Here is a 288358-nt window from a genome sequence, read left to right on the forward strand (position 1 = left end):
TCTCTGGGCTCTGCACCCATGTGGAAGACCTGAAGAAACTCCTGACTTCAGCCTGGGTCACTCCTGGATGCTGTGGCCATATAGGGAGTGAATCCACACATGGAAGATTTCTTTCTCTGTAACTTTGTCTTTCACATAAATAAATAGATCTTACAAAAAGAAGAAGAAGAAGAAGAAGAAGAAGAAGAAGAAGAAGGCAGAAATGGAGGATCTGGAACTCAAACACAATTATTTTGAAAAGCAAAAAGACAGTAAGACACAGGCATCTCAACTCACATCCTAGCAACTATGCCCTGCAGCCTATGCTTTTAACCACTATGCTATGTGTACAGACTGAATATGAATGTTCCAAGATACATAACAATGAGCTCAAGATTTTCAACCAAATGCCGGTATTTCTCCCCTTAGATTCTGGAAGTTCTGCTTCTTCCCTTCAATAGGTATCATGATATCCCAGCTTTAAATCTCCTGAATGTCGTCTCCCTCATTCCAAGCCAACCATATCCAGCTTAATTTGTCCACCTTGGAAAGAGGGTTGGCTTAGTTGACCCTGCTAAGATTTAAAATTCTAGTTCTTGAGTGTATTAATTTGCAACCCAGCAGAGTAACTGTCTTGTTTCCTGGTTAGGACACTCAAGCAACACATAATAGCCTCCATCTCAAGAAAGAAAAAAAGTTCTGAAATTAAAATAATATAGTTTATAAGTTAAAGAAAAAGACAATAAGCAAGAGCAGCTTATTTTTGCTTTAATAGCCCAATATAACTGTACATCTGGGACTATGTTGCAAAACAAAGCAGAAATCTCTAGATATGTACGTCCTACTCTGAAGAAATGCTGATGAGAGAAAAGGCACCAGAGGTTGCATTTTGATGGGCTCCATGTAAGTGTCGATGGGAGAACAATTCGCCACAGAGAAAGAAACCTGCACTGTCATTTCACTGGTAAATCCTGGGATGAAAGGCAGCCTGACAGAGACGCTCAGCCTCTACGTCCCAGGACACTGCAAACAACGCCTGATGCTACACACACACCCAGGCAGTGCAGGAGGGCATGGAAATGAACTGATATTCATATAAACCTCTGGGCTCTCTTCCCCTCTTTCTCACATGGCTCCCAATGGCATCTCAAATGGCAATGCCTCACAAATGCACTGTTCATCCACAACCAGTTAGGAGATGATCAAATCCAAGAAAGTCCCGGTGTGTTCACTTTGTCTCTGTCTGCATTCTTCAATCAGATGACTTGGGGAGGGACGTACATCATCTGGTCTGTGTTCTTAGGTGATAACGGTGGGCGCGGTGCGTCCTGTCCTTTCCTGGAGCTGGGACACCTTCAGAGCAATTGAAATGAGAGGGGCCAACATGACCTGAGAAAGAAAAAAGAAACATTTTCCATCACTTTCTCCACACACAGATCCATAGTGGATTACCTGTGAACTCCAAGACCATGTCCAGCTGCCTATTCCCACGTCTTGAGGGTAAAACCTAACACATGTCTTTCCTCCCTCAACCTAGCTCCAGTACTCTCCACTTGAGCGAATCAACACCATCATCGGTTATGTGGTGTGACCAACGACCAATCATTCTTGATACCTTCCTCTCCATGCTCCCTTTGTCCAACCCATCAGCAGGTGCTAAAGTGACACTTATCACCTCTTGGGCAGCATATAGATATATGTCATATAGTCTAGACATATAGATATATAACTTATATCTTATATAATTTATATATCTATATCTATATATCCATATATATATGGGGAGAGAGAGAAATGCATATAGAGATACACACTCAGAGAGGAAGAGAGACAGAGAGACAGAGAGACAGACAGAGAGGTTTTCCATCCACTGGTTTCACTCCTCAAATGACCACAACAGCTGGGCCAGGCCAGGCTGAAGCAGAGACAGGAGTTCCACCTGGGTATCCTATATGGAGGGCAGGTACATAGTACTTGTACCATCCTCTGTTGCCGTCCCAAGTGCACTAGTAGGGAGCTGGATCAGAAGTTGAGTCAGCCAGAACTCAAATCTGCACTCTGATATGGGATGCCAGTAGTACAAGTGGAGGCTTACCCTGATACACTACAACACCAGCTCCATAAGCATTTTTCATTCATTTTCTCCTTAAATCCCCTCAACTCTCTACATAGGTATAAATCTGCCATTTTACAGACAAGGAAATCATGACTTCTAAAGTTGAAAGGATTTGTCTAAGGATTCACAGATATTAAATGGCAACAAATCAATTTAAACCAAGGTCTCTCTAATTCCAAAACTTATGCTCAAAATCACTATGCCAGGGGTTCCCAATTTAGTTTTTTAGGATCTTAGTGTTAGAACAAAAAGACTTTATGGAAAACAAAGCATGACAAACTACTATTTATTTTAACTTTTAAATAACTATTAAATAACTTTTAAATAACTATTTATATTTAAGATATATAACATGATGTGTTGATAATGTTTATATGCACACACTTATGTATATATACACACACGTGTATATATAAATATAATATATATATAAAGCCAATGATTATAGTCAAGACAAATTTCTTCACATAGTTTTTTTTTTTTTTTTTGCTATATTGTTGCTATTAAGCACACTTAAGAGCTACTTTAGTAACTTCCAGGTACAAGATAAAGTATTATTCACTATAGTCATCATGCTATACATTAGATATCTAGGGCTTCTTTTTTTAAGATATTTATTTGAAAGGCAGAGTTACATAGAGGAAACAGGAGAGAGAGAGAGAGAGAGAGAGAGAGAGAGAGAAGAGGAGAGACTTGTCATTTGCTCGTTCACTTCCTAAAGGACTGCAAAGCCTGGGACTGGGCCAGGCTGAAGCCAGGAGCTTTTTCTGGATCTCCCATGTGGGTACAGAGAGCCAAATACCTGGGCTGTCCTCTACCACTTCCCCAGGTGCTCCAGCAGGGAGCTTGGGAAGCAGAACATGCAGGACTTGAGTGGGCCCCATGTAGGCTACCATCACAGGTGGCTGCTTAGCTTGCCATGCAGCAGTGCTGGTCCCTAGGACTTCTTAAAGATTCTTAGCTGAAATGTGTTCTTTGACCAAAAACTCCCCATTTCCTCGAGCCCTGCCCCATGCAGCCAGTCTTCTCTGTTTCTATGAATTCAACTGTATTTTAGATTCCACATGTGAGATCAAGCAACATTTGTCTTTTTGTGCCTAGCTTATTTCATGCAACAAAATCTCCAGGCAGTTACCTTGGATATGCATGAGTGATTTACAAAGTTCACAGTAGAATAAAATTAAAAGACATGTTTATTTTGGTAAAAAAAAACATTTTTTAAAAAATATTTTTATATGATTTTTTGGGCCTGGCGCTGTGGTCTAGCAGCTAAAGGCCTTGCCTTGAATGAGCCGGGATCCCATATGGACGCCGGTTCTAATCCCAGCACCTCCACTTCCCATCCAGCTCCCTGCTTGTGGCTTGAGAAAGCAGCCTTGAGACTCTGCACCTGTGTGGGAGACCCAGAAGTTGTTCTGGTTCCTGGCTTTGCATCAGCGCAGCACCGGCTGTTGCGCTCACTTGGGGAGTGAATCATTGCACAGAAGATCTTCCTCTCTGTATATCTGACTTTGTAAAAAAAAAAAATCTTAAAAAAAAGGTTTTCATATTATTTTTTAATTGGAAAGGCAGATCTACAGAGAGAAGGAGAGACAAAGATCTTCCATCTGCTGGTTCACTCCCCGAGCGGGTGCATCGGTCAGCACTGGGCCGATCTGAAGCTAAGAGCCAGGAGCTTCTTTCAGGTCTCCCACTTGGGTGCAGGTCTTAAGACTTTGGGCTATCCTCTACTATGTCCCCGGGCAACAAGTAAGGAGGTGGAAAGGAAGTAGAGCAGCTGGGACACAAACCAGTGCTCATAACGGATCAGGGTGGATGCAAGGCGAGGATTTAAGCAGTAGGCTTTCGCACTGGGATCCCAAAAGTTTTAAACCCATTCCTTTCTATAACACACGTTTTCTATAATTCCTTTGGAGATCACCCATACACACAGAAATATTAGACTGGTTCATACAGTATTTTGATTTTTAACTTTTTGAGAAACTTCTACACTGTTTTCCAAAATAGTTGACCAATTTACATTTTCACCAACACTATGCAAGGGTTCCCTCTTCTTCACATCTTCATGAACAGCTGTTTTTTTTAAAAAAGATTTATTTGACTTTTATTGGAAAGTCAGATATACAGAGAGGAGGAAAGACAGAGAGGAAGATCTTCTGTCTGATGATTCACTCCCCAAGTGACCACAGTGACCGGAGCTGCACCAATCCAAAGCCAAAAGCCAGGAACTTCCTCCAGGTCTCCCATGCAGGTGCAGGGTCCCAAGGCTTTGGGTCATCCTTGACTGCTATTTCAGGCCACAAGCAGGAAGTTGGATGGGAAGCGGGGTTGCCAGGATTAGGACCGGCACCCACTAAGCCAAGTGCCAGACCCCAAGCAGTTGTTACTTTTATCTTTTTTATTTTTTGCGCCATCACTATTGGGTGATATTTCAATTTGTTTTCAATTTGTATTTCCCTGATAATTAGTGACACTGACCACCTTTCTCATATACACACTGGCCATCTGTATGCCTTCTTTGGGAAAATGTTTATTTGGGTTCTTTAACAAACATTCTTTCGGGGCCAGTGCAATGGTTCAATTGGCTGTTCTTTGCCTGCAAACACTGACATGCCATGTGAGCGCCAGTTTGTATCCAAGTTGCTCTACTTCCCATCTAGCTCCCCACTTGTGGCTTGGGAAAGCAGGGGAGGATGGCCCAAAGCCCTGGGATCCTGCACCCATGTGGGAGACCCAGAGGAAGTTCCTAGCTCTTGATTTTTGGATTGGCTCAGCTCTAGCTATTGCGGCCATTTGGAGAGTAAATCAACAGCTGGAAGATCTTTCTCTCCTTTCCATAAATTTCTTTTTCCTATAAAAATAAATAAATCTTTTAAAATTTTTTCCATAAATCACACAGTATTGTAGGCATAAAGTTGCTGGGCCTCTTATGCGGAGCATCACTTGGGAAAACTTGCCCGTGCCTCACTGCCTGCCCCTGGTCCTCCAGTTTGGCAGCACTCTTGCTAGCTCCCTGTCCCATCCGTGGCTCTCAGGCTCTCTGCTCATCCTGACATACTCTAGGAGACCCCATGGGTGTGGCTGCAATTCCACAGATTTTTCCATGAATACCCATGAACCTTTCTCTTCTTGCTCCCATCAAGTACCAATACTGGTTTTGTCACAGCTGGTTATCAGACCAAGCCAAGTGACGATCAGAGCTGGCAGATCAGAGGAGGGGCTGACTAGTTATCCTGAACATGCCAGTTCTGAGGCTGGTCAATCCATCAGCTGTGCTGACCCTTACTGAGTCACCATTTCCTTATGGCATAGTAAGGAGAGTAATACTCAACCTCATTTAAGCAAAACTGAGTGAATTCATGTAATAGACTTAGAACAGAGCCTAATAAATAGTAAGTAGCTGTCTTTCGCTACTGTTAGGTCACACAGAGAGGGACATGGAGGAAAGTGGGTGCAGCTGGCACCCTGCTGGTGCTCTGGGAAACATGGAACAGGAACAGGGCCTCAGCAGAAGTCCTACCCTTCCCTTCAACAGAACAAACTAATCGGGGGGTGGGGGAGGGCTTGGGTATTACCTGGGGGTCCTGGTTGATCTTGGCGTTGTCTTTCTCGTAGCTGTCAATGTACAGTCGGATGGTGGCCCCCGCACTGCCTGTGCCACTCAGTCGGAAGATGATACGAGAACCATCTGCAAAAATGAGTCGCAAGTCCTGGAAAAGACAAGCAGAGACTGCTTTCCCCATGGGCCGGAAAGGAGGCAGAAGATTGGCAAGTGGAAAGGGGTCTGTTTGGAGCCCTAATATCACCCCCATCTGATCATCGGAGGCTGAGATCTTTGATGAACAACAGTCAAGCCTCACGAGTTTGACTTTTGTCCACCTCTCACCACACCAGGTGCTGGGGGCTGAGCTCATGTGGGAGAAACATTTGCACAGCCACGTGCGAGACCTGACGTCAGTGCTGCTGGACAACAGGAGGCTTTCCCTTCCCTCCCCTCCAAACCCTGTATCCCTATGATTTATGGAGTCATCATTCCCAGCGGAATAAGAAACAAGTAGATAAAAGCTGCTAGAGGTAGCGGAGCTCCCAGACTCCCAGATTAGGAGGAAAAGATGGACAGGATGAGCTGAGAGCAGCCCAGGAGATGTTTCAGACAGACGAGGGGAAGAAGCCTATGAAACGCTGGTCCAGACTGCCTCATCACCAAATCACAAAGCCACTTTTCTAGAGGGCAGGACTGCCTATTCCCTAACTATACAGCAGGTTTCTAGTGTGGCCAATCTCCTACTGGTTCCTAGTAATCCAAGCTGGGGCCCCTGTGGGGACATGCTAAGCCGACCCTTCTCTCAGTGGCTCTCCTCGTCCCCCCACCCCCACCAGCAATGTCTCTGGTGCTCAAGGATCTATGTCAGGAGGAAAGGATGGAAAGACCAAGGTTTTGATTCTAGAAATGGAGCTGCTGCCTTCTTCCTTGGCAGAGACAGAGCAGCCCTCGGCCTGGGCTGGCACCCCTCGCCCCGGCTCTCTCTAACAGGTACCAGATGCAGTGCAGAGTTGGAACTTCCTGTTTCCGGCCTTTTGCACTCTCTCTGATGGCTTTGTTTGGCTCTCCCATCTCCTGGGCTTCTAGCTCTTCTCTTTCATGCCTCTCACCTCTTGGAACCCAGGCCTCTCATGTTTTAATCATTTAGGCAAAGCTTATAATAATCACTACTGGACACAAAGTCTCCAATGGCAAAAAGGCACATGGTGGAGAAGCCTCTTGGGCAGGATTTGGGGGGAGGACGACTCAGACCTTGAGGGTCCCTGCGGCCTGGTTCCTTTTACCCTCCCACCTCCCGCTCTCCTGAGAGAGGTCCTAAACAAATCACCTGGGCCATCTTCTCCAAATCCTGCTGTGTGAAATGCCTTTGCAAAGGACAGAGCCAAAGTTCTGGGCCTATCAGGAAAAAGCAAATTGGGAAGGCTCTATGCTCTTCTTTAGCATCCCTGTTCTGCAGTTACGAGAAGAGGATGCAGCCTGAGAGGAGCTGGGAGAAACGCTGAACCAGCCTGCTGCCTTGGGTACCAGGCACATAAGGGGACCCTTCAGAACTGTGTCTATATCCAGGGAAGGGCAGCCTCAACTGGGGTGTGTGGCCACACCCTGCCGTGTCCTGTGGACTGTGGATATCAGCAATTAGCATCTCTAAGTCAGGGGAGGCCCTGTCTGCGTGTCTTTTCTGTTAGAAACTGGAAACACATGAAAGAAATGCGTATAATAATGCCACTCTCCTGCTGTCATTCCATAATCTGTCAAGAGAAAGGAGGAGAGTTGACATCCGTGGCCAGAGTTCGGCATCATGTTCTTTCCAGGAGTCCTACATGTGTAACATGACACATTGCATACAATTTTAGAAGGTTCAAAAATCCCTCTGGAGTCTGTGCTAAAGATCCCAAAGTGAGATCAAAGAGGATTGCTTAGAAGCAGGACAAATTCCTCTCCAAATGCACGTGAGAGTCACATGAAACTCAGTAGAAAATCTGCCAAGGGGCAGGCATTAGCTGGGCAGTTAAGACTGGAGTTAGGCTATGCACCGCCCTTATCACATCTCACATTCAATCTCGCAGCAGGTCCGGTTCTTGGCTCTGGATCGTGACTCCAGCTTTGTGCTGACACAGACCCTGGGAGGTGATGGGTAAGGGTTTCTGCTACCCACATAGGGGGAGACCTGCATTGGGTTCCTGGCTCCTGGCTTCAGTCTAGCCCAGCCTCAGCTGTGGCAGGCATTTCAAGAATGAACCAAATGGCAGCCATCTCTGTCTGGGTCTCTCAAATGAACACATTGTAAAATATAACAACAACAACAAAAAACTAAACAAATAAAAAGAAGGAAAGAGAGAAAGAAAGAGAAAATTCTTAGAGAGCAGCAGTCCTAAAAAGACAAAACAGCACAGGAAAGAAAAAAAAAGTGGCCTTGAGACCTCCTAGGTAAAGCCAGAGGCCTGTCTCCTGTACACAGGTAAACCCACACCTACCTGGTTTTTCGAGACACTTCCGTCCACTGGGTCATTGTACTCAAAGTTGTCGGCTTTCTCCACAGTGTAAACCTTGTCGTTGGCTGAGAACTGTTTCCCCACGAAGGAGCGATCAAACATGAGGGCCTCCAGGTCCTTCATCATTTTGTTGGCACCCTCAGCTTCCACCTCCTCATAATCGTACCTGGAACAAGTCGTGCGGTTGAGGCCCACGGGCTTGCCTCTGACCCCCCTGAGGGCCAGCAGCCTGCCCTTCATCACCTTGTCTGCCCTCCCCTAAAAGCATGGAACTTCAGAAGCTGGCCAAACATAGAAGCTTGTCAGTCACAGGGGACAGAACAGGCCGGGGATGAAAGGGAGGGCTTGGAGGATTTCAGGGCTGGGTTAGGAGCTTCTGAAAAAGTGGAATCTGCCCGTCTCGCAGCAGGATAAAGCTCTAAGATGCTTCAAAGGCGCTGGAGAGCTCCTATCTGACACTGAGTCACCCCGTCCCGGGGAGGCAGAGTTCAAAGCCATGTTATTTCCAGAGAGTGTTACACGTGACTCAGCCGCTGCTCTTCCAAACTCCTGCATCCTGGCTGAGAGGAGGACGATTGCTCCGATGGCTCCCAGTCTGGGACCTGCCCTAAGCAGGTGTGACCTCGGCTCGGGAAAGCTCCAGTCTCCCCCGGTGCTTCCTAAAGCAAGGCCAAGGTTTTGCTGACCAGAGGAAGACAGTCAGCTCTCCGTCTTTCCATCTGCGAAGCCTCCCGTCTTTCAGTGACCGTGGTCACTCTGGTCTCACGGGTTTCAGACTCACCCTGACAATAGGAGGGCCGGGGGAAAGAGTGCACTGCAAAGGAAATTCTAAGCCAATTATTTTTTTCCTCCTAGAATTGTTCTTGACTGCTTTCTGAGGAACTTAAAGACTCTAGCAGGTGGCTTTTCTTGACCTGGTGGCACACAGCCTCCTGAGAGGGTTCTTTTTCAGAGGCACCAGGGAGCAGATTCTACATGTATTTGCAACAGGGAAACAAATGCACTGTGTGCAGGAAGACACCTGTGAGGCACAAGAAATACCGGGGGGGTAGGCTGCCCCCCTATCCCATTCCAGCCCCACTGCTATTCTGGGAAACAAGGACAGAACCATCCCCTTAATCTTGAAGTCAGCCCTTTCCCCCAGTGAAAATGATAAACAGCAAGAAATTACAACCAGGTGTGTGTGCTTTGCATCCATGACCTCTGGGTGTTCGAGGAAAATGTTTTCCAAATCCTAGGTACAGCGGGGTGGAACGGCAAGAATCTGGGCTTTGCATCAGATGGGACGAGCTATGAATACAGCCTCGCCCAGTTACTGCCTGGGCAGCCACGGGCCAGTTGCCTTATCAGTGACCCTTCTGAGGCTGACGTGACACAATGCATGCAAAAGTGCCCAGCGCTCCGGGTCTATAAACAGAGTGCAATGGAGTCACTACTCATCAGAAATTCAGATTCTAAGGACTTGATCCATAATACTTGCTTAGCAATCACTTTTGATCATTAACAAAAATACGTTAAAATCATTTAACATGGAAACTGTGAGTTAACTCCAGAGCAACCCTTTCTCTGAACAAGCTCCCCAAACCTGGCCACCAGTCACTGATGAACTCATTCATTTACACAGTGCCTGCCATGAGATAGGGGTCCGGGGGCACCACATGGCACAGAAACCACCAGGGCCCTGTTTTGGTGAAACTCTAGACCCTTCCAAGTTCATGACCGCTGCTCTGAATCACCAGGTCTTTCTGGCTTTTAGACAGTAGATTCTTGCTTTGGTTCCCAGCGCGGCTGGGGTGCCAGGTGTCAGTTATTACTGACGCCTTTCACAAAAGACTAGCTGGAGGGAAGAAGATCAATAAACTTCTCCAAAGTTAATAAGGATTCTGATTAAGGAGCCCAAATTGCTTAAGGTTGAATCCTTTCTTGACTATCCAAGGATCGTGAACTGTTAAATCTGGATTGTATTTTTGGAATGCTCTCATCAGACTCAGCCAGTTTGTAGAAAAGACAAATGCAGGGCAGAGAAATTATATCCACACATTTCCTACAGATAACATATTTTATCCAATAATCTTTTTTTCATATTTCCCTTTCACAGAACACTAAAGTCCAGGGAAAAAAATCTGTCAGATGCTCGCATTTTCAGGAGAAAGGAGCATTGGAACAACTAAAAAACACTAGTGATTTTTTTTTTTGTCAAAAACCCAAGTATGTGGGCCCAGCACATTGGCATAGTAGTTAAAATCCTCACCTTCAACGTGCCAGGATCCCATATGGGTGCTGGTTCTAATCCCGGCGGTCCTGCTTCCCATCCAGCTCCTTGCTTGTGGCCTGGGAAAGCAGTCGAGGATGGCCCAAAGCCTTGGGACCCTGCACCCAGATGGGAGACCTGAAAGAGCTCCTAGCTCCTGGCCCCTGGCTTCGGATTGGCTTGGCTCCAGCTGTTGCAGCCGCTTGGAGAGTGAATCAATGGACGAAAGTCTTTCCTCTGTCTCTACTCCTTCTCTATATATCCGCCTTTCTGATAAAAATAAATAAATCTTTAAAAAAGAAAAAAAAAAAACTATGCACAGGAAAACATTCCTGAGTTTTGTTAGTATTTGTCTCACTACTCTTTCCCTGGTGCCTGCAGAGACTAGATATACAGTAAATATTTGTTGAATCAATGAATGAAATACACAGCTTTTGGGAATCTACTTTAACCTATCTGAATGAGTCAGAAATGTTGATTGCAACTAAACTTAAAGTTCCCCTAACTGAAAATGAGAAAGCATCAACTCAAGGCTACAGAGTTCACCCAGATCTACTATCATTATCATGCTCACTCACTGGGTGCACTTAAACATGCTTATTAAAGCATGTATTCTTGTGAATTATGTCAGTGAAATGTGTAAGGCATGATTGTTATGGTTTTCAGCAAAACTGATTTTACCTCAATCCTAAAGGAAATATTGCTAAAATTTCCCCCTTGGTAGAAGCTGAATGAGTGAGGGCACAGGAAAGACCCACCCCGACCCACTCCACCTCTGTCTGAGCCAGGCTGCAGCTCACCTGGTGAAGAAGTTGCGGCCGAACTTCTGCCAGTGGTCTTTGAGGATGTCCTCCACACTCTGTTTGCGGGTGGCCAGGATGGAGAGCCAGGCGAGCACAGCCCACAGACCATCCTTCTCACGGATGTGGTCAGAACCTGGTAGGCAGAGCAGGCTGCTGTAAGAAGCAGGATTTCTCCAAAACACGTGGGCACATCCTGCATAGTAAGGCATCCAGGGGCCGGCACTGCGGTGCAGTGAGTTAAGCTGCCACTTATGACAACTACATCTTAGACTGGAGCTCTAGATCAAGTTCTGGCGGCTCCATTTCTAAGACAGCTCCCTGCTAATGCACCTGGAAAAACAGTGGAAGATGGCCCAAGTACTCGGGTCCCTGATATCTTCATGGGAGACCAGGACAGAGCTGGGCTCCTGGTTTTGGACCGATCCCAACCCAGTGGTTTAGGCCAACAAGGGAGATGGAAAACCCCATTCTCTCTCTGTCATTCTGCCTTTCAAAAAGTAAAATAAATCATATTTTTTTTTAAAAAAAGCACCCAGTTTTCACTAAATTATAAAATATTCCTGGCAAGTTGAGTACCTGGTAGGAGTCATATGCAGATGGAAAACCTCTAATTAAAACATCCAGATCTGAGACTTCCTGACCACAAACACGAAACCACTACATAAGATGTCACATCTGATGTTAAGTGCCCTATCACAGTCAAAATGCAGGGACACTAAAAATGCAGTGTATTCACTTGTTGACCTTGTTCCATGGCTCCTCACTTATGGTAATAAATAGTGATGTAGTACTGGGGTCTATCATATACTGATGTGGGGGTACAATGGAACACGCATCCCTGCATCCAGACAAAAGATGGACTCCCAATGAAACTGTTGCACATGTTTAGACAACGGGATGCTGGACTGTCTGACATTGTCTGTCCCAACAATGTCAGGGTATACTTAAATAAGAGACTGATAGAATTATGATTCCTTATGAAGGGCTACACTATTATAACAAAATGGGAAAAATCTGACAGGGGGTGGGAGTTTGGGGGGCAATCCCAGCCTATACAAAATTGTACCACATAATTCAAAACTCAAAATAAAAATATATTTTAAAAAAAGACAGAATAGCTGCTCAGAAAAAAAAATGCAGTGTGTTTTTTTCATGGTGTATATAAGCTATGGGTAGAAAAACACTTCACTCCCCAAGCTCAGGGAGATGCTTCAGCCCCAAGGTCTTTTGTTAATGATTGATGGATTGAAGACCTGACCAGGTGAGGCTGGTGGTCCCAAGAATTTCAGGAGAGGGATATTCAAGCTATACTGAATAAAAACAAAAACAAAGTAGAACAGAACACCATAACACTGTGAAGTGGGTGATTCTCAAAGCAGTCCCGAAATTTGATGAAAATCAGTGGAATAATTTGGTATAGCATAGAACATCAATTACAAAGCATTAGTGTAAGTGGAAAAAAAAAATAAAGAAATAGTATGTTTCTTATAAACATTCCTAGGAAGAATCCAATCCCAGATGAATTAAAAATTCAGTTGTAAAATTGGAAACCTCTAAATACTATAGATAGATGTCAATATATTTTGAGTATCTTGGGGGTGACAGTTACATGGATTCAGTATTCGTGGTGCAAATGCTGGGCAGAGCAGTTAGGATGCCACTTGGGATGGCCACTTTCCATACTGGGGACTTGGGTTTAGTGCTGGCTCTGTGCTTGATGCCAGCCTTCTCCTAACGTGGTCCTGGGAGGCAGCAGCTCAGGGCCCAAGGCTGTGGGTCTCCACCTCACAACAGGAAGACGCATCCTCAGTTCTTCTTCTTTTTCTTCTACTTTTTTTTTTAAAGATTTATTTTATTTTTACTGGAAAGTCAGATATACAGAGAAAAGGAGAGACAGAAAAGATCTTCCATCCACTGATTCACTCCCCAAGTGGCTGCAATGGTCAGAGCTGTGCTGATCCAAAGCCAGTCCTTGGGTCGTCTTCGACTGCTTTCCCAGGCCACAAGCAGGGAGCTGGATGGGAAGTGGGGCTGTGGGATTAGAACCGGCGCCCATATGGGATCCTGGAGCATGTAAGACAAGGATTTTAGCAGTTAGGCTATCATGCCTGGCCTGTATCCTCAGTTCTTAACTCCCAGTTTTGACCTCGATTGGCTGTGACTGCTGTGGGCATTTGGGGAATGAACCTGTGGATGAAAGGTACCTGTCTCTCTACCTTTAAATATACAAAATCAATTTTAAAAAATGCAGTACTGGGGAGAGCATGTTGCCCAGCAGTTAAGACACTGACTGGGATGCCTGTGTCACTTACTGGAGTGTCTAGCTCAAATTCTGGCACTGCTTATATAATCAAGCTTCCTGCTAGTGAGCATTGTAAATACAAAACAAAACAAAATAAAACCTAAAAATATAAATTATTTGTATACTAAAATAATAAATGTATTTGTCTAGTTAAAAATTAGCATTAGGGAGCTGACACTGCAGTATAGTGCATTAAACAACCCTTGTGGTGCCAACACTCCTTATGGGTACCAGTTCAAGTCCTGGCTGCTCAACTTCTGATCCAGTTCCCTACTGATGCACCTGGGAAAACAGCAGAGGTTGGTCCAGTGTAGGGACCACTGCATTCATGTGGGAGACCTGGAAGAAGCTCCTGGCTTCTGGTTTCGGCCTGGCCTAGCCCCAATCATTGTTGCCATTGGGAAAGTCAATTAGCAGATGCTAGATCTCTCTCTCTCTCTTTCTGCTATCTGTTTTATAAATAAATAAAATTCAAAAATTTATCATTTTATATATAGCAAAACTACTGTAGATAAAAGAAAAAAATAACATGAACACATTTGCAACTATAAAGTAGGTGTTAAATACTCAATGAAAGTTCTTATATATTAATAAGAAAAAAACAAAACCTCAATAGAAAAACAGCCCCAGGACATAAAGAAGAAGTCCACCAAAAAAGAAACACAGATAATAAATTAAGATAATAAAACACAGGCACTGTTTTTCAAAAAGAAAAACTAAGGTTAAACATAAGGAACTGCTACTTGCATGTGACAATGGACACAGATGGAAAGATGAAACCCCCAGCAGCAGGCCAGGTAAAAGGGAAACAAGATGCCAATGTGGTTGGCAGAGTGTACCTTGGCATTTTCCTTCAGCAACAAGAGTCAAGGCCTTCAAAGAGGATTTCTCCTGGATCCAGCAACTCCAGTTCTAGCACATTTCCAACCAGTCAGGATTGGTTAAACAAACTATGGGACATTGGCTTCCTCTCATGGTCCATGTTAAAATCTTAACTGGAAATTAAGAAATTGGATCCTTTGGATGTGTTTATGTGCATGGAGACCTTTTAGCAAGAGCCTAATGTGAACATAACTCATATATTTTGCCTTTAAACTCCTTGTTTTGAAGAAAAACAGATTAAAATTGAGCTCTACTATCTGATTTCTGAGTAGCACTCTATATAGTTTCTCTACAATCATGCTCTGCCTGCTCTCCTAGTTGGGAATCTTTGCGTGTTTGTCTGCCCCACCTGCCTTCCTACTGGCTCTTGTCTTCTCAGATCTATCGATTTCTAGCACCATGTTGGATACATAGTAGGCCCAACATTGGATAATTGTTTCCTTCCCTGTCTCATCCTTGCAGACCTAGCTCAACTGTTGTTTCCTTTTTTGAGACAGGTTCCTCATGCAATTGTGTGCTCTCTTTTCCTTCTCCTATAGAAACTTGTACAAAACATCAGGGGTGGCTCCAGCTCCACGAGCCTCACTGATCTGTTTATGAACCTTTCTGCCCTCACACCACGTGCTTCCTGGAGGCATCTCCTATCTATCACTGTAAGCAAGTCCAGTGACTAGCACATGGAATATGGCAGATGAGTGATTTGGAAAGAAAGCATGAAGGAATGTGGCAATTAATTAATTACTCCAACATTTTCTTTTTCTTTCTTGGCTCACAAAAACATACTACTTTTTCTTTTAGAAGATAAACTCTTAAGAGACACAACTGTTAGAAGTTAACAGTTTCCAAACCTCGCATGCTCACAAAACTAGTGAAAGCAGGCAATATTTTTAGTGCTTTACATACTTCAGTTGTGTTTACTCAATTTTATTTATAGACATTTATTTGCCTTGACTACTATTTCAAGTAGCAACTAGTGAGCTCCCTACATCTTACAGATTTTGCAAATGAAGGTATGTTTTTGGCAACAGTTCATCCTGAGAAGCAAGGCACTCATGACAGCGGTCCACAGTTTGGAATTAGTTATCTACGCCCCACTGGGCAATTTCCTCTTTTTTCCTCCCCTCTCCCCACCCCAATTTCTTTCTTTTTCTTTTTCCTTCACTTTTTGGCTAAACTGAAAGCATGGAAATATTATTCTGCTTTGAGGAAGGAACATGGTTTTTTTCTTTCATGTGGAAATGAATATAAAATGTAAAAATCTCATCCAACTCTCACCACCTGGCTGAAGATAACTAAATCACACACACCTAATGTCATAAATACAATGTCCCCCTGGGGTAACATAAACAACCCTTTTCTTCCACTTGCAATGATCTTCAGTCTCTTTGGATATTCTTGTTAATTTCACTAATCATGCTGAATGTGACGAAGCTCTGAGTAACTCAATTAGTATTCAGGATGGCTGGGTAAATTTAATTTCCTTTAGTGTGCCAATGAATAGTGACAAGTTCCTAGTAGGTATGTGTCTCCAAAACTATTGCTTTTACAGTTTGGCCTCATATGAAAATACTTTGCTTCTAGGAATCAGAAAACTTGAACTGGAGGCTCTGCTATGTACAAGTTGTTTGAATTTGAATAAGTCACTTAACTTTTCTGAGCCCCATTTCCCTAGACTGCAAAACAAGGATTATGCTAAACTCACGCTACTACGAGAAATTATTGTGCTAAAGCAAGAATACATACATAAAGTTATAAAATGGTTAAGCACCATATGAATGCAAGCTGCCATTATGAATAAAAGGAGAAATTTAAAAAACACACTCAAGGAAAATTAAGATATTTCCCAACGACCTTACTAAGGGGAAGAAACAGAATATAATCCAGTCTATTCTTTCCTCTGGGCAGTGGGAACAGAGTGTTCCTTCTTCCTTACGAATGTGAATACTCGTATCATTATGTTTGCATCATTTTATGGAAAGGCAAGAAACCAAGCTTACTGAATTGTGAGAACAGGGGAACACTGTGGGCCAGCAGGTCAGTCCTGCATTGTGCTCCATCTCCCACACTGACTGAGCACACACAGTTCTGCCCTGTCAGCATCTTCAAACACCTGTCACTCGACTTTGGCCTAATCAGCACCTTGTGGAAAATGCAAACTCTGTCAGGGCGCACTATGGGTCGCAGCCAAGAAAAATGTCAGCCCTTGCTGGGGAAGCCAAGAGCGGATGCTTCAGGAATTAGGTTACTTAGGGGCCACTGCAGTTTCTGCCCATGCTCATAACAGGCCTGAGGACAGGGACGTGACAGCTCAGAAACTGTCTCAAAGTATCAATGCCTGTCTCTCTCTCCCTCTAGCCCCCTGATCGTGCTGTGCTCTCTGCCTAGAAAGGTCCAACTTACTGCACCTGTTATACCGGCTGACACCTTCTGCAATTACTTTCAACCCCAACCCTCATCCAAGACACGCTGTCCCCCCGCTCAGACCCCACCTTCAACTAGGAGAGAGGTAACTTCTTGGCAGCCTGGCCCCTCTGGCCCACTTTGGCCCACACAAGACTCAGACCCCACTGGTGCCCTCTGGTTGGCTGGCTTGGCTGACCTGCCCTGCCTGCGATGTCTCCCTTTTGACCTCTCACTGTACACAGCAGTCCCTGGGAAACGAAGGTGTGCTCTGCAGTAAGCTTTTTCCAGTCCCTCCCATCCCTCAGAGGCTGTTCTCAGGAACTCTAGAACTTTCTCCCTAATAGTTACTATGGCACTGCTCAAGACTGCCTGTAGGCATATTTTCTCTAGATTAAGGCGTCTTTGGAGGAGAGTGGTGAAGCCTTCAGGGCAGGAACTGTGTCTGACCACAAACTTCACCTTACACTCAAGGAGCATGGATCAGTGTCAGCATGCTCAAGTACACAAGAAAACCCCAGCATGAGTGATACCCATCACCCCCTGCTTGCACAAGAGGAGCACACACATTCAAGGTGAGGGACACAGACAGGGAGGGAACTGTTCTAACTCAGCTCCAAGTAGGATTAAAGCCTAGTTCTGCTGGGTAGTGTGTGTGGGACACCAGTATCTCTAGACACAGGAAGCTTCAACCTCGTCTTGGGGGCTTTACCTACAGGGAAAGCACCTACTCTATTAGGGAGCTTTGCTAGTTACAATGCGCAGGGAGTCAGAAGCCTGAGTCCCTACCTCTAAACCAGAATAGGGGTTCTTGAGTCCCAAACTCCCAGAGCCCTTCTACCTCCTTGTCCATCACGTTAGGAAACTTCTGGAGCCACTCAGGAAAAAGTGCTCCTCACAATCATGTCCCCAAAGCTTCTCCACTACCTGCGATTCAGTTGAAGTTCAATATACATGTGAGGAATTTGGTGCAAGGAAGTAGAAACATGAAAGACTTTTTGTGAGAAGTTAAAAGGAAATTTGCAAAATATTAGTGCTGTATTTCTTTAACTTGTCTCTCCTGGATAAGGCAGTATCACTACTCTTGGGATCCTGCCTGTACCTACAATGTTATGATACACTTAAATAGCAGAATGATGAACTTGTGACTATTGCTGAAGGATTATACCACTGTAACAATACAGGAGAAATCAGTGTGGGGAGAAGAGGGATAAAGAAGGTGGAAGGGGAAATTCCTGAGCCTATGAAACTGTAACATGAAAAATAAAAATAAAAATAAATTAAAATGGGACAGGAAAAACAACAGCGCTAAGCTCTAGATCTGATCAGATCCCACCTTACTCGCATACTGCCAGGTGACATCAAGTTCACTTTCAATCTGGTTTCCTATTCCTCTTTTCTAGTCTTTCCATTCCCCAGAGGACAGTGACATTCTATACTGTGTGGTGACTTCACTTTCAATTTCCTGTCATGTCCATGGTTAAGACAGAACTGACACACTGCCCTCGTATATGAAAACTTGCACCATTTACTGTCAGGAGGAAAAATAGCCTTGCATCATGAGACCAGCTGACAGCAGCAGGTTTAACCTGTCTAGTTCTGGTCCCCAGTTCTGCATCCTTTACAAAAAAAAAAAAAAACACAACAACAACAACAACACACCTATCACTGGCATCCGCCGTGCTAAAGTCTGAGGAGGTGGCCTAGGCTCTTTAATTTTGAAGGTCACATGAGAAAGCTGCTGTTTGTCCACAATGAAAGACACACACGCTTGGTAGTGTTAGTCACACAGCACCGTGGACTTGTTCTTTAAATGCCTTTGCTTCCTTCTGCCTGCTGAGTTGCAGCTTCTCAGGTCCCATTCCCATGCACCTCTTTGCAAGCAGACATCTTTTGTAAGAACTCATTTATTTCCATTAAGACCTTAGGGCTCCCAACCCTGGTCTATGGAGCCCAGTGGTGTTGAGTCCTCCCAAGAGTCCTAGGCCACCCCAAGAGGACAAGTGTGCTTCTCCATGCGGGTGGGTGTTTCAGCAGGACAATGTTACCTGTCCCTTGATGGTTCTAGCACTGGCCAGGAAAGGGCGGCCAGTGGCATGTACAGCTCAGCCCCTGCCAGCAGCAGGCTTCCATTTGCCTAGATGGAAGGTGTCAGGTGACTAGTGGGTGTTAGCTCATACATTCAATGGGTGCCTATTCCGTACTGGCCTCCAAGTGTAGCTCTAGGGATCCAATAGAAAGACAGGTAAGATTCCTATCCTCATGGAACTTAACAGTTTAGTGGAATCAATAGATATGAGTCAAATACTCTCAAATAACTATAAATTCATAACTGCCAAGAGTTCACCAAGGAGGGTTATGTAGTACCAAGGGAGCCATTAACTAGGGGGCTTGACCCGCTTTTGAAAGTCAGCAAGATTTGCCTAACAAACTGTCTCTGCTGTTGCCAGGAAAAATATAGAAACAATGTACCCTGCACTGAAACTACAGAGTTCAAATATTTCAAATCTTACAGGGGCAGTACCAGCCACGCCAAGAAACCCTAGAAAGAAACTGTTGCAAATGTCACCAGTCAAGGGAATGGTGGGTGGAAATTAACTCCTGTATAAACATGAAGAGCCAAGGTTCAGTTAAATAAGGTCAGCTGCTCCCATTTGCAACACTGGAGACCTGTGGCTATGCAACCTTGCTTCTAAAGCATTTATCTTTAATGCACTGTTTATCTTTAACAAACTGTTTATCTTAATTTTTTTTCAAAGAAAGACCTTGTGGATTATTCCATGGTACACTCTCTCTTTGGATATAAAAGATATCAAAGGGGAGATAAAACTATGGATGGATAACCATGAAACAACCAGGCATTTGTTGAAACGGGGTTAATAAATAAGAACAAATGCTACCAGAGAATAAAGTCTAATGCTTTGGTGCCAAAAAATCAATTGTGCAAATACTACAGGGCTGACTTTTCTTGGCCAATGCTCTATGGCAGAAACTTAAATGTTGTAACAATCTACATTTCATAAAACCTAATAAAAGTTAGCATTAGTAAAAGTTACATGGAAAAAAAGTTCAGTGTCTAGCTCATCAGAATTAATCCTCCCACTCCATTCCTCACTGGCAAGGCCAACCCTAGAAGACTCAGGATCAGTGGTATTCCTGGTCATCAGATAGGAGCATCATAAAAGCTGATGCTAGGTCTAGAAGCAATGTGAAACAAAGAATAACTGGAAGACCCAATGCAGGAAAAGGACCCAAGAGGGGCTTCAAGTTGCTATATGATTTGCCATCCTGACATTGGGCTCTTCCTAGCTCGCCAACCAGGGACTCCTATTTGGCTCGAGGGGTCCAATCTAATTGGTCCAGCACTTCCCACATAGGTCTGTTGGAGAAGACATTACTGAATATTACTACCAAAAGGAAAGTATTGTAGTTAATTATGTGTGGACATAATTGTACCTACAGGATTCCTTACGGTAATTAAAATGTTTCTGAATCTTCAAATGCCAACATCATTGTGAATCTGCAAGATAGAGAGGTGTCCTCCAAGTTTCCAAGTTTTTCTTGACTCCCCAAACCTTGTCAAACTAGTATTCTTCCACATTCCCACACACTACAGGAAACCTAATTCTAATTTCCTCTTTCCACTAAGCTAAGCACTGATTTAAGGAAGGGTAGGATATGTGGCAGAAAAATCGAAGGTTTACCCACGGTGCTTGCCTTTAGGGACGTTTTCATCCATGAAGAACAAATGGTATAAAGCCCAGTATAGATAATACTAGAGAACCTTGATGAGAGAAGCCCACCTCAAGGATCCTCAGGCATCAACATAGTGTCCTGTGGAATAATGTGGCACCATCTGTACTTACAAAGTGAGAAAGGATTACATAATGGTCTTGTAATCTCTGTTCAGGGATCTAGAACTTTGGAAAGTCATCTACCTCCTTAGTGGAATATATTCAACTCCAAGACTCACTTGTCCTTCTTAGTACTTTCTAACTCTCCAAACGATTCACTGTGAAAGAGTACTGCCCTTCTCTGAAGGATATGAAACTGTTCAGGATTTTGTAAATGTATGCCTCCAATTTATCCATGTATTCTATCCACCCTATCTCCAGACTTGGAGGGAAGAAAAGGAAATCTGAGTTCCATTCCCTTTAACCTCGCATGAATGGCAATCCAATTAACTGTGAGGCAGACAGAGGCTTGGTTTTGATCTTCTTTTCTTTGTTAAAGGTTGGCAGCCGTGTTTTAAAGGACTGAGCTTATTAGTTGCTTTACTTGGATATATTTGAGAGGAGAGGCTAAGAGTTGTGGCCATCTAAGTACCTCACAACCTGGCTGAAGACCAACTCATGGGAAAGGGCCACACACCTGAATAGATGTTTAGAAAAGAGAGATTGATGTAGGTACAACAGGGTACTGGGGAAGGCCATGGAAGAGGTGGGAGTTCAGGTCAATATTTGGACAGGCATAGATGGAGAGGGAAAGCACAGAAAGTAACGTGTAAGGGTGTTGGGTCATCCCCAGAGTGTACTCCGTCTCACTCTTTGACTGTACTGCTGTGTCAACATATGCCTTCATGCACAAGGATGTGTTTTTAATTTCTTGATCACCTGGCAATTTACCACTACCTTAATGGTCTCCCTTCATCTATCCTTGATAAATTGGTAACCATTGCTATAGAAAACTTGGGTCTATGAAAGAGGAAGATTTAATGCTGAGCTAAAACCTCTCCTTAAATAAAAACGAAAAACTGACTTGCTCCACCATATTTCTTCCCAGAAATGAAAACATTTATAAAGGTTTCCTTGACCACTGAGGAAAGAAAAATCTGTTTATCACTCTGTTTAATCCCTGCAGACTCAATGGTCACGCCACAGAGGAGGCCCCCAAACTTCCTGTCTCCTAGATGTGATCCTCTGAGAGCAAAATTAGCCCTCCTGGCGGAACATGCTCACTGCTTTTCAAATGTGTATACCACATCAGGGTTGTTATAAATAAATTGTGTCTGGATTTAGGACACATCAGCCACCGTGCTATTTCAGTGCTATCTTAGCAGTCTAAGCTTTCACAAGAAGTAGTGTTCCAGGGAAGGAAATGCTAGCACAAGAGTGTGACTTACCGGTCCCGAAGCTCTCCTCCCCACAAAGCGACAGTTTGCTTGCATCCATCAGATTCCCAAAAAACTTCCAACCAGTTGGGGTCTCATACAAAGCGATCTTTGTAGCATTAGCCACCCTTCAAAGGCATGAAATCAAAGTTACATCACAGCAGGAGTGTGCACAGGGCCACTTGAGAGATGAAAAAGAGCAACCGTTATTGTGATCAGGGGTCCCATTTAGCATTGCTCAGAGGCAGACATAATTTGAGGGCTGGTAGAAAAATCGTATGGGGAAACTTGCACACAATGGGCTATTCTGTGTGGGTTCAGAGGAGGTGGAGACAGAGGCAGAAGAAAGAACTAATTCAGATCACTGAGTTCAGTGGTTTAGAAGCACCCATACTGAAGCAGACAGGGCTGCTGTTCGGGTGATTTATCCACCTGCTTTGGATACAGACTGCCACTACAACCCTTCTTTAATGAACAGAAGGATGGTGTTTAGATGCACTTGTAATCACAGAATCAAGGACTACTGGGTCTGGGAGCTCAGCATTTCAGAGAAGGGAATGGAGTCAAGCATGTTATGGTATCAGGCCAAGGTCACACAGCTGGGATGCTGGACAGCCTGTGACTCAGCTTCCCCACCACTGATCTTTTCATTTTATCTCAAGGTCCCACAAGGAAAGTGGACTGTGAGGCCTCCCTGGTCCCTTTGCCTTCCAACACATTTGATTTCCCCCTCCACAGCCTTGGTCTATTTTAAATCTTTGGGTGAAGGTTTTTTGTTTTTGTTTTTAACCCCTCTTTCTTGAAGCAGGAAAAGTTAGGTTTCTAGTCATTGCTTTGGTAGGATCTGCTTTCCAGAACACTTGCCTTAGTGCTGGCAGAGCAATGACATGTTTGGAATCTGACATTTGAGGAAAGCAAATGTATGATTCTGAAAACTAGGAAAATACAATGAACTTTTTAATCTGGGAATTGAGTTTTTTCAGTTACAGTTCTACATGAGGACCATCCATTTTTTCCAAATATGACGATTACACTGTTCAAGGGTGACACAGCAGATATTTTATATCGTAACAGGCCTGATGCATGATAGTGTAGCCACAAGTCAGAACTGTCATCCATCCACTGGCACACTAACATTTACTCATTCATTAAAAAAATAACAAGCAAACCTACATGTGTATGTGCACTATTATGCACCAGGTACACTCATAGGGCAAGAGTATAGAGACTGGTGGGACAGCCATGATAAAGTGTCAGGATGCAGGAAGTACAGGGTGCTAAGACAATGCTGCAGGGGCAGGGAACATCTAATCCTGACAAGCTCTACCCATCGCTTCCACTTGGCACACACATTGCAGCAAATGCCAAGGCTGAAAAGGGAGAAAGCATGTTCTGGGCACAGGGAAGGGTATCGTGAACTCCTTGATGAAACAAGGAAGCAAGGCCAAGGGGAAGGAGAGACCTACCTGTCCAGGGCCCCGCTGGTGGGCATGCTACGGGCAAAGCCACGAACCCCAGTCTGCTGGAAGTAGGGAATGCTGAAGATGTTGGCAGCAATGACGGCCACAGAGTCCGAAGGGTTCACAAAGAACCCATGTTTGCCCAGAATCATGTTTCGGTCCTTCGGGAGAAGAGAGATTCAAAGAAAGGCTTATAAAAAACCAAATGACTAAAGAAATCAAACTATCTTCCAGGGAAGTTTTCTACAATGTAAACCTGACACATTGACTCATAGAGTACCATGCTTTGAATGCTGGCTTTTATTTTTCACGGATTTGTGCAATACCATTGGGTCAGAGGCACCTCCACGCCAAAGCGTTGAGACTGTTTTCAATTAAAGAGCAAGTACAAACTCCTTTTGAGCCAAATACTGTGTTCTCGCTTCAGAGGCCAGCTAACTTTAACCTCTGAGACTTCTTCCAAACTCTGGAACCAATCACTTCTCTCCCAGAGGGGCGCAAGAGAGGCAAGGCAGGAGGAAACGCAGGCTATTTAACAAGTTTGGTGAGTCCACCAGGCATCCTTCAAGGAACAAGGACAGTTTTCTTCAAGGAAAGGCTTCAAAATCATGGCCCTTCATTTGGTCCTGGACTCAGCAAAGTGTGCTGCCACTGTCACTGCCTTTGTCGTGGCTGGCACCCAGATTCCACTCAAGTGACTCAGGGAATATAGAGGAAGATATTCCCAGCATGTATTGTACCACAAAGATGCAAAACAATGTCTGCTAGGAACTCCTTTAATTTCTGAAAACTTTGAGATGGGAAAAACTACTGTCTGTGAGATGCCAGAGGTATAAATGTGACTAAGACATGCCTCTTCATGTCTGTTACACAGTCACCAATTTAAGTCAATCTAAACAGAAACAGAGGTTTTAACTGTAGAGAAGGAATGAACTCTTAGTTCAATATGGTCTTCATATATGCTATAAAATCAGTTTCATCATGTATGTGAATGAATAAAAGGGTATATTGCTGACTTTTAAAAATAGATTTGCTTTAAAAAGACCGAGATGTAGAAAGAGAGAGAGATCCAGCAACTGGTTTATTCCCCAGATGACCACAATGGTCAGAGCTGGTTCAGACTGAAGTCAGGTGTTTCATCTACTGCTCCCATGTGGGTGCAGTGGCCCATTCACTTCCCAGACACATGAACAAGGAGCTGGAGCAGAAGTGGAGCAAGCTCAAAGCGATACTCATGGGATGTATCTTGGGCACCACAGGATGCCAGGGACACAGGTGTTGTCTTAACACATCATACTACAACACCACACCCCCTACCACTGCTGCTGCAAGACAAAACCTCTTCTAGGGATGAAATAAGTAGCAACTACTGATGGAGAACAGAAACCTGACTTAGGAGAGGTATCCAGGACTCAGCAAGCTCAAGGCAAACCAGTCATTACATTCTATCTGGAGCCCAATGCCCCAGCCATTCTGAGAAAATCTGAATCAAATGCCTGCTGGATTGCATTATGTTTCAGTGACTCTCACTGTCTCTGTTCAGCAGGGTCTTCTAGCAGTTTCTTCCTGGCCTCAGGCACAAGGCTGGATCCTTGATGTTTGCTTACCAGGCTTCCAACGCTTGGTAGAAGCAGTGATTTTATTTTCCCCCCAGCTGCATCATCTAGCCTGGCCTGCATTAGAGTTCACTCTAATGAACTGGTACTCACCCCATCTCCATCAAAAGCGGCCCCGAAATCGTGTTCCCCAGACTTCATAGTCTCCACCAGGTCAGCTGCGTAGGTGAGGTTGGGGTCAGGGTGGTGACCTCCGAAGTCTTCCAGAGGAACACAATTAACTGCTGAGTTTGCAGGGGCTCCCAGCTCTTCACAGAGGATCTTCTTGACATAGGGGCCTACGACTAGGCAAAGCGTGAGACAGAAGGAGAGTCAGAGACTCGGACTTGCCAGAGTCCATAAGGGTTGAGGGGGAAGGGAGGGTGAGCTGAGCATGTCTGGAGAGAACAGCAGTAACAACAATGAGAATGTGCACACTCACAGGCTAGCAGAGAGCAGCGTGAGTGGGCAAAGGTTCCATATGAAAGGAACCGTGAGCGATTTGGCTGGAAAAGGTGGAGCCTGCTTGTAAAGGAAAGAGTAGGGAGAGGGAAGGGCTGGAACCACAGGGACTCCCTGCACGACCATTTTCTAATTCAGTCCTTCTGAAAGGCCCCCAAGGTGCTACGGCTTAGTGCTCTAGAGTCTGCTCTCTGGAATCAGAGTGTCTGAACTCCAATACCAGCTCTGCCAGCTGCTGACAGCACAACCTGGGCAAGGTTAGTTATTCTCTCAGTGCCTCAGTCTCTCCCATCTGCAAAGTGAGGATGGTGACAGTGACCACCTGAGACAGTGGCTGAGGCAAAGGTATGAACGCCTCAAAGTCAATATCCCTTTAAGGGAGTGAGAGGAAGCCCGGGATGCCTCAGTGGTGAGGCTTGGGGCTGGGTGCAGGGACCAGCCCTGGCGGCCTTGACCACACCCTGGTGCATCAGTTGTCTGCCTCCTATGTGATCCCTCATAGGAGGCACATGGTCTGTAGTGTTCCTGACCTTCGTGGCATGTCACAGGATTGGGGACTTCCTAGTCGGAAACCCATTCTCAGTGTTGTGGAGAGAAGAGTCCTTGACAGTTTTCCAAAATGTTGCTGTAAATGAATGTAACAATTTTCTCCCATTACTGTCCCTTGGTGTTGTGTTTGTTTTGCATTATTGTCAGACAACTTGACATGGTAGGGAGATAACAACTCTGAATCCCAGTTCCCACTCAGTCTTAGTTGTGTGAGTTTATACAAATATCTTCATTTTAGAACCTGCCCCGCCACCTTTCTCTCTGGAGTAGGTAAGAATCTTAAGGTATTTTGTAGCTACAGCCACTGCCTCTCATGGGAATGACTCAAGCTTAATCCTACACCACCCTAAACTCTTTCCCCAAAGCAGAGTGTGTTGCCCTCCCCCCTGTTTCTCAGGTAACCTTTCCCGACTGTCCCCAGGGCACTATGTCTTCTTCCATGCTCCAGAGAGAGTACTGGGAACTCTAACCTTTGTGTTGTCAGCCTGCCAGAGGCCAGTTTTCCACCTGTTCCCTATCTCCCAAACCACATCCCCATCTCTGTTTCAAGCACATCTGAATCAGGTAGGCAATCAACAGAAGTCTGTTGAGTGCTCTAAAGGGACCACATCACATACGGAAGGAAGACAACAAGAGCCCAGGGAAAAGTCTCAGAGATGGTTCCAGGAGAAGTCTTTCTACTCAAGTCTGCCAGTGTAGCAGTGTTACTGTAAGGGTTCAAGAGCAGGTAGAAAAACTTCCCCAAACAGGCAGGCACCATAGAGAATCCTTGTAAATATGGGATCCTAAAATTCCAAATCACTGTCTAACAAAATAGACTGCATTCAGTGTTCAGGAGCCTTCCCAGTTCTACTTGGGAGAAAATTTTACCATTCCAGGGCTTATAGCAACTGTTTACTTGCTCTTGTCTTCTTCTAAGGGCAGGAGCATGCAGGGACAGGTGAGGGAAAGTGTAGGGCTAAGGAACTTGTTTACCACATCTAGGACATGGCCCTCCCCTTAGAAAGCCATGGGCCACCATAGGAAAATGCAAGGTAGGGTTCCCAACCACAGCTGCATGTTACTGCAAGCCTGAGGCTGCATGTGGAAACACTGACCTGCACACCGGCTCACCAGGAGGATGGGCTCCACTGGTTTTTGTTGCATATAATTAGGCTGTAATCTGCATGATTACTGCTCTGAAATGAATGTGAAATGATTCTGTCTAAAGACCTTCTAGCCCAGAGAGACTTGAGAAAAGATTTAGGAAAGCTTTACGCTCTGCATAGTAGAAAGTAACTTCACTGCTTGGAGAGAAGGGAATGGAGGGGAACTCAATCCCTACCTCCGTGCATGGCATCTATACGGATCTTCAGGTGGTTTGGACCAGAGAGCAGTTCTTTCAGTGCATTGAAATCAAAGATGTTTCTCAGCATCGTGGCATAGGCTTCTACTGAATCCACGATTTCCACTGTGAGACCAAGCAAAATGAAAAGACAGAGATACATGGAACACATGCACAAATACTGTCTCCTGCTATAAACCTGCAATAGCTACTTTCAAAGGACAATTACTGAGCAACTCCAATTTACCATGGCTGTTAAATGCTATCCTATTCAATACTAACAACTGCCCAAAAGGTCAATGTTATTAGTCCGATTTTACAGATGAGAAAAGTCAAGGTGTGAAAGGATGAGAAATGTATCCGCTGAGCAGGGATGCAGCTTGGAGGATGGTGGGTGTAGGCTGCATAGAGTCCGCTGTATCACCACATTGCTCCCAGTTCTTCACCATGACAGATGAACACTGGTGTCACAGGCAACAAAGTGGGATGCCTACTTTTCTTTCTGTTTCCAGGTCCACTGTCATCAAAACTCAATGCTCAAAGCACAAACAGATGTTTTTCACAGGCTCTGCTCTAGCAATGAGACAAACATGCGACTTTGGCCTTGTTGTTGCTCTTGTTACTGGATTTTCAGGGGTTCTGAACATTTTGAAAACATCAGGAGTTAAAGAAATCTCTCTGCTGGCATTTTCTGAATGCGCCAAGATGGTCTTTAGGATGGACCATAGCACATATGCTGAAAAGCAATCGTCAGCTCTCATAAAAATGGGAGTCATACCGCATCCCATGAACACACATTACTAGGCATTTACCCTGCCTATTACTCTAATCCCTTGGCATTTAAGAATGAAATGTGAACCACAGCTGCCCATGCAGAGAGTTCCAAGGCAGCTCCCAAATGATCTGAGGGACTTTACTGAATTTAGGGCAGATAAAAAAAAAAATTGAAAGCCTAGGCTTGAGAACCTGTGGAGCTGGAATCCTGGTTGCCCTGTTCTCTGACCACACAACCTTGATGAGCCTTTAACTTTGCCTGCCCCTGACTCATCTGTAAACAGTGAATCCTGACAGCACTGCCCTGCCAGGGATACTGGGAGAGTAAATTAGAATGCAGATTGTGTATATTAATCTGAAAATCTGAGAACCAAGGTGCTCTGAAATCTGAAAACTTTTGGGAGAATTTCAGATTTTCAGATTTGGGACACTGGGCCGAATATTTATGCCAAAATTCCAAAATCCAACCCAGTTCCAAATCGGAAACACCTCTGGGCAAGAATGTCTGGGATAGAGGCCACTTGGCCTGCAATGCATGGGAAGGGTTTGCACAATAACAGTTAACTGTTACATCTCCTAGGTCTTCTAGTCAAAGTTGTAGGTTGCACAGGTATGGAAATTAAGAGAGTTGACAGGGATTTACCAAAACTCAGAAAGCACCTAGGGAGCCTGAGTCACTGTTGACTCCCATATCAAATTGCAGACCTGCCAAATAACTCACACATACAAAGCTTGGGGACCATCACCTTCCTAAAAGCAGAAGATCCACTTTATTTAAACCTTGAAACAGAATTTTTCAAGTTGGATGCAGGAGTAGGCAAGAGGAGGAATGTAGTGAACCTGCCTGTGAAAGGCTTGAATTTGTTTTCCAGGTCAAACTGCTGCTTCCCCAGAACTCCAAGGTCTACTTTCAGGTCAGGGCAAATTGCATATTCTTCAATTGTCTTGCTGATTTGGAAAATCTTATCAGTGATTGCTTCTGGAGCAGGACCTAGAAATCAAACAGCATACGGTGAATAATTTTATGTAGCTCACTCAAAAATAGAAAGAATCCAAAGTTCATCAGTTCTTTACTGGCACATGAACCACTGTCAATCAAGAGGTAATGTGGCAGGATTATTCTAAAACACTATATTCATGGGCTCTTCATGTCTACATATAGTTGAATGAGAAGCACTGCACTGTCACCAGAAAGAAGCAAAGATTCCTCCCCTTATGAAAGATGAGGACCAGAACCCTGGTCTCCCAAAGCTTCAGATACTGGTCTATCTGATGTTATGGACAATTGTTTGCCCAGAAATGACAGCTAACTCACCTCCATTAGAAATATTAAATTTGATTCCAAAATCTCCATTGGGCCCTCCAGGGTTGTGGCTGGCTGTCAGAATGATTCCACCAATGGCTTTAATTTTTCTGATGATGCAGGACACTGCAGGGGTGGACAGGATTCCATTCTGCCCAATAACCAAGCGACCGATCTAGAAGAAACCCAGAACACACCTATTAACATCCATGCATCCACGGCAATAGCTCACAGACACAGAACCATAGGTTGACAGGCAGAGAAAAATTCTGTTGGGCCAGAAAAGATCTCTTTGATCACCAGCCACCGCTTGAATATTCCCACAAAATTGCAGAAGTAGAATCAGTAGTACAGTATAAGATACCTCCCTTAGACTTCCTGGGGACTGTATGTTTCAGAACTAGGTGTGTTGTGGAATTGTGAGATTCAGGTAAGAAAACACAGCAAATTCAAAACTGCATTTTTATATTTGCCTTTTAATTTGGATTCATTGGAAGACTGGTAGACAACCATAATATCTTATCTTATTGGGTCAATAATGCAAGAAGGAAAATAGGTTTAGCTAGGAAAAGGGATTCTTTCGACAGAGAGGGATTTTAGAAAGTAATTTTTTTTTTGTAGCAGAAAGAGCAAATTTTATACCAACAATACAATACACTGCATGTTATAAAATTATCTTGAGCTGTTTCTGTGGCAGTTTTCCTCAAAGCAGGATATAGCTACAAGTACATGATGGGGTATAGCTGGGTTACCACCAGGGCCTAAGACAAGAATACTGGGAGTTACTGTGGAGAACATGAACCATCAACATGAAAGGGTGACAGCTGGGACTTAACTCACCACACCACCTCTCCCATAGATGCTATCAGCACAGCTCCTTAATCTTCCCTTGCTAAATCAACAGGGACTTATATCTGTTTCAACTTGACCCAAGATGGCAAGGAAGAAGTGTCATCACTTCTTCTGACACACTTGGAGAAGACGTGACTGCTACACTGAAAAGACTTCCAAGACTGGGAAGTCTATGTTTTTCCATTCTGCCTTCTGAGAGAGGAAATGGATAGCAAAAGCTTGTAAGTTCCTAATGACCATCCTTGTTTTCCTCTCCACCCACGGTAAATTCAACTGTAGAAATGACTGGCGGGTGGAAGATGTGTTCCTCATGCTTAACATGCCAATGAGATCCTGGGCTTCCCCAGGGAGTGCTTTTCTGTGCAGGTAGATCTGCTGCCCTCCTTGAGAACCTGATCCCTCCACAAGCAATTGCCTCCCAGAAAGCACCCGGTTCATCTCAGTCACCTCTTTGCCCTCACATGTGCATCCATAAGCACTTTCATTGTGATAACCTCCTTAATGTGTTTTTGTCCTGCCTTGCCCAGAACACAGTAACCATCAGGGCAGGTGCCAACATCAGGATCCTTTGCAGATGCAGAGAACCTGCAGATGATATGGAGTCAATGCAGGATTACTGTTGAGTCGTCGAGAGCTTGTTGCCTCCCGGAAACTTCCAGTCCATTCTCAAGTTGCTCCTCCCAGTCCTCACCATGGAGGCAGAAAGGTAAGGTGCAGAGCTCTCACAAACCTGCTCATTCCTTCACTCTTGCATCCACCCAAAAGCAGTAATGACAAGCACTGAGAGACACAGTAGACGCTGAGATAGGTGGCATGATAAGGCCACCCAGCCAGTCAGTCACTAAAGCCACTCCTGACTCATGAACAGTGACATCTCACCCTCTTCCAGTAGTTTCCAGGATGGATTGTGATTTAGAATAAAGGCCAGTGGTCAGGCAGACCCAAGAAACCTATAGAGTGAGCTCAGGGTGGCAATTCAGGCAAAGTTGCTGGTGAGGATATTGGGAAATTCTCTTTGCACATCAAGCACTCAGGCTTTCATTAAAATGCCAATTATGTAGTACGAAGGGAGAGGCTGAGGGACTTCAAGCAACAGCACCCAGGTTGCTCTAAATTCTACCACTCCTTATGGTGATGTAAGTCAGCAGTGGTCCTGGGTCAGGAAAAAGGTCAGAAATCAAGTCAGGAGTTAGAAGCAAGGAAAAGTCTGCAATAGCTTCTTTGTCTTGAGCTGAAGAAAGTGTCTATTTGGCCAAAGCACTCCTGTTTTAGAGCAGATTCGGTCTGGCTTATCAGACCCAGGACTATCACACAGCAACCCAATATAGGGACATATTGCTTTATTATCTTACTTCCTCAAAAGCACCTGAACCACTGTAATCACTTCCAATCCCATTTCCCGTGACTCTCTAACCAAAACCTTCCTTGCTACTCCCCAGCTCAATCCATCCTGCATACTTGAACCATAACTTGGTATCCCTCTTTTTACTCAAAAACCTTCCTTCCCCACAAGATACTGAAAGAGGGATTCGGACACTACAGCACCGAGGCTCACAGCAATACTTCTCACAGTGGCCAGAAAGTGTGAACGACCCCAATGTCCATCAATATGTTCACAGATATGCAAAATGCTGTGTATGCTGCCACGGAATATTATGTATCCTTAAAAAAGGAAAGCCTGTTACATGCTACCCATGGCTGGACCTTGAAAACATTAGACCTAGTGAAATAAGCCAGTCACAACAAGACAAACACCATAAGAGGTTGGTAAAGCAGCCAAAACTACCGAAACAAGGTAGACTGGTGGTTGCCAAGGCTCAAGGGAGGGACAAGGAGGTAGTTTACAGACAAGCTGTTTCAGCATGACAAGATGCTGACACTGATGCTGATGCAAGCGACTCTAGAGAGCTTCTGCACAACACTGAACAGTCAATGGTAATGGACTGTACTTTTAATATGGTTAAGTCAGAGGGCTGTCATTGTGGCATAATGAGCTAAGCTGCTACCTGTGACAGTGGCATCCCATAGCACACGGCCAACTCAAATCCTAGCTGTTCTACCTCCAACCAGGCTCCCTGCTCATGCTCCTGGGAAGGCAGCAACAGATGGCCTGAGTGCTTGGGATCCTGCCACTCACATGGGAGACCTGAATGGAGCACCAAGCTTCTGGCTTTGGTCTAGATTACTGTGGCCATTTAGGAGAATGTCCTGGATGATTCTTCTCTCTTTTTCTCTTTCTTCTCCCCACCATTTCTAAGTAATATATTATATATATATGTATACTCTGCCTTTCAAGTGCATGAATAAATTTTAAAATGGTTGACAGTTCATTTCATGTTGTGTTTACCACAATTAAAAACATATCTCTAAAATTAGTCACTATTCAAAAATGACATTGCCATCTGCAGATATGGATTTGACTTGAAGGATACACCAAGGACATATTCTCTGTAAAACTAAAAAGGTAGACTGGAATTCCGATACATTAACCTTGAAAACATTTTGCTAAACAAAATAAACTAAATACAATATCCATATTCATAAAGAGAAAGCAAAAAGGAGACTTCTGGGGCTGGAGGGAGGGCAACAAGGTATGGCTGTGTAACGAGTGTGTGGTTTCTGTTTAAGATGATCAGAGTCCTGGAGGTGGACACGGTGACAGCTGTACCTCACTGCGAATGTCACTGATGACACTGAGCCATGCATGGCAGGTGGTCAGCAGGACAAGCTCCAGGTTGTGTGTATTCTACCTTCCTTGGCTCCTGAATGCAAGATCCTGGAACAATTCCTGCTTTGCCCTTTGTCACCATCAGGACTCTGCCTCACCTGCTAACCCCTCCTCTCCCTCCACTTCCTTCTCTTAACTCAGGTCTCACTGCCATGGTGGATACTTCCTGGAAAGCTGCCCAGACTAATAATAATTAAACATAGCAGGTGCAAAGTTAAAGCTTTTCCTTTTACTTGAAAATAACATTGCTGTTTTCTTAGGCTAAGAGAGAAAACTCCCTTTTCTTTGTCCTGCTAGTAATCACACAGACAACCCTGCTCTCACCTGAGAGGACAGAATGAGATATCAATATCATACACGGAGCTCACCAATGTCTTATTTCATGCATTAAAATGTTCTGTAAAAGCAGTCAGCTGTATGCAAATAAGAACAAAGAAAAACTTCTACTGGAGGCAGAATGTATTCTAGAATCCATATATGCACCAGATAAATGGGGAAGAAATGAAACAGTCTCTATTTAGCTCTCTAGACAGAAGAGCACATCAAGAACTGGCTCACAGGTGCAGTGGGCATTGAGAAAAGTGAGAAACTGACTTTTATGGGAATCTGCAGCAGTAATTATCCTAGCATTCCTCCTGTCTGTCCTGCCCACAATAAAAGGGATGTTTCAAGTAATCAGAAATTAGGGTATGTTAGAAAAAGAAGAAATCAAACACTTTAGAATTTCACAGGTTTTATCAGGTTAAGGTGCTTTATCCCTCCACTAAATGTCTTAAGTAATTCAGTGGGGCAGCAGCACTGCTTTTCGATGTAACCCTCTTAAATAAGAAATGCCCTTGAAAAGCCTTGAAAATATAGGTTGGATTGCCACAGCTCTAACAAATAGGCAGTTACCACATTAGTCAATGATGGCCTCTTTAATGTATTATTTAGCGAAGTCGCAGAGAGTAAATCTGAGGCAGTCCATGGGGATCTGTTCAATTACACATTCCCATCATCTCTTCTGCGTGCTACAGCTCAATACAAAAAAAAATGAAGCTGAATCACAGCTGAGGGGACAGGGCACCAGCCCCGCACAACGGTACCAATACCTGCAGAGAAAGTGTGTTCTACACGCTCTCTTCTTAAAACCTGAAATGCATCTTAATGCCATTTCCTCCATAGCACTCCCTCAAGATGACATTTACAGCGTGTCACTTTTTATTGTGAAGTACGTATGCTCTATAATAACTTCTGATTGGAGTGGCTTTATCAGCAATTTTTATAGGAGAGGCATTCCAATTCTGAAAGTGAGCATCAAAGAGAAATTTTCTTCATCAACACAAGGTTTAACAGATGCTCTCACATGGCAGTTTGGTGGGCTGGTTTTTGTTTCTTTCTTTTTTCCCACACCTGCGAGCACACCTGCTTGGCAGGTTATAAAGAGACTGAAAACGCACATCCATCACATTTGGCCACCACACAAAATTCAGAGCCAGACTCTAAACAGATTGTAAAAATGTATGGGCACTGAAGGATTAGGTGCCTGAAATTATTGTGATGTGTTCCCTAAAACACTAATAATAATAGTTTGGGGTACAGTGGAAGAGTGTGCAGAGGCAAAATAGAGGCAAGCTGGTGCCCACCTTTCTATGAGGCAGTACACTGTGCAGCCCTGGTTGCTAATCAAGATCCATGCTTTCTGGTACAATATTCTCCTGATCTGCTTAATCCAGTCAACGTGGCTTTTCATGATGCCAAGCTTTAACAGAGCTTACTAATACTATAGTTTACAGGAGTTATCACTACCCTGCTGCACAAATTCACCACACAGAGGCCGTCTTTGTGGCTAGGGTCATTAGAAGCAGGTCACCCCCGCACCCCTAAAACAGGTCCCCTTCAGTAGCTTACACCTAACATTTTTATCAATCCGCTCTTTGCATTTCTGCATGACTACCAAGATCCATAAACAACAGCTTACTCTAGCTTTTGTTTTCCTGTTTGACAAGTGACTGAACTTCAACAAGGAAGCCATAGAAAGAAGACAAAATCCTTCCCGCTCTCCACCATTCATTAGTGCCCTCTTGCACAGGGGAGGGGTGCCCCTTGAAGCTAGTTAGAATGAAGAAAAGACAGCTGAAGGCTGGGCGTGTGCTTTACAGGTCTACAAAGCAACAGGTTACTTCCACGAATGACAAGGACAGAGGACAATATATTAAGAAGCAGGATCGACATACTTGCATCCCATTGTGATTAAAGGAATTTCTGTAGCTTTTGCACAATATACACTCAGAAGTTGCGAAGCAATTTAACTAACGGTTAGTAGAATTGGGATGTAAACCATCTACAATGTTTTGCTCGTGTGTATATTTCCACAAAGTTAAGAGGTTATTTGAAGAGTCAGCAACACAGTATACCAACCCCATTGGCAGCTGCCATCTGCAATATTGTTTCTATTGCTGATTTGTTAAAATATCGCCCATCTCCACCAACCACCAGTGACGACCCCTGGCGATCTTTTAGGTCCATGGAAAAGAAGATACTTTGGATGAAATTTTCCAGATAGCATGGCTTTGACTCGAAATAACATGTTTTCTTCCGCAATCCACTTGTTCCTGGTTTCTGGTCGTGGTAGGGAGCTGTAGAGAAGGTCAACAGAGGGAGAGGACCTTCTTCCATTCTTCTGTAGGCTCCAGAAATCCATCCATCAAAATCACTCATCTTTCATCTCCACCACGTGGCTCAGTCGGGGTATCGGGAGAGCAGATAATGGTGCCCCCAAAGAGTCCCTCCTACCTGGAGTCAGCAGGGTTGTCCTGAGTAAACCAAAACCGAGCTTTGGCTGGCAAAGTCACTTACAATGAGAAGATAGGGTTGGTTCCTAGTTGTTGTTGCCCCTTTGCGAAATCCAAGGGCCACTCGCCCATGCCCACCCACACACAGCAGCCCTGAGAAGTTGTTTTCATGAAGACGTTCCTGCGCACACAGCCCAGCCAAACACCCTTCAGTGACTGTTGCCTTCTTTCCCCATTAAGGTAGAGACAGCTCCCAAGAGGGCTGCCCGCTGCAGACTTGAGTTACAAGCACCAGGTGGCTGCCAGAGTCCACTCTCCAGCCATGGGCAGAGGCAGAGCAGGATCATGAAGCAGTCACCCTGGTGTGAGTCCCTGGGCCGCCTGCCTGCCCGCCCACCACTGACTTCGAGCCTCTCCCGGCTGCCATCTCGGAGAAGGACATCCACTGCTAAAGTGGCTCTGTGCCTTCCGGCAAGTGAAAGGTCAAGATTAAAATGGAAGGGGGGGAGCTCAGTTACCTCTGCTTTCCTTACAGCACTGTCATGTTAATATTCCCAGGTAGACAAAAGGGGGAAAAAAAGTGACTAACATAACAGGTTACCCATTAGCAATCAATTACTAATTGATCCCCTGTGTGAATTCCCCCAGTGATCAACAAGTTGGACCATTCCCTTCACTTTCTGGGAAATTGGGGATGAGAAGGCTCCATAGCATAAACAGAACAGAGGGAAACAAGTTACATTTCTCTGGGCACAATGTGAGATGAAGTTATTTAGAAAAGTAACATAAAACCAAGATCAACAACATCAGAACTTTTTCTCAGTATGAGATAGAATTACTTTCCAGAAAGCAATTCGACCAAAGCAGTTTAAGTCCTTTGCATGTAAGACACCTAAGAATTTTTTTTTAATTTTACCTGAATGTAATCTCTACTCTTTATTCCTCCTGGAACTTTTTGCTTGTTTATTATTAATGATATATATATTTAAAAACAGACCCAGGTACTGTCCATCTGGTTCAGCAGAAGTCATCAATTCAGAAGTGCTTATCAGCTATAGTCTTTTAAAAGTGGGGGAGCGCAAGGAGGAGTGGGTGGCACAGGCAGTTGGGAGGGGTTCCACAGTCAAAGAGTTTGGGTGATCTTGTAAAGGATGTGTCAAAAGTAAACCAGGACTGGTCATGCTGCTTGTTTGGAGAGTTGGACATGCATGGAGAAGTAAGGGTTTCAAGGAAAAGTGCATCATTCCATGAGACCAGATCTGACTGCTTTTCTACTAAGAAGGTAAGCATGATCTAAAAGTCATCAGGCCCTGAGAGCAGCGAAGTGCCCTCTCTGGGGCCATGAGCCCCAGGACTTCCACGGTTCCCCTGCCCAGGACCCCATGGGCAGAAAGCAAGCCACAGGCATTGGAGCCTGGTCCCCTTCAAATCACACCCCAGGGCCAATTGTGTGCCAAGAATACCTCCAGACACAGCATGAAAACATCTCACAAGGCACATCTATCACACTGAAAACCAGTCAGTCACACAGCAACTACTGTTTACAGTCTATTCATTAGGGTGCTTTGTTTTATAGAATTATGTACTTGAGAGGCAGAAATTCAAAGAGTAAGAGGCCATCTGATACTTATATTTTGTTTTATTTTCAATTACTTCACTTTATTTCTTTGTAAGACATAGGGAAAGGGAGAAAGAGAGATACTTTATCCACCTGTTCACTTTCCAAATATCTGTAAAACCCAGAACCAGTGTATGGTGGAAGCCAGGAGCCTGAAACTCAGTCTGGCTCTCTCACAGGAAATGACAGGGACTCAACCACCTGAGCCATCACCTGCTGCCTCCCGGGGTGCATGCTAGCAGGAACCTGGACACTTGGAGCAGAGCCAGAACTTGAACCCAGACACTCCACTACTGCATGTGAGTCCATAAGCAGCACCTTACTGCTAGGCCAAATGCCCACCCTTGCTTTTTTTTTTTTTTCTTGCTATAGCTTTTAAAAATAATATCACTTAGAGAGTAATTTAAAAGGCAAGCTTGCTTCATTAATGACTTACATATCTACTATTTCTTGGCAGGAAGCCGAAGTCAGGACCTGCAGCTAGGCAGCAGTCCTGTGTCCTCGGGTGTGGGACAGGGGTTATGTTAATTTGTAGACTAAACACCTGTTCCTTATTCTGGTTTCAGATACACTTTCCAATTCCTGAAAAGTGGGTCTTGACATATTTGGGAATTGATTTTGATTTATGAAACATTCCAATAATCTCTTCAATGAGATAACAAGAGTGCCTGAGCATGTCGTTGCGGCTTTCTTAATGATATCTCAAAATCACAGGGGAGCCAGGGCACAAGGGTGCTCCACTACCACCTGCCAAGGCTTCCCTCCATCCAACACAGCACTGCTGGCGGTTGGCCATTCCCTCAATCAAAACTCTTAGTAGCTGAAGCTCATTCTTCTGAACAACTACCTATGCAGAGCATGGTACTTGTCAATGTACAAATCCAAACCAAAAACACATAACCTTGCCCGGGAAAAAGCTTCTATTCTAAATATGTGCCCAAGTCATAATTTTCTGGATGCTATAGAACTCAACCCCATATAAAAATATTACCAGAAGCAGCGCTGTGAGATGGACTGTGACATACGGTGAAAAAGAAAAGGCATTAAAAACATTAAGCTTCCTAAGGCGCTCCAACTAAGTGGGGGAGCCATTAAGAAACCCATTTGTTTCCGCTCTCCAGCAAAGGTTGAACTCCATCTTCAGAAACGTTCCTGTCGAGCATAGCGAACCCAATTTGGCCTAATGAATTTGCCTGCATTGCCAGTACTCCTTCACAATGACACAAATTACATTTAAACCATATGGGGGATTTAAGGATGACTCCCTTCAGACAAGGAACTTTCATACTGGTCTTGGGTCCTATCAATTTCACAATGGCAGAGTTATGAACCCCCTTGTTCTCAGCCTTGCTAAAAGACTCCAGCTCCCATTCTCAGCAGCAATGACATCTTTCCAGCAGAACACAGCAGATGCAATGGACTTGCCAATCCCTTTTGTATCCTTTCTTTCCATCAACAAATATTTAGAGAAGGAAGCTGACCACTGGTCGTGGATTCCATAAGAGCAGAGCCGAAAGCTTGAATGGGTTTATCTCTTCATTCCAAGAGTTCCTATCTTAGCAATTGTCACAGATGGAACATTTTAATCCTGTTCCCTTAGGCACAAGCACAAGGTAGAAAACTATAAATTGGGCCACATCAGCAGGGTCATCAAACACCAGCCCCAAGCCCTAGGCTGATGACTACAGTAGTTACTGACCACTGAGTACTTGATGTGCTCATCCCAGCAGTGGGAGATAGTCATTCAGTTCTCCAATCAACATCACTAAGCTCAGGTAGTAAATGCCAGCCCCATGCCAAGCACTGAAAAGCAATGGCAAAGAAACCAGGGCTAGGGGTCAAGCACAACATAGGTCTAACTATTGACTCTAAACTGAGGCTGTACATGGGGATAGCGCTGGAGGTTGTTCTGAGAATGGAAACAGGTAGCATATGAGAATACCCAATACTATGCCTAACATCAATAATGCTGCTGCAACTGCTCTGAGCATCACTTCCCTCCTCTCCACAGGGGGATAGCAGCTGCTTCCCAATTTTTTTTTGTTTGTTTGGTTTTTTTTTTTTTTATTGGAAAGGTGGATATACAGAGAGGAGGAGAGACAGAGAGGGAGATCTTCCGTCCGATGATTCACTCCCCAAGTGAGCACAACGGCCGATGCTATGCCGGTCCAAAGCCAGGAGCCTCTTCCGGGTCTCCTGCATGGGTGCAGGGTCCCAAAGTTTTGGGCTGTCCTCGACTGCTTTCCCAGGCCACAGGCAGGGAGCTGGATGGGGAGCAGGGCTGCCGGGATTAGAACCGATGCCCATATGGGATCCTGGGCATGTTCAAGGCGAGGACCTTAACCACTGCGCCATTGCACCGGGCCCTGCTTCCCAAGTTTTTAAGAGGACTGCCTCAGCATGTGTCTGCGCCAGCCTTTGTGAACTAGACAATCATAACAAGCTAGAAAGTGCTGCTTTTGACACCGGCAAAGAGTGGGGAGCATTCCACCACCAGTGGGGAGACCTGGTGTGAGGAGCATTCACAGACCTGTACATTTCTTCACTCATGGGGTTGCAGTGGCAGAGATGAGGACACAGAAATGGCTGGGGCAAAGTTCTAGGGCCTCATAAACCATACCCAAGTCTGTTTTATAGGCATGTGGAGACTTTTAAGCAGCAAAGAAGACATAAACTAATGTCTTTGGAAAGTTGATTGGCAGGCCATGGTGAACAAAGGAAAGCTTGAGGAAAGAATAACCAAGGCTGCCAGAAGCACTTCCTTATTTGGGCAGAATGCTGGCAAATATCTTGTCTAGGGCTGTTCCTCTGTTGGCCTCTAACACTCAGATCCAACTTCAAGTCCCTGGGCCAGCTGAGCGTGGTTGTTTTTCTCTCCTCTAACATAGAGACTCCCTTAGCAGACCCCTTTCTCCAACCCCTTTCCCACATTTACTCAGTCTCTTAACTGCCAACTGCCCCACAAGATTGGAGACCTGGGGTCCTGTTCCTACCACAGGACCCTGGTACCAGCCCATGATCACCAGGGAGGAATACCTTACTTAAGCTTGGTCACTTATCTTTTCTCTCCTCAGAAAGTAGAATAGGGACTTGAAAGCTTAGGTAATTCAGTGAACTCTGCAACCTGGGAGGCAGGTGAGCTCAGGAGCAGGACAGTGAGAATCATGGCCCTGAGCCACAGCAAGAATCAGAACTAATGTCCAATAGAATCAAGCAGAAAATGTGTTGGATGAATCTTCCCAAGTGTGTTAGGGTTCAGACCCATCAGACACACGAATCAGCAAACATGAATTGTGAAGTGAAGTTGCTGGAGGCTCCTTGGGTTTTGATGTCCTGGACCAGGACAGTTCCAGACCAGATCCCTGGCCAACATGCCACTTATCTGTTGACAATGTCACCCCATTCAATTAGAAAGGCAACTCCTAGTTGCTTGAGGTGAGAGAATGCTTTTTTTTAAGTGGGTATTTTTAAACTCAGATTTAGAATGAAGTACAGAGATGATGAAATATGCATTATAAAATGTAGATGATAAGATAAGCATACAGTATAGGTTGACTGTTCCTTATCTGAATTGGTTGGGATCAGCAATTTTTAGATTTCAGATGTTTCTGCTTTTCAAATATTTGCATTCACATAATTAGGTATCTTGGGGGTGGGACTCAAGTCTGAGCACGAAACTCATTTATGCTTCCTACCGTATACATGTAGCTTCAAGGTAATTTTATGCAATATTTTTACTGTGCCTGTGTTTTGACTAAGGCCCATCCCATGAGGTGTGGTGTGGAATTTTCCATGTGGTGGTGTCATGTTGGCATTCAAAAAGCTGTGGACTTGACGGCATTTTGGATTTCCAATTCTGGGATTGGGGATGTCTAACCTTATTAATATGCTTATAATAAAGTTTTTGTGTATTTATTACTTTAAATACATTTAAACAATTCGGGGTACTTGCTTATCTAACAACTAGCCTTGGGATTTCAGTATATAATGTGATGTTAAATAAGTTGTATAGATTTGCAATTTTAAAGGGAGTAACAGGATTTTATCAAAATCATAAATATTCAAGATCACTTAGAATGTGTTCTGTGTATAAGTTAACTCATTTTATACAAACCACAGGCTATACTGTTTAAGGAAATGGATTATTCTAAGGCTAGACTAACAGTATTTGACCCCAACTCCTCCAGTCCCTGGTTGTATGACCTCGGACAAGTGCTTGAACCTGTGGGATTCCATTTGTTCATCTGTAAGAATGAGAATGACAGTTGCCTGGCTCACTCAGCATTGTTGTGACTTTGACAGGTAATGAGGCTGTCTCTTGGTATCCACAGGGAATTGGCTCCAGGACCCATGTTTCCCACATGTCCATAGATACCAAAATCCATAAATATTTGAGTCCTTTCTACAAAATGGTGCTGTTCACATGTAACCTATGCATGTCCTATCACATACTTTAAATCATCGTTAAGATATTTATAATCATGATACAATGAAAATTACATGGAAATAGTTGCTGCACTGTTTAGGGGGAATGACACGGGAAAAAACCCCTATACATACTTACTATAGATACATCCCACAGCCCCACATTTTTGAGCCACAGCTGGTTGAGTCCACAGGTACAGGACCCACTGTACGTAGAACAAGCTAAAGCAGGGCTGGCTAGCGGACCCTATACCATACCTGCTGTTACAGGATTACGTGAGGAGATCTTGTGTTCTTTAAAAGCCATGCATGTTACACAAAGTATTTTAAAAAGAAAGGAAACACTTGATTTATAAATTTGGAATTGTCTTAGAATTTTGAATAAATGACTTTACAAATTTAAAAGTAAATCATGAAAAAATCCCAACTTGCACTGACAGGAGGAGGGAGAAAGGAAGCAGATGTGCTGAGATAAGCACAAAGAGACAGAGACGAGCTGCCAGAGTCCCTCCTGTCACTGGCTCTTGGGATGCCACGCTGCCTACCTCCCTTGGCTTCCTGTGGTCATGCCTGGTGCCCTCTGTTGCAGTCCTCTGGATGGTGCTGGCACTGTGACTGGGCTTCTGTCCCTGCAGCCACCCACAGCTGTGTGCAGGAAACAGGGCTCCCAAGGCACTGGCTTGTTGTAAAGAGACAGACACTCTGAGTTAACAGAGGCAAGCAGCTTAGCACTGACTGGGTCTAGTGCCTTGAGAGCCCTAACTAGGAGTTACCTTTCCGTATTGCTCTGAATCTCAAAGTAGATACTGTGTTTCACACATGGCTACTGGGACAGGCCATGGGCTATATGCACTTTGAAAGAATTAGCAAATCTTTAAAGAAAGGGAGGCGTTTCATTAAATTATGGCAAATACATAAGGCTGGATGCCTTAGAATGGCATAGGATTGTCAAAAAGACTCCTGAAACAGACTTTAAAATAAAACCAACAAGACAGTTGCTCCGAACATACACTATCTTTACCATTCATCAGTCTGACGTCCATCCATCTACACATCAATGTATGCATCTACCCAGCATTTACTCTTACACTGATTTATTATATTCATTTAATCAGGCACTGTGCAAAGACTCAGTTGGCCAAACTCTGCTTTTAGACCAGAGATGGTCTTCCCAAGAAACTGTTGAATTGATCTGGACATTAAGATGCTGGACTCTATGCATGGTACATGCATGCAATGAAAGAAGTATGACTGGATTTGAACTGTAATACTGCAATTAGGTGGAGCAATCCACCATGGGAAGAGGGTATGGGGAAGGGTTGGGGGAACCTCAGAGCATATGAAACAATGTCAAAAATGAAATGCAATTAAAAAAGAGAACAACAACAACAACAAAAAAAGACTCAGTTGGCCAAGAAACTTCTGCTCTAGAAGGAGAGATAGGTAAGGCAACAAAACGTTAAAAACAGGGTGACAAACACTCATCCGGGACCTTGTGGGGGACCTGTCAGCGCTCACGGAATGGCTTGAAGACACTCAGCAAACGCCATAATCTGTGCTGTTAGGTCTCAGAACAATCTCCCCAGCTTGAAGGCGCACTCCTTTCATAAGGAGGGCACACAGGAGGAAGATTCCTGGCTTACCACAAGTCACCAATAGTCAGTCTTGTTCATCTATACAAAAAACCAGCAATTTACATGCTTACAAAATGCTAATATCTTATTTCCTTTTAGGAAAATCATCAAGCACTTGCTCACTTAGATGCCTTAAGTATGTCATTTGGAGCTAACAGAAGAATTTTCCACATTCTGGCTGTTGCCAGGAGCTAGGTATGAACCAAAGGGCCTTGTTTAAAAAGGCTGAAGAGCTTGATTTTCAAGTCATTCCCGGTTGTATGTTTCCCTCTTGTGGTGAAAAAAGAGAAAACAAGCAAGATGTCCACATCATTGCAGTAAAAAGCTGGGCCTCCTGAGGCCACTGCCCCCTAGGTTGTGTGGCAGGCAAAGGTTGTCCAGGCAGCAAATCATCCAGATGTGGTAGAGTCCCCAGGCTTGAAAGAAGGGGAGAGGACAATGAGATTATTCTCTGGGCATCTCATGAGTAAGGTCTTCCCTAACTTCATGGCCTGGCCCAACTAAGGTATTCAGCTGTAAATGAGAGGAAGGTGACTAGCCAGAGAGGACATCGTTTATGATGGGGTCTGTGTGACCCTGAGTTTCTGTAAGGTAAAGACTATGAGATGTTCCTTAAAAGGTTCTGAAAGTAAAAAAGGGGCGCTATGATAGGGGCTTATCACAACATGCACTGGTCACTCAATAAATGCTATCAGAATGAATTACGATTAGAAGGGTATTTATAAGGACTCATCCCTTGATCTCAAAACCATGTAAGCCTAAAAGGGAGGGAACTGATGCTCTGGGTTGGTTGTGTATAAATACTGATTTAACACCCCCCTATCATCCTGCCCTACCCCCATGGGGCCAGGCACTGAAGAGGGAAAAGCAGGAGAAAAGAGAGCCACAGATGAATCAAGTACAGCAGGCTCTGGAGTGAAGACAGCCCTGGGTCTGAACTCTGGCTTTGTCACTTACCAGCTGATACAGCTCCTCTGGCCTCAGTTTTCTTGTAAAATAGAATAAGACCTGCTTTGCTGGTTGTTGTAGGAGTCATGACAGTCATGAGGGGCTGGCCAGTGCTCCAAGTGCTTCATGAGCATGATCTCATTTAATCTTCATCATAGCCCTGTGATATCATCACTAGTATTTTCAGCTTCTGATTCCTGGAAGAGGCAACTGGGGGTTACCGAGCTTATGTCATCAACCCGAAGTAAAACAACTGGGAAAGTGTAAAGATGGGTTTACATCTGGGAAAGTGTAAAGCCCAGGTAGTCTATGTTCAGAGCTCACATTCTTAACCACCTGCTGTACCACCTAATAGAATACACAGCCGTGGAACAGCAAATACTCAGTAGATAGAAGTTTTTAAAATAGTAAGCTGAAGACGGGTGGGCAGTTGTAGGAATTCCTGGGCTGAGCTGTGGCTCCTGGGGCAGCAGCAAGGCACAAGGCACCCTCTCTGGGCCTTAAGGCATTAAGGGAAAGCAAGGTTATAGCAAATAAAAGGCTAGACTTCAACACTGAAAGTTTGAGAACCCCTGGACTGGGAAACTGTCACAATGTTGGTTCACACCCATGTTGTATACAAAACTGAGTTGGATACACACAGCTCTCCTCCTAATTCTAGTTTCCTGATAAGGTAGACCTTGGGAGGCATCAGTGATAGCTCAAGTAACTGGGTTCCTGCTGCTCAGGCAGGAGACCTGGATTGAATCTCTGGGTTCCTGGCGCCCAGATTCAGCACAGCTGAGCCCTGGACAGTGTGGGCATTTGAGGAGTGAACCAGTAGATCTCTTACTCTCTCACTCTCGCTCTCTCTCTCCTTTGGAAGAAATAGAAAAAAAAAGATAAAGAAAAGCAGGTATGGGAGGAGAGAAGAGAGGAAAGGAGAAGAAGGGAGAGGAGAGGGGAAGGAAGGGGCAGGGAGCAGAGAGATAAAAAGGCTAAACGTCTGCCTTAGGAACTGAGCAGGGTAGAAATCCAGGTTGAACTCCAAATTCCTGATGCTTTTTAGAACTTGCTGACCTAGAGCAAATCATGTACCCTCTATTTCCTCCTCTGTAAAATCTTAGGGCTCTAAATATTAACCTCTCAGAAACTTGAAAAGATGAAATGAGCTCATGCAAAACGCTTAGCACCATACAAGTCATCACATGCAGACTATTTTGCAAGGTTAGTAACCTCACATGTTGCACCATCCCCATTTCACAGATATGCAGACAGATTTAGAGAAGTTGCATTGCTCAAGGTTGGGAAGGCGGGCTTCAACAACCAGGTTTGCTGCTAAGCGTGTGCTTCTCATCATTGGGCTGTACTGCTTTTCTTTTGGATGATCAAACTAGTATGACTTTGGAGAACATTTGAAGGAGAGAGATCCTGGGTGATCCTGAAATTAATATTGCCCACAAATAAAGTATGAAGATACTTCAAACAGTTGTAAGGGGAAATATAATGGAAAGATAAACTTATTTTGGCACCAAAAACATTTTGAAATCCATGTGTATCTTTTGCTTAGTATGCATTTCCCCGGATGTCTTGAGCAGCCTTGTATATATGGGCTCTCATGCTGGTACAAGCCACCTGTACAGATGGACAGATCACAGGTGTTGCAGTTGAATTATGCATCCTTGGCCACTCTACCAAAGAAACTAGGCTACAGCTCCCACTGGTTTATGTGGGGCCAAGTATGTGCGGGGCAGAACCAGGCTGGACTGCAACACCCATTGGTTCCAGTGGAAGTCGGGAGTGAAAACAGAATCAACCCAGCAATTACAACCACCAGCTGATTGGGGCGATGGACGGTGCCAGGCCCTGTACTTGTTAGCACATACAAGAAGTTTCTTTGGAGATCTTCCTAATCTAAATGCTGGACTCAGAACCCTAATGAAGAAAAGAGAGAAGACAGAACGGGTCAACCAACCATCTCAGCTATGATGGACTATGTCAATCAGTGGATTTTTCAAAGACCTCATAGTGCTTGGAGTGGCAAGATGGACAGCGATTCATAACTGTGGCAATATCAAAACCACTTGAGCAAGAACCTCAGAGCATGCCCTACACCCGGGACTTGGGGAGGGTGGGAAATTGGGGGGGCCTTCTCCCTTAATACCCCCCTTTGAACATGAAGGTAACCATATGGAAAACATACTAGTATTATCCACTTTCCTGTAGCCCTTGAACCTTCTTACTCTAACTAACTATGTAAAGAATGTCAAAATAAATTATATATATATATATATATATATATAAAAGAAACGTATGCTGAGGTCCCATTTCCACGGATTTGTGGATGGGACATTATTTGAAAATAAGAAATTAACAGGTGTATCAATTTTTAAAAAGCCCGCACTGCCTAAATCTATTAACACCAGAGGGAGTTCTATCTTAGAACCAGAGTGAGATTTGGGGCCGAAGGCACAGGCAGACAGCCAGGTGATGACAAGGGCAGAGCCTTGAGGTGCTGTGGCAGGATACCCAGCCACCCGCAGAAGAATCGAAGAGATGAGAAGCATTCATCCCTGGAGTCCTCGGAGGGCACATGGCCCTGCTACCCACTATGGATCTCTGGGCCTCCAGAGCTCTGACAGAATAAATCTAAAGGATGCTGATGTAACAGGTAAGTAATTAAGAAGAAGGCCAGCCCCACTCCAGATTCCTGGTTCCTATGCAACAAAAGGTGTTCTGAGCAAAGGCGCTTGTGAAGGCCATTTCCTCAGTCCTACTCACACCCACACTGACATCCCCAGCCCCTTTCACTGCCCCAAGTGGCCGTGGTTCCTCCCACTAAGTAATACAGAACTGTTGTGATGCAATATATACAGAGCAGCTGCCCACCTTGCCTGCCTTAACAGAGGCTGCCTCCTGCTCACCTTGACTTAGGGCTTGGAATGGGGTTTGGCGCATGGTAGACAGTAAGTGTTGGAGACAAAGGCATTTGATACAGAGGTTAAAGTGTTGATTAGGACACTCACATGCCATACACTGCCTGGTTCAAGTCCTGGCTCCTTGGCTTCGGATCTGGCTTCCTACCTGGGTCCCTGCCACCTACATGCAAGGTCTAGATTGAGTTCTTGGCTCCTGGTTTCAGCTGTTACAGGCATTTAGTGAGTAAACTAGAAGATGGAAGATTCTGTCACTCTTTTTCTCTCTCTGCCTCTCAATTAATGAACATTTTTTTTAGATTTATTTATTTATTGGAAAGTCAGATATACAGAGAGGAGGACAGACAGAGAGGAAGATCTTCCGTCCGATGATTCACTCCCTAAGTGAGCGCAATGGCCGATGCTATGCCAATCCGAAGCCAGGATCCAGGAACTTCTTCCGGGTATCCCACGCAGGTGCAGGATCCCAAAGCCTTGGGCCGTCCTTAACTGCTTTCCCAGGCCACAAGCAGGGAGCTGGATGGGAAGTGGAGCTGCTGGGATTAGAACCAGTGCCCATATGGGATCCCAGGGTGTTCAAGGCGAGGACCTTAGCCACTAGGCCACGCCACCGGGCCCAATGAACATTTTAAAAAATGATGTTATTTAAAACTCTTTCACTGTAAAGTGAGAGCATTAAATAACCTCTGTAATGGAGACTTCCAAGGAGTGGCCAAGTAAGTTGTCTCTTTTCCTGAGATCAACTTAGTCAGGAAACTACTCACCTTCACAGACAGTTCCCCAAAGCACAACACATCTGCAGAGGGCACTAGGCTTGGGAACTCACATTAAATTTTCAAGCACATTTTTAGATATATTTTAAATAAACATATATACTATATATATATGATTTATCTGTTCAGAATGTAGAATGACCGAAAGAGAGAGGGGAAGAAATAGAGAGGGAGAGGAGAGAGAGATCTGCCCGCTGTGGTTTGTTTCCTAGATGACTACACTGGTCAGCTGGGACTGGTGCAGGCTATAGCCAGAGCCTAGAATTCTATCAGGATTTCCCAGGTGAGTGTCAGGGGCCCAAGCATTCCGGCCATCCTCTGCTGTTTCCTCAGGCTCATTAGCAGAGAGCTAATCCAAAGTGGAGCAGACAGGGCTTGAATTAGCACTCCAATATGGAATTCTGATTTCACAGGCAGGGAAACAGCTGAATCTTACTTACATATCCTTATTTGAGAGACAGAGCACAAGAGAAGGGGAGTGGAAAATAGGAGCTCTCATCTGCTGGCTCAGTCCCCAAACGTTTTTTTTGCAGCTGGAGCTGGGCCAGACTAAAGCTAGGCGTGTGGAACTTAATCCAGGTCTCCAATATGGGTAGCAGGGACCCAATTACTTAAGTTAACACCTCTTGCCTCCCAGGGTGCACATTAGCAGGAAGCTGGAATTGGGAGTAAAGCTGAGACCCGATTCTTGGTGCTCTGAAGTCGGATATCAATGGGCAGCTTAACCACTGCACCAAACAACGGCCTCAAGAACTGGTGTTTGAAAGCAGTTTCTAGAGCCCAGTCTTGTGCAATAGCGACTGCAAAGAGAAGTAGAAATTGCAAAATGAAGAGAGTAGAGTTGGTTAGTGAGAGTGGATGAGGCTAAAAGTTTGTACCACTCCCAAGGAGGGCCCTTGGAGACCTGCAGGCAGGAAGGAAGCAGCGGTCTTTGTGGTGCTCTCCCAAGTCGGGCAAAAAGTGCTGAGCAAAGTTCCAGGGGGTCAGGGTCCAAAGCAATCAAGATAGAAGGAGAGTCCCGGTAGCTACAGGATCGCAGCCCTTTAACCACTGGTCCGAGTGAGTTCTGTGAGAAGCAGCACGGCTACACCTGTCCATTTTGGGGGACAGGTATTTTGTGTGTAACTCTTTGCATCTGTAACCTTGTGATCTAAATTAGTGAACTTGTACATCATGCATTCCACCTGTGGATTCAGAACTATCTAGCTCAAAGAAAAGGCCTGCCCTAATGAAGACACCTGGCCATAGGTTGACCTGTCCCATGCCAGGCACCTTAGGGTTGACAGGGTTCTAACAAACTGACAGAGCCTTCTGGTGCGATTGTACAAACCCCATGTCCTAGTCCATGTTATAAACAGCTATTTTTTTTCACTTTTTAATATTTATTTAAATGGAACACATTTTACGTGTTTCATAAATACAGTTTTAAGAACATACAGATTTTGCGCCCTCCCTCTTTCTCTTTTTATTTTTCTTTTAATTTTCAGGATGACATATTTCCAATGCACAGATGAACCCTTCACTAAATAAATCATTCAACAAATAGTAAGTGCAAGAGTATAGATGAAGGCTAGTAAATGGCCTTTAAAACTTAAAGTTGGCTAAGTCTTAAGGAATCCCCTTTCTCAGTGTCAGGAGATAATGCTTGGGCTGGCCTGTGACTTGGTTTGGGGACCGAAGCATCTGTGAGGCAAGGCCCGGGCGCACTGCCTTGCCCGCCCTCCTCCCCGCCAGGGTAACAGGCTCAGTGGCTGTCCTGCTTGGCATGTGGAGCTACCCTCTTCCCAGCTCTCCTGGCCTTTCTTGCTCTGGGTTTCCTGCATCTCCCTGGCAAGCCTCTCCAGTCAATCCTGACTGCTCCCCTCCGTTGGACTCACCCATAACTGCACAGAGGCACTTCTTGCACTAAATCACAGTGCCCCAATGCAGAGACCACCAGCAGCTCTGTACCCCCCAGGGCCTTGCTTAGTACAGAGCAATGAAAACCTGACAGATAAACATCTACCAGGTGGCAATACTATTTGGGAGAGCTTTCTTGAACAAGCAAACCCAACTGCTTACCATAAACAGCAGCTTAATGCTCTGAGGAGATCTTGTAGACAAACAGCCAACACTGTGACCAGTACTTCAGTCATTCTGAGGCACTGTTGCTTACTTGTGGCCTGTTCACTGTGTTCTGAGACCAAACAGCTGAGTCACCTAGTGCCAAAAATCTAAGTTATGCAGAACAGGTTCCCAGTTCCCTTCAGGCCCTGTGCTTGAAACCCCACACTCTGTTAGAAAGGCAACTAAATTTGTATTTATGTATTCAAGAGACAAAGAAAGAGTGAGCCCTCATCTGCCAGTTCGCTCCCTCAAATGCCTGTCATGATTGACACTGAGCTCTGCTGAAGCCAGGAGTATGCAACTCAGATTGAAGTCTCCCAAGGAGGTGCCAGGAACCCAATCACATGAGCCATCACCTGCTGCTTCCCCAGGTCTGCACTGACAGGACAATGGAGTCAGGAGTGGAGCCAGATACTAAACCCGGATCCACAGATGTGGGACACAAGAGTCTTCCTTGGCATCTTACTGGCTAGACAAGATGCAAGCTCCAAGGAAGACATTTCTGTCCTACAATTTACAGGTTAACAACTGCAGAGAACTTGACAAATCTGAGAAGGACAGAAATGAAGATGTGAAGGTAGCCACTGACTGGGGGACTCTTCGTAAGAAGTTTAAGCTGTCTGTATTCCCCATTGAGATCTTCCAACACCCAGTGGAACAACCTGCTACTAGTTACACTTCCTATGCTTTGTTTTATTAGTCCTATACACATCTCTGTGATATATTACTATAATTTCATAAATGAGTAAAGACATGAAAGTTCAAGCAATTGACTCAAGGTTAAACATATGATAAACAGCATGTTCAGGAATCAAACCCATGTCTGTCTGACACCAAAGGTTACACTATAACACAACACTCATGTAGAAGAGATGACTTGAATATCCCTCTGAGGTCCTCAACTTGGTGCCTGCTTGAAGCTTTCTGTTGTAAACATGTCAGACTTTAGCACATGGACTATGTGAGATAAAATGACACATAGAAGCTTGTTTTGGGGCAGAAGGCTTAAATTAGTCCACTAGCATGACTTCCCTGAAGAAATAATGGAAGTACAATAACAGCCACACAACTCTCATTTGAGTTGCATCTTAGAGTTCCCCTAGGACCTTTGTGTACACATTTATTGAATTCTCATAAAACCATCTGATATAGCTGATAGACCAAATCCCATTTTACAGGTTAGAAAACAGAATCTCAAGTTCCACCAGGGACAAGATATTTCACAGTGAATAGCAAAACCGAGGTTTGAGCCAAAGTCTTCCATTCCAACCCATCACTATGAACTAAAGCCACTAGGTAAAATTCAGGGACCACCAAGTGGCCGGTCTTCCATTTGACATCATTGGAGAGGTGGTCCACAGAAGCACTGTGGTTATGAAGCTCCAAGGCATTCTGGTCGTCACTACCGTCAGCGTACTAGTGCACAGGGCAGCAGAGGTATCAGCTGTGGGCATGAATTAGTGGCTTTATTCTTCCCCACTTTCACCTCATCCTCAGCTAATGCCTGCAGGATGCTATTTGTTTTACACTTCCCTCATTTGGTCTTTACCTTACCAGCAAGGTGGAGTCAGGTGGTTTTCCTCTGAGTCTCTATCTTACACTAGCTGTAGTAGGTTGAATGGTAGCCTCTCTTCCCCTCAAAGAGACATCCACCCAGAACTTGTGATTGTGGCCTTGCCAAGTAAGAATTTTACAGATATAATTAAGGATATTTAGATTATTTCACTCTGGATTACCCAATGTAAGTATCCATATACGAAAGAGGTGAAACATACACACGGAGATGCCACATAATTACAGAAGCAAAAATTGGCATTCCATAGCTACAAGTCCAGGAACATTTGGAGCCAGCAAAAGCCAAAAGGCAGCTTTGATTCTACACTTGTAGTCTTTCTAGAAATGTAAGAAAATAAATGTCTGGAAAAGAAAGAAAAGAAATGTCTGTTGTTTAAGCCCCCTAGCCTGTGGTCATTTGTCATAGGAGCCATAAGAAACTAATATTCCAATAAGTATTTTTTCCTGCAATTACCCATAGGTGTAACTATCTCCTTTATTAACAGGAGCATCTGAGAATTAAGACTTTTGTTTCCTTCATCTTTGTGGCCCCATCCTTCTCACAGTACCTGACACACAAAGATGATTCTACAATACTTGTTTAATGAACAAAGCCATGTGTTCTGGAGGGTCCCATCAATGCCACCATGCATGCCTGCAGCTTCCCATCCACAGCATGGCTTTGGCCTGGGCCAGGTCACCATTACACAGACTTGACACATCTACCCCAAGCCGCCTAAGGAGCCAGTTCATGACTCATACCAGACGTAGGCCTCACATCAAAGGGCTGGTGACTGAACTTCACAGCAACCAGGAAGCTCTGTCTCACAGAACCATATCAAGAGGTCATATGCGACAGAGCCAGGATGGCACACACAGGCAACGGGGGTGGTGTCAGATATAGAAGACCTTTCCCTTGGCCCATCTCCTTGCCTTTTGTTCCTTTCTCCATCCTTTAGTGACCTCAGTGATTCAAACTGGTCTCAGGGCACTGTAAGAGCTTTGCAAATTCTATTCCATCTATGTTAATCTTTTGGGACAGTTATCATTACGTTGTCTTTTTTTTTTTAAGGTTCATTTATTTTTATATGAAAGGCAGGTTTTATAGAGAGAAGAGGGAGAAAGAAAGAGAAAAAAAAATCTTCCTCTTGCTGGTTTACTTCCTAAATGGCTGCAAAGGCTGGAGCTAAGCCAGTCCAAAGCCAGGAACCTTCTCCAGTTCTCCCACATGGGTATACAGGCCCAAGGCTTTGGGCCATCCTCCACTACCTTCCCGGGCCATAAGCAGAGAGCTGGATGGGAAGTGAAGCAGTTGGGACAGAAGCACCCGCATGGAATGCCAGCACTGTAGGTGGAGGCTCCAAGCTGGGCCTTATCATTACTCTTTCTTTCAAATTCACATATGGGAAAACTGGCTCTGATGAACTGTGTGTTCACTGTGGGTTTTTTGTGGATTTGACCACAAAGACCTTGCAACCCAGGCCAGAGAGGAAGTATGGCTTTCACGACAGAGGCCAACAACAATCGTATTTGCATTTCAGTTTGTTATACTTACTTCCTTTTGGCTGAATTTAAAAATCTTCATGTATAATATATTTCATCTTGCTCTATAGAGTGTACTTTTTTCCCAAAGTCCCCATAAAAGAGGTGTAACTAACAGTTTTATTGCTAAAGCAGAAGACCTTTCCCGGTCCCCACCCAGTTAAGCCTTCCCAGCTCATTTGCTGGCTTCTCTGCAGTCACCAGGAGATCTGAGTCCAGTTGGGTGCGGTCTTCAATGCTTTGGCTTCTCTAGCTAACAGGGCTCTAGAGGTTCTTAGGTCAAGGCCAGATTGCTTTAGGTGCCCATGTTTTTCCCATTCTGTACAGCTGCTAAGTACCTCGCCAAAACACACTGCTATACGACAGAGAACTGTACCCCTGCCACCACAGTGGATGCCAGTACAGCAAATGGCAAATATCTTCTTTTTTTGCTCCTTTGTTTGTTTGGTAAAGATTTATTTATCTGAGAGGCAGAGTGATAGGAGGAGACACAGAGAGATCTTTTATCTGCCAACTGTCTCCCCAAATGACTACACCGGCCAGCATTGGTCCATGCTGGGTCTCCCATGTGGGTGACAAGCACTTGGGCCATCATTGACTGCTTCCCTAGGTGCAACAGCAGGGTGCTGGACTAGACACAGAGCAGCCAGAACCTGATCTGATGTTCCGTAACGGGATGCCAGCATTCAAAGCAGCAGCTCAACACCATGAACTGTCAGATTCTTTCAACGCAGTGAGCTTGAACATTTTCAGCAATTATGCCCAAGGATGCTCATCTCAGTTAGTGTTGTCTCCTTCAAAACCGTCACCCTGGGAAGCAGCATATTTATTTTTTAAACGCTCGTACCCCACTGACTGCTTTATGGGGAACTGTCTTTCCCATCTGTCGCACTCTCTCTGAAAAGTCTTCCGTCATAACAAATGCCTTCCTCCGAGAATAGATTTGAACTTTAGAAAGAGACAAGAATTGGTTGGAGCCATGTCTAATGAATAAAGTGGGTGATCATATCTTGTTACATCGTTTTAGGTGAAAAATGAGGCATGACTATAAAGTAATGTGACTGGTTTTCCTGGGTGACCCATAAACCGGCCAGCTGAGAAGCAGTTCCCGGCGAGGTAGTCGCGCACGCACTGAGCACTGGACGCATCACTGAGTGACTGTGTGGCTCCCAGAGAGGTAATTTGGCAGGGCACAATGCTAATTTGGATGTATAAGTTCAGATGTGTTTGTAGGAAAAAAAAGGAATCTGATTGCTTACTCATAAAAATGAAGAAGCTTGGGCCCGGCACGGTGGCGCAGTGGTTAAGGTCCTCGCCTTGCACGCCTGGGGATCCCATATGGGCGCCGGTTCTAATCCCGGCAGCCCCGCTTCCCTTCCAGCTCCCTGCTTGTGGCCTGGGAAAGCAGTCGAGGACGGCCTAAGGCTTTGGGACCCTGCACCCACGTGGGAGACCCTGAAGAGGCTCCTGGCTTCGGATCAGCATAGCATTGACCGTTGCGCTCATTTGGGGAGTGAATCATCGGATGGAAGATCTTCCTCTCTGTCTTTCCTCTCTGTATATCCGCCTTTCCAATGAAAAAATAATAAAAATAAATCTTTAAAAAAAATGAAGAAGCTTTTCTGGTGGAGAAAGTTTCTCTTTCTCTTTTGGCAGGGTTGGGGTATTGGGTGGGACAGGGTGAGGCGGGCAGTCACTTCTGCTCTGCATAGAGTCTGCTAAGAAAATAGACTCCTATCCTGTAGAAAACCTGCGTCCCAGGCTGGCTAAGGCTCCCACAGCCACGTATTTCCTAAGCTGTTAGCTCATACTACATCCCACAGCAGCTGGCTGCTGGCAAGATGTTCACTGATGCCCTAGAACTGATCTCTTCTTGAAGATGCTACCATTGTCAGCTCAGGCCAGTACACACACAGACACTCGCCCACCACCAATCCTTTTCCATTGCTTCTAGCGCTTCATGTGCTAACTGCAACTTTCCCAGCCTGGCAACCCAAATAAGCCATCCACATTTAGAAGAAATTTGACTACTGGTTGCTTAAGGCCAAAAGATCCAGGACCAAGGGAGATCTATGGCTAAGTCCATGGAAAGCATCTAAAATTCAGTTGTAGTGAGGGCTGTACAATTCTGAATATGCTAAGTAATACTGAATTACACACCTTAAATAGGTGAGTTAGATGTGTACTATATCTTGATAAAATAATTTATTTAAAGTGGTTTATTCCACAGGAGGAATATTTGTGCCTCAGCTCCTTCCTAAGTGGCAGATAGGACAAATGACAGTCTCAGTATCTTACATAGTTACCTATTCATAATTAAGTTTTAGCTTTTCTTCTGTATTCCTGCCATGTGAAAATGATTGAGTGACATTCATCAAATTTAAAGGTATACTTAGGATATTGGAAACTGTTGGCTGTTCCCCAACAGCAACTCTCTTCACTTAGCTAAATAAATCCCCGGTGTTAAACTTGACACAAGACACCCTAGAAAAAGGTGGCATTTCCCAGCCTCCCCTGATGCCAAGGATGGCCATGTGGGCAGGGTTGAAACAGACAAGTAGGCTCTGTGCCTTCCTTTTTCTTCTCCTTCTCGTTGGTTGGAACAAGAACATGGTAGAGGTCAACCATGCTGAACTACACGAATAAGGGCTAGACCCTCAAGAAGGCTGAGCAACAAAAGAAACACAAGTCCATTTACATAAGGGAATCCCACTCTAGCCCTTCCCTGCTCACACCCAGTCTATGACAAAACAGGTTCTGATAATACCTACTTTTTTTTTTTAAGATTTACTTACTTATTTGAAAATCAGAGTTACAGTGAGAAAGTGAAAAAGTGAGAGATAGAGATCTTCCGTTTGCTGGCTCACTCCAGGCAGATGGCTGCAATAACCCAAGTGGGGCCAGGCTGAAGCCAAAAGCCAGGAACTTCCTCCAGGCTCCCACATGGGTGTAGCAACCCAAGCATTTGGCCCATCTTACCCTGCTTTCCTAGGCCATTAGCAGGGAGCCGGATCAAAAGTGGAACAACCAGGACATAAACCAGTGCCCACATGGAATGCCAGCATTGTATACCACAACACTGTTCACCAACTTTATTTTCAGTATCTTGTTTTGGAACCCTATTATGGCAGCCAAATCCTATAGCTAATAAGAAAAGCTGGTACTCTGTACCATAACAGAATCTATAATATGTGGTCCTACATTTCATACCACAGCAGAATTTTTACTCCTGATAGCTTGGAAGACAAACAATTGGTCAACCAAACCTGCAGCTCTAGGAGAATTTAAAACATGACTGATGTTGGCTATTTACTGCCATAAGAAAGAGAGGAACCCAGGCAAGGACTTGTCAGTCTTCAGGTGCAGGTTATGACTCTGCTTGGGGAAGTTTTCTTTGACTACAACCTATAAATGATGTTACCCAAGTCCAATAGCTTGTGGACTTGTTGAGCTGGGACCATGACTATCTCTATACTAAACCAAATCAACTGTACAAGGGGACTTCAAAATTTTTTTGTGGGGAAAAATGTAAAGATGTATTAAAGATAAATTTCAGAGTGGACATCTGGCACAGTACTGAACTTATCACTTGGGATGTTTATACCACCTATTGGGGTGCCTAGTTTGAATCCCAGCTACTCTGCTTCCAATCCAGCTTCCTGCTGTTATGCACCCTCAGCAGTGACTCAGGCACTTGGGTCCCCGCCATCCAGGTGAAAGGCCTGGATTGAGGTCTAGGTTTCTGGCTTCAGCCTGACTCAGGTCTGACTGTGGTAGGAATCTCAGCAATGAATTAGGCAGGAAGATGAAAGACCTCTCTCCATATGTCTCAGTGTTCTAACAAGTAAAAAATAAACAAGTAAAAAATAAATTAAGGTACATCAATTTTGGTGCAATATATTTATAAACTCAGCATAGTTTCTCACAATACACATTATTATTTTATGATATAGTTCCTTAGGCTCTGGGATTTCTTGTCCCTTTTCTAAGAGTCCTCTCCCCACTATTGATTTCCTCTATAGTATTAACTTTTTAAAAAGGATTTATTTTATTTTTATTGGAAAGTCAGATACACAGAGAGGAAGAGTGACAGAAAGGAAGATCTTCCATCCAATGATTCACTCCCCAACTGACTACAATGGCCAGAGCTAAGCCAATCCAAAGCCAATAGCCAGGAGCCTCTTCCAGGTCTCCCACGTAGGTGCAGGATCCCAAGTTTTTGGGCCATCCTCAACTGCTTTCCCAGGCCACAAGCAGGGAACTGGATGGGAAGCAGGGCAGCCGGGATTAGAACTGGTTCCCTTATGGGATCCCGGTGCATACAAGGTGAGGACTTAAGCCATTAGGCTACCATGCCGGGACCCCCTCAAGTATTATAATGGGTAGTCCTTCATATACAGCCATAAGTCCATCATTCTACTATTGAAGTGTTTCGTGACATTCATTGTAGGCATGACAATAGCAGAGTCTAGCATCCTACTGTCAGGATCTATTCAACAGTTTCATGGGAGTCCATCTTTGGTCTGGATGCAGACTATGTCTCCACATCTGAACATGTCATCTCCACTACACTTTTGTTAGACATCCCCTTAAATACAGAGCCAGAAAACACAGTCCCAACAGAGAGAAAAACAGAACATTTACATCAATGTGAAGCTAAACAACATCCTATAGAATGACCAATGTGTTGCTAAAGTGATGAAAAAGAAAATCAAAAGCCATCTTGTAGAAAATGATGCTACTGCATGACCCACGTAGTGTTGAAGAAATGACAATAAAAACAAGAATATCAATGCCCATGAGATATAGCAGAAACAGTGGTGAAAGGGACATTTACAACATCAGGTGTTTACAAGCAAAATGTCTAATATGAATGATCTATTCATGAATCATAAGGACTTACTTAGAGACACGAATGAATAGGAAGTGTGAAAAGCTAAAATCCACAAGAATAATTGGATTTGAAGCCAAAAGAAAAAACTACAAACTGAAACAAGAAAGACCCGTTCCCTAAGAAGATGAACAAAACAACCACTCAGCCACATAATACACTTTTCCTATGAACTTTTGGAAAACCCCAGTTGGCACAGCTTTTTAATGACCCAAAGTGGCCATTAGTAGTGGTGAGATCAGAGGGACAGGTTACAGAGGCCCATGAACTATAGCCAAAAATTTCAGGCTTCAAAACTCTAAAAGGATGAGAACTTTCAAATTGGGTTACCAACACATGCAACTCATCAGAAGAGGAAGGTGTTTCTGAGGAAACTAGATACAGCAAGACATAAGCCCAGCCTGTAAAAGCAAACCCTGGCTTCTCATCCTGCTGACCACACCCCCAACTTTCATCAGATTGCAAAAACTGTGCAGCTCTCCAAAGGGTGTTGAGGGTACTCTTCAGTTTTTTACTACCAAGTAAGCACAGGGGCTAGAGAATAAGGGCATTCTTCTAGAAGGGCAGCACCATTGCTTCCCATGCACTGGCTCCATTGGCAACACAGCATACTATGAACACTACTGTGGCTGCTCTTACTGCATACATACACATATGCATACTTTATATGCTCATTATAGAGTTAAACGGTTACATCTACAATTATACACACTTATGTAGGTACATATCTAGTTAGTTCAGAGAAGGGAATGAAATGTGTCTCTACAGTTATAGGAGGTTGAACCATCATGAACCACACAGCACACATGGCTCTGATGGAGTGAGCTGTGCATTGCCCAGAGCTCACAGTCACTTGAAGGACTGTTCAGTACTCTCGTGGGGAGATGTGATATGTTCCATGGATGGGAACAGCAGTGAGCATGCTTATCTGCATGTGATCCAAGAGGTGATCACAGCAGAGATTTCTACTTTTGCTTCCCTATCTTAAGGTAACAGAACCTTTAAGATAGGGAACAGCAGATACTTATGGCCTGCATTGTAGACCTAACTGATGACCTGGGAGACAGAGCAAGTTGTGCACCTTCTGGATTTGCAAGAAAGGAAGCACTCTGCCCATCTTTGTACTGTGTCCTCTGGGTGAATCATGGATGTGGTAGTGGACAGCCACTTGCAGCTAGGTGGGCAAGTGAGATACCTTTAAGATGGCCGATCCATAAGACTTGATATCCCCATCTTATGGATCCACCAAACCTGCTTACACTAGACTGCACCACCAGAGACAGAAAAATCTCCTATGGTTTCATCTACTATTACTTGGAGTCTCTGCTAAAAGAGTATCATTGCACAAGTTATTTGCCTGAAAACACAGGCTACATGATACATACTGACTTCCCTTTGGGAGGTCTTTCAAAGTGTCACCTGCCAGTGCAGCCCAAACTGAGATAGAGTGGAAGGACAAACCCCAAACAGGAAAGTTTAATGGAGGTTTCACATATAGTAAGCCCTGTAGAAAAGCCACAAGGGCTTATAGCTCCAAGTCACATGTTCTGAATTAGGGGATGTCTCTCACAGGTGCAACGGAGAAGCAGTGTAGTCACAGCCTACCAACATCTATTCTACATAAATCTAACCAGTCTTACATATAACTGACAGGGAGCTGAGGAGGCAAAGAGTGAAGCTTGAGTTGCACGAGCACTCCTGCCACCATCTTACTCAAAGACCACATACTCTTTGCCATCTTCTTCCCCACTGGCTTCTACAAGTATGAGCATCTTGTGCACAGGGTTACTCTGGTATTCACAGGCAGGTATATTGTGTTACACAGGCTGTTCTTCAATGGAGAACTTGTATAAGAGATTTTAAAAATTATTTTTACTAAAGTGTCATCTTCTACTCTAATTCTTGAACCCACACCATAGTAAAATATGTTTTCCCTGTAATAAGTTGGTGATAATGATTCACTTCTCTTCCTCCCACCCCAAGCCCCAGGAAGAGAAGTGGTCCTCGGAGACATCACGAAACTTGTGAGACATGAAACGGATAAGTTTATTTGGAGGCAAAAAGAAAATCTTGAAATTCACACATAGTTTTCTCCTAACACATACTTTCAAAGAGTTTTTCTAAAAACCCCTCCCTGATTCTATTGGCTCAGTTTTCATTTTCATATAGATCATTAAACAAAGACAAACAACTGCTTTTGATGTGGATTTTGCCTCTCGTTTTACAAGGTGATTCTTGAAGCTGGCTTTACTCCAATGCAATAGTGAGAAAAGTGGCTTTGGCCTAAGTAATACAGTCTGTATATGCCCCGACTCCAAAAGCTCATTTTCTATGTAAAACTTCATCAAGCAGGGAGCTTTTGTTTTCTACTGTGACATCTCTCACATTCCACCAACAGTAAGGGGAGGCAGGGCAGTCCACAATCTTTTCTTGACTCTGTAACTTGGGACACTCAGAAGGCTTTTGAAAAAAAAAAAAAAAGGAAATAGACCATGCATTGGGAGTAGCCTACAAAGTACAAGATATACAGTGTAATTTTATGCATTTGTTTCTGTGAAGTACAAAACACACTATCAAGGTGGGGGTCAGGCAAAGAAATCTCTAACCTACTTCTGCAGCATGCCAATCTCACCTCTAGATCCATCTTCTCTTCCCCTTCAACTCTGGGTTGGTTAAGTGGTCACTTCCCTGCACCCTCCTTGAGAATCAGATCTTTTCTGCTCTCCCAGTCCTGCTTGCTCCCCCAGCCCCTAAGCCCAGAAGTCATGATTGCATCTTGTACCAGATGCCTTATCTGCGATCCGTCCCACTTCAGACACAAAACTCCTCAGATTTGTTCCCTGCTGTGCTAAAGGAGACAGTACAGTTCAGCCAATGATTTCACCTTGAGCTTCTTGCCACAGTTTCTGGTCCCTGCCCTGGTTGTTCTGCTCCCCAAAAGGTTCCTATCCACACAGATGAAGCCTGCTTGACTCCCTCAAGGTAGTAGCCACTTCAATTCATCCTTGAGCAATAGTGGTGCTTGAGCATACTGCAATACTGTGCAGGGAAATCCTCTTTGGCTTTTAAGTCTTTGGCCACTTATTGCACAACTCTAGCATGTGGTGGCCTTGGGGGCAAATACTCCTTGGTGTGAATCAGTCACAAAGTAGTGAAAAACAAATTATGTATGAGTTGCTGAAACAAGTCAGGTAGTATGTGGTATGTGCTACAGGAGAACAGGAATCTCTGCCTTCCTACATGCTTTCAACAACAGATGAAAGACAGAAAAGGAAGGAGGAAAAGGAGGAAACATACCCAAGTCTGCAGCAAAAGTTTCTGTGAGGGCTGGATAATCATCCATCCAGCACAGTGTACACGGCTACCTCCCACAGTTATGCTGTTTGGGGTCCTCCTGCCAACTCACAGGACTTATTTGCATACTGAAAATGCTGACAGTCCTAATTAATATTGCCCAATTGAGTTGCCCCAAACTTTTAACTAGGATATTATAATCCCCACAGCCACTTGCTTTGGGGATATATTTATTTGTGGAAAAGATCAACTGGATGAAATATCAGAAGACTCCAGTCTTGGTTTCAACTCCACTATCAGGTTAGCCAAGTCAATCAAATCTTTCAGTATCACCACTTGCCACCTGTCCCTCATATTTCATCTTTTCAGAAAACTTGGAAGAACTCCTGAGAGGGGAAAGGGGGAAGAAGATGTTTTCAACATGAAAAATAATGTTCAGGGCGACTCCGAGCCATGATTAAATCTTTATGGCATGACTTAATTGGCAGAGTTCACTGTTTACTCAAGGGCTGTGTTTGTATCACAGGGACTCAGCTCAGTGGTGACTGGGAGAAGCAATAGAAAGAGAATTTCCAATGGCTAAAGTTCAGAACAGTCAACAAAACCGAGCTAATATCCACCTGCACTTCCCAAAGCAAAGCACGCCCCTCTCACTCCTTCCGAGCCATCCCATGGGATCATCCCTTCATGATCTTACTCCTCTTTGGGTTGGAGACACTAGGTCAATCTGCTATTTTTTTTTTTAAAGATGTATTTGTTTTTTTTATTGGAAAGTCAGATATACAGAAAGGAGGAGAGATAGAGAGGAAGATCTTGCGCCAATGATCCACTCCCCAACTGACCGCAACGGCCAATGCTATGCCGATCCGAAGCCAGGAACCAGGAACTTCCTCCAAGTCTCCCATGCAGGTGCAGGAACCCAAAGCTTTGGGCCATCCTTAACTGCTTTCCCAGGTCACAAGCAGGGAGGCTGGATGGGAAGTGGAGCTGCCAGGATTAGAACTGATGCCCATATGGGATCCTGGCGTGTTCAAGGTGAAGACTTTAGCTTCTAGGCCATGCCGCCAGGCCAATCTGCTCTTTTGAAACTGAATTTGCAGGTCCCTAAGTACATACTTTAGGAGGTAAAGGAGAAATTTGTCCTCACTTAATAAATACAAAACAACAACAACAAAAAATCATTGTTGATCAGTGCTATCCTAATTTTATATTGCCAGATAAATTTATAAATTAATACTTATACTACTCTAAATATAAAGCTCCCTAGGAGACTGAGACCTTTCACACAATAAAAATGTATACTCCAATGTTTACTTGGAGCACTGTCTTTCAGTAAATGATGAAATGCATTTATCTTTCACACTGAACTCTGATCAAAGTCCTTTCAAGGTTGTCTATGTGGCTCACTCTTTTCTTTTCATGCAGGTCTTTCTTCTTATGGGGTTCAGAGATTTTCCCAAATCCCAGACAAAAAAGAGCAGCCCACCCTAAAAAGCCCTCTCCCTTTATCAGGTTCTGTTTTTCTTCAGAGCACTCTGCGACATCCACTTGCCCTAGAACCTTGCAGATCTCTAAGAGTGGCAGCACTTTCCTGGTTACTGGTGTAGTCCTAAGATCTACAATAGCATATAGCAGGTGCTTACAAACATTTACTAAATAAATCCATCTTCCAAGGCAAATCTGGCATACCACAACAAGCCTTATTTTCGAAGGGTTGAATGCCTTTCTTTTTAGTCTTCCAAGTTCATACGGACATTAGATTTGGCTAAGGAAGAAACAAGTAAAAAGCACTAATATAAGTAAGAAAGAAATGCTCAATATAAATTATTTTAAAATTTTGTTTAGTGATCAAGTGCCTGGACCTCCAGACCAGTCATGCCCATTCCTTCCTTAGCTGCCTCTGCTGCTCCCAGATCTGGAAAGGAAGCCCGTCTTCTCTGTTCACACAGCATCTGTGCTTTAAGACATATTCCAACTCTTCTTTGTGCAATCCAGGTTGTTCTTGCCCTTCTCAGACTCAGCAGTTAATCTGATTATGCGCACACACACATCTGATCATATATATACATGATATATACATAAACACACATATTTGATCATATATATACATGATATATACATATATCCACATATATCTGATCATATATATACATGTATATATATGATCAGATGTGTGTGTGCGTGTGTGTGTGTGTGTAATTCTGTTTTCTTCTTCCCACAGAATGTTATATTGTATGTTCCTGGGGTAACAAACGACAGCATCTTATTCATGTTGGTGGTTTCAATGCACTAGGAGAAGGCTCATTCCCAAGACCACCACAACAAATAAACAGTTTCTTTCTAAACATGGGAATTTCAGCTTATTAAAAAGGACTCTGAGATGCCTCTCTGACACACCATCCATGTCCCAAGCATATGAGGCTGTAAGGGGGCCAACAGAGTATCCCTACCTAATACCAACGCTCTACCAGGCCAAAGGACTTCCCTCTCCTGCTTGGGGCTCTTTTATTTCCTCAGTCAAAGCTATACACTCATCAGAGACATGCCTCTTGCCCAGTTGGAAATGGGGCCTCATGGAAGCTAAGGAAAGAGCTACTCCTTCCAAAAGGGAGACAGTGGAGTTCCTCCATTGCCAGACCAAGGGCCCCACTAATCTAGCCTGGAAACAGGACCCTTCACCTCTAGGTCTTATCCTGGAGGCCCATTTTGCTGCAGGAAAACTTGACACTTTAAAAGGGACATTTGTTTAGTGTAGGATTCATAGGCCATAACCCTCTAGCACAAGAGTCCACGTGTAGCTGGGTCCTTGAACATGAACATCAAAACCTGAAAAATCTTCATTTCACTGATATCTAGCTGAAATTTAACATTTCCTTAGATTACAAACCGAGGGAACAAGCTAAGCATTATGAGTATCATTACTATAATTACTGCTACCTAGGGTCTTTATCATTGTAAGAAGTCACAAATATTTCCAGCACATTAAGCTATTTTAAAATACTAAGATTACAGATTTCCCAAAATATTTATATTCATCATGACTCTGATATATGGCAGTGTTAAACCCTCTACTAGACCTTGCAATTTTTAACAAAGCTCCTGTCTTGCTATATCACAAATTTCAGTTTCAATATTGTGATAATTATATTTTAATAAAATAGGCTGCATTTTTTATATTATCTTATTTACTTAAGAATAGAATTATTGGTGGGGGAAGTACAGTAGATTTATAAAACAATAGCAAACAGACCATGATGAATGAGGCCACCTGAGTTGATGAAAAAATCTGCTTTTGCACAAGTAGCCCTGAAGGCGTATTCTGCTTTGCTTAGGTAATAAATGATCCTTCAAAATATCCATGTTTTTGCTTGCTTGTGATTTGAACCTTCCTTAATTTTCCACACTGCTCATGTATAGACCCCTGTGCCCTTCAACTCTCAGAGGCCAGAAATAGCTGTTAAAAAGAAGGGTGCTGCACATACCTTGGACTTCTCAGTAACATGCGCCAATAAACTCCACTCCCTGGACTAGTCTGAGTGAGATTTTGGTCGCCTTCACCTTGTAGGGGTCTTGGCTGTGGAGGGCAGAGGGAAGGTGGAGACCACGTGGATGCTCCCTGGAGAGGCTGGCATCTCCTGTGGATGCTCCCTGGAAAGGCTGGCATCTTCCCCAGGCTGCTGGATTCCTCGTTCTCTAACATCTGCAGGACTCTGACATCACAGCTGTTGCCCTGGCAGCATTCTATCACCTCATCCTCACAACAGCATCATTCTCAACTGCCTCAGGTCCAGTGAGGGAAAGAATCAGAACTTTTACCCAAGAAAACAGTCTCTAGCTCCCACATTTTCATTCATTTTGCTTAGACTTCTCCTTGCCTAACAAATCTGCCTTGGAAACTCCAATCAACTGATCCTTTAACTCAGTTTAGCTGCCATCTCCCTGGCATACCTTCCTGTCTTCTCCACAGTCCTCTATGCTCTTGCCCCTTCAAAACCTCGCAGGCACAGTGCTGCCATATCCCTTACAAACCAAGTCTTGTCTGTGCGTGGCAACACTCTGGATCCCAAGAACAGTGTCTGATATAAAGCAAGCACGTAAGAAATGTTTCATGAGAATGCACATGTTGGTCAGCAAGCATGTGCTGGCTTTGATTTAAACGCTAGGAAACAAAGGTGACTCACAATTCAGGGCATGGGGCCAAGGATGCATGGAATGTCACGCTGTCTTGCAATGTACTGCCAGTAAGTTAGGCTTCCCTACCTGAGGGGTCTCCATCCAGATTCAACTAGCCACAGAAATTATTCAGAAAGCATAAAATCACCAACAAGCAAATAAAAACCGTTTATACAGCATTTGCTTTGTATCAGAATTATCATAATCTAGAGATGATTTAAGATACGCAGGATTTATGAGTTAAAGCATACATACATTTGAAGTTTGTTCATGGGCTATGTACAAATATTATACTATTTCATCTCCAGGACTTGAACGGTATCAAATTTGGGGTCAAAACTGATCCTGGAACCAATTCTCACTGGGTATCAGGGGAAGACTGTGCAGGTGAAATGCAAACCCTCTCCTAAAGCACCCTACTCTGGTGGGAGTCTGACACAAACAGGTCATTTCACCGGAACCAGAGTAATTTATGCAAGACAGATGGTAAGGCAGAGAGCAGAGCTGTGGGGACATGCTGGCTGGGATAGCTTTCTGAAGATGCCCTCTGAGTTGAATTAGCCCGTAGAAGAAAAGTAACTTATTTAAATATCTGGCAAACTGAGAGATGAACTCCCATCATGAACAGCCAGCAGGGCAAATCATCTAGTAAAAGACTGGCACAAAGTGGGAGCAGAATTAGAAGAGTGATCCAGGCAAGAGAGTGAGAACTCCCAAACAAGTGCAAAATCGGCAGGGCCAAAGGCAGCAAGTAGGTCAACAGGAGGCCTGAAAAGCGTTCAGCAGCTATCCAGTGACTAAGACCTCTGGCGGGAGCAGCTACACTGAAGACAAGGAGCCGGCGGGACACACCACAGTGAGGTGGGCATGAACCAGAAGTAACCACCAGAACGGCTGAAAGCAGAGATTGTCACATACCTTGACTAAAACGAAGGAAGTGCAATAGGGCTTGTCTAATGAGGAAGGTTTTAAAAACACTTGCTTTAGTCTTAACTGTTTCTTCCCCTTCAACTCCTGAGCTACTCCCAAAAGGATAATTTTCATTTGAATCCTTAAAACTCCCACTACATTTTTAGCTCCTCAAGCAGAGGAAGTCTTGTGCCTGAACTGCCCTTTGCTTTCACACATTCTAGACTCAGGAATTGTTGAATGAATGAATTGCGAATTCAGCACAGGTGGTAACCAAGGCGAGGCAGGGACTCGCTGGGACAAGGCTACTGTTTATTCTTTCTGCATGGCATGGGTGGTTGTCTGAAAACTCAGGTGCATAAATAAATCCAGATGCTTGTGAATGACCCCCTGGAGGCAGGGGTGGATGCACAGGGCTAAGTTGAAGTGGTGGAGCCTGAAAAAAAGATCTTCCAAAACCAGGGTCCCTTCGTTCTCTTAGGAGCTCCATTGGCAGGTGTGTTTTGGATTTTCACAGCTCACTTGAGTTAACTCAGCCAGCTAAGTGTGAGCTTTTCGTGGGGATTTGAAGACACCCACTGCAGGAGCAGCTCCCTTATAGCACAGCAGGCATAGAGATACGGGTACCCCAAATGAATCCTTGGCAAAACAGCACCCATTATGTTAGTAAGAGGATAAAGTATCACTAAAACAAATAAAAACATTACTCAAGGCTGGGAGTTCCAGACGAATTGGATAGGGGGAAAAAAGTGTTCCCTAAAATTCCTTAGAAATTCTATCATAGGAGTAAATGCTCAGCCCTGATTTTACAATCCACTCATTTGCATGAACCAGATTCACTTAAGACTCTACAACAATGCTTCACTGCTCTGAGTGGACCTGTCCCGTTAAGTAGGCTAACGTTCCTTGGGCCAGGGGCCAGTACCAAGGTACTGCATTATTCTCCTGACCTGCCAGGACGGCAGGCCTAAGAACGCCCGTGCTTTAAAAAGTTGTTTCTGCTTCCACGAAAATTCAGCTCCAGAACCCTCGGTGGGACGGATCCAAAGCGCTACCAGACAACCACTAGGTTTTAGAGAAGCGTGCGGGTGTCCCATCTCTTTCCCATCGCAAACAAGAGGGTGGGGAGGGCGGCTGGGCACTCCTCGTCCACCAGGATCTGCGGGCTGATGCCGCGGGCGTGGGTATTCCCACCACCCTGATCCCACAACGCCGGGCTCTGTGCCCGCGGGAAACGCCGGCCCCAGCCTAGAATAGCAACGACCCAGCGGGAAGCACGGAGGTTCGAGCGCCTAACCTTTCCCGTTAAGGCGACGGCACTGCGCGCTGTAACTCGAGCTTCCGAGGCTCCAAAGGTTAATGTAATGCCAGAGGCCTCCGGAGCAGGAGGGGCGCGGGGCTGTCAGGGAGGGAAGGAGGGGCCAGACGCGGTGGGTTGGGCCTCGCAAGGTCAAGCGCGGCTCTCAGGGGTCCGTGACTCCCCGCCCCTGGAGAGGCAGGGGAGCAGCTCGGCCAGGCCGGGGCCGGTGCCCGTGCCAGTGCCCGCGTGCCGGTGCCCGCGTCCCCGAGCCGGCGCCCTCGGCAGGGCCCCGGAGGCAGAAGCGAGCGCGCAGGGGCTGGGGTGGCGACGGGCCGGGAGCGCACGGAAGTGGCCAGCGGCGGGTTGCGGCGGCGTGGCCCGCGCGGTGCACGTCGCGCACGCGCTCCGGGGCGCACGCCTCCAGAGGCCGGCCGTCCTTACCCCGTTGGCGGCAGCGATGCGCACGATGAGCTGGATGGCCTCCTTCATGTAGAACCTGCCGTCCCCGCCCACCACCAAGGTGGCCTCCTGCCGCAGCGCCGGCTCCACGGTGGAGATGATACTCTGGATGAAGTTCTCCGCATAGTTGGCGCTGCTCTGGAACACCTTTACCCGCTTCCGCAGCCCGCTGGTGCCCGGCTTCTGGTCCGGATACGCTTGGGTCTTCACCGTCACGATCTTCACCATGGTGCCGACAGGCTGCCTGGGGCCGGAGCTGACACTGCTTACGGAGGGGCGGCCGCGGCGGGGGCTGCGGCTGCTGTGGGGTGAGGGTGCAAGCGAGTGGGCGTTACTCCGGCTCTTTGGCCGTACTTGGTCCTCCCACTTAAAGCGACAGGGGCAGAGCCCTCCCTCCTCTGCCAGCCCACCTCCCCGCAGGTCCAGGCAGGAGGGGAAAGGGGAGCGCCCATCGCCGGGCCTCCAGGGAAGTGGGTGGAGCCTGGCCGACTGACCCGCCCCTTGATGAACCAATCCGCTATAAAAAGAAACCCGTCACGCCTCCACTAAATGGGAGGGCAGAGATTGGGCTAGGGATCCGGCCAAAGAGCAAAGAGCTAGGACAGGAGGCAGGATGGCGGAAAAAAGAGTATAAGGTAATGGGCTCTGTGGTTTGGCCAGCGGATCATGTGTAACTTGTTCTGAAAGTCAGCAGTGCCAACCTTGTTCTTTCTCTCCCCAAATGGGAGCTGGGAAAAGGAACCAACTCCACAGGTCAAATTGAATTTACTGGCTTCCATCAGGATCCACAGACTTGATATCCATTGGTGAGGGTGGTATGTAAATAAATGAATTGTTGAATATAATTTTTCTTTTTTTAAAAAAAATTGTTTACTTGAAAGAGTTATAGAGAGATATTCTATCCACTGGCTTGTCTTTCCCTATTTTAACCTTACAAAATGTAAATTTGAAGGATAAAATGTCGTTAGGCCAGTCAGCTTAGGTGGGTCTGACTCAAGAACCAGTGCTCACACGGTGCTGTCCCTGCCATTTCACCTGGTTGAACAACTGCCAAGAAGACAGGAAGCCATGACAAGTGTAGGAAAGAGATATGGCTGAACCTGGTTACCATCAAGGTAATTATTTAGGCAAGAAATCCAGTCAACAGATCACCAAGAATTTAGGAGGCCAGAAATGGTTCTGGGAGGACAGTGGGACAGTAAGTGAGCCTTCAGTCTAAGTATCTCCCTTGATCTAGTGACAGCGGTGATATCTTCTGCTGGAGAGCTGTGTCATTTTGATGATACGAAAGCAAGTTGGCAAGATGTGTGACTTTGGAAAAGTTAACAACTGTGTACACCCATCCACCTGTTTGCTATACAATGTACATGAAACCTATCGTAGGTACTGGCTTTGTGGCACAGTGAGCTAAGATGCCAGCTGGAAATGCTGCCATCCCACACTGGAGTGCTGGCTCCAGTCCTGACTGCTGCACTTCCAATCCAGCTTCCTGTCAATGTGCCTCAGAAGTCAGTGGAGGATGGCTCATTACTTGGTTCCCTGCCACCCAAATGAGAGACTCAAATGGAGCTCTAAGTTCCTGACTTAGACCTGGCCCAGCCTGGGCTGTGGTGGCCTCTTAGGAAGTGAGCCAGTGGATGAAAGATCTCTCAGCGTTATGAATTAATCTTAAAATATTTCTTCAAATCTTAGAGTATTTCTGCAAGAGTTAATCAGATGGGGCCCGGCGCAGTGGCGCAAGTGGTTAAAGGTCCTCGCCTAGCACGCCCGGGATCCCATATGGGCGCCGGTTCTAATCCCGGCAGCCCTGCTTCCCTTCCAGCTCCCTGCCTGTGGCCTGGGAAAGCAGTCGAGGACGCCCCAAAGCTTTGGGAACCTGCACCCGCGTGGGAGACCCAGAAGAGGCTCCTGGCTTCGGACCGGCATAGTATCGGCCCGTTGCGCTCACTTGGGGAGTGAATCATCGGACGGAAGATCTTCCTCTCTGTCTCTCTCTCCTCTCTGTATATCCGCCTTTCCAATAAAAAAATAATAAAAATAAATCTTTAAAAAAAAAAAAAGAGTTAATCAGATGTTCTGTGTAATTCTCAGTCATGGTCAGTGTAATTACTTAGGCTACTTTTTTAAATGGCCTAATGGGTCAGGCCCAATCTCAACAAATTCAGCCATCATCAGCTGGTTAAAAACAAATTCTCTCTCTTTGTACCTCAATAATACTAACTCTCCCGATGCCTAAACCAGAGTTTATGATTAACCTGTGAATTAGATTATAATTATGATTCTTTTAGTGGTTAACTGGTATGTCTTCATCAACCAAGGCACAATGCTGACTCATAGAAACCAAGCATGTTGATTTTGGATTTGTTATGCTGACATAGTGTGTGCTGATATTGTCACTTAAATGAGTTTCAGTACAAAATAACACTTGAAAGCTGATTGCTGAACTCCTGGTAATGATTTCTAACACTTACATAAAAATTCACAGTTAACAAGTAGTATAATTTGTGACTTAAACGCAAAAACAGATCTACTTTATAGATGAGGGAACTGTGGATAGAGCAGTGGATATAACCCAGGTTGCTATGAAATAGAAACATAGCGCAGTATTGCAGAGTCTTAGAAACGCCAACTTCATTGTAAGCACTCAATTAACAGTCACTCGTGAAGTGATGGGCTCAAATTTTGTCTATCCTTCGCTATCTTTGCAAGTCAGATCGGATTTTTTTTATTTACAAGGAATTGATTTATACACATTTCATGTTGCAGATTTTAACAACTAGCTTTAACTGCATAACATTCAGCCTAAGCCTTAGTGGTGCGTGGGACAGCCATTGCTTGCTATTGTTTCTCATGATTCTATGAGTTTACTGTGTTGTTCTGCTCTTGGCTAAGCTCCTGGAGCAGATTAAAGGTGGTTCCATGCCCTTTGCCTTGGTAATTATGCCTTTATTTAATCTCCTTGAAGTACATTTCTACCATGAAACAAAGTTCTCCAAATTCACTAGCTCAAAACAACATGCATGTTTTTCAAGATTTATTTATTTTTATTGGAAAGGCAGTTATACAGAGAGGATAGACAGAGAGGAAGATTTTCCATCAGTTCATTCACTCCCCAAGCAGCTGCAACAGTAGGGGCTATGCCAACCTGAAGTCAGGAGCCAGGAACTTCTTCCAGGTCTCCCATGAGGTTGCAGGGTCCCAAAGCTTTGGGCTGTCCTCAGCTGCTTTCCCGGGCCACAAGCAGGAAGCTGGATGGGAAGCAGGGCTGTAGGGATAGAACCAGTGTCCTTATAGGATCCCAGCACATGCAAGGTGAGGACCCTAGCCACTAGGCTTCCATGCCAGGCCCAATTTCACAATCCTATAGGTCCGAAGTCTGGGCAGGCTGGCTGGGTTCAGTGTTCATGGGCTGTAATAAGAATGAAATCAATATTTGGCCAGACTGGGCTCTTATCTGAAGGCTGTGAGGAGAACCTGCTTCCAAGTGTCAATGATAAATAATGGAGACCACAGTTTAGATACCCCAAAACCAACCTCATGTAGCCATGTGACCAAGACTCAAGGCTTCTGGATTGCTCTGAGACACTAGCTCTAGTCATACACAAAACACAGCATGAGTCAAGAAAATGACACCCATCAGTTCAAAAATCTCTGCTTGCCTGAAAGAAAGCATGTTAGTGTATAGCAAAGGCCAAGTATGAAGAAGGTAAAAACATGACCTTTATGCTTGATAAGGTGGGCTGTAACTGCTGGGAGTGGGTCATCTTACCACTTCTGGTCAGAAGTCTGCCAGTTTGTGAACTGTTCTTATGCACAATAAAATTTTATAAATTTGATTTTATCTTTGACACAGCTCATTCAGGTTGCTCCATTTTCTTAAAATTGCAGGATTGAGATCTCTGTTTGGGAATTCTGCCTCTTTGGAAGGTATCAGGCAAATGGTTCCTGGCCTCACCAGCCTTGCAGTATGTTGGAGACAGATGTTGAGGGATAAATCAGAGTGTGGCAAGTGCTCTAACCAGCATGGCTGTTAGAATGTAAGTAGGAGAATCATCCTGGGAGGAAGTCGAACACAATATCCTGGAGAAAGCAAGTAGTGGTTTCAACCGAGGGCAGGAAGGATGAGCAGGGGGTGGCCAGGTGAATTTCCTTTCAGATAAGGACAGTTTAAGAGGGCAGGCTTGAAATAAGAAGAAATCTCCCACTAGAATCTGAAAGACAGTTGGTGAAACTGGACATAGAAACTGAGGGTTTGTTTGCTATGCCTGCCCATACTAGGTCTTCTAGATTATATCAAGTATTGGGGGAATCTTCATCATAGCAATAATGAGCAACCCAAAGGATTTTAAATATAAACCAGGGCCTGGCGTGATAGCCTAGTGGCTAAATCCTCATCTTGTATGTGCCAGGAGCCCATGTGGACACCGGTTGGTTTCCCGGCTACTCCACTTCCCATCCAGCTTTGTGGCTTGGGAAGTATGGCCCAAAACTTTGGGACCCTGTATCCATGTGGAAGACCCAAAGGAGGTTCCTGGCTCCTGACTTTGGATCAAATTAACTCTGGCCATTGTTGTCTACTTGGGGAGTGATTCAGCAGACAGAAGAACTTTCTCTCTGTCTCCTTTCTTTATATCTGCCTTTCTAATATAAACAAATAAATCTTTTAAAAAATACATAAACTTCATCATTATGAGTGTACAGTGGCATTAAGTATCTTGCAATTAAAGCATTTCTGATCGTTACCACTATCTCTAGAATATTTTCAACACCCCAAACTAAAACTCCCCCACTTTGCCCCCTACCCCTGGAAACTACTGTGCTATTTTCTGTCTGTGAATTTCACTCTTCTATTGTAAACAAAATCATAAAGTATCTGTGTAAACCTTCCATCTCTTGCTCATTTCAGCATAACACTTTGAAGACTTCTCCCTGTTATTGCATGCCAGGATGGTTTAAAGCAGGTGAATATTGTGATCCTGATAGTATTTTTAAGAGCTTATCTGGCTCCTGTGTGAATGAATAAAAGAAGCAGTGTGGTTAAAGTGAAACTGTTGGCAGCTAGAAAACTCTAGTGGATTGTGAAAGGGATTTTTGAAAAGTTCTAACAAGGGCCAGAGTTAAGCCACCTCCTACAATGCCAAACATTCCATATGGGTGCCAGTTTGAGTCCTCATTGCTCCACTTTCAACCCAGTTCCTTGCTAATGCACCTGGGAAAACAGAGGCAGATAGCACAAGTCTTTGGGCCTCTGCAACCATGTGGGCAACCTGGTTGAAGCGCCTACCTCCTGGATTTGGCCCTTTCCTACCCTTTCAGAGGATGAACCAGTGGATGTGAGATCGCTTTCTTTCTCTGTAACTCTGCCTTTCAAATAAATAAATCTAAAAGTAAAATTTCATGCAAAATGGAATAGGAAGATAAATTTGCCTAATGGTTAAGCTATCTGTGTGCCACACTTGTATTGGAGTCTGTTTCCCAGATCTACCTCCTGACCCTCACATCCCTCATGCAGACCCTGAGCAGCAGTGATTGCTGAAGTAATTGAGGTGCTGCAAACTATTTGGGAGACCTAAACTGACTTCCCTACTCTTGGCTTTGGTTCTGGCAGTTCTGGCTATTGTAGGCATTGGGGAGTGAACTAAAAAGATGTGAGCTCTGGATTGGTCTCGCTGCCTCTCATATTACAAAAATAAGAATAAAGAGAAAATTAATTTTGGCAGAAAAATTTAAAATCCACACATAGCATTTGTGTATGTGTGTGTGTGTATATATACATACAAAATTTTCCATGAGCGTTTTGAAGACCCCTTGCACTAGTTTGAAAACAATGGAGATGAGTCAAGGTGACAGGATTCAAGACATTCTCAGGAAGTCAGTAGGACTTGGTGACAGGTATAGGGTTAGTGGAAAGGAGTGATGGTTCCTGGTATTCCGGCATTAGGAATTTTATGGGTATGGAATTGGAGGGTAATGTGGTATGGCCATGAATTGTTTTAGACATGTAAACTCTGAAGTGCCTGTCATCCATTTAAGAGAAAGCACAGAATCAGATGCTGAATCTACAGGTCTAGACCTTAGAAAGAAGTTCAGTTATGTGATATGAATATACAACCCATTAGCCTGTGCAGTACTGGAAGATACACAAGTGGATAAAATCACTACAGATAAAAACAGAGGACAGAATCCAAAAAAAAGAGTCTAACTCACAGTCTAACTCACCTTTAAAGGCAGGCCAAGGACTGCAGTGTGGACAAGTTAGTTTTTTCTGCTTTTGAAAGAATATTAAGAAAATTTAGAAACTTTGACCCAGAAGGAAGAGCCAGATGTGTTGTTAAGAGGGTGATGTGGGAATTCACCTGTTAACAGTTATTAATAGCATGGGTCATATAGAAACCAGCAATCAAAATAAGAATTTGGGGCAGGAACATGCTGTGGCGTAGTGACATCGGCATCCTCCTTGGGCACCACTTCATTTTCTGGCTGTTCCTTTTCCTAGCCAGCTCCCTGCTAATGGCCTGGGAAAAGCAGAAGATGGTCCCACAGTTTAGGCCCTGCCACCCACTTGAGAGAGTTGAATGAAGCTGCTGGCTGCAGCCTAGCCCAGCGCTAGCTGTTGTAACCATTGAGGGAGTAAGCCAGCAGATGAAAGATCTCTATCTCTTCCTTCTCTCTGTAATCCTTACAAATGAAATAAATAAACCTTGAAATATAAGAATTATTGAAAAGCAGTTAGCAACTCCACAGGATATATATATCACATGTAATAAAAGCATGTATCACAGTATTAAAAACAACAAAACTGTGTATCTGGATATTAATCTTGCTACTTTGTCCTGTTGAGTACTATATATTGAGAAATATGGGAATTATTTCCAGTTTAAGACTACAATGGTTCCTCAAGTAACTGTCTTACCTGAGAAAGATCTATGAGGCCCAAGAGACAGTTTTTCAATTAAGAGAACGATAATAGAATAAATCAGGTATAATCTCCAATAACAACTTTTAATTGCTATTGTAGCTGGAAAATAATTATTTAATGGTTTTATATGAACAATAGTGCAAATGTCATTTGAGTCCATTTGTCAGGCCTAAATCTTAAATTCTTCCTGATTGTAGATTCAGTTTGTTACATTAAATTCTAATCTACTATAATTTGCTAAATGACTAATTCTTACATATGGAAGCAATATGAAACCATCCACTGTCAATTTGTGTCCATATAACTTATTCAGGTACTTAAGATGTAAGTGTGAATAAAAGCTAATGAATATTTGCAAGCCATGATTCTGAATTTAAATTTGTTCTTACACCAAAATTATAAAACTTTCTGAATTCATGTTCTTTGGCAAGTGGTTATTCATGAAGCTGTATGTAAAAAGAATTGATATGTGATAAATTGGACTTTTCCTTAGAATTCATTTTTGGAATCTTTCATAAAGGATATCAGTCTGAATTAATTTAAATGAATATTTGATATGCAAATATTAATATTTCAAGTGGCAAAAAGATAAGATTTTTAAAAATACAGATTGTACAAGACATTCTTCAAGAGGTAATGAATGTCTTCATTATCTTATTTCATCGGTGTTCCCAATCCTTGTTAGGTGCTGTGGTAGGTTAAATAATGATCTCCCAAAAGATCTCCATGTCTTAATCCCTGAACCTGTGGATGTTACCTCAAAAGGCAAAAAGATATAATCAAATGAAAGCTCTTTGAAATTAGAGAAGGAGGGGATTATCCTGGATTATTCTAGTAGGCTCTAAGTGCAAGCACGTGTGTCTTTTAAAGAGGATGCTGGGAAGATTTGACTCCAGATGAGAGGAGGACAATGTGCTCTAGAGGCAGAGTTGAGAATGTGATAATAACGTGATAGAATGTGATAGTCACCGCCTATGGCCTATCTGAAGCCACCAAAAGCTGGAAGGGGCTAGAAAGACAGTTTCCTCTCAAATCCTCTCAGAGGAGCACAAGAGCCCACTGATGCTGAATTTCGAAATTGCCTCCCCATCCTAGCCCTCCAGAGAATAACTTTCTGCTTTTTCAAATCAGAGATCATAGCAATTTGCACAGCTCTAGGGAACTAATAGTGTTGCTTTAAGTCAGGAAACTTAAGGCCTGGTTCTCTGGACCCTAGCACATGACTGTTGGAAGCTAACAAGAGACAGGACAGGAACAAAGAGCCACCCTTGGCCCTCACCAATGATAAACAATAGAAACATGATTATTAAGTACAGCACAAATAAAGCAACAAAGAAAAACAGAATAAAGAAAAAAATACTATTTTGCTTAAATTATCTAATCACAGAAATGTTTTGCCTTGAGTTATCTTAACAGAATTCTCTGTTTATCTACTAAGTAGATTTGTCTGCAATAAAACAGCTTGAAATTCGGAACAAAGTCTATCAGAAACGAATTTAGAGCTGTTATTAGCAACTTTTTCTCAGGAGATAATTACGGTTCTTTCTCTTGGTATGACTAAACTTCTGTAATATATTTTTCTTATTTTGAAAGCATTTTTGAATATTTTATATTCATTGCTTTCACTGAGTTCCACTCAAGTGTTCCCATTCAAATCATCATATCAAATATTCATACTATACATTATGTAGTTAATACATAGAACAAACTATTGAAGCCTCAGATTAGTTACCCAAAACTAGATTCATGTACTCAAAGAGTTAAAAAGAGCAAGGAAATTAACAAAAAGATCTGTAGTAAAAATCAACAGAAAATACTGACATTTAAAGCTAGTATCAACTCCCGGCTACGGGTGAGTCTCAGGACAGGGCATCTCATGCCTGCATCCCAGACGCCAGCCACCATGTGCACGTGGTGAGCTGTCCCCAGGCCTGCCTGGGCTCCGGGGGCTGCTCCCTTCGGGTGGAAGTCGGGGCTGAAAACAGAACCAACCCAGCAATTGCAACCACCAGCTGATCAGGGTGATGGACTATGCCGGGCCCTCCCCAGTCAAAATGTCAGATTCAGAACCCTAACCAAGAAAAGACAGAAGACAGACCAAGTCAATCAACCACCTCAGCTATTTGTTGGCAGCCAAATACTGGGCAAATGGAGGCTCTATGAGGGACTGTGTCAATCAACAGATTCTTGAAAGACCTCATTGTGCTTGGAGTGGCGAGATTGGCAGCAGTTCATAAATGGTGAACTATCAAAACCATTTGAGCCAGTATCCCAGAGCATTCCCCACATCTGGGACTTGGGGTGGGTGGGAAACTTGGTGGGGTTTGAAACAATATGGAAATAATAGTCTTACCCACTTTCCTATAGCCCTTGAACCTTTTTTCCCTACTTAACTATGTAAAGATTGTAAAAAAAAAATAATAAAAATTTTAAAAAAAGCTAATATCAGAAAGAAAAGTCTCAAACTCATTACTTAAACTTCCTTCTTAGAAAAAAAAAACACTAGAACATAGAACATCAGCTTTTTTTGTTATAATGAAATACCCAAGCACACTATAAGAGTTAATCTGGGGGCCCAGCGCGGTGGCGCAGTAGTTAAGGTCCTCACCTTGCACGCCCGCGATCCCATATGGGCGCCGGTTCTATCCTGGCAGCCCCGCTTCCCTTCCAGCTCCCTGCCTGTGGCCCGGGAAAGCAGTCGAGGACGGCCCAAGGCTTTGGGACCCTGCACCCGCGTGGGAGACCCAGAAGAGGCTCCTGGCTTTGGATCAGCATAGCATTGGCCGTTGTGCTCACTTGGGCAGTGAATCATCGGACGGAAAATCTTCCTCTCTTTCTCCTCTCTGTGTATCCGCCTTTCCAATAAAAAAAAAAAATAAAAATAAATCTTTAAAAAAAAAAGTTAATCTGGGGACAGTTCAAGGGTGTGGTGTTGGCATGGGCTCAGTTCTAGTGAGAACTCTGTATCACATGACAGATGACAGTAGTGACAACACATGTGGGAAAACACAATCACAAAGATGGAGAGAAAGCAAGAGAGAAGCTGACTAGGACCACGCCTGGGCTTTTATAACAGTCCATTTGTTAGGCTAGTTAGGGTTCCACAAAAGCATCTTAATCTCTTTCTGGACATGCCTCCAATTGACCAGAACCTCCCATGAGACCATACCTTAAAGGTAGACACCATTCACCAACATGCCATCCTTGGGAACCAAGCCCCTGATAGGTGAGCTTTTGGGGGAACAAAAGCAATACAATATACATAGCAGCAAATCAACTCAAGACAAGCAAAAAGAAGGACATAATAAATTCAGAAATAAAAAATTGAAAATAGAAACATCAGTGAAATTGCATGTGTGTGTGTTTAAGAACAATAAAACCGATAAATCTCTGTTGAGATGAATGAAGAAAAAAAGAGAAATGACATATTTTACTAAAATCAGGAATGGACATGGGGACCTATCCTATTTGTCTTATTATATATATATATGTGTGTGTGTGTGTGTGTGTGTGTAAGACAGAGCAAGGTAGAGAGAGTGGATTCTCATCCACTGCTTCACTCCAGAATTCTGAGAAAGACTAGGATCAGGCTTGGCACCAAGAGTCAACAGCTCAACCCAGGTCTCCATGTGGGTCACAGAAGCCTTCACTTGAGCTCTTCCTGTTGCCTTTCCGGGTCTGTATTGGCAGGAAACTAGAGTAGGAGTTATGGTCAGGTATTGAATCCAGGTTCTACAGAGGATATGAGACCTGCATTTCTGAATGGTGGAGCTCAACGTCTGCCCCATTCCCTGACCGTAGATGCCTGAGAAAAAATTCTGTACATATAAATTTAACAATTTAGATAAAATGGACCAATTCCTAAAGCACCAAAAACTGAAAAAATTCAAACAAGATTAAGTAGATAAATTGAAATAATCCTGTAGCTATTAAAGAATTGAGTTAGTATTTAACAATTACCTCAGAAAAAAAAACCTCCCCACTCAGATGATCTCAATGGGAAATAAAATATTTCAAGAAGAAACAACACCAGTTTTACAATATTTTCTAGAAAACAAAATGGAGCATTTGTGACTTATTATTAAGCTAGTATTACTCTGGTACGTAGATGAGAAAAAAAAAATTACAGTTGAAGAAAACTAAACCAGCACCTCTTGCACAGTCACAAAAATGTTCAAAAAGTATCAGCAAGTCTATGAAGATATAAAAACACTTCAAAAAGACATAGAAAATGGAATTAAAATTATTTGAAAAATTCGTAATTTTGAAATCTGAAGTTTTTGTAACATACTTTTTTTTTTTAAGATTTATTTTATTTTTATTGGAAAGGCGGATATACAGAGAGGAGAGACAGAGAAGAAGATCTTCCCTCCGATGATTCACTCCCCAAGTGAGCGCAATGGCTGATGCTATGCCGGTCCAAAGCCAGGAGCCTCTTCTGGGTCTCCCACATGGGTGCAGGGTCCCAAAGCTTTGGGCCGTCCTCTGCTGCTTTCCCGGGCCACAGGTGGGGAGCTGGAAGGGAAGCAGGGCTGCCGGGATTAGAACTGGCGCCCATATGGGATCCCGGGCATCCAAGGCGAAAACCTTAACCACTACACCTTTGCGCCGGGCCCAATATACATTTTTATTATGAAAAAAATTTCCAAAAATTTTTTGTACAAAAATAAAGTCATAACTTTTATTTCAGTTTCCATGAACTCTTTGAAGCATTCTCACAGAAAAAGAATTACATATCTCAACAAAGTGCATTTTATCCTGGGAATGAAAGGCTGATTGAAAATTTGGAAATCAAGGAATGTAACATATTTGCCATCTAAACAAGAAAAACCACATAACTGTATCTAACTGATGTAGAAAAAATATTTGACAAAACTCAACATTCATTATTGATTTTTTTTTAAAAAATCTCAGCAAAACACAAAGAGAAGAAAACTTCACCAACCTTGTTAAGGACATCTTCAAAAACAAGAGTTAACGTCACACTGAAGGACTGAATGGTTTCCTACTCCAGACTGTGAGCAAGGCAGGATGTCATTCACTCTCAACATGCTTACTATAATGAGCGTTGGCCACTGCAAGAAAATACATCCAGATAGCAAAGAAACTGTCCCTTTTTGCTAATGACATTATTTTCTGTGTTGGGACTCTTCAATGAGACTACTCACGCACACACAAAATGACAAAAATATTGGACTAATAAAGGAGTTTAGCAAGCATCTCAGGAAATGAAACCAGACACACAAATCAAACATATTTTTATATCATTAGTGATGCAAAACTAGAAACTGTAATTTTAAAAACAATACCATATGTAATAGTTCATAAGATATTTTGGTATAACCCTACTAAAGAACATATAAGATCTATGTACTGAAAACTACAAAATGGTGAGAAAAGAAGGAAAATTCAAATAAATGGAACAATATGCCTTGCTCATGGATTAAGAATTTCCTGTAGCTGGAACCATTGTGAAGCTTAACTGGATATTCTCCTCCTGCCAAGTGCTCGCATACTATATGGGCAGCAGTTTGTATCCTGGCTGCTCCACTTCCCATCTTGCTCCCTGCTTGTTGCCTGGGAAAGCAGTGGAGGTCAGCACAAAACCCTGGCATCCTGTACCCATGAGGCAGACCCAGAGGAGACTTCAGGCTCCTGGTTCCTGAGTTTGGATGAGCTCATCTCTGGTTGTTGAGGTCATTTGGGGGAGGCAGCAGGTGGAAAGAAAGTCCCTCTTTCTTTCTGTCTGTCTCTCTGTAAAAATCTGCTTTTCAAATAAAATAAAGATTAAAAAAAGAATCAATATCCTCCAAATAATTGACAACACCACAGACAACCCCAGCAGGATATGTTTTGAGAGAAAAACAAGTTAATTTAAAAGTTTATATGGAATGAAAAGGAAAGTAGAATAGCTAATTTATGAAAAAGATACAATTGGAAGGATCATATTGTTTGAATATTAGACCAACTAAAAAGCTAATACAATCAAGACAGTATAGTATGACAAAAACACATAGGTCAGTCAAACAGATTACTATATTCCAGAAAAAGACTCACATAAGTAGTTGGATCTATATAACCAGTTAATGTTTCAGTAAAGGTACAAGGACACTTTGATGGAGAATGGCCACTCTTTCTCAATAAATAGTACTGAGATAATTAACATCCATATGAAAAAAAAAATGAACCTCAACCCAAATCTCATAACTCATGTAAGAATGAACTAAAAATGAATTATAAAATATAAGGTACAACTATAACATTTTGGGACAGGAGAAAATCTTTATGACCTGGGGCTAGACAATGATACTTTTGATAACATATATTCTTCAGGGAAAAACTGATTGGATTTCATCAAAATTAAAAATTTTCATTCTCATATGGTCCATTAACAGAATCAAGCTACACAGACTGTAAGACAATACTTTAAAAAGCCCATATTCAGCAAAAGGCATATCCAGAATGGATAAAGAAACCTCAAAACTCAATGGTAAAGGGCCCGGCACGGTGGCGCAAGTGGTTAAAGGTCCTCGCCTTGCACATCCGGGATCCCATATGGGCGCTGGTTCTAATCCCGGCAGCCCCGCTTCCCTTCCAGCTCCCTGCCTGTGGCCTGGGAAAGCAGTCGAGGACAGCCCAAAGCTTTGGGACCCTGCACCTGCATGGGAGACCCGGAAGAGGCTCCTGGCTTCAGATCGGCATAGTATTAGGGCCCGTTGCGCTCACTTGGGGAGTGAATCATCAGACGGAACATCTTCCTCTCTGTCTCTCCTCTCTGTATATCCACCTTTCCAATGAAAAAATAATAAAAATAAATCTTTAAAAAAAAAAACTCAATGGTAAAAAGCAAACAAACCAATTTAGAAATGGATAAACATCTTGAATAGACACCCCACCAAAAAGACATAAATAGATGGCAAACAAGTATATGAAAATTTTTTCAATAGCATTAGTCATTTGGAAAATCCATATTAGACATGACTGCACATCTATCGGAATGGCTAGTATGAACAATAGTGGCAACACCAACTGCTGATGTGGGTTGAAACAACCGGAAGTCAAGATAAGACGGCACGGCCACTCTGGAAAACACTTTGGCACTTCCTCCTGGCACCTCTGCTTTCAATCTAGCTTCCTGGTGATAGATACACTAGACAGTCAAGGATGATGTTTCACATACTTGAGTCCTTGCTACCCATGATCTAGGTTAGATTATGAATTTAGCTTTAGCCTGGCCCAGTCCTAGATGTTGAGGGCATCTGGGGAGTGAACCAATGGAAATATCTCTCCCTGTCTGTCTCTTCTCACTTTCCAAATAAAATAAACATTAAGAAGATTAAGTCAACATATATTTACCAAGTGACTTACCAATTCCATCACTAGGTAACAGGAAAATGGAAATTCATAATCACATGAGTTCAGAAAAAATTAGGTGGGGATGAAAATTTCAAGTATTTTCTTGTGTTTTTCACGTGGTCTAAATAACCTGTGATTTATCTTTGCACACTAATATCCTGGGCAATTGATTAATCAATACTACCACAGTCATTTAAAAAGACGAACATTGGTATTAACTCTACCAATAATTGCCAAAAACCTGGAAACCCAGAAAACGAATGGATGAGTAAATGAAGGCATGACCATATAATAAAACACTGCTCAGGAATAAGTGCCAATCCGCCCCCCCCCAAATCCCACAATTATTGACACCTAGGTTTAGATGATTCTCAAAGACTGAAAGAATTCAGTCTCAAACGCCTGTAATATTTGTGACCCATTTACATCACATTCCTAGAAACACAAAGCTGAAGTTACGGAGAAGAGCAGCGGTTGGGGAGTCAGGAGTATGTGTTGGGGAGCGGAAGGGGTTACTCAGCAGGGTGGCACGTGGCTGTGGGTGAGCAGGCAGGTGAGAGTTTCTTGGTGATGGAACTCTTTTAGATCCAGATTCTGGTGGTGGTTATGTGAATTTATAGGTGTTAAATTAATAGAACTGTGCAATTTTCCCCCTGAAAAGGGCCAACTTCACTAAAACAGTAATTTTTTAAAATCTCCAACAAAAACCCCATGGGAATAAAAAGGTATTAGTTTTAAAATAGAAACTCAAGAAGTGGAACAGTTTCTTCTGGGCTGGGGAAGGATTAAAGGTTTTATGAAAGATGAGGCATTTTAAAAATGCATGTCAGAGGTGCAGCCTGTAATACTGGTTCACAATCCATCTTCTCTGATAGACTTTATATAATAAGGGCAGGAACAACGTCTGGCTCGTTCACCTCTGCGTAAGCAGTAATGAAAGCAGTGCTCCGCGCCCATTAGGCACCAAAGAAGTAAATGATGAATAGACCCAATGTTGATGATATTAATAAGCATAGATAAAATAACAGGACCCTCTAGAGCAAATGAAAAACACAAGAATGTACCTGAAATTTCCATCTTCCAATCTGCCCCACACTTTAACTCCCCCTTATCCCTTCAAAATCAGTTAGAGGTCTACCTCATCCCCTGAATTTTTCCAGCCCACACTCATTTTTCCAACTTGTCCAAACTTGCTCTATCAAACTTGGTCTAACACTTGAATGTAGTTTTCCTTTGTCATCAAAACATGTCCTTTTTACATTATTTAAAACCTATGGGCCCAGCGCGATGGAGCAGTGGCGCAGTGGTTAAGGTCCTCGCCTTGCATGCCCGGGATCCCATATGGGTGCCGGTTCTAATCCCGGCAGCTCTGCTTCCCATCCAGCTCCCTGCTTGTGGCCCAGGAAGGCAGTCGAGGATGGCCCAAAGCTTTGGGACCCTGCACCCACGTGGGAGACCTGGAAGAGGCTGCAATACCTATTGGTTTGCGTAGAGGACAGGGCTGGAGACAGAACTGACCCAGCAATTGCAACCACCAGTGTGCACGCAAGCTGAATGACGTGACAAACTGTGCTGGACCCTGTGTTGGCAAGCATACACAAGAATCAAGCCTGGAATCACCTCAGGTGAGGTTTCTTTCGGAATCCCCCAACTGAACTTTTGGACTCAGAACTCCAACCATGGGAGAATTGCAGGTTCCATGGTCTGATGGCAGAATGCATGTCAGAGCTGGGTCTCCTCATTGGGTTGGATGGAACAGTAGACAGCATATCCAGAAGCACATGGAGGATATGGCAGTACATTGGAACCTGCAGAGGACACCTAGTACTGTAACAGAGGATGGATGACAGAACAAATTGATCAACTACTCCAGTCAAACACTGGCAGTGAAAATCTAGGCAAACGGAGAAAGACTCTACAGTGAACTAGGTCAGCCAGTGGATTCTGGAGAGATTTCATCAGGCTTGGAGTGGCAAGATTGGCAGCAATTCAGAACTGTTGACCTATCAAAACCACTTGAGCTGAACCCCCGCAACACGCCCCATATTGGGGAGCCTGGGATGGTTGGGAGGGCTGGGTATGGCTTCTCCCTTTAGCTTCCCTTTCCACTCAGATACAGGAAGGAAAACGGAGAATAAGGAAACAATGGTCTTACCCATTTTCCTCTAGCCCTTGACCCTTATTATCCTAATCAACTGTGTAAAAATCATCAAAATAAAATTTTTAAAGATGTATATAGTTATATTTGTGGTATTTTATTTAAAAAAATTATTAAATGGGATTGCTGGGTCATATGGTAGGTGATTTTTCAGTTGCTCGAATATTCTGCACATGGACTTCCATAGTGGCTCCACCAGTCTACAGCACCACCATTAGTGGAGAAGGGTAACTTTTCCCCACATCCTGGCCAGAAGGTATTGTTAGTAGTTTTCTTTATGTAGGCCCATTCTCACTGGAATTAGGTGGAACCTCAGTTTGATTTTTATTTGAATTTCTTTTATTGCTAGGGAGCTTCATTTTTCATATGGATTTGTTCCTTTGAAAAGTGCTCACTTTCTACACCCATTTCTTAAGTGGTTTGTTTGTTTTGTTGTTATTGTGTTTCTGGAGTTCTTTGTGTATCCTGGATATTAGCCCACTATGTTGTGTAGTGTGCAAAGACTTTCTCCCACTCTGTTGGCTGCTTTTTTACTTTGTCGATTATTTCCTTTGAGGGCAGAAGCTTCTTAGTTTGAAATAGTCCCATTTGCTTATTTAGATGGACTCCCAATGAAACTATTATAAGTATATCTTGACAATAGGATGCTGGATTCTCTGCCATTGTCCGTGCCCGCCATGTCAGGATACATGTAAATGATGGAATGATGCGCTTAGGACTGTTCATGGACTGTGTACTGACATAATAGAGGGGAAGTTGCTGGGTAGGAGAGGCGTTTTTGGAGGAGGGAAATTTCAGAGCCTATGGAACTGTATCGCTAAATAAAAATGAATAAATGAACTTGGAATGAATGAATGTATAAATAAATGTTGATTAAAAAAAGAGAGTAGAAAGTTGTGGTCAAGACTACACCTGATAGACTATTTTATTACAAACACAGGGGAAAATAGTTGGGAGAGAAGTGGATGGGGTGGGAGGAGAAGTGGAAGCCCTAAGCCTACAAAATTGCAAAATGGAAAATAAGAATAAAAAAAAAAAGAAAGAAAAAGGGGTATACCAAATGTGGGTAACTGGAGACCACCTGGAGCCGTGAGTCCTGAGCAGTGGAGATCAATAAATTCGTTGTCTTGCTCCCCAATAGCCACTTTATACTGAGTTCCTTACCTCAGTTCTGGGTTTCCCGAGTCACTTCTTAGTTTTACCTGCTCAAAGTGGCCCAAGAACAAGGCTTTTTCACACATACTAAATAATTGATTAGCCTTTGCATGCATCCCAAAGTTGCCACATTAATTCAGAGTCCCAGGGGGACATTTCTCTTGAATCAGTGGCTGTGTTATTTGTGAGGCTCATTGGGGGTAGACCTGAGTTTGCTTGTAGCAAAGTAGGGCTGATAAAATTAAATGAAGTGGGGCCAGGAGTAGAAGTGCAGTGTGCTAAGCCTCTCTGTGGGATGGCACTGTGCCATTTTGGAGTACTGGTCGAAGTCCTAGCTGTTCTGCTTCTGATCTAGCTCCCTTGCTGATGTGCTTGGGATGGGAGTAGATGATAATCTAAGTATACTTGGGCCCTTTCCACCCATGTGAGAGACCTAAACGTAGTCCTGGCTCTTGGCTGTGGCCTAGCCCAGCTCTGCCTGCTATAACCACTTAGGCAGTAAACCAGCAGGTGGAAGGTCTTTCTGTCTCTCCCTTTCTCTAATGCTTTTCAAATAAATGCACAAACAAATCTGTTCATTTACAGCTTTAAAAAATTGAGTATACATCATTCTTCACATCCTCAGCACTAGCCACAATTAATTAAAACAAATACTTCAAAACAAAATCTTTTAACCTTTAGACTTGCAACAGATATTCCTAGCTCCTGGTCCCCCAACTATCTCTACTATACATGGGCCTCATCTACTTATTCTAAATCAATTTTATGTGTTTTATTTTTTTTCTCAGTTCTTCATTTCATTCAGAAATGAAGCTAGACTGAGTAGCAAGGATAGGTTTTATAACAGTGTGTAAAGTTTGCAGGGTTGTCTCTGTAATTGCATATTTGCAAAAAAGGAGAAAATCAGTACATTTTTAAGAGCAGATTTCATATTCATTTTCAAAGTTAGAAATAACATTTTAATATATTTTCTAATAATAATGAGTATATACGCCTGAGTACTCTAGCCATAGTGTCCAATATCATTTATCGGATACTTACAAACAGACTAAGTTATCATAATGTCTTACGGTGCTAAAAATCCATTCTCTCTCTCTCTCTCTCTCTCTCTCTCTCTCTCTCTCTCTCTCTCAAACTAATATGTTCACCCTCTGGCGGCCAAAAGCAAAAGTGCATTTCTGCTTCATCATTAACCTGAACCAAAACAGATAGAAGAAGGCCAATGGTTTAAAAGAAGTCTACTCCAATATCCCAAAAAATTAATAATTAAATTAAATATAGTCATTTTGTATTCCTTTTGATATCACTTGATATTTACCATTTAAACTGACTTTATAACATTAAATGTAGATTTTACAGTCGAGAGTAATTGCAGGACTTATGTAGTCGAACCTCAAGTTAAAACTGTAGTGAAAATGAAATTTTTGACTGTGTTGTTTTTAAATCCATCCATGAAGCAAAAAAAAAATCTGGTAAAAGGAATTGATCATACTTTTTATACTTATGATCCTATTTTGATTTTGTAAATCTCTATAAGAACTGGGAAAAGTCATACAAGTAGTTTTATTTGAATTTTTTGCTCATTTTATTCAGCCATCTTACCTATATCTATTATATACTTGTTACGGTTTATGTGATAGATGTTGAGGTGACAATTTTCTTTGCTTGCAACTTAGTAAGTAATACAGATAAAGAACATCAATCTCAATGTCATGTGGGCGTTCTATAAGAAAGAGTGAGCATGCAGTGTTGAGGGCCATGAAAGCAGTCATGGCTGGGGGAGCCATTAGAGAGCACGTTTTGGGAAAAGTGACTTATTCACTGAGATCTGTATGACGAAGAGCCAAGCAGAGGGGAGATTTATTCAAGAAGGGAACACATGTTCAAAAGTCCTGATGTGGCAAAGAAAGTGGAAATTGGGAGAAACTATGCAATTTTGGGTGAACTGGAGTGGTTGAGGTGAGAAGAAAGTTTGAAGAACATGGTGCTTCCAGAAACCCACTAGTGTTCAGTGTCGGAAAAAAGATTAAAACACCCTGCTGAATTTAATGACCAGGATACTATTTTGTCCTGGAAGGGAATAATCAATCACATTTAAATTAATGGGAAAGAATAAAGAGTGAAAATGGTTACGGCAAATGTGGATGATTCTCCCAAGTTTTTTTAAATTATTTTTTAATTTTATTACATAATTCCATAGCCCCTGGGATTTCTCTTATCTCCTCCCCAACTCTCCTCTCCCCCTCACTGACTTCCCCCTATATTATTTCTATATTACAGTTCTTTCTAAATGATCCTAAGTCCATCATTCTGCTATGTAAGTGTATCCTAATACTGTGGCATGGCCAATGGCAGAGAGACCAGCATCCTATTGTCAAGATATATTTTATAGTTTCATTGGGAGTCCATCGTTGATCTGGAAGTAGAGCATTGCATCCTCACATCAGGATATGACAGTCTCTGTTACACCCCCTTAAATGAAAAGCCACAAAATAAAATCAACAATAGGAAAAAAAATAGAAATTTACAACACTATGAAGTTACATAGTATGCTATTGAATGACTAATGTGTTGCTGAAGAAATGAAAATCAAGAGCCTTCATAAAGAAAAATGATGTTACTGTATGACCCATGAGTCAGTGAAAATGTAATATGAGAAAAAAAACTTCTGAAGAAATGAAAGTACAAAAATATTGAAATCCATGATACAGTTTCCACTGATCTTTATTGGTGAGATGTGTCTCCTGCAGGCAATAGATAGATGGGTTTTGCTTTTTGACCCAGTCCACTAATCTATGATGTTTGGTAGGTTTAAGTCATTTACGTTCAGGGTTAATATGAATAGGTGTTAATTTGGTCCTGTCATTTTAGCAATGTTTTGACTTGGTCTTCTGTTGTCATATTATTGGGATGTTCTCTGCATTTGACTTTGGTTTTGGTGGGTGCTATTCCTTTTCTCTTTCACAAGAACATCTTTGAGTATCAGTTGCAGGGCATGTCTAGAAGTGGCATATTCTTTGAGCTTTTCAAGTTCTTATAATGTGAAGAGGAGAACAGAAATAAGATCTAGAGACCTGGAGTGAAAGGCTTCTTAAAAGACTAGACCAGGCAGTAGAAGTGGGGAAAAGCTGCAGATGTTCGATGGAGACCCTGAGGAGACAGGCTGGGATGGAACCAAAATAGCTGGGATACCCATGTTCCTTTTAAATTAAACCACATACAAAGTTACTTTTGAAAATAGCATGGTCAATCTTCAAAAACTACCTTGAAAAATGGAAATACCCCTCAAATTTAAAGAAGACTTTCTTATATGTTAATCAAGCATATATGGTTGGTTAAACAATCACCAAAACATTGGAATAAAGTATCTAAAACATTTGAATTTTCATGGATATTTCTGTACCACAGTAGCTAAGTAACCCCACATTACCTAATTCAGTGAAAGATTCAATAACGTACCTTGTTTTATATTCATTATGTAAGTGGTTCCCTTGCACTTTTCATGCACTGAAAAGTTTCACCTGAATCAAAACAGTTGTCTTTTCAATAATTGAAACTGGAACTGCTAAGACAGCTGCTTTTCCCTCTTCTTATGAATGTATGATGTGAGGAAAAAAAGACTTGGTGTGTCCAAGTACTAATGGTGGAGGGGTAGGCAGACTTAACAGCTTGTTGCTTTTTCTTGAGTTTCCATGTTCCAAAGATCTGACTTCAGTTAGCCTATCAGGATAAGATAACAACTTAACCATATGTTTTAATATCATAGAGACAATTTTCTCTGGTTTAACACTAGGTGAAATATATCATGTGTCGCATTTACTGGATTTATAAAGCACTTGGTGATTACTAAAATGTTTTCATACTTCATTACCTCTTAAAACACATAATTTAAAAATTAAAACTGCTAGATAATAACCACTCATTTTATAGATACCCAAATCAAGAGCCAAAAATTCAAATGACATTTAAACTATGTGATAGCATGTACTGGGCACAAAAATAACACACTGCATATAGTACTCATATTTCAAAAGCTGACATTTACTATAGCCAAACAGTCTCTAAATGATATTGTCACAACAGTTCTTAACTGCTTAATATAATCTTCGTGCCTTGTACTGCTTCATTAAATACTATATAGACTTAATTTTCATTATTTCAAAATAATTAATTACTGTTAGGGCAAAATATTTCTACTATCAGTGGATTTTATTTATTTTATTTTTATTTCATAGCCTTCATTATTATTTATCAGTACATTTTTACTTCATAAATGTAAAGATGAATTTCTTCAAATTTTGCTTTAATTTGTTTCTGATTGAAAATGGAATGACTATTTTTGTACTGAATTTTTTTAATTAAGATAATCCAAAGGTGTATAACATTTTGTAGAATTCACTGATTATTACTTTTTAAAAGCTTATCTGTAATTTTGTTTTGACTTATCTAAACAAAAATATGTAAGATTTCCCACTAGTAAGGCCAGAGATTAAAAACATATTTTAATGTTAAAAGTATCTAACATGAACATGAAGTATAAAATGCATAAACCTACAAACTTATATATATGTCAGTTAAATTGATCAGCATTACTTGACCAACAAATAACAGACTGAATATGAAGAAATTCTTAGTTTGCCAGTTCCAGGTGGAAGCATTTAAGATATCAGGGAATATACACAATGATAGATCCATTCTTGTCGTTCATTCAGAGGCATTGCATGCTGACAAACCTGCAAGTAAAAACAGAAAGCTGCTTACTTGTATATATTGTTTTCTTTGGCTATTTTTTCATTAGGATCTATACTTCTTGACCTTGTGTTGGAAACACCCTTCTGCAGAGTCCTCACCAGGGAATGGCAATGTATGAGCTGAGGCCCAATAGAGAATGCAGTGTAAATCCCATTCTGATGTAGTAGTTGTGAGTGATGCATGAGAATGTGGGTAAAGGAGGGCGGTAGAAAGTCAAGTAAACACCTTTCCTAACTAAGCTTAGAGTGTTTTCCATAATTCTGATTTGAGGAACAAAGAAAAATTCCCCCTTATCCTAAAGTGTATTAGAATTCAATGGACCATATAGGTTAGAATATAAAACCTATGCCATTTTCTCCTTAACAGATTCTTTGTGGGGGGGATTGGTAGATGGCACAGAGGGAAAGGTGGGATGAGGAGGCATCTATGATCTGTCCCAGTTTCTGTCTAAATCAGAGTCCCAGAGTCCCACTAATATCAAAACTACAGCAGTTTCTAGCTGTTGACTTAACTGCATATCTAAAACTCGGAGGTATTTTATCTGAATTTTATTAAGGCATATTTTTGGTTATCCAGATTTTTTTTCTCTCCCTCTCAAATAAATCTTTTTTTTTTTTAAAATAAAATCAATGGTTAAGATTCAAGAACTTAGCCTGTGAAGTGTCACATCAGCACATCACGTTGGAGAGCCTCGGTTTAACTCCCAGCTCTGCCTCACAGTCCTCCTTCCAGCTAATGCAGACCCTGCGAAGCAGTGCGGATGGCTCAAGTGACCAAGCTGAGAAACACAGATTAGGTCCTCAGATCCTGGTGTCAGCCTCAATTATTACAGATATTTGGAAACGGCATCACTCTCTCTACCTCTCAAACTTAAAAAATTCAAAAATTAAACTTGCATTAACACTTTGTATTTCCATATGGTGTTCTAAAATGTTTTTTGTGTATATCACCATATTTTTATCTTTATAGTAACCTTATGAATTATCTAAAACCTACAATATTATCTTAGTTTCACATGTAAAGAGACTGAGACAGACAGCTTAAGTGAGCTTCCCTTAGTCACTGAAGCTAACAGCAGAATTAGATCAGAACCAAAGTCTCTTACATCTCAACACAGAATGATGCAGACATGAATGTCAGTTTTAATAAATCTTTGACTTCAGTTCCTAACCACAACATCGAATGTTTATTTAATAGCATTTCTTTTTATTCATAGCAGTAAAATAAACATTTCAAAGAAATAAAATACAAGGTTTTAAGTAGAAAATAATGCATTACCGTTGTAGACCTTGGTGCCACCTCCACCACATACGTGTTGAGTCCTCTGCTGTTCACACAATTTTTACTTAACTCGTTGTTGACATGAATGTTCAGCTTATTGTCTGACTAAGAAAAACAATTTGTGAGTTATCAGTCATTTCTTTAATAAACATAAACAAATATAAACCCCAGAGTAATTCCAGAAGTCCAGTTTTTAAGATCACAGTCCATCACAAATTCATACATACTGGCTTCTTCTCTTTATCTTTCCTCATTCATCTCATTTCTGTTACCAATAAACTTTTCTTCTAAATTATTTTTTCTTCTAAATATGACCTTAATATTGATTCCTAGGCCATATGGATATATACTAGAGCCACATTATGTTATCCTTGGCTTACTAGAGCAATAGCTTGTATTTCTTTTGATTACTCTCCAGTATTTCTACTCTCCATGCATTCTGATGTTACCTCTCAAATAATATTCTTGCAATGTCCATTTTAATGTATTACTCACTCATTCAATAAACATTTTTAGTATCAGTGATATGTCAGGCACTGTTCTGGAATCCTGAGATATTGAAATAAAAGACCCCAATGAGCTAGCTACAATCTCCCTAGTGGAGAAGATAAAATGACAATTACAAACAATTGCTCAATCCTATAATAGAAGTATCATTGGAATCTACAGAGACAGAAGATATCTGCTGCCTCTTGTCTACTCCAGAGGCCCTGGTTTTTGTTACCTCTTGCACAACATTCTTGCTTGAAATTCTGGCCTAAGCTAATATTTATGCCTAATTTAATTTGAAACCTGTAAAGAACGAATAATTATTTATTATGAACATTACTAGTAAATTAGGATATTTAATTACCGTGCAATAATAGAGTGAGGACGATAACCACAGTAGTTTCACAGTACAATAGAGGTCCATCTTGTGCTTCATACCTTATTTTCAATCACTGATGTTATCCAGCTGTCATTATTATAAGTATATACAATTATGTTTTCATAGCCATCCATTAATTTGGCATCACCCTTGTTAAGAACAAATTTACATATGATCTGCTCAAGCTGCCCACTACATGTCTCCATACGGACAGCTTTAATTCTTGGCTTGCACTTTTCTGCATGGATCTCAATAACAAATGGGCAAGCCTGATATGGAAGAAAAAGAAAATCTTTGATTAGTCTTCCAGCAGAACTGAGAAAAAACTTATTCATTTATTTTTAAAGATTTATTATTATTTGTTTGAAAAGCAGAGTTAGAAGTGGGAAAGACAGAGAGAGATCCTCTACCTGTTAGTTTACTCCCCAAATGGCTGTAACAGCCAGGACCAGAAGAGGCTAAAACCAGGAGCCAGGAACTCCATTTGGGTCTCCTGGGTGGGTGGTGGGGGTCCAGGCATTTAGGTCATCTTCTCCTCTCCCAGGGACGCTAGCAGGGAGCTGGATGGGAAGTGGAACATGTAGGACTCAAATGGGTACCCACATTGGATGCTGTCGGACAACAGGTAGTTTGATCTACGAGGCCACAATGTGGTCCCCCAAAAGAAATCAATTTGTTACTAATCTATTTATCTTATGCTTTAAGAAATTTACCATATGCCTTTCTGATACACTCTTGGAAGAAAATATTTGCACTGAGAAGTTGAAGAAGCATAAACCTCTTTTGGGTGGCATATTAACAGATATTTTTCATAGAATATGATAACGTTTAGCAAGTCAGAAATACCTCCTTTCTGACACCATAATACTGTCACTGCGCTTTGTTTAATGCTAATTAGTACCATGTAATTTTGTCTTCTTTCTAGCTTTAGGCTTACAGAAACGATTCATCAAAAGGCTCTAAAGAAATGATGTTTAAAATTGAAACTTAATGCATGAATATAGAATTAGAAATTTAAAAATAAATTCACAATACAATCTAAAAACACCCTGGATGGAGAGGAAGAAAAGGGTGAATAGGTGGCAGAAGGTGAAGAAGATGAAGATGATGATTAGAAAGCTGTCCAGCTGCTCCACCTCCTGTCTGGGTCTCTATTGATGACCTGGGATAGCAACAGGACCCATTAACCCACCCAGGAGACGGAGGAAGCTCCTAGCTCCTGGCTTTGGACTGGCTCAGCTCTGGCCATTGTGGGCATTTGAAGAGTGACCTAGTGGATGGAGGAGCTCTCTCTTTCTCACTCTGTAACTCTTTATTCTTTAATGAAAATGAAGTAAATCTTTAAAAAAAGTAAGAAAACAAAGGAATAGTATGTTCTTAAAATATTCATTATAGCATTATCTAACATATGGCTTGAAAGTAAAACCCCTTGTACCATGAAAAGTAACAATTAATGAATAAGTAGAAAGTCAAACTCACATTTTTCAAACAACTGACAAATTTTAGTATATGTGCTGCCAAAGCAAGCACAACTGACAAATTTTAAGTGACAGAAACATTTAACACATTTATGGAGTACCATGCACAGATACTGTACTGTCAGTGTCCAACCAGTGTAAACATATCTATTTCCTCAAACATTAAATCTAGTGTAGTGATAGAGATTGGGGGCTGGCACTGTGGCGTAACAGGCTAATCCTTCACCCGCAGTCCCGGCATCCCCTGTGGGTGCTGGTTTGCGTCCCAGCTGCTGTATTTCTGATTCAGTTCCCTGCTAATGGCCTGGTAAGGCAGTGGAGAACAGTCCAAGTCCTCCAGTGCCCATATCCACATGGGAGACCTGGATGAAGTTCTGACTCTTGCCTTTGTATCAGCCCAGATCTGGCTGTTGCACCATTTGGGGAGCGAACCAACAGACGGAAGATCTATTTCTGTCTCTTCCTCTTGCTCTGTGTAATTCTGATTTTCAGTAAGATAAACAAATATTTAGATCTTTATTACCTCTGTTTTTCACAAGCCATTTTATTTCTGAGCCAATCATATAAATAATAGTAATTATAAAAGGTGATAGTATACGTAGTGCTTGGAATGGGCTAGATACTGTCCAGGTGCTTTACAATCATCAAAAAACATATCACTTATAAAAAGATCAGAATTCCACAATCTCAAACAGATACATTCACCATATTTTAAGAGAAATTTCATTCTTTAAGGATAGTTTCCCATTTAACTCAAACTTCAGCAATCCAAGTAGCAATCTCCACTTACAGACTTTTTGAAACGATCATTTTTTCCTGCATACAATATATTCAAATTCTTTTGTCTCTGAGCTATTGAAATGCTGACAATAAATGTCCAGAGGGAATAGCAACTCGAATTAACTGGCAGAAACATGCTGTTGCACTCAGTACACATTGCTGTAGCACTGAAATTCAAGAATTTGAGAGCCCAATAAAAAAACTATGTCAAGGCCCGGCACAGTAGCCTAGTGGCTAAAGTCCTCACCTTGCACGTGCCAGGGTCCTATATGGGCACCAGTTCATGTCCTGGTGGCTCTGCTTCCCATTCTGCTCCCTGCTTGTGATCTGGGAAAGTAGTCAAGAACAGCCCAAAGCCTTGGGACCCTGCACCCCGTGTGGGAAACCCAGAGGAGGTAACTGGCCCCTGGCTTCGGATTGACTCAGCTCTGGCCATGCCATTGTGGCCACTTGGGAAACGAATCAGCGGACGGCAGATCTTCCTTTTGTGTATCTCCTCCTCTCTGGATATTATAACTCTTAAAAAAAACATGACAAGAAATTGTTCATAGAGTAAAATATTAGGTGCACTAAATCCCTGGAAAAAGAATTCCTGACCTCCGTCAGCTTCAGGGCTCTATTGTAGCCCATCGAGTGTAGGATCACCCACAGGTCCTGGGGATCACCTCCTCGGTCATTGGCTTCCATCAGATTCAACTCCATAAATCCTTGTCTGGTTAGTTCATTCTTCTTTGTTTCAAAATTCTCTGTTAAAAACAAACAAAGGTTCCCTACCTATTTAAAAATGTATACATTTAATCAAATGTCTGCTACTATTTGTAATTGCTCATTTTAAAGGTGGCTTTGTGAATTTGTAAGCAGAATAAAAGTGGAATAAGAATGGCTTCAAACATGCCTAGTAGTCATGCTTCTAATTTCCTACAAGTACAACTAATATCACAGCACATACTGTTGTCAACAAATTCCAAAGGTGTAGGTATTATAAACTTCCAACATAGAAGTTGTAACATTTCTGCGTATAGAATCATCTGCTTCATTACATATATGAAGTTATATATTTAATTATATATAATCATATATAATATATATATAAATTTAAAAGAATTATATAAATTATATAATTTATAATTGTATAAATTATAATTATATATAAAAGATATACAAAAATTAAAGATTCATATATATTTGCCAGTTTAAAATTTCATATATATTTGCTCAACAGAACCTAGATAAATCAGATATAGTAGCCTGAAACTATCGGAGTTTGAAAAAAGTGAATGTGGGGCCTGGTGGCAGGGCCTAGCAGCTAAAATCCTTGCCATGAACGCACCCGGGATCCCATATGGGCGCTGGTTCTAATCCTGACAGCCACACTTCCCATCCAGCTCCCTGCTTGTGGCCTGGGAAAGCAGTTGAGGACAGCCCAAAGCCTGCGGGACCTTGCACCCATGTGGGAGACCTGGAAGAGGTTCCTGGCTCCTGGCTTCGGATCGGCGCAGCACCAGCCGTTGTGCTCACTTGGAGAGTGAATAATCAGACGGAAGATCTTTCTCACTGTCTCTCCTCCTCTGTATATCTGCCTTTCCAATAAAAATAAATAAATCTTTTAAAAAAAAAAGAAAAAAGAAAAAAGAGAATGTGGGATAGTGATATACTTAAGGATACTATATACCTAATTCCTCTAACATTAACTGAACTATCTCCTGGTCCTTAAAGGACTGTTAGACAATGGGGATGCCCTGGATTCTATGAGTCCACTACAACATCCTAGGCAAGGCCAACTATGCCCACCCGGTGCAGATGGTTCTGTTGCCTCTGACTGCCAGGCAGCTAATCAGCTTGAACGTGTCCCAGCTAGGGCTTTGTGTGCGCGCAGCAAGCACACTCTCCAATACTCTTTGCTTGACACCAGAGGCCCTTCACCTTCCTCTGTTCTCCACAGGTAAGCAGCGGTGGGGTGTGCTTCAGCCGCTGCTCTTTTCACTCCTGCACTTTCGCCACCCAGCAACTGTGAGAAACTGCTGACCCTGAGGGAATCTGTGCCTCTCTCTCAGGTGATTGCAGCCTCCCTTGGGGGCTTGGGGAATGTTCACGGTTCAGAGCCTTAGGATTTAGGATTCAGATCTTGTCCCATATGTCTCTGTCTCATATGGTCCCACTCCCCAGCTGCCCTCTCCTTAATGGCATCCCCTCCTCAGGTAGGGGTTGCCCAGTTCCTTGCCCATGGGTTTCTCCTCCGGCCGGCTTTCTTTCATCAGTGTTCTGCCCTATGGGTTCTTCTGCCTCCCTCTGTCTTCTAGGGGTAGATAAAGACTCCCCTTGCGATTCTCCCTTGCTGCTTCAGAACTCACCAGACTTTGTCCGAGTCCCTCTTTGCCCCAGACAGCATCACATTCACCTTGTCAGGCTGCAGGGTACCGTCTTGAGCATTACCCGCAGCTTTTCCTTGCCTGCATGACACCTGCCTTGATCCTGTAGGCTCCAGGGAGTTATGGACACCTTTCAGTCTCTTCTAGCTCTCTGCTCCACTGAATCCTGTTCCTATCTTTCCATACACTCAGCTACACTAGCCTTTTGTGATTGGCCATCTTGAAAACCCCTATATATGTTTCACACGTTAAGAGAAAAAAAGCTCACCTCTACAAACAGCCCAAGCATCTTCATCACATTTCTCACCACTTGCTCTTAATTCAAAAAAATTATATTCCTCCAGGCTAAGTAGACCATTTCCATCCAAATCAATCACTTCAAATATATCTGATAAAGCTGACCTAAAATAATCAAAACAGCAAGTTATTTCTTGTCTTTAAGATGGCTAAACCAAAAAAGTCTATGAGGATAACTCTTCAGAGGAAAATGCTAACCTGGATGGAACAACTTTTGTAAACAATGAATAATATATCCACTTACACTTTTAATATAATATAGCCACATACATTTTACATTATATGGACAAAAAGCTTCTGAAGGAGTCACAGTATCTTAACACACAGTAGAACTCAATAGTAGCTGCTTCTTCCCTTTACCTTTCTCAATTTACTTTCCTCTTTCCACCTGAAATCACATCTTACAGGGTACATCTAAGAAATCGAAGAGCTAAGCTTTTAATTTCACATTTTACAGTTACAAAAATTAATAAAGCAACTATGGGGATTATTTCCAAAGGCAGTGCCTAATGGGAAAATTTGACAACTATGGGACTAAAATCAACTTGCTAAATGTGTGGATTCCAGGAACAAATGATAATCCCTAATTCATGAATGAAAGGTCATCTTCAGATGAGTAGTGAATGAGTGGAGCAAAATTTAAATATGACTTTTTGATATATGCGTACACTGTGTTTAATTAAATGAAACTGATTAACTTAAACCTCACATACTTGTTTTTTTGTAGTAAGAACATTTAAACTCTCCGCTCAGTAATTTTCAAATATGCATCACTATTATAGTCACTATTGCACAGATTCTTGGAACTTATTCTAACTGTCTGTGTGACATTTTTCACCTCTTGAACAATCCCCACCCCAATTCCAGGCCCCTGGAAATGACCAATCTACCCTCTGTTCTCTGAGCTTGACTCCTTTTAGATCCCACATGTAACAGATCATTCAGTATTTGTCTTTCTGTGCTTGGCTTGTTCCACTTAGCATCCTTCCCTCCAAGTTCATCCACATTGTGGTAAGAGTTAAGTCAGTGAAGCAAACTCTGAGGATTTGCGCGGAGGCTTGCCAAAAGGAAAAGGCTCATGCTAGGCTACTGACACATAACCAGTATAGATGTTATATTTCTCACCGAAGTAACCGTAACTTACCTAAATTCCTTCGTAAGAAATAATTCCCCTGTTTCATCTCTACTAACAAGCAGAGCTTCTTCTGCTACCGGTTTTGTTTCTTTCTTTAGCTTACAGCCCGTTGTGGAAGGAATTAACCAGTAAATCCCAGGTCCCAGCTCACCAGTCCATCCAAACACCTTTTCTCAAAAGAATTAAACAAAACAATCATGAGTTTTAATGACTCTTAAATCTTTCTTTCGAAAGAGAAGCATTATGACTTTTCAAATCAATATTTATCAATCAGCTTATCAATTTTTTACAAGCTGTAAATTCTTTTTCCTAGTAGTAATCCTAGCACAAGACAATCAGATGTGGTTCACTATATACCTTTTTTTTAAAGATTTATTTTATTTTTATTGGAAATGCGGATATACAGAGGAGAGACAGAGAAGATCTTCCGTCCGATGATTCACTCCCCAATTGAGCGCAACGGCCAATGCTATGCTGATCCAAAGCCAGGAGCCTCTTCTGGGTCTCCCACGCGGGTGCAGGGTCCCAAAGCTTTAAGCCATCCTCAACTGCTTTCCCGGGCCACAGGCAGGGAGCTGGATGGGAAGCGGGGCTGCTGGGATAGAACCGGCGCCCATATGGGATCCTGGGCGTGCAAGGCTAGGACCTTAACCACTGCGCCACCACGCCGGGTCTGTTCATTATATACTTTTTTAAAAGTTGCCTAAAATTTGAGATAAGAAAATATATTTCTTCTAAATTCTCCAAACAGGAAGCAAAGAGATTTGTTAGAATTTCTTGGTGGGTCTCAGGACGGGGCGTCTCATGCCCCGATCCCTGACGCCAGCCACCATGTGCACGTGGTGAGCTGTCCCCAAGCCTGCCTGGGCTCCGGGGGCTGCTCCCTTCGGGGTGAGTACACCAAGGCGGGGAGGTCTCCGTGACTGGGCAGGCCCAGGGCCCACCCGCCACTCTCACTGGCTGGCAGATGGGATTGGGGAGGGGCGCAACCTTGGGCCTGGGAGTTTATACTTCCAGCAATCTCCTGGCTGCTAGTGGGTCTCAGGACGGGGCGTCTCATGCCCAGATCCATGATGCCAACCACCATATGCATGTGATGAGCTGTCCCCAGGCAGCCAGCATGCCATTTGGTGCTAGGCTCTGCCTGCTGGCTGCCCAGCCGGGGAGCTCTGGGGTTTTAGTTCTGTGAATCTCTGCTTGGTAGCTCCAGGTTGAACCCACTGTGCTTCTGGGATGTGAATCAATCCTAAAGATTCCCAATGACAGTAACTCTTCCTTTGAAGAACTTGTAATCACTGAACAATGCTGACCACCAAATACCAGCCCATGCAAAAACTAAGGCTCAGGGGTTGTCCAGCAGGCTCATATCCTATTACCTGACATGATGATGGATCAGGAGAAGGGTCACATTATGCAGGACCATTACATTAACTAGCACTCGAGAACCATGACTGGGGGTAAATTCTCTGGGGAATGTGTTGGCCAAACCCTGTGGAAATTCTAGCCCCTCTGGTTAGCTCAAGAGTTGGGGTGGTGATGGACTAAGCTAGGTGTGACTAAGCTGCCATCACTCACCAGCAAAGGAACTGACAACAGTCTGGACTGGTCAAGACAGCAGCACCCGAATGTGCATCCTGAATAGGGTGTGGAGTGGGCCAGGCTGCAACATTCACCAGATCATATAAGGCCAAGTGGAAGACCAGACTTTGCCGGAACCTGGCCTAAAACCCAATGGCATGTATGAGAACTAGGTCTGGGAGTGGATCAAGTGGAGGAACTTGGGAAACTCCCCTGGTGAGTTATAGCTCCTGCTGGTGAACATTTGGTCCAGACCTGGAGGTCAGACAAGCTGGGCAAAGTAGCTCCAGCAGCTGGCTAATGTGTGAATTGATAATGGAACCGGGTGGACTAGACAGGACTGAGCAAACCTTATCCCACAAGTGAAACTACAGACCAGGATGGAGCACAGGTCATGCTGAGCTAGGCTCTTGCACCTACTGGTCTGCATGAGCCAGGAACACTGAGCCACAGTGTCTAAGGCAGAGAGGTTGGAACAGGTGAGGGGCTGAGCCAAGCTGAGTCAGAAGAACCACTGGCATGTGCGTAATCTATGGCTGGGAACAGGTCCGGCTGGGGAACTAAGGGGACATCCTAGCTGGGTTGAGGTTCCCATCAAGTGGCACGTGGGCTGTGATGGGGGCTGTGTTCTGATCAGAAAACGGATGTAGTCTCCCTTGGCACAAGTGTGGACTGGGATTGGACGCACCAGGCAGGCCAGACTCCAACACCCTCTGGTGTCCTGGAGGGCCAGGGTAGATGTGTGATGGACTAGGCTAGGTCTCAACCCCTACTGAGCCATGTGTGAGTCATATATGGGTATAGACGAGTCATGGCTGGGCTGAAACATCCAAAAGCAAGGACCAGTTTAGGTTAAACACCAGTCAGGAAAAGTCACTGTTCCTGTTAGGATAGGAGGTGAACTGAGTAGGGATGGCTTATGGACCCCCTGGTATGCGCAAAATCTGGCACTGGAAGAGGTTCTGATGGAGAAGCCTGGGCAACTCCTCTGGCAGGACACAGACCCAGCAGGTAAGCGTAAGAAGCATGGAAGAAAACAGCCAAGCAGTCATGGAAAGTGTCCCACTGGCATACATTTGGCATGGGTCGGGGCAGACCAGGCTGAATCAGTTCACATCATCCACTGGCAAATCCAAGCACCAGAACAGTGTGGGTTGAGCCGAGTTAGGTCACGCCAAAAACCAGGGCACAATACTGAATGCCAAGGTGAGGTTGCCTGTACTGGATGTGACTGCAGCACCCAACCAGCATGCGTGAGAACCAGGAAAGGAGGGGGCAGAGCCAGCAGGGAGAATATGGAGGGGTTCCCTTGCTGGACAGCTACTCCCACTGGAGAGCATGAGCTGGGATGGGGGCAGGGCAGACCAGACTAAGCAGGGCTACAACACCTGTGTGCCTCATGTGGACTAGATCAGGGAAAAGCCAGGCTGGGCTGATTATTCCTACTGATGCAAACAAAATTAGAGTGGGTGAGGGTTGTTTGGGCTTAGCCACAGCATCAGCTGGCAGAAGCTGGCACTGGGGGGCTAGTTCTGTCAAGGCAAACCACAGAACTACCTGGAGAGTGTATAATCTGGGAGTGGGAAAGGACTGGGAGGGAAATAGTGGGCTCATCCCTCTAGGGTTACCACTTCTATGGGAGGGCACGAAAACCAGGACAGAGGCTGGGGGTGGAATGGGTTGTGGGACAGCCTGGACTACTGCTGCACATACTGGCAAACCAGGGTAGGGGACAGGCCTGGTGGGGGTTATTGTGGGTCGCTCCAACTAGGCTGCAGCTCCCACTGGTTTATGTGAGGGCCAAGTATGTGCTGGGCAGAACCAGGCTGGACTGCAACACCCATTGGTTCCAGTGGAAGTTGGGGCTGAAAACAGAACCAACCCAGCAATTGCAACCACCAGCTGATTGGGGCAATGGACTGTGCTGGGCCCTGTACTTGCTAGCACATACAAGAATCTGGTCTGGGAACACCTCAGACAAAGTTTCTTTGGGGATCCCCCCAATCGAAATGCTGGTCTCAGAAAGCTAACCAAGAAAAGACAGAAGACAGAACAGGTCAACCAATCACCTGAGCTATATGTTGGCAGCGAAATACTGGGCAAACAGAGACTCTATGATGGACTATGTCAATCAATGGATTCTTGAAAGACCTCATTGTGCTTGGAGTGGCAAGATTGGCAGCGATTCATAAATGGTGAACTATCAAAACCACTTGAGCCAGTATCCCAGAGCATTCCCTACATCTGGGACTTGGGGTGGGTGGGAAATTGGGTGGGCCTTCTTCCTCAATATTGCCCTTTAAGCATGAAGGAAACAATATGGAAATAATAGTCTTACCCACTTTCCTATAGCCCTTGAACCTTTTTACCCTAATTAACTATAAAGATTGTCAAAAATATAATAAAAAAGAAACTAAAAAGAAAAAATTTCTTTATGCAAATTTTGAGTTCCATTAATTTAAAAATGTAAGACTATTACAACTTCCTAATTTGATTCAAAAATAGCTTCATGCTTTGTAAATCACACTTAATGACACAAAATAAAAATTAAATATATTTTAGGAATTCCTTATTTTTATGAAATATACATATGTATAAGAGCTGAATTATGTGGAATTTTATTGCTATTTATGCAATATGGTCTCTAATGATGATATAGAATCCCAGATAAATCTACTTTCCATGATATTCTGATATCTATCATGTGTTTGATATTTATACTGAGTGCCAAGATATCTGTACAGGAAAATATTTTATTCTCTTACTCTATAAAAATAGAACTAGTGATGTGTTTGCACCTTTTAAGAGCCTTCTGGAACTCAAAAGGTTCCCATGAAAACAAGGGGTTGCTTCTGTCACATATATTAAATCTAAGCACTTTCCAGTTATAGCTAAACAGCTTTTTTCTCTTCAGTACAAATTAATGCAAAGGAATCTTGTCGAATTCTGCATCCAAAAATTCCGTTCAAAACCTCAGATACTGACACAAAGAACAAAGCTGTTCATCCCAATCCTGGGTTTAATACTATTTCTGTCCCTACAAATCAGAGAAACACTACAGTTGATTATGCCCCATTTTTGACAAAGATGCAACTTAGGGCCTGGCAGCGGCACCTAGCAGCTAAAGTCCTCACCTTGAACGCCCTGGGATCCCATATGGGCGCCGGTTCTAATCCTGGCAGCTCCACTTCCCATCCAGCTCCCTGCTTGTGGCCTGGGAAAGCAGTTGAGGATGGCTTAAAGCCTTGGGACTCTGCACCCATGTGGGAGACCTGGAAGAAGTTCCTGGATCCTGGCTTCGGATCGGCATAGCATTGGCCGTTGTGCTCACTTGGGGAGTGAATCATCGGATGGAAGATCTTTCTCTCTGTCTCTCCTCCTCTCTGTATATCTGACTTTCCAATAAAAATAAATAAATTTTTTTTTTAAAAAAGGAAGCAACTTAATATAATTGATAGTGATTCTGAAGACTAAACTTAACCAAATCTATTCTTTGGAATCATAATCTTTACAAAGGCCAGATAAAAGGGTTAACCAGGAAGGAAAAAAACCATTATCTTGGTGCTCTCCATGAGTCCCTTTTCCACACGATTTGGCATTCATTGCAACTATGCATAAAAAAAATTTTTTTTCATAAGCACAAACTCTTCTTCAGGAAAATAAGTGGTAAACTAAAAATGTAAATTAAAAATCCATAAATGTAATGACATTTTACTGTTCAATAGAAGCCGTATATAATAAAGAAATAAACATAAACCTGTTCAAACTATTGCCACTTAGCTAATTATTAACTTTTTTACAAATGCAGTGTTACAAGAAAGTTATTTTATTCAAACGAAATGGGAAAAGCTATTGGTTTGGAGAATGCTTTATCTTCAAAACTTTGAAGTTGGTTCTAGAGGAGAATTTAGTCAAAACATTTACTTCTGCCATTTGATTTGTTTCTTATCTGTTGGGAAGCCTGTAATCAAGACTTCTATATAACATTCCAGGGAAATGTTTGTCTGGTATAGATTCTATGTAAGATTAAATAGGATATTGCAGTAAGCCCTTGACTACTATTATTTCTGTTGTGCAGCAGATGTGTTTTGTAGTCCTTGCAACATAAATAGCCATATTTACGTATCTGCCTTACATACTTGGCTTCTGAATAAGTATATAATTAGAGTAGACAGAGACAATCCAAGGGCAACATATACAAACATTTAAAAGCATTTCTTTATGTCAATGGATTTTTGAAGCCCTTAGCAGGAGTCCAGCTGAGGACAGTTATCTTGAAGCTTTTCTATTTTATAGCAGTAAGTGTAAGAATAACAAGTACTGCAACTCTTTTGAAGTTTTGAATTGTTTATATTTAAAGGGGAAAAGTCTGCTTTTATCAATCTTATTTGCGAGTATAACAAATGCAACACAATGTTCATGTGTAAAGCCTCATGGCATTTAGAGAAGAGGAAAGTATGATGTTATAAAACTTAGGAGCTATGAATCTGAGGGGTCGGCGGGTGGAGCCAATGCTTGCAGCACCAACATCCATATGGGTGCTGGTTTGTGCCTAAGCCGCTCCACTTCTGACCCAACTCCCTGCTAATGTGCATGGGAAAGCAGCAGAAGATGGTTCTAGTACTTGCACCCCAGTATTCACATGGGAGACCCAGAAGAAGTTCCTGGCTCTTGACTTTCACACCAGTCCAACTCTCTCCTCCTGTCTGGAATTCTACCTTTCAAATAAATAAATAAATCTTTAAAAAAAGAAAGAAGCTACCAATCTAGGACTGTAGGTCAATCTTGAATTTTTAATAAATCTGAGTAAGAAAAAGTGCTTCATAATTAATAAAATATATAGTACCTACTGTCTTTAAATACTATTTATATCTTAATTGGGAGGAGAAATGAGAAATTAAAAAAAATAGAATAAATACAGAAAAACTGTTATTTACTGTAAACATCAGTTTGTTCTGTATTTTAAAATTAAATAATAGGGCCCTGCCGTGGTAGCTTAGTGGCTAAAATCCTCGCCTTGAACACGCTGGGATCCCATATGGGCGCCGGTTCTATCCCGGTGGCCCCACTTCGCATCCAGCTCCCTGCCTGTGGCCTGGGAAAGCAGTCGAGGACGGCCCAAAGCCTTGGGACCCTGAACCACGTGGGAGACCTGGAAGGAGCTCCTGGCTTCGGATTGGTTCAGCTTCTGCTGTTGTGGTCACTTGGGGAGTGAATCAGCAGATGGAAGATCTTTGTTTTTCCTCCTCTTCATATATCTGACTTTCCAATAAAAAAATAAATCTTTACAAGTAAATAAATGAAATGAAACAATAGAAAATAAATATACTTACCTCTCTATTTCGTAGCTCAGTAAAATACATGGGCTGTAGATTTGTTGGATTCTCATGTTCCATCAAAATATATAAAGTTGTATCAACAGATAACCAAGGAGATGACTTTCCTGTAAATAAAACAACCCAAATGCTTTACAGACAAGCAATCATTATTTACTTTTTCCATCAAAAAAAATTTAGTAGTTTTTTCCCTATTAGAATTTTTTAAAAGAAAACATACCTCATATTAACAGCTTAGAGTATGTGATAATGCATTGATACACCTATGTAAGTGACCTCATGAGAAACATTCTGTGTATACTTATTTCCTAGAAATCACAACTTTTGTTGAAATCATCAAATGCTGAGGCTACAGGGCAACTGAGACCCCTAGAACGTATTCTGGAGCTGGGATGTAGGTGTTGGCTTCTCTGCAGTACTCAGGAGAAACATCAGACACGGTTTACGCACTCTAAATTCCAAATTCCTATCTCTAATAGAATCTTTCCCCTAAATGTTAGATCTAAACAACCAAGTATTTGAGATTCACATGTGAGTACCACAAGAAAGGAAAAATAAAACCACAAAAAATTAAAAATATCATATTCAAACTGATGAAAAAAAGATGAAGAGAAAACTTTGACCACACTCATAGAGGAAAAGCCTAGTTTCTCTGAGTAACAGATGGAGTCCTCATGACAGTGTGCACTCGCACACACACACACACACACACACACACACACACACACACACATCCACCCTTGCCTACTCCATTCTAGACACTCCGGCCTCCATTCTTCTAACTCCAGGACTCTCCACCTTGGAGCCTCTCTATGGGGAATGCTCTGTCACCTGCTTCATTCTTCAGTCAACCCTTACACAACACCTACACCCTTAAAGCTTACTTCTTACCTTCCGTGGAAGACAGCGAAATAGCATGTTATTTGCAATGTGTGAAACTGTAGCTCTTCGATCAAGAGATCAAGTCTATTACCCCATCCTATCAATTTGGACTTGTTTTGTGACATGTTCAGAACAACAGGATTTCACGGAAACCACAGTATGCCAACTCTAAGGTCACTGTTATATCATGAGAGTAAGTTTAGATGAGTTTACTAGAAGATGAGAGATTTTGTGAGGCAGAGTTGAGCTGTCCCAGCTAAGATGGCGTATGTAGGAAAAAATCTAGCCAATCTGGAAAGTCAGCCACGAAGTGACCTGTTGTTGACTACAGTGATATAGGTTAGCCCCATACAGAAAGTCTAGACTGAATGAACTGTAGGACTTCCTGAAGGAACTGCAAGTCTGTTGCTTACACGTGCATCAGCAAAGTGCCTGCTTCCAGTCATTGACTTTTAGGGTAACTACATGATCGGTAACCAGTACTCTTTCATAGGTCACTTTCTTAAGTATATACCAATGATCCCATTTTTAATTTTAGATGCAATCGATATTCCCCCATCTTCCAGAGTTCCCCTTTTGCTGCATTTTCCCTATAGCACTTAGTACTTCCTAACATACTGTGTAATTTATTATTTATTCTGTTTATTATTTATTGTTTCCCACACTGAAATGTAAGCTCGTGAGAGTAAGAATATCTGTTTATTGGTACTCTGATATATCCAAAACTTCTAAATTGATGTTTAGTATAAAAGGCTCTCAATAAATATTTGATAAATAAATGAATATAAAGGGATCTTATAGGAACAGAGAATTAGCAACCACACTGAATTTTCATAACTATCATCATTCTTCCCTCTGAAAAATTACTACTATAACTGTCATTTAAAATTGCCAACTGACAAATATTGTGTATTCCACAAGACAGATAGTGAAAACTTTTAAGGCCTCTATTTTAGGAGGAAAAAAAAGGCATGTGGGAAGAATTTTCTAGTAAAAAATGTTTCTTTGTAAATATTTTTAAAAGATTTATGTTATTTTATTTTTACTTAAAGGCAGAGTTTCAGAGAAAAAGAGAGACAGAGAAACAGGTCTTCCATCCACTGGTTCAATTCCCAAATGGTCATAACAGCTGGAGCTAAGCAGATCTAAAGCCAGCAGCCAGCAGCTTCTTCAGTCTCCCATATGAATGCAGGGAGCCCAAGGATTTGGGCCTCACTGCACTACCTTCCCAGGCTGCAAGCAGGGAGCTAAATCGAAAGTGGAGCAGCAGCCAGGATGAGAACCAGTGCTAATATAGGATGCTGGCATCATAGATAGAGGCTTAGCCTACTATACCACAACGCTGACCCATGTGGGCGGGGAGTGTGTGTGTGTAAAGATTTATTTATCAAAACCAACATTAAGAAATAATAGGGAAGAGCTGGCTTTTGCCTGGGGACCCATATAGATAACTGACTGCTTCCCTTCAGGTCCAGTTTCCTGCTAAGGCACCAGGGAAAGCAGAAGATGGCCCAGATACTTCACTCCCAGAGAGCCATATGAAGACCCACATGGAATTTCCAACTTCCAGTTTGAGCCCGACCCAAACCTAGTCATGGCAGTCACTGGGGAAGTGACACACTGGATGCAGGATTTCTTTCTTTTTCTCTCCCTCTCTTACTGTTACAGATGTGGCTGACTGACTCAAGAAGTCCAAGATGGAGGCCAGCATGGTGACACTGTAGGTAAATAATCTTATTTACCTTATAAAGCCACCTTATCATTAGCATGCCGTGGGGGCACTGTTCAGTGTCTTGGCTGCTCTACTGTGATCCAGCTCACTACTGCTGGCCTGGGAAGAGCAGTAAAAGATGGCTCAAGTATTTGAGCTCCAGCCACCCATGTGGGAAACCCAGATGAAGGTCTTAGCTACTGGTTTTGGCCCTGTCTGCACTGGCCACTGTAGCCACCTAGGGAGTGAACCAGTGGAATGAAGATCTATTTTCTTCTCTATTTGTAACCCTGACCTCCAAAGCAAGCAAATAAATGACAAATCTTAAAAAAAAAAATGTACAAGATTGCGGCTTGCACTGTGGCATAGCAATTAAGCGGCTGCCTATATCACAGCATCTGGTTCAGGTCCCGCCTGCTTCACTTCCGAACCAGTTCCCCATTAGTGTGCCTGGGAAGCAGAAGATAGCCAAGTGCTTGGGCCCCTATACCCACATGGGAGACCCAGAATAAGCTGCTGGCTCCTGGTGGCGGCCTGGCTCAGCCCAGCCATTATAGCCATTTCGGGAGTGAACCAACCAGATGGAAGATCTCTCCTCCATCTTTCCTTCTCTCTATAAATAACTCTGCCTTTCAAATAAATAAACACATTTTTTGAAAAAAGTACAGGATAGCCATCTTAGACAATAGGAAATTATTACTTTTTAATCTAGAAAATAATTTTACCATGAAATCAAAGATTATTAATATGTTCTTAAGTCAGACATAGATCTTAAAAGGTATTTTAAAAAGAGACTTGCAGTTTCAAATCCCAAATTATACCCATATGAAACTTTCCTGAGACATATTAAAGAAATTGATAAATGGAATTACTTAAGATTAGGAAGTAAAAAATCAATTATATACAATGAGAAAAAAAAGGAAATGTTGTAATGTTCTGTTATTGTTTTAAAAACAATATTTTAAACACATACACAAAGTAGTTTGCTTGCTTTGCATGTAACATAGCTAATGCATACACTAACTCTTCAAATTAACTTTTTTGTTAGGCACATCATTTTCTTCATTAACCATAAAGCATTTGCAAAAGTATTTCTACAAGAGGACACATACAATCAATATTTCAAAAATAAGCAGGAAATTTCAACTTGCCTTCAACCTGACTCAGGTTTAATGGCTTAATTGTTAGATAAACCATGGACTTCTCAGCTAGGTGCATCTTGTATTGATGACTAATGATTTTACCATCTTCCTCTAAGAAAAAGCAACCCTTTGACTGTACACATTGCCACTCCTGTAAAGGAAAAAAAGAAGTTTCCAAATGATGTTAAATGTTTCTATTATATGCATAGTATTGAGGGAGAACTCAATTATATATTATATATGTTTTATTATATATGTTTTATATAATTATATAAGTTTATATATATTACATAAGTTTTATATATACATAAAACTTCATCTAGACACAGTGATAGGTCCACAGGAATAGCTGCATATTTCGGAAGTCTGGCTCAGTGGTGAAGGGGCCCCTGGCCCACATCAGAGTGTATGAGTTCAGTTCTCAGCTGGGGGACCTCATTCCAGCTTCCTGCCAAGGCAGACCCTGGAGGAAGAAGCTATGGCTCAAGTGGCTGGGCTTCTGCACCCAGAAGGAAGACCTACATGAGCTCCTGGCTTCTGGTTTTGGCTTGGCTCAATCCTAACTGTTGTAGGCATATAGGGAATGACCCACAGGAGGATGAAGGAAATGCTCTCTCAGGAAAAAAATAAAGCCTTAATGGGTAATAAATGAGCATGCAAGATAAATGTTCAATTATATTTGGCAGTAACATATGAATAGAATAAAAAGGGATAACTTAACCTCATTTCCCAAAAACAGAGCTAGCTCACTGTAGATGCTAAATGTTTAGTGTGTAAATGGCTGGGAAAGGCATTTATATCAACCGAGTGGGCAATGAATGAAGTATAGCATGATAGGTTGACAGTATTTATTTAATGAAAATTTAGGAAGAGACATAACAGAGAGAAGAAATAAGAAAAATAAAATTCATGAAAGTGGAAGTAGTACTGAAGCAAAGCAATAAAACAAATATCCTGAAGTAATAATCTGGGAGAGAGTAACGCTGGGAGCATAAGAATGGCAGTGTTAAGGACCACTAAAACCAGTATGTTGAAAGAGAAAGTAACAGAACCCTGAATTTCATGAGAAGCCATATAACCACCAACAGAACTCTCTCAAGCCTGGGTAACTAAGAAAACTCCATAAAAATTTCATAGCTACAGAAAAATGCTGATATGTAGAAAAGTACATTTTGAGAAAGACCTTTCTACATTGGATTTTCCAATTCTCTCGTACCAGCCAAATCCTTTCTCAGAATCTGAATTAATACATCTAATGAGGAGCTCAAAACTAGCACAAAATAAGTTTGAAAACAGCATCTGACACAGAAAATGAAGAATTTTTCACTGAAATTATGAGAAAATGGATCATCATTACGAATGATTATTATGACTTCCACAAACAGAATATTATTAAGGCTTTGAAGTGGCTTTATGAAAAAAGATTTTGAAAAATGTCTCTAACAATATTAATATTTTCAATACTTTAATAATTGAACATTAGCTCCATAACAATAACACAAATACTTTAATGTACTGCAGAAAAATTCATTAGTGGCATTGACAAGGCAACACAAAATATAATTTATAATGAGATTTATTTCTAGCTCATCTTATAAAACAGGCTAAATTATAATAGCATAGACTTTCACAGAGTTATACTAAAACCATTCATAATTATTTTAATATTTTTATTTTAATGCATTTTAAATAAAAATTTTTAATTAAAAAAGAAAATCGAAAAATCTAAAAATTCTATCATCCTACTTTAATTTTTATGACTATATAAAAATAAGTACTCATATTTCAATAAAAGTTCAATCTAATTTTATATGAAACATACTTTGCCCCTGAAAAAGAATAACCCGGGAGAGGCTCCTGGTTCCTGGCTTTGGATTGGTGCAGCTCTTGGGGAATGAATCAGTGGATGGAAGATCTTCCTCTCTGTCTCTCCTCCTCTTGGAAGAGGAAGATCTTCCATCTGATTATTCACTCTCCAAGTGAGCACAACGGCTGGTGCTGCACCAATCAGAAGCCAGGAGCCAGGAAATTCTTCTGGGTTTCTCACATGGATGCAGGGTCCCAAAGCTTTGGGCCATCCTCAACTGCTTTCCCAGGCCACAAATAGGGAGCTGGATGGGAAGCATGGCTGCTGGGATTAGAACTGGCGCCCATATGGGATCCTGGTGCTTTCAAGGTGAGACCTGAGCCACTCAGCCCAACGAACTGGGCCTGAAAAAAAAGTTTTGTGGTTTTTTTAGTTGTTTGTTTGTTTGTTTAAAGAATAACACTGGAAGACTCACATTTTCTGATTTCAAAACTTACTATAAAACTAGAGTAACTGGGGATGTAGCTGTGGCATACCATGTTAAGCTACCGACTTCAGTGCCACAATCCACTGTCGGCCCTGGTTTGAGTTCTAGCGACAACACTTCCAATCCAGCTCTGTGCTAAAAGCAGAAGATGGCTCCAGTGCTTGGACCCTTGAATCCACAGGGGAGATGTGAAAAATGATCCTGGCTTCTGGCTTTGTACTGGTCCAGCTCTGGCTATTTTAGCCTTTTTTGAGTGAGCCAGTGCATGATAGAGTTTGACTGTCTGTCTGTAATTCTGTCTTTCAAATAAGTAAATAAATCTTTAAGAAAAACCTACTGTAATCAAAACGGTATGGTGCTGCATAAAAAGGGACATAGAAGTCAAAAGACTACATTAGACAGCCCAGAAATAAATCTTGCATATACTTATATATTAAGTGATTTGCATTTTCTTGAAAAGTCTATTTTCTTTTGTTTTGTTTGTAAGCCAGCACTAAAGAGAGATGGAGAGAGGTATTCCCTCCACTGGTCATTCCCCGAACACCCACACACATGACTGGGCCACTAAAGTCACAAAGCAGATACTCTTTTCAGGTCTCCCATGTGGGTATAGGCATCCAAGCACTTAGACCATTTTCTACTGCTTTCTCAGGCACATTAGCAGGGAGCTGGATTTGAATTTGAACAGGACCTGCCCTGTTGAACAATGGCTAAGTCCTCGCCTTCCATGTGCCAGGATCCCATATGGTTGCCAGTTCGTGTCCCTGCCCCTCTACTTCCCATCCAGCTCCCTGCTTATGGCCTGGGAAAACAGTGAAGAATGGCTCAAAGCCTTGGGACCCTGCACCCGCATGGGAGACCCAGAAGGAGCTCCTGACTCCTGGCTTTGGATTGGCCCAGCTCTGATCCGTTGTGGTCACCTGGGGAGTAAGTCATTGGATGGAAGATCTTCCTCTCTGTCTCTCCTCCTCTCTATACATCTGCTTTTCCAATAAAAATAAATAAACCTTTTAAGAAATTCTAGGGCTGACATGCTGGCACACTGGGAAACACTGCTGCCTGGGCTATCAGAATCACTTCTGGGAGCTACTTTGTGTTTGGCTGCTCTACTTCCAATCCAGCTCCTTGTTAACGGCCTAGGAAAGCAGTGACGGTGATCCAAGAAGTGGTTGAGCCTCTGCCACTCCTGGGGGGAGACGAAGATGAAGCTGCTGGCTCCTGGCTTTGGCCTGGCCCAACACTTTGCATTGCAGCCAGGCAGGGAGGCCGCAGGCAAACGGAAGAGCTCTCTGTGGGTGTGCACATCTCTCCCTCTGACTCAAAATAAATACATCTTTTTAAAAAATGGAATTCCATGAATGTTGATGCTACAAATGAAATATAACAGCTTGTAATTCTTACAAAGAACATGAGGTGGTGCTATTTTCTACCAATTCAGGTAAATTCGTACAACCCCTCAAAAACTATTGTGTTTTCTATTGTATCCAAATCTGTTATTTTCACTGATAACGCATTAGAAAATGCTGACAAGAAAAAAACTAAAAATAGTAAAGCATTACATTCTAGCTATGAGAAAAAATATTGGTAAATATATTAGTAAAGTTACATTTTTACTGGAACACTGCAGTGAACATTTGATATACACATTTTATATTGAAATTTAGGTGAGGAATAATCACTAAATATTAGATTTGCTACAGAGTTAGTTCCAGGAGAAATATGATCATCATTATTATTTTTATAAAAAATATCATATACTTCTTAGAAAAGCATATTGTTTTTAACAGGCTAAGACAAAAGGATGAAGAGAAAGTGATTAGCATTTTGTTATTCAATACTATTTAAAACAAAGTGTTAAACTGATCATTTGTAATGGGAAAAGTTAATACTGACTCGTACCTAGTAATAGGCTGAATTGATCAGTATCTTGAATGTGCAAAAACTGTTGAAATAAAATTATTTAGAGCATTCACAAACATTAAAAAGCAGTGAAAGACTGAGTTAATGTTCTTATATGTCTAGTGCTATATGAAGAAGTATATATTACACATATATGAATTACAACACTAACATGTATGCACAGTATATATTTTTATAATATATGTATGTATAAGTGTATATAATTAAAACATTAAATACCATGTATTTGTTGTATATGCATATATATGCAGCATATATATACATATTATCTAGTATACACATACAAAACCATATGTAATAATATTCTACTTAGTAGTCTAAATTCAGAAAGTATTGTTATTTTTGTAGTTTGTAAGTCATGGGTTGGAGTTTCCCTAAGGCTAGTCATGACTGCCCTTAGCAATGAGGCTGAAGTTATTCTTTCTTAAATAAAAATTCCCAACATTCCTTGTATATTATGGAATATAAGCATAAAAACAGTATTTTGGATATAAAAAGATAGTAACAAAATAGCAAAGTGTGATCGATAGAAAGTAACATGTATGGTCTGTGGGTCTCCTGGCCCGAGTCCTGGGGCCCATCTACTATGTGGATGTAGGATTTATGAGCCCCAGGGGTGGGGGATCCGGCAATATTTGGGACAACTAGCCCAGGTACAAGGATTCAACTGCAAGAACATGCCCTACTTAGTGAAAAAGGTAGAGCAATGAACACAGGCCCTATTGTAAAACAAGAATATGGCAGCTCATTGGTGCTGTAGCAGAAGAACAGAACTAACTGGACAACTACCCCAAACAAATGATGACAGCAAAAAATCTCAGTGAATGGAGCCAATGGACACTGGGAGGGTGACATCATCCTTGGACCAGTGAAACAGGCAGCATTTCAGAACTATCCAAGCCACTTGGACAGAATTCTTGGAATATGTGCACACTGAAACTCTAGGTTGATATGAGGTGGCAGTTCCTCTTCCCTGGGTGCTGGGATGTGCGGAAAGTTGTGAGTGGTTTCTCCCCTTGTTTTTCCCCTTCCCCCTCAGGAACAAATAGCAAATTTGGAAACAATGAATTCACCCAATTTTCCCTAAACCTCAATCCTTGCTACCCTGATCAACCATGCAATCATTATTTAAAAAATAAAATTAAAAAAAGTTTATTTTTCTTTCTATAATTCAACTCCTTTACCAATTGTGTGGCTTTATGCTTTACAATCTGGCTTTTGCTTACCCCACCCCAATTATTTTCTAATTTTTTAAATTAAATTTTTCTTGATGATTTACATACGAGGCAGGCACAAAGAGAAGGAGAGGGCCGAGAACACCCATGCACTGGTTCACTCCTGCTTTTCTCAGAATGCCTTGGATTGTGCTGAGGTCAGCAACAGGATCTGGGAATTCAGTCCAAGTGGGAGAAAGCCAATTACTACACCATCACAGATATTTCCCAGGGTCTGCTTTGGCAAGGAGGAGGAGCCAGTAACGGAGCAGAAATCTAAGCCAGGCACACCTCAATGAGGAATGTAAACACCTTACTGCTGGGATGATTGCCTACCATCAATTTTCCAATTTCTGATAAGCTCCTCCTTCTCTGCCCAATTCCATACTTCTCTATGGCACACAAAATCGAGGCACTCACACTTGTTTAAAATAGATAGGAAGCATTTGTGGAAAATTAATCGTCCTTTAAGTTATTTCTTTTGCATATTCATAACCAAGCTTCTTAGAGTAATTATGAATTCCTACAAATAAATAATTAAAAATTTTAAAATTTATTTTCATTTTACTTGGCAAACAGAGACACAGGGAGAAAAAGACTGAGGAAGAGAAGAAGAGAGCTTTACATTCTCTGGTTTACTCCTCAAATGGTCAAAACAGTCAGGATTTGGGTTCAGGCCAATGTTAAGATCCCAGAATCCAGTCTGGGTCTTCCATGAGGGTGTTAGGGACAAACTACTTGGGTTATTAACTGCTGCCTCCTAATCTGTGCATTGACAGGAAACTGGATTGAAAGCAGAGCAGCTGGGGCATAAATTAGGCACTTTGATATGCCACGCAGGCATTCCAAGAGACAACTCAAATGTCACGTCACATGCACGCCCCAAAGACTCATAACATTTTAAAAAGTACCTTCAAAGGAAAAGGCAACTGAAGAGCTGAATTCTACTGAATAACAAAAAAGCTTGAGTTTTAAAAAATAATTTCAATTCATCTAATAGCAAAAGTAAACAATGGGCAATATTAAGATCAGAAACAAGATATTAAGAAAAGTAAGAAAATTAGGGGTAGCATTTGCAAAAGACAATACTAAATTTTCTAAGTAAATGTTTAAATAATTTCCAGTCATCATCAGCACCATTCCCTGTTCTTGATGTTTTCGATACAAAACGTAATCTTTTGTTAGACCATCACCATGACCCACAGACTATAACGTTGGCATTGTCTACTAGATCTGCCTCTTCCTAAGACATTCAGGTACCACCCTAACTTAAGCTAACATCACTTTATATACAGATGGCTGTATCAGCTTCCCATACAATGTAATTCGGGGTCTCCTTACATAATAGAACAGGGAAGTGATTTTTTTTTTCTTAAACTCTACTTTCATTGAATCACTCCTATATAAAACTCTACAGTAATCTCTTAATTCTGTAATAACATTAACCATAATTTTATTAAAATGATACTATGCCCTTGGCACTGCTAAAGGCGCCATATTTTTTGGAGTTTAAATCTTTCCAAAATAAATATCACTGTTCCCAATTTATGGATAAGGAAAGTGAAACAGAAGGGGTGTCCACTAAGCTAACTAACCAAGTTCATACAGTTATTAAGTGACAAAGGTAAGACTGAAGCTCAGATCTGTCTCTATTCCAAATTCTTAACACACACAGCACCGCTTGACACAGAGTAAATAGTCAACAAAAATAACAAGTAAATGAAATACAATGCTATATTACCTGGCATACATAACATTAGTAGCCAAATTAATGTAAAATCTTGTATCTTACCCCAAACAAAATGCTGGCATTTCTTACACACTTACTAAATATCTGTTGAACTGAAGAAATTATGCCAGTATAATTAAGCACACAGAGAAAAGAATCTTATTATGATTTGCTATAACCCACATTGAATTTTACTTATTCCTCTCTTTATAGCACTAAAATTGCTTATTTACACTTTTGCTGTTATTATTGAACTAATTTCATTAGCATTCAATATAGTTGAAAATATAAAAAGGTTCTGTTGGTAGAAGAGAATATTGTTGTAACACTAAATATTGCGTGTGAACATGGTGGCCATGTATACCAAATTGCTTAGGGTGTACAAATTCCTAAACAGTCTGAACAAAATTCCTTGGAGATAATGTTTTAAAATTTTAATATAGAACAAATGTCACTGTCTAGCAATTTAAAGATATAAGGGACTTCAGAGTTCAATAACAAACACAGAGTTGTTATTTGAAACAAAAATGCAGCTCTTGAGAACAATCAGTTCCGTTTTCTAACAGCAGTTAGAGTATGTGGTCATAACCATTTTTCCCCCTTTTACAGAGGTCTCCAGGTGCACATTTTTAATGTATCCTAGCAGTTTCCAGTTAATGTTTTATATTTCTGTAGCTATTATTTTCTGTTGAAAGAAAACTAGTAAAGGTTGAGTCTAGAAAGGGAAAACAAAGGAAGAAGATCAATATTAACACTCTACAAATATTGACTTAGCAAAGTGACTTTCTTGTCTTTCTCTCATAGGAACTGATACTGAATAAATGACTTCTTCACAAGAAACACCCATGCAAAGTATCTGTTAAACATAAGAAGAATTTGCTTGCCAAGGCATCCAGTTAAATAATCTACTCATGTTAAAAATACAGGCATCATCATTTTCAAATGAAAGACTTTACAGTAACATTCTTACTATTTTTTACTTTAAAAATGTTATGGCTGGCCATGGGTGGAAACGTTACATTCCACAGAAAAATCTCAAAGAACTACTTCACAAATTTAACCGATTCTGAGAAATACTGAATAAATTACTCATGAACAATGTAAAAAAATTTTTTTTAGAAAAAAATCATATCTAGTAATTTTAAATACCATACCTTTATTAAATTTGGCTCAGTTAACTTTGGGTTTTGGTGACTATTAGCACTCATGGTAACTGTGAGAGAAACAGACGTTTTGAACTTTCTGGTGCTTGACAGCAAAGGATTCCTAGGACCACCTGTAACAAATGGTCATTAGTGGGTCTTACGTCATGAGAAGTTTTCAGTAAGAGTTTGTTTTCAAAGTGTAGAATAAAAGCCGTATTGACTTTGTTCTGTTTTTCCTGTTGAAATGAAGTTGGAAGTTTTTCTTACTTATCAGGCTTTAGTGAACCTTAATTTATGGCCCACTGATAAGATTCCTTGTTTCAATGTCATCTTTCAGTCTGATGTGTTAGTTTTATAAAATATAATGATCATAGCCAAATCAAGTTCCATAATAAAATTTTATATCAATAAATTCTTATTGTTAGGAGTGTCTGGGTATGAAACAAAAGTTGGATTTCTTTGCGTTTTACCTCTGGTAAGTTGTGATAAAAGAAAAAGTTTATCTAACTATGACCCTTCACTCCTAATTAAGAAATTGTTAATGATAAGGGAAATACCTTTGTTTGAGAATGACTCTGGATCTGTTTTTCTTAAGATTCTAGGTGAAGGCTTTGGTAGTGGTGATGCGTCTCTTTCAGGAGATCCTTCGATATGGCTTCCAAACTGTTGACGCCTCAGTTTACTATTAACCTCCAGTTTCTCCAGCGTAGTCTTGAGACATTGCTCATTGGTTGTCATATATAATTTACAAAACTATAGGAAATAAAAAAGCAGTCCAGTGGGCAAAACATTCAATCATACATTTGGGAGAAAGCAAATGCACATTAGTAGGCAAGGGGTAGACGGATAGATGGAATATATTTATTTCCTAGTGAACCTGGTTACTCATTTTATTTTCTTGAATCAGACTGACCAGCCTCAAGTGACCTAGCGAAATGCAGCCATGATTCAATGAGGAGGTCATACTCTGAGTGAAATAAAATGTTTCACAAGGAGAGGTGATTTATTATTATTTTTTTACAAGGCATGTGTAGACTTGCATTTTTTGTAATTTTTATGACTCTTCCATGCCAGACAAGGTTCATTTCTGAGTAGAGCCTGTGTGTGTGTGCATGCATACGCACATATTTTAACTTCATTATATTATTTTTGATGTAGTAATTGGTTACAATTGCTAGACTAGTGAGAATAAATTCTAAGTACCATGTACGCATAATATACAAGTAGTCACCACCAATATTAAAAAGATGCACTCATATAAAAACATCTTGATGTTTATTAGCTGATTTAATGATTTTATGATGTATGAACATGAGTACTGTAAATACATTCTATTCACATTTGTGAACTATACCTTAATAATGATAGAGACAATCATTTTTAAAAATATTTCTCCTTCACAGTATGCAAGTTTGTATGAATATGAGCTTATGTACCTTAATGTAGTCAAACTTTCCATCAGCATTTACATCTGCCAAATTAATTACGGCATTTACTTCTTCTCGGGTCATCTTTTCCCCTCTCTGAAAAAAAAAAAGCACCAATGTTTATCGTAAAGCAATATTATTAATCACTTTTTGAATTCATGGGGGTAGTATAAGGAATTAAAATTTTCCATAAGTCTGATCATATGGTTTCATTAGAAATTAGAGCATTATTCCAAGCAAGAATTAGACTGTTGGGGCTGGCATTTTGGCATACCAGGATAAGATCCTTCTTAGGAAGCCACTTGGAGCCCTGGTTCCTCTGCTTCTGAGCTGGATTTACGCTAAAATGCTTGGGAAGCAAAGTGGCCCAAGTGATTGGATTCCTGTCACCCACATGGGAAACCCAGGTGGAATCCCAAGGCTTCACCTGGCCCCATCCTTGTGTTTGCAGACACTAAAGAACTGAAAACAGATGGAAAATCTCTCTCTCTTTCTCTGTCACTCTGCATTTCAAGGAAATAATATCTAGCTGTTTTCTTTTAAATAGCCTTTTATGTAAAATTTGTTTTATTAAATTTTGTGTGGATGCTCCTAACTTGTTTTCTAAATTTTAACATTTTTATAGCAACAGTCAGAAGTAACTGCTACTGAATTTAAAGATATTTCCTAATACTACAACAAAAAACAGATCGCATTGCAAATTTCATCTACCCTTGTTTTCCTGTTAGTATATATGGACCCATCGCTGATTTTCAAAGAGTTCTAGACATAAAAGAATTGCACGGGAGCACAAGAGGATTACAACTCAGGCTCAATTTTATACTTTATTTTTTATTTATAAAGCACCTTTCATACAAAAAGGTCCCTAACTACTTTATAAATAACATGCATATAATTCATTTCAGCTGTCAATGAAATAGCTATTTTTAGCATGGACTTTGGAAGTCAAAACTAGATTTTAAGTTGTTTTGCATTATTATTTAACAGTTTCTAAGATCTTACCTTTGTTAGAAATTTATAAAGGTCATTGTGTAAAATATAGCCATCATCATTTATATCTAATTGCCTAAATGATTTTAACAGTTCTGCTTTTGAAGTGGGTTTTTCCTTCCTTAAAATCATGCAAAAATCATCAAAATTCAGTTTGGCTGTTTGAGGCGTCCAATATTTATTAATGGTCTTTTGCGATGGATTTCTTCCTGCATGTTGAAGAGCTGCCCAAGAAAACACGTACTGTTATTGAAACATTTGGAATTGGTATTTAAATATATTTCTTCTAATTATTCTATATAATACACAAACACACAAACACAAATACCAACACTATTGCCTTTGTTGTTGAGAATTGTCAATAAGTGCTTGACTTTCAGAAATAAAAATATACACATGACCAGCTACAGATTCTTAATTTATTAATGCCAGAATTTAGTAGATTTTCCCATTGTTGACAGTTTGATTTTCAATCTACATAGTTCCAATAACTGGTAACAGATGATAAACTTTTAGAGTTTTAGAGAAAAAAAAATGGAAGATGACCATCTACTTAATTATATTGAGACCATATGAGTAACTACAAAAGGAAAACAATTTTTATGAAATGAGGAAATAATTTGTTTCAAAATATTAAGAAGGCATATCTAAAATTTTATCATTACCAACAGCAGACTTGCAATATTATACTATAAATATCAAATATATGCACAAAAAGAAAACAATGTCTCTGCTGAAAATCAAGAATGTTAACTCTAGAGAAGATCATCACAGAAAGACAAGGATGCATACAGCTTTTCATTGTTAACCATTTCTTCCTATCTATCAAAGTTAAATGATAATGAGCCAAGAATGATTACATTCCATATACACTACAACAGAGTGGTTTTAAACAAGTGTAGTATGAACAGATGAACACAAATACCATGGTAATCTGAGATAAATCTTTGCATACTAAGATAAGCTATCTAAAATGAACCAATAATAAGTTTTACTAAGCACCACAGGAGGAATTAATAGAATCCTAAATAGTGTAACTGTCCAAAAGGATGCTGTAAAATTACATTATATAGAACGTTATGTTGGATAATTACAACTACTGTAGATGGGAATTAACAAGAGCTGTGCATCACAAATTAGCAGTAAATATGCAGATGCACATGAACGACATGACAGCCAGCTCCTACAAGTTAACAGAGGACTTCAAGTATCTCATTAAAAGATGGAAAGCAGGACAGTTTGAACAACACTCCTGGTTAGGCTTTGCAGCAAGGTCCTAGATCTGTGGGCACACTGCTATGGTCTTAGGCAGTTAATTCAGGATCATGAGTTTGGAAGGCACCCTCCCCTCACCCCTGCCAAACACACACACACACACACACACACACACACACACACACACACATCCATGCAATTCTTTCTGCCAACCTGTGAGTGAAATGTGCCCACCTATCATCACCTAGAACCTGAGAGGGCGGTATTGCAATGTTGCAAAACCGTTTCCCTCTCAAGTCCCCATAAAGACCATGACAGGGAGGGGCTTGGTCTCTTGGTCATGTGCTTCCATCTCTGTCATGTTTTGATTAGACCTCCCCAGTACCCACTTGCTCTCTGGCTTCCCATGGACAGATGCAGAGGGTAGGTAACCCTTGGACACGGCCTACATATGCCTGCATTCTTGTTGCCAGCCATATCTGTATGTACTGGCTACATGCCGTACCCAAAATGGCGCCGGCCAGAGAAGCCACATCTTGGTGTTTGGTGCAGAGTCACGTAGCCTTCGCAGTACTGCGCAGGCGCCTAGCGCATGCGCAGTGAGCTGCGGCGCGGCAGGCACGTAAACACTGGGACTGACGAATCCAGTCGCCCAGAACCCTGCGTAATCATGACGCCGACCTATCATCGGCGGAGGCGGGGCCAGACAGCACATAAGAGCAGACAGACTGCCGGGATCTGGGCCTCTTTCCGCTTCATGTTGGTGTGCACAATAAATTTTACCGCAGGAGGCTTCACTCGCGTCTGCGTCTTATTGCTGGGCGGTAAGACACGTGGGCGCGACACATTCTGCACTCTCTGTTCACTGATTTGGCAAGTCGGTGAAGATGCAAATGACAAAATATTATTTCAATTTTGTGTACATTCAAGAGTTCCAGGAGTGGTAAGGCCTAGCAGTACTGGAATGTGCACAGAGAAGCCAGGAAAAGGTTAATGAATGTCTGCTGCTTTGTAAAGGCATCCAGGTTGTTCACTGCATGTCTCTCAGGATAATTTATATTTCTGGGGAAGCTGGAACATAGGTCTTCACAGTAATGATCATTTGTTCCTCTCAGGGTTTCAGACTGTATCGCCATGGTGACTAATTTCTAGTGGGCACTGCCATCACCAAGCACAGTTAATAAAGACTCCTTAATACATCCTAGACTTATCTGGTATGATCTTTTTCACACCCCACAACAATACTGAGGTAGGCATGACCAGCCAATAGACCTCAGAAATGATTTCTCACTTTTGGCATAACAAAGCTAACAATTTTTCAGAATACAGACCACTCAAGTAACACCCCTGGAACATTCTTTTCCTCATCAGTCTCCAAGTCAACATCAAACACCATCTCTGTCCCAGAGTGCTCATGTAGTTTGACAGCAAGGAGCGATGCACTATCCCTGCCCACCCACTCAGACACAGCAGAAAAGACTGAAACTTTTGTCTCACGCACTATCCCCCCGTCCTGATCCTCTCCACACTAATCAGAGGTCTGTAACCCCCTCAACCATGTATTTAATATTTAAATTAATTTGTATAAAAGGGAAAAAAAAGAAATATCACCAAAGAAATAGTAATCAGATCAGGGTAACAAATACAGATATTTGTGAGTCAGTTATATTGGACAGTACTGTGCACAAGCATAAATAAATTGATTTTTTTTTTCTGATATAAATTCTTAACTCCAAAGGAATTTTACATCCATGAGGAAGTCTACATCTGAAGTGTAAAATTGCTATTTGTGGTTATGACTTATGGTTATATAACATATTAGCAAATCTAGCAATAAAGAAAAATTTTCCAATCCAGACGCTGCCAGTGAATTGAGTAGGTTAAACTTTGGCACAGAAACGGAAACAAGCTAATCGGGAGGTAACTCGCCAAGTTGACAGAAGTTTCAGCTTAATAATGGCCATCTTCCATTCAGCTATAGAGCCTCTGTGGACATTCAGAGCACTGGAGATGGCATGTTTTTTAATTCCCATAGGTTTATTTTAGATACCAAAAGTCTGAAATACCAGACTACCCTAGAAACCAAAGATATGCAAATAGTCTAGTAAGGATTCTAAATGAGTCTTTAATTAACACATTAACGCAACCAGAGAAATGTCATCTGTTTCATAACTCCATGCACAGCCATCTCCCACTCTGTAAAAGCAGAGAATACAAGTAAAATTTAGATGACGCTGTGATTTGAAGGTTAAGAATCCATGTGAAAGAAAATGATATTTCTGGTCCCACTTGGGGAAAACAAGTGTGTAATTCTTTCCTATGAGTAGAACTTCAAAATGCATTTGTTGTTGGCTTCAGTAACAAAGACAATATTGTTTTAAAAAATGTTTTAAATTATAAAAGGGCAACTTTCTCAGGAAAAAAAAATTTCCTTATATCACAGCTCATGCTCAATAAAAAGATATTCTTATATTTAAGAAGTTGCTATAATTTAGTAACTACTAACTTCAATCTCAATATTTAGAATTAGTTGGATTCTATTAAGTTTTATCATAGTTAAAACATGTGTACCAGTACTTATATAAAAACTGACATTCTGATCATCTGCCAGGATTTACTTAAAAGTTCTAAATGAGTCTATATCTGTACTATTTATAAATTGACAAAAAGTACCCTCTTCAGCAGTATATATAATAAATTGAGAAACAGAAAAAGGAGCGTTAGAGTTCTGGCACCGCTTCACTTAGCCTTAACATGGAAATGTCAGAGCACATGTGAAATGCATACCTGGCAGAAACAGAGGAAAGACAAAGTAATTAAGAAAGGGACATCCCTGGTTCACATTACTCCTTTTAAACCAGATTATCTGGGAAAAAAAATTACAACGTTGCACAGTTATACTGCACCATAACCTCGAAAGTATATGTAACACTTTAGAGACACAGAAGCCATTGCTACACTTTTAATTTCCTGACATCACTTTAGTAATATATACCCACTGACTCACAAACTAAATGCATTGCAACAGTATGCATGGTAACTTTTTAAAAACAAGATTATGTATCTGAAAGGCAGGTTGATAGAGACAGAATGAAATCTTCCATCTGTGTGTTCACTGCCCCAAACAGTCCCAACAAGCAGAGCTGAGCTGGTCTGAAGCCAAGAGCCTGAAACTCATTTCAGGCTGCCATGTGTCTGAATGGGACCTGAGCACTTGGGCCATCTTCCCTTGCTTTTCCAGGAACCTTAGCACAGAGTCAGACTGGAAGCTGAGCAATCGGAACTCCAACCACGGCCCTTTGGGATGCCGGCACTGCACAGAGCAAACTAAACTGCACAGTACCAGACTGCATGGTAAACTTTTAAGCTTAACAGATTCATTAGGTCAGCCTATTTCAAAAGAATAAAGAGAAAAATCTCATTTTGCAAATAATGACAGTGGGTGGAAGATCTCTACGCCTTTCAAATGAATACATTTTTAAAAATCATAATTGGGCTACCATCCATATTAACATGTATTGAAATACTGATTGTATTAATATATTTTGAGATATTGAAATAATGAGTTATTACCACTTAAAATTCAAAATTTACTATTTTACTATCTTTAAAATAATATAATCAAGGTAAAAGTAAACGTGACTTGAAAAATGTTTTATTCATGTGTGTTCTCATGATTCTACAAGTATCTCTTATTTATGCATTAAATAATTGCGAATGTTTTCAATTCTCATATTCCCAATATAGATTTCCTCAAGGCATTGCTGCAGAAAGCTATTGGAATTTAGAGTTTAAGAAGCTATTTCTAGCTGGGAAAATGGCTCAGCTTCTCCCAGTGGCAGGGGATTACCCTTGATGAAACCGACAGGAGTGCTCAGTTACCTATCACTGTTGTTTACTCAATACTTCCTGACACTTGACACCTCCTGAAGCACCAAATTCAGTGACTGGGGGAGATTTGTTACCAGAAGAGTTTAAAACTGGTGATGGAGAGAAGCAGTAAGTGATTCCCCCAACCAAAACAAAAACATCTGAAACAAATAATAACAAAAATATTTTTTAAAAATCTCAAGACTCCTAACATTCACTTAAAAGTTCACTTATCTCCAAATACTTTTACAATTATTCAACCCACTTTTTAATATGTCCTTTACATTTTTTTCAGAGTAAAATCCAGACTACTCACTCAGAAGCCATTAGCACTTAAATCCCACTATTGTGAATCTCAAACCACCAAATTGAGAATTTAGAAAAATTTTAAGCAGTAACTGATGAAAGCTTTACATATATTGCCCAGCCTATACCCATTAGAGATTTTGAAGTTCCTAAAATATGCAAGTATACAAAATGGCATAACAGCTTACTGTAGTTTCATCATACAACTTTAAGAAGTTGGGATAATTCAGTAAAATACAATGGTAATTACAGTTTTTCTGAATTACTTTCAACCAATAAGACAAAGGATTTAAATTTTAAAAGAGTTTACCTAAGTATAGTTGCTCTTTAGAAACAATGTTTTCTAAGCTGCTTTTGAAGACAGTGAGGTAGGCAGCTCGGCAATTCATATAAAATAACTTCTCTTCAGTTAATGTATGTTTCTTTGTTCGAGGACTCTCTGAAGGCATCGGTTTCTGACTGGCAGAAGCAGCATCACTTCCAGGACCACTGGCCATCCTATTAGAAAACAAACAAATTTGTTTTAGTATATGTGCTAAAGCGAGCACAAAAAAAAAGAAAGAGAAAATTTGTTTTAATCTAATGTTAATTAATCACCTAAAATGCAGATATCAACATGGCTTTCCAATGTTGGGAGAACAAGATATTTAAAATATTTTACACGTGGGAGAACAAGAATTATAACATGTATATATGAAAAAATACAGACATGAACGGTTTTTCCCCGGGTCTTGCTAGTTTGCCTTGAACCGAGGCAAATATTATACCGTTGGGAGAAAAGCAGCAAATAGCTGGTTGGCATTTTGGGCCTGGTTAACGCCAAATTTGTGTTAATAGACCAGTGTGTCAGCATAGTTGCCTATTCTTTTTTTTTTAAATATGTGGGGAAGGCAGGGAACACCAGGCCAGCACACACCAGCCTGGCCCCTGGAGTGGCAGAGGGCTGCAGATTGCCTGGGAAAGGTCTGGGAACATGTTGGCGTGGAGAATGCTGGCGGCATGTTTGACAGAGGAGCAATGACTTCTGTGCTCTTCTGCAGACTGGACCACTGCATCTGCAAGGAGGTGAGAAGCTGAGAGAGGGTGGTTTAGAGGGGAGAAACTGGAGGGCATGTCTGGGTCAGGCCAAGGCACTCACCCACCTGGGAAGCCTGGGCTGAACTAAATAGCACCATTTGCCGCCTACTGGTGTTCACAAAAGCTGGGACTGCAGAGCGTGCCTGGTTGGGGTAGGCCACAGTGCCTGCCTGCTAGTGTCAGAACGGGAGATAGGCCATGTCAGCCTGGGCCACAGCACCCACCAGAATGTGAGAGAACTGGATCTGGGCGCATACTTTGTGGGCTCAACTCTGTGTAACTGTAGCAACCTCTGGTCTATGCAGAGACCTGGGGGTGGTAACTGGCTGAGCCAGGCTGGACATTGCAGAACTCACTTAACACTTACTAGCATTTGTGTGAGCCAGGTCTGCAGAAAGCCAGGCTGCAGCACCCACTGACAGGCATAACAGGCAGGACAGGATACAGGCTGCATCCAGCTGGGTTTAGGCTGCAATATCTGCCAGCGAGAGCTGAGACTGCGGGTATACCATGTTAGGTCAAAGCACTCACCAGCATACGCAAAATCCAAGTGAGAACAGGCCTGGTAGGGGAACTCTGGGGATTCCCCTGCAGCTGTGGCTTCCACTGATAGGCATGAGTCAGGGCTCAGGGCAGGGCAGGCCAGGCTGGGATCTAACACTTGTTGGCATACTACTGATTGGGTCTAGGGGTGGGTAAGGCTGGGCCAGTCCACGGCACATAGTAACACAAGTGAAAGCCACATGGGGTGCAGGCTGAACTAGGTTGGATCTCAACACCCACCAGCTCATTAGGACATGAGGACTGGTTCTGAGAGTGGGCCAGGTTGGGCTAAGCTTCTGCACCTGCTAGTCAGAGCTGAGCCTGGGGGTGGGCCAGTCTGGGCAGGAATGTAGTACCCACTGGTGTGAGAGAGAGCAGAACTGTGTGCCAGGATTGGCTGACAAGTCATGCCAGGTTTTTCTACAGTTCCACTGGGAGGCACAAGATCCAGAACTGGGAGCAGATCTAGCAAGCGTACTGTGGCCTTCCTCTGCTGGGTTTCAGCTCCTGCTGGTGAGCATAAGAATCAGCCTGGGAGTGGGCAAAGCTATTCAGGGTGGAAGCACCTGCCACCATACATGTGGGTTGGACCTGGGTGTGGATTGGGCTGAACTAAGCTGCAGCACCTATGGATGGGCATGAGACCCAGATGGGATGTGGGATGGATCAAACTAGGCCTTAGCACATACTGGTACAAAAACCGGGGCTAGGAGGGACCCTGGTGGGAGTTACTGGGAGGTCATCCCATCTATGCTGCAACATCTGCTGGTGTGCATGAAGACCAGGCCAGTGGGGGCTGGCTGTACTGGGACACAGCACCCATCAGTTCCTGTGAGAGATGGGGCTAAGGGCAGATCACCAGGCAGCTGCATCTCCTGGTATGTGCTTTGGCTGTTGCAGGTGACAGACCAAACCCGACCCTGCAAGGACTGGCGCACGTGAGCATAAAGTCTGAGGTCACCCTTGGTGAAATTTCTTGGGGCAATTTCCACCACAACTGATGGATTCAAACCCTAGGCAGAGAGAAAATCACAACGTATGTGGGATGACCTTGAAGTGCATGCATCAGGACTGGGCCTCCTCAGTTGCTGATACCTGTGCAGTAGACAGCATGACCAGATGCACACGGATCACATGACAACCAGCTCACCTAGGTCAACAGGGGATGTCAAGTGCCTGGTCAGAGGATGGAAAACAAAATAGGTTGGACCACTCCTCTGACCAAGCTTTGCATGTGGATTCCTGGGCATGTGGATGCACCAAGGTGGATTTGGTCAGCCAACAGATCTGGGTAAGATTTTCTTAACCCTGGTGCAAAGAAGCCGACAATGTCTCAGAACCATCCAAACCACTCAAGCAACCCTCAGAACAGCTTCCAACATTATTGTATCCTGCTTTCACTTTAAAATACACTCCAATCTGACAAACTGAATATTTCAAGTTCAATCGTAAGATAACACAGGGAGGGTTGGTCCCCTTCAGGACCCACTGGGTCTCTACCAAGGAGACCTAAATCACACCTTCTTGCAACATATAGCTCTTATACACCTGGGAAAGAAGATAATAATTGCTTGGCATGGATGAAATACCCTGTGTATAACACACGGACTAGATTGCCTGCCTGAAGCGTTCCTATTACAGCAGATTCGGAAGGATCCCACAGGGATGTGTCACAGTCTGGTTGTCTCAAATTGGTATCACTCTAATGAAACACCCAAGTTTTAAACACCCAGGAGCACACATGTCTCCTCACGAATGTGAAAGGAAAATGCGCCGAGGAAGGCAGCATGAATGTGCACGTCGCAGCTAACAATGTCCAAAGACCGGCATTCTTCATTCTTGACAAGGTGAAACTCCTGGAACGTGGAAAGCCCACGGCTTCCAGGTATCCATCCTCTCCAGTCCTGAGACGAAGGACTAAACTGAAGTAGAAAGATCCAGTTGCACCCCTCTAGCTTGGAAGCGTCCTTTATTGGGAACTCCAGCCCGAGACCGGGATAGGGGCGCAGAGAGCGCGTGGCAGCCGACTGGGGCTGCACCAACAGCCAGGCACACACAGCAGGAGCAGCGCCCTGGAGGCAAGGGGCCCTGGGCTGCCGCCGGGCAGTCGCCAACCCCGCTCCCGCAACCTCGCTCTACTCCTCTGTTCCCCGGGGACTGTGGAACATCCAAGTGTTAGTAAGACAAAGGAAGCAAGTGGGAGGAGAAGCAGCCGCACAGCGCGGGGCAGGCGAGGGAAGACACGGAGACAGCGTTTGGCTACCTAATTCCAGCTCACAGCCAATTCCTTCGAGCGATTCGCCGACCCCGTCTCAAGGCCGCCGGACACGCAGCGGCCCGACTCCAGTTACCATGGCAACCGCGCCTCTCTACAACCGGAAATGAGACGCAGAGCACCTCTTGAAAATGGTCCGGCTAGAAATGTTAGAGATTTCTTGTTTATTTACTTATTTTTATCCTGAGAGAACGGAGATGGCTGTATCTGACCCTCTGTTGGGGAGTTCCAAGGGCCAGAGTAGTCGCAGAAGGTTCTCTGTTTCTCTCTGGAGGGACTGCCTGCAGTCATGGACCCAACCTCTCCACACGGCCGGCGTTCTCGCAGGGAGGGCGTTTCCGGGGGGACCGCGTTAGGTGTGACACGCCTCCTGCCCGCCTGCCCGCCTGCCCGCGCTTTTCGCCTTTGCTTGGGGACGTTCTCGGCTGGTTCCGGTCAGCGGCGTGCTGCGTCCTTGGCTCCCGCAATGCCGTAGGTATCGCCCTCGGTTGTACGTTACTGGGTCCCTCTCTGTGCCAGAAGAGCAGAGCTTACGTAGCCCTGGTTGTTCTCTGAGTGAAAATGACCCTCTCCTGTCGACAGTTCCCCGTGAAGCCGCTGGACTCTGTCCATTTCAGGACGGTTTCTGACAGCCGGAGGCTCAGGACTGATTAGGCGGGGTCCAGCTCCTAGTGAGCCGCAGAGTGAAGTGAGGATTGCAGCAGGCTCTTGTCCGTGCACGCACACGGACTGGGCGCTGAAGGCGGGAATTCCAGATGCCACCGGTACTCATCCACTGGGGCTTCCGTTTTCTTCCAGATAAAAATAGGTTTGCGCCGAGTGATTTCTGAATTCCCACCCAACACTAACGGTCTGGCTGTTGGGAGTGAGCTGAGTGGGCATAGGCACTGTGTGAAGTCGTTTAGGTTTGTTCTTCCAACGCCGGCTGCATCTTGAGAAGACAGAAAGCCACTGAATGTTTTCGGGGCGAAGGGAGTTTTGTTTTTTTGTTTTTTGCTTTTCTTTTAACATGTGAAATGCTTTTCTGACTGCTTCTTGTTCCCAGGTTTGAATCTTGGTTCTGCTTCTCAGCTTTGTGATCCTTAGATAGTTACTCATTGTACTCATCAATAAAGTTGTTGTTCAACAAATACTTAGTTGATTGATAAGGTTTCTGCCTTTAAAAATACCTCAAAGTTCACACTGGATTAATATTTGCACAATACTGAAGTTAAACACACCTTTATAGCAGCTGTTTCTGTAACTAATCAGATGCCATGTTAGTGCTTTTCGCCCTTCTATCTTTTCCTTGATAAAGCTTCTTGCACTGCTTTCTTGGTGGCATTTCTGCTTAGCTTACTGCTTCATGGTGATTCAACCCAGGCTTCTCAGCCTGCTTCCATGAGAATTCACTTTGTTCTGTTGTGGGTGATGACTAAGTAACATTATGAGATTTCAGTGGCAGCAGTGTGTTTCCTGATGTAGAATCTTGTTTCTGAGAGCATTTTAAGACGTGCTGTCTTTTCTGTGACGAAGGAAGCTGAGTAGAAGCTGGTTCTACGAAGCTCCTATTACCGTGCCTGTTTGCTTCCTCGCAGCTGATGAGAATGTCAAGGACACTGGTTTTTGTTTTTTGGATTGATTACAGACACGTGAGTGAAATGATATGTCAGGCCAAGTTAGCCATGTAAACATATTCTTTGTACCAAATAATCAAAGTTTTGTCATTTCTTTTACTTAAATATATACTCTATTTTTTGAAGTTGGTAAAATTGCTCATAATTTGAATATGTAAATACAGTAAGTATAAAATTTAAGTGTAATGCTTTCCAGCTTGTTAAAATCGGTAATGTAAGAGAAGAAAGAATAGATCCTTTTTGCAGATTCTTTTTTTTTTTTTAAGATTTATTTATTGTTATTGGAAAGGCGGATACACAGAGGAGGAGAGACAGAGAGGAAGATCTTCCATCCGATGATTCACTCCCCAGGTGGCTGCAACGGCTGGAGCTGTGCCAATCTGAAGCCAGGAGCCTGGAGCTCGTCTAGGTCTCCCACGCCGGTGCAGGGTCCCAAGGCCTTGGGCCATCTTCGACTGCTTTCCCAGGCCACAAGCAGGGAGCTGGATGGGAAGCAGGGCCTCCAAGATTAGAATCAATGCCGATATGGGATCCTGACATGCAAGGCGAGGACTTTAACCACTATGCTATCGTACCGGCCCAGATTCTTTTTTTAAAAGTTACATTTCCTTTTTTATATTGTAAGGTAGTTTTTAATTGAATATCATTTATAGATACAATTCGAAGAGTATAAAGATGTTCCCATTCCTGCACTCTCCCTCTTTCTATAGTTTTGTTCTTTCTATAGTTTTTGAGATAGTATATTTTAAAATTTTTATTATAGTCAAGAGTTTAATGCTTCACCAAATAAAAATTTTAGCAAGTGAAAAGCAAAAAGAACCTAGCTTAATCTGACTATAAGCAAGGGCTGTAAATGAGTCTCTAGTGGAAAGATGACCATTTCACCCTTACGCAGTACATTTTAAAGTAATACCAGATCATTAAAACTTCGGTAGTATAACATTCTATAAAACAAAACAAGCTTCATTTTTATTGGAAAGGCAGATTTACAGAGAGAGGGAGTTAATTCATCTGTTGACTCACTCCCCAAATGACTACAACTGGAGTGGAGCCTGTCTGAAGCCAGAAGCTGCTTCTGGGTCTCCCACATGGTACAGGACCAAGTACGCAGGCCATCTTCCACTACTTTCCCAGGTTATTGGCAAAGAGCTGGATTACAAATGGAGTGACCGGAACTCAAACAGGCGCCCATATAGGATCCTGGCACTACAGGCAGAGTTCTAGTGTGTCTTACCCTCAGCGCTGGGCCCCCAGTATAACATTTTCAGCCATTGGTTTGGCAAAGATATAAAACAAAAATTGACAAGAGTGTATTTGCAGCAGTACTAATACACACATGTATTTCTATTACCAGACCTTGTTTATAGTGGTGTGGAGAACTCTTTTAATAGTTACAATCTCTGAAAGTCCTTAAAATTACAAAATGACTAGATTCTGGATAAATTTCATCTTTAATTGCATTGGTGCACTCTAAGGAAGTGAATTAAAACCAAACTACAAGTACAATGCATAATAATCAACAGAATTAGGTTCTAACGATTTGATAAAAAGGGATTATACAGACCTTCTGAAGAAAACAAAGTTGAATCACAAAAACCAGCAAATAATGAGAAAATACTCAAAAAGTAACCAGGCGGGAGCAGGTATTGTGTGGTGCAGTGAGGTAAGCCACCGTTGTGGAGGCCTGTATTCTCTCTTTAAGTGCCTGGGCTGTAGGTCCACCTCCACCTCTGCTTTCAGCCCGTCTTCCTGCTACTATGCCTGGGAGGCAGCAGATTTCCAAGGAGAAAAGATACAGAAGGAGTGACAGTGCTGCCATCTGCTGGTAAACTACCCAGATCCTTATATGAGCTGAGTCTGGACTAAGCTGAAACTAGAGACTCAAATGGCAGGCTGGAATCTAACTGCTTGCAGCATAATTGTCACCTCCCAGGGTACAGATAGCAAGAAACTAGAGTTGGATCCAGGCATTCCGGTAAGAGATGCTGGTGTCCCAAGCAGTGCCTTAACAAGCAGGTCAATTATTTGTTTATAGTGTTTTATCCAAAGGTAGCCCATATAGTGTAGTATGGTCAGAACCCAAGCAGAAAGCTCGTGTTTTACTTGCTTGTGTAATAAGATGAGAGCTTGCAATTACTGGACTTGCTTGAAAATAAAGTGAAAATCCTGGGAAGTGGGTAGCCACAAAATGTGATTATATACTGCCCAAATCTTTGGCAGATCTGTGTAAACACTGAGGAAACTCATTAAAACCTGGCAGATAGCACTAACTAGAATGCTGAAAGAACTGAGCAGAAATTTCAGTTCCTGCCCATCACAAGAAAGAAAGAATATAGAGTTTGAATTGACTCAAACTAGATGCCTATCCAAACAAAATTGAGTTGTCAAGAGTAAGATAACAGAATTCAGAATCTCTGTCATGTCATGAAGTATCCAGCATACAATGAAGTACTACCAGACTTGCAGAAAGAAAAAGAAAATATGATCCTTTGTTGAGAAAAAATTTGTGCTGAAATTGGCTTCAACATGGCACAGATGTTTAGAATTAGCAAAGACATTAAAGGACTCATTGTAAGTATGTCCAAGGACTTAAAAAGTTGAGACATTGATTGTCACAATGAGGAAGTCTCCAGGGAGCCTTAGAAGAGAAATAGAAAATTAAAGAAGTAAATGGAAATGCTACGTCTTAAAGCATATCTGTCATAAAAGTATTACCTGAGCTTTTCTGGAAGAAGTGAATTTGAAGATATTACAATAGAAACCATGTAAACAAAGGAATAAAAGGGGGAAAAAACAGACCCTTCATGACTGATGGAACAACATCAAATGGTCTCGCTTGTACTTAGTGTTGTAGAAATAGAATAGGGAAAACAGTATTTTAATAAATGATAACCCACATTTTTGCACTGAAAATATGAAATTACAGATCAAACTCTCCACCAACCCTTATCTGTAACTTCACCTCTGAAACAAGTAAGTCTTGTTTTTTTTTAACATTTATTTAATTTTTATTGGAAAGGCGGATATACAGAGAGGAGAGACAGACAGGAAGATCTTCCATCCGATGATTCACTACCCAGGTGAGCGCAACGGCCAATGCTGTGCTGATCCGAAGCCAGGAGCCTCTTCCGGGTTTCCCACGCAGGTGCAGGGTCCCAAAGCTTTGATGGGAAGTGGGGCTGCCGGGATTAGAACCGGTGCCCGTATGGGATCCTGGGCGTGCAAGGCGAGGCCCTTAACCACTGTGCCACTGCGCCGGGCCCAAGTAAGTCTTTAAAAACAGGAAGAGAGGACCACAAAGATGCCAAAGCAATTCTAGTTTCTGGAGAAAATATATGAGAATTTGTTACAATCTGGGTGGGTGAAAATTCACTGAAAGAAATAAACATAGAAAAAAAAGTTGAGATTTCATTTAATTTTAAAATGATCATTTTTTAAAAGACTTATTTATTTCTTTGGAAATGCAAATTTACAGAAAGAAGGAGATAGCGAAAGATCCTCTGTCCGCTGGTTCTGCTCCCCAAGTGGCCACAATGGCGAGAGCTTCCTTCTGATTTTGCACCCTGGGCCATCCTCCACTGCTTTCCTCAGCCACAGGTAGAGAACTGGATAGGAAGTGGAGCAACCAAGACAAAAACCGGTGCCCATGTGGGATTCCCATGTGTGCGAGGCAAGTTTAGGCACTGAGCCATCACACCAGGACCTTACAGTGTTAATCTAAAGATACCATAAAGCAGATGAATTTTCAAGCAACTGAGAGGATGTATCTACAAGGTCTATATCAAATAGCTTATGTTAGGGAAATAAAGAGATCTTGGGTTTAGTGCTATGGCCTAGTGGATAAATTCAGCATCACATGCTTTAATTTGTTATTTCCTCTAAAAGATACAGTATTACATCAATGTACTTATACCAAAAAAGCAATGGAACTTGATCAAAGGAATGTCAATTAAACCCAAGATGAAGGATCATCCACAAAAGTTGAAGTTAAAATACTCCGTGTTCTTGAAAAATGTCAAGGTCACAGAAGCCAAAGACATGTTGAAGAATTATTCCAGACTAAATGAGATAGATGGGATAGTTCAGTGCAGTGAGTGATCTAAGATTGAATTCTAGACTTAGAAGGACATTTACTTTTGGGAGTTCATATCAAATCTTGTCAATCCTGATTTGAATATGAATTGCCAATAGTATTTTATCAATGATGAATTTTTTAAATGTTGGTAGTTATGTACTTATTTTTATAAAACACATGAAATATTGATGAATAAAGATGGACATTGTCTCAGTTTTCCATGGTTCAGGAAAAAATTCACATTTGCATATAATAAAATGTCATGTATGTATGTATGTGTAAGTAGAATGAGAAAGTAAATGGGACAAAACGTAAACGTGGTAAATCTGGTTAAAGGATAACAAGAGTACTTACTGAACTTTTAAAAAGTTACATAAAAATTTAGTTATCCTGGGCCCTGCGCCGTGGTGGCACAAGTGGTTAAGGTCCTCACCTTGCACGCCCAGGATCCCATATGGGCGCCGGTTCTATCCTGGCAGCCCCGCTTCCCTTCCAGCTCCCTGCCTGTGGCCCGGGAAAGCAGTTGTGGACGGCCCAAGGCGTTGGGACCCTGCGCTCGCATGGAAGACCCAGAAGAGGCTCCTGGCTTTGGACCAGCATAGCATCGGCCATTGCGCCCACTTGGGTAGTTAATCTTCCTCTCTGTCTCTCCTCTCTGTATATCCGCCTTTCCAATAAAAAAATAATAAAAATAAATCTTTAAAAAAAAATTTAGTTATCCAAAAGCTCATTGAATTGTTAAAAATCTCAATGAAGAATTTAACAGTAGATCAAATACAACTAAAGGAGGAATTAGAGAAACCGAAGATAAATCTGAAGAAATTACCCAAAATAAATCTCTATGAATCTGAGTTTCCAATAAAAATACATCTTTATAAAAAAATTGAAGAAACTAAATATGCAACAATTTTAAAATTTAAGACTTATATTTTAAACTAAAAATATAGTTAATTAAGTATGCATTTATTTATTTAACACCCATTTGCCAATCACTTGTGCCAGGCTCTGGGCATTCAAAATTCCTAGGAATTTTGATTTTTTGAAAGCATTTATTTATACTGGACAGGCAGAGTTAATAGCAAGAGAAAAAGAGACAGAGATTGCCCATCTGCTCGTTTACTGCCTTAAAGGCCACAGTGGCCAGAGCTGGACTGATCAGAAGCCCTTGAGTTTCTTCCAGGTCTCCCACATGGGTGCAGTGGTCAAAAAACTTGAACCATCCTCTGCTGCTTTTCCGGGACATTAGCAGGGAACTGGATTAGAAGTGGAGCGGCCGGGAATAGGACTGACACTCCTATAGGAAACCAGCACCAGAGATGGAGGATTAGCCTGTATGCTATGGCACTGGCCCCAGTAATTTTAATCAGTGGAAGAGATCAGCAGATGTTTTAAAACTTACAATCCATCAACTAACAAACAAGATAAACATTTCTTGGTCAGGAGAAAAACACCAGAGCTCAGGAATAAGTGCTGTTGGGTTGGAATGGAAGGATGCTTGGTGATAGGGGAATGTCTAACAGACATGTGGAGTTTTCTTTTTTTTTTTTTTTCTTTTAAAGATTTTATTTTTTATTATTTTTTATTGGAAAGGTGGATATACAGAGAGGAGAAACAGAGAGGAAGATCTTCCGTCCGATAATCCACTCCCCAAGTGAGCGCAACGGCCGATGCTATGCTGGTCCAAAGCCAGGAGCCTCTTCTGGGTCTTCCATGCGAGCGCAGGGTCCCAACGCCTTGGGCCGTCCACAACTGCTTTCCCGGGCCACAGGCAGGGAGCTGGAAGGGAAGCGGGGCTGCCAGGATAGAACCGGCGCCCATATGGGATCCTGGGCGTGCAAGGTGAGGACCTTAACCACTTGCACCACGGCGCAGGGCCCGACATGTGGAGTTTTCTGAGTGGACATCAGTATCGGTGTTTTGGTGGTCATTTTTGTAATTTAACTTGTAAAGATGAGTACATATGTATTTATTTGTATTTTCTTAGTTTTGATTTATATAAAATGAGAAGATTTCACATTTTTCACAGTACAGATTTAGCAGCATAGAAGTTCCTCTTTCCTCACTCCTCCTCCTTCACTGTCTCCCCTCCCTGCTTATCATTTTTTCCAAGATTATTACAGTAGGCTATTAGGGATTTTCCAGGAGGGACTCTTAAAGAACATACTCAGTTTAGGTACTTGTGTACAGATTTTAAATTATTTTGCACCAAAGTAAGCTTAACACAAAATATATCACACAGAGAGATTTTTGGCAGAAGCTAGTAGTGATAAATATCCGTGTTCATATTTAGGAATACTGACTTTAATAACATAGTCTTATGACACTTCTCATTTGTCCAACCTACAGCACATTAAACTTCCATTTATCTTCTGGGATACATATTTGCAAATATATGTTTGGCTCTGTAAGAATTCCGTGGCTGATTATCTGTTAATGTTTTTATAAGGAAAGCTTTGACACAATAAACACATTGCCCGGTAACTGGTAAAAGTTCGCCCAGTTTTGTAATGAAGAGAAGCAGCTGTGGTGTTTCACTCAGGCGTCCTGATGCACTGATGACCACACTTCCACAGTAGCAGAGTAGTGTTTGTCCCACTCTCCCATGTGTGGCAGAGATTTCTTTGTGTGACCATGAAAAGTTTTGGACACACAAAGCAAAGGCCTGAATATCTTCTTCCTTATTTGCTTATTTCTGTACATAGAGTGGAAAATAAATTTCAGATACCTCATTTTGCACAAAGGAGTCACATGGGATGTGAATTTGTCCATTGCCTTCTGTCAAAGGATTTTGAAGCATTTCATGTGTGCGCACAATAATCCTCTGAAGACTCTTGTGAAGTTGGTAGCTGGCAAGATTATCATCTTATTATAGTGAGGAGTAAATGGAAACACTGATATACTAAGTGATATTTTTATCTCTGGCTCAGAAATTTGTTGCTACTTTGCAGGCCAGTATTACTATAAAACATTATGAAGCTTAGGGAGATTATGTGCTTTGCCCAACCTTAGGGAAGAATTTGGCATAGCATCAAGGCTCCCTGAGTCTTAACTGCTTGACTAAGTTTGTTCTTCAACTCCACCCCAACCTTCATCTCTATCATGTAATCTAATATTTTAAAGTCCTATAAGGGAATCTCAAATCATAATTGTGTGAGCTTTTGAGATGGATGTTCTTAATTCATGATTGGGAATCAAATAATAGATTTTCTCCCAGAATAATTTTTTAAATATTGTAATTTGTGTGAGTGACACTGTGTAATAGAATCTACTCAGTCTGTTCTAATGAATCAAAATCCTATTCAGGATACTACCACATGGTAAGCTAGATGAAATAGGAAAGGATTATCTAAAAGAATAATGGAGCCGTTAGTACCAATATTTTTGCTTTTCTCTTATTGATACAAAATTGCACAACAAATATTTTTTGCCTTTTTAAAACTCTGAATAACAGTAATTGCTGCAGCAATCAGAATTCTGATCCCAGCAAACCTTATCCTGGTATCATTAAAATTATGGCCATAGATGGGAATTTAGGTAAATTGAGAAGTCAGCACAGAGGTTATAAGGCTACCCATAAGAAGGTAATTTGAATACACTAGGTAGATCTCCATTAAAAATTATTTAGCTTAAAATTATACTAAAACACATATAATTTAAAACTAGCCATTTTAATTATTTTTAAGTTGTAATTTTCTGGATTAAATGCATTCATACTGATGGAAGTATTACCACTATCTATCTCCAGAATTTTTTTTGCTCTTGCAAAGCTAAAACTGCCCATTAAACAGTCGTTTCTGAATGTCCCCTCCCTGCAACCCCGGACAACCACCAGCATATTTTCTGTCTCTGTGTTTGACTGCCCTTATAGACTAGAATCCTACAATGTGTGGCCTTTTATAATTGGCTTGTTTTAGTTAGCATCATCTCTTCAAGGTTCTTGTGTGTTGGAGCGTGTGTGAGATGCCCTTCCTTTTTGAGGCTGGAACATCCTCAGTTGTGTGTAGATACCACGCTTTTCATCCGTCTCTCTGTGGACACTCGGGTTGCTGCTCCCTACTGGCTATTGAGATATGTTCCTATCCCAGCTTTCGTTTCTTTTGGAAAGAATAATTGTGAATCATAAGACAAATCTATTTTTTAATTTTTGAGGACCTGCTATGCTGTTTTCCTGCAACTCTTACTTTCCCATTAGTATGCACAGGTATTCCAGTTTCTCCTTGCCAATACAGATTATTTTCTGTTGTTTTCCTGGTAGCCATCTTAATGGACAGGTAGTGGTATTTTATTATGGTTCTGGTTTCCATTTCTCTGAGGATTTGAAATCCTGGGCATGTATTCCTGTGCTTCTTGGCCATTATTATGTCTTTGGAGAAATGTGTATTTAAGTCCATTCCTCATTTTTGTGAACTCCTTAAACAAAAAAAAAAAAAAGAAAAAAAAGAAGAAGAAGAAGAAGAAGGTAAAGCCGAGCCCCTTGAAACTTTACAGAACTACCAGGAGCCAGTTATAACTTTACAGAACTACTAGAAAGATATTGCCTTTAATCATATTATGTAATAGTAGCACAAGTAAGAAAAAAAAAATCAAGGAGATATCCCATATCTCTAATCCACTTTTGCCTGTTGACTTATGTTTCATTCATATCTTCCTGTCTGTTCCTGATAACATGCTCCTAGTCCACTTAGGAGCATATCTTGTTTGTAGTATGAATTGTTCCTGGACAAAAGGGTGCCTTGAAACTACTGGGTTGTTAATTTAAAGACCAGTTAAGTGGCAGTGGATATTGTTCTAACTGAATGGTAGGAATATACAGTCAGGGCCAGCATTGTGGCAAAGCAGATTAAGTTGCTGCTTGCAATGCTGGCATCCCACATGGCCATCAGTTTGATTTCTGGCTGCTCTACCTTCAATGTAACTCTTTGCTAATGCCCCTGGGAAAACCAGCAGAAGAGGGTCCAAGTGCCTTGGCTCCTTCAGCCAAGTGGGAAACCCAGAAAAAATTCCTGTCTCCTGGCTTCTGTCTGACCTCACCCCAGCGTTGTGGCCTTTTGCGGGAATAAACCATTGGATGGAAGATCTCTCCCTCTCTTTAACTCTGCCTTTAAATAAATAAATAAACGCCTTAAATAAATGGTTTTAGATTCCTCTAATAGATTTATGCTGCTGCTTCTTCTTTTTTTTTAAAGATTGATTATTTATTTGAAAGTCACCATTACAGAGAGAGGAGCAGAGAGCTCTTGCATCCACTGATTTACACCCCAGATGGCCCCAACATTCTCAATTTGGTCAGGCCAAAGCCAGGAGCCTGAGCTTCCTCTCAGTCTCCCACACGGAATCAGGAGCCCAAGCACTTGGATCATCTGCCACTGCTTTTCCAGGCATACCAGCAGGAAGCTGGATTAGAAATGGAGTAGGCAGGACTCCAGCTGGCCCCCATATGGGATGTCAGCATTCCAGGTGGCAGCTTTTCCCATTATGCCACAAGGCCTGCTCTAGTTTGCACTTCTTTACTTTTTTTCCCTTTCAATTCAACAAAGTTTTTTTTTTTCCTTAAGAATTTTATTTTATTATTTCAAAGGCAGAGTTTTAGAGGAATAGACAGAGAGTGAGCTGTCTGCTTGTTCATTCCCCAAATGGCCCCAATAGCCAAGGTTAGGCTAGGCTGAAACAGGGAGCCAGGAACTTCATTTAGGTTTCCTATATGGGTACAGGAAACTAAGCATTTGTATCTTCTTTCACTGCATTCCCTCATGCATTACCGGGGATCTGAGTTGAGGGTGAAGCAGTCAGATTTGAACCAGATGGAGTGCTGGCATTGTAGACGGCAGCTTAACCGACTGAGCCATAGCTCTGGCCCCTTAACAAAAATGTAGGTACAGGACCTGAGCTCTGATGTGGGGCACGAGGCACATCGCATCTTGTTGACCCTGCTGGGTGAGCTAAGTGATTTCTTCTAGTCCTCTTCATTGTTTTTAGGATTCTTATAAATATTACCAGCTTTTGATTATGAGGTATCTGATTTATCTGTATACTACCACACTAGGTTAGCCTTAATAAATCATGATTTTAGATTCTTACCATAGTTCAAACTAGAGATGACAACCTTACTTCCCTGTTTACTATTTAATATTTCCTTGTATTTCTTATATCAACAAAGGACCTAATCTGGAAATCTTTTAATTTCAAAAATTTACTTTCCCTAAGAATTAACCACCAGTAATAATGAGACCATATTTTGGACAGTTAATATCCTTGTGAATTTTGGCTCCTTATAAAAGACAGTATCAGTGTTCACTTCAGCAGCAGCACATATACTAAAATTGGAATGATACTAAGTAGATCAGCATGGCCCCTGCACAAGGATGACATGCACATTTGTGAAGCATTTCATATTTTTGCTGTGAATTTTAGCTTTCCTCATTTCCTAGTTATTTGTATCTTTTTCAATAAATTCTTGTGATTCATTAATTGATCATTCATAAGGGACTACTTTAAAAAGAAAAAGATAGTATCGCATTTTAACAGCATTTGAAAGCAAAAGATAAGAAATGATTTGCTATCAAATTTGAGTTTTAGATTTCTAACTTTTAAGTATTATAAATATCAGAACATCTCTTCACCAACCAGACAATATATATATTTTATATATAAACATACATATGCTTCCATGAAGCATTTGTTTAAATATATATTTAAAGATATATTTTTCATTTATGTAATATATAATATATTAAAATAAATATTTTATTTAAACAAATGCTTCATGGAATTATCTGCCTTGTTTTTCATTTTTAGCATTGACATAAAACTTAAATTAAGTTGTAGTTTCCTCATCTTAAAAAAGACCTTAAAAATGAGTGCAAAACATACTTAAGCTAAAGTAGGATAAATCAAGCAGGCGTTGATCTCATCTCGGGACTCATTCATTGTATTCCTTTCACTATGCCAAATGATTGTTTTATCCTAAAATTTTTTCTCCTTTTCAGGTTTCTTTTTTAAGTTATTTTTAAATTTTGAGTTAACATGTACTACTTGCTTATTTTTAGGGGCTACAGTGCAACTTTTCAATACATATACCTAGCTTAAGCGAAACATATTAAGCAATCAGCCTTTCTGTTCACTCATCTTTGTGTTTGGAGCCAGCCAGCTCCTTTCTCCAGCATTGTGGGCCATGGTCACCCCTGTGCTACAGTGCACATGTTTATCTTATGTTTTACAATCCATTATCCAGCTTTCCTGCTGTTCTTACCCTACCCTGCAGAGCTTCTGGCAGTCACTATTTTAAATTTAGATTTGCTACAGAATGAGGGAAAATATAAACTATTCATATGACAAAAGGTTAATATGCAGAATACATAAAAGAGCTGAGAAAGCTCAACAACAAATAGCAACTAATTGAGTTAAGAAGTAAAAGAAAAGATGCAAGTGGTTCGCAAGTACATGAAAAATACGTATCACTAGCCTCTGAGGGAATGCAGGCCAGAACCACAGTGCAGCATCATCTCACTCCAGCTAGGAAGGCTGTTATCAAAAAGACCATAGCAGCTGGTGGGGAAAAGGGAACCCTTATACACTGTTGGTGGGAATAAAAATTAGTGCAGTCATTATAAAAAGCAGTATAAAAGTTCCTCAAAAAGCTAGAAGTAGATCTGTAAGACCTTGCTGTCCACCTGGGTACATATGTGGAGAAAATGAAGTCAGCATAGGGGAATGATATCTGCATTCTCTGTTCATTCCGTCACTGCTCAAAATAGCCAAGATACAGAGCCAGCCTACATACTCGTCAGTGGGTGAATGAACAGCCCAAAATGTGGTACACATGAGCAGAGGAGTAGTACTTGGCCAAAGAAAATGAAATCTTGACATTTGCAGCAAAGTGGACAAAACCAGAATTCATCATATTAAGTAAGGAGGCTGAATAAGCTAGACTCGGGAAGATGAATACCACATATTTTCTTATACGTGGAAATTAAAAATAATATCTGTTATTGTTCATATCACTTCACTTTGTGAATTCATATGTAAATTTCTGAAAGAGGTCCGTAATTCTCTGAGAACTAATGTAATCACAAAACTAATGTAATAAGTCTAGGTAGATACATTACAACTAGATTAATAAATTATCAAATTTTCAAATAAATTATCTGATATTTATTGCTTAATAGTTTTCACAAATTGACCACCTATTCTGTTTTTTTTTTTTCCATTCAGTATGTTCTTTGTAAAGTAGTAGTTATTTAGGAAAAATTACAAGATGTACACAAAATTTGGGGCTGATTCCTAGAACAAGTTTCCTAGTATAGCCTTTTACACCATGCTTTAAAAATCTGATATTTTAAATAAGTTGATTTCTGTTTCTCAAGAATAAAAAAGTACTCTTAATGCTAACTTTGTCACTGGTAAACCAGTTTTAATTTATATTGACCTTTTTCTCCTTTGAGCATTTAGTCTGTATTCAATGAAATGTCTGACTGCTCTTTAGAAGACAGCTGTACGAAATAAAATCTTATAAATATTCAGCTTTCCTTTCTAAGCACTGTCACCAACAGCTGGGCATCCAGTTTAGCAGAACAGATTTTGCACAGAGAAAGCCTGGCATGTTCCTGGTTCAGTTTAGTGAAGGAAACAAGAAATACTTTCTTATGGATTGGGGACTTATAAAGACACAGCACATCTGTTCCTCAGCTAAGTCCTAGTCTGCTTGCCCTGAATCATGTTTAAAGGTATAATAATGTACGGAGCCTTTTCCATGTCACTCATTCCTCTAATACCTAGTGCATTACATCTGAAAATGATAGCCTTTCAGCATCTCCACTGAAGGTATGTAAATTATTTTACCTTCAAAGTTTTCTGTTAGTGGTATTATAAAGCAAATATGCTTTTTAATTTCAACTTTATGACTAATGTTTAAATCATACTGCAGTCATGTACATAAAATAACATATACCAAATAAATGATGCATTTATAATTTATTCCATTTTGATATTTTTTCTCTATTAAAAAATCCAAGGTCATCATTGCAAATAATTACTTTCTGTTAATATTCTGCTTTAATATGTACTATAAAAATCTAGTTTATAAAAACTTCCTAGAATTGTTATTTATATAACTATTAAATACTTGCCTACTTAAACTATATCAATTTAAGATGTTTAAATTTTGTTTGCAGTGTTAAAAGATCACTGAAGTTGGAAGCACATGTAAGTATTTGTCTAAAAGTTTATCTAAGCGTTTGTCTAAGAATTTTATTGTATGATAAAATTATTTTTAATTTTAACTACTGACTTACCTTTCTAAATATATAAATTCTTAGAAATGGCGTGGCATGTTATGACTGGTAAACCATTTTATGCATGCAAACAGTTTTGTAAATTTGCTGAAAGTTTTTAGAGATGTTTACTTAAATAGATTATTTAGAAACTTTCAGAAAATAACAATTAAAGCTTGTTCATCATTTATAGAAAAATAATCTGCACCTTAAATGTATTTAAAAAGATTTTTTAAAAAGGCAATACTTTCATCTAAAATGGAAAAAAAATTATATTTTTGTATCAGCTATGAACTAGGCAACAGAATACCAACAGTATAAAAATTTTCACCATGGCTATCACAGTACAAGTAAAATTGTGCTGTTGCTATTACTTTCTGTACATCTGATCATGGCACATTCTCAGTGCCAACATATCTTGGCACATGTTCTTTTATTATATTTTTATACCAAATATGGATCTGGATACAAACACTAATACATAGGACCTCAGTAAGCTTAAATGCAAGTAAATTGGTGAGAAAGTAAGTTAAAACAGATAGCTAGTGAATAAATGTGCTGTAACAAAATCCCTTATGAAAATGCCATTTCGGGAGACGGATTTTATATGGAATTTAGCTTTGGAAGGTTCACTGGCACTTAACATAGCAGAAATTTACTATTTAAAAACTTCATAGATGCGTTTAAAAAATTTTTGCCACAAAGGTGGCAAAATACTGTAATGACACTAAAAAAGTCATTAACAGGGTAATTAGCAATTTGGAGTACAATTATCCAACTTGTTCTGTGAAGAATGCAGCTGTGGCTGTAATTTTACATCTGCTTCTTTGGTCAGAATGCTGTGTTAGTAGATGAGGCGTCCAGCTCGAAATGAAATAGTGTTCTTGCTGCCCCAAAGCTGTTCTCTGGGAGATGATAACATTATTTGAATGAAAAGAATGACCATCTCATGTAGTCATGGCAGGCTTTCTATTTTTCCTTTAAATAGAATGTCCTGTTTTTGAAACTCACATTGTTACGTTTGGCCTCATCTGTACCTTTAAGTCAGTTGACATAACTTAGGTACCACATAGCTACCACCAGCTCAGAGCAGGTTCCCATTTTCCTAGCCTGGGCCTTCCTTCCAAATTTTCATTCCATTTCCTTACCTGATATTGTCAGCTTTTGTACTCTTGCTTTGTAATTTGTTTTTAGGTTGGAATTTACATCTTAGAAATGATGACTTCTATCTTACTCCTGTATCATCCAGCTTCTCTCCTTTGGGTATACACACACACACACACACACATATATACACACACTCCCATCCTTCTTGGTAAACCCTCCACATTAGTGACTTCTTACACAACCTGGTTCCCAGTTATCTGACCAAGTGGCCTGTGGTCCCATTGAAGCTGCCTTACTCTGTCCAAATTCAGACATTTAAAACATGAACGTATAATTCTAGAAGCACTTAATTGTTATGAAGCAATAGAGAAGCTACTTGTAGCTTTTTGGTCATTTTGCCTTACAAGTATGATCCTGATGGAAGGAACCGTGTGTCCAAGGAAGGAAGATGGCCATGGTCTGCTGTTGGTCTGAGCAGGGTCTGTCTGTGCTAAGTTCCGTGCTTCTCTCCCACATGTATTTGGGACTGCTGACTGGCAGGACCTACGTGGAGATTAATGTTCCTTAATGTTTGAGTGAGGCTGCAAGCATTGTTTTCTCATGACTCTTAATTGGGAGGAGTTAGATGTGGGTCATTCTTGTAGGATGCAATGTAGGAATTAAATACTACAAGTACCACAGTTTGCTGGACCTCCTGATTGTTGAGCGTTCAAAGTCGGTGAAGATTTCACTGTATTATTACCTGGAATATCTTATCTTTTTGGGGTCTTATCTGAGAAACTTAACCTGATATATGGAAACAAATTTTTTACTTGTTTTTCTTTCTAGTTGAACAATGAGTTTTTGTACATAGTTCAAGGATTCATTCTTTGCATGTGGGTAGCCAATTGTCCCATTTGTTGAAAAAGTAACAAATTGCTACTGAATGGTCTTGGTACAGTGCTATAAATCAATTGGTTATAAATGTGTAGATTTCTTTGTGGATTCTGATTGCATCCAGTTGTGTGTCTTCCTTCATGTTATATTTCTGTTAATTATTTCATTTATTTTTTGTACTTATTGTTATTTCCATGACACAGTTTTGTAGGTATAGGGATTCCCCATGTTTCCCCCCAGTTTCCCCACTGCTCCCCTGCACCGTTTTTGCTCCATATTATTGCAATAATATAGTCCTTCAGCAACAGTCACGAGTTCAGCCTTCTGCTATTGAAGCGTAGTGTGGTATCGCTTCTCGGCCTTTTGGCTAAGATCAGGTGTAAGTGTATTATGGCACTGTAGAAGATCTAGTTTTATATTGTCAAGGTATATTTAACTGTTTCACTGGGAATCTTCCCTTTATTCTGGAGTTACAACATATCTTGATTTCCTGGTATGCTAGTCCATTCTACAATTCATGCTTGAGAATATATGCAGATATATGTTAATACATACTATTTGTTTTACATTTTGCATGAATGTTGCTTTACATGAGAGAGAACATATTTGTCCTTTTTGGGATTGGCTTATTTCACTGAGCATAATGGTCTCCAGCTGAGACCATTTTGTTGCAAATATTCATTCTTTTTAATGGCTGAGTAGTATTCTGTAGAGTAAATGTACCACGGTTTCTTTATCCATCTTTCTTTGCAGGGGCCTCAGCTGTTTAATTTCTTCTAATGTTTTATACTTTTCAGTATACAGAATGTATACATTTGGGCTAAATTTATAATGAATAGTTTCATAATTTCATTTTTAGATTGTCATTGCTAATATACAGAAATGCACCTATCGGTTTCTTTGGGGTTTTGTTTTTCAGATTTCTTTATTTGTTTGAAGGAGTTACAGAGAAAGAGAAGAGGGGAGAGAGGGGGTGGGCAAGCTTCCATCCCTGGATCACTCCCTAAATAGCCACCAAGACTGGGATGGGCCATCTTCCCCTGCTTTCCCAGGTGCATTAGCAGGGCGCTGGATTGGAAGTGGAGCAGCTGGAACTTAAACCGACATCCATGTAAAATGCCAGCAGTTGATTTTTATGTATGAGTCATCTGTCATAGAACTTTGCTGAATATTTATTAGCTCTAATAAATGTTTTTAATAGGTTGTTTGGGGTGTTCTACCCAAAAGGTCAGCTATAAGTAAAGAGAATTTAATTTCTTTTTTGCAGTCAGATGCCTTGTGTTTCTTTTTCTTCTCTATAGCTCTGGCCAGAATTTCCAGAGCATGTTAAATAGAAGTGGGCAAGAACAAACATTTTTGCCTTTTTCCTCACTTTAGGAAGAATACATCTGGTTTTTCACCACTAACTTATGTAAGCTATAGGTCTTTCACAGATAACCTTTTTCAGAATGAGCAAGTTCTAGTCCTAGTCTGTTGAGTATTTTTTTTACCATGAAGGAATGTTGATTTTATCAAATGCTTTTTCTGCATTCATTGAGATCATCATTTGTTTTCTTTATTCCTTTAATATGCTGTGTTACACTGATAATTTTTTATATTGAGCCAGCATTTGTTCCCTGAGATAAATTCAGCTTGGTTATGCTATAAAATTCTTTTTCAGTGCCCACTGGTTTCAATTTTCCAGAATTTTTACATCTGTTCTTCTAAGTAATATTGGTCTATACTTCAGGATTTTTGCCTGGATTGTTTTCTTGTCAAAGATTAGTTGACTATACATGTGTGGGTTCCCTTCTGATATTTCTATTCTGTTCCACTGATCTTCTCTGTTTCTGTACCAGTACCAGACTGTTTTGATAACCACTGCCCTGTAGTATGTCTTGAGGTCTGGAATTGTGATTTCTCCAGCTGGATTTCTATTTTTCAGGATAGCTTTAGCTATTTGTGGTCTTTCATGATTCCAGATGAATTTTTGTATCATCTTTTCTATTTCTGAGAAGAATGTTGTTGGGATTTTGATTAGGATTACATTAAATCTGTATATTGCTTTTGGTAATATGGTCATTTTGATAATGTTGATCCTGCCAATCCAGGAGCATGGTAAGTTTCTCCATTTTTCAAGGTATTCTTCTATTTCCTTTTTAAATGATTTAAAGTTTTCATCATAGAGGCCTTTCACATATTTAGTTAACTTAATTCCTAGGTATTTAAAATTCCTCTATTTTAAAGGGGACTGTACTTACAGTTTCTTTCTCAGCCATGGAATTATTTGTGTGCACTAGTGCCATCGATTTGTGTTCATTAATTTTGTATTCTGCTACTCTGCCAAAGTCTCTTATGAGTTCCAATAGTCTCTTGACTGAGTCTTTGTATCCCACATTTCATCCTGAAGAAACCCTTAATTAATATTTTCTAGATTGCTTGAATAGGTTAAAAAAAAACAGTAAAATGCAGAAATCTGTTTCATAGAATACATGCTATGCACAAAGACGAAACGAGCTATAATTTGTGAGCAGTATTAAAGGAAAATGTCTTACCTGTTTGAAACTACTCAGAGAATATTGGTGCTTTGTCTTTTTTTTTTTTTTAAAGATTTATTTATTCATTACAAAGTCAGATATACAGAGAGAAGGAGAGACAGAGAGGAAGATCTTCCGTCCGATGATTCACTCCCCAAGTGAGCACAACGGCCGATGCTATGCCGATCCGAAGCCGGGATCCAGGAACTTCTTCCAGGTCTCCCACAAGGGTGCAGGGTCACAAAGCTTTGGGCTGTCCTCAACTGCTTTCCCAGGCCACAAGCAGGGAGCTGGATGGGAAGTGGAGCTGCTGGGATGGGATCCCGGGTGCGTTCAAGGCGAGGACTTTAGCCACTAGGCCACGCCACCGGACCCTGCTTTGTCTTTTAGACAGAAAATTCAATGCTGAAATTCTATGCTGTACATGGTTTGATCTTACAAAAGGTTAAGGGTAGGCCAGTTTTTTCAAAGTTAAGGGGATAGCAGAATGCAGGTTCTTAGATGAATTCTAGATTAATTTTCTTTGTAAAGCATCTTCAAAGAGGACAAGGAAGACCATGGAAAAAAATCTTGAGGGAAAGAAAACTTAAGGTCTCACTCTGTCTCTCTTCTCTGTAAAAGTCTGCCTTTCAAATAAAAAATATTTACACACAATTAAAGAATAAAACTTACGGGAGTAGAAATATGCTTCCGTCTGATAGGTGCTGATGAGCACACATTAAACTGCTCTTTGCAGAGTCAATATCCCATATGCGTGTCAGTTTGAGTCCTGGTTGTTCCACTTCCAGTCCTGCTCCCCTATGTACTTCAGGTTCTGCTGAAGACAAAAGCAAGGTGGTAACTGGAGAATTAGCAAAATCTAAACTCATTGGAAAATGCCTGTCTGACAACAGTTACACTTTTTTTTATAATTTCACAATTATCAATAAAGTTATTGTAAAGGCTTGAAATATACACCTAATTTGAAAGACTAATGTTCATTTTAAAGGTGATAAGAAAAGAGAAAAAATGAATATTATTTGGAATTTTAAAAGCATTTTCAAAAACCTCAAGTGAACTGTTTCCGTCCCCCAATTAATATTTCTTTTCAGTCATCTACTCCTTCAAGAATCACAAGGACAGCGAACTACTCGCCAACAACTGGAACTTGTCAGATGAGCCCGTTTACTTCTCCCACAAGCGCTAAAGAAGAGCACAGAAATGAGCCATCGAATGGTTAGTTGAACATTCTTTTCCACTTACCTTGAAATTCTTTAGTAATTGGTTGAATCAAAATTTTGACTTAGTAATGTATAGATTTTGCTGCAGCTAAATTTTTTAATCAAAAATTAACAAAGAAAAGGCTACAAGGTAAGTATTATTTTGGACATCAGTGTAAACTTTCTTGGCATTCACTTTAAAATGCTTTGGCGGACTTTGTTCCCATTCTGGCCAATCCATTAAATAGAAATTATGACCTGTCTGCCTTCAGCTACTATCAATTATAATGGTTACACATATGCCCCTTAACAGGCTATCCGTCTTGGGCATAAATTAAAGGGCACATAACTCAGCTACTGCTGCACAGCAATTTAAGGGGAATACTTCTAAATGTTATTTTTATCAATGTTGTCCATTTAGTTTTAGCAATATTTAGTGTGTTTTCATATAGCTTGCCTTTTTTCTATACTTTTTTCTATACTTCCTTTTTAATACTGTTTCAAATGCAGAAGATTTATGGAATTTTCCATTAGAAAAAGCTAGTATTTTAATATGAAATTCTTTTAAATATTACTTGTTTAGTTTTGGTGGTATATATTCATTGTAGTTTGTTGCTAAAATATTCATTTTAAAAACACTTCATAGATGTGTTTTTTTTTTTCAAAGATTTATTTTTATCGCAAAGTCAGATACACAGAGGGGAAGAGAGACAGAGGGGAAAATCTTCCGTCCAATGATTTACTCCCCAAGGGGCCACAATGGCCAGAACTGTGCTAATCCAAAGCCAGGAGCCTAGAGCCTCTTCTGAATCTCCTACACAGGTGCAGGATCCCAAGGCTTTAGGCCATCCTCGACTGCTTTCCCAGACCACAAGCAGGGAGCTGGATGGGAAGCGGGGCTGCCGGGATTAGAACCAGTACCCATATGGGATCCCAGTGCATGCAAAGGGAGAACTTTAGCTACTGGGCTACCGTGCCAGGCCCACATGTCAATTTCTATACTATAAAATTCTGAATAGACTTAAATTTAATCAAATATATTTTGATATGTTATACTTATCCAAGTCACATTTTATTATTTGGCAATTATTGGATACTAAGCATGAAACACACAGTGAAAATTTAAACTCATTTTGCTTTAATCAAATGATTGTTACCTTAAAGCTATTACTATTAGGTTTACTTCTAAAAATATATATGATTACACATTTTTAAGTTCCATTTTGTTTTCTTTATATCTGTGTCCTTTTTTTAGTCTAAAAACTAATGCCTTAGAAATTATCTTTTATTCATGTGAATAGATTTTATGTTCATCTGTATTCAATTCATATTGAAATTAAATATGGACTTAAGGGGATGCTCCCTGTTCCCATAAAAAGGTTGATCACATGGTTTCAGTTGACATTTACGTGAATAATGATCAAATCACAGTCCTAAATAAGCCCCTTCTTAAAAGTCAGTCGGGATTTGTGAGGTACTGGCAATAATCTGCTTTTTTGGACCTCCAAGGTAATTGCACTGATTTACTCTAGTTAAGCATTACACTGTACTATTCTATAACATGTGTATCTCATCTATAGAAATCATAAGACAAGCTCATTTCATCTAGAGTCCTGCAGCAGATTCTGATGTTTGTAGTCATTTCAGTGCTCATCCTCACATGTCCTCTTGCACATATTTAAAAAATATGAAAAAACCCAATACACCTGCCTCAGTGTCGTGAGCATGAAATAAATTAATGCTCATAAAGCACATGGAGCTGTGCCTGGCACTTAGTGTCTTCAGAATGTATTGAACCCCCTAATATCGTTATTATTTAGACTTTAAGGAAAGACCAAGGTCAATTAAATCAAAACAAAAAAATAAAGCAGACATTAGCTCTTTACAAAGCGAGTCATTTATAAAGAACATCAAGAAACAAGAGATAAGGAAAGGAATGAAGAGTAGGAGGGGGAAAAGAAAAGAGATTCGTCACTGGAAAAAGAGAATGCTGAGAGGCAGGTGTGTGTGTCAGACCTAGCGTGCAAAGCGGTGCTCACACGTGGCAGGATAAGTGGGAGGAACACTATTCCATAGTCACAGCAGGAGATGTCCAACTGCTTCTTTCCAGAAGCTAAGCACATGAGGTTAGGCAAAACATAGACCGTGTAAAACCAGGAGGAGAAAAGACCCAACCTATGATAAGGCATATGTAGGATTTTCATAAAAATGTAACTACTCTGGGAGTCAGAAATTACTGTACTGGAACTTGCTGACATACAGATCACATTCCCTAACCAGAAGTTTATGTAATTAGGAATCAATGAAAAGTCAGCACTGCAGGGAATCAAGATGACGGAATAGGGTAAGGACATGTTTAATCAGATGGAGAAACATTTAATCAGAATGAAGCAGAGAGGACATATTTCAGGAAATAGGAAAGGACAGAACAACAGCAGAGGGGTATCTGGAATCTGACAGACACAGGAAAGCAGCGGGCACAGCAATGTGGTGTTGCAGTGAATGATACTCCAGCATGGTGATCTGAACTCCAACAGCAGACTGAACTCCACCAGCAACCAGGTCCGTGTGGCACCCAGACCTAACGTCCAACAGGTTACGACAAGATCTGCGCCACCAACAACCTAACTAGATAGGACATCTGGTGTCTCTCTAATCCTGGAACCCACTCCAACTGGAAGAGGGAGAAAGGTTGCAGAGACAACGGTGCAGCCTCAGCACGGTATCACAGGAGGTGGAGAGTGTTGAGCCAAGAGCTGGAGCTGTGGAGACCACGGTGGATATCTGACATAAGAACCCAGACCTGGAACTCGCTGAAGGTTGTGGCACAAGTGGCTGCAAGCAAAAACTTGTGTGCTGACTGCAATAAGTAAAATCGCATTGTAGACCTGTGGGTGACACAGCTTAGAAACCTGCCCCAACGAGAAGACTCTGCTAACCAGAAGTACAATGATCAAGAGCAAAAGAAGAGACAAAGGTACAATGAATATTACCGAAACCTCCCTGCAAAGGAGCAAAACCCTATGCCAACCTCAGAGTTAACTGAGGAAGACATCGAGAAAATGGGGGACACAGAATCCATAAGACTCATTTTGAAGATTCTGGTAAATAATGAGAAGCTCATGCAAGAGTTCAAAGAATTTAAGGAAGCAGTAAAGCAAACCAAGGCTGGTATATCAGAAATTAAGAACATAGTAGAGCAAATTACAAATACAGTGGAGAGTCTCCAAAATAGAATGAAGCAAGCAGAAGAAAAAATCTCAGAATTGGCAGATATCTCCTGTCACCAGGCGGAAGCAAACAAAAGCTAGAAGTAGAGCTGGATCAGGCCAAAAAAAGTATTCAAGCATTGAAAGACACTATTAAGAGGACAAATATAAGAGTTCTGGGAGTCCCGGAAGGTGCAGAAAGAGAAGCTGAGTTTGCAAATGTATTTCATGAAATAATCAAGGAAAATTTCCCTAATCTGGAGAAAGAAGTGGGAAACAAGATCCAGGAGGGATACAGAACTCCCAACAGGCTTGATCAAAAGCGATCTTCACCAAGACATATGATTATCCAACTCTCTTCAATTGAACATAAGGAAAAGATCCTTAAATGTGCACGTGAAAAACATCAACTGACATATAAAGGAAGGCCAATTAAGCTCACAGGAGATCTCTCACAGGAAACTCTACAGGCAAGAAGAGAATGGAGTGACGTATTCCAGATTCTGAAAGCAAAAAATTGTCGGCCTAGGATAACATACCCTGCAAAGCTTTCTTTCATCTTTAAAAAGGAAATAAAATTCTTCCAGAGTAAAGAAAAGCTGAAAGAATTTGCCTCTTCCAAACCTGCCCTACAAATGATACTTCAAGATGTTCTCTTGACAGAGAAGAGGAATAGCAACAACCAAAACTAAAGGCAAACGGGAAGAACATCCCAGTAAAATGACAACAGAAGACTAAATCAATGAACAACCCATTTTTAAAATGACAGGACCAAAGTACCACCTATGTATATTTAACTCTGAATGTAAATTGCTTAAGCTCAATCAAAGATCAGATTAGTAGGCTGGATTAAAAAACAAAACCCATCTGTTTATTGTCTGGAGGAGACACACTCCAACAAAGATCAGTGGAAACATGGGTTTTGTTGTTTTCTGTTGGTTTCATCTCTTCAAAACACTTTCTTCTGATTAAATCATCCAATGACTTATAGATCATACAGTGGCATCATTTTCTTCAAGAAGGTTCTTGATTTTCACTTTTTCAGCTACACATTATACATTTAATAGCATGTTGTTTAACTGCTTGGTGTTGTTAATTTCTTTTTTCTCTCGGATGTTGTATTTATTTTGTGGCTCTTCATTTAAGGGAAGGTAAAGTAGTTGTGTAATGGAGGCTGTCATTTCTAGTAACATGTCATTTAACTTCATGGTATTGTAAATTTCTATTTTTCTTTCTATTGTTGATTTTGTATCATGACTTTTCATTTAAGGGAATGTACAGTAGTTATATAATGGAGACTAACAACCAGATGTGAGGATGCAGTGTGGTATGCATTTCTGTTTCCAGACAAAGATGGACTTACAGTGAAACTGTTTATATTATATTTTGACAATAGGATTCTGGACTCTCTGCCATTGTCCATGCCCACAATGATGAACATATGACTGAGTATGAAGAACTATATGTTAGTAATGATATAAAGGAACTGGGAGGGGGGAGGGAATTGGGGAGCGGATAAGGGAATATGGGACTAAATCATAAAATGATAGCAATAATAATAAAATGTGAAAAAAAATAAAAAAAAGTCAGCACTGCAAAATTTTTACCCTGTATGTTTAAAACCACGAGTTTCTAAAATAATTCATTAATAAAAAAAATTATGATGGGAAGTGTAAAGTATTTAGATTTGAATGATGAAACGTGTCAGCATTTGGAGGAATTTTTGTTTTTCACTTTTCAGTGGCAAGAGTTCAAATCCGGGACCACTATCCCCTGCCTTCCCAAGTATGTTAACAGGAGGCTGCATTTAGCACATCTGGAATTCAAACCAGCACTCCAACATGAGATTACAGTTTGGCAAACAGTGGCGCAATTTTCTGTGCCACAACACCAGCCCTCAGGGAAAAAATTTAAACCTAAGTTACTGAAGCAGTTCCTATTAGAACATGTATGCTTATAAAATATGAATATTTTAAAAGGAAGAATTATTGAAGACTAATGGACTTAGCATTCCACTAATAAAGAGTAATAAAGAACAACGGAAGGAGCCAGAAAAGTAGAGGAAATTAGCAAAAGTTTGATCACAAGTTATTAAAAAGAAAACTGAACAATAATAACAGCAATGAAATCAAAAGCTGGTTCTCTGAGGGGTGGAGAGCTGGAATTGTAGAGAGAGGGTTAAGCCTCTAGCTGCCTCGTAGCATCCCATAATGTTGGCGTCCCAGCCGCTCTGCTTTTCATGGACCTGTGCTGATGTGCCTAGGAAAGCATCGGGGATGGGTCCTGCTACCCTGTGGGAGAATGGGATGGAGCTCCAAGCTCCTGGCTTCAGCCTAGCCCAGCCCTAGACCTTGTGGCCATTTAGGGGTACCTCACCAGAATGAAGATCTTTCTCCCTGTCCCTTCATGTGCGCATTCACACACATACACACACACACACACACACACACACACACACACGGCCTTTCAAATAAATAAAATAACCTTTAAAAAAGTGAAATAAAATCAGAACAAGAGTGACTACCTAGAGTTGTGTAGATTAATTAGCCATTATATGTAATGTGGTTGAAACAGTGGTTGGCCCTAATAAATACTGTGTGTCAGCCATTATCACCATAATCATTGATTGTGCTTCTAAACCTTATGATCCGTTGAAAGCTATCTTCATTAGTTAGGAAAAGGACTCTCCGGAGCCTTATCAGAAGGTTCAACTATGACTCTGAGCATAGTCAAAATTCGGGTCCTGAGGCTTTGGGCCATCCTTCACTGTTTTCCCAGGCCACAACCAGGGAGCTAGAAGAGAAATAGAGCAGCTGGGATACAAACCAGTGCCCATGTGGGATCCCAGCAGTTGCAAAGTGAGGACTTTAGCCACTAGGCTATTGCGCCAGACCCCCCGCAATTGTTTTTTTTTAACTTCTATTTTCTTGCTTAGTTTTATGCATTTGCCCCATATAGACTTCACAGCCTGATAGTGTATGTTTTTAATAACAGAATGGAATGAGATAAAACTTATTAGTAAGCAATTGAAAAACTCTAAATGATAAATGATACTATTCAACAATCATTCGTAGTTGATCAAATTATTATTCTGAAAGATATTAAAGTCCCCATGTGTCAGTTAAAAAGTATTTAAAAACTTAAGTTCTTCCATGAGAAGATTAAGATTAATATTGGTCCATATATTTCACAGTGGAATATTTGACTAATTCATTTACAAGAATAAAAATGTATATCTAGGCATCAGACCTCTGGTGGAAATGCAAAGCATCCGTGGTTATCTCTTACCTGACTGATTGCAGGTCCTCAAATGTGACACTGAGTCACAAGTTGAAGAGCAGAGTCATTAAATTATTTAATTTTGGAGCATTACTGAATGCTGATAGTATAATAAACATTCAGGAAATTACCATTAACTTTTGGATTAAACACTTACTGAAATAAAGATTTAACTTGAGTTTTCTTTTTATTCTTCTACAGAGCAGATATATTTTCAGCATTTTGTAACTTACCGGATTGAAATAGATTTCTGAAAGTTGTTTTCCCTGCATTTCCTAAATAAACTTTTAACGTATTAATTTACTTTGTTCACAATTTAAGGATGTGGGCTAGTTAAATATCGAAGACTAAAAAGTAACTAGTGCTTTAGTAAGATTTCCAAGTCATAGCATTTTCTTTATGCAATTAAAAGAATATTTTTGAGGTAATGCTTTAGTCACAGCAAGATTTTTTTTTCTGAGAAAGGAAATAAAGATTTCCTTTATTAAGTTAACAATGAGGACATTTTAAAAATTTAAAAAATTTTTAAATAAAAAATTAAATTTTAAAAAAATTTAAAAATTAAAGTAACACTGAGGAAATCACTTTTTTTTTTTTACAGTTTACTCAAATTGTAAGCACCACAAAATAAAAGTTTTTTAAACAGATTGCTTTAGGGCCCAGTACAGTGGCCTAGCGGCTAAAGTCCTCTCCTTGAATGTCCGGGGTCCCATATGGGTACTGGTTCTTATCCCAGCAGCTCCACTTCCCATCCAGCTCACTGCTTGTGGCCTGGGAAAGCAGTCGAGGATGGCCCAAAGCCTTGGGACCCTGCACCCATGTGGGAGACCCAGAAGAAGTTCCTGGATCCTGGCTTCGGATTGGCATAGCACCGGCTGCTGTGCTCACTTGGGGAGTGAATCATTGGATGGAAGATCTTCCTCTCTGTCTCCTCCTCCTCTCTGTATATCTGACTTTCCAATAAAAATAAATAAATCTTTTTTTAAAAAAATAAAACAGATTGCTTTGAAAGTTATGAAGAGGAGGAGGTGGAGACATCTTCCATCCTCTGGTTCTCTCCCAGACACCCTTAACCCTCAGGGCTGGGCAAGGCCTGACGCTGGATCCCGGAAATCCATCAAGGTCTCCCATGTGGGTTGCAGGGACCCAAGTACATGGGCCATAGTCCCCTGCTTGCCCAGGCAAGTTGGCAGAGAGCTGGATACAAAGTGGAACAGCAAGGACTCAAACCTGTGCTCATATGGAATGCTTGTGTCAACAGCCATGCTTTAACCTGCCACACCATACCATCCCCAGAAAAATACACTTTACCTGGGCATGCAGCCTTCTCAACTATGTGAGCATCAAAAATAAGATTAAGAAAAAAAGGGGGGAAAGTGAGCCTTTCTGCAAGAAAAAGGAGCAAAAAATAGTAATGGAATAAAAACGAACCAAGACTCAAATTGGAAAGTGTATGTTAGACAATAATACATTTCTTAATATGTCAAATTACATTTAGGAAATTAAATTGCCTTGAATTACCTGTGTATTTGATTTCATCTGGAAATGATGTATCCTTCTGCATTATCTGGAACTGTGTGACTGTCCAGTACATGTGGATCCTGAGCATTTGGAGTATAACCAGCCTCAACTGCGAAATGATGTGAATATGTAGCAGATTTCAAACAAAAGCAGAAGTATGGAAATTTATATTGATTACATGTTAAAATTACATGTTTTAGGTATATTGGGTTAAATAAAATATGAAATTTAACTCCCTTTTCTTGAGAAACAAGTAACGTTTTTAACGTATAAAAATTTCTTTCAAACTAGTAAGGAAAAGTTTAAGAAGTCTAAGAAAGTAAAAATCCATGATACAAACACATTCATTTCATTAATATCAAAGAATTTCACGCTAAAACAGTGGTATCACTTTTCACATATTAAAATGGACACTATATTCATAAGCTGCTTGAGAGAAGGAACAAATTGGCAATACTGAACAAATACTGAACAATGGTCTCTGAAAGTTATATCCTCCAATCCATTCATTCCATTGGCACATGTCAGTCTCTTTAAGAAATAACCAGTCATGCAAAGATTGCAAAGAGTCTTCATCAAAAGTGACAAGGAGATAGTAAAGATAAATTCTGGTTCATCTTTATAATATAGTGTTATGACTAGCCTCAATATATTTAAGGCTAGTTAATGACCTGGGATTATAGCATAGTGATTTTTTTTTTTTTTGCTTAAGTTTGTTTTTCCTTTTTAGAATTTCTCTAATAGAAGATTAAAAATTAAATAAGTTTCTCATGTTATGCTGCTGAAAAGAATGCAAGCTAGGCTTTTTTGTGACACATTATATCAAGCAACTTTTAGTTAAATAATAAAAGCAATGAAAAGGGTCCAGCACAGTGGCTCCATTGGCTAATCCTCCTCCTGCAAGCACTGGCATCCCATGTGGGCTCCATTTCATGTCTCTGCTGTTCCCACTTCCCATGCAGTGGCCTGGAAAAGCAATGGAGGATGGCCTACGAGCCTTAGGATCCTGCACCCACATGAGAGACCTGGAAGAAGCTCCTGGCTCCTAGCTTATGGGTCAGCTCCAACTGTTGTGGCCACTTGGGAAGTAAACCAGAGAATGGAAGATTTTTCTATCTCTTCTCTCTGCAAATCTACCTTTTTGATAAAAATAAATAAATCTTTAAAAGCAGTGACTAATAATACTCCTAGTGACAGAGGTTAAACACATGGGACTATGTAAAAATATAGTATGAAAATATCACTTAAACTTTTTAAAAGTAGTTCCTATTAATGGTACATATCACAGAACGTTATTTAGCCCTGAGAATGAGGGGACTCCTGCCATTTGTGACAACACGATGAACATGAAAGATGCTAGTAAAGTTAACCAGGAAGAGGAAAACAAATGCTGATGATCTCACATACATGTAGAATCCAAGGAGTCAAACTCACAGAGTAGAAAGTACCCTGATGGTTACCAGAGACTGGCTGTGAGGAGGGGACCAGGAAGATGTGGTCACAGGGGGAAAATTGCTAGAGTAATAACTTCGGAAAATCTGTGTAATAGAGTGACTGTAATTAATAACAATATGTCATATACTTGAAAATTTCAAAGAAATAGATTTTAAATATTTTTACCACAAAATAATAAGTATTTGAAAATCAAAGTTACAGAGAGAAGGAGAAACATGGAGAGATCTTCCACCTTCTAAGTCTCTCCCCGGATAGCTGCAAATGGCCAGTGCTGGGCAAGCCAAAGCCAGGAGCCACGCGCATCATCCAAGTCTACACATGGAAGGCAGGAACCCAAGCACTTGGAGCATCTTCCATTGCTCTTCTAAAGCCATTGGCAAGGAGCTGGATCCAAAGTAGAGAACAGAGACGCAAACCAGTGCCAGAATAGGAATCCAACAGTGCAGGCTGTGGCTTTACCTGCTGTACCAAAATCCTGGATTGGGAAAAGTTTAGCTTCTTCTAGACATTCTGTAATTTATGCATAAATCAGTAAATCATGATGCACACTCTAAGTATATGAGAATTTTATTTTTTAAAATATCTCATTAATTTTGAAAATTAATTTTAAAAATAGACCAAATTGGTCTTAAAAAAAAGATATTTATTTTTATTGGGAAGGCAGATGTATAGAGAGGAGAGACAGAAAAATCTTCCATCCACTGGTTCATTCCCCAGGTGACTGCAATGGGTGGAGCTGAGCTGATCTGAAGTCAGGAGCCAGGAGCTTCTGGGTCTCCTACGTGGTTGCAGGGTCCCAAGGCTTTGGGCCGTCCCCCACTGTTTTCCCAGGCCACAAGCAGGGAGCTGGATGGGAAATGGAGTAGCCAAGACACAAACTAGCATCTATATGGGATCCCAGTGCTTCCAAGGCAAGAATTTTAGCCACAGAACCATTGCAGCAAGCCCCCAAATTGGTCTTAATTATGTCACAAGAGTTTTTTGCTAACTTTGGGGGTGAAGTTAAATAATACAAACTGGAGTACAATATAGTCCTATTATAAATATTAGAAAATATAAATGTTTGACTAAAGCATGCGTTATTTAGTAAAGTTTGCTAATATATTTGAACCTAATTATATTCAGATTATATTCCTCTCATTTTCTCTTTGATATACCAAGGCTCATGAAAATTTTGTTCAAAAGGTTTTCTATGTAATATCATTATGAATGAAAAATTAGAACAGGAAATGATAAAATGGCACACATTTTCCTTTTCCTGGCTTATATTTGTTTACCTTTTTATTTTCTATTTGAAAATTCCTGGTCTAAATTGCATTTAAAAATTGACATTTTCTCTTTTGGTTTTGTGTTCCTTATACACATTTAGGAAAGAGAAGAAGGTTCAGTCACCTCAATTTGATGGAAAGAAAGGAATCTACACCACAAGATAATGATGAGTAAGTTGGTTTTTGAAATAATTTACATGTATTTTGCAGGATAAGGGATATATTGGTTAAAGTAATAATTTAAGAATAGCCATTTATTTGTAAAAGTTAATAAGCACAGTGGTATAGCTTGCTAATTTGCTACCTGCCAACACCAGCATCCCATATGGTCACTCGTTCGTGTCCCAGCTGCTCCACTTCTGATCCAGCTCTCTGCTTATGGCCTGGGAAAGCAGTAGAGGATGGGCCAAGTCCTTGGGGTCCTGCACTCACAGGTGAGACCTGGAAGAAGCTCTTGATTTAAGTCTGGCCTACCTGCAGTCATATTGGCCCTTTGGGGAGTGAACCAGTGGATAGAAGCTCTCTCTTTGTGTCTCTACTTCTCTCTCTGTAAAATATGCCTTTCAAATAAAAATAAATCTTTGAAAAGAAAACTAATAGTTTAAATTACAATAAAATATTCTTTCTTAAAAATCAAAATGCCTTAGCTATCAAGTGTTTTGCTGTTAAACGTGGTGGCTTGATTTCAATATGCATTAAACCCAGTTTGCCCACCCTCTACATGAAAGACCAGTGTAGGGGGAAATTGGGGAAAATTTCAAATTATGGTAGTGGAGAAGCGATACTTTGGGAACGTAATGCTTAACCAGTACCTGACTGGATTAGAGGTAAGAACACAGTGAAGTTGACAGAATGAGGGATCTTAAAAAATCGTGGAAGGCTTACATGCAAGCAACCATTTTTTAAAGAACTGATTTATTTAAGAAAGAGATGTGTTCTGTCCAGTGAATCACTCCCTAAATGACTACAATCACCAAAGCTGAGTCAGACTGAAGCTAGGAGCCAGGATCCTCTTTTGGGTCTTCCATTGCATGCAGGGGCCCAAGTACTTAGGCCATCCCCTGCTGCTTTCTCCTTTCAATATGAGGGAAGTGGAGATTGGGGTAGATCATTATTTTGCATAATAATTTGTGGAAGACAGAATGTTCACTAAACTGTCATGTAAGAAGAGCTGAATAGCACTGGGCCTCGGCAGAAAAATGGACAGAACTTCTAAATATTGACTGTTGATACTGATGCACATTGTCCCCCCCTCCCCCAACGCCTATGGCCTACACCAAGGCGGATAAAAACAAATGGGAAATTAAGGGTACGCATTAGAAGGATACATATGTGGCAGAAGATGAGGGGACTGAGTTAATTAACTTTCCAAGAATAATGAATTATGGAGTCTCTGCTGAGAAGAAGACAGATAAATCTGAAAGATGGGCTTATTTCACTTGGAACTAGGAATGTATACTCTTTGAATTAGGTCTTTTTTATTCTATTCCTTGAGAGTCAATTATTTATAGACTGCTTACCATACTAGATGCTGTGGGGCAGTAAATAGACAAAGTCCTTGCCTCACAGCCTGGAAAGGAAGACATTTGTCCATGGTTGAAAATTCCAAAAAGGAGGGAAGTCAGGATCTTAGAGCCCACTGATCAGAGCTGTTACAGTTTTTGTTTCTTCCACTCCAGCTGCTGCTGCAGCAGCCATGCTTGCATGCCAGGGAATCTAAGAAACCTCTGGGCTTCTTTCATCCACTTTCCTCATCCAACTCCCCTTCTTCCACATCTCCATGGCATAGCAACATGTGAAACAATACTTGCAAACCACCTGCATCAATAAATATTAATGAGATGCACTGGTTTGATCACTGGTTCTCTTTGCTCCTTTTAGTTCTCTCTTGAGAATACATCTGCAGAACTTAGTACATAAGAAAGTGAAAATGATGAAACTGTCTTGGAAAGTAAAAACAGAAAATAATTGAAAATGGTCAAAATGAGAAAAGCCTAAACTGTTGCAGAATTATTGCATAAAAGTAGTTCTAAAAGTCAATTTTGCCAGAAACTCAAGAAATTAACATAGGAGGAACTAAAAATGTAATTCAAGAATACATCCAGTGCTTCCCATGGAATTTTGTTTAAAGAGTCTAATTTTAGTTGTTCTACGGAAAAATAATTACTGATTTTTACAATGAGCCCCTTTCTAAACAAATTAGATAAATGCATTGAACATTCCGAGTTTTCTGACTTGATTTTCTCAAGAGAAAAGGAGATCTTCATGGTTAGCATATCTTAAAAAAATGCTGACATTTTTGTCAGTGAGCTAAGGCTGACAAAAAAATGTCAGATCTTGGCCACTTTCTAATGGGCCAGACCAACTGCATCACAGTTTCTCTTTAGAAGTATCTTAGCAGAGCTGGCCTTATGGTGCCTTGCAATGTTGTGGCAGTAAGTTGCCCCTTGAAATGCTGACATCCCAAAACAGTGCTGATGCTATTCATGTCCAGCTGTTCCATTTCTAATCCAGCTTCCTGCTAATATGCCTGGGAGGCCAGAGCTGATGGCCCAAGTATTTGGACCTCTGTCACTCATGTGGGAAACCCAGATGAAATTTATATCTTCTGAATTTGGCCTAGTCCTGCCCTGGCTGTTGGAGGCATTCAAACCAACATATGAAACATAATCTCATTCTTGCTCTATCAGTCACTTTATCATTCAAATAAATGAGAACACACATTCTTAAAAAGGATACCTAATTTAAAAATAAAACTGTACTTAGAGGATCAATCCAGATGCTTTAAAATTACTAGTTGCTAAAAAAAAATGCTGAATATTTACTGTACTAATGAATGAAAAAGAAAGTTAATTCAAGGAGGATCAATATTTCAGTTTGCTAAAGTTGAACTGTGATAGTTGTTGGCTATAATACAGAATTTTATCAAATAAGAATGCATGAACCTGACTGGAGTCACTGGGTTTCTGATACAGTTCCTCTATCTATATCTAAGTGGTTTGAAGATTCATTATAATGGAATAAAGGATTTGATTCAATTTGGTCTAGCCAAGGGTAAATCTCTTTAATAAAGCAATAGTGTTTTGTAAGAAATGAGTGGCAACCACAGATGATATTTTACTCACCAACTTGAAAGGAAGAACATCAATAATTTTGAAATTTTATGCCATAATCTTGGGAAATAATTTTTGCAAACAGCTTAAAACAAATTAGAGATTGTTGGTTTTCATAAATAAATTAGTGAAAGGATACCAAGATGATATTAAGGACTAGGGAGACAAACAAGCAGTAATAATATCCTAGGGAAGCAAAGTAGAATTTGAACATGCATGGAAGATTCAGGAAAAAAAAATTATCAGTAGCAGTGAAAATCTAGTTTGCAGCTTAAGAGGGATTCAGTATGCTTTTGAGAATTGCCCTTTTGCTTAGAATGAAGAAAGTAGCAGCCCGTCCAAAATCTGTCCAGTAAGCAATTACTTCCAGGAAGATACAAAAAAGGAGAATACAGCTTATGACTTGTTTGAATTTAACAGTTGAATTACAGTTATAAAACTATTCCATGGCATGGTTACCATCAAGATGGAAGATGGAGTTGTTTTCCTGTAGGACGAAGAAGAGAGGAAAGGAAATTAACATGGACTGTTTGGAATCTACAGAATTGTACCATAAAATTCAAAATGTAAATGAAAATTAAAATAAAAAATAAATGAAGTAAAATGAACTGTTTCGCCTGGCAGTTCAGATGCCTTCGTTACATATTGGATTATTTAAATTTGAATTCCAGCTCAACTCCTGATTCTAGTTTCTTGGCTAATACAAATCATGGGAAGCAACTACTAGTACTCCCAATGGGGAAGCTTGTTTCTCTCTCTCTCTCTCTGCTAATGAATAAATTACAGCTTTAAAAACCAGAATAGGTCCAGGCCTTGGGGTTGGGAGTGGCTTGCTGCTCCCTGCAGTGTGGCGGCTGTGAGGGATACCCCTGCCAGGCTGGATCCAAGGCTGGGGACTCAGGCCAAAGCCACTGCCGAAAGGCAGTGACTGATAACTTGGCTTTGGGCTGCCAGTGCACCAAATAGCGCCAGGTTCTGCCTGTTGGCCGCCCGGCAGCAAGCTCTGGGGTTTTTAGGATATGAAATTGCTGCTTAGGGGCACCCATGAATAAGGCCAACTTTAGTGTAGGTGAGAGATGAATTCTGGGTGATTCCCAGTAGCAGGGTCATGAAACTTTCGGGCAAGCGTGGGGACTGAGACCTGATGGCTTGGAGGGGAATGTCCATAAGATCTGTTTGGGCCAGACTAATTCATCAGCCGAATTAGGAATCCTGAGATGGGCTGTTAGCATAGAGCATCACTGACTGCCACATACCAGTCCACACCAAAGCTATGGCTGAGGGCCTGTCTGGCAAGGCTAGGTGCCATTACTTGACTGTGTGATGGAATAGTGGACTGGTCACATTTGGCAGGGTCAAGAAACTAACCAACACGCGAGAGAACTTGGTCCGGGGGTAAACTCTGTGGGGGAAGTGTGGGCCCAACCCTGAGGAAATACAAATCCCGCAGGTTAGCTCACGAGCTGGGGTAGCGAAGGGCTAAGCTAGGAGTGACCATAGCACTTGTCATCACTTACGGGTAAAGAAACCGATTGCAGTCTGGGCAGGTGAAGGCAGCACCACCCGAAGGTGCATCCTAAAATAGGAAGTGGGGTGGGCCAAGCTGCAACTGGAAGAGGGCAGACCAGGCAAGGCCAAGTGAACTTCAACTCACAAAAAAAGGAAAGAAATCAGGATGGAGCACGTGACATTCCGACCTTGGTTCTAACACCAACTGGTCTGCATGAGGCAGGGATACTATGGCAGAGTATCAAAGGCAAAGGCTGAGACAGGTGGGGGGCTAAGCCAGCTGGGTCAGAGTACCCACTGGCATGTGTGCAATCTAGGGTTGGGAATAGACTCAGTTGGGGAGCTGTGTAGAAACCAGCCCTTCCTGTACCTTCTCTGAGAATTCACAGGAAATATCAGCTGTTTCAGGTATGGTAACATAATGTAGAAAGGCCCTGTCATTTGAGTCCTTTCAGGAAAAGGTTGCAAGATTTGAAGAGCCTTTAGGAATCCCAAAAACGTTGCTTACTTGCCTCTTGTTTGCACCCTCTGGGTAGTCAGGCTTAGGCATCTTGTCAGAGAAATTCAATGTTCCCAATCTGGGTGGGAGTCACCCACATCTTGCTCTTTCAGACTTTTGGAAGGGGAAGGAACTCCTTCTGCAGCATCTCTCAAGTCTGGCTTCTGTTATTAAGCAGCTGGGGCTTCCTCATACAGATGACTTGCAATCAAAGATACACAATACAAGGAACTTTGAAAGTCAAATATCCTCCATAATTTCACTGTTTTCTCATGATTTTGGTTTTGTAGAATACCGTTAACTCTGTCCCTTTTGTACATACTCAGTTTTTCTTTTTAGTTTGTTTGAATGGCAGAGTGAAGAGAGATCTTTAGCCACTGGTTCTCCCCCCACTGGTTCTCAAACATCTGGGGCTTAACCAGGCTGAAGCCTGGAGCCAAGAATTCCATGTTGGTCTCACAGGTGGATAGCAGAAATCCAAGTACTTGAGTCATGTTCTTTTACCTCCCAGGCACACCAAAAGGAAGTTGAATATTGCAACGCTGGTATTCTAAACAACAGCTTAACCTGCTAAAACGCAATCCCCACCTCTCAGATAAAAGATTTTACTAATAGGAAACACTATATTTACCTGATATATGAAAATTCCAACATTTACCTTATTTTTAATAGCAAAAAACGTGATCGGTAACACTGATGTGGCTCTTGAAAAGCATTTAAACAGAATTTTTAGTTCTGTTCAGAAAATTTTTTTAAATTTTTTTTATTGTTATTAACATTGTATTATGTGATACAGTTTTATAGGCACTGGAATTCCCCCCACCCCTCCCACAACCCTTCCCCCACGGTGTATTCCTCCCCATTGCTGCATAACCACAGTTCAAGTTCAGTTAAGATTGCTTCATTGCAAGCATATACCTAGCATAGAGTCCAGCATCTTATTGTCCAGATAAGTTCAGTGGCTTCTTGGGGCGACCTTCTCTGGTCTGAGGGTAGAGCTAACAGAAAATTGTTGAGAATTTTGCTATCTGAAACAACAGTTATTAACCATACATGAATCTTGAAAATATATAAAACATGTATTGAAGGAGCAGGCCTTTAGCCTCGCAGTTAAGGTGCCGCCATCCAACAGCCAAGTACCTGAGCCCAGCTCGTGCCTCTGAGCCTCACTTGTTTCCTTCTGTGTGCACTCAGGGGAGTGATGGCACAAGTGATGAAGCTCCTGCCACCCACGTGGGAGACCTAGATTGACTGCCCATCTCTGGCCTGGGCCAGTGCTGCTGTTATCACGCATGGGAGTTTCCCTAATTAAACAAGCAAATACGTAACTATCGGGACTCGTGCTATGGCCCAGAGGGAGAAGCCATCGTCTTTGACACCAGCATCCCATATGGATACCGATTCACATCCCAGTTGCTTCACTTGTAATCCAACTCCCTACTTAATGGGGTGGGAAAGGCTGCAGAAAACGGCCCAAGTTGTTGGGCCTCTGTCAGCCTCGTGGGAGACTTGGTTGAAGCTTTTGGCCTCTGCCTTGCTTGGCCTTAACCATTGACGTGTGGGCCAGAAATGGAAGACCTCTCTTTTTGTCTCTTCCCCCTCTCTACAAATTGGTTTCAAATAAATTAATTAAACATGCAAAAATAAGCAAAACTTTAAATACAACTGGATTTGAAAAGGTGTAAAATACCTAAATTTTTATGTTGTTAACATGTGGGAATAGAATTTAAGATTTATTGAGTTGTCCGGTGTGGTAGCCTAGTGGCTAACGACCTTGCCTTGCATACCTGGAATCCCATATGGACACTGGTTCTAATCCCAGTGGCCCCACTTCCCATCCATATCCCTGTTTGTGGCCTGGAAAAGCAGGCCACAACAGTTTGTGATGACCCAAAAAGCCTGGAAAAGTTTGTGATGACCCAAAGCCTTGGGACCCTGCACCCATGTGGGAGAACCGGAAGAGGCTCTAGGCTCCTGGTTTCAGATAGGCGCAGCTCTGGTCTTTGTGACCGCTTGGAGGATGAACCAGCAGGTGGAAGATCTTCCTCTCTGTATATCTGACTTTCTGATGAAAATAAAATAAATCTTTTTAAAAAAAAAGTTAGTAAAAGAGGGCCCAGCTCAATAGTCTAGTGCTAAATCTTTGCCATACATGCCCCAGGTCCCATGTGGGTGCTAGTTGAAGCCCTGGCTGCTCCACTTCCCGTCCAGCTCCAAGCTTCTGTCTCCTTTTCTCTATAATTCATACTTTCCAATAAAAAATAAATAATTTTTTTTTAAAAAATAGTGAACCTCTGGGGGGATAGCTGGTTAAGAGTGTATATTACACTTACACATCAATGAGAGAATGAATGAAGAGCGTTTACATCTCATACTACTGTGAGAAGTGTAAAAGAAGGATGAGAAAATGGAAACAGGTGTCCTGGGAGAACAGTGAAAGCTCTGAAAATGACTTGCTGGGTTGAAATGCTTATACCTGCTAAGTGGTTTTTGTTGTTGTTGTTGTTGTTGTTTGTTTGTTTTCCTTATCCCTAGATTCATGACGATACTATCTAAAGTTGAGAAGTCATCAGACAGAGTCATGGAGATAATGCAGAATTTAAACAGTATACAGGTTTGCTCTTTCTGCAGATACCATTTGTCCGACTTTTACTGCCCCACTGAAAAAAGCATAATAAGGAAAGGTATCAGAGAATACAGAACAGCAAATAACTCGTAGAGGATGTTTCATTTTCTTTTCCTGGGAACTTCTTTTATTTATGAACATTATATAAGCATTGCAGTTTATTAATAGCTGGCTTTTTTACATATAAAAGTAAATATGTAATCTTTCTTGGAGTTTTCACTTAGTAACGAACAACTTTTAATCCAGGCAGCTGAGAGCTTGCAATAGTTGACCTACCACAAAAAGTTAAATCTGCTAACATAGAGTTTAAGTTTTTCAAATGAAGGGACCAATATACTGTATTTTCCTGAATATCTTAAAAATCTTTAATTTGTAGAGAATGTACTTTACTCATTTACATTTGTTTTCTTTTAGGCTTTAAAAGGCAACAGAGAGCTCGAAAATCTCATTGGTATCTCCTTTACATGCTGTTCTTTAAAAAAAGAAATGGAAAAAACCAAAGAACTAAGTAAGAAAAATTTTAGTTTTCAATGATATCAAGCTTAGACATAAACCTATAAATTTTTCTCAAATTTAAATCTGATAGAGTTTTTTTTTTTCTATATAAAGTGTGACTGGGCAGATAGAAATACTGTTGTGTTTTTATAACTTTTACCAGGATATATCATTTGGGGAGTTTCTTTTTAGTGTTTTTAAAAAGAATATACATTAGAAAGTGTTATTTAGGCCTGGCAGGATAGCCTAGTAGATAAGTCCTCGCCTTGCACACCCGGGATCCCATAGGGGTGCTGGTTCATGTCCTGGCAGCTCCATTTTCCATCCTGCTCCCTTCTTGTGACTTAGGAAAGAGGTAGAGAATGGCCCAAAGCCTTGGGCCCTGCACTCGTGTGGCCACTTGGGGAATGAACCAGCAGATGGAAGATCTCTCTGTCTCTTCTCTCTGTACATCTGCTTTTCCAATTAAAAAAAAAAAACATGAATCTTTAAAAAAAGAAAGAAAAAGAAAAGAAACTGCTAGTTGGCTTTTTAAAGTAGTGCTTAGTTTTAAAGTAAGGTACATTATTGCATTTTATACTTGATGCCTACAAATATGTATTGCTTTGAGTTATTTTTTCTTAGAAAGTTTTTTCTTCCAAGTAATGAGAGATTTTTTTATATTCCATGTTAATTCTTAACCTGGAAAAAATTTTTTTCCTTTTAGTGACAAAAGTAATGAAACAAAAACTCTTTGAAAAGAAGAACACAGGACTTCCTCACAAAGGTAAGGAGGTAGATTGTAGTTTATTTCATAATTTCATTTCACCAGTTAAGTTAAAATCAGCCATCATTGTTGCTTTTTCCAGTGTGTTCTTTTGAAGAGATGTGAATCTCATTTGAAAGATCTTATATTTAGTTCATCATGTCTGATGAAATCAGCTTTTCTGGTGATTGAACTTTTTAAATGCCTTTTGAAATATAAATTTCACTTTCATATTTTACTTCTATTTTTTAAAATTTCTATTTGAGAAATCAAATAAGAACAATAGTGAATTGATAGACCAGTTCTTAAGGTACACTCAAAGGAGTATATGTATATTCTGGAAACTTTCAAGTCATTAATTAGACATTTGCTCTGTGATTTCTTATGCATCTGAATATTTCACAGTATTTTTAAGTTCTCATAGGAGATAATGTATCCATAATCCAAATAATTGTTGACTATAAAATATCAAAATCTTTGTTAATTTCAGGTGATTATTATATTATTATTGACATAGGTACCATTTAGTAGACTCTGCAAGTGCAATTAGACCATATTTTATTCTAGCAGTTTTTAGTACCAGTTGTCATGGAAAGTGACTGATTAAGGGTGGCGTCATGGGTGGTGAAAGAATTCATCAGACTGGTCAGGTGGAGTGAGAAGTTACATTTATTGAACACACACTGAAAAGAGTGGGCAAGCTGGAAGCTAGCTGGCTGCAGATGAGCAGTGGACAGGCTAACTGCCATTACAAAACTGATACTCTGAGACGTGCACTTGGAACTGTAGCATCTTCTTAACCTGTGTGTTCCCATGTTCTAATTGGTTTTCCCAGCCAGGTAATCTGCATCTCTGCCCGCACTGCTCTTAGCTTAAGGACCTCTGTGTCCACCAAAAGCCCTGAGCAACCTTCTACACTACTGACTGCCACTTATTGAGTCACTGCCAATAATCAGTGTAAGGATACCTGAAAGTATTACTACTTCCAGTTAGGACATTTTTCTTTCTGAGATGCCTTTATCATCTACCTGAAGCTAAACAGTCTACCTCAATTCTTTCTGTGCAAAACTGTTTTCTGTTATTTTAGGCATTGAAACTGATTTGCCCATTACCAGATTTTCTCGAAAGACTGAGTTTTGTTCATTCATAAAGGAGATTATGTCACTAAGCCATGTTTTACACTTCCTCACAAGATTATTTGTTGTGATTTAAATAGATGATTTAAAAGTAGAAATACCTAGTCCATGTATATTACTATGTATTGTATTATAAAAATCATCTTCCTTTTCCATTTCTCAGCAAGAGCTATATTAGCTCTTTATGTTTCCTTAGAAATTCAAAACTGCTTAGCTTCTCAACTAATTTTAGAAAATTAATGTTGCCTGAAGAATAGGCGAAAGCTAGTTTTCTTTGTAATTTGAGTCTGAGCCGAGTGGTTTTACCGAGTGCCTTCCTCACGCCTTTCCCCTGTTCCCGGTGTGTATATTTTTGGTTTGAGGATTTGTTTTGTTTTTACTAAAGATGATGTACTCACAAACACAAGCCTACACACATACATACAATTTTGTTTTTTACTAAACTAATGACTTTCATCTTAAAAAAAAAGATTTATTTAAAAGGAAGAATTAGAGGACGAGAGAAAGAGAGATCTTTCATTGCTAGTTCACTCTCCAAATGAACACAATGGCCCCAGCTGGGCAGGTTGGAAGCAGAAGCCACGAGTTCATCTCGATCTTCCATGTCGGTGACAGGGGCCCAAGCACCGGGCTGTCTTCGGCTGCTCTCCCAGGAAGCATCAGCAGGGAGCGGGACTAGAAGTGGAACAGGAGCTCAAGCTGGCGACCATATGGGATGCCAGCAAAGCAGACAGCATCTTAACTCACTGCATTGTATTTTTAAAGATGACTTTGTTTTTTTAAAAAAATCAAATCATATTTGTGTATATATATGTATATATATATATATATTTGTAATTTCTTTGAGAAGTAATGAGAGAACTTCATGTGCTGATTGGTTCCTCAGCATGCCTATAACTGTCAGAGCTGCACCTCTGTGACACTGGGAATTGGGAACCCACTGCAGGTTACCCAAATGGGTGGCAAGAAAGCAATTATTTGTCCTTTATTGCTGCCTGTAAAGTTTTGCATTAGCAAGAATTGAGAAGGGAGCCAGAGCCACATGGCCTTATCCAGCACCAGTAGTTAGTTAATAATGGGCTACGCATCCATCCCTGGCCTTCAGCCTTTTTTCTAATGTACTTTTTTTTCTTTACTATGGAAAGTAATAGTCAGTAATATGGTAGAAATCCTATGAAATACAAGTCAGTCCTTTACTGCGTATTAAGATTTAATTCAGTTAGATAATTAAGAAAATGAGAGTAGCTAATTATATGTTGCACTACCAAAAAAATGCCTTTTGGATTTGATGTGGGTTTTTTTTTTCTTTTTTTTTTTTTTTTTTTTTTTTTTTTTTTCGGAGGGAAAGGGTCCCTTCAGATTCTTACAAAAATTTCCTGGGCCAGTGAAAATGGAAAATACCAAAAGAGTTGCAAAAATTATGCTGCCATTACCCCTTCAAATCTGGTCTCTTATGTCTGTCTGTTTTTTTCATTTTAGTGCTAGTTTCTTTTTTGAATATCTATTGCAGTCTAGATTCTAAGAAGGGTGTGGTGCTGGCCTTGTGATATAGCTGGTGAATCCTCCACATCTGGCACCAGAATCCCTTATAGGAACCAGTTCCAGTCCAGTGACTCCACTTCTGATTCAGCTCCCTGCTAATGGCCTAGGAAAGCAGCAGAGGGTGGCTCAAGGCCTTAGGCTCCTACACCCATGTGGGAGCCTAGAAGAAGCTCCTGGCTCCCAGCTCTGTGCTGTGGCAGTGCTTCAGGGAATGAACCAATAGCTGGAAGATCTCTCTCTGTGTCTTGATCCTCGTCTCTGTAATTCTGACTTTCAAGTGAAAAAAAAAATCTTTAAAAAAATATGATTGTAAAAGTAACACTGTAGAGTTTAAACAGACCATCTTATACACATTCTTAACTTACTTAAAAGAAATGGAAGCCATAAACAGCAATATAAACGGGTACACCAGGACTTCCGTAGTTTTTAGAAGAACTGGACTTTGTAAGTCATGAAATCCCTTCATGAAGATACGAGTGAGTCAAAGAGGGTATCATGAACAAAGGAAGGCTCTTCTTTAGCCACTGAAGAAGTAAATCTAACTGCCCTTTCTTTAAAATAGGCTTTCTGACTGCTAGGAAAATGATGAAATGAAAGGTTCTTTTTGTGGTAGAATTTAGTGTGAATTTTCACAATTATTTTAAATTTGTTATGCTGAAGACTTAAAACATGACTATTCAGTGTGTTAATACAGATGGAATGTCACATTATCATCACATGGCAAAGCATGAAATTTACATAATCAACCTCTACTTGAAACAACTTGAGACAGATATTCCTTGGTCAATAGATGCTATTATGTAGTACTTATTATTTTCATTTTTCCTGGGCATATTTTAAAAATACCTTCATTGTTTGTCCATGCATATTTCTTCCGGTAAGCAAAATGTTTTTGAAAAGAATGTAAGCAAACTGTAGAGCAGTTGCCAAGATATGAAATCTAGACACTTAGCTTCAGTCCAAAACATATTTTGTCTGTTTTGGGAATAATTGTGTAGGTTACAGTATGCATATTTTAAATAAAATTAACCATCTGAGCTGCACATTGTACATTGTTCAAAAAGTTGGTTAGGCAAGCTGTTTATAATAGAAAATATTTCAACATTTCTAGCTTGGTGTGCATAGAAAGTGCAACTACAGTGTCCTGATTTGTTTTTAGTTAGCTTACTGTGTCTTATACTGTAAAATTCATCAGTGTCAAAGGATTTAAAAATTATCAGATTCTTAGACTACAGTGAAAATTTCAAGCTCCTTCTGTTCTAAAACAAAATACTTTATCGCCTACTCATCCCACCACCCACTAAAGTATTTTTTAGGCATAAAAATATGTTGTCCTTCCTCCCGCTCAGTCTTGAAAAAAAATCTTCATCATACCAGCTAAATAACTTTACTCGCAGAGAACTGCTACCCTCTCGGTTTTTTCTATTATATCTTAACATTAAGTGGTATATTTTTTCAGACACTTCAGTTTTAAAACCACTGAGGTTTGAAGTTTAGACATGATGAGTTTCACAGGAAACAAACATTCTCCCTTATGCTTTAACATGCTGGGTTTATCTGGAGATTTAAAAATGGAGCTATTAATTTTGGTACTGCAATTGTACTTTAATGTACAGCTGTGCCCCCCAGCTCTTTATAAGGACTCAGTTGTCATGTTTGCTGCGTACCTGGTAATACCTTTCATGCTAATAAATTCAGTACTCAGGTTCTACACTGTTCATCACTGAGGGGGATACATTTCAGCTGCTAAAAATGCTTACTCGAGATTTGTCTAGGATTTAAGGAAAAACAAACTGGATTATTATTTTTCAAAGCATGTAAAATTTCTTCTGTGACTTAAGATTTTTTATGCTTATTAGAAGCATGATCATTTTTCTCTTATCCAGTAACAGTTAAAAAATGAAGCTGGATTTAGGCTCACTTAATAGCAATTACGTATTTAAGAGGTGTAAATAACTTGCCATCAGACATTACAGATATCCAGGTTCTCTGTATGTGCTGATGACAACAAAATTGAAAAGAAAGACTGTAATAATTCTGACTGGTTTTCTCTGCAGAAGATATTGATTATTTGTGTGTGGTGAGAGATTTGGAAAATTCAATTAAAGGAGTTGAGCAAAGGTTTCATAAATTTTCCTTCTACAGCGTGTACACAGACATCGTTGCGTATTAAATCAATGCAGCACTTCACAATATATTTTCTTTGAAACATAAAAATAAATAACATTTAAACAGTTCTGCTTACTACAGAAACAAATTTTATTTTCTGTGAAGCATTTAGTCATGTGCTATCACTGACTCATACACATTTGCCAGCTGTAACAAATTTTATAGACATTTCCCCAGAGACACATCTCCCATACTATGAATTTTTAAATGAGCAAATGGTGAAGAAGGGGTGTCAGCAGTATAAAAATTGATCAGTTAAAAGATAAAAGCATAAGTAGAGAGATTTGTATGGGAGTCTTAATAGGTTTTATTAAATAAAAATACTATAAAAAGACAGTAATGAATAGACTGAAGACTAGCTGTTCTAGAGGTAGAGAAAAATTACTCTGGCGCACTTAGGAGAAATTGGTTTTATGTCACCTACTATATGATATTTTTTCCATTTCACCCTTGGCGTACTCAGAAGAGCTACACACACACACACACACACACACACACACACACACACACGCTTGCACTTAATCCCTAAGTAAGTGCTTTACATATTTTAAACACAGAAAAATAAAGCAGGTATTAATAACAGTACATAGCTAAGTAGTTAAAACAAAGATTTGTGTAGCAAGTGATAGTAGGTGACTTTCTCCAGCTCACACCTCAGGAAATGGGTCATGTGGACTCACTCTGTTCATACCGTGTGGCCCAGCCCCTTGGAATCTCAGGATGCCGTTTGCCAGTCTTCTTCCTTCCTCTGTTGCTCTTTTTTTCCTTTTCTGACAAACTCCTCCTTTAAGATCAGCTTCAGTGTCACATCTTCTGTAAAGCTCTCCTAAGTAAAACTAAATAGCTCCATCTTGCAGGCTCATTCAGCACTTGCCTGAAAAGCATCACCGCAACCCTTTGGGTCAGGGCTCTTTCCTTTTTGGCCAACAAAAAGTATCCACTTTGTGTAGTCCAGTGCATGTGTGAACCACAGAAGGAAATGACCACCCTAATAATGTTTTAAAAATGTATCTGAATATTTTCAAATATTTGCAAATGGTTACTTCCCTACATACCTTACTAATTTAATGCTTATTAAATACCTGCCATCAGCTAGACATTGTTTTGACCTTGAGAACACAGTGACAAAACAGACACAGTGCTGCCCTTGGGAGTATAGAATTCAACATGAACAAGTGATGACAATAGAGTCTTAAGAATATCCTAACACTAATGCATTATGAAAACACATGTTTTTGAAAGTGTACATTCTGAAGCATAATCAGGCTAACTAGTAGGATATTGAGACAAAAATCTATAGTCTCCAAACTGCTATTTAGCATATAAAATTAATTTCATCTTGATTGTTTAGTCTGCATCATATGTTATAACAAGTTACTTGAATTTTTTTGAAAAGCAGTCTTTCTTCTTCCATACAGAATTACAGCATCTGGACAGCTATGAATTTCTTAAGGCTGCTTTAAACTGAGGTACTATTTCACATTTTCTTATTCAATTTAACCTTGTTAAATTTCATTGTTTTTACTATTGTGTCAAACATTTTATTTATGTAATCAAATCTATTACTGACTAAAATAAAAATGGACATGAGTTTTGGAGCTCTGTTTGAAATTATGTTTATTCTTATGGAAGTCTGACCAAGTTAGAGGCCATGAGTTAGAGGCTGCTGTTGAGTTGTGGTGAGGCTACATTTACAGGTCAGAGAGACCACATTTTCAACCGAGGAGAGAGAGCCCTTTATTGAGTAACACCCTGTAAATAACTAAAGCGCTCTGGGCCAGTAGGTCCTGGTTTCTGTAGGACACATCTGACTGAACAAGACATAACAAGTCTGTTAACTTTGGAAAAGTGCTACATTGATTAAGTAAATAGATACTAATTAGTGACATCTTTCCATCAAAATAATTCCTATTGATTCAGCTATATAAGTAAAGATGATTTGTTTATAGGTAGTTTATTACATATGTATATAAGCTAGAAAGAATGTGAGTCAAGATATGGTTTTAATAACAGTTCACATTAAGAACTGGCATTATTTTTGCAGCCTTAGGGACGTCAATATTAAGGTCTTTAGAGTCAAACCAAATGTTGCATACTATCTCTTGGGAAAAAAGCAAAAGAATTATATTCTATCACAAAATGTATCTCTTTGGAACTGGTATCTCAAGTGATTAATATTAGCTTATTAATAAATTAGCTGATCTTAAAGTATTTGTCACTGTAAAAAACTGTCCCTTTCATTCATTAAAATGGTCCTTCTGTTGTACACAATGTACAGTTTACTGTTATAATCGTTAATGAACACATTCTGTGTGCCATTCAGTGTGTTAAGCACTTTATACCCTTTAATCTTCTCAACAGCTGTAATGATTTACAATTACTATCCCCCGAAAAAGGATTTATTTATTTTAGAGTTTTATAGAGGGGAGAGACAGAGATTTTCCACCCACTGCCACACACCCCAGATGGCTGCAGCAGCCAGGGAAGTGGCAGGAGCCCAAGACCTTGGGCCATCCTCTGCTACCTTTCCTGGGCCAATTAGCAGGGAGCTGGATCAGAAGTAGAGCGGCCAGGACTCAAACTGGCACTGCAGGCCGTGGCTTTATGCTGCAACACCAGCCCCTAGTTACATCTTTATGGGGAGGGAATGAAGGCACAAAGAGGTTAGATTCCTTGTCCTAGAATCAAGGGAGAAAGTCAGGGGTATAAACGGAGTACTCTGGTCCCGGAGCCTGTGCTCTCCTGCACAGCAGTCATCTGAGAATGGCAGGATTTACTTCCAATCAAGGATTTTATTTTCTACTAATTACGGATGTAATATATATTACATATACACACATTCGTTTTAGGATTAAACATGTAATAAAATTCATGACTCATGAAAATCCAACAGGGAATTCATGTTGATCATGCATAAACATCCAATTAAACATTTAGCAATTGAATGTATACATTTACTGCATAGTTGATAAACTTCTGAGAATTTAAAAATAGCTTTTTGTTCAAGGATTCTGAAAAGGGTCATCACATTTTAGGGATTTTTTTAAAAGATTTATTTTATTTTTATTAGAAAGGCAGATATACAGAGAGGAGAGACAGAGAGGAAGATCTTCCATCCGATGATTCACTCCCCAAGTGAGCGCAACGGCTGGAGCTGAGCCAATCTGAAGCCAGGAGCCTCTTCTGGGTCTCCCATGCGGGTACAGGATCCCAAGGCTTTGGGCCGTCCTTTACTGTTTTCCCAGGCCATAAATAGGGAGCTGGATGGGAAGCCGGGCTGCTGGGATTAGAACCGGCGCCCATATGGGATCCCGGGCATGCGAGGCGAGGACTTTAACCACTGCGCCATTGCGCCGCGCCCTAGGGATTTTTTTAAAAAGGATTTGTTTACTTGAAAGACACGAGAGACAGAGACAGAGAGAGACCATCTGCTGATTATCTCCCTAAATGCCTGCAATAGTCAGGGCTTGACCAGGCTGCAGCCAGGAGCCAGGAGTGCCATCTGGATCTCCAGGTGGGTGGCAGGAACTGAGAACTCGAACCATCATCTTCTTCCTCTTATTGCATTAGTAGGGAGCTAGATCAGAAGCAAAAGCAGACTATCCCAGGCACTCCAGCACAGATGTGCGCCCCCCAGGCAGTGGCTTAACCAACTGCATCACAGTGCCTGCCGCAGGGGGGCTCTTTTGAGTCTCTCAGTAGTACTTTTAAAACACTTGAAAGAATTAATTCTCACCCACACACCTTTTCTTATGATTTATTATTTACTTGAAGAGTAGAATAACAAAGATCTTCTTCCATTGCTAATTCACTCCCTAAATGTCCACAATAGCTGGGGCTGGGTCTCCATCCAGATCTCCAGTATGGGTGGCAGGCGCTCGGGAACTGAGCCTTCCTGTTCTGCCTTCCCAGGGCATTAGCAGGAATCTGGATCAGAAGCACATCAACCAAGGACTTTAAAAGTGGCACTTTGATAGAGGGTACAGGTGCCCCAATTGGTGGCTTAACTTGCTATATACCACAGTGCCCACCCCAAACTTCCTTTCTAATAAGAAGCCAATGGAGAGAGAGATAACTGTAAAATCTATTAATTGTGTTTAAGGCATTTTTCCTGGTTGTACTTTTGAAGTGTTGCCTTTTTTTACTTTGGATATTGCATAATCTCACCCCTTCCCTTGACTTTATTTTTTAACCTTACTTTATATGGCTTCCATATCTATCTGGCAGCTTCCTTCTGCACTACAAGCCCACAGTGTCTGCTGCTGTACAGTGTCCCCCAAGTATTCTTAGTTCATAATCTTCCCTTCAGATTGTTCTTCCTCCAGCCTTCTAGGAATTCCATCATCCCTCTGATCAGCTCAAAAACATCTCTCTTTTTATCCCCATAGCCAAACAGCTACAAAATCAGATCACTCCTGAAAATGGACTAGTTTATCCATTACCTGTCATCTCGATTATTTTCCTTCAAAGTAACCTTAACCTACCTCACTGTCCTCTATCAGCCTGTCCTGCCACTGGACACTGCATCACCCCCACCTATGCCAGCAAAGCAAAATTTAGACGGATATTTGACGCTCGCTGATCTGACCAGTTTACCTTCCCAGTGTCTCCTTAGTGCCTCGTGAACTTTAGATTACTTCCCATTTCCTGGACTCATTCCCCTAGAAAGTTCCTTTTTAATTTCCACAGCTTTTTTCTTATCTCCTCTGTATAGCATTTGTTTCCCCACCCTATCAAAATGTCACCCATCTTTTAAAACTTATTGATAACTTGCCTTGCACTGGGGTTCCCCAGATCCTTCTCCCGAAGATCCTCTCATGGCTTTGCTCTCTTGTGCACCTGTGACAGCTATCCTACTCATGTGAATTAATGAAGGAATTTGTTTGGGGAGGGGAGAAACCCACTACATAAGTGGCCACCAACAATGCAAGGCACTGTGTGAACACAGAAGGAGGTAGACAGATTGAAGACAATAGAGTTAATGTATTGGGGGACTTATGGGCAGATGTACAGGCTCAGGTAACCTAAAGATATGAATCCCTGCCCCATGAGCAGAAGAAAAGGGTTTCATAGGAAGACATGGCCTGTAATGAAGCAGCACACACTCAAACTTTCTGAAGAAGTACTATAATAAGGGCCAGTATGTGGCACAGAAGGTTAAGCCCATATGGGCACTCATTCAAGTCCCAGCTGATCCAGCTCCCTGTGTCTAGAAAAAGCAGAAGATGGTGTAATGCTTAGGCCGTGCACCCACATGGGCAACACATAGGAAGCTCCTGGCTCCTGTCTTCAGCCTGGCCTGGCATTTAGGGAGTGAACAACCACATGGATGATATCTCTGTCTCTCTCTGTAACTGCCTTTTAAATAAAGAAAAAACCAACAAAAAATCTTGAAAGAGGGGAAGGAAAAAAGAAAGAAAAATAGAAGGAAAGAAAGAAAAAAACCAAGTAATATTGCAGGCATCAAGGCAGCAGGTTATCTTAATGACAAGTGTTTATGTAGTAAGGGTTGGAATGACTGCTGGGTCAACTAAAGGATGATGGCAACCAGGATGAGCACAGTCTTGTCAAACTGAATTCGTGTAGTACTCAGCTGCCTGACTATTCCCTGCCTGCTGGTACCACTGTGGCCAACTTCCAGGGCCACGCAGCAGCTCCCACCTGCCCTCACACTCCATGATTACTCTTCAACTACAACTATTCAGTGAGGAGAACTGGGCTGGACAGATTCACTCCCAGAGCCTTTCAGAAGTGAAGCCTTTATGAAATAGTATTAGAAGAGAGCGGACGTGGGAGACAACCCAGGAGTCACAGGCAGAGGGCTAAGACTATTTAAGGAAGAAGAGAAACAGTGTAATTTTTGACTCCTGTTGACAGATGATTTGGGATACTTTAGGAATAAGGTAGGTAAATCACTTTAGTTAACAAAACTGAAGCATGGTGTGATCAGAATTCTAACAGTAAGATATACAAATGAAACAGCCACAAGGTCAGCAAGCTATGCTAGGAGATCAAATCAGGGTTTGTTTTTGAGTTCTGACCAATAGCAGTTAGATAAACTTCCTTTTTTGAGATCTGCAGAAACAGCATGACAGTATTAGCAGCTGCTAATTTCTCTTCTTGTGACATGATCTTCATCACATTGAGCAAACTACTTTTGCTGGGTTCTGGATTTTACCTCAGAAGCTTTCTCAACACACTTCTGCCAGCCATGATCAAATGATCAAACCTTTTTGCAGGATCTGACATAGTGAAAAAAAAAATGCAGCATTCAATACTAGCTGTATTACCTATTTAGTTATGTGACCTAAGCAAGAAGCAATTAGGTTCCCCTAATTCTTGATTATAAATAGGACTAGTAATATTTCCCTTGTGACAGGGAAATTACCTTAATTAGCTAAATAAACTTTTAAAATAAATTAGTCTTTCTTTCCTCTTTGGTATTATTAGTTTTTGTCATTGTATCTGTAATCTAGAACATATTTATTAAATGAACCCTAGAGTGCTAGAATCTATTGGAGAGTGGCCTTTCAGACAAGAGTTAGCAAAACTAAGCTGGCAAGTTGCAGCCGAACACACGTGGGCTCTTATGAACAGGGAGCTGGTGAGGGGCACCCTGTACTGCTGATGCAGGAGTGAAAACTAGATGCATCCATTGCCAGTACATGTGTTCCTTTACACCAAGTCCTGAAGCCAAATGCACAAGCACCTTTCCCACCACTAGGAGTCCTCAGAGGGATGCTCTCTGAATAGGAAATATGTCTGGGTAAATACTGGTTTTATTTATTTCTGTTTCCCTGCTTTAGCAGCTGTTAAAGGAAAACACCTGCTGAAAGGTCCTTATGGCTTAAAGACAGAGCATGTGAACTGTGCGCTCAGCAGCTCCTGCGGGCGTTTCACGATTCTCATGTGCCTTCACTTAGGTGAGGGGCGTTAGATTGACATCTGTGAAAGTAAAGCTTAGAATAATCTTGCTTCGAAAATTAGCAAATGAGAGGTTATCAGTATGTAAATAAACTAGGCACCAAGCTACGTGCAAGAGGTCGTTTACATGATTTCTCTTGAGTGATGAATGAAATACATGTTAACTTAGAAGTTAATTTATGATGATGTAATAATCATCTTTTATATCCCACAGGCTCTGAGAAGAAATGCCCTTACTATGAGCCCCAATTTTTGCATCTGCCTGATCATATTTAAAGGAACAGAAGAGATGTTTGTAATTAATCTGCCCAGTAAATACCAGATCACAGCATGAGGCAGGTGCAAGTCTAGATAAAATTTCTTGCAGCTAATTTAAGCTTTCTACACACACCACTAGGTAATCTCAATGTAAATGATTTATTTCTTTGTGATCCTTTAATGTAAGCCACCATGTAGAGAATGATCTTGGCATAACTTTGTATCATACATGTTTCTGTATACTTTTGATATTTTTATACATTGAATAAAGCACATGTGAAAATACAAAACTCAGATTAAATTTAGTGGTGATTACCAGTTTTCCTATTTAAGTCCCAAGTGTTTAGGAATTTATAGATTCTTTAAACTTATTTAAAAATGTAATTTTTTAATATATTTTAACTGTACAGCCACTGTCACCATGGTTTCTATATTACACTCTAGTTTTTGTGTATGCTTACAAAGAAATATTTCCCTCTTGCACCTTTTATAAAATACTAGCAGGCCTTTTCCCATATAGATGTGAAACTGAAGTTGTTTAGAATTAAGCTCCACAGACTGCTGAATTTAAGCAAAAGACCTTTGTCGGGGAGCAGGTTGTGATCTTGTCCAAAATATTTGAAAGTGTTAACTTAAATTTCCATTACTCTAGTTATGTTTTGAATTATTATGTTTGTACTGTTACAAAATATTACGGGTAAACCAGGATATGTTCACATCTAAAAATTCTTAATTGACATAGGGTACTTAACAATAACCCAGTTTAACTGCTAAACCTGATGTATTTGTTAATATTAAGTTTTAAAATGATCTTTCTGCTGAATGTTAAGAATGCTTTGTGATACAATGCTTAATAGGAAATTACCAAGGAAAGGATTCTTTCAGCATTTAAAACTAATATCAGGATAGAAGCAAAAACATTTGGGCCCGCCACAATGGCCTAATGGCTAAATCCACTGGAATCCTGTATGGGTGCTGGTTCATGTCCTGGCTGCTCCACTTCCCATCCAGCTCCCTGCTTGTCTGGGAGAACAGTGGAAGATGGCCCAAAGCCTTGGGACCCTGCACCCTTGCAGGAGATCCGGAAGAATCTCCTGACTCCTGGTTTCGGATTGGCTCAGCTCTGGCTTTTGTGGCCATATGGGGAATGAACTTTCTCTTTGTATCTCCTCCTCTTCTTTGCAATAGAAAAAAGCTGTGAAAACTTTATTTTATAAAGTAATCTGCATTAGAACACGTAAAGTTAAGTAGATTGGTCTCACAAGGACCTGTGATGTAGGTATGAAACAGTGCTTAATGCTGTTAAATCAGTTCCTATACATTTGACCTCTTGATATATTAAGTTGTTGCCTTTCAGAACAGCTGGTCTGCTAAGAATCATTTCCCAGGTCTCTTCACTGAAGATCAGGTGACTCTCGCTTTATCACCCCTGGAGGCCACATGAAGGACAAGGCAAAAAGACCCACACACAAAACTAATGTTTATATGGAGGAGGCAGAGAGGGATATATTTGGCCTTGATCTCCAAATGAACATAACGGAAGAGAGACCAATTGAGACTTGTAGCGTTGGGTTCCTCCAACTATCATTTAGTGGTGCCCTATCCATCTCCTGCTCTCACTACTGAACAGAGGGGCTCCTTTCACTGCCTTGACTTCTGTAAATGTTTCACTCACGCAGTTGTGGTTCATCATTTGGACAGAATGCTACATCGGGGATTTTTCTCCCTTCCCAAGACATCAACGGAAAATAACTCTATGCTTGCCTTATTTTTGATATGTGTACACACACCTGATTCTCTTCATTACTTTCAGCAGCAAACCTAAGTTGATTGGCAACAAAGAAAACTGCTTTTCTCAGAAATTCTTCTTCCCTTCAAACTCTACTTTAAAAACTCAGAAAGGTTCATTTGACCATTTTAATGAAGAAAGTGAGAGGTCTTTTCTAGCTTTACTATTTCTGCATAACTTAAGTATCTTTATATTAAAGCATCCTTTAATCTTGGGTTTAGCTGAGACAGACTTTAGAATGCCCTTCTATGAGCTCAGTTTGTCACTGGATATTTTGGGGATTTTAGAGCTTAACTAACTGCACTCTTAAAACTGGATCTTAATAGATATGAGAGATGTGTGACTTAAAAGGTGGCTGCAAAGCTTCTTAAAGGGTACAACGGGACATTACATGATTAAAGTAAATTCTCTGGACTGTTTTGATTCGTAGAACTTACCTGTATCGTGCACAAATGCATTCTATTTCAGTGTTTATATGATACTTTTAAATAGTTTCTGTATTCCAGTTACTTAGAAGCTGTAACTTAGAACCTCCTCATCTTTAATATTCTTACATTCAAATATAGTTAGAAAATGTTTTTAAGAAGTACGGCTACACGGCCAGCCAGGATGCTGCCGTCTGGGCAGTGATTATGGATGGTGACCATGGACGGCCATGTTCCTGCTGACTCGGCAGCAATTCAAGGCTGCGCTTCTGTGCTGACCTGCCCTTTGAGTCTTTAAGCACATCTGCTTGGAAAAGAAATACTTCTTGATTTTTGCTTTGTCTAAATCCACTTCTTGCATCAGCCTGTGGCTGTTCGTGTCCAGAACCAATTTCCTTACTTAACACCTTCCATGCACCATCACTTTATATGCTTTAATGGTTCTTTTATCAAAACAGTATATTCAGGAACAGATGGACTAATGGCACAATTTTTTTTTTAACATTTCTTTATTTTTATTGGAAAGGCAGATATACAGAGAGGAGGAGAGACAGAGAGGAAGATCTTCTGTCCCATGGTTCACTCCCTTAGCGGCCACAATGGCTGGAGCTGAGCCAATCCAATGCCAGGAGCCAAGAGCTTTTTCTGGGTCTCCCATGCGGGTGCAGGGTCCCAAGGCTTTGGGCTGTCCTCAACTGCTTTCCCAGGCTATAGCAGGGAGCTGGATGGGAAGCAGGACCACCGGGATTAGAACCAGTGCCCACATGGGATTCCGGTGCGTGCAAAGTGAGGACTTTAACCACTATGCTATCGCGCCAGGCCCACAATGCTTGTTTTCATAAAGTAATATATCTTTTTTTGAGAAATTACAACATAGATATAATTATTGTTATTGATGAATATTATGGTAAAATGGGCTTCTGGTAATATAAAGTGATATAATATTGGCAGAATAAAGGTGGGATGAAGCAAGATGGGCAGTGGTTAGGTCATTGCTTGCCTGGAATGCCCACATTCCATACTGGAGCACCTGGCACCCTGGAAGTCAACAGGTGATAGCTCAAGCATTCGGATCCCTGTCATGCAATGGGATACCTGAATTGAGTTATGGGTTCTTGGCTTTGGTCCAGCCTGAGCTATTGGCAGCATGTAGGGAGTGAACCAGCAGGTTGGGCAAATCTCTCTCCCACCTCAAACAAAATGGAAATCAATAAAGTATTTAACAGGACAAAGCATGACTTTATTTAATATTTTGGCAGTGTTACTGAACCAAATAATAAAAAAGAATAGGATAAAATCCGACAACATGAGAAAGTTTAACTTACACAGAATGATTGTGGAAGTTTAAAACTAAAGATTACAAATTAAACTTCACGCAAACCACTTACATTTAAAACACAGACTTAAACTCAAGTTATTTTTTTTTATTATTGATTTACTTATTTGAAAGGCACAGTTACAGAGAGGAAGGGAGATACCTTCCATCCCTGGTGTGTTCCCCAAATGGTTGCACTGGCCAGGGATGGGCTACACCAAGGCAAGGAGCCAGGAGCTTCACTGGGTCTCACACAGGCATACAGGGGTCCAAGGACTTGGGTCGTCTGCTACTTCTTTCCCAGGCACGTTAGTAGAGAGCTGGATGAGAAGTGGATCAGCCAGGTCTTAAAGCTGCGCATGCAATGGCTTAACCCACAGTGCCATAGCACCATCATCTTTTTTAAAGGGCCTTACCTTCTCATCTTTTAAAAAGGCCACAAATGGACCTGGCATGATAGCCTAGTGGCTAAAATCCTTGCCTTGCATGTGCCAGAATCCCATATGGACATCAGTTCCTATCCTGGCTACTCTACTTCCAACTAGCTCTGTGCTTGTGGCTTGGAAAACCATTAAAGGATGGCCCAAAGCCTTGGGACTTTGCACCTGTGTGGGAGACCCAGAAGGGTCTCCTGGCTCCAGTGGATGGGAGATCTTTCTCTCTGTATCTCCTTCTCTCTGTATATCTGACTTTCCAACAAGGCCACAGGTGTAATGCCCTGAGCAGTAACTCAGTGAAGTGCACATTACTCACCTTCCAGAATGTCAGGAAGATGAAGTCTGAATACCAGACTTAGCACTTTCTGAGAAGTGGCTTAACTCTCCCAATTAGCTCACACTATTTCCAGGTATTTTTTTTTCCCAAAACACTATTACAGGATGTATTCCCTAAATAAACACTGATTTTAAAGACATTTTCCTCTTATTTTTTCACTTGATTAGAGATGAATATTATTAAAATTACAAAGTATTGTGGCCAGGCAATATTAAGAAGTAAAAGCCCACATCTGTCTTCAATGACTTCACATCATTTCCTTCCCTTAATTCCATCATTCTCAATAGCTTCCATTCATGGCAAAAAAAGTTGACAAGAAGTTTTAGCACTGGTTCAGATTCGGGGGTACGGCTAGTTTACTTTCTTTTGACTTCTTCCATTTTTCGAATCCCACATGATTATGATGTTGAAGTAAACCAAAAAGAACAGAAAGTTCAAGCAGGACACAAAACACACCAATACAGAAAATAAGTCGGGTAATTTCTGAGGCGGATCCAGCGTGACGGTCATCAGCGTCAGAAGGATCATGGTGATTACTGAGAGAAAAAACTACAATGAGAAAGAAAAGAAGAACTGCTTAGTTTAAAAGGTGACATTTCATGTACTGTAGCTATTACATGAGAATTACAAGACAGGGCTAAAGGGCCAGTCTTTTCTACTGCTAGATCTCAACTTTGTCTGCATTAGAATCATCTCAAGGATCTTTTTTGTTTTCTCAAACCTCAGACAACTTCAAAAGAAAATATATTTCTTTCTTTAAGACAGAGCTCCTATCTGCTTCAGTTCCCAAACACCTACAGCACTAGGAGTAGGCCAGACAAACAGGGAGCTGCAAACTCAGTCCAGATCTCCCAGGAGCTGTCTCCCACAGTACATATTCCTGACAATTCCCAGTTGGGAGTGGAGTCAGGATTTGAACCTAGGTACTTCAACATGGAAAACTGTGTCCCAACCACCATCATAACCCTTAAGTAAATGCCTGTTGCATAAATCAAAGTTTAAGAGGGAGTCCTAGTACTTTTGAAAGTTCTCTAAATCCCCGTGTAGTCAAGGCTTGAAAACAACTCATCCTTCATACCACACAGGCACTGAAAAGATGTTTAGACAAGAGTTACTGGGAGTCAGGATTACAATCACAGCTTCTCCTTGGGCCCTGTGTTCTGCATAGGGTAGAAATTCTTAGAATAATCCTCAGCCCTTGAATATGAAATACTTTTCCATGACAAATGGGAAATTATATTCCATATTCACTGGATGCTTTCAATGAGCCAAAGCTATAGTAAAACACCGGGTTATCCTACCTATGGTAGCTGTGTAATAATCAAGTTTTCCTTAAACCAGTGTGCTCAACAGCACAACTTTCTGTGATGACTGTAGAAGTTTGTGTGGTGGAAATGTTTGTATCTGAACACTAAGACAATGGCTGCCAACCATGTATGTGACAGCATTTAAGATATGCCCACAACTACTGGCTAGTGAATTCTGCTCTATTTAAGACAAGAACTAGCCATATCATGTTCACTTTGTTCCTAGCACAATACATACAATGTTGAAAGCAAGCAGTGAACAACAGTAAGGACCTTACTGAAGCAGGCGGGACATTCAAAGGAACGCACTCATGCTGCCTAACCACAGCACTGGTAAGATATGAATAGAGAGTAATCAGTGGCCATTCTAGTGAACCATGGGGAAGGACAGGAGCTTACAAAACAGTTATAAACATGCTGCCAATATCTTCCAAACTGAAAAACGCACAGCATGACTATTTGGAGACAAGTATATTTAGGGAAAAAATTAAGATTTAATGACATCATAAAAGTGGGGCCTGAATCCAGTAGCACTGCTGTTCTTACTAAGACCAGAGATTTCTCTCCGTGTGCACACAAAATAGAGACCATCCTAGAGCTGGAAAGAGGAGCACCACCAGAAATCAACCGTGATAACCTCTTGGCCTTGGACTTGCAGCCTCCGGGATTGTTTAAGCCTTGCAGTCTGGTTTTTTGGTATGGCAGCCCAAGCTGCCATTTTACCTCCTGAAATGTCCAAGACTGGCCAATCTATAGGAGAGAATGCATTAATAACTACTTGACTGGATTTGGAATAGTTTAGAATGGAGAATAAGTGCTAAGCAATACAAGGTTTCTTTTTGGAGTAACAAAGTTCCATTATGATGAGATATACAGATCTATATACATACTTCAGATCCCTCAATTAGACACTTTTAAGAGACTTTATTTGAATTACATATCAAAAGCTAGAAAATTTTTTTCAGTGATATAATAATACAAGTAGATGCTAAGAAAGTACCAATTTTAAGAAACGGAACAACTTACCAAATACTGTATAATTCTGGGAAGAAATTTAAATCTTGGGAGATATCTCCTTACAAAAATGGAAAAAGATTTCAGCTGCAATTCTTCTTCACCAACATTTTCAAATATTGAGAAGGATGTTGCACAAACTGTGAAGAAGGCCAGGACTGTCACCACCAGGGGCATGAGGAGGCCATCCTTTAACAGGAGAGGCAGCATACTGGAAGGGAAAACGGAACACATCAGAGGAGACCCGTCCACCAAACCACTTGCAAAACCATTTTAATGAGTTCACAAGCATCAAACTCAAAATAGTATATGGAAATTGGTCCGACTCACCTAAATGTTGACACCAGTAAAAACCAAGTTGCCATAAAAGGAATTTCATTTAAGACTAAGCAGACAGGTCTAAAATGAGAAAAAAAAAAAAAGGCTAATATTACAGAATATAGTTTCAACCCTATGTGCAAAAATATAAACACATTTTATCAGTGGTTTTCTTGAATACCCTAAAAAAAGGCAGGAAGGTCATAGAAAACAGTGATATTTTTAAAAATAAAAATTCAAGCAAAATTAGTATGGACACATATAGTATCAATTTGTAACTGGGAAACTGCTTCCAATATTCCACTTAGTGGAACTTTTTTCTGTCATACACACAGCAACTGAAGGGAAGGATCAGATAGGCAGAACAAATGCCCAAGTTCCCAAATGGGACTGAACCTGTGCATGACCGACCCTGCTATCGTGTGTAACTCGAACATGGGCTGCAGGAGATGGCATTGAGTAGTCCTCCTGGGCTGCAGGGATCGCAGACTACTGTGTTCAGAGTAAAGAAGCCGTCTACACAGGCCAGCCCAGCTTCCTAGGAGGCTGGGCAATGAGAATTTAGTCCAGAGCAACACTACCTTCCATTTGTCACTGATCCTTCTGCACATGTATGTGCAGTGAAAGCAGGCTATGCAGCACAGTAGTCATGGGGTGGCACTGACCTGGCGGAAGATGCATGTATTCCAAAGTGCTCTGGGCAAATACCATTTTAATATTAAGATAATCTCTACCCTCCCACCCCACCCCCTACAGTATTATCCAGTTCTTTCCCAGAAGACTAAGAAGAAATCTAATGTTCTTAAAATAATAGGAAGTGCCAATCAGATCAAAACAAAAGTCTTGGGGAAGCAAACACAAAAGCCAAGAGGAGGAGCCCCAGGCCAGCCCTGTGGGGCACCCTGGAGAGCATGAGGAGTGACATGGGAAGGCTCCAAGCGCAGGCCTCTGGAGGACAGTTTCACACAGCAAACACATCAAAAACACAGGAACATTTCAGACATAATGCTGATATGTATGCTTCAATGTTTGCAAAGATATAACCAGTATTTCTATAGTTTATATAAATTATAAAATTGATATGAGCACATGATAGCAAATGTATACTACAAACACTTCTACTTACAATGATGCCAAGAGAATTGACTTCTCATGTACTTGGAAAGAAAACAGAAAGAATGATAGCGCACAGCCAACCTGTAAGAGAAAATGGGGAGGAGGAGGTATGACAGCTGACCAAACAGGTCAATTTAATTATGAATCTAAAAAAGACACTTCAAGTGAAACTTTCAGCATTTTGCAGGTTCTATATTGAAGTAAGATGGAAAATATATAGCACTAATACAAGGGCCAGGCGGCGTGGCCTGGCAGCTAAAATCCTCACCTTGAACGCGCCGGGATCCCATATGGGCACCGGTTCTAATCCCGGCAGCTCCACTTCCCATCCAGCTCCCTGCTTGTGGCCTAGGAAAGCAGTCTAGGACAGCCCAAAGCTTTGGGACCCTGCACCTGCATGGGAGACCTGGAGGAAGTTCCTGGCTCCTGGCTTTGGATCGGCACAGCACCAGCCATTGCGCTCACTTGAGGAGTGAGTCATCAGACAAGATCTTCCTCTCTGTCTCTCCTCCTCTCTGTATATCTGCCTTTCCAATAAAAATAAATAAATCTTAAAAAAGATATATATATATATAGCGTGTTAATACACATAATATTTCCAACAAATTTAAGAATAAAAATATTTTTGGGATAAATGATTACAAAGCTACAATAACTTCACTGAGAATCCGGTGTTAATAAACAAAATCCAGTAGCTCTCAGACACATCATTCACACTTTCATCCCCCTTGGAATGTCTGGCAATTCAAATGAAAAAGCCCAATATCCAAAATGGGCAAAGCCAATTTATTTCAATGGTTTTAAAATGTGTATTTCAATAAAATATAGGAAATGTCTTCTAAATTAATCACTTGCCATTTGGTGTTTTAAATGTAAAAAGCACTGAGATCCATGTTCATTCATTGTATTCTCTACAACAGACATCCATCTACAGACATCCACCCAGTTCTCAAGCAAAACTGAATCAGTATTTTGTACGTTACACATCTAACCCACTAGCAAATCCCACCTAAAGTTCCTCCAAAATACGGCACGCACACTTCTCTACAGTCCCCTGACGGTGGCAGAGGAGTGATCTAAACCTCTTATCTGAGACTCGTCATAACCTAAGTGCCACCACTCCTGCCCCCTTATAATTTTCTCCAACTACCATGTCAGGCCATTCCGTTTCTCTGTTAAAAACTCTCTAGCAGAGGCCGGCTTTGTGGCACAGCCAGTTAAGCTGCAGCCTGCAATGCTGCAGTCCCATATCAACATGGGTTTGAGTTCTAACTGTTCTACTCCCAATCCAGCTTCCTGATAATGAGTGTGGAAAATGCAATGGGTGCCTGCTATGTAGGTTAGTGACTCGATGGGAGCTCTGAGCTCTTAGCTTCATGCTGGTCCAGCCCTGGCCATTGAGGAGTGTAGCAACAGACAGAAACATGTTTCTCTATGTGTCACTCTACCTTGAAATAAATAAATCTTAAAAAAATTAAATTCTCTAATAGCTTCCTATTACATTTAGAACAGAATCAACACTTCTACAAGATCTGACTCCTCCTGCTTCTAATCCATTCATCACTGAACTCACTCCTGACCAGCCACTTCCCACCTGCTCTTTGATGCCTCAGACATGCCAAATATTTTCCTATCTTAAGGAAAAACTGGATTTCCTCAGGCCAAGGCCTGGATCTTGTGGCTGGCCCCTTCTGGCTAGTCATTCACTTCTTAGGTCAAATGTGATCTCTAGGGGCTGGTACAGCAGTGTAGCATCAAAATCTCTTACCTGCAGTGTTGGCAAGCCATACAAGCACCAGTTCATTTCCTTATTCCACTTCCCATCCAGCCCCCTGCTTATAGCCTGGGAAAGTAGGAGGATGGCTCAAAGCCTTGGAACCCTGCATCTGTGTGGGAGACCCAGCAAAAGCTCTTGGCTCCTGGCTTCGAATCAGCTCAGCTCTGACCACTGTGGCCATCTAGGGAATTAATCAGCAGATGGAAAATGTCTTTCTTGCTGTAAATCTGCCTTTCCAATAAAAATAAATCTTTAAAAAAAAAAGTGCCTTCTATAAAATGGCTCCCTTCAGTCCCACCTTACCAGCTAACACTATTTTCTTCTCAGAGCACTCAGTAGTCCCAGTTTCCTGTGAACAGATTTGTCATTTCCTGCCACTATCATGAAAGGCCCCAAATCAAGGCAGCTAGGCTGTTAGCTCCGCACATACCAGCCCCTAAAGAGGACCATCATGTTAGAGGGTGGTCACTGGCTATCACTAGCTGTGTAAATCAGATAGCATTTTGCTCCTATGGATAGGTTAATACAATACAGATGACCTCAATCCCAGATGCCTATCAAAACACAATTCAAACTTGAAAAAAATTTTAACTTGCATTTATTTGAAAGCCAGAGAATGAACGACAGTGCTCTCCCATCTGCTGGTTTATACCCTGAATGCCTCCAATGGCCAGGCTGAGCTAAGCTGAACCCAGGGGCTGGGAACTCACGCTAGGTCTCCTGCATGGCTTTCAGAGACCCATGTGCTTGAGCCGTCCACTGCCTCTCAGGGAGCAGAGGCACAGGAAGCTGGAGTCAGGATCGGCTGGGAGCTGACCCTGGACACTGTGCATGGGACACAGACACCCCAAGGTTTCAGCACCAAAGGCCTGGCCCCAGACAAAGCTGTAAAAATAACTAATGGCAAACGTTTTCACAGCGTTCAGATGTATATGAGGAAGATTCAAAACAAGACATAAAAATATTTAAATAAAATTTTAAAATAAAATAAAAATTCTAAATTTTACTTTTAAAAAAAGCATCAGGGCTTGTAGGAAACCAATGCAAACAGAATAAAATCACAAAATTAACAAGAAGAAAGTATTTTTGTGATTTTTAGTCCTAAAAGCAACTATCCTTAAGGCTGCTATAGTTAAACTAAATCTGATTTCATTGTATTTTAAAGACACCCATATTTAGCATTCTGTTTTCTAGAGAAATATACACTCTTTCGTAAGTTTGAAAATACTTCAAGTGAGATCTGGCCAGTTATGAGAGCCATTGTGTTCTAGATGTGCCATAGAGCACCAACCACTGATGACTTGGGGTGTCAGAGCTCACTCACAGACCACCATCGCATAGCCCACAGCAGGAGGGAACAGAAGGGGACAGCTGACCACGGCTCTCCTGTGTTGTGGTCCTGAGGTGCACCGTTAGATCCCTCACCGCTGCCGTCTCTGCTCAGGCTTGTTTTCAGAATGCCATCTGAGTGGCAGAATTTAACCCCAAGTTCTCAAATGTTATCCTTTCTTATAACAGCATTGGGATTTACTGTTTTCACACAAACTAAAAGTCTTTAATACTTTAAAAAGTGTTTTGGGGAGCAGGCACTTGGTCTATCAGAGGATCTGGGTTTGATACTTGGCTCCAGCTCTTCGCTCCAGCTTCTAGTTCATGAAGACGCTAGGAGGCAACTGAGATGGCTCCAGTGGGGGCGTCCTGCCACTGACGAGGGAAACCCCACATTCAGCCTGGCCCAAGCGCAGCCAGCGCAGGCCCTGGGGATGGAGCCAGCAGGTAAGATTGCTCTCTCGCTCCCAACATTTTTTTTTAAAATGAAGCTATTTTTATGATTTTACAAGCCAAGGCACATATAATAGGAAGAGAATCATGGAAATGTGAATAAAATATAGAAAATATATCCAGTTCATCTTCAAACTGCGCCAAGCCATCTTCCTAAACACACAGCTACCCCTTCTTAGAAGCCATGGTTATCTCCTCTTGCACACAAATTAAACACTGAATCTTTTAAACCAAATTTTTAGAATGTTCTCTGCTTTCACCCTTATTCATAACAGATTGTCTCCTGCCTTGAGCACATGTCACATACACTCACACACCCCAATTTCATGAGCAGTTCCAGAACGTTCCCGTTACTTCCTGGCTCTTGAGCATCTTTCTGCTTTCTTGAATGTCTTACCTGTTATAGAGCCTCCTTTTCCAAATCCTGCCCAACTTTCACTTGGAGAAAGTTCAGGCCCACTTTCTCCAAGTGCCTTTGTGAAACCTTCCCTCAAGCTATCATCTCCCTTTCCCACACCATCACAGAACTTCATCCGTGCCTGACATATTTTAACCGTCATTCTGCCTAATAACAATTATGTAAACATGTTTATTGTCACTGTTTTGTCTTCCCTCATCACTAACAAAATCCAGAAATTAAATAGCTATTGAATCAAACAAATTCTGATTGTTCAACACAGCACAGCATCTCAGACAATAAATGACAAAGAATGTTTTATTTCCAGTTCCACTAAGTCCTATTCAAAGTAAGAACATAATTATCTGCATTTTCAAGTGATCAGTTACAGCAATTAAGTATATCTAAATACCGGGAAACTTACCAGGGTAAATTTGAATCCTCTGAGAGAGGGCTGAAGCATTAATTTTATACATGCAGGAAGCAGACTCAGAAATGTAAAACAAAAGCTAAAAAAGTAATAAAAACAAAATAATTTCCGTAGTTATAAAATTCAGCTAAATAAAATAATTTAAAAAAATAAGGCTCACATTATTTATCAACCACAAACTAATTTTTTTTTAATTTAAGGTCAAATAATATCTAAATCTACACATGGATATTTACAGATAGAGATATGCTTTTTTTAAAGATACAATTATTTTTATTTGAAAGGCAGATTTTACAGAGAGAACTAGGTCTTCTATCCACTGGTTCCCTCCCCAAATGACCACGACGACTGGAGCTGAGCTGGTCCAGAGCTGGGATAGCAGCTTCTTCCCCACCTCCCACATGGGTGCCTAGCTCTCAGGTCTTATGCCATAATCCACTGCCCTCCCAGGCTATTAGCAGAGAGCTGGATCAGAAGTGGAGCAGCAGGGACATGAACCAGAGCTCACATGGGATGGCAATGCCACAGGGTTGAGGATTAACCTACAGTGCCACTGAGCCGGCCCCTATATGTATGTATGTATGTGTGCGTGTATGCTTTTATATGTGATTAAATGATATACAATAAAACATAACACTAAGTATTTCTTACATTATTTTAATATTTAATATGCACAGAAAAGAAACAGACATATAGCTGGAGGCCAGTTATCCCACTCTGATGGTTTTGTGACCTGCCAACTTGGTGAGGCTGAACTACCGGCTGCAGAACTTCCTGGGAGGTCTCCTGTTAGGGTGGGCCCCAAGACTGGAGGGTGGAAGGAGGTGGTGCCCATCTCCTAGTCACTCAAACACTGATCTAGGGAAGAGACTACAAGTCCATGCCCAGCTGGCAGTACATAAGCTCAGGTGCAGGGTCCTGCGGGGACAGCGTGGAGCCCTGCACAAGGTGGCTCAGGCCTTCCCTGAGAGCAGCTGGGCCCAAAGGACACTGGTTTTCCTCCAGGGAGTCCTGCCTGCCTCCTGCACTTCTGATTTAGCTAGCTCCACAATGGCAGAGCCAGCTTCTATACACACAGCTGATCCCCTACTAGTTCTCCTTGGCTTGACCCTAATACATCGCGGCCAGCCAGGAATCTTCAAGGTAATTTTAAACCTGGTACTCTCTGTCAGGTGTATTCTCCAAGAAGAAAATTAGGTAAGGCCAGTGGTACAGAAGGTAGAGGCAAAAGCTGTGACACCAGGATCCCATTTGGGTTCAGGTCCCAGCTGCTCATCTTCCTGCCCAGCTCCCTGCTGATGTGCCTGGGAAAACAGCAGCAAATGGTCCCAGTACTTGTGGCTGGTCCTGCCACCCCTGTGGGAAACCTGATGGAGTTTCTGGCTCCTGGCTTGGGGCTGGGGTCCAGCCCTGGCAATGGTGACCATCTGGAGGGTGAACCAGTGGGAGGGAGATCGCTCGCTTTCTCTCTCTCTCCCTCTCTGCTCTGTCACTCAGGCTTGCAAACACTTAAATCAATCTCAGTCACAATTCAGGAAAGACGTTCCTATAAACAATTCAAACAAAGTTCCGAACAGAGGAATCAGTTCGAAGTGACGTGGAAAAGTCACCACTGAAGAACACCTCACTCCCTAACAGATACTATCCTAGTACTTTGGAGAAGCTTACATAAACACTATAGAAAACCTGGGCCTCTTACCTGATTAGTATCTGGATGTCACGTGGTAAAATATCCTTAATCTTCAGAAAAACACTGAGGCTGCACCAAACATTGGCTACTTTATCCTAAAAAGAGATGTGTTGTTTTTACATGGCAGTGCCAAGAAGTACTAGACCTATAGAGCAGAGTGAGTAGGTAAAGCTCCGAGACACGTGGGCTTGTATTCAGTTATAACAGAGTAGATGGGCCTCAATGCCATGAGCCTGTACACATGCGCATTCTCAACTTTCTTCCGTGATGGGAATTGATCTAAATCGAGAGTCACTCCCAAGAAAATACTATCCTGTTTTTCAAAGAGCAGTACACTAACTCCTAAACACCGAAGTTACTCAACTTGGGAAATTTTCTGAAAAAACTTTGTTTTTCCTAATTTGTAACACACATAATATAGTTGACCTGTCTTTTCACACACCTGAATTTACTTAAAGTAACCTACCAGCAATGGTGAGAGCTAGTTTACAAAGAAATGAAGTTTAAAGACATTAGTGGTTACTCCATGAATCACTGTCCACACTGGGTTTGTAACCACAGCTCTCATGCTCATCACCCCATCCTCTGCATGGCTGCCTGACGCACAGCCATGGGGGCCCAGCACCAAGAGAGTCACCTCTGCCAATGGCGCCCACACAAGGCTGTGGGGCCCAGCACTGAGAGTCACCTCCCGCCAGGGGGACGCCCACACAAGGCTGTGGGGCCCAGCACTGAGAGTCACCTCTGCCAATGGCGCCCACACAAGGCTGTGGGGTTCAGCACTGAGAGTCACCTCCCGCCAATGGGCTCATCCTGCCTTTCTCCATCGCAGACAAGAAAACGCTCTCTGCCTTGAAGGGTGACAGTGAATGGAAGACCCCAGGAACACCATATGTGTGCTGTTCATGTGTATAATTACTATGATAAATGAGACTTGTGAAATGGAACATAACACAAATAATCAGGCACTTTATGTGGAAAATTATACTTTTCTTTATACTGGTGTTTAAAGGTTAAGTGTCACATAAAGCAGCAGCTCTGAGCAGTTTCCAAATCACAGCTCTGCCATGTCCTCGTCACGTGAATCCCAGTTTTCTTATCTGTAAAGTGGGAATAACAGCTACTTCAAAGCTACTATAAGGATCAAATACAATTACAGGGACATGTGTGGTACCTGGTAGGTGGTGGTGAAGATAACAGTGATTGATATTGTACATATCACCCCCACCAGTCCACACTCACACTCGCCTGTTCCTTCACGATAGATTCCTCCCTTAATTTCTTTCAACTTGCAGTTCTATAAACCTATAAACCCACTGAACAATTATGGAAATTAATACACTCAAAAAATTTGAAAAATAGATTTTCTTTTAAGAAAGAAATGCTATTCAAAACTAAATTACTGTAAATATATTGTCTTTAACTTTATTAAAGGCCTTTTGCAGAAAAAAACTGGTTTAATTTCATGACTAAATTTAAGTGGTCAAATTATTCTTGCAATAAAAGTTTAACAAGAGTGATTAAATTACCATTAAATGAAATGAGAGATTCTCATTAAAAATTACTGTGAGTGAAGGTTTTATCTCTCATAAGGAATTATAAGATCTTTCTGAAGCAAACATGATTATTAGTTTAACAAATAATTTCCTAAGCCAAAAATTACAGAGCTGTTAGCTTGCTAGCTACATCTTTTCATGCTTTGTTTCACATTGGACACTATTTATTTCATTAGCAAAATGGGTAACTGAATTATGGATCTGATGATGGCATAAATATTACCGATTCATGTAATGTACTAGTTAGTGCCAGCTGGCTCACACACTGGATAAGATAGCTGGCAAGACTGCAGGGGAAACAGCTGACATTCCTAATCCTTCTGGGTTGTAGCCAGAAGATCCCCAAAGGTCACAGCAGAGGGGAAGTCACAAGAAATGAGAGGAAATTTTCAGAACTCACCTCAAACAGACCCCGATCCACTGGGAAGAGTCTCCTGAGAACCTGCAGGGTCTGCTCCTTGTCTGTGAAGAATGGCAGCCAACAGAAGATGAAGGCAGCGGCGACTGTACATGCCAGCTTAACAAGCAGCACAAACCTACAACACAGGCACGAGAGTTAGACAGGGCACAGTCACTGAGCCCGAGAAATCCACCGAAAGCTCCTGGGATACAACAAAAGCCACCAACACAGGCTCAAGAGCAGAGCCTGCTCAAATCAGAGTTGAAAACTGCACAATTAAGAGGTGTGCTTCTCCACCCAAAAGGCTGCTCTCATTCTCCTAGTTAACATGTAACCTAGATGCCATTTCTGGGGGAATAAGGGCATGCAGCCATGATGAGAAACATCAAATGGGGACATGGTTCTAAAAGTGTCTAGCATAATAAGCTCTAAAGTGATAAAAATCCTGCAGCAATGCTCTAATATGCAAATTCACATTACTTCCAATAAATGAACACTGATCAAAATATTTCTTTAGTTGGGAAGATTTAAAATACAGGAGTATGGAATGTGATTAATCTCTCTGTTCCCACTTAGCCATAACCAACTCATTTATAGGACAATACTAATAGATAAAGTGAGAGACGGCCTCTTTCTAGGCAAGTATGACACACACATTCTCTTCAGTAAATCTTTGAATTCTGGAATTTAAAAAGTACTACTACTAATAATGAAGGCAGTGGACAACCGGCCTGGCAGCCAAGATCCCTGTCTCCCACATCAGGTGCCCGGGTTCCATTCCCGATTGCGCGTGCTGTGGCTCCAGGTTCCCACCAAGCAGGCCCTGAGAGGTGGCAGTGACGGCTCCAGTAATCTGGTTCCTGCCCCCATGAGGGTAACCTGGGCTGAGTTCCCCGCTCCGGGCTCTGCCCCAGCCCAGCTCTCATGCTGCTGGGCATCTGGAGAGTGAACCGACTGAGAGGGGCTTGCTCACACTCACTCACTCACTGCCACTTCCAAACAAAGAAAAAGGTTACTCACCCTTTTCCTTTGAGGCCTTTTTTAAAACACTTGCCAAGTAGAAAGCAAAAAAATGGCAAGGAATGGTAAAGCTCCATCTGCTTATAATTTAAAGCTAAGCAAAATGCCAGTGACCCTAACAGGTCCCAGTCATGACACACTCCGAGAACACCCCACAAAGCAAAGCCAAGACTCACAGAATTATACATGTGCCCGTGTCAAGGAAATTACTGCAAAAATTAAAACAAACCCTACATGCTACAGAGCATATTCCTTAAGATGTTTAAGAAGAAATATTAAAATAATTAGCAAATGTGAGGCTCTATGTAATAGTTTCAAATATATTAAATCTGCTGAGCAGCAAGTGATCTGTTTCGGCTTAAAAGAGCAATATGGGGCCATTGCGGTAGCATAGTAAGCTAATCCTCCTTTTGGGAAGCTAGTGCCCCTTATGAGCACTGGGTCCCATATGAGCATATGTCGTAACTGCTCCAATTCTAATCCAGCTCCCTGCTAATGGCCTAGGAAAACAGCAAAAGATGGCCTGAGTGCTTGGGCCCTTGCACCCACACAGAAGACTCAGAAGAGGCTCCTGGCTCCTTGCTTCAGACCAAGCCAGCTCCAGCTGTTGTGGCCATTTGGGAAGTAAACCAACGGAAGGAAAATCTGTTTCTCTTCCTCTCTCTGTAACTCTGCATTTCAAATCTTAAAATATAATTTAAACAAATTAAAACTGCAGGCAGGCATTTGGCACAGCAGTCAGGATGCTGCTTAAAATGCCAGTATCCCATGTCTCAATATCTGGCTTCTCACTCCGGGTTCCTGCTAATCAGCAGACTTGGAGGCAATGGTAATGACCCAACAGCTTGGATCGCTGCACCCATACAGAAGATAACTAAATTAGTTCCAAGCTCCTAGCTTTGGCGTCAGTCAGCACTCGCTCTTGTGGCCATATGAGAAGTAAGCTAGTAAATAGGAGCTCTCTATAAATTTTAAATAAATAATAAAAATGTTTTAAAAGTTAATGATCTCGGGCCCAGCGCGGTTGCGCAAGTGGTTAAGGTCCTCGCCTTGCATGCCCGGGATCCCATATAGGCGCCGGTTCTAATCCCAGCGGCCCCGTCTTCCCATCCAGCTCCCTGCCTATGGCCCAGGAAAGCAGTCCAGAACAACGCAAAGCTTTGGGACCCTGCACCCACGTGGGAGACCCGGAAGAGGCTCCTGGCTTCAGATCGGCATAGCATCGGCTGTTGCGCTCACTTGGGGAGTGAATCGTGGGACGGAAGATCTTCCTCTCTGTCTCTCCTCTCTGTATATCCGCCTTTCCAATAAAAATAAAATAAATCTTAAAAAAAAAGCTAATGATCTCATCCTTCCTCTAAAATTATTATATTCCTTGTACCAGTACTAAAGATGTTTAAATAGTAATTAACACTGTAAAAATTTTTTTTATTTTTATTGGAAAGCCAGATTTACAGAGAGAAGGAGAGACAGAGAGAAAGATCTTTCGTCCACTGGCTCAATCCCCAAGTGGCTGCAAAGGCTGGAACTGAGCCGATCCAAAACCAGGAATCAGGAGCTTGTTCTGGGTCTCCCACATGGGTGCAGGGTCTCAAGACTTTGGGCCGTCCTCCGCTTCTTTTCCGGGCCACAAGCTGGGGACTGGATGGGAAGTGGAGCAGCCGGGATATGAACCAGTGCCCATATGGGATTCCAGTGCATTCAAGGCAAGGTCTTTAATTAACAGGCTACCACACCAGGCCCAAAATTCAATTTTCTTTTCAAACAGGTAGGCTAGGCACTCACATTTACATCCTCTCCTTCCTGAGAACCCTTTAAAATGATAAGGAACTGAAAAAGTCTTAAATTGCACAGCCATAATGAGAACATAATGCTGGATCATGCTAATGACTTTAACACAGTTCCAGAAGACAGAAGTAGGAAGAAACAAAACAGGATGCAAGAAGCCACAGCACGGGGTGGACAACTCAGGGACACCAGGGACCAATCCACAGAACCTGGGTACGCAAGAAGCCACAGCACAGGGTGGACCACTCAGGGACACCAGGGACCAATCCATAGAACCTGGGTACGCAAGAAGCCACAGCACGGGGTGGACAACTCAGGGACACCAGGGACCAATCCATAGAACCTGGGTACGCAAGAAGCCATCGCATGGGGTGGACCACTCAGGGACACCAGGGACCCAATCCACAGAACCTGGGTGCGCAAGAAGCCACAGCACAGGGTGGACAACTCAGGGACACCAGGGACCAATCCATAGAACCTGGGTGCGCAAGAAGCCAGGCAAGCCAAGTATCACGTCAGAAAGAAAACAAAGGGACTGAGGGAAGATGCCTGGACTGGAAAGTCAGACCTCACCCTAGTCCTGTGCAAAGAGGATCTGGCCCTGACTTCTCCTATGCAACTAAAAAAGAAACAGTTCCTCCAACAAATGGAAGCAACTGCGCAGGGCAGCCAGTACAGAGGGGAGCACTGTAGCACACAGCGCTGCACCTGTGAACATTTAAGGACGCCAAATGTGGAGGCCAACTCCTCGCCCACTGACCCCATGCAGGGGACGCTCACATTCTTCTTTTCCCTTTTTTTTTTTTTTTCTAATTACCTACTTATCTGAAAGATTCACAGGGAGAGAGAGAAACAGAGACAGATTTTCCATCCACTGGCTCACTCCCCAGATGGCAGCAACAGCCAGCGTTGCGCCAGGCCAGCACCAGGAGCCTGAAGCCCTACCTGGGATCTGGGTCTCCCATATGGGTAGCACGGGCCCCAACACTTATGCCATTTTCTTCTGCTTTCCCGGACACATTATCAAGAAAGCCACCTCCTGCAATACTTTTTTCTTTAAAGATCTGAGGAAAATGCTTTTGCCACCTGGGACCACTCGTCTGCCACCGCCACAAGTGTGTTGGGGGAAGAGGGTGTTTATTTGCCAGGGGATGAGTCACTGAGAGCTTCTTTGACATACATAAAATGATTTCTGTAGCTTCCATGGACTGAGCCATTACACCAGCAGGTAATTGAGGAAGTTGAGACAGGGTAGACCAGAAGGAGAAATTGGGAGGTCCTCCCTAAGTCAAGCCAAAGTACCCACACACATGCTCAAGAGCTGGGGCCAGGCCAACACAACTAGGTCACAGCTGGTACTCACAAGAGCAGTGTCTGGGAGCAGGTCTGTCAGGGTTGCCTTCACTAGGCTATAACACAAACCAGTAAAAATCCAGCATGTGGGTGGGCCACACTGGGTTGGCCACAGCACTTGCCAGCCTATGTAAGAACTGGGGCCAGAAGTGGATCTGGTACGTGATTTTTGAGAACACCCCGTTGCCTACTTATCTGAAAGAATCACAGGGAGAGAGAGACAGACAGAAACAGAGACAGCACTGCCTGTGCCAGAATCGAGCTGGGAGTAGGGTGGGCTAGGCTGCAGCACCTGCAGGCAAAAGCTGGGAGTGGGGGTAGGTTGGGCCACTCTAAGCTGCAGCACCCACTGAGTGCTAGGGCTGGGAGCAGGCCACACTCTACTGTACCACAGCCACAGCAGAACACATGAGAACTGGAACTAGGGATGGGCTTGGTAAGGAATCTTTGGGGACATCACTGCTAGGTTGCAGCGCCAATGACACACAAGAGAGCCAGGGCTGGGAGCGGGCAGGGCATAACCAGACCACCACCTGCTGGCTCATGCAAGAATCAAGGCTGGGGGAGAGCATAAGTAAAGGTTCATATGAGTTGCCCCAGCTAGCCCAAAACCATTGCACACAAAAATGAGCTAAAGGTGGGCTAGGCTGAACTAGGCTGCAGCACCCACCAATTCACATAAGAGCCAGGGCTGGGGCAGAACTGACCAGGCAGCTGTACATCCAGGTACCTGCATTGGCTGGTGCAGCAGGCAGATTAAGCAAAACCCTGCACCAACTGAGATACATGACAGCAAGGTCTGAAGACATCCCAGGTGAGGTTTCTTAGGAGCTTCCCTACTAGACCACTACATGCAGTCCCCAATCTCAGGGAAAATCATACAGACAAGTAGTCTAATCGTGGAGTACACTGCAGGACTGGGCCATCTCAGTTGCTGATCCACATACAAGAATGGAGAGCCTATCCAGATGAACACAAAAGACAAGACAGCCAGCTCAAGACTTCAAATACCTCATCAAAAGATGCAAGCAAGGACAGTTTGAATGATACTTGGGGCCAGGCTCTAGATAAGGCACCCAGGTCTGTGGGCACACTGAGGTAGACAAGAACAACCAATAGGTCTTAGAATTTCACACCTCTGGTGTAATGAAGTCAACGAATTCTCAAATCAAGACCACTCAAGTAACACCCCTGGAATATTTTTCCCCACACCAGGGCCTCCGAATACCTTTGCCTCCCCGGGCACTGATACAATACTGTGACCGCAGAGAGCAGCATACTTGCTCCCCCACCCCACTGTGGATGCAGAAAGGAAAACTGAAACATTTATCTCACCCACCTTCTCTCCCCATCCATCCATCCTTATGGACATCAGAGGCCCACATGGGTCTATAATCCCATCATCTTTGTAGTAATTAATTCAAAACTTAGAAAATAGAAACTAAAAAACATGGATAGACCTATGCAGTGAACAAAATAATGATACAGAACCTTTATGCTGAAACAAATCCTTAAGAAATTCAGAGTTCAAAAGATAAATAATAACAGTAACAAATACCTATATAATGATTATCTCCGAAGAACTGCTTTAAGTGGTTTACAAATATTAATCCATTGCATTTTTGAGAGAAGCCTGTATAGTAAGGGATAATATCCCTCATATGAGTGAGCAAAGAAAAGTACATAATGGCTTTTGTAAATGTGTTCACGGGCTGGTGTTGTGGTGTAGCAAAATAAGCCTCTGCCTGCATTGCTGGCATCCCATATGGACGCCTGGAAAGCAACTGAAGATGGCCCAAGTGTCAGGGCCCTTGCAACCACATGGGAAACTCAAAGCAAAATAATTACAAATCTAACAAGTAATTTAATAATTAAACCTACATAAAATGGCCAAGTAGAACACTATTAATAACTATGACCAGAGAACTTACGACTTTTCAAAAATGCCTTTTAGTTTAGTAATTTTCGTAAGCCAGCTTAAATTTAGATGTACAGGACCAGCAGTGACACAGCAGTGGAGCTGTCATCTGCAATGCCAGCATCACACTCCTGGCATTCGAATCCTAGCTACTCCAGGTCTAGTCCAGGTTCCTGCTAATGCGCCTGGGAAAGCAGCAACAGATGACCCAAGTACCTGGGTCCCTGGACCCACATGCAAGACCCAGAAGAAACTCGGGCTCCTGGCTTTGGGGAGTGAACCAGTGGATCCTGATTACAGCATATCCTCTCCTCTTTCAAATAAATTTTTTAAAAAGCTTTTAAAGAATAAAATACATCCCAGGGCAGGTGTTTGGCTCAGCAGTTAAAGACACCAGCATCCCACATCAGAATACTTGTGTTCAAATACTGGCTGTGGCTGTCCTGGCAGGCAGCGGTGACAGCTCAGGCATTCAGGTTCCTGCTACGAGTGATATGGAGAGCTAGATTATGGTCCTGGGTCCCAGCTTCGGCACCAACCAGACCAGCCAATGCAGAATTTGACAGAACAGACAAGCAGTCGGGAACTTGCCTACACTCTTCCTCTTTCCCTTTCTTTCTCTCTCTCTCTTCTCAAAGATATAGTTTTTTGATGTGACCTCACAAAGTGATTTCATAATCCCAAAAGATTTCAAAGTTGACTTCAAACACAGAGGTGACACCACTGTGAATCTGCCAGAATGGCTAAAATGAAAAAGACAACTGGTAAAAACGGGGACCAAATGAAACTTCTACAGCACACCTACGAACGAGTTCACTGATACACCTTTCTTGAAAACAACCCAAGATCAGGAACGGCACTGTGGAGCACCATGCTAAACAAAGCATGACACACATGCATCCCATACTGGAGCACCAGTTCAAATCCCAGATGCTCCACCTCCAATCCAGTGCCCTGCTAATGTGCCTGGGAAAGCAGCAGAAGACTGACACCCACACGGGAAACACAAGATCGAGCACTGAGCTAATGGCTTTGGCCAACCCCAGCCCTGGCCACTGTGGCCATCTGGGGAGTGAACCAGAGGATGAAAGACTTCTTTCTCTGCCTTTCAAATAAGTAAATTCATTTTTTTTAAATATCTGGTAAATAACTGTTATCACTTCTTTATAATCATTGTTCTCAATATTGCCAGGGCATCTGATAGCCATGGTCCTACAAACAGCACCAACAATGGCAAAACTAAATTGGGTTAAGTGGAGAGATTTAAGAAGATGATAAAAACAACTGTACATTCAACTATTTTCAAATCTTTTGACAGGAACACATATTAATTATAATACAAATGAATAGAAATTTTAAAAATCCTCAATTCAATAATCATATGTTTGCATACTGGTTTCTCCTTTAAGAGGCAGATGATCACAGATATTAAGTTCATCCTTTAAGATTAATTTTGTTGGATATAAACAATGCACACCTAAACAGATTTTAATTATTTGATTTCAGTGCTCCTAATTACCACTATGTTACAGAAAGTTTGTTTTAAATGCACAGATTGTAAGATCGCTCTCCTTTTTCTTCAAATAACATTTACAAAGACAAGAGACACATTTTGCCTTTTGAGAACAAGGGGAACATAACCACACTTGGCACTCTTCTCCCCACTTTCCAGAAAATGCACATCAGCCACCAGCATTTTGTGCCCAAGCCAAACATGTGAAAAAGAGATTGTCCTTTTGATAAATATGTACTTTGTCCTTCAAGTAAAAATTTGATTCAGAAATTCTTCCATATCATTATAAAAATAATTTACAATAGCAAGCATCCTAGCAATAATGGATAACATACAAAGCAAGCCTAGATTTCATAATATCTAAACTGTCATAAGATATAAACTGATTTCATTTCCAGATTAGTAAAGGATACTGAAAATGTCCATGGTCAATAAGAATAAGGCCTGGATACAGCAAGATGCATAACACATTAGCAATCTGTAAAGGAAAATATTTTTAAAAAGTCATGTTACTTCAACTCAAATAGCAGGTAACTGTAGTTTCATTTAACTCGGTAGCTAGCAAACATTCTTCTGACATGATACTTGTTTTTTTTCAAAATACTTATTTTTATCAAACAAGTTTTCACATAGGTCATTCATGATACTCCAGTGAAAAGGAAATGACTGAACAGCATTTGATTCAGGGAGCACCTTCACAAAGCAAAACAACAACACATCAGAGGTTACTCAAACAATATGGCCCATCTAAAATGACCAAGTAGAAACCTATTAATTTAATAACTAAGACCACAGAACATATAACAACTCTTCAAAAATGCCTTTCAATTCACAAACCAGGTTAAAATTCAGATAAGCCAGATAAAAATTCAATTGTGGCACTGGCAGTTGAGCTGCTACTTGCAAAGCCAGCAGCCCAGTCCTGGCCTCGAGTCCTGGCTGCTCTACTTGCAATCCAGCTCCCTACTAAAGTGCCGAGGAAAACACAGAAAAACAGAGAAAGTTCTTGGGGTCTGCCACCCACGTGGGAGAGCAAAAGGGAGCTCCTGTCTCGACGCCTTTATGGTCATTTGGGGGAATGAACCAGCGGATGAATGGTGTCTTTCCTTCTATAACTCTGCCATTCAAATAAATACAAGCAAGATTTAAAAAAAAAAAAATCCAGAATTATGCATTAAGCAATAAATTCAGTAGTATGGATTTCAGCAATGTGTAACTTCTAAAATTTAGTGTATCTTACTATCACTAAAGCATTCATATGATTACCTTAACTCATGCTTCCTACAGGAAAATTAACTGACAGAAAATACACTGTTCCTCATTCTTCTATCTATTCCTTAAGCTTCCTAGTTCCTCATTATCGTATCTATTCCCTGAGCTTCATTAGGGCCTACAAACCAATAATAAAACATTTCAAAATGGTCGGGCTGAAAAGCATATACCTTTTTCTTGGATGAGATTTCTTTTAAACAGCAACAGTACAGCACCACTGCAGGTATGTAAATCAGCAAATCAGCAATTAAAACTAGAAAAACAAGCAAATCACCTTAAGTGTGAGTCCATCTGCACTGACAACAATCCACTCACTCACTCCCCCATCCACCTTAACCAAGTCCATCAGCACAGGACCAGCCTTACAGGGACACATCCTACGTCCTGGTACACCTGACCTCTAACGTTCCCTTCAACTGTGCCTAACTTCATCAAACAAAGTCACACACTTCGAAAATGACATGCACCCAACTTTTTCTCCTTGCTCTAATTCAAGCTTAAAAATCAGAAATACTCAAAAAGAAAGAGAGAGAAACACCTTTTTCTTCAACTGTACAGTCCAAATTTTCTGGAAGAAAGAATAGGAACTAGAATGTAGAAATGCATAAATTTTTTATAATTTTAATAATTACAAACAACATATAAATATTTGCTAATGAATGTATATAAAGAACTTGGAGGCCCAGGAGAGGAGGACACCGAAAAATAAAACTTTGGAGAATCAAGATGGCAGAATAGGGTGAGGACACGTTTAAATATACTAAAAAACATTAGCTAGGGTGAAGCAGAGAGAGCACATTCCAGGAAACAGGAAAGGACAGGCAGACGGCAGAGGGACACCTGGAGACTGATGGACACAAGAAAGCAGCTGAACGGGCTGGTGCTGCAGTGGCCAGACATCCCAGCAGCATTCAGCCAGTGGCAATCTGAACTGCAATGGTGGCCAGAACCCCCCCAAGAACCAAATGGGAAGGAGAGTTCCCCGGGAATTCATGAGGTGAGCCCAAACAACTGCCCGTCCTGCAGGTTTGTTTGATTAGAACAGGAGCAGAGCCAGAGCAGCAGGTCCCAAACAGGGAAACGGGTATGAGGGAACAGGGTGGAATTCACAACCCAAACCTCCAGTAGAGCCGAACAGGGCGCCATCTTGTATAGAGAGGCAAAGGCTATGGGACAAGATTGTGCATGCCCTAAGCTGGGAGCAAATTCATTTTGGGCTCAGTGAATTGCAACGATGTGGCATCCTACAGGTTCTACACAAAACAGGTCAAAGGAGCCCCCAGACGGCCAGCATATCCAGAATTCCAGAAGTGGCACATCAGGTGCCATTTGGTATAGTATAGCAAATGCTTGGAGACTGCAGGGACAATAGTGAGCTGCCCATGCACTGAGTTAGGAGCAAACTCACTGAGCTCAGTGCAGTGTACTAGTCCCACAGAGAAAATAATACCAACTTTGGCATCTTATGACTCAAAATAGGTCTGTGTGGCCCTCAGAGCTGATGGCCAGCAGGTTCCAGCAAGATCAGCGCCAACAACAACCTAGCTATTTAGGACACTTGGTGTCTCCCTAATCCTGGGAACTGCGCAAACCAGGACTGTGAGAAATGTTGTACAGACAACAGTGCAACAACTGCATGGGATCACAGGAGGCAGAGTGCTAAGCCAGGAGCTGGGGCTACGGAGACCATCATGGAAGCGTAACATAAAAGCCCAGATCTGAAATTCGCTAAAGGAAGTGGGACAAGTGACTGCAAATAAAGAGCCATGTACCAACCACAGTAAGTAACATTGAACTACAGACCTGTGGGTGATACAGCTTAGAGACCTGCCCTAAGAAGAATCTTCTAACCAGAAGTAAAATAACCAAGAGCAAAAGAAGAAAGAGGCACAATGAATATTACTGAAGACTGCCCTGCAGAGGAGCATAAGCCTTTGCCAACCTCATAGTTAACTGAGGAATACATTAAGAAAATGGAGGATACAGAATTCAAAACACTTGTTATAAAGCTTCTTACCAAAAACAAGACGCAGATAATTCAGGAGTTCATGGGATTTAAGGAATGTCAAAAAGGAAATAGCAACACTGAAACAAAATCAAGCCGAATTGTCGGAAATATAGGACCCAAGACAATCTATTACTGAAAATTCAGTGGAAATTTTCAGTAATAGATTGAAGGAGGCAGAAGAAAGTCTCAGAACTGGAAGATATTTCTTGTCACAATGAAGAAACAATCAAAAAGCTGGAAGTTGGTTCAAGGTAAAACAAGTATTCAAGAATTAAGAGACACTATTAAAAGGCCAAGAGTAAGAGTTACAAGAGTTACTGAAGGTGCAGAAAGAGAAGCTGGATTTCAAAATGTATTTAAAGAAATAATAAAAGAAAATTTCCCTAATCGGGAGAAAGAACTGGGAAACAACATCCAGGAGGGGTACAGAACTCCCAACAAAGTTGACCAAAAGCAATCTTCACCACGACACATGATCATCATGCTCTGAACATAAGGAAAACATCCTTAAATGCGCTTGTGAAAAAAATCAATTGACATATAGTAGAATGGCAATTAAAGTCACAGTTGATCTCTCACAGCAAACTCTACAAGCCAGAAGAGAATTGAGTGACATCAAACATCACAGATTAGTAGACTAGATTAAAAAACAAAACCCATCTATCTGTTGCCTACAGGAGATATATCTCTCCAACAAAGATCAGTGGAAACTATATCTCATGGATTTTCTTTCTTTTTTTTTTTTTTAGTTTTATCTCTTCAAATCACTTTCTCATTAAATTCTTCAGTGACTCATAGATCACACAGTAGCATCATTTTCTTCAAGAAGGTTTGATTTTCTTTTTCTTTTCTTCAGCAACACACTAGTCATTCAGTAGCATGTTATTTAACTTCATGGTGTTGTTAGTTTCTTTTTTCTTCCTGTTACTGATTTTGTTTTGTGGCTTTTCATTTAAGGGGATGTATAGTAACTGTGTATTAGAGACTATCATATCCAGATGTGAAGATAAAATGCAGTATGTATTTCTACTTGCAAAACAAAGATGGACTCCCAATGAAACTGTTTACTATATCTTGATAATAGGATGTTGGACTCTGCCATTGTCCATGCCTGCAATGATGGACGTACGACAGTTTATGAAGAACTATACTATAGTAATACAGGGAAACTCAGTGAGAGGGGATGGGATTGGGGAGGGGTAAGGGAAATCCCAGAGCCTAAGGAACTATATCATAAAATGATAATAATAATAAAAAGAAGTAAAATTTTAAAATAAATATTAAAAAATACTGTTTTTGCCACAGCTCATAGGTTTTGGTATTTTTGTTTTTATTTTCATTTCCTCAGAATAGTTTCTTTTATTAATTCTTCCCTGACTCACAGATCACACAGTAGCTCATTCTTTCCAAGGTTTTTGTTTTCTTTTTCATCTCTTCGTCGACACTCTGGACATTCAGTGGCACGTTATTTAACTCCTCGGTGTTGTAAAGTTCTTTAACGTTCTTCCTGTTGTTGATTTTGTTTTATGACTTTTCAATTAAGGGGATATATACAGTAACTGTGTAATGGAGATTATCATATCCAGATGTGAGGGTACAATGCAGTACACATCTCTACTTTCAGATCAAAGATGGACTCTGAATGAAACTGTTAAATATAACTTGAAAGGGTCCAGTGCAATAGCATAGTGGTTAAAGTCTTTGCCTTGCATGTGCCTGGATCCCATATGGGCGCCGGTTCTAATCTCGGCAGCCATGCTTCCCACGCAGTTTCATGCGCGTGGCCTGGGAAAGCAGTCGAGGACGGCCCAAAGCCTTAGGACCCTGCACCCGCATGGGAGACCTGGAAGAAGCTCCTGGCTCCTGGCTTCGGATTGGCTCAGCTCCAGCTGTTGCAGCAGCTTGAGGAGTGAACTATTGGATGGAAGATCTTCCTCTCTGTCTCTTCTCCTCTCTGTATATCAGCCTTTCCAATAAAAATAAATAAGTTTATATATATATTTTCATATATATATATATGTATAGCTCATCAATACGAAGCTGGACTCTGCCATTGTCCATATCCACAATGTCACAATACACTTAATTAGCAGAATGATGGACTTCTGGCTGCTAATGAAGGACTATACTGTTGTAATAACACGGGAAAATCAGTGGAGAGGAAGGAATTTGGGGAAGGGGTAAGGGAAATTTCAGTCTATGAAATTGTACCATAAAACATAATTCAAAAAAATTTTTTAAAGAAAAGCAATAAAGTTTTTTACCGGTTTGTATAGAATTCTTAACAACTGAAATTGTACACTCACTACCTACAGCTCTTACCTGTTGCACGCATAAACAGCTTATGTGCTGGACTCTCATATCCACGTGATTTATGGAGTGCAACCCAGTCTGGATTGATGAACTCTGCTCTGCAAATCAAAGCAGATACATCTGCACTTTATTCCTCATTATTTTTGGAATATAAGGACACAGCAGTTTATTTTCCAAAATTATCACTCTTATAGGACAACAGACTCAACGTTTGAGCTTTATTCTTTTTAGTTAACACCATGCAAATGATTAAAGTTGTGAAACTGCATCTGCTTTGCTCATCTTGTAACAAAACCATGTAACTACAAGCCCCAGCTCCACAGCTCCAATGTAATTTGTCACATTTCATTTATTAAACATATACCTTGCAAAGTACAATATGCTAGTATTGATAAAAGAATCATGTCCTTCCTATATAACCTTTTGGCTTTCATTACATTGGCCACCATATACAGCTATTAATCATAAATCCCAGGGCAGCTGTTTGACGCAGCATTAAGATGTTGTTACGGGCCCGGCGCGGTGGCGCAAGTGGTTAAGGTCCTCGCCTAGCACGCCCGGGATCCCATATGGGCGCCGGTTCTAATCCCGGCAGCCCCGCTTCCCTTCCAGCTCCCTGCCTGTGGCCTGGGAAAGCAACAGAGGACGGCCCAAAGCTTTGGGACCCTGCACCCGCGTGGGAGACCCGGATTAGGCTCCTGGCTTCGGATCGGCATAGTATCGACCCGTTGCGCTCACTTGGGGAGTGAATCATCGGACGGAAGATCTTCCTCTCTGTCTCTCCTCTCTGTATATCCGCCTTTCCAATTAAAAAATAATAAAAATAAATCTTTAAAAAAAAAAAAAAAAAAAAAAAAAGATGTTGTTACGGACTCTGTATCCTTGCCATCTGAGTCCCTGGGGAAGTTCCTGGTTCTTGATTCCTGCTATTGCATGCCCCAGTCCCTGCCATACCTGTAAAAGACAGCACTGAGTTCCCAGCTCTCCTCTTCAACCCTGCCCAGCCCTGGCAGCTGGGGAGTGAAACAGATGATGGGTAACCTCTCTCACTCTTTCAAATAAAAAGATAATGTTTAATTACAAATATTTACATAAAGTCATTGCAGTGTTTAACATGTTTCCTTTAATTATCTGAAAGAGAGACACACACATCTCACATCGACTGATTCACTTCCCAAACAGCTGAGGCTGGGCCAGGCTAAAGCCACAAGCCTGAAACTCAACCCTGGTTTCCTATATGGGTGTCAAAGACCCAACAACAGTCATCACTGCCTGCCTGCCAGAGTACACATGAACAGGAAGATAGACTCAGGAGCAAAGCCAGGACTTGAACCCAAGCACTCTGATACAGCATGAGGCATGAGAACCAGTGTCTTTATACACTCACTCTACATACTACACATCACCCTTAAACATCTGTCAAATAAACATTTCAGCCCTATTTATATTACCCAGTAAACTGCAAAATATAATTGATTATTTTGACAACTGGGAGCTTACTTTAATTCATAAAGTTTTTGTTTTTACAAAGTATAAAATAGTTAAGAGTTGAAACAATAAAAACAAGAAAAATGCATACAGGAAATCCTGTGAAAAAATGCCTCCAAGTTGTTGGCACAGTAGATAATAAGTGGCTTAGGACTCTCATATTCCATATCAGACTGCCTGGTTTGCAACCTGGCTCCTCCACTTCCAATATGGTCTAATGCTACCCCAAACACATCAGGGAGGAGTTCAAGTACCTGGATCCTTGCCACCCATACAGACCTAGACAGAGTTCCTAGATCCTGGTTCTAGCCTTGTCCAGCTCAGGACAAATGTGGTTGGCATTTGAGTGTTACACCAGAGGATGGAAGATCTGTCTGTCTCTTCTCCGTGTGTCTATCTGCCTTTCAAATAAAAGTGAAATTTCTGCTGACACTGCAGTGGCAGTGTGAGTTTGAATACTACGTGCAGAGTAGAACTGGATCTCTAGCAAACCAAGGCTCCTTGTCTTCCCTAAACCACTCCATTTCCTCAAAAGGAAGCAGGATACGAGTCCCAATCATAAACCTCAAATGAAACCCTACAGTATTCCAGGTCCTAAGCTGACAGATTTAGTCAGAATACCAGTTGAGCTTGTAATTTTCATTTGCCCTGGGCCCTCAAGGAAAGACTTCCCATGCACAACTAAGCCATGTGAGGTACATTTGTCAGCAGTCCACACATATTGTTAACATCTCTACTGAGAAAGAAACCTGGGTTTGCGTGTTTCTTTTAGGCTTATCTTCCAAAGAAATAAATTAAAAAAAACCTTACGGTTCTGCTGGTACCCTTTCTTACAACCAACTGCACTACATAACCCATACATGTGCTACATTAGCAGCATTCAGAAACGCTCCTCCATTCAACAAAGGTCACGTTGCTTCTTACTACACCTGCTAAAGGCATAAACATTCAGTTAGATTAAGGAAGGAAAACTTACACATATGCACATAGGAGACTATGATAGGCAGTAAGAGGGGGGTAATCCAATCCCCAATACTGTAAATTGTTATCACTGCTGTTAAAATACCTGAAAAAAAAAGAAGAAACCACCATTCCATTAATTAACATTCAAGAATTACATGTATAACATAATATTTCATCTCCATTCCATTAAATCTAAGCTTAACTACTAAATTATGAAGCTACAGATAAACAATGACAACAATCAGAACTATCCCAGGCAAATTGGGACTTACTGTCACCTGATTTTACCAATGATTACTACATAAGAAATAAGAAAGGGGCCCGGCAAGTGGTTAAGGTCCTCGCCTTGCACAACCGGGATCCCACATGGGCGCCGGTTCTAATCCCAGCAGCCCCGCTTCCCTTCCAGCTCCCTGCCTGTGGCCCGAAAAAGCAGTCAAGGACAGCCCAAAGCTTTGGGACCCTGCACCCACACGGGAGACCCGGAAGAGTCTCCTGGCTTCGGATTGGCATAGCATCGGCTGTTGCGCTCAGTTGGGGAGTGAATCATCGGACGGAAGATCTTCCTCTCTGTCTCTCCTCTCTGTATATCTGCCTTTCCAATAAAAAAATAATAAAAATAAATCTTAAAAAAATAAAAAGAAAAAAGAAAGAAAAACATAAAATTGTACTCGATTATCTAATAAACCGGAGAATCAGTATTTTTTCTAAGTCACAAATTTAACAAACAAAAAATTAATGTCAAAGAACATATTGTTTAAAAAAAAAACAAAAAAAAAAAGATGTTTTATAGGAAGAGAACTTTATGAAACAGGTAGGCTTCAAGTAAGACTGCAGGATTTATAGATTTGTGTGTGTGTTCTTAATTTCCATTCTATTTTATTCATTTCCATTATACGTCTTTTTTTAAAGATGTATGTATTTATTTGAAAAGCAGACTGTGAGAGAGAGGGAGAGGAGAGACACAAGGACAGATCTTCCATCTGCTGGTTCACTCCCGAAATGGCCTCAACTGCCGGGACTGAGCCTAGGCTGGTAGGAGCCCAGAGCTTCTTACAGAGCTCCCAAATGGATGCAGGAGTCCAAGAATCTACCACTTTCACTGCTTTGCCAGGTCATTGGGAGGCTGCTGGATCAGAAGTAGAGTAGCTGGGAGAGATAAAGAGAAACCTTCCACCTGCTGTATGTTTCACTCCCCATTGACGCAGGACTTGACCTAGACAAGCCACAGTCACCCCGACCACTTGTAGAGTGAGGCAAAGGATAATGAACATTTCTGTCTCCTCTCTCTGTGTAATTCTGCCTTTAAAATAAATAATCTATTTTAAAAATTTAGAAAAGAAAAAATATTAAGGATCTATGAATAATCCAAACAGTGATATAAATTAATTAAACCAATGTCTGGAATGCTGAGGAATGCTCAAAATCAGTTAACTAATAATAATGCCAAACCCTGAACTGAATTCTATTTGAAATATTCCGAACCAGTGTACAACCAACTTACTCTTAGGAAACTCAGGGTCTAGCACTGTGGTGTATTGAGTAAAGCCACCACCTATGCTGCCAGTTACTCCACGTGGGTGCCAGCTGGTGTCCTGAATGTTCCCTTCTTGATCCAGTTCCCTGCTAATATGCTTGGGAAAGCAGTAAAAGAAAGTCCAAGTGCTTGGGCTTCTGTACCTTGAGGGCAACCCAGAAGAAGCTCCTGGCTCCAGGCTTCCACCTGGCCCAGCTCTGCCTACTGCAACTGGAAGATGTCACTCTATCTCTCTTTCTCTCTCAGTCTGTCTCTCACTTTCTCTAACTCTGCCCTTCAAATAAATAATCAATTTTTTAAAATCCAATGCTGGGTCCAGTGCAAAAGCCTAATAACTAAAATCCTCGCACTGCAACCATCGGGATACCATATGGGTGTTGATTCATGTCCTGGTAGTCCTGCTTCCCATCCAGCTCCCTGTTTGTAGCACAGGAAAGGAGTAGAAGATGTTCCTAAGACTGGGGACCCTGCACTCATGTGGAAGACCCGGAAGAAGCCCCTAGCTCCTGGCTTCAAATCCGCTCAGTTCCAGCTGTCGTGGCAATTTGGGGAATGAATTAGCAGATAGAAGATCTTTTCTGTCTCTCCTTCTCTCTGTAAATCTGACTTTCCAATAAAAATAAACAAGTTTTAAAAATCCAATGTTAAGTTGTTATATGGTACTAATTGGGAATTATATGAAAGCAGTGACCCAGGCAAACAACAGATTAATATGAAGAGTTTATTTATCCAGTTTCTGAGAGAATAATCAGCTCTCCAGTGAGTCAATGTCATCAACGATTATCTTTGATAATAGAATATATTTGATAAAGTGACAGCAGCACAAATCTCTATGAAATTACAACCTGAGCCAATATTTACTGGCAGCTGACCACTTGCAAACACTGCTCTAGGTGTTGTACAAAAATCACAGAATTCAACCTCATGACATCCCTCTAAAATATGCAGTCTACTGTTTTCGTATACCATGACAAAACAGTGGTAGAGAAAGTTAACTAATTTGCTGAAGGTCAGCCCGCAAGCTCACGGCAGAGCTGCGCTCTGTCCCCAGGTAGTGTGTGACCGTGGCCCACTGTTCACCACTGGGTCATCACTTTTTTGCATCGCACACATTCTTAGTAGTGAAAGGTTGTAAAAGCACCAGGTAAACTTGTATATAAAATTAACGTGAATTGCCAGTTCTCTGAGTGATTGAGAATACTGATCATTAATAAACATTTCCATCAAAAAAACAGAAGGTCCAAAGATACTGTTATATGAAATGCATGAAAGGTACAGCTGCTTTCCCGATATAAGAACAAGATCACGTGGAAAAGAACATATAAATATTCCATCAGTAAATACTGACGAGGTGTCTACAGTATACTATGCCCTATTCTAGACATGGGGTCCTCAAGGATGAACTATGGGGACCTATGTGAATTTCTGAGAGTGGAAAACAAGTCTTAGGACTGTAGGCTTCCCCACCTTGTCCCTGCTCACCCCCACAAATGTAGCCTATTGCACTCTGATCTACAGTGAAAACCATGGCAATCTTCAGTGGGCCAAACAGTGGGTGACCCGACCATAAGCAGGACGGTACACTGACAGCTTGCTTGCAGAGGCATTTCTAAGTCAGTGTTGTGTCTCAGCTAATCAGTAGCAGCTGACTAGATCCCAGCTAAGTGAACACACACACACAGTAACTACAAGGACCATGAATCTCAAAGGTAACAAGCACGATAACACGTTGAGTAGCGTAAGTAGGTTTATATGAGGACACTCTCTGTTTTCCTTTCATGTATCTTTAAATAAACTTTATGAACTGACTATAATAACAACAAAATGATCCATACCATTGTTTGATCGGCAAATTAAAAGTAATTTCTTGCCAGTGTCTCTGAGCTTCATAATCACCAAACATTGGGGGCTTTCCAGCACCTAAGACGAGAGGCAACAAGAGCAAAACAACACTGCACTTCAGCATCTCAGTGAGTTTATTTCCTAATGAGCATTTTCAATATTATTGTAGAGATACTGTTAGCTGGGAAAAAAATCAAGATGCTTACCCAAAAGCCAGAGAGCTAAGCTGTTAGCACACTCAGTGACTTTCACATCAGTCAAATGACGCACATACCCTACGTGTAAACACACTCAAATTGGATCTATGCACCTTACCTAGAGGACCACAAGCATGGAGAGAATGGATAGAATGGATATAAAACACTCAGCATGGTGCCTGGCACACAGCAAGCATTTATTAAACAGAAGACATTGGTAAACCTTACTTATCCAGCCTTCTTTTTATTTCATGAAAAGACTGTTAATCACACTATCCAATAGGCACTGTGATAACAAATAACTGCATTTTACAATGAGCTGCTACATGAGGAAATCAAGGTTAAGTGCAGAAATAAACATGGATTATACATTATAAAAACAAATCAGGCAGGCCCAGCACAGTAGCCTAGTGGCTAAATGCCTCGCCTTGTATCTACCAGGATCCCACATGGGCACCACTTCTAATCCTGGCAGCCCCGCTTCCCATCCAGCTCCCTGATGTGGCCTGGGAAAGCAGTTGAGGATGGCCCAAAGCCTTGGGACCCTGCACCCACGTGGGAGACCCGGAAGAGGCTCCTGGCTCCTGGCTTCAGACTGGCTCAGCTCCAGCCGTTGCGGTAGCTTGGGGAGTGAATCATTAGACGGAGAAAGATCTTCCTCTCTGTCTCTCTTCCGCTCTGTATATCTATCTGACTTCACAATAAGAATAAATAAATCTTCAAAAAAGAAAAGAATGTATCCTTGCTATATGCAGAAAATTGACCTTTAAAAAAAATCAGGCACCGTGGCATAACCTGGCTAATCCTCTTCCTGTGGTGCCAGCATCCTCTATGGGCACCAGCTCCAATCCTGGCTGCTCCATTTGCAACACAACTCACTACTAATGGCCTGCGAACCCATTGGTGGATGGCCCAAGGTTTTGGTCCCCTGCATCCACAAGGAACCTGGAAAAAGCTCCTGGCTCCTGGCTTTGGAACAGCTCAGTTCCAGCTCTTGCAGCTACTTAGGGAGTGAATTAGTGTATAGAATTCTTATTCTATTTTTCTATCGCTCTATAACTGCCTTTCAAATAAAAGCAAAAAAAAAATCTTTAAAAAATGATATAATCTAGTAGATATTCAATTAAAAGGGACATATTTTCATTGATATAGCAAAATATTGACAGAATCAGTGTGACAGCAAAGACTTACAGTTCAAAACACCTGAGTTTGTCAGTCTGATTTTCCACTTGACATTGCACTGGCAGACCAATTCTGATAAAGCTGCTTTAACACAATGACTACATACCGATTCAGGAAAACAAAAAACCTTTCAATTATCATTTGGCACTTTAAAATTCTAAGCTCCAGGACTCTGCAAAATGGCTCAATTAGCTAATCCTCCACCTCCAAGCACTAGGATCCCATATGGGTACCAGTCCATGCCCCGGTTGCTCCACTTCCCATCCAGCTCCCTGCCTGTGGCTTGGAAAAGCAGACCTGGATGTCCCGTAGCCTTGGGAACTGCACCCATACATAGGCCCAGAATAGGTTCCTGGCTCCTGGCTTTGGATCAGAATATCTCCGGCCACTGCGGCCCTTTAGGGAGCAAATCAGCAAATGGGAGAGCTTTCTCTCTCTTCTCTACTTCTTTTGGTAAATCTGTCTTTCCAATTAAAAATAAACAAATCTAAATAAATGAATGAGTAAATGAATGAATCAATGGATAAATAAACAGATAGATTATATGGATAAATAAATAAATAAATAAATAAATAAATAAATGAATGAATGAATGAATGAATGAATGAATGAAATTCTAAGCCCTGTATTGAGCAAAGTGAGCTGCCTGGAAGTCCCGACCCCCTCCTGTAGTGCCTGGGAATCCCAGCCACTCTGTCTTTCCAATCCAGCTTCTTGCTAGGGCATCTGGGAAGCAGCAGATGACGGCCAGTGCACTAACATCCCTGACACTCACATGAGAAATTCGGATGGAGTTTCGGCCCCTGGCTTTGGTTTATCCCAGCTCCAGCTTCTTCAGGCATCTGGGAAATGAGCCAGAGGACAGAACAGAGGTTTCCCATGTTTCTCCCTCTCTCTCTCTCACCTTGCCTTTCAAATGAAAGTGAGTGAATAAAGCTAACCTAACTCACTATTCCACACACCTCTTCTACCAACTCAAAACCCACATCCAAGCTTCAACAATAACTTCAAACTCAGCCCTCCACAAATCCTCCCTTAGAAATTAAAAACATTCGCACAGCTACCAACTTTTTAACACACTTAAACTTTCAGCATCATATACTTTGTTATATGACTACACTGTTTCTTAATTGTCACTCAAGTAAGAATTTTACTTCTTATTGACAAATTCATCTTCAAGAGTTCAGAGGAACCATATTGTTAAGCATGCCATATATTAAAAATCTGCTTATTAACTAAAGGGACAGAATAACCTACAATAAACTTTCTTTTAAAACAATTAACTAGACTAGTGCATTGGATAATCCTCCACCTCCAATCACCAGGATCCTATATGGGTGCCAATTTGTGTCCTAGCTGCTCACTTCCCATCCACCTCTCTGCTTACGGCTTGGGAAAGCAAGATGGCCCAAAATCCTGAGACCCTACACCCACAAGGAAGTCCTGAAAGAAACACCAGGCTCTTGAGTTACAGCTTAAGATCAACTCAGCTCGAGTTTCTGTGGTCATTTGGGGAGCGAACCAGGGACTCGAAGATCTTACTATCTCTCCTTCTCTATGTAAATTTACCTTTCCAATAACGCAAAAACCTTTTTTAGAGCCTTTGCATGTATGTTAGAGAGGGCTGGACTGGGGTTCTCTATAACCATTGAATATGACTTCTTTTGAAAGGAGAAAGCACTTGTTTTTTGCTGCTTTGTTTTTGTTTGTTTCTGGTCCACTGGGATAATAACAGTCAGAGCAACTCTTAAGTAATTTTGTATACCTGAAAAAAAATACAACTAACCAGATTTAAGTAATTTTGTATACCTGAAAAAAAAATCCAACTAACCAGATTTTCTGAAATTATTCCAGACCTGTGGTCAACGTGGAAGAATTTATTACCATTCTCTAACAAATAGAAGAATGGATAATGACTCTCTTTAGGGCTGGGAAACAAGTTTCTGTCCAGAGACTGACCTACTTTAATAAATTCAGCTGACACTGCCGATGAAATTAGCACTTAAGTTTTTAAAACTGCTAAAGTGCCCTTAAAACAACCCAGAAGGACAACCCAACTGCACCTGTGGGAGCTGTACTTGAGAAAGGCAAAAAGGACTCCTTCTAAGTGATTATAATTCTACAGACTCATTTGTATGAGAATCAGAATTATATAACGAAAACACACTGATACCTACATACAGGGTATCAATTTTGCCTCATTCCCAGGGGAATGGGCATTGAGCACTTTTTTTTTTTTTTAATTTTAGACTCACCTTTAACTGAGGGTTTGTTTTGGGGTTTTTTTATAAAGATTCATTTATTTTTCTTGCAAAGGCAGACATACAGAGAGGAGGAGAGACAAAGAAGATCTTCTGTCTGATGGTTCACTCCCCAAGCAGCCACAACGGCTGGAGCTGAGCCAATCCAAAGCCAGGAGCCAGGAGCTTCTTCCAGATCTCCCATGTGGGTGCAATGTCTCAAACTTTCAGCCTTCCTCAACTGCTTTCCCAGGCCACAGGCATGAAGCTGGATGAGAAGCAGGGCCAGTGGGATTAGAACTGGCGCCCATATGGGATCCTGGTGAATTCAAGGCGAGGGCTTTAACCACTAGGTTATCACGCATATCTTTTTTTTTTAATTGATTACATTGCATTATGTGACACAGTTTTATAGGCACTGGGATTCTCCCCTCCCCTCCCTAAAACCCGCGCCCCCCCCATGGTGGATTCCTCCACCTTGCTGCATTACCACAGTTCAAATTCAGTTGAGATTCTTTCATTGCAAGCATCTACAAAGCACAAAGTCCAGCATCTTATTGTCCAGATAAGTTCAACGGTTTCTTGGGGAGACCATCTCTGGTCTGAAGGTAGAGCCGACAGAGTATCACCCAATCAATTAAAAGCCCCGACATTACATCAGTAACAATTTATAACATAATGGAATTAATTGACATGGTATTGAATAACCAATATGTTAAAAGAGAGAAAAAAGAGTGCAAGTTCTGAACCCCATCCTATGACTTCTACATTGACATTTCAACTATTAGTTTATATACAGCTGGGTTCTATACACCTTAAAATGGCTATAGATTACTATTCAGCTGGCTCATGTCTATTTTAATTTTAGTATTTAGCAGTTTATAGCGTTGAAGCATGATTTTGCAGAACCTGGCTGTTTTTCAGGTAGTCTTACTCTATAACTCTAACAAGACATATGTCAACAGTTTAGGTTGAACAGTTTTAGGAGGGGTGCGCAGAGAAATCTTCAATACCCTAGTAAGGAGTAACTAATCTTTGTGTCCCACCCAGTGAGTGCATCCCCACTGCCCATTTCCAGTCTGTTTCTAAGCTTTCCTTGCTGTTCTCTATCTATTCTAGTTTTTTGTTTGTTTGTTTATTTCTTTGTTTGTTAGTTTGTTTTGAGGGGTTTCTGGAGCAATCCTGATGGTCATTACGAGAGAGGGTGGGGACCCAAAGTCGGAACCAGGCAAGGACCAGAGAAAGCTCCTCTCCCTAGTTCCAAAGGAAGTTTACCGTTCTGTTTCTGCAGACCACTCAGTGCTCCTGGTTGTCGTTCCGATGACCTTGGATCCTGCAAGGCAGGGTATGGGGTTCTTCCATCCCATGTGAGAGATCCAAATGGAGGTGCGTGACCTCAGAGTTCTCGGCCTCTGAAGGCACTCCAATTCCCTGAATCACGCATATCTTAAACATTACTTTTGTAAGAAATTCAGAATTATGTTCAAATTTAAAGAATAAGACATTTTTTAAAAAGATTTTTGTATTTCAGGCCTGGTGTGATGGCTCAGTAACTAAATCCTTGCCTCCCAAGTGTCAGGATCCCATTAGGCGCTAGTTCATGTCCTGGTTGCTCCACTTCCCATCCAACTCCCTACTTATGGCTAGGAAAGCAGAAGTGACCCAAAGCCTTGGGACCCTGCACTCATGTGGGATACTCGGAAGAAGCTCCTGACTCCTGGCTTCGGATCGGCTCAAGAGTGAACGTGGGTGAACCAGCAAATGGAAGATCTTTCTCTCTCTCCCTCTTCTCTATATTTTTATTAGAAGTCTGATTTCCCAGCAAAAAGAAATAAAAGAAATACAAAAGATAAGAACATGAATGATTTTATGCCAGTACATATAAATATATAGGTGAAATATATACTATGAAATACATAGAGAAATATATATACTATGAAAATAATTCAAGAAGAAATACATACTAAATGTCAGTAAGTCAAATATAACAATATACTTTTTTAAAGATATATCATATTTGGCAGAGCAATTTAAAATTGCTGCTTATGATGCTGACAGCCCATATCTGAGTGCCGGTTCAAGCCCCAGCTGCGTCTCCCATGTAGACACTCCAGCCATCCTCTGCCTTCCAGAACAGAGCAAAAAGGCTATGAAATACAGTGGTAAACCGGAGGAAATGCATCAAGCTATTGTTTTCAGTGCCTCTGGGTGTCCTTCCATGTTCAGTGATAAGGATTCTCCTTTCCTCTGGATATAAAGTTAAGTCTCTCTCCCTCTCTCCCTCTCTCAGATTATTTTTTTATTATTTGTTGGAAAGGCAGAATGAACACAGAAAAAGGGAGAGCGAGCCCTGGCCATTTAGCTGTCTGGGAGGAAACAGCAGATGGAAGATCGCTCCCTCTCTTTAGCTCTAATTTTCAAATAAATAGATCCTTAAAACAAAGCAAAGCATAAAAACACAATCTACAATATGGAGTCTAAAACAAAACAGGAGATTACCTGGGAATACATCCAAAAGAGGATGTATAAAATTTTGTTGAAGCACATTAAGGAGTCAAATGGAAAACATATCATCCTAATGAACTAGAAGTCCCAGTGATGACTGTCAATTCTCCTCCCAAATTTATCAACAATACAGAATTATTCATTTCCAATCAAAATCCCAATAAAATATCTCAATAGGACTTTGACAGCATATTTTTTAAAAAGACACAACTATGCATCTTAGCTTATTTTTTACTACACAACAGTTAGGTTCAACCTAGGGGGCTTTAAACAATATCCTTTTATTAGCCCGCAGTTATTTAGGTCAAATTATGAATTCCATGTGGGAGACCAAGATGCAGTCAGCGGCTCCTGGCTCCTCCCAGCTGTCATGGACAATGTGGGGAGTGTACCAGCAGATGGAAGAGGTTGGGGGAGGCAGGGAATGTGTGTCTGAGTGAGTCTGTGTGAGTCTGCTTTTCAAAAAAAAAATAGATACTTTTTTTTAAAGTCTCCGCATTCAAAACAGAAACAAAAACAGCATTAAATAGGCTTAACTCCATTCTCTGCTCAGAACCAAAATAAGGTGTCAGGTAGTCATTCATCTGCAAGCCCAAGGAAAAATCCATTCTGAAACTCACTTGGGTTGTAAGTGCACATACAAGCTCCTTGTGGCTGCAGATCTAAGACTCCCATTCCTCGTTGACTTGCGCCCTTTCTCACATGGCCCCTGCAATGCTTTCACTCTCCCTAGTGAGCCTTCCTGCAGCCGTCTGGACAAAGTTCTCCACCTTCAAGGGCTCTCGTGACTGCACTAGCACCCCTGGATAACTCAGTACAATCCCCTGTAATAAAGCCTACTGTGCCGTGTAACAGTCACTCCCAAGTGAGATGGCGTTTTCACAGATTATACAGCTGAAGGCAGGGCATCTTTGGGGAGCCTTGTGAGCAATGCTGCCTACCACAGCAGGAAGGAACAAAACCAAGAGTTTACATGGATTTCAAATAAATATATCTTTTAATTCCATTTTCCATGAACTTTTGAAGTATTTCTGTATAGTTATATAGACAATATATAGAAAAATCTAATAGGAATACACAAATGATATAAACAAATTTTTCACAGAAAAGGAATTATAAATAGCTAATAAACATAAAACTGTGCTCACTCCCATCACTAATGAAATAAACTCACATTGAAATCTCAATGAAATATCACTTAACACATTCCACACTGCCAAAAATTCATACAGTAACACTACCAAATGTTGCAAAGAATGTGAAATAACAGGGAGTCCACACTAGGGAACCACCTAGAATGTATGATGTACACAACACTCACTGTTGGAATTCTAGCAAAATTTTCTAAACACATCTCTTGCACTCACTTTGTGCTACATCTGAGACAAGGTGCGAGCTCAGAGAGAAATGAACAAAAACTGGACCTGAATACTTTAGGTCTAGCCAAACAAAGATCTGCAACTGACCCAACCTAGCTCAGCAGTGGTTGCCCTGGAGAATGAAGCCAGAGCCCACCTAAGACCAGTAAGGAGGTGTCCTTTGTGGATTTATGCATGCCTGTATCTTCAGCTAAACCCTCTGCAAACTCACCCTTTCTAGCTGAGTAGAATGTGCACAGATCCCAAAGCACAATTCATAATCTTTCCCGCAGAATCTACTCTTAGGAGCTCAATTGGAAGCCAGAACCATCTGTCAATTCCTCCTCCTTATTTATCCTCACACACAGTTAGCCATTAAATAGTGTTGATGTTCATTCAACATGGATCTCAGATTTAGTGGCCTAGTCTAGATCAGCCCTTGCCTGGACCACTGCAATCAGCTATGTGCAACAGTACTTCTGAGATGCTTTCTTTCTAAACTCACTCATGACCTTGTGGTCCCCCAACCAGCACCCTCACTCCCTACACTCCCAGGTCCATGCAACAACTAAACCCATCTCTTAAAGGATCAAGGCTGTGGCACAGTAGTTAAGCTGCCACTTGGGATATTTTCATCCCATACCAGTGTGTCTGAGATGAAGTCCTGCATCCAGACCAGCTTCCTGCTAATGCATATGCTAAGAGGCAGCAGGTGATGGCCAGGAACTCACATCCCATCCTGAGGGGGATCCCGGACAGAGCTCCAGAATCCTGGTTTTGGCTTGATCCAGTTCAGGCTGGTGCAGGCATTTGGGGAGGTCACAGTTAAGCTGGTTAAGCTGCCACATGCTACGGCAGCCACCCACGTTGGGGAACAGAATTAAGCACCTCTTAACTCCTGTCTTTGGCCTGGACCAGCATCAATAGTTGCAGCCATTTGCGGAGTGAACCAGCAGATAAAAGCTTTTTCTTTCCTTGTAACTCTTTCAAACAAATGAATCTCTTCTAAAAAAGAAAGAAAAAATTTCCACCATTCAGGCAGCTAATGGCCAACATAATTAGAATCTGAGGCCAAGTCTGTGGCTGCTTTAAGGTGATTTTACCTCTTTAATTTCCTTAAATTCATTTAACATTTAACCATCTTTGCTCAGGCCCTCTTGTCAGAAATCATAAAATGAAGTCATAAAAGCACTGACTTTGAGATCAAACACAATTGTATCTGGACCAGCTTTCATTTACTGGTCACCCCACTTATTGGCCATCCCACTTTCCATTTATAATGAGCACTATTATTTACCTTCAGTGGTTGTGGTAAGCATACAGCAACTACTCAAAAATAGCTCTAATTGCTGCTGCCGCTACTCTTACTGACTCTTTTGGCTCTATCTCCAACTTTTCTCTATAATTCTTTTTCCTCATGTTATTTTCTACAGGGCCTGGTGCAATGATCCTCATCTTGTAAGCGCCAGGATCCCATATGGATGTCAGTTCTAATCCCAGCAGCTCCACTTCCCCTCCAGCTCCCTGCTTGTGGCCTGGGAAAGTAGTCGAGGACAGCCCAAAGCCTTGGGACCCTGCCCCTGTGTGGGAGACCTGGAAAAGGCTCCTAGCTCCTGGCTTCAGATCAGCTCAGCTCCAGCTGTTACGGCATTTGGGGAGGAAACCAGCAGATGAAAGATTTTTCTGTCACTCCTTCTCTCTGTAAATCTGTCTTTCCAAACAAAATTAATCATATATCTAAAAAAAAAAAAACTTATTTTCTACAACCAAATAATTTGTCCAGTCAACTGCATAACCAAATCTTTAGCTAAGGCCTTCCGTGCTTTAACTTCCTTCTTTCCATGCCCTCTAGTACTGAACACTGACGATACGCCCACTCACACCAGCACTGTTCTCTGCGCATGTTCCTGCTCCCTACAACACATTCCGCATTTGAGCCACCTGACAATTCCAACTCATCACTCAAACCTTGAACTCGGACGTCCCTCAAGTCCTCCCTAATGACTCATTCACTTCTCAAAGCAGAGCAAACACTTATGTCATACTTGTCACACTGGATTGGACCACTCATCAATTAAACTGCAATCAGTCCTGGATATTCATCTGGTATAAGAACACTTCAAAAAATTCAAGGAAAACCTTTATTTTAGTGCAAAAAATGTTTAAATCCATGCAGTTGTTAATACTGTATATTTTCCATAAAATTTCTGAAGTGCCCTTGCATTTCAAGCAGCCAGCACAATATCTGGAACATGAGAAGTACTAACTACTCTCAGGGCGACATTTTGTCGCAGTCCCAGTCTCCAGGACCATACTCCATCACCTTCTCCCCTACTCCTCATTCCTAACCTTATCCCTTCTCTGGCCCGACTCCTGCCCCTGAGGTACTGGCTCAACTCTCTGCAGTGTCTATACAGACCTGACCACTTCTGAATGTGGCATCCTTCTAATTTGAATACATTTTTGTTTTCTCAAATCACAAAGCCCATTTAGCTCTCGTACATATTTTTTATAAAAATTAGACATCGCAGTGTATTTTCTTGACATATCAACTGAAATTCTTCTCTGTCCCAATCTGAAAACTATAAATTGGGACCACAAAAACAAATGGAAAGACCTTTTCAAAGTAATGTTTACCCGTCTCTTAAACAGTAAGAGTGTATTACCTGAGTAAGAATTAAGGGAGACTGTCCATCGGACTGTCAGTCCTATTAAGACCGCTACTGCCATCAAGTATCGCTTCTCCATGGTTCCTCAAATTCAGGGAGGCGAAATAAAACAGGTCCAGTGCATGTGCTTTAAACACCAAGTCAGTCACTTCTCTTCCTGATCAAGGCAACATCGTCATTTTGCTGGAATTTGCAGATGATTTCTAAATGATGCTTTGCTTCCAAAGTATCAAAAACTCATTACATCTATGAAAAAGAAGCCTGGGAGAAAAAAAAAGATACCAAGATTTAGCAGAGTATGGTGCCAATAGCAACAACCCATTAAACGAAGCAGAAAGGCTGAGAATTCAGAGGGAGAAAGTTAAGGTTGGGATAACGGGAAAGGGGTAGTGCTAAGCTCTTCTTTCCTTAATCCTTCCTGTAATAAGAGGGCTCAAGGGCTAAAGACACAGGACAGATTTGCTCTCACAAGGAGCATTCCTGAGAGAAGAAAGAAAGACAGGTAAATAGTAACCCAGTTAGTTCTACCTAGAGCATGTCTACCTGCAAACCCACGGGAGCTTCATCACTGGAACAGAACAAAAGGATCTTGTCTTTGTATTTAGCTTATAAAAGTCTCCTACTAAAGTAGTCATTGCTGTTTTTTGTTTTTGCTTTTTACTTCTTTCAAATGATACTTGATCTGCTTTCCACATTAGAGAAACAAGTTGCAGAACTATGCAGGAAAAAAAATAAAACTCCATATGGGATGCTGGCATTGCAGTTAGCAACTTAATCTATTATACCACAACGTCAGACATAACTCAAAGCACTTAAACCCCTAACTCAGACTCCGATCACATAAATTTCACTTTCTCTTCCCTCCCATCTACTGCATTTACCTTTGATCATTTCACTACTCCTGAAACCTCTATCAAGAAGGGTTTTTTTTTTTTTTTAAACAAGAAGTAAAGGTTTTTTTTACAAGAGTAAAAATTCATTGTTAGCTCTGGAGTTAAGAGAGGTTGGATGCCATTACAAATTATTATTCCTTTACTCAAATATTCTTTTTTTTCCCAGGATGTAGTTTCAGTTGAAAGGCAGAATCACAGTGAGAGGGATGGGGAGACAGAGAGAGAGATATCCCACCTTCAGTTTCACTCCCTAGACACCTGGAACGGTGGGAACTGGGCTGAGGCAAAGCCCAGAGCTGGAGCTTCAGGTGGGTGCAACGGCGCAGGTACGTGCCCAGGTGCATCAGCTGGATCTAAAGTGGAGCTGCTGGGACTGAGCCAGCACTCTGAGGAGATGCCAGCTTCACTATGCTGACCCCAACTAGAACATTCTTAAAAGTGCTCAATAAACTACTTTTGAAGTGTCTTCTGCATACGATATTAGAAACAATTATGTAAATAAACATAAATTGTGACAATATAGAAGGTTTGGTCTGCCTGCTTGTTAATGTTTCCCCCATTTCCAAGAACTGCTCTCTATCATTCTTTTGCAAGGCCTCTGTCTATGGTTCTGGTTCTCCAAATGCCATTTGGGAGAGTGAACCAACAGATGTCTCTTTCTGTCTCTCTCCTCAGTAAATCTGCCTTTCAAATAAAATAAACCTTGGGCCCAGGGCAATAGCCTGGTGGCTAAATCCTTGACTTGCATCCTCCAGGATACCATATGGGCGCCAATTTGTGTCCTGGCTGCTCTGCTTCCCATCTAGCTCCCTGCTTGTGGCCTGGGAAAGCAATCTGGGACTACCCAAAGCCTTGGAACCCTATGACAATGTGGCACACCTGGAAGAGGCTCCTGGTTCCAAATCAGCTCAACTCCAACCATTACAGCTACTTGGGCTGTGAACCAGCAAACAGAAGATCTTGCTCTGTCTTCCCTCTGTATATCCTCCTTTCCAATAAAAAAATAAATTTTAGAGAAAAAAAGTAAATAAACCTTTAAAAATTGCTTCCTGACATCTACTACACTTGGGTTAAAGTCCAAATACCCAAGCCATAAGACCCTCTATACTCCTGCAGCAGACAACTGCGTAGGTTGCCTTGTACTTAGGCAAGTGTTACACTGCTGGAAAAAAAAGCAGCCAATAGCTGACAGGCATTCTGGCCCTGGTTAATGTAAATCTGTGTTAGCTATATTAGTGTGCCAGCAAAGTTGACTGTTCTACTTAAAAAAAAAAAAAAATGCAAGGAACTCTGTGCACCAAAAAAGCAGGAGACACCGAGCTAAGATGCACCTCTCAAGGCCCTAGGCATGCCATGCTCTGCTGCATCGTGGGGTGTGGGGAGCTGTAGAGAGCCTACAGCCCACACCCTAGACAGATGGGCGCCGAACTGCTGCTTCCTGCTGTGCTAGAAAAAACAAGTCACAGGAAGTCTGCTGTGATTGGCCCAGGGGTGCGTGGATGGCGCGTGGACAGTGCGTGATCTGTGTGAGGATTGGCCTGCCCGCTGCGTGCACAGGTGACCTTTACGTTGATTGGCCGGGTTACCCAAGATATAAGGGAGCCAGAGAACCGGGGAGGGGGGAGAGAGAGTGCGCCTCGGAGGGAGAGAGAGGGAGAGAACACGTCTTGCCAAGATGTAGCTGCTGCACGCCTCGTTATGCGTGGCGGCTGCGCTGCGGCTGCATGGCGGCCGCTGTGCAGCCCCTGCGCACCGGTTTTGCTGTGTCATCTCCGCAATAAAGGCTCCACAAAGACAACGAGTGTCTGGGTTTGACTTGCTGGCCAAGGGACCCCGACATCTGGTGCCGTGACTCGGATAGGTAAGTGTAACTACAGGTAAGTCGTAGCTGGGGATAAGAGCCCAGGGAGCCGCAGAAGCGGGGAGTGTGAAATGGAACTGAGCAGAGACTCAGGGAGCCGCAGAAGCGGGGAGTTTGAAACAGAGCTGAGCAGAGACTCAGGGAGCCGCCTTGAGCGGGGAATGTAAAACGGAACTGAGCAGAGACTCAGGGAGCCGCCTTGAGCGGGAAGCGTGCGCTAGGTTCGCGGGATAGCGACAAGAGTAAGCTCACCGGAAGTGGTGACAATATGGGGAATTCAACTTCAGTACACATGCAGAGTTACTGCAGAAGCTACTGAAGAAGAATGGAATGCCGGTACAGGTGCAGAAAGTACTTTCATTTTGTCAATCTTGTGCTCCTTTTCTTTCTCAACCTCATATTTGTGTGAATCCGCGTGGTTTGTTACCAAATCATGTGTGGCAGATAAATGATATGGAAGGATGTGTTAACTAAACAGTGGAAGGACCCGCATCCGGTGTTGAGGCGGATGCGAGGTGCAGTGTGTTTTTCCGCAGGATTCCGAAGTTCCTGTGTAGATACCAGAGCGCCTAACAAGAGTGGTGAGAGCCTCCATGCCAGAAAACATCCAAGATGAAGCCCTGGACGCTCGGGCCGGTGATCCTGCTGGTAACGCTGCTGCCTCCCGGAACACTGAGCCAACAGCTTCAACTATGGGCGATCGTGAAGGCATGGCCAGTGCCATTACTGGTGACCAATAGTTCATCAATGTTGCCCCCAATCTTCAACACTGATGCGAGTATTGGACTACTGGTGGTGCCCCTGGACAACACCACAGTGCCATCCACGAACCAGACAATTCACCATTGGACGATTTCAGAGGAACAGCTCAGGAGGATGGGCACATCTCCTGATGAGTAAGGTACCCTGCTTTTTTGCCAGCGCTCACAATGCGGGAACCATTTTGTGACTGGGAGTTTGTCAGCTCCTCCCTCGTTGTATGGACCAATGGTCATGGCCACCAAAGTGGACTGGCTGCCAGAGCACTGTCACCCCCCGTAGGGTGGCTCCTGGCCTGAACTTGTCCAATCTGTTTCTGACTTATACCAATGACAACTTCCTGGGATACAATTTTTCTTATGAGGACCCAGTACAATCAGTAACATCCAGACCTTGGAATGCTTGTGTTTTATGTATCATTTATCATATCCAATGTCTGTTCAGTTTGATAATTTGACTGCCGAATTGCAGACACAAACTCTTACCATTAATGCTATCGAGGTGGAAATTGCTTTTGTGGAACCATGGACTAATCAGTTGTTAAAGGTTCTATCCTTTGCTAAGCAGTGGGCTGGAATGATTGGTGTATGCATGCTTGTGATGATCTGAGAGCCTGGGCCATTCGCACTCTATGCAGACGCATTCAGCAACAGCAGCAGCAACAGGTGCTGTTAGTGAAGGTTGTCATGGCCTTGACTAGACAAGAATCCCCTGAGGTATGGTTTAACATGATGGACTGGTAGTCAAAGACGGGTAAGTATCCGGTAAGGCTCTACCTACCTAAGCCAGGCGCCACGAGCCAGGTGGTTAGCTGATGACGGGTAAGGAGAGCCTACTCTGGAACACCTAAGACAGGCACAGTCCGTGATTAATAAAACAAAAAGGGGGAGCTGTGGGGAGCTGTAGAGAGCCTACAGCCCACACCCTAGACAGACGGGCGCCGAACTGCTGCTTCCTGCTGTGCTAGAAAAAACAAGTCACAGGAAGTCTGCTGTGATTGGCCCAGGGGTGCGTGGATGGCGCGTGGACAGTGCGTGATCTGTGTGAGGATTGGCCTGCCCGCTGCGTGCACAGGTGACCTTTACGTTGATTGGCCGGGTTACCCAAGATATAAGGGAGCCAGAGAACCGGGGAGGGGGGAGAGAGAGTGCGCCTCGGAGGGAGAGAGAGGGAGAGAACACGTCTTGCCAAGATGTAGCTGCTGCACGCCTCGTTATGCGTGGCGGCTGCGCTGCGGCTGCATGGCGGCCGCTGTGCAGCCCCTGCGCACCGGTTTTGCTGTGTCATCTCCGCAATAAAGGCTCCACAAAGACAACGAGTGTCTGGGTTTGACTTGCTGGCCAAGGGACCCCGACAGTGGGGGCCTGCAGCTTGCCTATGGAAGGGGGTCTGCAGACGTACGGAAGTGGGGACATCAACGGCATGCCTGACAGGCTAGGAGGGACTCCTAGGGACCTCCATGAACCAGGCCATCACACTTGCAGATAGGTGAGGAAGCTGAGAGGGGAGAAATCATTTAGAGGCAAGAAACTGGAGGGCATGTCTTGGTCAGATCAAGGCAACCGTCCCCATGAGAGACCTGCTCCTGTATGTGCATTGGCTGGTGTAGGTGACAGACCACACCTGATCCTATACTGGCGGCAGCACATAATAGTCAAGTCTGAGGTCACCCCAGGAGAGGTTTGTTGGGGGACTCCCAACTACACTGCTGGACTCAAACCTCAGCCACAGGGAAAATCACAAGATCTGCGGTCCAAGCTTAGAGTGCATGTATTGGGCCTGAGCTTCCTCAGTTGTCGATGGCCACATGGTGGACAACATGTCCAGATGTACATGGGAGATGTGACAGCTAGCTCATCTAAACCAGCAGAGGACAGAAAGCAAAACAGGTTGGACAGCTCTCCTGGCCAAGCTTTGCAGCATGTTCCCTGGTCTGTGGATGCACTAAAATGGACTTGGTCAGCCAATAGATCTGACTTTCTCAACTCTGGTACAATGAAGCCAATGATGTCTCATACCTAACAAAACCACTCAGGTTAACACCCTTGTAACACTCTTCCTGACATCAGGGACTCTGGGGTGACATCAAAGGACTGTCCCCGACCCCAGGGTGCTGATACAGTTTAACAACTAGGAGTGATCCCCTTATCCCTCTCCCACCCCAGGGTGCTGATACAGTTTAACAACTAGGAGTGATCCCCTTATCCCTCTCCCAGCCCAACAGCAGACAGAGAAAAAAAAAAGGAAAAAAGAAGTGAAACATTTATTCCACTCACCTTCCTCCATGCTTTGACCTTCCCCACCCTAATCAGAGACTCACATCCCTCCCAATTATATAAACAACATTAAAAATTTTTAATTTTTTTAAACAAAGCCCTCTTTGAGCCGCCCGTGCTGGCCCTCCAGCATCAGACATCTCCTCCACTCTGCTAGTCTTCCCTCTTCCTAGAACCTGTCAAGCTAAGTCACTCTTCAGGTCCTTCCCCTATTTGCTTCCTATACCACAAAGGCTCTTTCTTTCTAAAAGAGAGAGATAGGGGGAAAGAGAGAGAGAGACTTTCTCCAGGTTCATTCCCCAAATGGCCATATGGCCAAAGCTAGGCCAGAAGAAGGCCAAACCTGGACCTCCACACGGGGGACTACCATGTGGTCTGCAGAGACCCACCCACACGGCCATCCCCCCCTGACCTCCCAGGAGCAGAGCAATGGGACCCAAACTGGGACTCTGTCCACACCGTGGCTTAACCCACTGCACCAAGACGCCCACGCCTGGAAGACCGTCAACCCAGCTCACTGGCTTCTCTTCTGTCACTCAGGTTATATCATGGTCAACCTGAACAATCACTCCCCACTACCTTACTACAATGTCCTTTCCCATACTCTGTACCATTACCAATTACATTATTTTTCTTCCTCATCTTTCTACTCTCAGAAATTGTACTCTTCTAAAATATGGAACAATTTCACACACATAATCTTTTTTAAAAAGCTAAACACCTAAATTACGTATGGCTCCATTTGCAAAAGGTTGATGAAACAGGCAATGCTATTGGAATCAGCCAAGGCATTAGCTTCTGGAAGCAAAGAAATGGTGATTAGGATGGGTCTCCAGGGAGGGCATCTGAGAACACTGTGAGAGAGTGGTGCTAAAAACATGTGCTTACGTTGAGATAAATCAACTAGCTGCACCTGTGACTCAGGTACAGAACTGTTCCCTATGTATGTTACTCCACTGAAACACACACACCGAAAACCGTGGAGTCACCAGGTCAGGCCACTGTGGCAGGGTGCTGGCTCCAATGCCAGCCACTCTGCTGCCAATCCAGCTCCCTGCTAACGCACCTGGAAGGGCAGCGGAACAAGGCTCCACTGCTAGGGTCGCTGCTATCCACAGCGGGAGAACTGGACAGACTTCCTGACTCCTGGCTTTAGCCAGGTGCCACTCAGAAAATGAATCAGAGAAAGGAATAACTCTCTGTCCATAAGCCTCTCAAATAAGTCTTATAAATAAATAATATAAAATAAACTGCATGTATTTGACTGGTACAGCAAAAGCTTCCTTAATCAACTCACGGATCCTTGAACTTGCCAGGCAAATAGCCAAGTGTTTGCTGAATGGAGGAGGGTTAGAGGGGAGAGGCCCAATTCCCCGAGTCCTGAGTGGCTCCAGACATGCCGTCGGGGACACCTAGGAAGGGAACCCATGGACAGATGGAAACTTCCTCTCGCTCTCTGCCTCCCGGATAAAAAAATACTGAGACCTTTATGCAAACTCCTCTTCCCTACACAGTATTTTCCCACCCGTAAAGCAAAGTTCACAAACGAATCCACGCACATGACACCAAGCTGCCACGCAGCGACACAAGGGCCCGATGGTCCGTCTGGAAAAGGAAAAATCAGCCGTCCACATCCCAAAACCAGTTTGATCCCTTCAGCCTGCAAGCTTCTCCCACGGTGGAAACCCCTCCGCGGTGAGCGCCTGCAACAACCACCTGCTGACGTGTCTTCCCTCGAGTCCAGCGGCCCAGACACTCCGGAAACAGGGGCACAGGGGCGAGGGGGCCCGGGGAGTGCCCAGGGCGGGTACCACCATCACCACCGGCGCCAGCACCGCCGTCACCCGGCCCCAGGACACCCTCCAGGCCGGGCTGCGGAGGCCTCGAATCCTGTTCCTGGGAATGGAGCAGGGGCGGGAGCGGGTGGCCAGCGCCGGGCGTGTCCCCACAGGCGCCCTACGCCTCCCCTGCACTGGCCAAGCTGACCACCCCCTCACTACTTCCATCAGGCTCTTACCCCGCTGTCCGCCGCGTCGGGATTCGCGCCTGCAGCCGGTCCCACCAAGGCGCCTGCGCAGTCGCCCCAGCAGCCGAGAGCGCCTGCGGCCTTCCGCCCCGAGTGCTCGCGCACCCGGCGCGGGAGCGAGCCCGTCGAGCGCGGGGGGCGGGGCGAGGGAGGCGGGCCTAGGGGCGGGGCGAGGGGGGCGGGCCTAGGGGCGGGGCGAGGGGGGCGGGCCTAGAAGGCGGGTCGCGGCCGCTGGAACTGGAGAGGGCCGGCGTCCCGCCCGGGTTAGGCAAGGGGCAGGTGGAAAGCCCCTTACTCTTCTTTCCTGGGATTGTGGCCAAGGCCTGAGCCGCTGCTTAGGCCGCGGATTCCTGGGCGGGGCGGGTCCTGGCCTGCTGCACAGGACAGTCTTTGGCTGGTCCCCAGGACTGGGCAGCAGGTCTTCAGGGTCCTGCTGCCAAAGCCAGAAAGCTGCTTGATTTTTTATTTATTTTATTGTATTTATTTTTGGAGCCGCACGCCTGCGAAGAGTGCTACAGGAGCGTGTGAATGAGAAGGCTGGGGTGTCCCAGCGTGTAAGAGATGTCCTTCAAATTCCCAAAAGACAGATCATCCGGGTAGCCTCATTGGGCAGCATGGAACCCTAGGGCTACCAGTATCCAAACTTAGCAAATAGAAAAATCTTTTCCTAGAGAAGTCAGCCGAATTTTGAAGGAAAGTCTGGACTTAAGTACCCCAAGAGAATGGGAGTAGGAATTGACACAAAGGAAATCATCCAAACCAATACTGTGACAGCAGAGAAGGGCAGGACCTTGGTCCTGGAGCGATGGCTCAATGGATAAATCCTCACCTTGCAAGCACTGGGATCTTATACCGGTGCCAGCTCATGTCCTGGCTCCCTGCTTGTGGCCTGGGGAAGCAGCAGAGGACGGTACAGAGCCTTGGGATACCACATCCACATGGAATACCCAAAAGAAGCTTCTGGCTCCTGGCTTTGGATTGGCTCAGCTATGGCCATTGCATGTCTTGGGAGTGAACCAGCAAACAGATAATCTTTTTTGTCTCTTCTTGTATCTGTAAAATCTGATCTTCCTGTCCAATAACAATAAAGAATTTTTTTAAAACAAAGAAATGCGGGGGTGGGGGGGAGGTGGAATTTTGAGGGGGTGTAATCCCACTTTGTATTAAATTCTACCATAAAATTTAAAAATTCAAAATAAAAATTTTTTAAAAAGTGCAGGATGTCTCTAGTTCAGATGGGGAATGATGAGGCTGGAGGAGGAGCGTGGAGAGCTTGAATCAGGCTGTGGTGTTTGGAATGTATTCGTTGACCAGCAAGAGGCCATGAAGTGACTTCTAGAAGGAGTCAGGGGTATGACTTGAGGCTGGCTCAGCTTTGGTCACTGCAGTTATTTGGGCAGTGACCAGCAAAAGGAAGATCTCTCTTGTTGTCTCTTTCTCTTTGTAAATTTGCCTTTCAAAGAAAAAGTGTCAGTTGTACAGTGCAGGGTGAGAGAACCTTTAGAGTGGTAATAACGGATTGGCTCAATGAGAAGGACAGGCAGGAGTCGCCGTAGTGCGCTGTGTGGGCTTAGACCACGGCCTGGATTACGATAGTAACACAGCTGGACAACAAGGCATCAAATGGAGGACATATGAGTCTTGGTAATGTGATAGATACATGGAAGAAGCAAAGAAAAAAGGGGAGCATGAAGAATGGCCCCCAAGGTTTAATTCCAAGTTATAAAAAAAGCTGATAAATCTAGGGAAGGGGCCCAGCGCTATAGCCTAGCGGCTAAAGTCCCTGCCTTACATGTGACGGGATCATGTATGGGCGCCGGTTCTAATCCCAGCAGCCCGGCTTCCCATCCAGTTCCCTGCTCGTGGCCTGGGAAAGCAGTGGAGGACAACCTTGGGACCCTACACCCACGTGGGAGACCCAGAAGAAACTCTGGGCTCTTGGCTTCAAATCTGCTTAGCTCCAGCCATTGTAGCCACTTGGAGAGTGAGCCATCGGACAGAAGAGCTTCCTTTCTGTCTCTCCTCCTCTCTGTCTAATGACATAACAATAAAAATAAATAAATCCTGAAAAGAAAAAGAAACAGGAAAGGTGGAGAATAAGGGGAGAATAAGATGGTTTGGAAGGTGGGCATTTAGGCCTCTTGTTTCAGACACCATTTAGGATGTTCGTCCCCTGCACGAGAATACCTGCCTCTGAGACCCGACTCCACTCCTAATCCGTGACTTGCTGAAGAATGGGAAGTGAAAGGTAATGATTCCAGGATCTGGGTCCCAGTTACGCACATGAGAGACATGGCTGCAAGGCTCCTGGCTTCAGCCTGGCACAGCTCTGAATGTACATAACAGATACTCAGTAAGTGCATAAATGTTGCCTTTTTTTTTTTTTGCCATCTTCCTTCCTTTCATTTATTTGAAGGGCAGAGAAAAATCTTTATCTCCTGCTCCATTCCGCAAATGCCTGCAATAGCTGGGCTAGACCAAATCCAGGAGCCCAGAAATCCATTGAGATTTCTCACATGAAGAGCAGGAACTTAAATACTTGGGCCATCATCCACCACTTTCCGGGTACATTAGCAGAAGCTGGGTCAGAGCTGAGGAACTGGGACTCAAACCAGGCCTCCGTTGTAGGAGGCAGCATCCCAAATGGTGGCTTAACCCACTGCACCACAAATGCCTACCCCAAAACCTGCATTTTAAATGACAGCATCTGCTGTAAACAGAAAGGTAGATGAAGACAAAACTAAAGCAGATCGAATTTAGAGGCAGTGTAAAATGGGAGCTAAGTCATAGTGTTTCCCTGGAGAGGTTGTGGTTGCGATTTTGGGGAGTGAATCATGGGACGGAAGATCTTCCTCTCTGTCTCTCCTCTCTGTATATCCGCCTTTCCAATAAAAAAATAATAAAAATAAATCTTTAAAAAAAATAGATCATCTTACATAGCTTACTACCCAAATGACCACAACATCCAGGTTATACAGCTCAAGGCAGGAACCAGTGACTGCATCTGGATATCCATGTAGGTAGCAGAATCTCTTAAGTACAAGGGCCATCATCCATTGTCTCTGCAGGTGCATTAGCAGGGAATTGAATCAGAAGTGGAATGGGAATAGTTCGGACTTAAATCAACACTCTGATGTGGGACACCTCTGTTACAAATAGCACCTTAACCTGCTATGCCACAATACTAGTCCCCAGAAATCTCAGTTCTTTTTTTTTTTTAAGAGTTATTTATTTTTTTTTTAAAGATTTATTTTTATTATTTTTCATTAGAAAGGCGGATATACAGAGAGGAGAGACAGAGAGGAAGATCTTCCGTCCGATGATTCACTCCCCAAGTGAGCGCAACGGGCCGATACAATGCCGATCCGAAGCCAGGAGCCTCCTCCGGGTCTCCCACGCGGGTACAGGGTCCCAAAGCTTTGGGCTGTCCTCGACTGCTTTCCCAGGCCACAGGCAGGGAGCTGGATGGGAAGTGGAGCTGCCGGGATTAGAACCGGCGCCCATATGGGATCCTGGGCGTGCAAGGCGAGGACCTTTAACCACTTGTGCCACCGCGCCGGGCCCAAGAGTTATTTATTTTTATTGGAAACAAAGATTTACAGAGAGAAGGAGAGACGGACAGAAAGATCTTCTATCCGGTGGTTCACTCCCCAAGTAGCCTCAACAGCCAGAGCTGAGCCCACCCAAAGCCAGGAGCCAGAAGTCAGGAGCTAGCAGTTTGTTCTGGTTCTCCCACATGGGTACAGGATCCCAAGGCTTTGGGCCGTCCTTGACTGCTTTCCCAGGCCACAGGCAGTGAGCTGGATGGGAAGTGGAGCTGCCGGGATTAGAACAGATGCCCATATGAGATCCTGGCTCGTGCAAGGGGAAGACTTTAGCCACTAGGCTACTGCACTGGGCCTAAGTTAGGTAAACTTTTACATGGCAGCTTGCTTCCCACAGAGAGCATTCCAAGGATCAAAGGCAACAGTTGCAGATTCCAACATTTGAGCCATTGCAGTGTTAAATAAAATGTATATATGAGACTATTGCTTTGGGTTGAGTTCCCGAGTTAGTCCCAACAGACTAACTAAAATGTAATTACTCTGGCCCAGCAAGGTGGCCTAGCTACTAATGTCCTCACTTTGAACATGCCGGGATCCCATATGCTTGCCGGTTCTAATCCCAGTGGCCCCGCTTCCCATCCAGCTCCCTACTTGTGGCCTGGGAAAGCAGTCGAGGACATCCCAAAGACTTGGGACCCTGCACCCACGTGGGAGACCTGGAAGAGCTCCTGGCTCCTGGCTTTGGATCGGAGCAGTACCAGCCGTTGCGGTCACTTGGGGAGTGAATCATTAGATGGAAGATCTTTCTCTCTGTATCTTCTCCTCTCTGTGTATCTGACATAACAATAAAAATAAATAAATCTTTAAAAGAAATGTAACTACTCATACCACTAAGTAAAGACCACTAAGTGCAGCTCGGTCAATTTTGCCTCAGCTGCACACCTCAGGCTAATGCTAACTGACGGGTACTGCAGCCCAGCCCAGTCAGCCTGCCGCAGACCTAGTTCTTGTGGATATCAGTGAGTCCAACAGCTTTGTTGGAGTGACCCCCAATAATATACATGACAGGTTCTGGGCCCGCGCGGTGGCACAAGTGGTTAAGGTCCTCGCCTTGCACGCCCGGGATCCCATGTGGGCGCCGGTTCTATCCCGGCAGCCCCGCTTCCCTTCCAGCTCCCTGCCTGTGGCCCAGGAGAGCAGTCGAGGACAGCCCAAAGCTTTGGGACCCTGCACCCGCGTGGGAGACCTGGAAGAGCTCCTGGCTCCCGGCTTCGGATCAGAGCTTCATAGCATCGGCCGTTGCGCTCACTTGGGGTGGAAGATCTTCCTCTCTGTCTCTCCTCTCTGTATATCCGCCTCTCCAACAAAAAAGTAATAAAAATAAATCTTTAAAAAATATATATATATATACATGACAGGTTCTGCTGAGACCTAACACGGACCAGCCCACATCCCATCCGGCTCCCGTGTATACCCATGGGTGCTGCGGCTTGGCTCAGCCTGCCCCATCTTCCAGGACTAACTCTCATACATGTCAACAGCCCTGGTTCTCATGCTTACCAGGGGCAGTTACAGGCTAGCAGGGGAATCCCCACTGTTCCCCTGCCAGACATGTTCCCAGCACTGCAACCCAACCTGGTCTGGCCTGCTCCCAGTTCTGACTCTTGCGCTACCAGTAGGAGCTGTGCCTGACAGGGGCGTTCCTCAAGATCCCTTCCCTTACCAGGCCTGCTCCTAGCAATGGATCTTGCGTGTGGTGGGTGCTACTGCCAAGACTGATATGACCAATCCCCAGTTTGGACCCTCACCGTGGTACTGTGGTCTAACCTGATTTGTCTGCACCCATTTTGGTTCTCATTGATCTGCAGCCTAGCCCAGCCTGGCCCACACACATTCTAGTTCTTGTCAGCACTAGCAGATGCTGGAGCTCAGTCCAGTCTGATCTGCCCCAGACCCAGCCCACATGCATACTGGTTGGAGTCCTCTTATCTCCCCAACCAAGAACCAGGCCCACTCCGTTTGGTCTGCCCACAGCCCCAGCTCTTGCAATCATTGGTGGGAGCTACAACCCTGCAGGGAAGTTCCCAGAGTTCCCCAATCAGGCCCGTTCCCAGCCCCAGGTCTTGCACATGCTGGCAGGTGCCTTAATGCATTCTGGCATGGCCCACATGCAGCCTCAGCTCTCACTGATGGGTATAGCAGCAACCCACCCTGGCCAAGCATGGCCTACACCCTGGCCTGGCTCACCCCCAGCCCTGGCTCACTCCCAGCCCTGGCTCACATGCTCCCCAGTGGGAATTTCAGACTAGTGTGTGAGTTCCCCAAGTTCCCCCTCCAGGCCTGCTCCCAGCCCTAGTTCCCACACGTGTCAGTGGGGATAGTGGCCCTGCTTCGTATGTTCTGCCCTCAGTCCCAGCCCTTTCATGCACCAGTGGGTGCTGCAGCCTGGGCCCACTGGCCTTCTCCCAGCCCTGGTCCCTGCAAATATCAAGAGGGTTCCTGTCAGGTGAGTTCTCCCCAGTGTGGAGCATGTTCCAAAGGGTACTGCTTAAGTGGTTTTGATAGTTCTGAAACACTGTTGATTTTGTTGCTCCAAAGTTGATGAGATCTTTCCAAGGTCCACTGACTGATATAGTCCACCTCAGAGTATCCACTCACCCAGACACATGCTGTCAAACCTTGTCCAATTTGTTCTGCCCTCTATCCTCTTACATGGTGCTAGACCTCCTCTGTGAGCATCAACAAGTTGGCTGTCATGTCCCCCATGTGCATCTGGGCATGCTGTCCACTGAGAAGGCCCACTGTGCAACTGAGAAGACCCAGTTATGATACAAGCAATGTCAGATCACAGATCCTGTGATTTTTTGCTGTGATCTGAGTTTTGAAACCAGTAGTCCAATTGTGGGGAGGGAGTGGGAGGAGGGTTCTCCAAAGAAACTGAGTTGATCCCAGACCTGAATCCTGTGTGGGCCCAGCTCAGTCCATCACCTGCATCAGCCTCACACAGGAAGTACAGGCAGTTGTAGACTCATGATCAATTTTACACCAGCCCTATGACATATGCAAACCAATGGATGCTGCAGTCCATCCCTGCCCACCACACACACACACCAGCAGGAACTGCAGCCTGGTCTGGGCAACCTAATAGCTCCCACTAGGCCTGCCCTCAGTACCAGCTCCTACACATGCCAGTATGTGCAGCAGACTGGTCAGGTCCATCCCACATCTCATTTGGCTATCATACACACCAGTATGATACAGTGGTGCTGTAGCCAAACTCAGCCTGACTGACCCCACTAACTAGCCCCCACTTGATGCCAGCAGATGCTAGTCTAACCAGGCCCACCCACAGCCTTGGTTCTCGTGCTTGGTGAAAGTTACAGCTTAGCAGAAGATTTCCCATAGTTTCCCTGCTAGGTGCCCCTCCAGTCCCAGATCTTGCACTTTCCAGGTGTGACTGTGGTCCAGTCTGACAGGACTTGCCCAGATCCTGGAACTTGCTAGCTGATGCTGTGGCAAAATCCAACCAGCCTGAACTTATTTTGTCTCATGCACGCACCAGTGGATACGGTACCCTAGCTTGGCCTGGTTCTCCCCTAAACCCATCTCACATGAAGGGCAACTAATGTTATAGACCTGTCCAGCGTTATATGCCCCAAGTCCCAGCTCTTATGCACCACTGAGCTGTGACCGATGCCAGCTAGCCCAGCAAAGTCTCCCACATGGGCAACTATTCTGGTTTAACCCAAATATATCCTCCAGCTTGCCCCCAGCCAAACTACCCAGACTCTGCCCCCTTGTTTACCTGCTATTGCAGTGGCCCAGTCAGCGGAAATTCCCCAGAAGTCATTCTTCACCTGTAATGTACTTCCTCAGTGATGCCCCTCTCCACGCATCCCCTCCGCTGCTCCCAGGTCAATTCACAGCCACCGCATCTGGGCCCTGGGCCTAGTCTTGTGGCAGTGCTTCTTAAAGTGACCCTCCCTCCCCACCTCACCTACTTCCTCTATATCATTGCTAACATATAGTTCTTCATACACAGTCATATGCCCATCATTGTGGGCATGGACAATGGCAGAGAGTCCAGAATTCTATTATCAAGATATAGTAAACAGTTTCTTTCTTTCTGTCTTTCTTTTTTTTCATCATATTCTTTATGAGCACGTGATGAATTCTACTAGAGAATAGAGATTATTTGGAAGCATCATTCACTGCCTTCTCAGATACATTAGCAGGAAGCTGGATGGGAAGCAGAGTAGCCAGGACTTGAACCATAGCTCTGATATGGGATGCTGGCATTGCACATGGCAACTTAACGCACTATGCTACAATGCCAATGCCAATAATCATCCTTACTTTTACTGTCAGCTGCAGATGCCAACTGGAATTACTCTCCTGGAGATTTTTCAACTGTAAATATGTATGTAATCACATATATAAGAGCAGTTTTGTTGTTGTAGACGATGAAAGAGCCAATATACGTTCCTACCACATAGTTCAGAGTTACTGAATCAGAATCCTAAAACAACTCTAAGAACATTTATCCATATTTTTTGATTCCTTACTATGTCTGAAAAGATATAAATAAGACAGAAAAAGTATAAATCTTTAGAGGTCCACAGATATCATTTGGTGTAGAAATCTACATTCTAGAAAAAAAAATCGTAAGGTTTTAATACTGTTTTTAAAAGTTATTTAACATAAAGGATAGCATTTATATCTTTACAGATAAAAAAAGAGTTCTTTAATGTGGCAATATAATGTATTCATTGGTTCATGGACCCCAAACCTCCAAGGAGTATCACCAATCTACATCTCTTTCAGCCCAGGATTTTGAATTTACATTTAATTACATGCTAACTGATGTAACTTAGCTCAAGCTATTTTTTTTGGAGAATTATCAACTCCTATAATCCCCAGTAATGAGTGACACTGCTGGACTGGGGCGGAAGTAGATTTGTAAAGCCAATGTGCTCACACCAAGCCTGCTTTATTACTTTATCTCCGGCGTCTTTCACAACTGAGTGGATTGTCACACTCTATTATGTGGCACACAGATCCATTGGCTTACAGTTATCCTGGTACTTGTCTAAAATGGTCCTTGAAAATGAAAATTTGGGCTAAATATAACGGAGGCAACCTGCCAGTAAGAACTATTCAAACCAAAAGCCTTCCCCGGGGAAACCCTAAGAATTCCATTTTAAAATCGTATAAATCAAGATGGTAGGAGGTTCCAACTTGTAAAATTTACAGTAAATATATCAAGATTTAAAGTCAGATTTTAAAATATCTTTTCATTTGCAGTCAGGAATCAAAATGCACACCAGAAAAAGAAAGTTGGTACGGTACAAAACAAAACCTTTGCTCCTGCTTCCTATGTGGCCTTTGGCAGGTTTTTTTAAAATGATCAAACTAACCAAGAAAGGGGCAGGACACAGAGCTTTTTGCCTTATTATTCTATTTTTTTAGTAGGTTTGGGGTTTGGATTTCTGCAAGAAAGCAGATGGTGGACGTCGTCAACGGCGGTTCTCTGCCTCCAGAAAGGTGGTCCTAAACATCTAAATGAGATAGTACATATGCTGCGTCATTGTCGCTACTACCTATCACCTGAATGATGCTCATAAAATGAAGGAAAGAATCAGAGTGCTTTGATGGTATAACAGAAAATAAGCCTTCACAGGTTTGGAAAAACTCTATCAATAAAAAGTTATTTTCTGTAATTGATGGAGTTAGTTTTCCAAGACAAGAGCTGAACTGAACAGAAAGGAGTTGTGACTGAATCCGCATTAGTATGTCCAGCAGGAAGGGTAACCTCTAGGCACCCTCACTCTTCCATGATTTCTTTAGCATCCAGAGAAGTGGTCTAGGGAAAAAAAAAAAAAAAACTCATTTCAAATCCTTCATTTTAGAAGAATCAGTCACCCAAGCACATGAATGATGAGAGGGGGTAAAAAACAAAAATGAAACAGAACCAAAACTACCCACACTTGTGGAATATTGTTGCATGATGTGCTTCTCCAACATGGGAGCATTTTTCTTCTGTGACTATTCTTGGGAAAGATGGAACTGCTGCATTACCCTGGGTGTACATTTGAGCTGATTGGAAGGGCGGGACCAGAGAGTGCTAAATCCTATTCAAACAAACGAGAGGGGCTGGTTAGGGAAAGCGTGAGCCGTCATTCTCCGGAATAGACCCCAGTGAGATGCCTTATGACTCATCAGATACCCTGTGTTTGCCTCTCTGAAGAATTCTGCAGAACACCAGTTTTAATGAAACACACCAAAGCTGGTATCTAGTCGCACTGCACTCTAATTTAACGTCTTAGTTCGTTCTCTGCTAGAGAAGCATTCTAGCTATTTTGTTTCCAAACAGATTTCCCCTAATGGCATTGGGGAAGTGGAGAATCTTTCTCTGGAAGCTCCTATTCCGATTGTTTGCTTCTGTAAAATACTCAGCTATTTTAAGTCATTCTGCAGTCTGAGACTGAATTACCACTGACATTGCTGTTTTCTAGTCCTTCCTCACGGTTACTGATTTGTGGGAAACATCCAGAGAGAAATTTTATTGAGTCATAGCATCGAAGGCACCAGATCAAATTTTGGAAAACCTTGCATTCCTAACAACACTGCCTATTTTGCCAGCACACTTAACCTTACATTCAATTAACAAAGTTTTGGTAGTTATTTAAATAGATTAAATGTCACACTTTCAATAGAAAGAGAACGTTCTACCTGACTGACCCATTTTTTGTCTGTGATTTAGAAAAAGGCGAGATTAGCATGGATATTGCATCTTCAAGGACCTTGCCACTATTAAATAGACTGTTAAGTGCATTTTATGGCTGAAGAGTCTGTTCCCAGTTCAGTCTACAAGCCGTGCTAAGTTCATCTCTACCTGCTACATTGAACATTCACTGACTACAATACTTTCTGCAGAGGTAATACCTATGCTCTGTATCCTTTAAGTATATAACTCTAAATATTTTAGAACTAGTAAAATGTCAGTCAATAAAAGTCCCAAGAATACGTGTTGTCCCTCAAGAAAAGTAGACTGCTCACACTCATCCAATGATATACATCACTTGTTCCCAAAGCACCTGCATACTCTAGGTGACCAGGTGCTGAAAAATAACACAGACCCTCATAAAATGAAATGACTAGCCTTTTTTAAACCAAGAAAGCAGCAATAACTGGTTGAAATCATCCTCACATTAACTCAGTCCGTGCCCAGTCTTTCAAGGCTGTGAGAGAGAAGTACTTTATGAAACTGTGTTCTACAATGAATAGAGCTGGCATTCTGCTAACTTCACTGTACCTACTCTCTTTTGAATTTGTAAGCTGAGAGGTGGGGTGTAAAGTGGGTAGTGGCCATTTGCTGATTCTTTCCCCCAAATAACTCTAATAGCCTGGAATGGCCCAAGCTGAACCCAGGAGCCTGGAATCTGTATTTCCCCATGCGGGTGACAGGGACACAATCATTTGAGCTGTCATGATTGTCTCTAGGGTGTGCATTAGCAGGAAACTCAAATCAGAAGCCGCTCTAGGCTATTGGCAGCCCTTAGAATCAATGACCTCCTCCTCCCCTCAAGAAAGTTCATAAAGTTTTTGGTTCAGGGCCTGGCATGGTAGCCTAATGGCTGAGATCCTCACACAGTGGTTCGATTAGCTAATCCTCCCCTTTCAGTATAGTGTTCCCATATGGGTACAGGTTCATGACTGTAGGAGGACAGTGTGACCCTAGAAGGTCAGCGAGCATAGGATTACAGTTGATTGGATAATATTTGCATGAGAACCGAATGGCCACCTTTTATATATCTGATTGGATTTCATTTGTATAAGAACAGTTGAATGGACAGTATGTGTGAGAACACTTGGTGGAATATACAAGACAAAAGGAGTTCCAAACAAAAGCATAGCAACTGTTACTGGGTTTTGTTGATGAGCTCAATACTTCCTCCCTTATCCCATATGACCCTCAGTGTATGTCTGATGCCACTAATAAACTTGGGCTTTGACCATCAGTCAGGGTCCACGTGTGTTATTATCGGCTCCGTGCACCAAGTCCATCGCTGCGGGACAGCGACACATGACCTAGATTCTCTACTTCCCATTCAGCTCCCTGCATATGGTCTGGGAAAGCAGTGCAAAATGGCTCAAAGCCTTGGGATCTTAAACCTGTGTGGGATACCCAGAAGAAGCTCCTGACTCATGGCTTCAGTTTGGCTCAGCTCCATCACTGTGGTCATTTGAGGAGCGAACTAGTGGCTGGAAGCTATTTTTCTCCATCTCTCCTTCTCTTTGGAAATCTGCTTTTCCAATAACAATAAATAAATCTTTTAAAATGTATATATATAAAGAAAAAAGAAAGATATATACCATATTATTTTCCATATCATTTAGCTTATTACATGATATTTGGATAGTGGGTTTACAAAAAAATTTTGTAAAATTAATTTTAAGTTAACTTCAGAATTCATTAACCTACAGGTTAACAATCAAGATTGTATTCTTTAAAAACCAAATAGTTTTTAGAGAATTTCTGAATTACCAGTAGGATGAAGATAAACTCAAGCATCTTTAACAACATATTTTAGCTTTCAAAGGGGGAGCAGGCATTTCGCACAATGGGTTAAGACTCCACTGGGAACACCCAGATAGTGTATCAGAGTATCTAGGTTCAAGTCTGACTCTGCTTTTGATTCTGATTTTCTGTTAATACGCACCCTGGAGCGCAGAAAGCCATGGCTCAATACTTGGATCCCAACCCCCATGTGGAAGACCCAGGTTGAATTCCAGTTTCCTGGCTTGAGTCTGGCCGGCCCTGTCCGTTGCAGGCATTCTGGAAAGTGAACTAGTGGATGGAGGATTGTTTTTTCAGGCTCTCTTTCTCTTTCAAATATAATTTGTATGTATATGTGCATAGATATGTTTTATACATAACATTTATGGTTTCTTACATATACATGTATAATCTTACATGTAATATATAAAATGCATACACTTTCACATGTGTATACGGAACAAATGGAAAATAATCTTGACTCATTTGTGAACACATTTTGGTAAATGTGACTTGTGACTTGGTAACTTGTTTATTCCACAGGTATATCCACCACTAGGTTTCTGAACAAAAGAAGCACTGAGACTAAAATCATTGAAATCTGTTTCTTGCCTTTCTCAGAATTGCTAAACTATTTCTTAGCTTTTTTCGTTGCTTGGTTGTAATATTAGCTTTAAAATTTTAACCAGAAAAGCAATGGAAATGCAAAGTTGTTGAGACTTCTTAATCAAACATCACTAATAAGTCTTGTTTGGAAAAGGAAATCTTACTGTGAGGTTAAAGGCAAAAGACAAAAAGTCAGAGCCCAGCGGTAGGCAATTGCTAGAAGGCCTTGTTCCTAAGCAAGTGTTACCCAGCTGGGAGAACACAGTCAGTTGCTGATGGGCACACTGGACCTGGTTAATGCCAAATTTGTGATACCTATACCAGTGCACCAGAGTATCAGCAAGGTTGTCCATTCTATTCTATTTTCTTTTTTTAAAGTTATGTGGGGAAGGCAAGGAACACTGGGCCAGGACATACACACTTGTCCTAAGGGGAGGAGCTGCAGAATGCCTGGGAAAGGGGGCCTGGGGATGTTTTGAAGTGGGAGTGTCTGAAGACATATTTGACAAGGAGCAAGTGACCTGGATTCTTCCATGGGTCAGACAAATGCATTTGCTGTTATCAAGGGAGCTGAGATTGAACCGTTTAGAGGACGGAAACCAGAGGATATGTCTAGATTAAGCCAAGGCAAACCCCCCCCCCAAGTGGGAGACATGGGCTGGGCTAAGGAACATTGCCCACTGCCTGCTGGTGCATGCAAAAGCTGGAGCTGGTGGGCATGCCTGGCTCAGCAAGGCCATAGTACCCACCCACGACTATCAGAGCAGGCGATATGTCATATCTGGCTGGGCCACAGGACCCACAAGAATGTGAGAAAACCAGATCTGGGGACAAATTTTGTAGGTGACTTGTGGGTTTCCCTCTGGGGGCAGGCTGCCGTACCCACTGTCATGCAAAACCCAGGTCTGGGGCCTGGTGCCATAGCTTAGTGGCTAAAGTCCTCACCTTGCATGTGCCAGGATCCCAGATGGGTGCCAGTTCTAATCCTGGCAGCCCTGCTTCCCATCCAGCTCCCTGCTTGTGGCCTGGGAAAGCAGTTGAGGATGGCCCATAGCCTTGGGATCCTGCACCCACGTGGAAGATTCAAAAGAAGATAGGTTCCTGCTTTGGATTGGCTCAGCTCCAGCCACTTGGGGAGTAAATCAGCAGATGGAAGATCTTTCTGTCTGTCTCTCCTCCCTCTGTTTATCTGACTTTCCAATAAAAATAAATAAATCTTAAAAAGAAATCCAGGACTGAGGGCACCATACCGAGCAGGGCCACAGCACTCACTGGCACATGTGAGATACTGGGCCTGTTGGGGGAATTTGGAGAACTCAGCTAGACTGCAACTCTCACTGGGAAGTGTGAGAGCCAGGGCTGGGAGCAGACAGGGATGAACAATGCTGCAGCACCCATTGGGATGCATGTGGGCTGGGTTTGGGGGCAGGCCAGACTGGCCTGGCCTTCATCACTCGTTTGTGTTCTCAACAGAATGGGCATGAGACAGTCTAGTTCATATGAGAGCACATGACAGCATCTGCTGGTTCACACAAGGGCCGGGCTAAGCTGGGCTGTCACATCTGATGACAAGAGCTGGAGTGGATGCAGGCCAATCTAGCAATGCCACAATACCTGAGTAAGAGGACTGGAGTAAGCCAGGTCAGGTTAGGCCAAGTATCTACCAGTGCATGTGACATCTGTGGCTGGAAGCAGATTCCATAGGGGGACTTAGGAAACTTCCCTCCTAGGCTGCAGCACCCACTGGTGAGCTTGAAAGCTGGGCGATGGACCTGGCCAATCCATAGCAAACACAGGTATGACCAAAATTCAGGATGGGGCACAGGCCAAGCTGGGTTGGACTGCAACACTTGCCAGTTCACATGAAGGTTGGGGGTGAGCCAGGCTAGGCAAGGCTAGGCTGCTGTATCTGCTGGTGAGAGTTGAGTCTGTGGGGTGGGACAGGTTGAGCCAGGTTGTAGCACCTGATGGTAAATGTCAAGATGGGGCAACCATCTCATACTGGCTGCAACACCTGCTGGTACATGCAAGATCCAAGGCTGGGAGCAGTCCTGGTAGGGGAAGTCAGCCCTTGCGGGCTACTGCTTCCACTGGTGAGTGTAAGAGTGGAACTAGGAATGGACTGGTCTTGGGTCTGGCCAGGCTAGGTTAGGCTGCAGCACACTCCAGCAAGTGCCGGGACAGGGTGCTAGTCAGGTCAGGCTGGACTGCAGCATGCTCTGATAGGTACAAGATCCGGGGCTGGGAGTAGGTCTGGTAGGGAACCTGTGGACACCCCACACTGGCTGCAGGTCCCATTGGTAAGACAAGAGCTGGTTCAGGACTGGGCAATGTGGTAACACCTGTCAGCATGCATGTGCGCTGGGTCAAGGTTGTGTCAAGCTGAGCTAAGCTGCAGCACCCATCAGGGTGTTCAAGAGCCAGATGGGATACAGGCTGGCCCAGACTAGGCTGCAGCACATACCGATACACACAAAAAGTGGAGTTGGAGGCAAGCCCTTGGGAATTATTGGAAGTTGCCCCAACTAGGTCACAGCACCCACTAGTATGCCTGAGTACGGGGCCTGTGGTGGACTGGGCTAGGCTATAGACCTGGCAGTTCAAGAGAGAGATAGGACTGAGAAAAAAAGTGACTAGGCAGCTGCATCCACTGGTATGTACATTGACTGGTGCGGGTGATGGACTGACCTCAACTGAGCACCAGCTGCTGCATGTAAGAATCAGGTCTGGGGTCATTCCAGGTGAGGTTTCTTGGGGGACTTCTTAACTAGAGCACTGGACTCACACCCCAGCAACAGGGGAAATCACCATATATGTAGTCTGAGTGCATGTATCAGGCTCAGGCCTCTTCAGTTGCTGTGGGGAACATGACAGCTAGCTCATCCAGCAGAGGATGTCGAGTGCCTTGTCAGATGATGGAAAGCAGAACAGGTTGACCACTCCCTAGCTGGGCATATGGATGCACTAAGGTGGACCTGGACAGCAAACAGATCATAGAAACATCTTCTCATCCTCGATGCAAACATAGCTGCGACACCTCAGAACTATGAAAACCACTCAAATAATAACACCCTTATAACACTTGTCCCCACATTGGGGTCTTCCAGAGCATCATTGAAGGATCATCCCTCATCCCCAGGTGTTGATATAGTTGCAAGGAGTGCAACTATATCTGCAAGGAGTGGCTCCCTCCCACTCTTTCCTTGCAGACACAGAAAAAAAAAAATAATGGAAACATTTGTCCCACACACTTTCCTCCATTTCTCAACCCTCCTCGCCCTAATCACCAGACGTACATGGGCATGCATCCCTCTCAACTGTGTAAACAATGTTTAAAAAAAAAGCCAAAAAATCAGAACACATGACCTAATCCTGCTGCCACTATTAATTGTATTACTTTATCCGGAACTCTTCAACCTGAGAGGGCCTCAGTTTCCTTACTTATAACATTAGTCCGCTTTATACAAAATAATCTCCAAGGTCCTATCCAATTATCAAAAGACTACTTATTTACTACAAAGAGCATTCCTTCCTTCCTTCCTTCTTTCTTTCTTTCTTTCTTTCTTTCTTTCTTTCTTTCTTTCTTTCTTTCTTTCTTTCTTTCTTTCTTTCTCTCTTTCTTTCACTCTTTCTTTCTTTCTTTCTTTCTTTCTTTCTTTCTTTCTTTCTTTCTTTCTTTCTTTCTTTCTTTCTTTCTTTCTCTCTTTTTAAATTAACTGACACCTGTTATTGAATAAAGTATTAGTTGGGGCCCTGTTGAGGCATAATGGGTAAAGCTACCTCCTGCAATGCTGGCATCCCACATGGGAGCAGTTTGAGTTTCTGCTATTTCACTTCCTGTCCAGTGCCTGGGAAAAGCAGTGGAGGATGGTCCATGTGTTTGGGTCTCTGTACCCATGTGGGAGACCCGGAAGGAGCTCCAGGCTTCTGGCTTTGGACAGGTCCAGCTCCAACATTTCCAAACTTTTAGGGAGTGAATTAGCAGATGGAAGATCTCTCTTTTTCTTTAAACCAATAAGATTTATTTATTTACTCAACAGAAAGGCAATGTTTCAGACAGGGAGACCTTCCATCTGCTGATTCATTCCCTAAATGGCAGCAACTGTGCCCGGCTAAAGTAAGGGGTCAGGAGCTTCTTCCAAGTCTCCCACATGGATAGAAGAGCCCAAGCAGTTGGATTATTTTCCATTGCTTTCCCAAGTACACAGCTGGATTGGAAGTGGAGCAAGCAGGACTTCAACTGATGCCCAGATGGGTTGCCAAGTTTGCAGGCTGTAGCTTAACCATTATGCCACAACACCTGCCGCAACGATCTCTTTCTCTCTCTGTGTCTCTGTGTCCTACCCTGGACCTCCTTGTAACTGTGCCTTTCAAATCAATAAAATAAATCTTGGCCGGCACAATGATTCAACAAGCTAGTTCTCTGCCTTGCAGCACCGACAACCATATGGGTGCTAGTTTGTGTCTCAGCTGCTTCATTTCACATCCAGTCCCACACTTAAGGCCTGGGAAAGTAACAGAGCATGGCTCAAGTTCCTGAGACCCTGCTCCCACATTGAAGACCCAGAAGAAGCTACTGGCTTCATATTGGTTCATCTCTGGTTGTAGCGACTATTTGAGAATGAACCAGAGAATGAAAGACCTCCCTCTTGCTTTCTGTAACACCATCTTTCTATTAAGTAAATAAATAAATCTGTGAAAGAAAAAGAGAGAACTCCCATCTGCTGGTTTCCCATTCCTTGAATCAGAGATGGCCTTGTGACTGACCAATGGTAAGTAGAAAAAGGGTAGTAGCGGGAGTTTCTTTGGAATTCAAATGTCAAGGGGCCTGGCAGTATTTGTACTCAATATCTCAGTACACTGGCATCCCCAAAGGAACCCAGGGCACTGGTTGGAGAAACAGGGCTCAGATGGTTGCCAGCATCAAGAGGAAGACAGTTCAATGCAGCCATCCTACACCACCTGGCTCTCGTCTGGTCACTAGATGAGAGTAGCCACATGAATAACTCTATGTAAGTCCAGGAGAACTGGTTTCTCATATCCAGCTGTAACTGCTGATGCTTACAACGGTAACCTATAAAATACTAGGTTTACCACTGAGTTGTTTTTTTTTTTTAAGATTTATTTTTATTATTTTTTTATTGGAAAGGCAGATATACAGAGAGGAGAGACAAAGAAGAAGATCTTCTTCATCTTCCGATGATTCACTCCCCAAGTGAGCGCAACAGCCAATGCTATGCCGATCCGAAGCCAGGAGCCTCTTTCGGGTCTCCCACGCGGGTGCAGGGTCCCAAAGCTTTGGGCTGTCCTCGACTGCTCTCCCGGGCCACAGGCAGGGAGCTGGAAGGGAAGCGGGGCTGCTGGGATAGAATCGGCGCCCATATGGGATCCCGGGCATGCAAGGCGAGGACCTTAACCACTTGCGCCACCGCACCGGGCCCACCACTGAGTTTTAGGGTGATTCTGAATATGGTGATAGATAATGAGCAAAATAGGTCAAAATAGAAATTTTGTTCAGAATAACCAAAAGAGGGCCAGCATTTGGCTTAGTATTTGAGATTTGGGTCAAGACACCCACATCCATCCCATACTGGAGTACCTGTGTTTGACTCCTGCCAGGCTCCAGCTTCTGATTGCAGGTTCCTGCTAAGGCAAGTCTTGGGAGGCAGCAGTGAGAGCTCATGTGACTGAGTTCCTGTCACCCCCATGGCAAAGCTGGTTTGAGTTCTCTGCTCTGGGCTTTGGCTCTACTCTCCCCAGTCACTGTGGACATTTGAGGACATCAGCAGATGTGAGCTCTGTATCTGTGCACATGTTTCTCTTTATCTCTCAAATAAAGTAGATCATTTTTAACAGAATTTGAATCAAAAGCTTATGTCTTCCTTCCTGCTTTACATCTCAGTGCCCGTCCTGAGAAGCAGCAGCCTCCTAATGGCAGCTTCTTTCACACAAGCTGCTCTGCGTCTTGCCAGTGTTCCCTCATGTAACATGAAATTTCCTCTATATCAGTCATACAAATGGCCTCAGATTTCTCCATTCTATCTAGTTAGCATAGTTTATTCAATGAAGCTCCTTCAGATGGACACCAGGGTTGGTTTTGCATCTTAGTTATTTACAGACATTGATGCAATTATTTCTATCCATAAACACCTTTGAGTCCATCTACAGGGGGTAAGGATGAGGATTAAGAATGATGCCAAGGTCTCCACACCCACAACTCAACTTCTATCCAGCATCCACAACTAAGCAGGACAGTCCTGCAGTGTAGCCAACATGGCTGAGGGTGAAGGTGATCTCTACTGAAGGTAACGCATGTTCTAGCTTAGCTTTTGTCTCCCTGACAATGCCATGCTTCACTTGGCTCAGTGCTGTGTGTTCCTTCTGGTGAATGACAGTAGGCTTTTGATCTGCTGCCAGAAGCTGAAATTGCCAGCTCATCTTCCCAGGAAATTACCTGATGCCAAGCAGCCGACCCAGGCTTTCTGTTAGAGGGGTTTGCAGGTCTCTGTCACAGTTTGCTTGCTTGTTTGTTTTTTGGTGGCCTGTCCTACAAAACAGGTAAATGTTTATTGAAAAGCATGCATGGGGGCATGATATGGTAGCCAAGTGGCTTAAGTCCTTGCTTTGCATGCACTGGGATCCCAGATGGGTGCAGTTCATACCCCAGCTGCTACACTTCTCATCCGACTCCCTGTTTGTGTCTTGGAAAACCAGTAGAGGACGGTCCAATGCCTTGGGATCCTGCACCCACATGGGAAACCCAGAAGAAGCTCCTGGCTCCTGATTTCAGATCGGCTCAGCTCCGGCCATTGTGGCCACTTGGGGCATGAACCAGTGGGTAGAAAATCTTTCTGTCTGTCTTCCCTCTTCTCTGGAAATCTGACTTTCCAATTAAATAAATCTTGACAAAAAGAAAAGTGTACATTGCTTTTTCTGCACTACATCCCTAGTAGCATACTGGCCTTCACTTCTGTCTCCCCTGTGCACAGGAACACTAACCCTCTTCTGTGCATTCTGAAGTCTTCATAATGCTTATCATTTTTCTGCTTCCATTCCCCAGCATTTTGTGTAATCCCCTCCACCAATGCAAACTGCATGACCTCTATGACTCAGGGTCAGCTCTCATTCCAGCATCTCCCAAGCAAAGCCTCCCACCTCTTCTCCTTAGGAGAGCCATACTCACCTTCCAGAAAGATCCAAATCCCCCATAGTGAGAAGTCCAGTGACTGAGACACCCAATCACTCTACCTGGGGCTGCTGAGAGTGAGTGATACCTGGTTCAAGAGGACTAAGATTTCTGCTGTGGAAAGCAAAAGAGATCACGCTGGACACAAATGTATGATGTTAGGAGGAGTTTTTATTAGCTAAGCTTGGCAACGGCAGCTCTTGCTGTACTGTGGGAACCACCACACTGTATAGCCAAAATCAGGGGGTCTTAAGTTTCCATTGGCACACAGCAGCCAGGAATTTTTTTTTCTCAAACCATCCCATTAGTGGATCACATTCTGGTTGGCATGCAATGCACATCAACCAGTCAATTTAGGTGGTTCACATTACAAATCCTGCAATCAACATTAGCTGAAAACTCAGACCACACTTACAGCCAACCAGCTAGAAAACATATTTACAAAAGCACAGTTATTGTCAGCTACTCTCAGGATTTGACCAAGGAAAACATTTACTGCAAATGACAGAATTGCTGAGAGATCATGCTAACATGGAGTCACATCCACTCACAGTGGTGGGGTGTTGTTACCCGGTTATGCCTTGACATGCTTTCCCAGAGCCCTTACTCTCTGGGGAAGCAACTTTAACATGCTCTCAGATTCCACATCTCAACACAAACTTCTAATAAGATACACAACCAAATCCATTCAGAAAGCAATCAGACTAGAAGGGGACATATTTTCTACCAAACCTTGCAGGTAGAGGTAGGTGATCATTATGTTCAAGTTCTGGTCCATGATTCATAGGCAGAAGTAACCTGGCAGAGCAGCTATGACAAATTTTGCTTTGCTGACAAAAGGAGCTGATGTAGTGTACCCGGGCTTTCCAACCTCTATTCCTTCGTCCTGTGCTAGATATGAAAGCAGTGCCTGCGAGTCAATTGGCCATCTTGCAACCATCAATGATATATCAGTTTTCTATTGCCTAGTTACCATAAACTTAGTGGCTTAAAGCACAAGTTTATTATATGACAGTCCCCAAGGTCAGAGTTTTTTCTAGCTTCCAAAAACTGCCTGCTTTCTGATGCATGGCCCTTTCTCCCTCAAAATTAGCTGCATTCAATCTCAACCTTTCTCTCTCCCTCCGACCTCTGACTTTGTGTCATTTCCATGCTTCTCCTATTCTCCTGCCTTCTGTTGGAAAGAACCTTATATGATCCAGGATAATCTCACTCAGCTCAATATCTCTAATTAAATCAGAGATACAAAGTTTTGTTTGCCATGTAAGGAACCATATTCCTAGTTCCTAGGTTCCAGGTATTAAGAAACTGACTTTTTTTTTTGGAAGGAACCATAAGTAATATGAATAATGTCAAAAGCTGAGGATAGAAAAACAAAGATGAGAGATTCCAGAATCTTTTAAAAAGAATTTGTTTATGTAACAGTAGGAAAGAATGAGAAAACAAGAGTGTTTGAGAGCGAGAGAGAGAGAAAGAGAGAGACAGAAAGGGGGAGGTCTTCTTTCTGCTGGTTCTTTCTCTAAATAACCACAGCAGGAAGGGCTGGGCCAGGCCAAATTAAGGAGCCTGGAGTTCAGCCCACGTGTCCCTTACAGGTGGGCTGTTTGAACTATTACTGTCTACCTTCCAAGGTGCACATTAGCATGAAGTTGGATCAAAAGTCAAGGCAGGATCCCGGTGCAATAGCGTAGCAGTTAAGGTCCTCACCTTGAACGCGCCCGGGATCCCATATGGGCGCTAGTTCTTATCCCAGCGGCCCTGCTTCCTGTCCAGCTCTCTGCCTGTGGCCTGGGAAAACAGTCGAGGATGACCCAAAGCCTTGCGACCCTGCACCCGCGTGGGAGACCCAGAGGAGACTCCTGGCTTCGGATTGGCTCAGCTCCAGCCATTGTGGCCTCTTGGGGAGTGAATCATCAAACAGAAGATCTTTCTCTTGGACTCTCCTCTTCGTATATCTGCATTTCCAATAAAAGATAAATAAATCTTTGGAAAAAAAAAAAAGCCAAGGCAGGACTCCATCCCAGCATTCCGATATATATTGTAGGTGTCCCAAAGGGTAGCTTAGCCCACTGTACCACAATATCCATCCCAGGATCCAGATTCTTAATGATTACAGAATCATAGTACTAGCCTGGACTTTATCAGTAAATAGTTAACGCCATCATTACTTAAGCCACTGCTAATCATATTTTATTTCCTTGCAATTGAATACATTCTAATTGGTACATAGCTTTCATTGTACAAAATTTTTTCATTGTAAAATATTTAAAAAACAATTTTTAAATGTTTCCCTTTCTAAAAAGTATATTTGTTTTCATTTATTTGAAAGGCAGAGAGCACAAAGAAACAGAGACAGCAAAAAAAGAGAAGGTGCTCAATCTTCCACCTGACATTTTATCTCCAAATACCTATGATGATTGGGAATGGGTTAGACAAAAGATGGAGCCTGGAGGGAGAGAAGAGGGGAGAGGCAGAGGGTGGGAGGAGAGAAAGGGAGAGAGAGAGAGAAAGAGAGAGAGAGATCTTCCATGTGCTGATTCACTGCCTAAATGGCTGCAATGACCAGAGCTGGGCCAGTCTAAAACCAGGAGCCAGGAGCTTCTTCCAGGTTTCCCACATGGATTCAGGGGCTCAAGGACTTGAATTAGTCTCCTCTGTTCTCCCAGGCCAAAAGGATGGAGCTAATCTAGAAGTAGTGCTATTAGGACTTGAACCTGTGCACATATGTGATGCTGGTGTCACAGGCAGAAGCTTAGCCTACTACTATGCCAGCCCCACAATCTTCTTTTCTAGCTCCTCTCACATACACTAGCCTACACAACCACCACCATTCATCTGGCTAACCTGTATTCACCATTTCCATCTCTGTTTAAATGTCTCCCTCTGCTCACTCACAAGTAAGGGACATAGCTGGAATTCATCACGTATCTGAGAATCTAATTAATCCTAATCTAACATATACCCAACAGGTGTCCGTGAGAGGCAAGGTGAAAGGGGACAATATTTAAGGCCAACACTATCCTTAGGAAGGTTGAAAAGCCAGACAAGGCGATCTAGTCAAGTTAAAATAGCTATCAAGAACAAGCAAAAGTGTGGGCATTGTTGTGCCTCAGGGTTAAACTGCTGCTGGGACACCTGCATCCCATACTGGGAATGTTCAAGTCCCAGCTGCTCCTCCTTTTCTCCTCCTCCTTTACTTCCTGAAAGTTTATTCCTTTATTTGGAAGGCAGAGGTTCCAAGAGAGAAGGAGAGTCAGAAAAAACGAGAAAATCTTTCGTCTACTGGTTCACTCCCTACATTGCTGCAATGGCTGGGCAGGGCCAGGCCATAGCCAGGATCCTGAAACTTCATCCTGGTCACTCCCACAGGTGACATGGGCCCAGATACTCAGCCCATCTTCTGCTGCCTTCCTAGACTCACCATGGAGCGGGGCTGGAGGCAGAACAGCCCGATTCAAACCCATGCTTAAATGAGGTGTTAGAGTCACAGATGGCAGCTTACTTAACCCAATATATCACAATGTGGGCTCCGGCTCTGTTCTGACCCAACTTCCTATTAGTGTGCCTGGGAAGGTAGCCAAAGATAGCCCAAGCACTTGAGATCCTGCTATGCATGTGTGAGATCCAGGTGGAGTGCCTAGATCCTGGATTCTGTTTGGCTCAGTCCTGACTTGCCGTAATTTGGGAAATGAACCAGCAGATGGAAGATCTTTAACTTTCTGTCACTCTTCTTTCAGATCAATTAATCAATCTTAAAATATTTACTTATTTTATCGTAAAGGCAGAGTGATAGGGGAAAGGAGAGACAGAAAGATCTTCCATCTGCTGATGGAGCAGCTGGGACACGAACTGGCCCCCATGTGGGTTGCTCACACTTGCAAGGGAAGCATTAGCTAATTGAACCATTGTGCTGAGCCCAGAAAGACATCTTCATCTTCTTACATGGTGATCAAACTATCAGGTTAGGATCCCAGTCTGATGGCACAGTTAATTTTAATTTTCTGTTAAGACCATAATCTCTAAATCACATGAGGAGTATGACTTCATTATATGAATTTGGAGAAGAGGAAGAGACACAATACAGTCCATAACATAACCCAGGTAAAAGTTATAGGGGAAACAGCACAACCTCAGAAAACACACTCACCTGCCTTTCCAACTCACAGTGAAGTGTGTTTATGGAAAAAAAGAAGGAGGAAGAGTAAGAAGGAAAAGGTGGAGAAGAGAAGAGAAGGAAGAAGGAGGAAGAGGCAAGAGCTTGGATTTATTTACTTTACTTGGAATTCAGAATCACAGAGAGAAAGAGGAAGAGACAGAGAGAAATATTCCATACACTGGTTCACTCCCCAAATGACTGCAATGGCTGGAGCTGAGCAGATCTGAAGCCAGTGGTTTCCCTGGGGCCTCCCATGAAGGTACAGGGGCTCAAGGACTTGGACCATCCTCTGCTGCTTTTCCAGGCCATAAGCAGGAAGCTGAATCAGAAATGGAGCAGCCAAGACCCAAACCAGCTCCCACATGGAATGCCAACACTGCAGAGGATTAGCATGTTATGCCACACAACTGGCTCCAGTGAAGTGTCTTTAAACACACACACTTATTTGTTTGTTTCACAGAGTGACAGAGAGAGACATATACACATAGATATCTTCTGTTTGTTGCTTCACTTCCCAAATGGCCAAGGCTTGTGGTGTGGCCAGACCAAAGCTAGGAGTCCAGAACTCTATCAAGGTCCGTCATACGAGTTCAGCGACCCAAGCACTTAAACTGTCTTCACTTGCCTTCCCAGGTTCTTTAGCAGAGAGGTAGGTCAGAAACAGAACAGCTGAGACTTAAACAGATAAAGCATGCCAAAATCAAAAGTGGAGGCTTAACCCATTGTGCCACAACACTGGCCCTTGTAGTGAAGCTTTAATTATGAAGATAATGAATTATAGATTTAATACTGTCATTTCTGAGGCAAAATAACATGCAAATCACCTCATAATCCTTGGGTTCCTACTATATGTTGGTGCAGTTTAAGTGCATTAGATTAACATATTTCATCATGATAACTACCTTATTAAACAGATATTATCCTAATTTTCATTTTGCAAGTGTGGAAATTAAAGTAGTCTAATATGGGGCCTAACATCATAGCCCAGTGTCTAAATTCTCACCTCTGGCATCGGGATCCCTTATGGGTGGCGATGAGTGTCCTGGATGCTCCCCTTCCCTCCAGCTCCCTGCTTGTGGCCTGGGAAAGCAGTCCAGGACGACCCAAAGCCTTAGGACCCTGCACCCATGTGGGAGACCCGGAAGAAACTATTGATTCCTGGCTTTAGATCAGCTCAGCTCTGGCCACTGCGGCCACTTGGGGAGTGAATTAGCAGGTGGAATATCTTTGTCTCTCTTTCTCTCTGGAACTCTGCCTTTCCAATAAGAACAAAGAAATCTTTTTTTAAAAAAGTAATCTAATATGTCACAAGTAGTAAGGGCAAGGCTAGGGTTCAAATCCCAATACCCCTGCTCCTAAGTTTTCCCTGCAATCTCCTACTGCTTATGTTTATGCTAGTTACTCTCCTGAGGAAAATAAAAAACACAAGTGGGAAGTAAGAACTTCTTACATCTTATTCACGTTACGTGTTTACAATAGTGCTAAATTAAAAAGCAATAGTAGAAGCACCTAAAAATTACAGTCAAGTGGCATCAACAATGTATAAACAAAGCATTTCTTCTAAAAATGTGGGAGTTCCACAGTTCTCTATTCTTTGACGTTAAATCTGCAAGACATGGTGGTGGGTGAAAGGGGCGAATGGATCACCACCACCAGATTGCCAGGGTCCATGGACTGGAATAGGTCACTGAGGGCTTTTAATGTGGTCAGAGTTGCAGCCATAGGCATCCCTGGACCAGGCCACTGAACACAATAGCAGCCATGAGAGCTGAGACTGGGGTGGGCAGGACTGGGGTCCTAAAGAGCTGGCACACCAGGGATCCTTAGGCCAGGCCACAGCGCCCACTCTGGAGGGGAGGCCCACCAATGACTTTCAGCATCAGCAAGCAATGCGTCCTTTCATTTCATGGTTGCCTCAGACACATCAATATCTCCAGTCTCAGGGACCCGAGCCTGTGGGTGCATTGTCTGGCTTTGGTGCACAAATCACATGATTAGATCACCTACTTTGCTGACTCCTGAGCAAATAAGCCAACAACATATCAGAAGAATGATGAAAATGCAGGGAACATAGCCATTGGCACTGAGTGGTAGTTCTCCAGCTCATGAGAGGAATCTACTTGATGAGATAGAGCGTTGTGAATGAGGGATAGGTAAGCCCTGCATCCCTAATCAGCAGGAAGTAACTACAAATGATGTGATGAATCTGCTCACTTTCCATACAAGAATGTCTAGTTCAAGGTCTGACTCTTCCACTACCAATCCAGTTTCCTGCTAATGCCACCCTGACAGCTAATAATGGCTCATGTATGTGAGTCTTTGGTAATTAGAGGAATATCTGGATTTCTTGGTTCCTCGCTTGGCCTGGCTATCCATTTGGAGAGTGACCCAGCAGATAGAAAATCTTTCTCTTTAAGCCTTTCAAGTGAACATGAAAAAAACATCTGTTTTAAGATAAGATGGATAAATCTTTCTCTTAGTCTCTCATATTCTCTCACGTGTGTCACTCTTTCAAAAAAAAATTTTTTTTATTGGAAAGTCAGATATACAGAGAGGAGGAAAGACAGACAGGAAGATGCTCCCTCTGCCGATCCACTCCCCAAGTGGCCCCAATGGCCAGAGCTGAGCCGATCTGAAGCCAAAAGCCTCCTCTGGATCTCTCGTGTGGTTGCAAGATCCCAGGCTTCTAGCCATCCTTGACTGCCCTCCCAGACCACAAGCAGGGAGCTGGATGGGAAGCTGCCCAGACCAGAACCAGTGCCCCATATGGAGTCCCAGCATGTGCAAGGAGAGGACCCTAGTGGCTAGGCCACTGCACCGGGCCCCAATTACTCTGTCTTTAGAGATGCTAGCATTGTAATGCAGAGTTAAGCCACTATCTGTGACACCAATATCTCATGAGCACCAATTGGGCCCCAGCTGCTCCATGTCCCATCCAGATCCCTGCTAAAGAGCCTTAAAAAGTAACACAAGATGGTTCAACTGCCTAGGCCCCTGTTACCCATACAGAAGACTCAGATGGAGTTTCAGGCTCTTTGACTTTGGCCAGACAAGCCCTAGCCATTGCAGTCATTTGGGGACTGGGGAATGAACCTAGTAGAAGAAAACTTTAAAAGTTTTTTAAAAAAACAACTATATATCTATAGATCTGTAGATCTATAGATACAAAGGAAAAGAGTTATATCTGTAGATCTATAGATATTTGGAAAGACATGTCTATAGAGAGTAGGCGGGGGGAAGATCTTTAATCCACTGGTTCACTCCCCAAATTGCCATAAGGGTCAGAGCTAAGCTATTCTGAAGCCAACAGCCAGGAGCTTCTTCTGGATCTCCCACTCTGGCACAGGATCCCAAGGACTTGGGCCATCCTCCACCGCTTTCCTGGGCCATAAGCTGGAGCTGGATAAGAAGTGGAGTAGCTATAACATGAATTGGTTCCCATTTGGAATGTTGGCACTTGCAGATGAAGGACTAGCTACTTGGGCCATCACGCTGACCTCACAAAAAACTTTTTATAATAAAAAGAACTGAGAATGAGAGTCACTTTTTAAAGAATTGATTGTTTGACAGGAAGAGTTAGAGAGCAGCAGAGATAAAGAGATCTTCCATTCACTGGTTCACTCCCCAAATGTCCACAAAGGCCAGGAGCCAAGAACTTCTTCTGGGTCTCCAAGTTAGGTGCAAGAGCCCCAAAATAAACATAAAGAGAGAAATTGAGCCAGAATTTGGAAGAGGACAATCTCAATTCTGCATCAGTGCATTCTCATCAGGTTTCTAAGTAGTTAATTCATAACTATTTTCCTTTGTATCTAATTTTGGAAGCAAATGAGAAGTAGACACAGGAATCAAAATTTATTTTCATGTTAACATTAATTCTGGTCAAGATAATTTGAAAGATGTACAACTAAGCAGACTTGCTAATAGTTAAACTACTCCTAATTACCTAAAAGGAATAGGTGCGAGCATTAGCCATGAGTTCTTAGCACTCTCTGTTCAAGCTCATAGCATGGCAATGACTGACAACTGGATCCTCTGTGCCAGGAACCAGGTCCAAACTGCAAAGGCATGACTAATCCACACACACCCAATCGCTTCTTCCAAACTCACCAGTCACTTTCCTTCCTCAGTGGAGGAGGGAGCCAGAAGCTCCCAAATTCCTCTAATGAAAATCCCTCCACAAGTGAAAATAATCGAAAACAAACATCTTATTACCTAGCCAGTATAGAACTATAAGAATAAAAACAAACAAAATAGACTAGCTAAACAAAAACACAGAAAGAACAACTAGCCACATACACAAAAGAATAATTTAGAGACCTCAGGAAAGCATATTCATACTTACATTTTAAAGATTTATTTTTATTATTTTTTCATTGGAAAGGCGGATATACAGAGAGGAGAGACAGAGAGGAAGATCTTCCGTCCGATGATTCACTCCCCAAGTGAGCGCAACGGGCCGATACTATGCCGATCCGAAGCCAGGAGCCTCTTCCGGGTCTCCCACGCGGGTGCAGGGTCCCAAAGCTTTGGGCCGTCCTCGACTGCTTTCCCAGGCCACAGGCAGGGAGCTGGATGGGAAGCGGGGCTGCCGGGATTAGAACCGGCGCCCATATGGGATCCCGGGCGTGCTAGGTGAGGACCTTAACCACTTGCGCCACCGCGCCGGGCCCCATACTTACATTTTAAATTGTCATGCTTTTGGGCTAGGCGTGATAGCCTTGTGGTTAAAGTCCCTGCCTTGTATGTGCCGGTATCCCATATGGGTGCTGGTTCTAATCCCAGCTGTTCTACTTCCCATTCAGCTCCCTGCCTGTGGCCTGGGAAAGCAGTGGAAGATAGCCCAAAACCTTAGGACCTTGCAACCTGCGTGGTAGACCTGGAAGAAGCTCCTAGCTCCTGGCTTCAGATCAGCTCAGCTCGGGCCATAGCAGCCACTGGGGAGTAATCCAGCAGATGGAAGATCTTTCTGTCTTTCTTTCTCTCTGTACATCTACTTTTCCAATAAAAATTGGTAAATCTTTTTTAAAATTCTCATATCTTTGTGCAGGCTTTGAGCATAGATGTTTAGTCATTGCTTGGGACACCCCCATCCTTAAAGCCAGGAGCCAGGAAGGAGTCCAGGTGACCCATCGTGGCAGGAGCCCAGTTGCTTGAGCTATCACCACTATCTGCCAGGGCCTTCATTAGAACCTGGAATCTGCAACAAGAGACAGATCCTGAACACTGGCATTGCAGTATGGGACACAGGCATCTTAAAATCTGGGCCCAACAGTCGCCCCACTCCCAACTGTTACTTTTGAAACAGTGTTTGTTTTAATGTGAGTAAGATAGACAGTCACAGAATGGATCACCTCTAGATTGACACAACCTAGAGTTTAGTGCTTAAATTCGCTCCAAGTCACCAGCCCACCAACCCGAAGCTATTGACCTTTATCCTACCCTCCCACTCACCAGATAGTATAACTCAGGTGGTCTTTGTGAACTCAGAATGAGGAGCTGGCCTAATTAAATCTAGTTCAGGCAACGAGTGACTTGAAATCTTAGTGTATGTCTAGAGGAATGTTGACATTAGTGCAGCCAGACCTGAGCTCGGCAGAAACATAAGGCACGTGTCTTTGTTCTTGTGAAAGTACTATCATGTCTTTAACAACTATTGTCAAGATCTCGCCTGCAGAAGACTGAAAAATCCCCTGAAACAGAGAAAGCTATTTACCAAGAAGCTCTCCAGATTAAATTGTTTCACATTTGTTAAGTTGTAAGAACACAAAAATGATACCTACCTCAAATGGATGGAAGGGACAGTGGTCTCCCCAACTTCATGTTTAAATATGAAACATGACAACCATTTGCCATATGATGTCAGAAACAAAAGTAAAAGTTGTCTCATGGAAAAATGACTTCCATAAAATCTGCAAAATTGTAGTGTACCGATAACCACTTGTCCCCGAGCACCTCGGACACATCCTGATGCATCTTCAGATGATGATCTTCATTCTACAGATGACACATCAGATTCAGCGGGGCCAAGCACCCTTGATCAAGACACCAAGCAAGGAACAGGCAGAGCTGGAAGCTGACCCCAGAAATACCAAAGCTCAAGTGTGCGTTTTTCCTAAAACATCATTCTCTCTCAACTAATAATTCTGACCTAGTAAGGAAAAGCGTTTTCTTCCCAACTCACGCAGGGGTTTGATTCCCCAGGTTGTATGTTAATGGAATTGAGATGCTAGAAATTTAATCTAACTATGGTGTTTAGAGATGAGGCCTTGACAAGTGATTACGATTAGATAAAGTTATTTAGGCAGAGCCTCCACGACTGAATCCTGCTGGTTTTATAAGCAGGAGAGAAATCAGATACTCATATTCCCTGTCTCTTACCAGGGGATGCCCTGTGCCACATCCAGATTTTACCAGCAGAATAGCCATCATAAAATGAAATTATATATCTCCAAAAATGTAAGTCAAACTAAACTTATTTTTTATTTTAATTTTATTGTTGATGTTTACATTCTTGAGAAGCATGCATGTCCATGTGGACCACTGATTTGGGTGGGAAGGGTTGAGGAATAGGGGAAACTGGATGAGACCACTATTTCCAATTTTCTTCTTCTCTTTCCTGCACCTGGGGGAAGAGGGGAGAGAAGGGAGAAGCCGCATCCAGCATCTTGACTGCATCAATACCAGGGATGGGGAGCAGCTGCCCAGTGTCATCCCAGGGGCCTTGATGTGGAGCATGTTCCAAGGGTTCTGCTCAAGTGGTTTCAATAGTTCTGAAATACTGTTGATTTCATAGCTACAAGGATGAGGATGTCTTTCCAAGACTATGTCCACCTTACAGTCTCCACTCACCCAGATACTTGCTGTCAATGCTTGGTCAGGAGAGTTGTCCAATTTGTTCTGTCTTCCATCTTCTGCTATGATACCTTCTGCAGGTACCAATGGATTGCCACATTCCCAATGTGCATCTGGGCATTCTGTCCACTGCTCGGTCTTAGCTACTGAGGAGGCCCAGTCTGACTAATGCAATCCATGGTCGGAACACACCCTACGATTTTCCCTGTGGTTGGACTTTTGCGTCCAGCAATTCAGTTGAGGGGGGAGGAGGTGTCTCCAAAGAAATCTCATTTGAGGCGACCCCAGACCTGACTCCTATGTGTGTTAGCCAGTACAGGGTCTGGCTCAGACTGACCCACATCAGCCTATGCACACACTAGTGGTTGCAATTGTTGGATCAGTTCTATCTCCAGCCCCATTTCTTATGCAAACCAATGGATGTTGCAGCGCATCCCAACCCTGCCCACTATACACTCAGCCCTCCTGTACACTAATAGGAGCTACAGCCCAGTCAGAGTGATCTCCTGATAATTCCCACCAGGCTTGCCCCCAGCCCTGGCTCCTCCCTATGCTTATATGTTTAGCAGACTGGTCCAGTCTGTCCCGCATCCAATTTACTTTTGTACACACTAAGGGGTGTTTCAGCCAGGCTCAGCCCAACCAACCCCATTATCCAGCTCTTCCACTGGCGAGTGCTACCGCCTGTTCAGCCTGGTCTATCCCCAGCCCTGGTTCTCATATTCACTGGTGGGAGCTGCAGTCCATCAGAGAAGTGCCCAGAGTTTCCCTACTAGGCTCACTCCCAACTCCAGATCTTGTACTTTCTAGGTGGTTCTGCAGTCTAGCTGGGCATGACTTGATTTCAATCCCAGCACTTGCCAGCTGGTGCTGTGGCAAAGCCCAACCAGCTTGTACTCACTCAGGCTCATGCATGCGTTGGATACGGTTGCTTATCCCAGCCTGGCTTGCCCCCTAAACCAGCTCACATGTAGGCCAAAAGGTGTTGTAGTTCTGCCCAGCCTCATTTGCCCCACATCCCACTCTCATGCTCACCAGTGGGCCAGTGGCCCAGCAGGGGAGTCCCAGTTTGCTGCTCCCACTGGGTCGCACATGTGCTGGTGAGTGCTGTGGCCCAGTCTGGCATGACCTGCTTTATCTTGGCAGTTGCTTGCAGGTGCTCTAGTCTGGCTCAGCCCAGCCTGTCTCGAGTTCAGCTGATGCTGGTGGATGCTACAGCCTAGCCCAGCCTAGTCCCAGCTGTAATGTGAACTGACTGTCCTGCACCATGTCCTGGTTCTCACATCTGCCAGCGGGTGTTATGAACTGGCCCATCCTACCCCCACCCCCAATCCAGACCTGAGCCACACATATGCTGGTGGGTACTGTAATCTGACCTCATCTGGGCTGCTACCAATCTTGATCCTTGGGCTCACCTGCAGGGACTGTGTCCTGACAGAATAGTTCCCCAAGCCCCTTTATCAGATCACCTCCCAGTGGCAGATCTTGTGCACACCATTGGGTTCTTGGCTCGGTCTGACTTGGCTCACCTCCTGTCCTGGGAAGAAATGTGGTTTTGCCTGACCAGTCCACACCCATTCCAGCCCCTACTGTTGGGTGTTACACCCCAGTCATACCTGATCCACATCCCAGACCCAGCTCTTGCATGGTTCAGCAGGTGCCAAGACCTAGCCCAGCCTATCCTATACCTGCCCTGGTTCTCGCGAGTACCAATAAGCCCAGGCATACCCAGACCCAGTCCACACCCCTGCCAAAGTATACTGCAGTCATTTCCTGCACAGTTTACCACCCCCAAGCTGGCTCTTGTGCTCACTAGTAGGAATCCAGCAGGAGGTATCCTCCTTAACTCTTCAAACAGAGCTGTTCTCAGCCACAGATCTTGCATATGTCCGTGCCTGCTCTGACCCAGCTCGGCATAGCCATTCCCTGTCTTGGCTTTTGCCATCAGATGCTGCAGCCTGGCCTGGTCCAGCCTTCTTCCAGTACCAACTCTCACTGGTGGGTGCTGCAGCCCAGCCCTGTCCAGTCTACCACCATCCCCGAATTTCATGCAAACAAGTAGGTGTGATAGCTTAGCCCAGCATAGCCCACATTTCATTCTGGCTCTTGAATATGTCAATGTGCCAAGATTTGGCCTGGCCCTGCTTGATCTGCCCTCCCAACCCCCACTACAATCCCACACACTTGCTGACAAGTGTAGCAGTCTTGCCTGGTCTCACCAACACCCAGCATTGATTCATATGCTCACGGAATGGGAGCCACAGCCACCAAGGGATTTTCCCAAGCTCCCCGACCAAGTCCACTCCCAGACCCCAATCTCACATATGCCAGTGGGTACTAGGTCCTTACCTGACATAGTCAACCTGATTTCTCTTGGCCTCTGTATGTGCTGGTGGATACTGCAGCCACGCCTGCCTCATGTCCTGTTCCTTGGTTCTTCTACAGATACTACAGCCTGGACCAACTCGGCCTGTTCCCAAACAAACTACCCTGAGTGTCTTGGGATTCCACGGTCATGCTTAGTTCAGTCATCACTACCTCTAGGTCTTGAGCAAACCAGTGGATAATTCCACAGGGGTGACCCCACATATGCTCCACAGAGTCTGCCCCCAAACCTGGTTCTCTCATTGCTGGTTGCTGTAATGGCTCAATCTAACATTACTTGTCTCTTGTTCTGACACTCAGTGGTGGGTACTGTGATCTAGCCCTGCCAGGTAAGCCCCAGCCTTAGCTTTAGTGTGCACCAGTGGGTGGTAGTCAGTGGTGGTCCATGCTAACTAACCCAGCTCGGGTCTCCCATGTGGGCGGGTACATTGTTCTGACCAAGAAAAGTCCTCCAGCTTCCCTCCTTCAAGCCAACTGTCCTCAGCCCCATCACCTGCAAGTACAGAGTGGCTTTGTCAGCAGAAGTCCTCCAGAGGTCATTCCTCACCTATAGTGCACTCCTTCAACAGCCTCCCTCCCCCGCCCCCGACACACACGCATCCCCATACCCTCTTCCGTATTCAATCTACAGCTCCCACTCCCATGAGCACATGGATTCTCCAGCCAGATCTTCTGGCGGGGTAGTGTGCTGGCCTGGAACCCTGCCCACCCATCCGGGATCCCAGAGCCAGTCTTCTGGCACATGTGCTGGCCTAGGATGCTGTCCTTCTGCCCAGCCAGGACTCAAGCATGTTCACAAGTACACAAACCTAATACACCAGCATGCATTACCAGCATGCCACCCTGGGTCCCTAGCACCACCCCCACCTCCACCCAGCTGGGACCCAAACATGCGCAGGAGTTCCTAGGCCTGCTCCACTCCACCGGCCTCCAGACCAAGTCCGCAGGCCCCAAGGCCAACTAGGTACCACCACAATAGAAGCAAGGGGCCTCAAAATCAGCTTCTTTATTATTTTTTTAACCTAAAGGGTAAAGAGGCTGGTTACTCCCCAAATACCCACAACATCCATGACTGGCCAGACCAATGCCAGGAGGCAGTAGGTCCAAGTACTGGGCCATCATTTGCTGCCTTCCCAGACAATCTTTAGGGAGCTGGATGGAAAGTGAAGCAGGTGGTGCTTGTGCTGAGACATGCGATGCTAGCACTGCAAGCAGTGGCTTGACTACTGTGCCTCAACGCTGGTCCCAAGTTTATTTTCATTACAAAGTTTGCCAGCCTTAGACATTCTCTTGTAGAAAGGAAAAGCAGATTAAAACAGAAAGGAATCCACTTGGAAAGTGTTGTATAGTTCTCTATCACACAGTGTGTATCGACTGTAATTGATAAAGATTTTTGCATTGTTCATTTCATTGAATGTAAAAATATTGTAAGAGAAAAAAAGGTAAATCAGTAAGAATACATATTGACTATCTCACAGCAGAATTATGGTCCCAAAGTAGAAGGGGAACCCACTCACAGTCTCCTTGGATACTTCCGGGAGTTGTTCCTGGGGCTTCTGACGGTAGATTGGATGATGCAGTTCGGTTCCCAACTACAGGCCACGGTATCAACGCCAGAATAAAGGAGTCTTTCACCTGCTCAGGGGCTGGATGACAGATACCCCGCTTTGACACATACCTTAAATCAAGACAAAAGTAAAATCAAGATTTAAAAAAAAATCTTTAAATTTTTAACAGTTACTCAGAAAGTTAATATTTTGAAATGGTAGTTATTAGACTATAATTTCTCTTGTTCTTTCACCGAAATTTTCAATAGGGGTTTTATTCTGGGCAAATATAGAGACTATCAGATAGCTCCAAGTTCAATGTCAGGACTTGGACTAGGAATTAGTCTTGTCTTTTGATCCTACCTATTAACTCTCATACTCAATTCCCTTTAGCAACAAGAGTAACTTTATCATACAGTCCTAATTCCTGATGCATGTGGAAAGGTGGTGCTGCTGAAGGCCCATCAATAAAAAAGGTGTTCCACGGTGGGTGTGATTAATGTCTACCAGTCTTGAAACCACCTTGCTCAAGTAACCAATGTTTATGTTTGCAAGATGGTAGAGCTTGAAGTAATATTTTTCTAGAATAGTATGTAACAATGCAAAGAAAGACACTAAGACTAAATCAAGGATTTAATTTCGTAATGCTACATTAAATGTCCAACACAGAAGAGCCTATTATCTTGATCCCAAGTAGCAGACAATGGATCTTCTTTCCACTTTTCAATGTTAAATAGGGGAGCTTTGGTGAATGTCTTTTGGAGAAGACATCCTCCAAGTCCCTACTTTTTTCTTTAAGGTTTATTTTATTTTTATTGGAAAGACAGACTTACAGAAAAAAAGAGACAAAGATAAAGATCTTCCATCTGCTGGTTCACTGCCAAAATGGCCACAATGACTGGAGCTGAACTGATCCAAAGGCAGGAACCAGAAGTTTCTACTGGGTCTTCCAAGTTGGTGTACCTGGGCCACCCTCTACTGCTTTCCTAGGCTACAAGCAGGAATCTGGACGGGAAATGGAGCACCAGGACACATTAATAAGTGCCTATATGGGATCCTGGCACTTGCAAAGTGAGGGTTTAGCCACTGAACCATTGCACTGGGCCCAGTTCCTGCTTTTATGTGGTGACAAATTTAGATGACTAATAGATGAAAGATAATTTTTATGCCAGCAATGAAAGAGAAATTAAATGGTTTGATTAACCCTTAAAGCTGCTATTTCATTTCTTCCTTCCTTCCTTCTCTCCTTCCTTTCTTCCCTCCTTCCTTTCTTTTAATGGAACACAGCTTTTCCATAACCATTTCATAGGATTTTCCCACCAATCTGAGCCCATCCCTAGGTGAGACAATGAATAGCTGAGGCTCTCCAGCGAGTCCCAGAACAAGACCAGGGATGACGCTGGACCGGAACATGGAATCCTTGAAGCTCTAGATTTTGCTCAAAAAACTAACAGCTGTTGTAATGTAGAGGCCAAACCATAATGAATTCATTGTGTTTCTAGATTTAAAAAAAAAAAAAACTTCACCATCTTTAATATGAAAATATGACCAAATGACTCTCCTTCACTCTCAATTCACTATTCTTTTCTAAGGAAATACAAGGGTTCTGTTCAAAGGGTTCCTTTGAACACATCAAGATCCTCCCAAGGGCAATGGGTTTCTTTGTTAATTAGTGAGTGTGTCTTCATCCCCCTGAAAACACAGAGGCAGAGGCCCGCTGCAGGCACAGGCATTCTCAGGGGGCTTCCCCACTGGTCCGAGGTGGCCCTGCTGCAGGTATTCCTGCCTGGCAGAAGTTTCCAACCAGTCTCATGTTGGCAGAGAAAATATGCCAGAAAATCCAATTATATTATGAACAGTTGATATGTCTTATACTTCTCAAATCTCTGACAAATGCTTTTTAAATTCATTCATTTGAAAAATTAACAGGGTGTTTATAAAAGCATTTGTTATATAGATGGGCATGGAAGAAAAGGACTGGGGAGAAAGTTCCCCAAACTCTTGAGCAACACCTGCTACACCAGTTCACCACCTCCACGGTTCCCTATCCGCGCTTGTGGCCAGAGGTTGTCATTTATTAGACATGTAATTTGGGTCGTTTCCTCTGGGCTCAGCAAAGTTAGGTAGTAAGGAATTCACCCGGAAATCACAGAACTAATGAGCGATGGCTCATTAGTTGCCACAGCGGGCTCCAAGAAGAAGCAACAAACCCGGGCTGGCAGAGGCAGGAAGACTTTGCGGAAGAGGTGCTCCGTTTGCCAGGCGGTGAATTCTTAAAAGCCAAGGGAGAATTTGGGGTGAAGCTTACTCTAATGCCGACCATCAGAGCTCCGGCAGAACTCAGTTACTAAGCCCCGTGCAGCAAAACCTGTGAGGTCTGGGGAGACGATTGGGTGAGTCTTGCTCATCATCTCTTGAGTAGAGCGCGGAAGGGGTAGAGACTGGAAAGAAATCCAGCCCGACTCAGAATTGTGTAGGACACGCACCGCACCTGCGCCGCCGCCCACCCAGAGGATCATCCGCAAGGCCGAGTTCGCATCCGTGACCGAAATGGCAGAGAGGACACCGCTCGGGGCGGGTTGGCGGCCAGGTGCTCAGGCCGCGGCGGGGAGCGGGTGTCACTTCGATCTGTCCCCAGCCGGTCCTCACGCCAGTGCTGTGGCCTAAGGTGGTTAATCCTGCCCCGAGTTCCCGGAGATCCCAGGCTGGGGCTCCGCTCGGCGAGGGTTTGCTTGCAGTCACCAGTCTCTCGTGCGCGCAGCGCCTGGGGCGTGCCCCAGGACAGGGCCGAGTCCGCACCCTTCGTAAGGAGGTTTGCCGTCCTCCACCGTGGCTCCTGTTCCGGCTGCAATTCCCCCTGATTCCTGCGTGTCAAGTCTCTTCTTTCTTCCTTCCCTCCAGGCAGGGGTATGCAGGAGTCCCGCAGGCTGGCATGGGGGTGATCCCGGCAGGGACCGCGCGTGGTGGCCGCTCAGTCGTCCTCAGAAGGAGAGCTTTGGGCACCTGCAGTTCCCGCTTGCTCCCTCGCCTCCTAGCTCTCCAGATAGGAAGGAAATGAGCCGTCGGGGTCAGCGGAGTGGATGGGCGCAGGACCGTTCGCAGAGGCCCCAGCGCCGGGGCCCGTCTCCCAGGCCCGGCGTTTCCCCTTGTTCCCCGTCTCCCCCAGTCCTCCGTCTTCTGCTTCCCTGCAGTGGCGCCTTTGTGCCAAGCCGAGAGCTCTAGTCTCTCCTCGGAGCGTTTTCATAGCTGACCCTGGGGCTGCTGAGTGACCCTGGGTAAGTCACGGGACCCTCAGGCCTCTGTGAAAGAGGCGGGGGCGGGGGGCGACCCTTGATCCTGCTTCCAGTGCTGACCTCGTTGCACACATCCTCCCCCGACCCCGGAAGATGCGTGAGAAATTGAGACCCTGGGCCAGGGACTTCGGATTCCCCCTCCCTGCCTTGCGAAGTACGGGGACTGAGCTGTGTCCAGGAAGAAAGGGCTCCTAGGGGTACAGGTTTGATGTCAGGAGTCGGGAGTGGACTCATGGGCTGGATGTTAAGACACCCTCTCGGACCCCAAACTGAGATGCTTCTCTTTTCTCAAGAAGCTCTGGCTGGTTGTGCAACCTCCTTTTTCCGACGGATTCTGCGCCTCCGCCCTGCTGGGCAGGCTCGGCTGGGGGAGCAGAGAATATGACCAGTGCATTCCTAGGAGGGCAAGCTGGTGGTGAGACAGGGAGAAGCTGGCTCTGGGAGTCGCACTGCCAACTGTTGAAGGGCGGTGCAGGGAGGGTGGTCTTCTACCCGGGGTCGGGATCTGGTTACCTTTAATTTGCCTCTGAGTCCGCATCCTGGCGCTAATAGGCGTCTGTCAGCGGAGGGCTCGGGTTTCCACACTTGCCTCGGACAGTGGAAGTCAGGGGAAAAAACGGCAAAGCCGGCCGGCCGCCCACCCGGAAAGCATCGCGTGCAGCCCCGCAGTTGGGCGTGGGGGCCCAGGGGTGGGTGGGTATCCTGGACTTGGCTCAGGCCCAGGGTGTGGTCAAAAGACACCAGCCCAGCCCTGGAGGAGGCCCACCTTTTAAAAAGTCTGTGGCCGAGCAAACTTTTTTCCCCCCTCTCCATCCTTCCAGGCCGCCGAATGGGGACTAGGTGTGAGATTCCTCTTAGAAAAATTCATTTTGTACCTCCAAAATGCAGGCGTTCAAAACCAAGCTCAACACCACCCGTGCTTGGAACGGAATTGTGTCTCTGTCTAGAGCCCATTAAAGAAGGCTCGTTACAATTTATACAATATTTGTCACTGACACGAACTCCCCTAATTCTACAAGACCAAGCGGCAGGCAGGCTCCTTTCTTATTGTAGAGTCAAAAAATAAATAAATAAATAAATAAAGACTCCCGGACATCCAGAGTTCGGGATGGGGGCGCCTCTTGCAAGGTGTGTCACCCCACTGCTTCCTGGCTTTCCTCACACACCTGCACCCCACAGCTCGCCCTGGGCACCCTCATAACTGCCTTCCACCTGTCACCCCCACGCCTTTATGGGGGCCACAGTTTGCGGCCACCATAGACGTCGGTGCTGACGCGGATGGGCTCGAGCCTCTGGAGCTGATTTGCTTTGCGCGGCTCTCCCCTTCCCGTATCAGCCAAATACTCTGAGCTAGAACCCCTACTTGCTCCCAACTCAGTATTTCCTCCTCACTCAACTTGACGGCTTCCCAATGTTTAGCATAGATTCCGTTCGGGGTGCTGTCCCTCCAAAGGAGACAGGCCGAAGAAAGCGGCATCTCGGAGGCTCAGTGAAGGTGCCTGGGGACCTGAGGCTGGGCAGAGATGTCCGGAGCCTGGGAGGGAAGAGAAGCTTCCGAGGGCGGGGCCCGACCCCGCGGAGACCCTCGGAGTTTTCCACCTGCTCGCCGCCCCCTACAGGCCACCTCGGCCATCGCGGCCCGAGCCCGACCGCCGGCGCAAGCATTTATTGGCCTCTGTCTTGGAACCCATTTTGTTCTCTGGTACCTCCCGGGAGGGCGGCTGGATGCGCCCCTTCTCACCCCAAGCATCCGGTCTGAGGCTGCTGCAGGGGCCACCTGCCTGGGGAATGGATTAAGAAATCGGTGCCGGAGAATACAGAAACATGGTCAAATTCCTGCACAGCAGAAAACTCAAAACCAACCCAAAGGTGTCAACACGCGTCCTCCTTTTATGGCGAGAACATCTGTCCTCGCCCTTCTTTTATTCCTTTTAAGAGGAATAAAACGCGGATCTAGGTCGTGTTGGCTTGAGCGTCGGCATGAAGGCGAACTGCAGCGCCTTTTGTCGTAGGTGCCAGCGCTCGGTCACATGCAACGTGGGTTTCGGGCACCCGCCCGCCCTGCCATGAGGAGCCTTGGTGCTCATTATCTACCACAGTTGCATTTCCCCCTCCGGCTCCAAACCTTCGCAGTTGAGACTGCTTAAACCCCAACGAGCTTTTCGGGGTAGGGGTAGGGGGGAGATGACTGCCAGGCCTACCTTCCTGCCACCTGCCAGGGCTTGAAAGAGCCGCTGGCCTGTTGGTGGACCCCGAGGGTTCCCGGCCCCCTCCGAGATACAAAGGGGACGGGAACCGTCTCCGGACGCCAGTGTTGGAGCGAGGAGAGCCCCGGAGGACGGTGGCCGGCAGACCTGTCTCTTCCTGCAGGCCCGCCGCCTAATGCATCGCTGGAAAAAGCGCCACCGGCCTCAAAGGGCTGCTCGGGCTGCGAGTCACGCTGCGGGCTCAGGCTCGGCCGGTATTGCTGCTATGCGCGGAAATATGAGCGAGTAATTTTATAAGTAACAAAGGATCAGTGATGGAATGAGGCCCCTGTTATCCAATGTCATTTAGAAGCCTTGGATCAGCAGCTTCTTGAGGCTAAAAGTGAATTCAAGAAGCCCTGCCTTTCCCTTTTCCCAGGGGTGTCGGCTAAATTTAGAAATAACCTCTATGTGTTTGCACAAATCATGTACCATTTGCTGTTTGTGTAAAAACCGATTAGCCAGACACAACTGTGAAACAACTTGTGACTTTTATAGCGGCAACACATACAAACAAATTTAGATCCGTTCGTTTTCCCGGCACGAGCAGATGAGAAGGGACCCGCTCGGAGACCCAGCCGGCCGCTCGCTGCCTTTGGAGGCAACGGTTATGGGCTCTCCTCCGGCGGCGGTTGATTATCGGCTTCTTGTTTATCAAGTTCAACCACCTCTCCCCCCTCCCGCCTTCCCCAGGCAGCTTGTTTTATTTTAGGACCCTGATCCTGAAGGAATGTTTATCCAGGACGCAATAATGTTTACCGTTGGCTAGGAAAACAGACTCGGTCTTCTCGAGCGAGCGAGCGGCTATCCCGGCGACCCCCCTGGCCCACGGCGGCGGCCAGGGCGCAGCAGGCTCAGCCTGGCGGCGGAGAAGCATCAGCCAGCCCTGGGTCGGTCAGGCCCGGGCAGCGTCCGGCCCTGGCCGCGCCGGGAGCACGGGACCTCGCACGCGGCCGCCGCATGCTGCCTGCTCCAGCTTTGGAAACTGATTTCGCACAAGCAATCCCGACCGCTGCATTAATCCAGGCCTTAGAACGGATGCTGCTGGATACGCGGGTAGGGAGTCTGCCTCCCGCGTCAAGACGTTTCCTTTCTAACATTTAAGACTATTTAAAAAAAAAAAAAAAGTGAAAGCAGATTGAACGCACTTTCAAAATAACCCATCTCTAGCCCAAGGTAAAAAGGAAAAGGGGCGGGGGGAGCGCACCTGTTTTTAAGGGTGGTGCTGAGGCCACCCATCCCTGGCCTCCTGAAGGTTTTGGGTTCGAGGGCGAGAAGGCATCTATGGGAATCCCAAAGAAATTCCATCGTGATTGCGGCCCACTGAAAAGAGGGATCTTACTAAAAATCGCCATGAAGGATTGAAACAATGACGAACAATCAGATTAAGATAGATAATAAAAATTCTCATTGCAAAAATTTCAAATGCTTTTACACACACACACACACACACACACACACACACCACACCACACATAAAATCACCTGGGTCCTTTTTAACACTTCCACTTAGAGGATGCAATTATTTTAAAAATCTAAGAAACGCTAACATGAGGGATGTTTGCAATTTGCTCTTGGAGGATGAGTGAAATGACCAGGAATACTCTAGTTTTGAGTTGTCATTGTAGAGGACGTGCGTCCGATCTTATCACAAATTGTAAAACCTGCTATTGTTTAGGATTACATTTTTTTTTCAAATGGCAGTTTACTTCAGCTACCTATCTGGTCATTTACATTTGATAAGTTGGTATGCATGACATCACCCTCCATATCCTGATGCTGTGTGTGTGTGTGAAAACCAAAGCTGAAACACTAACACAATTTAAATTAAGCAAACTCCTTCCTTCCTCCGTCTCTCTCTCTCTTTCCACATTCCAATGGTGAACCGGGGAAGGATTAAAAAGGTCATTAGCTGAAACTGCTAGATTTTTCTGGGAAATGCAAGGATAATTTTTACATTTTGGCATTCGCTTCAGGCACCTAAATAAAACTCTAGATTAAGCATTTTAAAAATTTATTTACAAAGTTGTGTACAACACTATGGAATAACATTTAGAATACCATATATATTCATTCATATATAAACAGACTTTTATAATAGAATGACACTTTTCGCCTTTCGAAAAAAATTTTTTTTATATTTAAAATTTCCCAACGTCTCTATACATTCTTTTTCTCGGATAAAACTGCGGAGAATGAACCTTCAACAAAAATGAAAGCTCAGAGCTCTAAATCTACTGAATTTCTTTTTTCTACTGAATTTCTTTTTTCTTAAAAAAATAAAAACCCCAAAAGGAAAGTCAGTAATTTTTATACAAATATGTACAAAGAATTTCCCTCTTGTCCCATGGTACTGAGAGCAGGCGCCGTCGGGTGCTTTTTTTTTTTTTTCCCCCGGAAAATTCGGTTTTCGAGTTTACCTGTACGGAAAGCTACTCCCGGCGGGCGCGCGGCGAGTTTGCTCCGGCGGCTTGGGTGCGAACCAGAGGGTGGGGACCGCGGGAGGCCCGCGTCGGAGGGTCAAGAGGGAGGAAACGAGGGGTTTGGCAGAGTCCGGGTTGGGTAAGGGGGACCGGGACCGGGGCGGGGCGCGCAGCCTGGAGAGGCGGCCACCGCCGGGGCGCAGCGTCCCAATCACCCGCGCGTCCCTATTGCGCAGGCCACTTAGCTTGAGCCGCGGCGGCAGCAGCAGCGGCAGCCGAAGCCGCGGGCTGCAAGAACTGTCCCGAGAGTGGCACGCTCAGGATGGGCGCGATGGTGGCGGTCGTCCGGCTCAGCGACAGCGGCTGGTGCGTGGCCATGAGCGCCGCCGACTGCACAGTTCCGGACGGCCGCAGGAAGGACTGCGCGGTGCCGCCGCCGCCGCCGCCGCCGCCACCCCCGGTGCCCCCTGCGCCCCCTGCGCCTGCCCCCGAGCCCCCGGGCGCCGCCGAGCCCCCGCCGATGATGTTCTCGATGCTGAACGACGGCCGCGCGCTGGGCTCGGACTTGATGAGCGACGCCGTGGTGCCCGCCGCGCCCGCCGTGCCCGCGGCGGCCCCCAGGCTGTTGAGCTGCAGCTGCAGGCCCGGGCCGAGCTGCGAGCCGAAGGCGGCCGCCTTGCGGCCCAGCTCGCCCGAGGGCAGCAGCGGCACGGCGGGCGGCAGCACGGGCGCCACGGGCGGCAGCGCGTACGGGTACTGGAGCGCGGCGGCGGCGGCGGCGGCCGCGGCGGCGGCGGGGTGCGAGTAGGCGCCGGCCGCGGCGGCGGGGTGCAGGCCGTAGGGGCGGCCGTAGGGTCCCGCGGCGCCCGCCGCCGCCGCCAGGCTGTAGGCGCCGAAGCTCTGCATCATGAGCGCCGTCTGCTCGCGCAGGTGCTCCTGCTGGTGGCGCTTGAAGCGTTTCCGGCGCCGCAGGAAGCTGCCGTTGTCGAACATGTCCTCGGACTGCGGGTCCAGGGTCCAGTAGTTGCCCTTGCCCGGGTTGCCCGGCTCGCGGGGGATCTTGACGAAGCAGTCGTTGAGCGAGAGGTTGTGGCGGATGCTGTTCTGCCAGGCGGGAAACTTCTCCCGGTAGTAGGGGAAGCGGTTGCTGATGAACTCGCAGATGCCGCTCAGGGTCAGCTTCTTCTGCGGGCTCTGCAGGATGGCCATGGTGATGAGCGCGATGTACGAGTAGGGCGGCTTCACCAGGCTGTTCTTGGGCTTGCTCGGGGCCAGGCCGCCCGCCGCGCCGGGTCCTCCTCCGCCGCCGCCGCCCGCGCCGCCCTCCTCGCCGCCCGGGCCGCCCTTGCAGCCGTCCGTCTCCGGCGCGCCCGCCTCGGCCCCGGCCCCGAGCCCTGCCCCGGTCGCCTCCTTGGGCAGCGCCAGGGGCTGCTGGTGGGGCGGCTGGGGTTGCCCGTGGTGGGGGACCGCCGGCGGCCCCTCGTCCGCCTCGTCCAGGCGCAGCTCCGGCGGCCCTGCGGGGCTGTCGCAGCCTGCGTCACTGTCCTTCTCCTCCAGCCCGTCGTCGCCCTCGCCCACCACATCGATGTCCACGTCCTCGGCCGTCAGCACCGTCTGGCCGGACATGTCGCTGGCGCTGCCGCCGCCGGAGAGGGTCATCCCTCCTCCGGGTGGGTGGGAGCGGCGGGCGAAGAGAGTCGACAGGGGCTGCGGCGGAGAGCTCCGGGGAAGGGGGACTCCGGACGCCCACCGAAAGAGGAGAAGAGGGCAAGGGGGGCAGCGAAGGGGGTCAGGCCCGGCTCGCTCACACTCGGCGGTCAGGCATCGCGCGGCCGCCGTCCGCCGTCCGCCGCCCGCGGCCGCGCTCCGCTAACTCCGGCCGTTCCCGGGCTCGGCACCGGGCGCCCAGCTACCGCCCCGGCCCCGGGCAGCGTCTCCACGCCGCGCCCCCACACTTGACCCGCGGGCGGTCTCGGTGTCCGGCCCCTGCGCGGGGCGCACGAGCGGTCCAAGGCGGGCGCGGGACACCGGGCAGCTCGGGAGGGCGGTGGGCTGGGACAACTGCGGCGGCGGCGGCGGGAGGGGGCGTGCGGGAGGGTGGGCGGTGGGCTGGTCGGGGCCGCGGAAGCCCCGGTAGTCCAAAGTCCCGTTTTAAGGACTGACCTGATAGATTACTTTCTACTTAAAGATCCAGCGGGAGGCGGGGCCACGTGACCGCGCGTGACGTCAGGGCCGCCGCGGAGCTGGCCAAACTCAAGTTGGTTCGGGGGAATTGTCAACAAAGGGACAAGACGCGCAACCGGGCACCGCACCGCGCGCAGGCACCCGCGGGCCCCGAAGGCGCCCGGAGACCCCGGCCCCGGCTGGAGCCGCTCTGGGGCCCGGGGAGCGGGTGGGTGTGGATGGGTGTGAACCCGGGAGGGAGTGGGCCTGGGAGCGGCTGCCGGACGCGCGGCTCCCGCTGCCCTGCCTTCCCCGCCCCCCTTCTCTTCCACCCCCCTTCTCCCTCCTCCCTCCCTCCCTTGGCCAGGGCTGGTTTGACGGAGCCTGGGCAACATAGCACGAGATTTCCATCCCATTTTCGAAAAGGAGAAACTTAGTTGCTTTTTAGCTTTTGTTTGTTTTCAGCTGTAAAGAGTCGGGGCGGCGCTCCCGGCTTCCTCTTGCTAATTAGACCGCCGACCTCCCTCTATCCTCAGTACCACACCTGCTGAGGCGTCTCCCCCTCTGCCCCCGCCCAGGCCTAGCCACTCCGGTCCGATTTCGTTTTCCCCGATGCATGCCAACGCGTTTTTCTATATGTGGGGTTCCCCCAAACCCACACCCAGCGACTACAAAACAGCATTCCCGGCATCTCCGAAGGACAGAAAATGGCTATTGATAAATCTATTAGAAGAGTTGCAGAAAGAGATAAAATCAACATTTAGGAAGAAAAAACCAGGAAACCGGTTTAAAAAAAAAAGCCATAACCCGCTGCTTGGCGTTGCTTAACGGTTTAGCATATGAAAAAGTCGGAAACGAGACGCTGGGAAAGAAGCCGGTAGCGGCCGCGGCCTGGGCTGGGTAAGTCGGGGACTGGAGGAGGAGGCCTTGGGCCTGCAGGTTAGACGCCACTCCAGGTTGGGGCTGCAGCAGAGCCGCGGGAGGAGCAGGTGGCCTCGGGTCCTGGGGGTGACCTGGCGGTGGCCTGAAGCACGCCGGCAGGCTGGGCTCTCGGTGGCCGGGCTGCTAACGCGGATTTCCTCTCCATAGCCGCAGACGCTCTGCAAGGTGTAACTTGGTGGAAAGCGGCAGCGACGAGGACGTGGCCGGGGTACGCAGCAAAGAGTTTCCCAGGAAGAGGAGCCAGTGACGGTAGGAGGGACCGTGGGAATCTCATCTGGGGTCTTGGGGGGTGGCGCGCGGCGTGGCTAGGCAACGCGCCGGCCCCACGCCTCCGAGGGGACTGGGGCTTCTGGCCCCACAGATCCACGTTGCGCCGCCTCTTTGGTTGACCTGTAGGCTTCCTTTCCCCCCCAGTCCCCGGCGCCTACTTGGACAGCTGGACTCCTTGGAACCTGGATGCTGAAGGCCTGGGAGGGGAGGGGGATGGGACAGGTAGGAACTAGTGAAATATTTGCAGAAGACCCTGGGAAACTGATTTAAATCAGTGGACTGTGTACATTCTCCCTCCATCAGTCCGGCCCCACCCCACCCATGATCCCTGTCCTTTGCCTGGCACAGTAAATAAATTAAAATGAAAAAATATATATAAACTTGCTTCCTCACAGGCGCTGCGACACACAAATTAACTTCCATCTCCGTGGCACAGTTCCCCCGGATATAAAAGCAGCCCATTGGATCTCTGCTTGGCAGTTTTTTTCTGCTGGGGGCCTGGGGGGGGGGCATTGGCTCCATCCTGAGATGCGCCCCTCGCCTGCGTGAGATCTACAGGGCGTGTGCCTGACCCTAAAATGAAATCTGAGTTGACTTGCACAACTGCATCACTTTGTGGCCCGCAGGCTCCGAAGCGTTTGCAATTTCGTCTAGACAGCCTGCCACAACCGCCGCAAGCTAGCAATCCACCTGCACGGGCTGCAGGAGGTTGCTTGTCGCTAGGCTCCAGCAGACTCGCGGGAAGGAAGGTCGGGAGGACCCGCAGCCATCAAGGGCGACTTGGTAAACTCATTTGGCTCCACCTGAACCGTCTAGCCCTAGAGGCAGGCACCTGGTGCAGCGCGGGGGCCCCACTGTGGCCTCCTCCATGGCTTGGCCTGCGTGGACGCGTGCGTGGGTCTGCACCCGGGCAGATGGCTGCTCTTCTGCAGGCGCCACCCCCTCCAACAAACTTCGATTTCACCGCCCGCTGGCTCTGGCTCGGGGCCCCCCTTCGTGCCGCTGATCGCTGCCATCCGCCCGCCCTCCGCCAGGCCTCGCCCGAGCCATCCATTCCCGGGTGTCTCCTTGGAACCTCCCTGGGGAAGGGGGCTGAACAACTCCCAGCTGCCAGTTCCATTTGTTGCGCTTTTTTCCTTCGACACAATAAAAGTCAAATTAATTGATTCATACCATTAATTACGGCGCGTAGCGTGAAAAGCGACGCTTCCCCTCGGTTAGAGATCTATTGTGCTAATCTCTTGTTCAATCAGTGTTACCATCTGATGCCGAGGCCGGCCCTTACAGAAACTTTTCGACTCGATTAGCTCAATGATGAGTCGTGTAGGACCGACTGGCTGCCTCCCCGACGCCCTGCGCCCGCACGGGCATCACCCCTCGCCGTCGGCTTCCCACGGAGGCGGCGGAGTTTTCCCGGCCACTCTGGGGCTCGGGTACCAGCCGCCGGCTTCTTTCTTCCGGGCGGTGGGCAGTAGCTGCGGCCCGGCCTTCGCGGGGCGGGAAGGATGCCCAGTGCAGTTCTAGAGGGAGACAGGAAAGTTCCCGCTGTCCTCGATGCGGGACGCTGCCGGGGCGAACTTGCCCGGACTGGTCGCCGCGAGGGTCCCGCTGGAGGCCGCCTTGGTTCCGGGTTAATGCAGTTCTGTTTGTGCGTAATTGTTTGCAGCTTAAAAAAAAAAAAGGCAAGTTGTCAGTTACCTGCAAACTTTAGGAGGTTAAGCAGCAAGCCCGGGAAGAAAGCTAAGTGCTTTGGCGAGGGGCGGGGCTGGAAACAGTGGAAGAGGGGGCGGAAATTTGTGGTGAAGGAGAGATGTAGAAGCATTGACGCATACCCTGCTTAAGCATACGGGACAGGAGGCAGAAAGAACACACACACGACCAAGTGACTTCCTGGTCTCAACAAACTTCCAGGGCCGGACACCCCTACATGTTTTGATAAGTTTCAGCCAGAAGCGAGGGCAGTGGGAATCCTTCAGGATCTCCGGGGTGGGCGGAGGACGCAGCACCTGCCTGGGGAAGCCCCTGGGACGTGGTCGTCGGAGTTGGGGCTGGGGGTTGGAAAGCAAGGAAACAGACATGGCGGGGAGAGGAGATTTCGAGGGTGGAGGTGGGGAGATGGACAGGTAAAGGGCGATAGAACAATCTATGTCAGAGGGTGGACATTAATTACAGCTCAGTTTGGCTTCTTCAGTGGTCAACTTGGGGAGGAGCGGCTAGGACAGAGCATTCCAGCGGTGGTAGTGGCCTCCTGCCCCTTGCAAGGCCGCGGGTGAACCCAAAGAGCCGGTGCCCACAGTTGGAAGAAATCTATGGCGAGATAGAATCACCAAAGCCCGCCGCGCATAGGCCCCTTTCTTCCCATCCGGGTGGGCAAGATCAAGTTCTGCGGAATGAGGGGCGCGTCCCCCACCCCAAGGGCTATCCAGACAGCTACAGCGGCCAAGGACATAGAACGTGGGCGGAGCTCGATGGATAAACGTTTCCGCGAGCTTCCCCAACGCCCCAGAGGGCCAAAGCAGGGCCCTGGACAATCTTCAGAGATTCCTTTAAGTATTATCAACCTCTTTGTAAGGAGGGCCGCCACCGTGAAAGGTGGGGAAGGGCAGAGAGGGAACTCGGGGGACACAACCCACCGGATTAACTCCCATTTCTCAGCGAGTAGGGTTTTCAACTTACTACTCGTAGCCGCCTCTACCGCACTACCACACCTCTCCACATTTTGGGGAGTCAAATAAATAAATACACAGCCAATTGGATGTTCTTGTTTGGATTTGCATTCCCAAATTTCATTTATTTTCAGAGTATCTGTCATTAAAAGTGCACGCTAAGACGTGCCTGGAAATGGTGAGAACAAACGGAGAAAGGAGAGAGAGAAGATGGCTTCGAATTTATTTATATTGGAAATGTATAAACATCCATTCTGTAAAAAGCAACACGTTTAATTAACGATGAGAGAGCAGTTAGGGGCAGAAAGCTAGTAAAATTGTGTGATAAATTTATGGCATTGTTAGCGTGCTTTTAATTATGGCTATTATGTTAATTATTTCACATTAGCATGGAGTTATCAGCAGCATGTCAGATTTAATCAAAACGAGCCTTTCTCTCGAAAATTGTTCCTTTCATCCGCGAGGAAAAAGGTCCTGGGCAGGACCAAAGCGCTTAAAAATGACTTGGCGCGGAAAGCGCGCGTCTCGGCGACGCTGTTCGGGGCGAAGCAGCTGGGCCAGGCGGTACGCGGGGTCCCTCCAGGCTCTCGGCAGCTCGCAGCGGAGGAGCCGGGAGCTAGGTTTTTTAGGAATTCACCATTTGCACCCCCTTCGGAGCCGACACTTCATCATGCGGGATCACTCTGTCAAACAATATGATGCCGCTCATTTTTATCTGTCCCGCTTTACAAAATCCCCATTCAGCCTGGCGCAGGAGCAACAAAAGCCTCGGCGCGGCGCGGCCAAGGCACCGCGCGCGGGGAAGAATAGGCGCCGGGGACCAAGGCGGGCCGACTGGCTGCGGGGGCCCGGGAGCGCCCAGGTGGCGGCTCTCGGGTGTGGCCCGGCCGGGACACGCCTCTCTCCGACCTGACGTCCGCACCCTCGGCCTCCCGGAGGGCGCTCCCGCGGCCCTAGGCCCTTTCCCTTCCCGCGAACGACTTGCCCACCCAGGCCACATCGATTTCTTAATCACCGCCGATCGATTTATTGGGAGCAAATAAATAGCCCGTTCTGGAAACGTTTCAATTGTTGGCGTGATGGTGAGGGCTCGGGCGCGGGAGGGCGCGCGCGAGCGGAAGGGGCGTGCGGGAAGACGGGGAGCGGCCGGAGAAGCGGCCTTCGGTCGCCGGGATTTCGGGTGACGCCTGACCCTCTCAAGGGGCGGCGGCTTCTCCCCTCGAGCCCGGCTCCCCCTGGCGACAGGGCAGGCAGCCCCTCCCCCCCCGGTGCCCCTGCCGGCCAGCGCGCCCGGCTCTCCCACGTGCGCCCTAGCAGGTCCCCGTGCGAGCCCGTGTCCAGCTCGTAGGGAGGGTCCAGCAGGTGGGGAGGGAGGGTCCCCTCCGCCCCCATTCTCCCCATGGCGGGCCTCGACGCCGCGGCCTGCTCGCCCCTGAGCTGCGAGCCGGCCTTCCCGCCCAGGACCACTCGGGCCCCCGCCCTCCCCGGGCCAGGCTGTGGACCCGCCAGCTGTTGCCTTATTTTTAGCGCCATTCCATTCGCGCGGTTATATTTAACTCGACCCACTCCTCCGAGGAGGTCGCGCGGACATCGAATTCTCCGCATCGCAGCTCGGGCCCGCCCGCCCAGCCTCGGGGGCAGCTCCTCAAGGCGCAGATGGGAAAATCCCTGCTGAAGAATCTCGGACATCTCCGCAGCTCGGCGAGCACCAGCCAGGGAGGAAGGCCCTGGTTCTCCCAAAGGCCGCCACCGCTGCCCCCCACCCCCCGGCAGCCAGGAGCCCGCCTCGCGTGGGGAAGGGGAGGAGGAGTCAGGCCCAGGGGCAGACTTCACAGCGGGGAGTATGGAGTCCACGCAGGTGACGACCCGGAACACCTGGCTGCTCTCCCTTTCAAAAAGTTTGTAATTTTTCTGTTCCGGCCGGCATTCCTTTCTGCTCCTCCCCGACACACCCAACAGGACACTTGGAAGAATTCACGGCAAATTAATTAATTAATGAATGAACTAACTCACAAAAAGGCCAAGCCACCAGCTCACGCAAGGGAGAAAGGACAGGCTCACCCGAGTAACGCAAAAGCCTTGTACACAGATAACCAGGGATATTTGAAGCCCGTTTTAACTTACGACGTTTTAAGAGAAAAGACTTTGTCTTCCTCTGTTGGATAGTGTTATTTGCGGAGGGGAGGGTGTTCCTTTTGTGGAACTTCATGCGGTGCAGAAACGTGTTGGGTAGAAATCACACCCAGCAAGTTCACAGAGGATGTGTGTGTGCGCATGTGTGTTCCTGTGTCCATTCCTTCCCTCGTTAATGCTCTCGTTAAGCTGTTGCAGGCTCCGGAAGGTGCTAGGAATGGAAAGCAGAATTCAACCCTAGGTCACTCGAGGAAGAGCCAGGTAAGTTAAGTAATGTTGCCAGTGCAAGGTAGTTTAGGTCCAAGGCAGAGGAGGAGGAGCTGGAGGGGAGGAGGGCCCTTGTCACCAGATGGGGAATGAAGTGTGACGTGGGGAAGGCGACACTAAACACTCGCTCTGACTTTAGGGGTGCGCAGAAAGGACTAGAAAGAAGTCACTGAGAATCTGGAATTTTTCAGGAAAATGAAGGACCAGATAACATGCCTAATAGTAGTATGTCTAGCTAGCCAGGGGGTACTGATCTCAAGGGAAACTGGCAACAGAAATGTGACAAGGAAACAGAGGAGGGATGGGGAACAGAAGGGAGGGGAGTGTGAAAATGAAATTTTGCTCAGAAATATTGTCTGTACCTCTTTACCTGGATATATGCTGACTAACAAACGCATGGATGAAATGTAAAGCAGAATTAAGTAAAATAAAATGATCTGAGAGAGAAAATGACAGACTATTGAAAAGGCTTGCTGGTATACCCTGCTGTCTTTGTAATGTTAGATTCCTCAGGAACCAGGCCCTGGACCTTCAAGGGTAAAACAGGCAGTTTCCACCTGAACAATGACAAATCCTTAAGAAGCGTTTCCTTTTTGTTGACTGTGGAGTCCCCAGTCTTAAGGCAAACATTAAGTGTGAGATAAAGGGGTGATTCCCTAAATACACGAACTTTGGTTCAATAACCCTATCAATAAGCTGCAACCCCACTTTAATGGGGAAAGTCTTTGTTTAAAAAAACTGGAGGAGGGTTTATTTATTTTTATTGGAAAGGTTGAGCTGATCTGAAGCCAAGAGCCAGGTGATTTTTTCTAGGTCTCCCACGTGGGTGCAGGGTCCCAAGGCTTTGGGCCATCCTCTACTGCTTTCCCAGGCCACAAGCAGGGAGCTGGAAGTAGAGCAACTAAAGACTTTATCTATGGGAAGTAGAGCAGCTGGGACCAAACTGGTGCCCATCTAGGATCCTGGCATTGCAAGGTGAGGCTTGGCCATTGAGCCATCATGCCAGGCCCAGATCCAGGAACTATTTAAAGTAAGGAATTAGCATTACACTGCTGCAAGTTAAAGTTCCCCTTGGGATAGCTGTGTACCATATCCAGTAGTCGGGGATCTGTTTCCAGTCTAGCTTCCTGCTGGTATGCCTGGAATCCAGCAGATAGTGGCTTACAAACTTGGGTTCCTGCCACAGGGTATCTCCACCATGTGAGACACCCAGGTAGAATTCCTGTGTCCTGGCTTTGGACCGGCTCCACTTTGGCTGATAGCAGTATTGAGAGTCAACCAAGGATAAGGAGATTCTTCGTCATTCTACCTTTTGTGTGTGTGTGTGTGTGTTTTCTGGTTGAGAGGCATAATCTCAACTTTCCACAAGCTTTCACTTTAGTTGTGAAGTGCAAGAGAAGCAGTCCTGGGAAGCCCTTGATAGTAGACATGAGAGGCTTAAATATTTACTACTATTATTTTTTTAAGATTTTTATGTTTTTATTGCAAAGGCAGATCAGATTTATGAAGAGAAGGAGAGACAGACAAACGGATCTACCTACTGATTCACTCACTAAATGGTCACAACGGCCAGAGCTGTACCATTCTGAAGCTAGGAGCCAGGGGCTTCTTCTAGGTCTCCCATGTGGATGCAGGGTCCCAAGGCTTTGGCCCGCCTTCTCTTGCTTTCCCAGGCCACAAGCAGGAGCTAGATGGGAAGTGGAATAGCCAGGACACAAATTGGTGCCAATATGGAATCCTGGTGCTTACAAGGTGAGGATTTAGGTATTCAGCCATTGCATTGGGCCCAAATATTTATTGTTTTTGTCTTGAAAATGACGATTACAGGATTTCAAACAAAGACATGATACAGATGGATATGTTTTAGCAGTATTGCCCTATCAGCAGTGTGCAGAATAGACTGAAGGAGATGATGGTGAATACAGTCTTTTATACTGAATGTGAGGTACAGGCAAATCTTTTTTTTCTTTCTTCCTAATTTATTTATTTGAAAGTTAATGTCATAGATAGAGGGAAAGACAGAGATCTTTCATCCGCTGGTTCACTCCCTAGATGATTGCAATGGCCGGGACTGGGCCAAGCTCAAGCTCTTCTGAGTCTTCCACGTGGGTGACAGGGCCACAGAACGTGAGCCATCTTCTGCTGCTTTCCCCTGGCCATTAATAGAGAGCTGGATCCAAAGTGGAGCAATCAGAACT

At 43.1% G+C, this 288358-nt stretch overlaps 5 protein-coding genes and 1 non-coding gene across 10 annotated transcripts; 2 read left to right on the top strand and 4 right to left on the bottom strand.

Annotated features, from left to right (window-relative positions):
• Window positions 1-739: 739 nt before the first annotated feature.
• PGM1 (phosphoglucomutase 1) lies at window positions 740-68702 on the bottom strand. 2 transcript variants are annotated; one of them, XM_040978424.1, is made up of 11 exons: window positions 68224-68702; window positions 29359-29521; window positions 28888-29034; window positions 27270-27395; window positions 25049-25239; window positions 23346-23500; window positions 21892-22007; window positions 11183-11318; window positions 8114-8297; window positions 5671-5805; window positions 740-1368 (listed from the first exon to the last, which is right to left on the bottom strand). In XM_040978424.1, exons 1-11 carry the CDS (start codon window positions 68467-68469, stop codon window positions 1279-1281), a joined length of 1689 nt encoding a protein of 562 aa, XP_040834358.1. In that variant the 5' UTR covers window positions 68470-68702; the 3' UTR covers window positions 740-1278. The 2 variants fall into 2 exon arrangements, with proteins under 2 accessions (XP_040834358.1, XP_040834357.1); XM_040978423.1 differs by lacking the exon at window positions 68224-68702 and adding an exon at window positions 35327-36010.
• Window positions 68703-90259: 21557 nt separating this feature from the next.
• Window positions 90260-129441, bottom strand: EFCAB7 (EF-hand calcium binding domain 7). Its single transcript, XM_040978641.1, has 14 exons — window positions 129432-129441; window positions 125859-126046; window positions 120170-120381; window positions 119177-119263; window positions 118298-118493; window positions 117750-117871; window positions 109448-109589; window positions 105701-105810; window positions 98799-98956; window positions 97626-97759; window positions 95586-95734; window positions 92790-92999; window positions 91860-91967; window positions 90260-90562 (listed from the first exon to the last, which is right to left on the bottom strand). Exons 2-14 carry the CDS (start codon window positions 126043-126045, stop codon window positions 90488-90490), a joined length of 1890 nt encoding a protein of 629 aa, XP_040834575.1. The 5' UTR covers window position 126046; window positions 129432-129441; the 3' UTR covers window positions 90260-90487.
• Window positions 129442-129837: 396 nt separating this feature from the next.
• On the top strand, window positions 129838-182127 carry LOC121155229 (integrin subunit beta 3 binding protein). 3 transcript variants are annotated; one of them, XM_040978425.1, is made up of 9 exons: window positions 129838-129914; window positions 144305-144335; window positions 149994-150117; window positions 160935-161004; window positions 168490-168568; window positions 168995-169088; window positions 169782-169841; window positions 176086-176136; window positions 181806-182127. In XM_040978425.1, exons 1-8 carry the CDS (start codon window positions 129910-129912, stop codon window positions 176133-176135), a joined length of 513 nt encoding a protein of 170 aa, XP_040834359.1. In that variant the 5' UTR covers window positions 129838-129909; the 3' UTR covers window position 176136; window positions 181806-182127. The 3 variants fall into 3 exon arrangements, with proteins under 3 accessions (XP_040834359.1, XP_040834361.1, XP_040834362.1); XM_040978428.1 differs by lacking the exon at window positions 129838-129914 and adding an exon at window positions 134124-134139; XM_040978427.1 differs by lacking the exons at window positions 176086-176136; window positions 181806-182127 and adding an exon at window positions 173958-173995 and having other exon boundaries at window positions 129842-129914.
• LOC121155391 lies at window positions 141422-141531 on the top strand. Its single transcript, XR_005883653.1, has one exon. It is a non-coding gene; the product is annotated as a U6 spliceosomal RNA (small nuclear RNA).
• Window positions 182128-186240: 4113 nt separating the features above from the next.
• Window positions 186241-234964, bottom strand: ALG6 (ALG6 alpha-1,3-glucosyltransferase). 2 transcript variants are annotated; one of them, XM_040978430.1, is made up of 15 exons: window positions 234912-234964; window positions 227103-227366; window positions 216948-217032; window positions 213589-213678; window positions 211134-211222; window positions 206974-207056; window positions 205945-206009; window positions 198960-199145; window positions 197940-198075; window positions 195993-196078; window positions 194288-194372; window positions 189918-189988; window positions 188804-188872; window positions 188486-188684; window positions 186241-186701 (listed from the first exon to the last, which is right to left on the bottom strand). In XM_040978430.1, the coding sequence occupies exons 2-15, from the start codon at window positions 227182-227184 to the stop codon at window positions 186504-186506; spliced, it is 1524 nt and encodes a 507-aa protein (XP_040834364.1). In that variant the 5' UTR covers window positions 227185-227366; window positions 234912-234964; the 3' UTR covers window positions 186241-186503. The 2 variants fall into 2 exon arrangements, with proteins under 2 accessions (XP_040834364.1, XP_040834363.1); XM_040978429.1 differs by lacking the exon at window positions 234912-234964 and having other exon boundaries at window positions 227103-228193.
• Window positions 234965-277944: 42980 nt separating this feature from the next.
• FOXD3 (forkhead box D3) lies at window positions 277945-279378 on the bottom strand. The gene has a single exon (XM_040978642.1). The coding sequence runs from the start codon at window positions 279376-279378 to the stop codon at window positions 277945-277947; it is 1434 nt and encodes a 477-aa protein (XP_040834576.1).
• Window positions 279379-288358: the final 8980 nt, after the last annotated feature.

The sequence above is a fragment of the Ochotona curzoniae genome, unplaced genomic scaffold (genome assembly GCF_017591425.1).
Source record: "Ochotona curzoniae isolate NIBS_2020 unplaced genomic scaffold, NIBS_Ocur_1.0 contig_291, whole genome shotgun sequence".
Taxonomy (NCBI): Eukaryota; Metazoa; Chordata; class Mammalia; order Lagomorpha; family Ochotonidae; genus Ochotona; species Ochotona curzoniae.

What these genes read in the sequence shown, in the direction of transcription:
- PGM1 (XM_040978423.1), bottom strand. Translation starts at nt 35,626, where the DNA reads ATGAGTGATTTTGATGGATGGATTTCTGGAGCCTACAGAAGAATGGAA. An exon ending in CAAATTCAAGCCTTTCACAG is followed by an intron (nt 27,396 to 28,887) that starts GCAGGTTCACTA and finishes TTGGTCTCACAG; the next exon opens with TGGAAATCGTGGATTCAGTA. An exon ending in GGAGGAGAGCTTCGGGACCG is followed by an intron (nt 11,319 to 21,891) that starts GTAAGTCACACT and finishes TCTGCCTACCAG; the next exon opens with GTTCTGACCACATCCGTGAG.
- ALG6 (XM_040978430.1), bottom strand. Translation starts at nt 227,184, where the DNA reads ATGGAGAAGCGATACTTGATGGCAGTAGCGGTCTTAATAGGACTGACA. An exon ending in CTCCCTTAATTCTTACTCAG is followed by an intron (nt 217,033 to 227,102) that starts GTAATACACTCT and finishes CTCTCGTCTTAG; the next exon opens with GTGCTGGAAAGCCCCCAATG. An exon ending in TTACTGGTGTCAACATTTAG is followed by an intron (nt 188,685 to 188,803) that starts GTGAGTCGGACC and finishes TTTCCCTTCCAG; the next exon opens with TATGCTGCCTCTCCTGTTAA.
- EFCAB7 (XM_040978641.1), bottom strand. Translation starts at nt 126,045, where the DNA reads ATGGCCAGTGGTCCTGGAAGTGATGCTGCTTCTGCCAGTCAGAAACCG. An exon ending in GAAAGTTTGACTACATTAAG is followed by an intron (nt 118,494 to 119,176) that starts GTACATAAGCTC and finishes TATTTCCTATAG; the next exon opens with TTTTGTAAATTATATATGAC. An exon ending in CATCAGTGATTGAAAATAAG is followed by an intron (nt 91,968 to 92,789) that starts GTATGAAGCACA and finishes TGTTTTTCTTAG; the next exon opens with TCAGACAATAAGCTGAACAT.
- FOXD3 (XM_040978642.1), bottom strand. Translation starts at nt 279,378, where the DNA reads ATGACCCTCTCCGGCGGCGGCAGCGCCAGCGACATGTCCGGCCAGACG.
- LOC121155229 (XM_040978425.1), top strand. An exon ending in CAGAAATGAGCCATCGAATG is followed by an intron (nt 150,118 to 160,934) that starts GTTAGTTGAACA and finishes ATACACATTTAG; the next exon opens with GAAAGAGAAGAAGGTTCAGT. An exon ending in ACACCACAAGATAATGATGA is followed by an intron (nt 161,005 to 168,489) that starts GTAAGTTGGTTT and finishes CCTTATCCCTAG; the next exon opens with ATTCATGACGATACTATCTA.